The 288,358-nt window shown below is 34.8% G+C and overlaps 26 protein-coding genes and 1 long non-coding RNA gene across 42 annotated transcripts; 14 read left to right on the top strand and 13 right to left on the bottom strand.

The window, feature by feature from the left end:
- Positions 1-218: 218 nt before the first annotated feature.
- LOC123705898 (dynein axonemal heavy chain 7) lies at positions 219-51,707 on the bottom strand. The gene is made up of 76 exons (XM_045654986.1): positions 51,683-51,707; positions 50,858-51,098; positions 50,581-50,785; positions 50,174-50,309; positions 49,908-50,074; positions 49,437-49,590; positions 48,827-48,976; positions 48,446-48,637; positions 48,239-48,367; positions 47,866-48,113; positions 47,311-47,532; positions 47,040-47,121; positions 46,799-46,923; positions 46,395-46,572; positions 45,905-46,026; positions 45,368-45,652; positions 45,171-45,293; positions 44,945-45,098; positions 44,514-44,740; positions 43,648-43,792; positions 43,222-43,350; positions 42,787-42,949; positions 42,555-42,670; positions 42,246-42,405; positions 41,908-42,044; positions 41,428-41,658; positions 40,582-40,747; positions 40,293-40,438; positions 39,404-39,529; positions 39,062-39,184; positions 38,698-38,858; positions 37,363-37,534; positions 36,805-36,987; positions 35,919-36,050; positions 35,717-35,830; positions 35,506-35,613; positions 35,094-35,291; positions 34,656-34,779; positions 33,697-33,872; positions 33,007-33,158; positions 32,487-32,634; positions 31,262-31,474; positions 30,543-30,715; positions 29,525-29,666; positions 28,416-28,529; positions 28,060-28,170; positions 26,582-26,770; positions 25,968-26,197; positions 25,515-25,740; positions 24,833-25,015; positions 24,229-24,454; positions 23,619-23,764; positions 23,059-23,254; positions 22,916-22,986; positions 22,167-22,324; positions 20,714-20,867; positions 20,351-20,484; positions 19,714-19,987; positions 19,200-19,341; positions 18,784-18,962; positions 18,268-18,431; positions 17,268-17,409; positions 17,029-17,095; positions 16,760-16,905; positions 16,103-16,255; positions 14,864-14,993; positions 12,202-12,443; positions 11,411-11,567; positions 10,878-11,044; positions 9,641-9,649; positions 9,543-9,563; positions 3,888-4,125; positions 3,122-3,273; positions 2,325-2,462; positions 1,677-1,820; positions 219-1,099 (listed from the first exon to the last, which is right to left on the bottom strand). The coding sequence occupies exons 2-76, from the start codon at positions 51,075-51,077 to the stop codon at positions 893-895; spliced, it is 11,967 nt and encodes a 3,988-aa protein (XP_045510942.1). The 5' UTR covers positions 51,078-51,098; positions 51,683-51,707; the 3' UTR covers positions 219-892.
- LOC123705895 (protein ALP1-like) lies at positions 5,937-8,386 on the top strand. Its single transcript, XM_045654981.1, has 3 exons — positions 5,937-6,048; positions 6,143-6,373; positions 7,466-8,386. Exons 1-3 carry the CDS (start codon positions 5,987-5,989, stop codon positions 8,349-8,351), a joined length of 1,179 nt encoding a protein of 392 aa, XP_045510937.1. The 5' UTR covers positions 5,937-5,986; the 3' UTR covers positions 8,352-8,386.
- On the bottom strand, positions 6,704-8,745 carry LOC123705897. The gene is made up of 2 exons (XM_045654985.1): positions 8,382-8,745; positions 6,704-7,439 (listed from the first exon to the last, which is right to left on the bottom strand). Exons 1-2 carry the CDS (start codon positions 8,521-8,523, stop codon positions 6,751-6,753), a joined length of 831 nt encoding a protein of 276 aa, XP_045510941.1. The 5' UTR covers positions 8,524-8,745; the 3' UTR covers positions 6,704-6,750.
- On the top strand, positions 51,504-59,323 carry LOC123705896 (elongation factor Ts, mitochondrial). 3 transcript variants are annotated; one of them, XM_045654982.1, is made up of 5 exons: positions 51,883-51,927; positions 52,001-52,045; positions 53,143-53,292; positions 53,670-53,921; positions 58,704-59,323. In XM_045654982.1, the coding sequence occupies exons 1-5, from the start codon at positions 51,898-51,900 to the stop codon at positions 59,223-59,225; spliced, it is 999 nt and encodes a 332-aa protein (XP_045510938.1). In that variant the 5' UTR covers positions 51,883-51,897; the 3' UTR covers positions 59,226-59,323. The 3 variants fall into 3 exon arrangements, with proteins under 3 accessions (XP_045510939.1, XP_045510938.1, XP_045510940.1); XM_045654983.1 differs by lacking the exons at positions 51,883-51,927; positions 52,001-52,045 and adding an exon at positions 51,504-51,668; XM_045654984.1 differs by lacking the exons at positions 51,883-51,927; positions 52,001-52,045 and adding an exon at positions 52,388-52,603.
- Positions 59,324-59,341: 18 nt separating this feature from the next.
- Positions 59,342-59,891, bottom strand: LOC123705894. Its single transcript, XM_045654980.1, has one exon. The coding sequence runs from the start codon at positions 59,834-59,836 to the stop codon at positions 59,363-59,365; it is 474 nt and encodes a 157-aa protein (XP_045510936.1). The 5' UTR covers positions 59,837-59,891; the 3' UTR covers positions 59,342-59,362.
- A 1,418-nt stretch (positions 59,892-61,309) lies between these two features.
- On the top strand, positions 61,310-76,014 carry LOC123705777 (villin-like protein quail). 4 transcript variants are annotated; one of them, XM_045654784.1, is made up of 16 exons: positions 61,310-61,416; positions 63,936-64,028; positions 69,519-69,632; positions 70,210-70,415; positions 70,672-70,876; positions 70,993-71,298; positions 71,381-71,677; positions 71,985-72,182; positions 72,686-72,772; positions 72,858-72,951; positions 73,218-73,448; positions 73,988-74,125; positions 74,387-74,542; positions 74,804-74,910; positions 74,994-75,179; positions 75,542-76,014. In XM_045654784.1, the coding sequence occupies exons 1-16, from the start codon at positions 61,402-61,404 to the stop codon at positions 75,653-75,655; spliced, it is 2,547 nt and encodes an 848-aa protein (XP_045510740.1). In that variant the 5' UTR covers positions 61,310-61,401; the 3' UTR covers positions 75,656-76,014. The 4 variants fall into 4 exon arrangements, with proteins under 4 accessions (XP_045510740.1, XP_045510738.1, XP_045510739.1 ...); XM_045654782.1 differs by lacking the exon at positions 61,310-61,416 and adding an exon at positions 61,814-61,906; XM_045654783.1 differs by lacking the exon at positions 61,310-61,416 and adding an exon at positions 61,971-62,119.
- A 1,392-nt stretch (positions 76,015-77,406) lies between these two features.
- Positions 77,407-96,126, bottom strand: LOC123705776 (rho-associated protein kinase 2). 3 transcript variants are annotated; one of them, XR_006753338.1, is made up of 13 exons: positions 95,536-96,126; positions 93,304-95,232; positions 92,822-93,012; positions 92,016-92,225; positions 87,998-88,188; positions 87,249-87,423; positions 85,759-85,916; positions 84,721-84,922; positions 83,091-83,359; positions 82,689-82,846; positions 82,146-82,271; positions 80,639-81,975; positions 77,407-80,292 (listed from the first exon to the last, which is right to left on the bottom strand). XR_006753338.1 is itself a non-coding variant. In XM_045654781.1 (13 exons), exons 1-13 carry the CDS (start codon positions 95,714-95,716, stop codon positions 80,199-80,201), a joined length of 4,071 nt encoding a protein of 1,356 aa, XP_045510737.1. In that variant the 5' UTR covers positions 95,717-96,126; the 3' UTR covers positions 77,407-80,198. The 3 variants fall into 3 exon arrangements, 1 of the variants encoding a protein (XP_045510737.1); XR_006753339.1 differs by having other exon boundaries at positions 92,822-92,982; XM_045654781.1 differs by having other exon boundaries at positions 81,759-81,975; positions 92,822-92,982.
- A 3,558-nt stretch (positions 96,127-99,684) lies between these two features.
- On the top strand, positions 99,685-112,914 carry LOC123706280 (TATA box-binding protein-like 1). 2 transcript variants are annotated; one of them, XM_045655472.1, is made up of 4 exons: positions 99,685-99,966; positions 101,825-102,432; positions 108,564-108,658; positions 112,221-112,914. In XM_045655472.1, exons 2-4 carry the CDS (start codon positions 101,840-101,842, stop codon positions 112,457-112,459), a joined length of 927 nt encoding a protein of 308 aa, XP_045511428.1. In that variant the 5' UTR covers positions 99,685-99,966; positions 101,825-101,839; the 3' UTR covers positions 112,460-112,914. The 2 variants fall into 2 exon arrangements, with proteins under 2 accessions (XP_045511428.1, XP_045511429.1); XM_045655473.1 differs by lacking the exon at positions 99,685-99,966 and adding an exon at positions 100,643-100,778.
- Positions 112,915-116,526: 3,612 nt separating this feature from the next.
- On the bottom strand, positions 116,527-119,314 carry LOC123706012 (cytosolic carboxypeptidase 6-like). Its single transcript, XM_045655132.1, has 11 exons — positions 119,257-119,314; positions 118,874-119,121; positions 118,697-118,791; positions 118,385-118,601; positions 118,256-118,286; positions 118,115-118,213; positions 117,970-118,037; positions 117,714-117,872; positions 117,535-117,626; positions 116,991-117,179; positions 116,527-116,608 (listed from the first exon to the last, which is right to left on the bottom strand). The coding sequence occupies exons 1-11, from the start codon at positions 119,312-119,314 to the stop codon at positions 116,527-116,529; spliced, it is 1,338 nt and encodes a 445-aa protein (XP_045511088.1).
- Positions 119,315-125,410: 6,096 nt separating this feature from the next.
- LOC123706007 lies at positions 125,411-127,627 on the bottom strand. Its single transcript, XM_045655126.1, has one exon. It carries the CDS (start codon positions 127,625-127,627, stop codon positions 125,411-125,413), a length of 2,217 nt encoding a protein of 738 aa, XP_045511082.1.
- A 2,909-nt stretch (positions 127,628-130,536) lies between these two features.
- Positions 130,537-137,430, top strand: LOC123706006 (lactase-phlorizin hydrolase-like). The gene is made up of 11 exons (XM_045655125.1): positions 130,537-130,805; positions 130,886-131,013; positions 131,152-131,816; positions 131,893-132,201; positions 132,443-132,681; positions 132,884-133,048; positions 135,377-135,594; positions 135,672-136,336; positions 136,409-136,720; positions 136,820-137,058; positions 137,268-137,430. Exons 1-11 carry the CDS (start codon positions 130,783-130,785, stop codon positions 137,428-137,430), a joined length of 3,126 nt encoding a protein of 1,041 aa, XP_045511081.1. The 5' UTR covers positions 130,537-130,782.
- Positions 137,431-138,365: 935 nt separating this feature from the next.
- LOC123706005 (myrosinase 1-like) lies at positions 138,366-140,878 on the bottom strand. Its single transcript, XM_045655124.1, has 6 exons — positions 140,856-140,878; positions 140,592-140,722; positions 139,835-140,496; positions 139,436-139,750; positions 138,928-139,166; positions 138,366-138,528 (listed from the first exon to the last, which is right to left on the bottom strand). Exons 1-6 carry the CDS (start codon positions 140,876-140,878, stop codon positions 138,366-138,368), a joined length of 1,533 nt encoding a protein of 510 aa, XP_045511080.1.
- Positions 140,879-141,326: 448 nt separating this feature from the next.
- On the bottom strand, positions 141,327-164,012 carry LOC123706377 (probable G-protein coupled receptor 158). Of its 3 annotated transcripts, none has more exons than XM_045655629.1 (11): positions 163,911-163,997; positions 163,533-163,649; positions 151,132-151,284; positions 150,305-150,823; positions 149,991-150,221; positions 149,537-149,605; positions 148,790-148,957; positions 147,780-147,983; positions 144,926-145,129; positions 144,485-144,682; positions 141,327-143,417 (listed from the first exon to the last, which is right to left on the bottom strand). In XM_045655629.1, the coding sequence occupies exons 3-11, from the start codon at positions 151,264-151,266 to the stop codon at positions 143,274-143,276; spliced, it is 1,872 nt and encodes a 623-aa protein (XP_045511585.1). In that variant the 5' UTR covers positions 151,267-151,284; positions 163,533-163,649; positions 163,911-163,997; the 3' UTR covers positions 141,327-143,273. The 3 variants fall into 3 exon arrangements, with proteins under 3 accessions (XP_045511585.1, XP_045511584.1, XP_045511583.1); XM_045655628.1 differs by having other exon boundaries at positions 163,533-163,790; positions 163,911-163,985; XM_045655627.1 differs by having other exon boundaries at positions 163,533-164,012.
- Positions 164,013-167,041: 3,029 nt separating this feature from the next.
- Positions 167,042-186,319, bottom strand: LOC123706070 (rab3 GTPase-activating protein catalytic subunit). Its single transcript, XM_045655206.1, has 4 exons — positions 185,010-186,319; positions 184,377-184,561; positions 168,332-168,587; positions 167,042-168,105 (listed from the first exon to the last, which is right to left on the bottom strand). Exons 1-4 carry the CDS (start codon positions 186,261-186,263, stop codon positions 167,344-167,346), a joined length of 2,457 nt encoding a protein of 818 aa, XP_045511162.1. The 5' UTR covers positions 186,264-186,319; the 3' UTR covers positions 167,042-167,343.
- Positions 169,097-184,082, top strand: LOC123706069 (vasorin). Its single transcript, XM_045655205.1, has 5 exons — positions 169,097-169,354; positions 180,524-180,691; positions 180,931-182,493; positions 182,573-183,113; positions 183,220-184,082. Exons 1-5 carry the CDS (start codon positions 169,352-169,354, stop codon positions 183,480-183,482), a joined length of 2,538 nt encoding a protein of 845 aa, XP_045511161.1. The 5' UTR covers positions 169,097-169,351; the 3' UTR covers positions 183,483-184,082.
- Positions 186,320-186,780: 461 nt separating the features above from the next.
- LOC123706489 (protein FAM92A) lies at positions 186,781-190,732 on the top strand. Its single transcript, XM_045655796.1, has 7 exons — positions 186,781-186,993; positions 187,295-187,454; positions 187,879-188,028; positions 188,124-188,348; positions 189,535-189,660; positions 190,146-190,250; positions 190,608-190,732. Exons 1-7 carry the CDS (start codon positions 186,857-186,859, stop codon positions 190,659-190,661), a joined length of 957 nt encoding a protein of 318 aa, XP_045511752.1. The 5' UTR covers positions 186,781-186,856; the 3' UTR covers positions 190,662-190,732.
- Positions 190,733-193,158: 2,426 nt separating this feature from the next.
- Positions 193,159-194,280, bottom strand: LOC123706490 (heat shock factor-binding protein 1). Its single transcript, XM_045655797.1, has 2 exons — positions 193,904-194,280; positions 193,159-193,618 (listed from the first exon to the last, which is right to left on the bottom strand). Exons 1-2 carry the CDS (start codon positions 193,997-193,999, stop codon positions 193,466-193,468), a joined length of 249 nt encoding a protein of 82 aa, XP_045511753.1. The 5' UTR covers positions 194,000-194,280; the 3' UTR covers positions 193,159-193,465.
- Positions 194,281-195,301: 1,021 nt separating this feature from the next.
- LOC123706486 (cell division cycle protein 23 homolog) lies at positions 195,302-200,127 on the top strand. Its single transcript, XM_045655791.1, has 7 exons — positions 195,302-195,904; positions 195,981-196,329; positions 196,405-196,584; positions 196,740-196,904; positions 198,895-199,141; positions 199,428-199,614; positions 199,836-200,127. The coding sequence occupies exons 1-7, from the start codon at positions 195,479-195,481 to the stop codon at positions 200,055-200,057; spliced, it is 1,776 nt and encodes a 591-aa protein (XP_045511747.1). The 5' UTR covers positions 195,302-195,478; the 3' UTR covers positions 200,058-200,127.
- A 349-nt stretch (positions 200,128-200,476) lies between these two features.
- On the bottom strand, positions 200,477-204,108 carry LOC123706488 (arf-GAP domain and FG repeat-containing protein 1). The gene is made up of 6 exons (XM_045655795.1): positions 203,689-204,108; positions 203,121-203,621; positions 202,817-202,968; positions 202,669-202,734; positions 202,396-202,520; positions 200,477-201,691 (listed from the first exon to the last, which is right to left on the bottom strand). Exons 1-6 carry the CDS (start codon positions 203,850-203,852, stop codon positions 201,644-201,646), a joined length of 1,056 nt encoding a protein of 351 aa, XP_045511751.1. The 5' UTR covers positions 203,853-204,108; the 3' UTR covers positions 200,477-201,643.
- A 3,195-nt stretch (positions 204,109-207,303) lies between these two features.
- LOC123706487 (asparagine synthetase domain-containing protein CG17486) lies at positions 207,304-211,389 on the bottom strand. Of its 2 annotated transcripts, XM_045655792.1 has the most exons (8): positions 211,116-211,389; positions 210,785-211,027; positions 210,441-210,615; positions 210,158-210,366; positions 209,673-210,076; positions 209,391-209,562; positions 208,992-209,233; positions 207,304-208,608 (listed from the first exon to the last, which is right to left on the bottom strand). In XM_045655792.1, exons 1-8 carry the CDS (start codon positions 211,167-211,169, stop codon positions 208,431-208,433), a joined length of 1,677 nt encoding a protein of 558 aa, XP_045511748.1. In that variant the 5' UTR covers positions 211,170-211,389; the 3' UTR covers positions 207,304-208,430. The 2 variants fall into 2 exon arrangements, with proteins under 2 accessions (XP_045511748.1, XP_045511750.1); XM_045655794.1 differs by lacking the exon at positions 211,116-211,389 and having other exon boundaries at positions 210,874-210,999.
- Positions 211,390-214,390: 3,001 nt separating this feature from the next.
- LOC123706195 (regulator of nonsense transcripts 2) lies at positions 214,391-219,437 on the top strand. Its single transcript, XM_045655362.1, has 10 exons — positions 214,391-215,213; positions 215,301-215,513; positions 216,050-216,301; positions 216,491-216,633; positions 216,798-217,092; positions 217,190-217,405; positions 217,476-218,525; positions 218,599-218,748; positions 218,887-219,032; positions 219,146-219,437. The coding sequence occupies exons 1-10, from the start codon at positions 214,512-214,514 to the stop codon at positions 219,318-219,320; spliced, it is 3,342 nt and encodes a 1,113-aa protein (XP_045511318.1). The 5' UTR covers positions 214,391-214,511; the 3' UTR covers positions 219,321-219,437.
- A 504-nt stretch (positions 219,438-219,941) lies between these two features.
- LOC123706318 (nuclear pore complex protein Nup93-like) lies at positions 219,942-226,400 on the top strand. Its single transcript, XM_045655523.1, has 15 exons — positions 219,942-220,336; positions 220,432-220,612; positions 221,704-222,006; positions 222,237-222,379; positions 222,638-222,871; positions 223,148-223,289; positions 223,540-223,708; positions 223,809-223,914; positions 224,034-224,119; positions 224,214-224,340; positions 224,542-224,707; positions 224,788-224,868; positions 225,066-225,302; positions 225,771-225,962; positions 226,237-226,400. The coding sequence occupies exons 1-15, from the start codon at positions 220,167-220,169 to the stop codon at positions 226,354-226,356; spliced, it is 2,457 nt and encodes an 818-aa protein (XP_045511479.1). The 5' UTR covers positions 219,942-220,166; the 3' UTR covers positions 226,357-226,400.
- Positions 226,401-227,086: 686 nt separating this feature from the next.
- Positions 227,087-236,783, top strand: LOC123706372 (general transcription factor 3C polypeptide 5). 2 transcript variants are annotated; one of them, XM_045655619.1, is made up of 8 exons: positions 227,087-227,320; positions 227,838-228,048; positions 228,134-228,242; positions 228,485-228,773; positions 229,058-229,268; positions 229,522-229,667; positions 230,727-230,909; positions 236,665-236,783. In XM_045655619.1, exons 1-8 carry the CDS (start codon positions 227,207-227,209, stop codon positions 236,746-236,748), a joined length of 1,347 nt encoding a protein of 448 aa, XP_045511575.1. In that variant the 5' UTR covers positions 227,087-227,206; the 3' UTR covers positions 236,749-236,783. The 2 variants fall into 2 exon arrangements, with proteins under 2 accessions (XP_045511575.1, XP_045511576.1); XM_045655620.1 differs by having other exon boundaries at positions 227,140-227,320; positions 227,887-228,048.
- Positions 236,784-238,253: 1,470 nt separating this feature from the next.
- Positions 238,254-255,872, top strand: LOC123705875 (retinaldehyde-binding protein 1). 2 transcript variants are annotated; one of them, XM_045654954.1, is made up of 6 exons: positions 238,254-238,385; positions 240,058-240,299; positions 248,497-248,653; positions 249,688-249,830; positions 254,312-254,473; positions 254,849-255,872. In XM_045654954.1, the coding sequence occupies exons 2-6, from the start codon at positions 240,072-240,074 to the stop codon at positions 255,032-255,034; spliced, it is 876 nt and encodes a 291-aa protein (XP_045510910.1). In that variant the 5' UTR covers positions 238,254-238,385; positions 240,058-240,071; the 3' UTR covers positions 255,035-255,872. The 2 variants fall into 2 exon arrangements, with proteins under 2 accessions (XP_045510910.1, XP_045510911.1); XM_045654955.1 differs by lacking the exon at positions 238,254-238,385 and adding an exon at positions 238,471-238,601.
- Positions 240,306-243,322, top strand: LOC123705876. Its single transcript, XR_006753347.1, has 2 exons — positions 240,306-242,361; positions 242,448-243,322. It is a non-coding gene; the product is annotated as an uncharacterized LOC123705876 (long non-coding RNA).
- Positions 255,873-259,510: 3,638 nt separating the features above from the next.
- On the top strand, positions 259,511-265,939 carry LOC123705956 (alpha-tocopherol transfer protein-like). Its single transcript, XM_045655078.1, has 6 exons — positions 259,511-259,743; positions 263,692-263,786; positions 264,055-264,208; positions 264,516-264,709; positions 264,884-265,145; positions 265,561-265,939. Exons 1-6 carry the CDS (start codon positions 259,566-259,568, stop codon positions 265,599-265,601), a joined length of 924 nt encoding a protein of 307 aa, XP_045511034.1. The 5' UTR covers positions 259,511-259,565; the 3' UTR covers positions 265,602-265,939.
- Positions 265,940-267,414: 1,475 nt separating this feature from the next.
- LOC123705955 (alpha-tocopherol transfer protein) lies at positions 267,415-287,895 on the bottom strand. Of its 3 annotated transcripts, none has more exons than XM_045655075.1 (8): positions 287,655-287,895; positions 270,163-270,342; positions 269,602-269,696; positions 269,245-269,398; positions 268,697-268,798; positions 268,274-268,467; positions 267,747-268,008; positions 267,415-267,456 (listed from the first exon to the last, which is right to left on the bottom strand). In XM_045655075.1, the coding sequence occupies exons 1-8, from the start codon at positions 287,710-287,712 to the stop codon at positions 267,425-267,427; spliced, it is 1,077 nt and encodes a 358-aa protein (XP_045511031.1). In that variant the 5' UTR covers positions 287,713-287,895; the 3' UTR covers positions 267,415-267,424. The 3 variants fall into 3 exon arrangements, with proteins under 3 accessions (XP_045511031.1, XP_045511032.1, XP_045511033.1); XM_045655076.1 differs by lacking the exon at positions 287,655-287,895 and adding an exon at positions 272,351-272,476; XM_045655077.1 differs by lacking the exon at positions 268,697-268,798 and having other exon boundaries at positions 287,655-287,892.
- Positions 287,896-288,358: the final 463 nt, after the last annotated feature.

Below are 288,358 nucleotides of genomic sequence, written 5' to 3'. Positions count from 1 at the left end.
AATTCTTACTGTTGAAAGTTCAGGGGAAGATATGGGAAAAAAATAAAAAAATCATTATTTTGTTAACAGTCATTTATTTCATTAAAACATAATTATTTAACAATACAAGAACAAAATTAGATGTACCATAAGTAGTATTTATACATAACAGATATGATTATTTTAAATAACTAATAAATTATTCAAATGAAAAAAAAAATAAACAAGAATCTTTTAATCGAATATGCCACCATTCTTTTGTGTAGGTGGGTCCACGTGACTCGGCCGAGAAGCAAAGAGTGCGTGTGCCATCACTCATGAGTCGCTTGGCCGAATCACGAATGTCGGTTTAAGGGTTCCGTTCTTAAAGAGTAAAACGGGGGTCCGTTTTATAACTGATAATTCGATGTCCGTCTGTCTGTCACGAGGGTATATCTTATGAATGTGATAGTAAGGCAGTTGGAGTTTTCAGAATTCATGAATTTATATTGTCGCTATAATAACAAGTTACAGAACGGAACCGAAGTAAAGCGACGATTGGCGCGGTCATATATTGTATTGGATGACCATTTTTTGCAGTTGCTTCTTCTTTGGCTTATTTCTAGGGACCTCTTAGTGTCGCGAGTCTAACTCACACTTGACCGATTTTATTTATTGTGCTCAATCATTTGCTGCGCTAACCCTGGCCTCCTACCTATTCGAAAGATCAAATAACTCGGACTGTTTGCGCAGAAGCGATACAAAAGAGGCTGCCGCGCTAGCTATGTGACTATTATCATGCGCAGCAACTTCGTCGCGAGGCCGCTCGCTCTGTGTGGACCCTGTTTGATTGATTTAATATTCTAAATTTTTTCTGTTTTCTTTTTTTTCGACAAATGTATCATAAGAACATGTATAATTTATATCTATAAATTTAGAATGGCAGCTGTGTGAGCAAGGCCACGCCGCGCATGATCCAATGATCGGGCGGGTGCACAGTGGGCAGGCGCATGAACAGTATGTAGTTGGTGGAGTGGCCCGTGGTGGACAGCACGCCGCGCCGGTCGCCCGTCTTGTACAGCGGGCAGTTGTAGAACACCGCTTGTGGGATGTCCTCCCGCTTTAATGGGATCAACCACACCTGGCATAGGCCAATATATACGTTAGGAATGCTATTCATATAATATACAAGTACTGGACATGACTGGTAAATTACTCTCCAAAATGTAAAAGATTACTTAGCAAATGATTCCCGTTATATATATGTCAAAAATGTAGACATTTGCTTTTATTACATTTTCAACAAATAAAAATTATGTGTGGACACGCACTTCTGCCACTGATCCCAATGGTTCGATTATGCGGCAGCGGCGGTGCACCATCACACTGGGTATCCTTACTGTGGCCATACGATCCGTAAACTATCCGTTAAACTTGATCCGTATTTTTTTATAAAACGGATGGAAAAGTAATTCACCAGTCACTCTGTACATATGATGGAAAATTTTAAACGATATTAAATACATGATATGACTGATCCACTGGTTTTCCATTGTCAGCAAAAGATCTGGCCTAAAATGACACCTAAAATCACTTTTTAAAACAGCAGATTTATGCTTGAAATTCTAGAAATCTGAGCAAAAAATAAAAATTTCTCAAATGCTATTAACTTAAAGTTATATTTCCCTTATTTCCTAAAACAAAACAAAGTCCCATACCGGCGGGAACTCATCGTAAAGCACGGTGGGGTGCGACTCGTCCACGCAGTAGTCGTCCATGTTCCATCGCGCGCCCTCCATGAACAGCCCGCGGATGTACACGCCCTCCTCCGGCGGCTCCTCCAGCGTGAATGTGCGTTGGACCTACAGATTGGGTATTCGGAAGATGCGGGTAGTTGCAAAATTTTTGTTAAAATGTTTTGTGCTTGCTAAAAAGTTCTCCTTAGCACTAGCAAAACGCGTGCATCTTGTAACAAGTTCCGCAAGTTACTTAATTTTGTAGAAGTTCACTTGCGCAAGCTTGTACTTTTCATCTGTCAGTTGGGAATGTAAACTTCAGCAAAGTTTTTGCTAGTGCTATGCGCATTATAGTGCTACGATATCCAATTTTTACTTAGGATGAGAAATACAGAATGTGCTCATTTAGTAGCAAAATAGCTTGTGTAGAACAAAATATAATTTGTGCTCATTATTTTTTGGGCACCTTACATTCAATTTGTGAATTTTAAATTTATATGCTTAATTTGTAAACGAAAACTCTCATCTAACAAAAAAGTTCTTCAACACAAAAAACACATCAAACTATAGAATTTTCCCTAAAAGTTAAGTTTCCCTAAAATAGTAGCATCTCTAGTCCAAATAATGTACCTCATAGTGGAAGGCCAGCTGGTCGATGGGAATGCGGTACTTGCGCGCGTAGCTCTGCTGCGCGGCGGTGAGGAACGCCTGCGGGAAGTAGAAGCCCGACAGCCAGAACACCACCGGCGGCCCGTGCTGGTGCCAGTGCTAAGAGATACAAGTATACACTATTGTACCGATCACATGGGTTAAGGACGTGTTTACAAATTGACGTGCATCAATTTTAAGTATTGAGTCTTACTACTACACGTGCACGGCTCACACACACAACGAAATGCACGAAGCTGCGAAATTATGAGTAAACTGACACGACTTGATAATTGAGCTTATTTTTATTGCCATGATTTTTTTTAACTTTACTTTGATTTTTTAAAGCTTGTAACGTTAAATGGTCACAAAAGTATACCATTACCTAATTTTACCTAATTTCCATACCATTTACCTAATTTCATTGGACAGTGATTGTTTACCACCATGGGTACAGTATGATAGTTTTATTCGAAGAAATATTCGTATAATACACAATGGTATGTGTACCGTAGTAGTTGCGTACAGGTTTTTTTCTGAAGAAATAAAGGAAGTTCTTTCGTTACAGTTTCATTGAGTTAAATTATACTTTCGCATTTCTAACATTAATTTGTGTTCAGTTAAACCAAACTTAAAAAATCACAACGATCTCAAAGTTTTCACACAATATGATTTTATAAGTTTCCAAAATGATTTTTCTTTATAATTTTGTAAGAGAAATAAAAACAAAAACAATTTAACCCTACTTCCCACTACCATTAAATACACAAAACACAAACTTGCAAGAACTGCAGCCTAGCCAGCAGATCGTCAAAGTACGCGGCCAGCGGTTTCAGCGAGGGGTAGCTCTTGCCGGCCCACAGCGCCGGGATGCGACCGCGCACCATGCTCGTTAACACTTCCTCCGTTATATCGTTTAGGACGCTCACACCTAGGAATATACTTATTTATGGTTTCACAACTCCTGGTTAGCTGTATTACTTACCTAAGTACTTATTTGTCAGTTAAAATGCTGAATATTTTATGAACACAAAAAAAAGTTTCGCATAGAATATCGAAGACCGGGATGGGGGAATCGACCTTTAATATTTGTGAGCTTGTATTATATACAATAGCAAAAGATTCAATATAATATGTGTTACTGAATTGATCCCCATATAATTGACAGAGTCGAATCTTTGAAGCCAAAAATAGCGGCTAATACACGCCTACGTAAGCTGGGGTTATATCGTCTTGAATATTGCTCAAATTACCATAATTGGAGAGAACCATATAAAATATTTTTAGATAAAATTTTCCTACATCGAGTGAAACTGATGGCAATATATTCTATAAAGAGGTAGAGAAACGAGCATCAAAAAATACGTTAAATTGTAAAGAAAGGAAAAACTTCGATCACGAGGTGGGATTCGAACCCACGTTTTTTGCCATTCCGGAGCGATTATTCTATTCTTTAAAAATGTAGATTTATAAAGCATTTGAAAGCTTCAAAAACTAAATATCAAAGTCAACGTTAAATCCTATGAACAGGACAAAATAACAGACCTTGCACAGCTCCAATCACAGCCCTGGAGCTGCTCCTCACCACGTTCACTAGTCTCTCATACCTTGCCGCCTCTTGTATCACCACTATCGACATTGGCGTCATATCCGCGGGTTTGATATCACCCTCATGGGATGGACCAGTTAGTATCTGTGCCGGTAAGCGGGCTAGCACATCTTCTGCTATGGCCATCGCTTGTTGTTCGGGAGTAGCTCCCGCTCCGCCCGCTGCCATAGTGTCCTATTGTATGGAGGAGTTAGGTTGTTCGAAGTAGGTAGGAAAAGAAGCAAGCAAGCGTGGTACATCACTACATAGTATAAAACAAAGTCGCTTTCCGCCGTCGTCTATGTGTCTGTGTGCTTCAATCTTTAGTACCGACTATTCAACGGATTTTGATGTGTTTTTATAAGATAGTTATTCTCCAGGAAGGTATATAATTTATTAGGTTTTAGACAAAGTGAGCGAATCTGCCGGCGGAAAGCTAGTTTTGATTTTACTATGTCAAATGTTTACATGCAAAGCTATGAAGGGCAATGGACACAAATTTTGATAATCATGCAATTTATGAACAAATGTGTATAATCGGAACAGAATGCGGATTTATAAAACAAAATATTGTCTAATTAATAAAAGTAATGGTAGCCGCCGGCCGTCTGTCCGTCGGTGCTCATTTGTACCGCCGCAAGGCGGGTCGCTTAGGCTACGCTAAATAAATGATTTATTTCTTCTCAATTCACAAAAACATGATTTACATTAGAATAATAAATATAAAAGAATAATCTATTGATAACTGAAAGTTTCTCATATTTCAATACACAGAACAGTAAGAACATAATAGAAGTGCTATAATGTCATCATTAGTATGAAAACCAGTGTCGCCAAACCCACACATTTAAACCGGTAGTTATACAGTACACTATAAGTAAACTATGCCTTTGATTGGACAGCTTAATTTGATTAAAAACTGACTTAGGTTATAAATTCAGCATTTCAATATGTACCCTAACGAACCAAGTTACGGTTTATTTTAGTATAACATCCCTAGGTATATTAGCTGTTTTGTTTCTCTTTGCTCAGAAATTCCAAATTCGAAAACATTCAGCTATTCCACAACAGATGGCGTTGGTTTTCAATACATATAACTTTGAACCTCTACACATAAAGATAAGGTTGAAATTTGTGTCACTCTAAATTAATGACATTAACTTGACAATAACCTGATGCTATGCTCTAAGGGATGTCAGCCTTGTTATCGATAATTCACAAATAAATATATTTTTGTGCATTTTTTTTCTTTCTATTATATGAGTATAGGATAATGTGTCACATTTTGGAGTATGTTTATTACTACTAAGTACGTCTTTTCATATTATTATATTTAAATAAAAAACGGAATAGAATAGTATAAATCTATATTTACAAAACAAACAGAAAATATGCAATATTTTAAATCTTGGAACTGCCGTAGGTTTGATGTATCGGTGGCCTTTGTTAGACTGCTTATTGCTGTTCGGCATCCAGTTAACTCGTCACGTTGCATTTATTATCCATTTCTCTTTTAAATTAGGCTCTTTCGAAAATCTATAAATAAATAGGACAAATGAAAGCTAAGGAAAAATAAAATAAAATTTAATATTTGAAATGTTTGTCTTTTCTAAAGTATCGATACTGTCGATATGCGCCACATGCATCACTAATCCGAAATTCGTTTGTTTATTTCAATAATATTCCAGAAAGTCTTGTTTGCTGTTCAATCTATATTAGTACTTATTTCTTATGGATTAAGGTTCATTTTGACTTAATATTTTTATAAATTTTTGACAAATTACGACAAGCGAAGTTGTAACATAAAATATATTTAAAATAAATTAAAATAAGACTTACCGATGGTATGAAATGCCTCGATTGCTGATATTATTTCGTCTGCTATCATTTTTCCACTCTAAAGCGTGTCCCAGACAGCCGCGGCCTGCGGTGGCGATCTGCTGTTGCCTTCTTGCTTGACCGCGATAACAATACACTGCCGCGGCCGCGGTGGCGGTCATTCTAACCTACGGCGGCACATTAGCTCTCGAGTCTCACCTGCAAGTGGACGTTAGTAATGGCCAATCGTAACGAAGTTTTATTGCTTTTATTGGCGCTTGAAGAAGATGAAAGAAAAAGGTAAATAAGTTCAAAGTAGTTAATAAAAGCACAGTTTAGAAAAAAAATATCTTCTAACGTCATCGTATTTTAATATGTTGGCTATTCTTTTCAGAAAAAGAGAATTGTGGGTCCATGAAATTAATAAAGAACGGAAGCAATATGGGGAATTCTGGACATTATATCCTGTACTAAGAAAGGACGAAAAAAGATTTTATATATATTTCAGAATGTGTACAAAATGTTTTGATTACATTTTAGAACTTATAAAAGAAGATATACAGAAACAACATACGAACTGGAGAGAACCAATAGGACCAGAAGAACGATTAGTTGTTACTCTAAGGTAAGTAGGTACAAAATAAAAAAGATTTGATATGAGTTTTACTTATTTATTAAATCGTATATATTTACACATCTTATAACTTAAAATTTAAACTTGTAACTCTCACTTTAACAACTTTTACTTGTAGATATTAGAAGTTATTTCCAAATTGTTCATAATATCTCTTAGTTTTTTTTAATTTGTGTTCGAGTGCGTGAGGGCTGAGTATAAGATGATGACTGAGTGAATAATGGCTGGGTTAGCGGTGGCTGATTGTGTGATGGCTGATTGTGTGATGGCTGATTATGTGATGGCTGATTGCGTGGTGGCTGATTATATGATGGCGGCAACGGTGCATCGACGCTTTCAGAAGCTGAAGATGGTAACGATATAATATATTATGTTGAAGATGGCTGATTGTGTGATGCATGATTGGGTGGTGGCTGCTTGTGCGGAGGCTGATTGTATGATGGCTGGGTGTACGATGACTCAATATGTGATGGTAGAAGCAACAAAGGATCGAGGCTTTCAGAAGCTGGAGATGGTGAAGATATAATATATGTTGAGTCGTTCACACATGAGCCAGCACTACTTAGAGGCTGCTCTACTATCATCACCATATTTTCCGAATTTCTTCCATCAGATTTTAACTGCATCTCATGAGATTCTTCGAGTTCTGCTTTCAACATTATTTTGGCTATCTCAAACTTTACGAGGGCTTGACGGCGATCAGACATTTTTTTTAACTTTTTTGCATAAGATTTAAAAAGTAACTCTGTATCATCTTCGTCTTCTCTATTGTTTTTCATAAATTCTATAACTTTATCAACTTGTGTCTGAGACCCGTCAGACGACCGTTTGCGCCGACTATGCACATGCGTGTTAGCTTCTTCAGTGTTATCAATAATATTTGACGAAGTCTCGGCAAATTCTAAGTGTTGTCGTAAAAAAGACATTATATTAGCCCATGGCCAAGTTTTATATCGATCGATAAGCTTTGCTGCTTGTCCAGTGGTTGTTTTGCATGATCGAAGATGCTTACTATAGGCATCTCTCAAGTTTTTCCAATGTTTTTTTAAACTGTCTCCTGAAAATAAATAATACTTGTTTTAGATATCTGGCAACCGGAGACACTTTTGGCACCATTGGTCATAGCTTTCGCATCGGATTTTCTACCGTTAGTGTAATTATTGAAGAAGTTTGCCAAAGTATATGGAAACATTTGCAACCCATTTATATGCGTGAACCAACTCAAGAAGATTGGGAAGTTTCTGTGTCTGGATTTAATGAAAAATGGCGATTTCCAAATTGCTGTGGAAGTATTGATGGAAAACATGTTACTGTAAAATGTCCAGATAAAACTGGGTCCAATTACTTTTCCTACCTAAAAAAATTTTCGTTTGTTTTATTGGCAATTGTTGGCCCGTATTACAAATTTCTTTGTATTGATGTAGGTGGTTATGGAAAAAATAGTGATGGAGGTATTTTTGAAGAGTCAATGATGGGAAGAAAACTAGCTAATGGTACATTTAATATACCCAATAGTAGACCACTACCAGGCCAAAATGAAAGCACGACGTGTGTTCTTATTGGAGATCAGGCATTTGCATTGAGTTCTTATATGATGAGACCATACCCTGAAGCACAGGCACGGTATGACCAAAGAAAAGAAAAATTTAACACCAATCTAGGACGTGCTAGGAGAGTGGTTGAAAATGCCTTTGGTATTTTAAGCGCCAAATGGTATATTTTCCACAGACCGATGGAAACGAAAGTATCTACGTCAATACTAGTAGTAAAGGCAGCATGTGTATTACACAACTTTTTAATAGAAAGAAACCCCGAACATATTAATTACCCCGTTGAAGAACAGCGTGAACATGGATTCGAAGATTTTTTGCCAAACGGTAGAAGATCCTCAAACTATGCATTTTTAATTCGCGAACGCTTTGCTGATTATTTTTTTATAACACTCCTTAAGCAGCGTAAGAACTACTAATTCATAGATCTAATAAAAATTTTTGCTTACCATCACTTTGTCCAATTATTTCAGCAATACTGTCCCATATTTTGTTTTTAATTCTGTTGTTTTTATAGTCTTTATGTGATGTATCATACAAAACTGGGTAATTTTGCACTGTTTGAATAAATAACTCAGTGTTTATAGGCATAATTTTACGCGGTACACGCGGCCTGTTGCAAATATTTACAACTGATCGCGTAATGACCGCCTCATGTCCGCGCGCTCATTCACACAGAAGCGGTGGCGAAGGGGGCGGGGCTTGCGGCCGCGGTAAGCCGCGCTGTGACCGCGTCCAGGCCGCGTGTGTCTATGTCGTTCCTAGAACTTTCAAGTCATCCAACTGACCGCCACCGCCACCGCCACCGCAGGCCGCGGCTGTCTGGGACACGCTTAATACCGAACAACACGCTCTAAATAATGAATAAATATGGAAATAAGGTTTGACAGTTGACAACCGACTCGAATATTTTTCTGCGCACAACTGAGAGCGAGTTAGGTGATCTTACCTTACTAGTGACACGTGGGCCACGCCCACATCGCACTTCTATTATGTTCTTACTGTTCTGTGTTTCAATATGTATTTTTAAAAAGAATGTACTTAATTTAGAAAATTAACTTTGCTTTTTTTGACGTGACAACGTCTTATAATTCGACAGAGCCGTCTGCACGCACGAAAAAACATGACTCATGCGGCGTTACCTCGCTCTGAGGCGTTCCATGTAAGGCTTGAAGTGCAAGAGAGGGCGCAGAACGAGCGACAAAGAAGCACAATCGTTGTCACGTTCAGTTATCGTCAGTAAACCGACTTTACAGACAACCAATTTTTACATTTATTTTGTGGTAGGTAAATAGGCTAAATACTTAAATAGGCAGGCTAGATCTAGGCTCGATAGAACTCGCCTAAAACTGAAATATTATTAGAAGTATCCTGTGGGATTGGTTAGATTTTTTGTGTAAAATGAGAAACAGGAACAAAACAAATGAATACGATCGAGAATAATTAGCTATTAATAGTTATAATTTTTTTTTAATATTATTACTAAGCTTGTCCAAAAACATTAAAGAAGCAATAAAATTAAAAATAGTTGCAAAACAAAAAGCTGCAAAATAACGGAGCCGTATTTACAGAGCGTGTAATCGTTCCGCAGAAATAACATTTAAACTCACCAAGTATTCTTTGAGGAGATCCTTTGAGCATAAAAAATATGTTATGAGTTGTTCAAAGTAAAGGAATTGTAATGAAATTAGTCTCAAGCTCAACTTACCGTACGATCCTTGTTCGCCGACGGCATTGGCAAATGGAACAGAATACACAGTCAAACAATTACAATACCCAGTATAGAGAACTAAATTAAATTACAATCTACATTCTTAACATTATTTCATCCTCTACAGGCTACAGGCTACAGCTACTGTAATTTACGTTCTATTTGAATTATTTAAAGTGGAAAATATATTTGAAGCGTGATACATCAGACACTCAATGAGGAATATTAAGCAAGTATTTATTTATTTTACCAACAATTCCAACAAATATTACCTTTTTTACAACAATTATGAAAAATTTATATGAGAATGTATTATTGAAAAGGACATTTCCACGCGCAAATTACAATGGAAAATGAAATAAAAAAACTATTATTTGGAAACTACATCTGTTTGTATAAAAATCTCTAAGTTAAAATATAAATACGGAGAAGGTATGGTTTTGTGTTTTAGAGCAGTGGTGGCTCAGTGGTGAGACCTCGGACTTCGAATCGATAAGTCCGTGGTTCGAGACCAGGCGAGCGCGCAGGAAATAAATTGATTTTTCAATTTATCTGCGCATGTTGTAACATCACCACTGCTCGAACGGTGAAGGAAAACATCGTGAGGAAACCGACATGTCGAAGAATTAAAAAGTTCGACGACATGTGTCATCCGCCAACCCGCACTTGGCCAGCGCGGTGGATTATGGCCTGTACCCTCATAGGAGGCCCGTGTCCCAGCAGTGGGAACGTATATGGGCTGATGATGATGATGGTTTTGTGTTTGTCTCTTTCTCTCTTTCTCTCTCTGTTGTGTGTTAGTAAATGTCTCTCTATGCATAATTAGACACATAGTGTATAATATGTCTTTTTACAACTAAAAAGACATATTATACACTAAGCCTTTTATGTCTTTTTACAACGTGTCTATTTGAGAATGTGTGCTTTTCTGTGTGATTCTCCGCTGTGTTTGTGTAGTGTATGTGCGCGAGCTCAACATGTGCGCATGTGCGTGTGCGACTGCGAACGCACATGTGTGTGTGTGTGTGTGTGTGTGCACATGTAGCTGCACGTGTGTGAATGCGCGTGTGCATTCGTGTGAGTAGGTGTATCTCGTGTCTGTATACGTATGTGACTCGTGGCGCACTCATGTATCTATGTGTATTCTATGCGTGTAGCTATTTGTACGCTTTTATGCGTGTAGGCGTGTGTGTATGTAACGTGAATTTTCGTGTGTGTGTGTTCTTCCACCCACCTGCGTGAGCACAGCGGTGCCGAGCAGCTCCTCAGCCTCGCGGAAGTGCTTAGTAATGTCCGCGTTCGAGTGGAAGCCGAACACGGACGGCGGCGTGGCCACCGGCAGCGAACGCGCGAACGCGATGAAGTCCGCGTGCTCGCGTAGTGTTGGGATGTGGTATATACCTGGTAAAAATAACTTGTGTCTATAAATTAATTCGTATTTCACAAGATTATAGGTATATTATGAAACAAACAAACAAGAACTAAGAACAAGCTAAAAAATTGGTTTGCTTTTTGATTCTGACTCGCAGTCAGATAAAAGATCAAACTAAAAAAAGACGTGTGGCACTCGGGGACTGCCGCGGTAAAGCTATTGCTATTGTATGCTATGCCTTTAAGCCACACCTCCGCCCGTCAGAGTGGGGAGCGTGAGATTTTTTCGTTACGGAATTTCTCGATTCGTTCCCCGCGCTCAAGGCCCGCGATAGAAGCTATGCAATAGCTTAAAAATACAGACAGCGAAGTCTCAGAGGGACCTCTTTTACCAACCAGTAGGATCCAAAGGATACTTGTCTTCTTCAATAGCACGAGGGTTATAAAACTTGTACAGTATAGTATTGAGACAGCGCCGGTCCCAGTCGTCCGTCACGCGCCCGCCGTAGTTGCACTCGCCCGTCAGGTAGCGCAGCGCAACGAATTGCACATCCTTACCGATATAGTTTATATTATAATAATTGTTTTATAAAACAGAAACACTGTAAAATAAGTCATAATTCGAGATTTATCAGTAAAAATATGTAACTTTTTCTTTCTGTGATCAATCACTGCCAGACAGACAAAGACTTTTTCATAAAATTAAGCCAAACACATCAATCAAGCAACAAGTTGATCTGGATACCACTAAACCTGAACTTTATTCTGAACTTGAAGCTGCTAAGGGCTCTTGTATAGCTTGAAATTTTAAAACACTTTATTGTGCTGTCAACATAACAAATGTGTAATAAACTTAAACCTGGACACACAACACAGAAGGCGGCCTTATTACTAGCAAGCAAACTCTTCCAGGCAATCCTATCCTACTTATCCTACTAATATTATAAATGCAAAAGTTTGTAATGGATGTGTATACTGTATATGTATGTTTGTTACTCTGTCACGCAAATGCTACTGAACCGATCACAATGAAATTTAGCACACATATAGAAGGTAACTTGGATTAACACATGGGATAGGTTTTATCTCGGAAATCGCACGGGAACGGGAACTATGCGGGTTTTCTTTGAAATCGCGGGCGGAAGGCTAGTGGCATGTGAAACAAGAGCAGCACACTCGTCACTCACGTCGTACTCGTTGAGGAACATGTAGAGCTGCGTGACGCTGATGCGCAGGTCGGTCTCGTTGAACTCGTAGCGGATGTTCCAGCCGAGCGGGCCGAACTGGCGGCGCTCCTGCACCACCGCGTGGAAGAAGCACAGCGCGAACAGCAGCTTCTTGAACGTCTCCGTCTGCTTGTTGCCCTCGAACCACTCGGGGTCGTTGATCGGGTCGCTCTGGTACGAGCGCGCTATGTTCGCGCGGAGGCCTAGCGACGTCGATATATTATGTAACTAGTCAACCCGGAAATACTTCTGCCAGAATACCCTTAACAGCAACATAGCTTTTGCGATCAAAGACCGAAAACGCTCATTGAGATGATATAGTTTAGAACGCGTTATAATTACAGTAATAAGGTAACACGATGGACAGGCTCTCATGATCTACTTGGAACAATTAAGTATTTTAAAGTATCCAAAACAAAACTTTCACTTTACTGTTCTGAACGCGTCATGGCATCTTTCAAAGCCACATCGCTTTTTGAGCCACAACATGAATTTTACGTGCTTTTACTGTGTCCACAACGCGTCATGAGCAAATTTTTCGCTCTATGAGCGTTTTCTGTCTTTGAGTGAAATAGCTACAAAATATAATAGCGACCATTTCGCAGACAATCGAAGATGGACAAAAATTAAAAGAGATATCAGTCTAGATGTTTTTGAAGAGTTTCGGTACAAATATTGTAATATTATGATTTAACCGAATGTACCACACACAGTGGTGGACCTTTAATTAGAAACACGTAACACAATGAAGTAGTCATCAAATTCATTTGACATTTGTGTACAATAATGTATTAGAGATTAAGCATTATTTCATATGTAATAGAACACCCGTTTATCTAGCTTTATAAGAAATTGCTTAATTTTAATCAAACGTTAGCTTAAATTAATAAAATTAAACAACTTTATGTGAAGTCTAATTTCCGAGTATATTCAGTCTGGACAACAAATTAGAAACAGCATGGTTCGAGTGTTCCAAAGTCAAAACCTGTTGCAATGCGGCCAATATTTTTTTCTTCTACAAATATTTGCACCGTTTTTAAACATTCTATTTAAAAGTTTCTGAAAATTAATTAACTTTCTAATAAAAATGGGTAAAAGTAAGATTTGTGACCCATCAACAAGAAAAATACTCTTAAGTTTACATTTTGACAAAAGCTGGAGTTACAGGAAAATTGCAAATCATTTAGTTAGAGTGTTCGATAAAAAGATATTCAATGTTATAGTCTATTTCAAAAAGCATGGTACTTCTGATCAAGGTCTAGAAAAGCTCGACCATGAAAAATCACTGCTCACGAAGATAGGCAAATGATTCTTTTGGCAAAGATGGATCCATTTAAAAGCTCAAATTCTATTATAAAATTATTTTTTTCCGAAGATGAACCACGCCATGTGTCGATGAGATCAATTTGCAGGTGGTAAGTCGAGGTAAAATTGTTTGTGAGAGACGCCAGGAAAGTACAGCTTCTTATTAGGCAGTACAGGGAATGACGATTTTGCTAAATTTTTTCTAAGAAAGCTTGTGGACAGTCCGCCAGTGAAGAAGTTTTATTTTGAGACGAAACAAATTAATTTAATCAATTCTGATGGCAAAGGATTCGTTCATTGCGTCGTCCAGTTAACCATACCTTAGATAATAAATCAACAGTTAAGCATGGCGGAGGAAACATTAGAGGTATGGGGTTGTTTTTAGATTGTTATAATATTTATAGACAACAACGGCTTTACAACGTCGAAGCTTAGATTGTATGAGATTGTCACACGTTTGCAAAAACATATTTCCTAATAGAATTGGAACCCTTAAATGGATCCATCTTTGCAAGAAGAATAATTTGCGTATCCTCGCGAGCAGTAGTTTTTCATGGTCGAGCTTTTCTAGGCACTTAATCAGAAGTACCATGCTCTTTGAAATAAACTATAGCATTGAATATATTTTTATCAAACACTCTAAATGATTTGCAATTGTCGTGTAACTCCAGTTTTTGTCAAAATGTAAACTTAAAATTATTTTTATTGTTGATGGGTCACATTCTACTTTTATCCATTTTTGCTGCAAAGATAATTAATTTTCAGAAACTTTTAGACAGAATGGTTAGAAAATGGTGCAAATATTTGTAGAAGAAAAAAATATTAACGACATTTTAATAGGTTTTGACTTTAGAACACTCGAAACATGCTGTTTCTAATTTGTTGTCCAGACTGAAAATACTTGGAAATCAGACTGCACTCAAAGTTCTTTAATTTTATTAATTTAAGCTAACGTCTGATTAAAATTAAGCAATTTCTTATAAAACTAGATAAACGGGTGTTCCATTAAATATGAAATAGTGCTTAATCTCTAATACGTTAATACACAAATGTTAAATAAACTTGATGACTACTTCATTGTGTTACTGTTTCTAATTAAACGTCCACCACTGTACTTTTGATATTTGCTGAAAAAATATGGATTCTACATAATATTATAGCTTATATAACTAGATGATGAATGGTTATAATTTTTTGAAAATAATGGTTTTTTAAAAATATTTTCTAATAAACACATATCAAGAACTATTTTATGATATTATACTTCTGTGTTATATTTCTTAAATAGTTTATACATACAATTTATAGTCTTTCTTACCTTGCGGAGGTTCATTCGTCATTTTGACTCCATTTTGTAAAACATATACGGGGAAGTGGTCCGCTGGGTATGAGGTAAGCCACAATCTAAAGTCGGGATGCGTCGAGTCTGGTGTCAATCCTTCACAAATCTGTACGAAAACATATTTTATCAAGCAATGTGTGGAATTATGAAATTAATAAAAATTATAATTCCATTGAGAAAACTCAGTTCTTTTCTACTTTTACAATAAATCTATAAATTGGATTTATAGATTTATTAACTGCATCTAGATAAAAGTTACCTGTACATAATTGTAAGAGCAAATCTAGCTGGAAACCATATTTCAGTCAAATCCGTTCAATAGTTTTTGCGAGAAAGAGCAACAAATATACTCTCATCAATCCGTTTGTTCTTTCAGATAGAAATATTTTAATGGTACTTAAGTTTTTATAAATAAATTGGACAAAAAATAATCGGAGCTAGCAAAAATTTTACAGATTTTATTCTATCATAAAACAAATTGCGTATTAGTTACGATATACATCATGCATATCCATCTGCCCGGTTTTATAGATCTGCGAATTTTATAAAATTTTAAAAGCAACATAAAATAAAAAATACTAGTTTAAAATTGATGCAAATTTTTCGGCGAAACTTTTTCGTAATATTTCACGTACATTGTACGCCGACGGGATCGAGTTAGAAAAATGATTGGTGTCTGCTGCACGTAAATTACTCAGTGTTTTTAGTTTGAACCATCAAATTGGAATAAATTGAAAACGAAACAGTAATTAATAAATATAGCACATATATTAATAAGTTAATCAATGTAAATTTCCTTGATGTTTTTCACCTACTCGAGTAAAGCAGCGTAATGCCTTAATTATTACTAGAATTTTTACACTTTAATCCTTTTTAAGTACATTTAAACTTTAATTTCTGCAAGAAAATATGAGAATTTATTGAATAAATAGATAGAGAAAATGTACAACGCCTCAGATCTAAACTTTTTATTTAACACTACCAACACAAAGACACAAAAATAATTTAAAGACGATGTAGTAGATGGATATAATAAGATATTTTTATTTAATTTTTTCTGTCAGTACTGGCCAAGTTATAACCCTAGAAAATTGTAAAAAAAATAACATATCATAACATTCATTCTTCAAGTAGATTTGAAAATTGGTTTCCATTTACAATAACAACTAATTCATCGCGAGCAAAACCGCAATATATAAATAGGCCAATACCCACCTTCTCCAACATCGGCATCCAGCTCTTGGCGAGGTGGCAGTTCTGCAGCACGACCCACGTGCCGCTGCGCACGCCCTCGTCGATCAGCTTCACCGCGATCGGGCCCTGCCCCTGGCCCAGGGACAGGGAGAACAGGCGGGACGAACCGAAACCCTACCAACGTGTATATTTTATTAAAGAAGGCTTGGGCAGGATTTCGGAAGTTATATTGTATGCTCCGTGTTGATCAGCTTCACCGCTGTCGGGCTCTGCCCCTGCCCGAGAGAGAGACAGACGGGACCAGAAAGTCTAGCACCATGTATATAGTATTAGAGAAGACTTGAGCAGGATTTTGGTCTTACCACCACATTTTAAGCATTTGGGGTACCTATTGTAATTTTGATATTTTCACCTTGAAATTTGATTGCCATTACACTGTGAGACCACCTGTACCAAAAACTATATTTCTATCTAAAATTGAGTTCTACAACATATAAAATTTTTAATTATACAGCTCAAATCGAAGCTTTAAGATCTATTTTACATTACTATTTCCGTTGAACTGGACAGCAATGACATAGGTCATTTCATAATCTTTAAATCGCAATCGCAAATCAGGTAGCAAAATACGAAGTATGTTATTCTGGTATGTGTGTATGTGTATGGTGGTGTATGCACCTGGTCGTCAGCGAACTTGAGCAGCGTGCCCATGGGGTCGGAGCCGGGCGTGAGCACGAACAGCAGCGGGATGCAGCAGTGCGAGTCCGCGTACGACGACGCCAGGTCGAACAGCGGCGGCTCCACGAACTGCCGCCCCATTTGTGCTATATGCCATTTATTTTACGTAATCGAAGATAAAATAGGTAGTTTTAATAAAACAACAATCAAAACAACAACTAAGATTTAAGATGCCAAGTTTAAAAGAAAGAACAAGCGAGGTAAGTTACCTTCAGCAAAGTTTTGCACAGCCGGCACCATCATGTCGAAACGCATGCATCGCAGGACCATCATTTTCTATAATTATTAGGCATTTAATATCCAAAGTATACTCATTCAATTAAGTTAAATTACAATTATTCGTTATACACAGATAACGTTTGAAGTAACAGAAAAATAGGTAAGCAATATTCAGACCTGAAATACCAGTTTAATTTAGTCAGTCAGTAAGTCAGTCCCTCCTGCTGACCTGAAACATGCCCAACTTCGTGTTCCAGGGCTCTGGTAGCGGCTGGTTGTGCGGATCAGGCGTGTCACAGTACGCCTCCCACTTGGGAATGTTAGCTAGGAAGTGGTCCAGGATGCCGTGGAAGTCGTCCATTTCGTTCAAACTGTATGGTGAATAAAATGGCATGTTTTGTACTGGAGTTTGGAGATATTGTTTTTAAACTGACGCTTAAGAAAATTTAATAAAATTGTTCTACCATTGGGAGATAGATAGACAACATTCTCATAATTTACTAAGTTTGCAACAGGTTTGATAAAACTATGCCTTTAACAGAAAAGTATCGTAAGAATAAAAGCTATGTTCATATCCTTAAAAAGAGAAAAGGATAAAGCTTGCTACCTAACATTGTTCAGCTAATAAGATTAAGTTTCACAGTAATCTTTATAGATTGCAAAAACACTGCCCAAAAGTTTTCATCGGGGCTTAGAAAGTTAAAGATTTGTGCTTTTCTATAAGAATAAAATAGTTGAACTATTTGAAAACGCCAAAATTACAGGAAATGCTTATACCTATATATCTGAATAATATTTAAGAAAAATAACGATATTAACCTTTATTGCCTATATCAAACTTTATTAATTTAAATTACCACTAAAAAGAAGAGATTACGTAAACTTAATTATTTCAACCGAATTCCTAACTGAATAAGACTTCACTTAGATCTTTGAAAACATGAATTTGAATTTACGCATTTTCACGAAAGGCTTTAACAGATTGTTACAGTGTCTTTTAAACGATTCTACGGTTGCCAGATAGCCACACATCTACACATTTATTCATCGCTTCATCATCATCATCATCCTCTTATTGTTTCTCTCTCTATTTTTCATCCTTCCCATGTACCTCTCACCCTATTTCCTTCTTAACTCTTTGTCTTCCTATCTCTTTATTCCTGTTTCCTTATGTCTATCCAAAATTCACCATTTTCTCTACCCTTATACTTGCCCTCTCCCATACTTACGAGTTAAAATCCCCCCAGGCCTGTGGACTGAGAAACGAAACAGGGTTGGGTCGCACGTGCCGCGGTTGTGCTCCACTCAATAGGAACATCACGTTGCTGCGCTCTAAACGCCCTTCGGCCACCATTATCGTGATCGTTAACAAGAGCGAGAATACTATCTTGTCCTGTTATTTCAAATACATTGTGATTAATGTGGCTGTTCTTTATTTTATTTTTTGTGTTTGTCGTTCTATGTTGAGTTAGTTGAAGTCTTTTGCGAAGGAACAAGTTTTTAGGAATATAATTAATGGCTGCAAATGAATACTAGCTGTTTATTTTATATGAGGAGCTACTCGAGTAGTGAAGAGAACCTAATCAATGAAAGTCACCACGCAATTATTATAATAATTCATCATTGTTATACAATAGTCAATAATAGCAAAATTCATTAAACAAAGTGAAATACTAGGTACCAAAATATTCCAAATACAAATATTTTTCTTAAGTACATTTCTGAATCTACAACTACCCTCACACCTTTTCGAACAAACTCCTGCAGATATTAGCATATAGCGAGTACGTAAAATGCGCCCGTAGTATAGCCAACCGCTCAGGAATCTCTTCCACCTTCTCTGTATTGTCAATGGAGCTGGTGAACAGCCCCTCGAACCAGCCCAGCGAGTATTGGTACATGGGGTCGATGTTCGATAGGGATGCTGTGGTGGTAGAGGATATTTTAGTTCTCAGATAGCATTGAAATATAATCTGAGCTATTATTAAACAAGTAATAAGTAGTGGTGGAAATTAAAGAAAACTTGTGCATAAACAACGAATTTGAATGAGGAAAATAGAATTTGTCATTAATGCGGTTTGAGAAATGAGAACAAAACAAACAAAACCTAATATACAGAGTATCTATTAAATACAACATAAAAACTAATAAAAATTAGCACCTATAAGGAAGAACAGATTGGTGGAATGCACAGCGATCGGTACGTAATCGTCTCGCGCCGTATCGATCGCCTTCTCCGTAATCATCGCAACCTCTTGCTTCTCTTTGATTTCGTTCGACGTGTCCTTCGCCGAGTTTAGAATCTGTTGAATGGAATTTTGTTGAATTACTACCGTTAATATGTATTTGTTATGACATATTTAAATGCATTCAATAAAATATTTCATTACAAAATACAAGGTAAAGAACCTGTCTGAGCTTTTTGTTTGTGAGTAGGCAAAATATAAAAAGTTTTAAATGTATCGAATTTTTAAAGAACAATGCATTATTATTTCGCTCAATAAAACTATAATTAGTTAATTAAATGATAACCTCCTCCTTTTTTGAAGTCGGTTAAAAACATCAGAGATGATAGCTACCGACACTATAGTCATTTAATAGAGACGCATAAACAATTAATAAATACATTTTTAAAACATTTCTTCAAAAAATTCCATTGCAAGAGTTTCACTAACCTGTACAGCCTCTTCATCTTCCAGCAAGTGCTCCGACGTGGACAGTACATTCAGGATCTTCTTCTCAATCTCCTGTAGCAATCTTCTATGTTCTGCACCTTGTGTAGTTAAGTCCGCCTTTGCCTGTTGGAGATCTGGTCTCTCACGTGCTACCACTCGCGCCAGTAACTGTGCTTGTAAACCGTCCTTAGCTAGCATGAAGTTCACTAGAGTCACTCGCACGCCAACTTCGGGCAAGTAGTGCGGGTTTGCTAGCTTCGTGCTGATGTAGAGCCTGGGTATTTGAAATAAATTTTATCGACTTGATTAATTACTGAATTGAAAGCTTTTTTTTATTACTTATCAATTGAAATATTTATTACAATTTATAATTACTCAAGCACAATAATTTTGATGTAGGTATTCAAAACGATTGTGCTATTTCAAAACTAATGAAATATTAATAACAATTTAATATACAATTTATATTTACTCAAGCTCCAATCTGATGTATTCAAAACGTTTGCTCTGTTTTAAATCAATATAGTGCCTTTACTTGTTCTCTAAAGCTAGATCGCCCGAAATAAGTCTCCTCTAACCCAGACAAGGTCAGGAGTTCAGATGGGATAATAATAAAATTGTTATTTTCGATACATACTTAAATTCTTTGCTATATTCAACAATCGTGTCCCCAATTTTAATACATAGTGCGCCTCCCTGTCGGAATGTTTGCTGCTGTAGCAAGGGTTCCAACATCGGATCCAGTTCTTCTAGAACATTCTCCAATAACACCTTGAAAACAAAAACGAATTGTAATGTCAAGCCAAACTGCACCTTATTAACAAAAAAAAAAAGTGTGCACGTTTCAGAAGTTAAACTTCTTTGGCAAGATGCAAGGTACCAAATCGTCGCTTTACTTCATGGCGTGACAGTTTTGCCATGACGCGACTTTGAAATTTTACTCTCAAGTTCTCAACGCGCTCAAGAAGTTTCACTTTAATAAAAAATATTTATAAAATACCGGTTGTCCAAACTGGACAGCATTTTCCAGCACTCGTCCCAAGTCTGCTTGAGTCATTCTTACAACACACAAGTTGTTAGGCTTCTCCATATTTTTAATCCATCTGTTTGCCTGTCCTTGTGGATCAATCATGAGAGGCCAGCGACGAGCATTCCTTAAAGTTTTAAATTTTTTCAATCACCAAATAATTTTGATAATTTGCCAAAACCTACATAAATGCAATTAATTCGCAATTTTTTTACAAATTTCAAGTACCTAAGTTTGCAATTGCAGACGGGATATAATAATGAAGTGATATACACATTAGACTAATGCAATTGCATACCTAGTCGAACAATTATTAGTAAACATGATATATTTTTGTCTTATATTCGATTTTGCCTATGCTTTTATTAGAAGAGTTAAAAAATCCACATTCATAAACAATATTTTGTTCACCGACCTAGCTTTTAGCTCATGAATGCGCATTAATTCGGGACTGGAATAGATTACCATCACATTATTCTTATGTTATATTATGTTAGGACTTATTTTAAACCTAGATATTCTGAAATATATTTCTATTTGGAACAATAAACAATCTTCCGCTAATGGAATATATCTAACCGTGGCTTTCTGCTATTGAAAGCCTCGATTAAAGTTTCAATAGGGTTCTATAGGTCAAGAGTTCGAGACCCAGTCGACGGTATTTACATTAAATTGTATGAGTATTGAAAGAAAATAATATGATTAAACTTGGGACGTTATACGAGATATAATAAAAGAAAAACGAATAACGACAAAATTGAAATTTTTCTTCCATCAGTAGATTAACATCCCACCAAATACATAAATGTAAAATTTGGAGCCGAGTTCAATCGTTGACAATTTGCCAAAAAAAGAAATGAGATGACTAACCCCATAATTTGATGAGGCTAATTATACATACTGTTTATATTTTGTGAGGTTCTAAAAACTAGCCTCATCAAATTATGGGGTTCAATAGGTCATTAGTTGTTTGCTTTGTGAAAATAATTATATTATTCAAATTAAAAAAGTTATATTTTGGAATAAACATTGTTATCTAAGGGAAATAAACATTGTTATCGAAATGGTTCGTGTAAATATACACACGGCTGCTGCTCGCCAGTTCTCTTCGCTTGAACTCGGCTTGACACGCTGCCGCGTGTCTAGATCGGTATAGTTCATATTGATCTTCAAAAATTGTTCATATTATGCTTACAAGTTTATTCAAAATATATCAGGAATTATCTAGTGTCATGCATGCTATAATTAAAATTTTGAAATTTCTGTCTACTGTCTGTCTGCCTGTGAAAATCCAGGATCAAACATAGGCAGGTCGGACTTTTATCAAACCCCTAAAGTTATGAAATACGAAAAGAAAATTTTTGCTAGAGATTTTGTCGGCGCGGTACAGCTAATACAACTACTACCACAGTCAATAACCACTAACATGATGATAATAGCGCTCTCCACACTAAAGTCATCAGAGGGCAGGCCATCTATATTCCACTGCTGGATAGTGACGGGCTCGCCCAGCACCTTAATGAGGCTGAAGTTGAGCGTGCACACGATGCCACACTCGTGACACGCGCGGGCCCACTTTGTTACCTTTTGGGCAAATAATTATGGGATAAATAGCAATAATAGAGAACAGGAAGACATCTTTATGATCTAAACATTTAGTTATTTTTTTTTAATTTAAATAATGAAGACAAATCAGTCGCGATGCTATTTTAGCACTAAATACACAATTGAAGTTATGAGTGATAAATTGTATTTCCAAGCAGAGTACTCTATTGGTATGATTCACATCAGTTAAATTCAGCAACTCAGCTGTAACAAATTATATCCGAGACGCTGAACGCTTTCAGACGTTGAATAGATATGAATCAAATTATACGTTAGTATTCCCGGACATGCAGACCAACTCGAGATTCAATCTGAGCAGATTTCTTGCTTTACAAACTAGAATTCTATGGATATCTTCGATTAATATGAGGAATATCATAATGCATGTTCAATTTTGATTATATGTGCATGTGGTTTAATCAAGAATTGAATTGAGCATTGAAATCATATTATTACTGGAAAAGATACTATTTTCTGGAATGAAGTCGTAGCTAATTTCTAATATAGTCCACTAAAATGAATCAAATGTGTAGTTTTATCATATTGCAATTTATTTAGAAAATACATTACCTGTTCGTGCCTAAAAGCGGCAGTAAACGGTCCCAAATACGCGATAACACCAGCGGCAATTAATATATCACCTACAACAAAAAGTCTATCATTCATCTTTATTCGCTCAAAAGAAAGTTTTAAACTTAGCTATTCTATATCACCTGTAAGTGAATTATATGTATCACGTAGATTTTTGGCGATTTGTGTCCATCTAGTTTTCTCCCCACCAAGACCAGATATGAGCATTTCAGCTCGTTTCAATTTGTTGCTACAGTCCATTACTTCGTCGTCCAACATCTTTTGTTGACGGCTTTGCTCGGATAGCGCTTCTTCTAGCTTCGCTAATTTATCTTGCACCTTTTTAAGAGGAGTTCAATTAACGACATTATTGCATTTTACTCATTCATGGACATTTAAATCATTTAATTGCACATTTATGATTATTCAATTGTATTTGGTATACCAACAGAAGTTCAATGCACGAAAATCAGTCTCCAATATTGATTCTATGACAACTATGTCCCCGAGTGCCACACGTCGTTTTTTTTAACAAAATAATTTTACCCAGTTCTTCCTAAATAATATATTTTGTAAAGGTCTCAAGTGAGGCATTTTAATAAATTTTAAAAATCTACTACTTATAGGTTTAGAATGAAGCAGATGCATTATATAAGTAGCAACTACACCTACACCTGAAACACAATCACATCACTCATCATACCTCCCTCAACTGCGCCTGTTTGACCGCCAACGCGGCCATCGCCTTATCGTACACGGCCTGCGCGGCCGCGAGCCGCTGCTTCTTCGGCGCCACCACCTTCGCCACCTTGTCGTACTTCGTCATCGCTATCACCCACTTGCACATACCTGGTGATATGTCATTGTGATCAAACATCACATTATGCCATGTCACAACACGAAACGTTGCGTCACGACACGTCGCATCATGAAACTTCGCGTCACGACACAACACGTCACGACACAACACGTCACGACACAGCACGTCATGACATATCACGTCACGAAACAACACGTCACGCCACAACACGTTACTACACAGCACGACACGTCATGACACGTCACGGCACGTCACCTCACGACACGTTGCGTCACGCACGTCATGTCACGGCACGTCGCGTCACGACACTTTGCGTCACAACACGTCACGTCAGTCAAATTTAAATGCAAATCTGAGTAATCCAATAAATAGTGTCACATACAGGATAATTAAATAAAAACGCCCCATATTCCAAGTGCAAATCTTCGGAAACTTGAAAAAAAATCTTTATACATTTTTACGAAATATAGATTGTAATCATCAATAAACTTACCCTCAGCAGCTACAGACACGGCTCTGATTTTCTCTGGCACAAAACCATCGTCTTGCATCACAGTGGCCATTAGCTTCTTCATTACTGGTGGAGGAATATTGTCCTTATCATAGTTTTGTAGAGATTCCAGAAATCGTATGTCATTGAGCAGTTTCTTTGACGGCCCCCAGTAGTCTTCTATTGTACCCACGCCCGATGGATTTGGTATTTTGTCCGGTTTCACTTCCTATGAAATAGCTACATTATTGCATCCGAGTTTATTGGTTGTGAATGATTATATTATTAACAAACTTACCGGATCATCCTACATGAGTTAGCATTGAAAAAAGTTTTTAGGTTAGCTTAGTTATCATAAATTTATATTTTGTTCTTTTCTATCAGAATAGTATCACCTATTCATTGACTTTATTCGTTTTCAGAGGTATTCTATAATCTCTCAACTTATGATCGAAACTACCGTCTTGATGAAAATGATCTTGCAGCAGCGGTGTGTCGAGCGCTGCGAGTGCACTGTCAAGATCAGCATTGCCTCCAACAGGCCCCTTTACCTATCGACCTCATTTTTAATTGCCATTTTCCCTCTAAAAAGCTGTAGGTATCATACCTTGAGTATACAAATGGCTTCCATCACCAGTTTGATGCCTCTCGGCGGACTCTTCATAGTCTTAATGAATGTAATGTCTTGCGGAGTTAGCGTATCGAGTGCTGCGAGTGCACTATTTAGGATCGGCATTGCCTCCGCTAGGTCAGCATCACACTCGTCCTTTATGCCTTGCGCTTCACGAGCCTGGACACATGGTAAGGTTGGTGATGAGTCTGAAGTTAAATCTGAACAATTTTTTTGACGTGACAACGTCTTATAATTCGATAGAGCCGCCTGCACGCACGAAAAAACATGACTCATGCGGCGTTACCTCGCTCTGAGGCGTTCCATGTAAGGCTTGAAGTGCGAGCGAGAGCGAGGAACGAACGACAAAGAAGCACAATCGGACGTTGTCACGTTCAACTATCGTCAGTAAACCGACTTTACAGACAACCAATTTTTTTTCAGAAATAATATTACGCAATCAAATGTGGCAAGAAGCAGTAGTTAAAAATGGAAGCCAATTATTGTCTGACTGAATTATAATTAGAGAAATAATAAATAGATGCAATTAACACTTTAGGGTGAATTATTGTCCAAGAGACAACAGACTGTTCCCAAATTATTTAATTAAAACTATTTACTATCGACTTTAAAATCTTTCACCTTATAATATAACAACAGTCATATTACAATATTTTACCTGTTCCTCAGCAGCAGCTTGATCCATCAGCACTTCAGCTTCAACTAAAGCGACACCTTCCTTCTCCTTCTCCACTTTAGCTGTTGTTTCAGCGACCGCCGCTGCTCCAGCTGCTAATTTTGGCTGCAGCACTTCCAACGCTTGTTGTAAAGCTGCTACCGATTTTGCAGCTATTGCTAATTGATCTAAACCGGTAATGTAGCGCTTTTCGCCTGTTAATAACTCTCTGTGAACATGAAAATATACATATTTTTTCAGTTTTCAATTTATGAAATTGGTTACAAACAAAGTAGGATTTATCTATTGTGAAATGATAAAATATTTTGAAATTGTTCAAGTTTTTGACGAACTCTACAAATATGAGCCGAAGGTTCTGTGTGGAACTCAGATATCAGATACACAAAAATTTTGAAAAAGTAAATGCTACAAAACAAAAACAAACAAATAACTCACGTCCTCTTTTTCCCCAGCAGCGATTTGAACATATTAATGAGTTCCAAGTACGCCGTGGGTGTGACGTAGTTGTATCGTTTTAATCTCAACAGAAACTCCCTCGTAAGCTCCTGTGTGTCTGTATGGAATATCTGGCAAAGCTTGATGGCAGTTTCTCGCTCGAGGTCTGTCAGTTCTACGTCTTTCAAGAAACGGGTGGCCACTGCGAGCAACGCGTCTGGAGGCCATTCCTAGAGATGATATATTTTACATTATCGATAAAATTGAATTGGAAATTATTAGCAGCTGTTGCTGTGAGCTGTTGCAGCTGTTACTGTTAACCAAAATAGTAAGAAAATCCAATCTTTAAATAATTTAAAAATAGAAAACTATGAAGTACAATTACGTACTTATTAATTGCTGTATCAAACAATGTGTGTGTGAATATGATTCTTATTTTACTTTTGATTTTTATAGATTATATTTTATTACCAAAATTTCATAAAATAAAGCTAGGTCAGAGTAACAAAAAGAAAATTTTAATCGTCCCTTAGAACCAGCCAATCCTATATGATGGTATTTCAAAAGCACTAAATCTCTATCTGTTTTTGTCACTACCAAGTATCCCACATTACCTGGAACCAGTCGATAGTGCAGCAGTTGACCAGCGAGGGGAACTTGCGGATGCGCGTGCGCAGCGAGGTGCCGGCGGGCGACATGGCCAGCACGATGTGCAGCTGGTCGCGCACGATCGACACAAAGTAGGCGTACAGCGCCGTCGGGCTGCCGTCCGTCTGCAGCGACTTGTCGCGCTGTCGGTCTATCTGATGGGATACACTCAAACTCAAACGTTTTGTTAATAGATGTGTTCACGTCAGACGTGTATCGTTGTTCATGTCAGACGTGTATCCTTGTTCATGTCAGATGTGTAGTGTTGTTCATGTGAGGTGTGTAGTTTTGTTCATGTGAGATGTGTAGTGTTGTTCATGTGAGACATGTAGTGTTATTATGCATGTCAGATATATGTATGTCAGATGCGTAGTGTTATTCATGACAGATTTGTAGTGTTGTTCGCGTTAGAGGTGTACTGTTGTTTGCGTCTGACGTGTACTGTTATTCGCGTCAGAGATGTATTGTTGTTCGCGTCATACGTGTGTTACTTCTACTGTTTTTCATTTAAACAAACATATTATGCAGTATCGGCTTTATTGGCAGAATCGCGAGAACTCCACAAAACTAGATTTCAGGAAGGTTTAATAAAAATCTAACATCTTTCAAAATACAAACGATTCTTCTAAAGTGAATTTCCTTTAAAAAATATAATTAATAATAATGTTTTATAATCAAACTTAAAACATTATAAAATTACATTAGAAAATACAGTTACAGAAAGTAAGTTTTAGAAAATACATTCAGAAAAATACAAAAAGTCTTGAAAATCGACATCTCGCAATTTCTTCGTACGTGATGTATCCGGCGGCACTGTACGCGTACTTCGTGTCAATAGAAACTTACATCACACTATCCACACGAAGTGCGCGTAGTGCCAACGGATATTTCTTCTAGATTTTTCGACAGGAAGCTTCTCGTAGGACCAATTCTTCGTTTCGTTTTCCAGAAGTTTCATAAAATTACATGGATACTTTGTATATTCTATTACAAATGTTTTTTAAAAACATCACAATTAGCTGAATTCATAATGTAATAGTTAAGATTTACACAAAGTTATTATAGAAATGATTTTTTTTTTAAAAATTCCTTCAAACAAAACAGAATCGCAGAATTAAATAAACATAGGTATTATGATATCTACGGAATAATCAATTTAACATGAAACTTCTTAATAATTCTTTCTACAGAACTCACTCAAATAAATAAAGCTTAAATTTTAACAATCACAATACTCGCTAAAATATTTGCTCATTGAAAAATATTGCGATATTTCTTTCCGAGAACACATTTTACGGGCCAAATGAACTGTGTTATCAATGCTCCATATTTCCAGGCTCTTGACTGCTATTTCTAAGATATTTGCAGTCTTACTTCGACATATATTGGTTTCTATAACACAAGGGGTGTAATATTAAATAACATAAAAATAACAAACACGTACCACTCTCATTTTTTCGCACAATTCTGCCTTTTCGTCCGCTCCAAATATATTCGGTACTTCACCTGAATTCAACATATTGTTCACATCTTCCAAGAAACCTTCTTCTTTAATCTGAATAAAAAATAAAATAAATATTCATAATTTTAATTAGAAAAAGCTGCCATCGTTGATGTAGAAAAAAAAACAGTTTTCAATTAATGTTTTCCGTGTATCTAAAGTGGAAAAAACTTTATCGTCAATTTCAATATATAATTAATGTTTTCCGGTTGAATTAATATTTTCAACTAAGAGCTGTGAATGAAAAAATAATTTTCTATTGTATTTTCACATTCTTTAAAATAAACATGCGAGCGCACCTGTGATTCAATAAACAAGAACACCATGTGTAAGTCTGGAGTGCTAGATTTCCGCAGGAGCGTTTTCAAGTCCTCCCTCCATTCTGTTTTACCGTATGTTCGACTCATTTCCACCTGCATGATATTATATTTGTATTATGTTATATTTGTAAGATTTTAAAAATTATAAAAATCTAAATACAATCTAGATAAAATTAAATGAATAAAGCTTCCATTGGGTATTTATTTGTACCAACACAACAACAACAAATCAATGTCAGTCCTGCAATTTGACATAGTACTACATCAAATGTGAAAGGTGCAGAATACAAAATGCATGGTGAGTGATGAGCAAACTGTATTATGTAGCGTGTAAAAAACCAATGTCAAAACTATAGAGCGCAGAGTTACATGGTAAACAGTATGTGGTACATACAGTACAGAGTACAAGATGTGTAGGTACAGAGTATATTTTTGTGTAGTTCCTTTTTGCTGCGAATAAATAAATTCTATTCTACATGATGGTAAATGGTATAAAGCATGTTTGGAGAGTCTAGGGTATCTACACTAATATTATAAAGAGGAAAAGTTTGTTTGTTTGATTGTAATGAATAGGCTCATAAATAGAGCAGGCTCCAAGGAGATGTTCGTTTGCAAAAATAGCGGACCTAAATCTGACTTCTGATATATATTGTATAGATCCCAGACATCCTATAGACAGATGTTGCCAACCAGTTTTGTGGTCTCCCTCCCCCCACCCGGGTAATTAAATATGGCATACAAAGAAAAAAATAAAAATTTCCAAAACATGTCGTGTGTGGTATCAAATGAAAGAGCTTATTGAGTAGATCACGAATATATAGCATACTATAACATTTCTTACACTTTCTCTAAGATTTTTTAGAAAATTTACGAAAATGCTCCATTTTTGAGTTAACTTTAAACCACTATAGATTGAAAACTCATGAATATATTTTTTAAATTCTTATTTTAAATAATTAACAATAGTCCATTGTTTGGAAACCGCGCGGCACAGCTAGTATGGTATATTATGGTACATAATATGTGCAAAACAAAATATGATACCCGTACAAGTCAAGCTACACGTCACACAGTACAACCCCACCCACCTGAAACAGATCGTACTCGTTGATGTGCGCGGCGAGACGTGTGAGCGACTGTCTGCCCGAGCCGCCGAGCCCCACGAGCAGCGCGTGCGACCGCGGCTGTGTGAGCACGCGGCAGATACGCGACACGTGCTCGATCGCGAACCTGACGTGTAGTGTATTTACTATTTTTCCATACACAAATTTTTGCTATTTGAAGTAATGCGTCGCGTCGCGACATGGCAATACCGTCACGTCATAAAGTAAGGCATAATATTGGTAGCTTTGAATTTTGCCAAAGAAGTTTCACTTCTGAAACATGTGCTCGGCACACACTTTTACAGAATTTTCAATTCGTCTGGTTGGTTGTCGTTTTTTTTTTTGTTGAAATTTCATATTTATGATTTTTAGCAAGAAGTATTCGTCTGTCAATGTCTGAAAATTTATCTATTCGTTAGTTTGTGTAATAATTGTGTATTATTTTATTTCGTTTGTTATAAAATAAAAATGGGAATGAAAAAACAACTTTCGTTTTATTTTTATCCCTAAAATGTAACCTTAACCTAGGTTAACAAATATCTAAAATATAAATACCTATTACTATTCTGTACTCGATGAAATCACATTTACAGCAACTATAATAATTGCACTATCCACTTTATTCCGTCAACACAAACAGACGAGCGAGTGTAATGGAAAATCTATGTAAATATCGAGAGATTTATTTATTTTGATACCGATCGGCTAGCTTTATGCAGCTCACGTATTCGACGAGGTTTCGGTTGTAGCTTTTTGAAAAAAAGTTTCAGAACTTTTGTTTCGTTTTCACCAAAGGGGAATTTTAGATTATATTTATTTTAAATGTTACGTATCCCGCTATATCCTGCTATTTCTTGTTTTGATAGTCATGAAAAACGAAACATATTAATGTACCTACAGTGATAAATTTTTCTCCTTACCTCGCAAAAAGTTATATTGAGACATTACAGAGGAATAAGACAAGGAAACATAATAATATGTTCAGACTGAAATTTTATCATACCTGAAAAGCACAAGGTTCATAGGTTTTTTGGACATATTATTGAACTCGACGAGGAAAGCGTCGACGGTCGAATTCAAGTGTTCCATATTTGTTGTCTCCATATAAAATCTCGTGTCCACTTTTGGGTTGGCGAAATCGCAATATATCAGGTTGCGAAGATGCAGATCTGTTATCTGTTGAACATTAGGATTTATAAGATAAAGTATGACTACATCGTGCTGCACATAAAGTTTAAAGATTCATTAAACACCGATACATTGTTCTAAAAGTTTTAATCACAACTAACTAATCATTGTTCCATGGGCTACTCTTTCCTATCATTTTCAGTATAAATCTATCAGTTCAGTTTTATGAAACCAGTCATTTGAAATGTCATCCCGTAAATTGAAAAGTAAAAGTAAAGTAAAAGTAAAGTAGAATAAAATTTCATTTTACCACAGTCGCTTGTCGAATACAAGCCGGTAGTACACCATCCTACGCAATGACTGCCTCATCATTAACGAACAGCTCTACAGCTGTCAGTTCTTACCTTCTCATTAGGATTCGTGAGCAACCTCCAAGCATCTTATCGAAATCATCATTCAAGTTATTCTTCGTAGGTTCCCTTAAACATGTGACGAGCCACTTTCTATCGCGTTCCTGCACCAGCCACTTATTCTACCATCCTAAACAATTCGACTCACCTTGAACATCTTTTCCTACCTCCACCTCCCACCTACCTTTTCATTAGGATTCGTGAGCAATCTTGAGAGCATTTTATCGAAGTCATCATTCAAGTTATTCTTGGTAGCTTCCCGTAAGCACGTGACGAGCCATTGCCTATCGCGCTCTTCCACCAGGCGGTCGGAGAACACGCGTAAGCACTCGTGTACCCAAAGCCGTTTGATGGATTGCAGGTCGGGAGTTACTTCTGGCACGGATAGAAGAACACCCTGTTCGTTTGTATGGTAAGATAAATCTTAGGTAGTTTTCTTAAGAGTTATAGGTAACTAGTTTTCCACCCGCGGCATCGCCCGCGCAGTCAAAGAAAAACCCGCATAGTTCCCGTTCCCGTGGGATTTTCGGGATAAAACCTATCCTATGTCCTTTCTCGGGTATCAAAATATCTCTATACCAAATTTCATACAAATTGGTTCAGTAGTTAAGGCGTGATTGAGTAACAGACAGACAGAGTTACTTTCACATTTATAATATTAGTATGGAGTATGGATTCGTGACGAGTATACGTAACTTAGTAATAAGAGTGGGATGCCTTAATATTTGTGTGAATACTGTCAAGTTGGATATTAACACTGAGCTGTCCTGTAACATGTTGTTAGTTTCAGTAAATCTTACACGAGCGGATAGTCAGACATACTGTGATTATTCAGATTCGTTTGGTTGTTTATTAGCAAAAATACACATTGTCACAGTTACGCTGTTAGTACACCGACGCATTCGCTTGCGGCAGCGAATCTCTGCGAAACTACTGCGTAGCGAAATATCTTCGTAACGTTAGTAAACAGCAATGTTTTCATGGCCATTTCGCAGTTCCTTGCGAAACAATACTGACAAGGACGCAACTATTTCATCTATCTATGTGCTAGAGTGAGACATATCATATGCGAAAACCTGCCATACTACCGACAAATTTTTCGTTGTTTCGCTGCCGCTCGCGAATGCGTCGGTGTACTAACGGCGTTAATTATCAAAATTTTAATATTTTGCTCTATACTATAATTTACTGATCTCTTTTCTGTAATAGAAACAAATCCACAGATGTTCTCACAACATCAGTTTGAAAAACACAACTTAACATGCACATAAATTATAACAAGTTTAAATCTTGCAAGCTAAATTGTTACAAAGAAAACCGAGTACACCGCGAGAAAACGGCAAATTAGCATAAAATCTAAACAAATCGCGCGTAATTTGCGGCAAGAACAAAGTTATTACACCACGTACCAGGATGACTCTGGAGAAATCTCGCAGATTGAACGTGTAATGCGACTTGGAGGGCGTCGGCAGCAGGTTGAGCCGGCACTGCTTGTACACTTCCAGTGTGCCGGCCACTAGCTCGTCGATGCACGGGTCGAATTCTTTGGAGAAACCCCTATGAAAACGATGTTTAAAAAAAATCGGAAATAATTTATGTATTAAGACTTACTATTTTAAATAAAATAAGTTGTTTTGCCTGCTACAATTTTTTTTTATTGGTTTTTCGGACTTTTAAAAGATTTTTTTTCATGAAATTTCATTAGGCATGTTGAGAGTAAGAGTTTGTATCTTTGAATCTTGCTAAAGAAGCATCACTGACACGTGTGCTCGGTACACACGCTCCTTTTTATCATCCTAAACCCAGCAACGACAAATTCAACAAACAAAACATAATATGTAAAATCCGTTGAGGCTTTCATGAATTATTAAAAAAAATTCTACTACGTTTCGATATTTTATATGTACATAATAAAGTACACTATCGAACCTAGTGTCAAGATGCCACAACATAATCCTGCCGAATATAACTTGCAGAGTTTCGTCGTCAAACTCGTCGATGCAGAAGAACGAAAAGTGTCGCGAGAACCGCGGCGTCACCAACTTCGCGCCGGGCGTCGGCTTACCCATTGCACACATAAACTGGAATAAAAGTTGCATAATATGCTGTAGTTTTCGATAGATACTGATGTAAATTGTAAATACACATAAGTATTTATTATTTTCATTATTATCCCAAGTAATAAGTATAAAATAGTTAAATGACTACCACTAGAAAAGTTTATTTCTCATTCATTATTGTAATCATTTACAAACAGACAATAAAAAAACTATTAAAGATAATATTCCGGGTGAACAAAGCGAGACATAACTATCTATGTATATCTGCATAATATTTTGTCAATGAATTGTGTTTAGCGCTGCGGGCCAGTGAGCGCTAGTGTATGTGTTTGTGTATGGTACGTGTTTGTTTTGTGTGTACCATAACCAGTACGCGTACCTGCACATTTGCACGTCGATGAGTTACTTGGCAACGTCAATTAGTGAGCGCTATAAAGTGTGTGTGTTTGCGTAATTGAGAGTTTTGTGTTTCGCACATCGATGCAGTGTTGAGTGAGCGCTAGTGTGTGTATCTGTACGTGTGTGTGTGTGTGTGTACGTACCCGTGCGGTACACGTACCTGCACGTCAATAAGGTGCATCGCGACGTTGGTCTTGCGGTCGTACCACAGGCCGAGGTCGATGCCCTGCCGCAGCACCTCGATGGGCGGCTGCGCGCCGTACGTCTCCGCTTGCGGCATGCTCACGTCGTCCACGAACACCACGCAGTGGCAACCGATCGGGGGACCGAACACGCCTTAAGGCATCGCATAATATGATATTCGTTAGAGGCGAACGGATAAACTCACAGAAAAAACGAAAAACAGCACATATTATTTGTTAGAGGAGAGCAGACGGAAATATCCTAGTATTAACACCATGCGTAACACCCGATTGTGGGGCCGAACACGCCTTAAGGCATCGCATATGACATTTTTTTAGAGCAACTAAGAAAAATGATATACTCCGTTTGGAGCTGAGATGTAAAAATGTGTTTAAGTAATACCAAATGCTCTTAAAATTATGAAATATCAAAAGCTCCACATTTCTGATTTCAACCTTAAATTCATCAATTTGTATTGGTCTCTAAAATGGTATCTAAAATTTATAAAACCACTAGCGGTCCGCCCCGGCTTCGCCCGTGGTACATATTAACGTTTTCTCTACATAAGAACCATCCTCGTACTTCAAGGAATATAATAAAAAAAGAATTATCGAAATCGGTTCAGCCGTTCTCGAGTTATGGAATTACAAGGAAAAGTGGCATTGATTTTTATATATTAGATAAAAGCAACGTTGTTAAATAAAAAATAATGTGAAAATGACCATACAATTTTTGAGCAATAGCACCTTAAGCTCCTCGGAGCAATTTTTCAAACAACAGTGACACCTGTTATATTAGCATGAATAAAATTCATCCGCGCACAAGCGACACTAATATGACTTAACGTATCTATGTCAGTGCCATTTTTCAAAAAATATATAGGTAAATCTTACCGTATATTTTTACATTATATGTTAAAAATAAATAAACACAAACCTTTTCTTCTCTTGTCCAGTTTTCCCATGATTATATCTTGGGTTTGGTTGCAATTGGTTTGAGCGGAAAATGCCATTATTAGAGCTTTGTACACTCTGGTGTCCACTCTTTTCACAAGAAAATCCTGCAACATTATCATTTTTTTGTACTCTATAGCACTAGTACACAAAAAAAGACGTGTGGCACTCGGGGACTGCCGCGGTAAAGCTATAGAAAGCCCGCGATAGAAGCTATGCAATAGCTTAATACTTCCATAAGTATTATATATTTCGTCACAATTTGAAAAATAAGTAAAATAAAGAATGGGCCCCATACCTAACAACAAATTCACTACTAGACAAGCATCAGCTCGAAGCAGAGGCTCGGAATATTATGAAATATGCCTGAATCCTGATCACTAATAAGCACCTAATTTCTACACCCTCACGCTTCACTCACAATAATATACGAAGACTTCCCCGTCCCAGTGGGTCCAACCATCATCACTGCTTTATGATGAGTGACCAGCAACTTGAACAGCGCCAAGTATCTCACACTGTCCAGGGTTGTCACCAGGATCTGGTTAGGTGGGGTGTCCCTGCTAATGGGAGGTGCGGAAACCACGTCATCTTGCCAGGGCTTCCATTTTCCTTTACCCTGGAAATTTCTTTTGTTGATGATAACTTTCCAATTCGTTATTAGTATGGTAACATCAATACAATACAACATCAATATGTTGTTGATGTTTATAAGTAAACACCATTTTTATTTTAAAGAAAAAATTACAAAATTTGAATTTTTCAATATCACTTTTACATATGACAAATCATATTCATTCATATTTTGAACTAGCAGCTTTTAGCTAAAATACCTCTTTTATGAAACGATAATCATATACAAGTCCTTCTTTTGGCAAAGAGAATATGTACTGCTTCTCCGGTTTCGGGATCTCTCGGGGATAATTCAACGCTTCTATGACCTAAAATGTAAAGTTTTTATTATAAATTATTGCTTTTTCTAGCCTTAAAAACGAACTTTAAAAATATTTTATATTCAAGCAGATGTAAAATTAACAACAATACCTTTTCAGGAAATTCCTTTTCGAGCAATCCGCGGAACATCATATCAAACTTTGGACGACTGTTTGCTTCCAAAGTGGCTCCAATTGACCAAATACACGAGAAGAAAAAGACACCCTAAGAATAATATTTTATTTAAAAAGTATGATACTCACACATAAAGGTTTATTTATTGGTTTAAAATGGCTAGGATTTAAATAAATACCTCGAGTTGAGCTCGCACGTCGAGATCTGAGATCTGCTCCATATATTTGTCATCGTTGAAGTCGTCCATAAATGTGTCGAATAAATTCATACACGCCACCACTAAATTCGACCGAGATGTCACGTACATTTGCTATGGAATGAAAATGAATAACATATCACGAATACAATACCTATACTTATCATAGATCAATAAATAATATACTGAACCTAATATATTGGATTTGGTATTGCAATCAATACCAAAATAAAATTGAAGTTTTGTGAATAGGGCACTTTTACATTTCAATTTTATAAAATCATATGTATCATGAGTCGGTCCGTTCTTTTCAACTACTACGTGTTCATGTGTATTGTGATTTTGTTCCTATCAATTATTACACGCTCATGTGTATCCTGAGTTTGTTTTTGCTTGCTAAATACTAATCTTTATTTGAATTCATACATTAATTTTCCACATTGAATTGGGGTTCAGGCCCCCTGTACCTGTACAATGTTCTCATGTGTATTATGAGTGTGTTCGTTCTCTTCAACTACGAACACGTGTGTATCATGAATGCGTATGTTGTTGTGTTCAGCCACGACTCTAGCAGGCACTTCCAGTCGGAGCCTTTTGGGTCTATGTGTTCACGTGTATCGTGTGTCACGTGTATCACGTGTCATGTGTATCGTGTGTCACGTGTATCGTGTGTAACGTGTATCGTGTGTCACGTGTATCACGTGTCATGTGTATCGTGTGTCACGTGTATCACGTGTCATGTGTATCGTGTGTCACGTGTATCGTGTGTAACGTGTATCGTGTGTAACGTGTATCGTGTGTCACGTGTATCGTGTGTAACGTGTATCGTGTGTCGTGTGTATCCCCCCTACCCCCCACCCTCACTCACCTTCACCAGCCCCGAGTACTCGACGAGCCAGAGCAGCGGCGAGAGGAAGCGCGTGAAGAGCGCGCGCACCACGTTGCGGCTGAAGCCGTGCAGAGCGCGCGGGAGCGTGTTCAGCCACGACTCCAGCAGGCACTTCCAGCCCAGACCTTTGGGCTCCATGTATATCATGCCGCAGCGGGACACCTGGTGGTCAGAAGAGTCTCGTATTTGTAGTAAACATTCGTTAAATGACAAAGTTTAGTTGCTAAAAACATATTTTAAAAACAAGTTTAAAATGTACCAGAGTTTTAAAGAGAATTGTCAATTGTCAATGTAATAAAAATAAAAAACAATAAACATTCGCAACTTAATCAAATTCGATATATCCTAAAACAAGCGTTCTTTTTAGGACATTATGCCCTAAATTTTTATAACTTTGTGTCTAATGTCAAGATATATCTGTAAAAATACACAAGGGATGGATTACAATATTTTTGCGTAAAGTGAGCATTCATTTTTTTGTATATTCTCTAATCTATGTTGCTTGAAATTTTTAAAATTCCGTTATTAAGATCTTACCGTAGCCGGCGAGGCCGCTTCCAAGTCCATCGGCTCGAACATCAGGTTGGTGGTAGGCGCCAGCTGGATGATCTCGCCGCTCATGAGGCACAACTTCTTGTTGTCATCCAGCACTGTGTTCAAGTTCTCGATCCAAATCGCGTCCACTGGACCGTCGAAGACTAACCATTTTCTAGAGAGTTACAATTTTGGGCATAATATTGGCACAAATCTTTTCAAGTATTATTATCTGTATATTCTATAAATCAGCATTCAGGGGCGTTAATATAAAGGAAATCTGCACTTCAATATTGTATTTTATCATTAATTATGTAAGTGCAAATTAATTTTCGTATATTTGGAGGAAAAAATGGTACACATGTGACAATGTTGAAAAATAGTTTTCAGCTAACAAAAATTTTCAACCAATTTAAACTAGCAGATGGATAGCCGTTTAGGCCTTAATGGTTGTTGTTCGAAAGTTCTATTGTCGGGTACGACGAAGAAAATCCAATTAAACGCTATTTAGGTTTAGTCGCCACATGGTTAATACACATCTTTAGGTCAGTGAAACGTAAAGTGGTCTAAATTAATGGATTTTATAGTCGAGCCAATTTAATAGGCAACATTTGACGTCTATCAATTTTATCTTCGAAGAGAGGTAACCTGCTTAAAAACATCGATTAAAGTGTATTAATCGATACGGATTTGAAACATTTGTCAATCGAATTTTTTAATTTATGATGATTTTTATTCTCAAGTAATCAATGCATTCGATTCTAGATGTCAGATTTCGATTTTTAGAGTAACGTCTCTAGTATTTAAAAAGAAAAAAGGTTTATTGACACAAAATTGTAGCGACGTCAGTTCTTCAATTCAGAAATTTTTTATTATGTTTAGGATGGTTTATCAGTAAAATGAAATCTTAAAATAACTTCTATCGGTCATTATTATTATAAATATGTAATCGTAATTGAAAAAATTTAAGCAAATGTGCAGTTCTAACAAAACGAAATATCATGTTATTCTATGTCGTCGTTACTAGGTTACGTTGTTGAATTTTGTTGAACTGTCAAATGTTGCCTATTAAAATGGCTCTACTATAGTTTTTATAGATAATAATTTTATTGAGTTTGATTGCTTATAAGTACCATTTTTTCACTAGCTCTAACGGAATTGTAATATTACAAAGCAGAATATTCTGATTATTCTTATGAATTTTCCATTTTGCCAAGCAACATAGATCAAACCAATAACGCCATTCTTTAAAGATATTCAATAAAGTATGTATTATCAAACAGCTTGACGTGATCGAATTGGGGGTTTATCTTAGACTGACATAGACCACAACATTACCTATTATTATTAGTAGAGACAGCAAAAGCGCGATAGCTAACGGCCAGAATCCCGTCCGACCACTCGTGCGATACCGGGTCGAACTGCCCGTACAACTGGCCCATGGTTATCGACTTGGGGTTTATTACTGTCCATTCCACTGCGTTCTCGTCCATTAGACCCTGTAATAAGGTCATTATTTTCTGGGAGAGGACTAACACCGAGATAATAATAGGCATTTCTTAAGGCTAAATAATCCTGAACAGAAATCAACATCGAAATGTTGGGAGTAAATTGTAATTTAGTCAAAGATCGAGAGCAAAAATTATGGAAAATCAATTTAATTGTCAAATCAGGCCACAATAACATATAAAAATATTATTACCTTTTCAGACACTAAAGCCAATGCATGTCCGAGCGCGTGGTAGCATTTTGTTTTTCCCGAGAACGGAAGTCCCACCAACATCAGCCCGTGGCGAACAAGTATCATCTCGTATAGTTGCAGTACCTACATATTTTACAGAAACCAGAAAATGTGCGAATAAAATTTAAATTAAATAAAATTTCCAAAAAATATTGTAAGGATCCTAGGAATATTATATGAACAAATTTCGTTCATTTGAGTAAGGAATTTAAAATCAATGGTCCAAAAAAAACTTCAGCTATAACAAAACCTAGCTGTACCATTTAATTTCTACCAACTCCTCCAACCATCCATCATACATACCTTCTCCACAAAGAAGTCATTAGCCTGCAAGTTGAGCGGTCCGCAAACTTCGCGTAAACACGCTACGAGGTGCGGCAGACCAGCTTGTGGTAGTGGCAAGCCGGGGAACAGGTCACCGATAATACCCTGAGTATATATTTGTGGTCAAAGCCATTGGAATGGTAACTCGTTTATAGGCATTAGATAGCGAATGAAAACTGAACATGTAAATGCTAAAAACAGGAAAGGATAACGCCTATATTGACTGACTGCTGAAAAGTGGATACAAATTGTGTTCTGTTCAAATATACAAGAAGAAAAATAAATTATGATATTTTTACAATAAATTTAAAATAAATAAACCTGTGTGGGCAACCTTTTCATGATGAATCACGAATTACTGAATCACTGATTATTCCACGTCGTGATGATCCCTAACTTATCAAAAAGAACCGCTGTATCATTCGATTCTTCACATTAATAGAATAGAATGTTAAAGATAATAATAATGTTCTTTAACATTCTATTTAATTACAATAGTATTTTAAAGGCCACAACATATTTCTACACCCACATTTCATCAGTATATTTAAGTCCATGCCCCGACTGAGAGCAAATTTATTGCGCTCTGGGCATAATTCCAAACTCTTGTCTGACTGATGAATTCCTCATTAGAGCACCCAATAACAACAGAATTCGACATGGGGCTTGGACCCTTGCCTTTGAATGTTTTACTTATATGTGAAACGCCAACCATGTGTTAATAGTTTCATTTAATACGTTTTATATACTTTAGAAATAATCATAATTACTTGATTAAAATATATTGTGACGTGATTTTTGTAGAAATATGTGCAAAAAGGATAATGACAGTAAAAATTATTTTGCCGAACATTAAAATGAAACTTACCATAAACAGGGGTACATCATGTTCCAAGAACTTGGGCAAATTGACGTCCTTAATTGACCGTAACAGGATAACATCTTCATCTTCATCTGGGTATCTCAGCTTCAAAGCACCGGCAGCTCTAAGCACTGATTTTACCGCACGCATTCCTATTTTTACGTTTTCGCGTATTAGTATTAATTGCGAAAATTTAAGTAAAAATTTACGTAAGATCCCAATAAACATAGAACGATAATAATTATAACATAAAATATAACAGTTATAATTATTTAAACATTGGGTATATACTTACCATAATCGTAATGACTCTGCGAGGATAATTGTTCAGAGCACAGCCGGTACGTAGCGACGATTTTCACAGCGAGGGGCTTAGCGTTCAAATAGCCAAAGGCGTAAAGTTCGATTTCAGATATTAACACATAATCCGGCACCATCATGGCCACTGAGCGGAATAGCGCCTGTGAAATAAAAGGTTCGGTTAATTTTTATATCCTGTTTCAAGTATGATTGTTATAAATGTTTATCAAGCCTTTATCACCATTCTAGTTGTAGGTTACTAAAAATGTATACGAATCACTTCCTGATTCTGCATAGTAGGTGATATCGACAAGGGCGAGGACTTTTAAGTTATTTCGATTTTTATTATCATGAAATTGTAATTTTTTTTAATCGTACATTTCTTGGTAGAGATACTAAAATATGTCAAATAGCCGATTATAGTACAACGCCAACTTCATTTTTAGCAAAATCGGCATTCTTCTTTCTTTTATCAAAGAGGGCTGTCTTTGACAAAAGAAAGAAGAATGCCGAGCTCTAATCGTAGAACTACTCACACATGATGCTAATAATGATCTATATTACCGAAAACCACCACCAACCTTCAAATTATCCGGCAGTTCCGACCGTCCAGCATAACCAGGGTTCATCGTGATAAACACCGCACAGCTCTTGTCCAGGTGCAGCAGAGTGCCCTCAAACAGCAGTTCAGTGGCTCCAGAGTTAATACCGCGTTGGATGGACAGGATCTGCTGAGCCACTACAGATAGCACTTCCAGGTCGATGCGGTTGAACTCATCGAGGAAAGTGGTCTTGACTACACGCTGCATAAGGATGACCTTGATCGCGACAGAATACCAACCTTTAAGTTATCCGGCAGCTCCGATCTTCCTGCATACCCAGGGTTCATCGTAATAAACACTGCACAGCTCTTGTCCAGGTGCAGCAAGGTCCCTTCAAACAACAGTTCAGTGGCTCCCGAGTTAATTCCGCGTTGTATGGACAGGATCTGCTGAGCCACTACTGATAGCACTTCGAGATCGATGCGGTTGAACTCGTCGAAGCAAGACCAAGCGCCGCATGAAGCTAGACCCTGAGAGAAAATAGATTTGATAGAAAAATTCTATAATCATGAATGATGAAATTACTAAATAGAATAAACCTTCATACAATTAAAATTTAAATATAAAATTGTAAAAAAAAAGATAGTATAAAAAGTAGATAGATAGACAAAGACAAATTTTCAAAGCAAAATAAATTTTCTTGGTCTATTTGTACAGAAGGTGCAAAGCTGATTATCATACAACAATGAATAATCTCTTTGTTCGTGAATAAATCGTACCTTGAAGAATTTCCCAAGCGCAATATAATCCAAACCATCTGAACAGTTGAATACAACACATTGTTTAGCGACTGCTTTAGCCAAATCTTTTGTGGTTTCTGTTTTTCCAGTCCCAGCTGGTCCTTCTGGTGCTCCACCTTCAAAAACAAACAATTTCAGCATATTTTCAAGAAATTGATAATACTTTATAATTATTTATGTGAATTAAATTCTAAAATGGTCAGCTCTACGCATTGGTTACCCACCTCAACAAAGACCTCTTTCATTCTTTTTAGTATATCTTTTGCAACCAAAACATACATCGCATATAAAATTTCACCCATCTCTTTTAAACTTACCAAGATTAAGATGCAAGGCTCCAAACAAAGTCCTAAAGCACCGATCGGTGAGCGGAGTCACCACTAATCGTCCTGTATTACCGAGATATTCATAACCATACATTAGTTGAGAGTTTATCATTCTTGTTGCTATCTGCCAACTTAGGTCTTCTTCTTGTTCCTGCCAAATTTAATTGATGATAACTACAATATTATGTTCTATAAAATAAATTTACTTTGTTCTAATTGCACACAAAGAAAATTGTATGAATTATAATCAAATTTGAAAAAATCACACAGAAAATTAAAATTAAGCAATAAGTGACTTACCTCCCAGTAATACCTAATTTGAGAGAGCCAATTAAAGTCATTATCAGTTTGCACGTTGAATTCAATGAGCTCCATTAACACATCTCTAGCATGCACATCCAATACTACTAAAGCACCTGAAATAGGAAATTTTATTATGGACCTATTGATACTTCGCTACTTTTACTTCGTACACCCAAAAAATAAGTCCCTGAAAAATATCCCAGTTAAAAGGTTTGAGACAATAACTTACCCAATGTTATCCTGTTCTGCAAACTCAGTTCGCCTCGGACCAAGTCGACAATCTTGGAAATCTGGTAGTTACACTTATCCCAATAAGCCCTCATGGCCGGTATACTGATGTGGATAGCTTCCGTTACTTCGGACGTCCAGAACGTCATCGCTATGCATTGTACCTGATTTGATATGATTCGTTTTAAGTTTTATTGGACTGACTGCGCGGATGGAACATTTCTTACAATCAAATTATATTGTGATTAGTGGGTTTAAGATTATTTTAAAGGTTTTTTTTTATATTATAGAATTATCTTCATTTTTCTTTACTTAAATGTAAAAATGGTCTCCTCAATTGTTTCAACGTCGTTCAATTTATTTCACCAAATTTTCAAATTTGAGCAAAATCTGATATATTTAATTAAAAATGTAATTATTTATAGAATCAACTTACAGCCTGTCCGGGCCAGATCAACACCCAATTCTCCCTTGGCCGTTTCAAGTAATCATCGTACGATAACGCCACTACGTGATGTACAGACGATTTCATTGCTATCTCCAGCTCTAACAACCATTTCTCCACCTAAATCATGTTTAAAAAAAATATTTTACATCATTTCATTATTTAGGGTGCTTAATATTTTGAAAAAAATATTGCATTTTTATGTGGTTAATAGGCGATCTTCATGATTGGCAAGAGAAAGAAGGACGTTTTCAATTTTTTAAGATTTCGGTTTCGTAGATGATTAATTATAATAAATGAGGATTAAAGAAATATGAGAAAATAAATTGAAAATTGAAAAGGTAACCATACAATTTTCCTATCCTACCACACATTTCATTTTCATTACAAAAAACAAAAAAATAATTCAAAACCCACTTGTCCCCTAGCCGCAGCGGTATTGATAGTAATAGTGAGCTCCACAATCTCTCCCTCGGAAGAACGCATGTGAGTCACCACCATGTCTTCGGTGAACGATAGTTTCGCTATGCCCTCGAAACACTTCTTGAGGTGCGGTTGGACGCTATAATATCATCGATGTTTATGTTTTCACATATTAAAGTAGAACAAAAATTAAATTATATTTCAATAAGAAAACTTTTACGAGCATATTTCTAATATTTATTTTTTAACATTTCATTAAAATTTTCTGCGTACAAACAATATTAGCGATAAGGTCGTCCTTTGCTGTTTCTGTTAAGTCTTGTCTTTACTTTATGTATTTATTTTCAAAGTAATAAAACATTTTCATTCATTCATTCATAATGTATGGTATGAACAATTATAATGAAAATGAATTACGGTATTCTTGTAAAAATCTACTAACATTTTCTTACAAAAATGCTATTCAGAGGTGAACGCTAAATACAATTTCAATGAAAAATAAACTTTTAACTTCAGTTCTAAGTGCTTCTTTCAATAGTGCAAGAAAAGAAAAAGTAATCTTTTGTGTAAATTTTAGAGTTGAAAGGCTTCTCTGACATTTAAAGCGTACCTACTCTATGTTTGAAAAGCTTAGCTCGAATTTATACCAATAAGTTGAAACGTACCTTTCTCTACACTTGTCAACTTTTAAAGGCTTTAACGTTCTCGCAAAGAGAAATGAAATGGTTTCATAAATGTATGAAGCTATTGAACGACTAACGATTTTAAATAATTATTTTAAAAATCAACTGACTTTTATTATAACTATTCCTACATACAAAATAGACCTAAGAACACAAAAATATTCCATCTGTACCTACCGCATAGGATCTTTTGTTTCTGACAGAATTTCCAGCAGCTCATCGTTAGATAAGAAGAAGAATCTCGGGAAGTACAAGCGCTTCTTCTCGAGATACGCGTTGAGACCACGTTGGACCATCTCCAAGAGATTATTGGATTTCTTGAGTCTGTCCAACATTTTCTCGATGGTTATAACGTCAAGTACACGCGGTTCCGTGAAAGCTGCTTTCATAATTTCACGCCACATCTATTTTGGTACAGTAAAATAGTAATTAATATATATAACATCATCAATGTGGATACTAGTGATGATTTTACATACAAAAACAACTATAACAGTCCATTTTTCATAGTTTTACTATATTAGGTTAGTAAGTATTAGATGATCGGTAACTATAAGATAGATATTCACTTCCCAGTCTTATTTATTTTTCAATCAAGATATTATCACCTTATCAACAGCACTGAATCTTCTTCCCTCCTCAGGAATTTGCTGCTGAATATCAGGGGAGGAGAATATAGGCTCCAAGTACATCCACGTAGCTTGAACTTTGAGCCATTCGTCCAATATCTCCTGAAGTAACACTAACTTGCCTTCCCAGTCACTAATAAAAAAGAAATATTTTAGGGGATTTTCAAATATTAATAAAGTAGGATATATCTATAAGTTGGCTTACATAATAGTCTCTTCAAATGGTTTTATATACGGCGAGTTTTTCATCGTCTGCGTTTTGACAATATGGTCATCTAACAAAAGCTGTATTTCGTCAACACTCGACAGAATATAAGTTCCAGTATCCCTAAAACATAAAAACTCATTACCAAATAGTTCTTCATAAGAATAAACAGAAGATGAAATTCAGAAGTCACTGACTTATAAGGCAGGATGTCGAATTTAAGGTCCGCCCATTCCTTCATCATCTTATCCAAAGCTTTCTCCAGGTTATTTTCTTTAGTAGCTGCTTCAGAAATGCTCTCAAACTTCTCAATATAATCCACTAGATTGAAATCAATCACTTTCTCTAGTGACAACTCTTCATCAACAACGATAGGAAAGCCAACAATTTCTGATACTTTCTCCCAATGGCGAGGTTTCATACCCGGATTACCGAGGGTATTTATTATGGGCATGTGAGTCTTGAAATCTTCCATTTTCTGCCTAAAGTTTAAAATTTTATTTTACATTTTCACGTATCAAAACCAATATGAGCTTACAGGCTTTACGTAGGTAAAGTTTTCTTGTTTTGCTATTTCATAATTTTCAGCATGATGAACTATCGATAAAACGTTCCGAAAAATTACTACGCATGCTGCCTAATAATTATTTATAAAAAATAGTATTCCTTATTAGAGATTTAAAAAAAAGTATTTTTTTTATACGAAAAAAGGAAATAAAGTTTTTATTTCTCACCGAACTGATTGAGCAAGTTGAAACGTAGCAGGACTTTCTTGGAAAGACTTTTCCAATTTGTACACAATTTTATAGTAATAACCAACATCGCCTTCAATATCTTCTGGGTCGTAGCTACCCACCTAAATAAAATATTATTTTGAGTCAATACTTTCTTCTTTACAAGTGATAACTGCGTTAAAAACAACCGACTTCAAACTTGCACTTGCAATATTTACAAATACAGACAAAAATGCTCGTAAAATAAAAACTACTGGGCCTATCCGAATAAAATTTTTATGGGACCAATTCGACACCATCCCGCATCGAACAAAAAAAAAGAATCACGTAAATCGGTTCAGAAACCTCGGAGTAATCGGTGTACATACATAAAAAAACATACCGGCCGAATTGATAACCTCCTCCTTTTTTTGAAGTCGGTTAAAAATGTAATAATATAATATACTCTACCAACTCTAATAAGAAATTATATTTGAAATATTAAAATTACCCTGGACTTCATCCAATTATTATACTTTTCAAGGAAATCATAGCCAGCGTCGAACAATTTCTTGAAGGGCACAAGTCTATCGTATACAGCTTTTCTCTTGGGGTACTGCGACACTTCCCAGCCAAATGATGTCTCTTCCTCGTTGAACTGATCGATCTTTACCAATGCATTAGCTAACCTATCAAAATTGTTGTGATAAAACTGTAATTAATAATTGCATTCACTTTGATATTCTTCATTCAATTCAAAATTGTTGAATTTGATGACTCGTATAAGAAATTTTCGCTAACAAAATAAAATGTAAATAAAATATTGCCAAAAATTCCAACGTATATTTTCGCACGAATCTCCGATAGAATGCAATTTAACCTGAAAATGTGGTAGGTAATAAATAAAAATCTAACTTTTCATCAAGACGCCGCGCACGGGTAACGTATTTTGGCAATTCGTTGATATCGCCCCAATATTGCAGCTCGTTGCATTGCTCCTCGAATATATCGAGATCTTCGATAAACTTGGCGATGCGGACCTGTTCATTCAAATGTAAACAGTTATATCGGAAATATCAATTTATATACGATTTTATTCGTAAAAGTTAAAATGTATTTCAGTTCAAAATATTACCCAAATCACTAACAAACTTACTTTTAATAGCTCTTGATATTCTATCTTCTTTTGGTCGCATATCACTTTACATTCCTCCGTTACTCCTGGCATTCTTCCATACCTGACGATCATAAATTATACCCATTCAAAACAGTAAACCCAAACAATACAATAAACAATTTATTATTATTTCATACACTAATAGTAACGCTGGAAACATTAAACTCTAAAAGAATTACAAAGGAAAATGATGTAATTTCTAAAAGTGCCAAGAAAAAGATGGCTAAACTTCCAACCCATCTATACCTACCAATGGAAAGTCTGATTATTCGCCTTCATCTCCAACGGTGTGAACGTAGTATAGTCCCCGAGGAAGATAATATACCGCAGCACATTCCTCAATTTGTCTTCCATTTCGTCTAACAGAATGTCCTCTACTTTCTTACAATAGGCTATAAGGTCCATAAGAGCGGCTGTATCTGGTGGTGGAGTTAGCAAGGTTGTGGCTATGGTGGAGTACTCGTCGTATATGCTGTCAATTTGGGATTAAGTGGGGCTATAGTAGGTATTGTAGTAGTTATTTTCTTATTTATGCTTGAACAAATTAAGGGTAGATGTGAAAAATATTTTTTATGGTATAGAAGAGTGGATAATTCATGATGTTTTTCTCTTATTTTTGATTTTTATCTAAATAAAAATTTCAGAGAAAGTAGTTGTAATAATGTACTTTGCTAGTTTTCTTAACTAATACAATTTTAAGGCGCACAAATAATTTGAAATAACGTAAAATCATAAGTATTTAATCGAGATTGAAAGCAGGTGCGAAAAAAATTATACGCATATTTTCAAAAATAAGGATGCTAACGATCTTATCATATTCTGGTAATCCTCCGTCATTCTCCTCAGCAGAGTATTAGCTAATCTTGTAGCAGCTCCCTTCAGCGAAGTGATCAAATCCCCTCTCTGCATACGAAACATGCCGATTGTGATCGTGCCTTCCAACTTGGATGGTATTTCCCGCGCCAAGTTAACAAATTTCACCGCTTCTTCGCAGTATTCTTCAAAAGTTTTCTCGGGTATCGATTTTATGAAGCTCTCTACTTTTGCTGCTGACTGTAACACACATGTTACGTATGTTAGCAAACAGTATTTTTGTCAGTATTAATTGATATTTAAGAACAAAAAGAGCAAATAAGTTTCGCAATTATAGTACCCGCATACAGAAAGCTGGAGCTTACCTCCCCATTAAGTAAGCAAACGTAATCATCAAAATCCTGAACACGCAATTCAGGGCCTATTCTCTGCTCATTAATTAAATCCGCTATCTTCCTTTTGTAATCTTCAACTAAATCATTATCTATGACTGGCTGAAAATTCAAACCAAAGAGAAATTACCCAGTGATATAAAATGCAAACACAAAGTTTATTTTGAAATGTGTACTAACCCGTAATGTAACCCTACTTGTAATCACGTAATCCTGATACAACAGAGTTTCCAAGCGAGGGGACTGCCGACAAGCGTCTATTATGAAATCGTACAAAAGACAAAGCTGATCTCTAAATTGCTTAAAGGAAGGCTCAAATTGTATGGCATCATCTTGAAATGCTAAATTAACAACGAATCCCTGATTCATGCCCTGAAAATAAATCAAATTGAGTGACAAAGAATTCCTTTCCGAATATCTGGAAAATTCTGAAACCTTGTAGAAAAATTTCGAGCAGCTCTCTCGGATCTTTAAAAATTAAACGAAATTTCAAAACAATTCCAATTTGTATTAAAATTGTATTACGATTATTACAATAAAGTATTTATAAGGAAGTATTACCCCAACATCCATGACGTAATCGGTAAACTCTTTCATAGACTTGAGACAGAGTGTTTGCAAATTGTAAGTCATAATGCAAGCAAGGCAGTTGTAGAAATGCTTCATCTTAGACACCTGTTTAGGTTCAGGGATTTGTCTCTTTTTGCTACCCTAAAAAATAAATATAATATTTTTAGTGATTTTTTTTAACTAAGTACGTATATTATCTAATTAAACAGAATATCTATTACTTGTTCATATTTTGCGAATAAGATGATGATTTTAACTTCAACCAAGTTGACCGAAAATAACCCTTGTTTTGAACAATTTACACTTGCGAAAGTATAGGTTGGTACATTTTTTAATAATCATGGGATAGAGACCAATGGATTTACATGTACTTATTAAATTTGTAATTAGCCGCTCAGCTATACAATAATAGTAAATTTTAACAGTGTACTTTTGAAGTGAAACTTCTTTAGACGCATTGATAAGGTGAGGAATTTGTTATCTTTGAATCTTGCCAAAGAAGTTTCACTTCTGACACGTGTGCTCGGCACACACGCACTTTTTTTTAGTTTTGGACAACGCAGGCAGAAGTTAGTTTAATAAATAACAATTCACAGGTCACCTGCAAAAACACAGCTTGTATAGTGGGTATCCACTGCAGTGTTAGCACATTTCCGGCGGCGTCTATATGCCGCTTGCACACAAAGCAGAAGTCCTGCAGCTCGTACGCCTCGTGCGTCGTCATTATGTCCTTCATGCTTATGAGACGGAGGTCGCTACACAATTGAGGATCACTTCAGTTTTTTGATGCGAACGATAAAATATAACATACATTTTCGAGATCTTTTTCCAATTCAGTAATTGCTACATACCTATGTAGCAATGTCTGCTTAAAAGTACTTTCATAAATATTTCAAAATACTCCATACCAAAATTTTAGAAGTAATAAGTGCAATATATGTATAGGTAAAACACGCAATAACTGTCTTCATCAACTTTTTCGTAATATATTTACTTAACTTCAAATTCAAGACCAACCGAACCAATCAAATAAAAATGTGCTTTCTAACTTCTGCCACAAATGTATTCTTACTTGAACTGCTTCCACCATATTTGCAAGACCTGTGCAATACAAGGGTTCACACTGTGCAGGTTTTTGTTCACATACTTCTTGGCGACCACATAGCGGTTCCTCCACGCATCATCTTTTTTTGCTAGCTCTTGTTTTAGGGGTGTATCTTCTTCTTCCAAAGACTCTTCCTAGAAATTAACCGAAACTATTTGTAAATTAAAATTCGAGAATAATCTACTTCAGGTCTTTACTTTATACAATGTTGAGCAAACAAAAAGTGTTCAAACCGTATTAGGATCCTTCAGAACGAAGTCCACGATGGCTTTTTTCATGCTCATCATGAAGTCCTCTCTCATTTCATCTGTGCATGTAAAAAGAGTTTCCTTCCATCTTTTAAGTTTTGCTGGTATTAAATTATGAACCCTAAAACAGTGATTTTTGTTTTGAACTATTCAGAAATGATTTCTGTATATGTGAAAATTTAATAAAAGAAAACAAACATAATATTATCAGCATTTTTTTAATAATATTCACAGTAAACGTTTCAAAAATATTTCAAGATTTTAATAAATAATTTTATTAAAATTCAAATAAATTTCACTTAAATCTTAAAGAATCAAAATCATAATATTAAGGTGAGCCTAGCAACGATATCAAGAGAACGGCTTTGTTATAAAAATGAAATTGATCTCACCGTAAAATAATTTTATTATCAAGCGGTGCAACGTGTATGGTGTCAATTCCATATCTCACATAATAATAGTATCGTAACATGTTCTTCTCCTCAGCAGAGGGGATAGAATCACCATCTTCCCCGGGCGACGATTGGCAGATTAAGTTCATCAATTTCGCTCTAAACTCTTCTCGAGCTTTTCTCATGGCTGTGAAGCTTTGCATTACTGAAAATAAACATCCAAACAGCTCCAACTATACCATTTTGAAACACTCACAAGACCTACAAGTATACCTACCGCTAGATCTTTTTCTAGGTCCTGCTTTTGATGCTTGAATTTTTGCAGCTTTCGACCGTGCCGGGGGCAATTTTAACACTTCTTCCGGAAGCGAAAACAGCGGTTGCGTTCGTATTTTAAAGTCTTCGGGCATTCTAATTCTAGGTATTTTAGGTAATTTTACATCTGATGAGGATGGACCAGGTTGACTTTTCTTCCGAGTCGGCTTATTATTTTGCATGATTTCACCTTAGGATTTCACCTTATTGATAAAAGCAATATTTTACATTTTACAGCAATCGAAAACTGCATGTTGTTTTGCATTATTCAAAAATTATAATTATTAGATACACTTTCATGTTTAAGACTTCGGAGGAAACTTTGTTACAAAGTTTAAAAATGATAGTTAATTTTTTTTTTAATTTGAAATTCCCGCCAATTGACGTACAATGGCGGGAATTTCGAAAATTTGTCGAACAATATAGCAAAATTAAGAAAAAATTATATGTAAAGTAGCATCAAATTTTATTGGCTTCAAATTGGCTTTATTTTTTATTTATCTTTTATATATTAATTCCATAATAACTTCAATTATTTCGTACCATAACCGGACTAGTTTTTCGACGAAATTTAAGCTGTCACTCAATGACAGTTTGGGTTTGACAGAACTTGAAGTTGTAGAATGATGGATTTTTCAATTTTCTAACCAAAATCTTGTACAATTTTATTGATTTACGTGATTCCAATTCAATAATATTGTATAAGAAAAATATTAAAACAATATTGTTGCGCCTCACGAAACTCGACTTACTTTGTTAATCGCTTTAAAAAGGTAAAAATACAAACTTCTCTCGTATTCTGGACTTCAAATTTCTTAAATAACACTTATTTTACATCATTTGATTATGAGTAAATATAAATATATTATTTAAATCAACTCTCCTATGATCTACTGATCATTAAATAACAATGCAAAGTTATTGATTTCTCCATGACAACGTATGCTATCTTTTTAATACGATTGTAGAATACAAATTGCACACGGCCAGTTTTAGTACCTTATGACAGTTATAAAGATTTCACACAAGTATGTAGGTAATCAAAGTACTAATCTATATATAACTGGATGATACAATTCTTAAATATTTTTGTTTTCATTTATAGGTTTTGATTTTTGTCATGAAACAAACAGTTAAATTATATTCTAAGGTAACAGATAGAATACTTTTGCTGAGCCTACTAGCCATGTATAGCTTATAGACTGTACATATTTTTTTTTTTTTTTTTTTTTGTATGGTGTTTCTCAATGTTAGCCAGAAGGGCTTCTACATTTTAACGCGGACGCGGGGGTGAACTGAAGGTTCGCCCTGGTAGCGACATGCACAAGGGCGTCCCCCCTTGACGGGGACCACGAACCTCGGCTTGAGCTGTCGCTTGAGTGGAGGAGGCCAGAAGGGCCCTAATCGGACGGGAGACTGTACATAGCTACTAATTATATGTATGCAGAATTTCTGTGTTATGGTTTGATAGCCTTGAACTGAGTGGAGTGATGATGTCATAAACCAGGCCATGTAAACATAGTTACTTTAGCAAGGCTTGAATGAGTGGATCATCTAGCTGTATTATCCTCAAAAAAATAATTAGTGAATGCTGTTTTGATGTTTTGGTTGTGTTGTTATTTCAATAATTGTGTAAACAGATGTGTATAGAAAAGTTACTACTTGTATGATAGTAGGATTAATGTGATATTGAACAGTGTTCTTATGTGTAAGCTTACTTTTTTATTAATATTTTATACTTATACTTATTTATACCATAGAATAAAGTTTACTTTGTAATTCAAAGTATAAGAACAGAAATATATCTCTAAATACTTTTTTTAAGTAATTGCAAAATCATGTGTTCATTCTACTCTTATAACAGCACTGAGTGTGAATGTGTAAATAACATCATTAAGAAAAGCTTCTTAAGATGATTTATTTAAATGTAATTAAGGGCCGATTTTTCAATGCTTGGTTAAAACTTATTCGTCGAATAGCGTATTAAACTACCATTTCAAAATTGTATTCTACTTGCCCGTATTTGACAGTTTACAGGTGATATTTTAATATGTTTGTGTAATATTTTATTGGATGGATAAATTTTAACCAAGGAATGAAAAATCGGCCCTTAATAAAATAAAATATATGACTCATTTACAACTTAAAACTTGATGTAACAATGATTTTATCAATCACATACATAACAATGGATGGCCAAATAAATAATTTCTTAGAAAAGTAATGGAATTTCTTTTATAATTACAGATGATCTTTCAATTAGTAAGGAGTTTCCACACAAGCTTTGGTTGCCATGCCGCAGAATCATCTTTGTTGGCTAAACTAAGGAAGAAAACAGGATACACTATTGCCAACTGCAAGAAGGCCTTGGAAATGCATAATAATGATAGTGATAAGGTAATGAAAGCAGTAATATCAAGTTATGAATAAAAGATTAACAATATTAACGATTGTATAAGTTAAGCAATATTCTAATGTGTGGGCTAAGAACTAGAATAGTGTCCAGGCATAATTACAACACAGGAGAGTAGGAAAACAACTCATTTATTTATGTTGCATGCTTTTAGAATAATAGAAAAGTTTTAATTTGAACAACATTTATTTTTCAAAACAGTTATGATTAAAGAGCAAACTTTATTGTGTAAAGCTAATATAAATTATCATTAATTAAAAATTAGCTAATATAATATAAAAGTATAATATTATATCAACAAACTACAAAAATATTTTATAGTTTGACAATTTTACTTAAAAAAACTATTGTGAATTTTCAGGCTGAAGCGTGGCTGAACGAGCAAGCACAGGCCATGGGTTGGGCAAAAGCAACAAAGCTAGCTGGAAGGAAAGCACTACAGGGGCTTGTTGCTGTTAAATTTGACAAGAACCACGGAGCTCTCGTAGAGCTAAACTGTGAAACTGACTTTGTGGCTAAGAACGAAAAGTTCCACAAAATGATGGAAGATGCTACGCTCGCTTGCTATAAATTCGCCCACACACACATGCAAGCTAAAGGACCTATTACAAAAGTAAGTAAAATATGGTATTTGCTGTATAATATCTTTAAGGTCGTTCCCTGAGCGAGTGACCTTGAGCATTCACACTTCTTTCCCGAACCACTGCTATCCGCCGCTTCTACAATACTTCGCAAATAATTCTTGCGCCATCTAACGCGCATCCGCGTGAACTGTTTCAAATACAAGTAAAATTCACAGAGCTCAGAAGTAACAGACATGGCATTTAAAATATTTTTTTATAGAAAAACATTATAATGGTGCTAACACATAATTTTGGTCTTTACCAATTCAGAGTTAAATTATAGTCATATGGATGAATTTTATATTAAATTTTTAAAATGAATCAAAATTGATGGTACTCTGTAATGATCATCATTCGGTGATATTTTGATATTTCTTTTAAACTAGATAATCCCATTCAAATGTTATCCAAAAACTGTCGCCAAATGGTTTCTAGTTGAAATAACTTTTTGTCATTGGTGTCATTTTCATGGTTTTTGGGGTACCTATTAACCAATATGAAGTCAAAATTAAAATTCAAGATTGCGCCGACGATAATTTGCATCTTTTTGTCATGGGTGTCATTTTCATGGTTTTTGGGATAGGTTTTAACCAATATGAGGTCAAAACTAAAATTCAAGATGGCGTCGACGAAAATTTTACATCTTTTTGTCATGGGTCTCATTTTCTTGGTTTTTGGGGTAGGTATAAACCAATATGAGGTCAAAATTAAAATTCAAGATGGCGCCGACGAAAATTTTACATCTTTTTGTCATGGGTGTCATTTTCATGGTTTTTGGGGTAGCTATTAACCAATATGAGGTCAAAATTAAAATGTAAGATAGCGCCGATGAAAATTTTACATCTTTTCGTCATGGGTGTCATTTTCATGGTTTTTGGGGTACCTATTAACCAATATGAGGTCAAAATTAAAATTCAAGATGGCGCCGACGAAAATTTTACATCCTTTTGTCATGGGTGTCATTTTCATGGTTTTGGGGGTAGGTATAAACCAATATGAGGTCAAAATTAAAATTCAAGATGGCGCCGACGAAAATTTTACATCTTTTTGTCATGGGTGTCATTTTCATGGTTTTTGGGGTAGCTATCAACCAATATGAGGTCAAAATTAAAATGTAAGATAGCGCCGATGAAAATTTTACATCTTTTCGTCATGGTTGTCATTTTCATGGTTTTTGGGGTACCTATTAACCAATATGAGGTCAAAATTAAAATTCAAGATGGCGCCGACGAAAATTTTACATCCTTTTGTCATGGGTGTCATTTTCATGGTTTTGGGGGTAGGTATAAACCAATATGAGGTCAAAATTAAAATTCAAGATGGCGCCGACGAAAATTTTACATCTTTTTGTCATGGGTGTCATTTTCATGGTTTTTGGGGTAGCTATTAACCAATATGAGGTCAAAATTAAAATGTAAGATAGCGCCGATGAAAATTTTACATCTTTTCGTCATGGGTGTCATTTTCAAGAATTCGACTATATAGCTTGTATTTGTTATTTTGTTTTAGTTTACTTTAAAGGAGAAAATTTCGCTTCAAAGGCCTTGTTTTATGTATCAAAAACAAGATCTATCACGAAAGCGAATTTTGTGATATTATTTGAGCCACGGCGTAAATACTCAAATTTGCTATCTAGTCGAATCCTATATATTACGGGAGAAATCAATTTAAAATAGCATTGATTATTGAAATACATATTTAGAAATGTAATGTAAAACGAAACTCTGTGTCAATATTCCGACAGATATTCGCTTTTTCACTGTATTCGCTCAACTTTGTTAATTGTTTAAAATAGAGTTCATCTAATATACGAAGAGAATAAAATAAAAAAGAGCGCGTGAGCCGAGAACACATGTCAGAAGTGAAACTTCTTTGGTAAGATTTATAGATACGAAAATCGCCGCCTTACTCCATGACGTGACGGTATTACCATGACGCGACCTTGAAATTTTACTCTCAATGCGCCTATAGAACTTTCACTTCAAAAAGCTACACCTAAACTACAGAATTTGAATTCTGTTCGATTAATATGTAAACGATTGTAAGAAAAACCACATAAATGACATCCATTTCGAAAAAATATCAAAATTTTGTCAGCGCCTTGTAGTATTTTAGATTTGACCTCATATAAGCTACCACAAAAACAATGAAAATGACACCCATAGCAAAAAGATGTAAAATTTTCGTCGTTGGATTTTAGTTTTGACCTCATATTGGTTTATAACTTAATAGCTAACCCAAAAACCATGAAAATGACACCCATGACAAAAATATGTAAAATTTTCATCGGCGCCATCTTGAATTTTAGTTTTGACCTCATATTGGTTTATACCTACCCCAAAAACCATGAAAATGACACCTATGACAAAAATATGTAAAATTTTCGTCGGCGCCATCTTGAATTTTAGTTTTGACCTCATATTGGTTTATACCTACCCCAAAAACCATGAAAATGACACCCATGACAAAGAGATGTAAAATTATCGTCGGCGCCATCTTGAATTTTAATGTTGACCTCATATTGGTTAATAGGTACCCCAAAAACCATGGAAATAACACCCATGACAAAAAGATGTAAAATTTTTCTCGGCGCCATCTTGGATTTTAGTTTTGACCTCATATTGGGTAATTTAGCTACCGCAAAAACCATGAAAATGACACCCATGACAAAAAGTAGTATACATACTTAAAACTTCAAATGTTGTTTGTCTAATCCTAATACTTATTCACTAAAAACTTAAAAAGTAAAATGTGATTTATTGCATAAATTAATAAATTTACTTATAATAATTTTTATAAAATATTTTCGATTATTAAAAAAATTATATTTATAAAGCATTTGAATGTTTTAAAAACTAAATATCATAATTATATAAAAAAAAATGTTGTGTGGTTTTATGAAACCACGGTAAAAGTGAAACTTTTTTCACACTATAGACATTTAACTAAAAATTATCGTATTTGTACGATAATTATCGTACATATCGTGCGTCACGCGACATGCGCTACACAGACCAAAAAGTTTGAGACGATGTAATAAAAGTTTCACTTTAATATATTATAATAACTAAAGCTCATTGACCAGTTATTATATTAATGATGATTTCTAAAATCTCACTATAAATTAATAGTAGTAGCGTCTATTCCTCGCTCATTGTTTGATATTCGTACTATTCGAATAAACATGGGTCACGTGATTGTCATGTGACGCTCACGGCTACAAACGACACAAGCTTCACCCTCGAGACCTAGCGGCCGACTGAACCTCCCATACAAGCGCAAGAGATATAGTTGCGAATACGCCCAAAATTTTTAATAAAATGTTTATAAAATCTAGTATAGGTCTTATCAAAAAAAAATTTTTACCATAATTTTCGTAATGAAATTGCCTATCCAATAGTGTAAATACCAAATCAAAAGAATCATTAGTTTAAGAGGAGATACACGGTAAACATAATTATTTCTAATTTCTGGGATTTCTTTGGGAGGAGATTAATTAAACTTTAAGTCAATAAAATAACAAAATACTTTTACCATTTTTGAGCCAAGAATATGTAGAAATTTAATGTATTTTTATTTAGTTGATATATCTTTTGGATAAGAAGGAGATAGCTCCAGAAAACAGTACAAAAAACGGCTAGAGCTGGGTTTTACTCTATTCCGCGCCTTAACTTATACATATATTAGAAACAGTGATCTCCTATGAGAAAATGCCACATCTTGAACTATCCTTTGATATGCACATTTCTTAACAATTTGATATCTTCACTTTATTGTGTTGTGGTTAATCTGTACAATAATCTATCTATACATACATAATTATAATAAATCTGTAGAAGGGTCAATTCTGTACAATGAAAATATTCAAAAAATAAATAGCAGGGGGTGTTATTGGATCGATACCAAACCCAAATATGTGATTAAAAATTTTTTTGTCTGTCTGTATATTCAGGCGTCACGTAAAAACTAGCTCTTCTATTTCAATGAAACTTGGTTTATTTAAACCTTATTATCCTGGGCATAAAATAGGATACTTTTTATCCTGGAAAAATATATAGAAAAAAATAAATCTTAATTTTTCAGTTTTTTGTTCTGTAGAACCGCAAACACACGTTGCGTTAGCAACGTCTTACAAGTTCAAAATGGAGAAAAAAACCATGCGATGACCGACATCCGCGCGGAAAGAGTTGCGGGCGGAAGCTAGTCTATCTATACATATAATAAATCTGTAGAAGGGTCAATTCTGTACATTGAAAATATTGAAAAAATAAATAGCAGGGGGTGTTACTGGATCGATACTAAACCCAAATATGTGATTAAAAAATTTTTTGTCTGTCTGTCTGTCTGTATGTTCAGCCCCCCTAGCCAAGTGGCATTCTGTTAGCGTAGCGTTCAATAGAATAGACTACGAATGTATGAGATTGACGTAAGCTGTAGACAAATACGTTTGTCTACAGCTTACGTCAATCTCATACATTCGTAGTCTATTCTATTGAACGCTACGCTAACAGAAAGCCACTTGGCTAGGGGGGCAGGCATCACGTGAAAACTAACGGTTCGATTTCGATGAAACTTGGTATAATTATACCTTATTATCCTGGGCATAAAATAGGATACTTTTTATCCCGGAATAATACGTAGAAAAAAATAAATCTTAATTTTTCCGCGCGGACGGAGTCGCGGGCGGAAGCTAGTGTAAAATATTTGCTTATGGAAGCTTTCTCAAACAAACTGTATACATCCAGATAAATAATAATGTACTTTATTTTTAGATGGAGCTGGACAGTGAGCAATTGGGGAACCTTAGTATTGATGGTAAGAAGCTATCCGAAGTTATAGCTCTCTTCATCGGTTCTGTGGGAGAAAATGCCGTGCTCAGGCGTGCAGAGTGTTGGAAAGCAAACAGCAATGATGTAAAAATATCTGCGTACACTCATCCAGCTCCAGCTGTTCCAGGAGACTATTCAGCGGGAAAATATGGCGCGCTCTTAGCTTACAAGCAACCAAATGACGTAGAAGATATTGGGAGACAATTATGCCAACATATTGTAGGTTGTGCTCCATTGAAGATTGGTAACAAAGAAAAAGATGAACAAGCTAAAAATTCAGATGACGAAACATGTTTGATCTATCAAGAATATTTATTAGATCCTTCATACACTGTCCTAGAAATTTTGGAGCAAAACAAAGTTGAAATTATTGACTACGTTCGATTTTCTTGTGGTGAATCAGAAGAGGCAGCAATGCCTGGCGTAGAGAAACAACCTTTGGATACTGTTCAAACATTACAGTAATTTAAGGTTTTCGAATTTTGTAGGAAATAAATGAAACACATTGTTGATTAAATACATAGATATTTATTTGCATTTAACTAATAAATTACTTCAAAATATTGATGGGGTTTTAATGATATTAATCCTTATTAACATTATTATTTATCAGAGTTAATTGTTTTGATTTTCGATTTTCCTTTCCATAAAAACATTCTGCAATCTTTTTTCCAAAACATAGCTATTTCATTGGGTTCAAAGTTATATCCGTGATGGTTTAAAACTTCGGGCGAAACGACATGGAGGGCGAGGGTAGATTTTTCTCTAGTTCTGAATGGCCCAGTCACTGCGGGTTTGAGAAGGCAACCACATGGGCAAACTGGTGCCGTTTTGGGTGAGCATGATAAATTTTTATTACCAATACCCATTCTTTGGAAATTGCCACAAAATCTCAACTCTTCAACCGCTCCTGTAAACGATTGAGTAGCCCGTAATGCCATCGGTCGCGCACATTGATTTTCTGCATTATTTCTAAAGCCAACAGCGGATAACGATTTCTTTGTAACATTGGGACTGTTTTCCGGACTTAATTCATCAAATTCGTATTCCTTGTCTGAATTATCGTCTGTGTACATTATTAAATTTGACCGAAATTACTAAACGTAAATAATGACTTTGTCACAATTTTTTTTTTTTCTTTTAGCTGCTGACTTTGAAGTAAATACTTTTTCGACCATTTCTTTCGACCATAAACGACAATACGGAGGAAATTGGTAGCTGGTGGGTATTTTTATTTATTAGAGTTCCAAACATGTTTCGTATCTCACAAGGAAAAACGGAACCCTTATAGGTATCACTTTGCTGTCCATAATATGTCTGTCTGTCTACGTATCTAGCTGAAATTTATATTGAATACTCAAGTCGTCCCTTGTAGCTGTGACACGTGAACGCAAGCAAAAGATACACCTGTTTGTGCTGCAAATTTCGACATGCGCAAGGGAATCAAAACCAACATGATACTTTCCGTGAACACGGTCTTGAAATATGGTGCGAACTACGAAGCTAGGTTTTATAGCACAGATAAAGCGAAAATTGCTAAAAGTATAAATGTTACAACATCGTAAAAAATAGGTTTGTCCGGAGCCCCGAGTCAGACTCGCTCTTGGCCGGTTTTTACATACGTCTGAAATAACGAAATAGGTAGGGTACACAGTTCTGTGACGAAATATCTTTAGCGTACCTAGATATACAGGTGTGGCGTAATAAATGGATTATCTTTGGATTATATTCTGATTATTTTTTGTTTAGTAGTTTTTACAAAAAATTTTACGTAGGCAATTCCGTTTTTTGCCGCGCGACGTTCAAAGAAAATTCAAAGCAAATAATAATATTTTGGGTTTGCATAAGATAATTAACTTTTTAAATATTTTTCGGGTAAAAACTTTTGCCACTTTTAATGATATTTTCACAGATTTTATACACACCTTGAGTCATTGTGTGTGTTTAATCTATACTAATATTATAAAGCTGCAGAGTTTGTTTGTTTGAACGCGCTTATCTCAGGTACTACTGGTCCGATTTTAAAAATTATTTCGGTGTTAGATACCTGTGTTAGATACCTCATTCATCGAGTAAGGCTATAAGGCTATATTATAACATATCACGCTAAGACCAACAGGAGCGGAGCACTGCGGGATAGATCATAGAACGATTACATATTTTATTTTTTCTCACAACGATACCGCAGTAGCTATACGCCCCTGTGAGTATGGATGTAAGTATGTTTCATGTGTAAAAAAAATGAAACATAGTAGCATTGAGAAAACTTTTTATTTTTAATGATTACCAAGAACCTCGGAGACAGAATCCAATTAAATCGAATTATTGCGTGATACAAATTCTGTCTCGAATATAAAATTGGCGTGCACCGTTTGAAATTTGAGTTATGAAATCCGATATCACTTTTCGGTGTTAGATCATGATGGTTTTATCGCCCGTATCCAACAAACGAAAGTGAACGTGTATGGAATGGTACAAAGTGCGCGTCCGAGCGTACATCCTGTGGCACTTGGCAGACCAATTGGTCACGAAATATTTCGCAGCAGTCCCAGTGGCACAGCGAAGCAGCATCATGTGCACAAGAGCCTCGAGCCTGATAACCGATCGGCGCTAGGGAAAGTGTAACTTGCAACCAACACCGATGGATGCGTATCAGGTTCGATAGATTCTTCATTTACTTTCAATGATGTTTAATAACTTTTACTTTAGATCTTTTATAATATCGATATTATATTTTTTAACCAACTTCAAAATAAATCTTAAAGTACCTAGTAATTAGCACACTTGTTTCGTTCGCAACGAAATTGGTCAAATCGTGTCTAGTGGTAGAGATAAAGATAATCATCGTGACTTAAAAAATCTAGAACATTGTTTAGCAAATTAATAACGAGACACCCCAGTAATATTATAACTAGTCGCTCACAAATAAGTAATTTAATGAGACAATCCATCAAGCTCGAGATAAAAACAGCCTACTGTGCAATCAAAGTTATGCATCAGCTGCTCTAGATATTAATAATTATTTACTGTTAATTACAATTAAACTAAAAAACTGAAGCCACCGTGAGATGAAAATCGCCGCAGCCATCAATCGTACACGGCAGACTTTCGCGGGCCTTAATTTATTCCTCTATTTAATAAAATATGTAAGTGCAGTCAGCGTGAAACAATTTTCTTTTTCTCGTGCGATCGCCGGTGGTTAGTCTGTGAAGTGTGCATGGACGGTTCGGTCGCATTGAGTTACTTTCAGTGCTTCGCTAGTGACTGCGTTGTGTTTGACGATTGTGCGTTTAGGTGATGGAAGCGCGTCTTCCCTGACCGCGGCCAAAATGCATATCCTGGAAATAGGCGCTGAGCAAGTAATTAGTATGAAGTCTATTAATAACACTTATGCCATAGCTATACTTAGATTAACATAAATTATTAACAAAAATATTTGTGAAATCACAAACCAAAACATCGTACCTATGTTTACATCAAATGTGTATGGATAAATCTTAGGTATGGATGTTTAAATTTTAAAATAATATTTGTGTGGGTTGACGGCAAAAGTGAGACGAAACAAGTGAACTTTAAGCTCCCAGAAAGTCACGCACGGTGCTTTTAAAACACAATTAGTTAAGTAGGTACCTATTATGTCTTTTTGAAATCGTTGATAAAGGATTAATTTAAGTGATCACAATATTATATTGTTTTATGTTAAAAATAACGAGAAGTGTCCAAGTTAACCCTTACCATAACCTACCTTTCAATAGTTAAGAGACTCTTCCGAATTGGTCGAGCCCTTTCGTACACTCGTTTGGGTAAACAAACGGACATATTACGTGATACGATTTTATATCATTTATATTACGCGAAGTCTCATAAGCTCTGCATAAATATGAAATAGGTAACTAGTACTTAGGTACCTATCTAACTTTTACCTCATACATAATCTTATTTCTAATATTTTTTATTTTTGTATGGATTATTATCCACACCGTGATAGTTCACATTAAGAAACCTACAGATACCTACATAATATACAAACCCTTATTTTTGCCATCCCGTAAAATATAAGGAAAAAATATATGCTTTGCCACCATTAATAGGTATGTACCTACTTACATGTTTTTCATGAGCTAAAAAAAATTTGACCAACCTTGTAGGCACAGGAACATACAATACGGAAAAGTACCTTGATATTTTTACATAATGGCACATCAGATAAATCAGAGCGTCACGCCTATCTTTTGAATAGAATTTGACATAATTATTCACCATTGTTCGCGATTATCTACAGAATTCGTATACATTTTGTATCTTGATGAATCGAATGGCGTCATTCCGCGTTCCACATTAGAGTAGTCTGCAATATAGCCACTCCCTGGACCTATTAGATACGATGGACGGAGGTCATGGTATACCCTTTCAATTCTTTGTGAGCTAACGGCTATTGTAAGCTATAGTTCCAATTAATCTTTATTTGAGACCATTAGTATCAGTCAACAAAATGTATTAGTAAGGAAATAGTATAGGTTTTCTTTTAGGAAATCGGAGCAAATGACCCGTTGTGATTTAGTTAAAAATCTCAAGACACAGAACAATAGTTCTCTATCTTGTGGGAAAAAAATGCTAAATGATGTGAACTACATTTTAGTGATTTAAGTAATAATACTACTTAGTAATAACCTACTCACTTAAGTGCATTAGGGATGCCTATTCTAGAATGTCACCAAATTAACATAAACCATTTAATATTTTATTGATACTTTTAAAGAGTTAGAAATCATTTAAAATTATTAGTCCTCCCACTATCCTGGTATTGAATTACTCTGATGGTATCTCATCAGCACAATGATTATTATCAATAGCTAAGTAGATCAAATTACGAAACTCGATAAATTATTGATTTTCTAGTTGAACTTTAGACAACAATCTGGTAAAATAACAAAATAATATAGCTATTAATGTCAATATGTGGTCAATAGGTATGTTATGCTCGTAAGTTATTATCAATTATTATCTCACGACACCTACCGTCAAATGACACGATCTTGAGCATAATCTTGAGTAATTTCGCCGGTAGTAAAGCATGTGTGTTGTACGAATAAATTTAGATGTGTAATTAATCTATTTTGTGTACTGCATATTACTTAGTGTTACAAAATGGTGATAACAAATATTGTGGCGCAGGATGAAGAAAATGGTCTGGCCAGAGTTCCTGTGGATGCAGCATTCAGGACTGTTCCTCGCGATCACACCACCTTCCTAGTATGGCGAGTCACGGTATGTACCACATTTTTATTCATAACTTTAGTTTTATAACTAAATAATTAGTATTATACTTTTCTATAAATAAACCGCTTCTTTAAGTCTCTAACTCAAGTATCTACATAATTATGTACCTACTAGATGTATGTAAGTATTTGTACAACATATTTTTTGTGTGTCTCTCGTGGCTTCAATATTAGGTAGGTAGGTATGTTGATATGAATCCATTGTGATGTATTGTGTTAATTGTACTTTGTTTAAGCATAATACAGCAAACCATATTTGAAACAAAACACGAAATGTGCAGATTTACATTATAATTACCATAGATACACGACGCTCGTCATCACGGTTCCCACTGACACGATCATGATCACGCATTGCGCAGCCGAAGGCGGGTTAGGAACCATTCAAAATCTTATTATGTGCAAAGCTTCAAAACTTTCACTAGCGAAACGGGGCACTTAAATGTATTGTATTAAAAAAACATGCAATTATTGTTAAAAAAGAAAATCCTGAACTTTTGCAAATATTGACCTGACCTGGCTGCACATAATTTCATTAGGTAACAGACAATACAATTCGCATTTTTTTTATTGAAACATGAGATAAGCGATTTTTGTGGATATAAATTAAGTTAGTTTTTGTTGTGTAAACTCGTTATGTATCATTATGTTGGTAGCATAATACAAAGACTGACATAAACGATATTGATAGTGCTTTCGTGATCAGTCTGTCTAGCTTCGCTTGAATGGAACTTAGGAGCCGTGACGAAGGATCATTAGCCTTCTTAGGTCAATGTCCAGGTTACCTTTATTTTGCAAAATAAGAATAGGTACCTACTACCTATACCTACTTTAACCTGAAAAATGATGAGTGCTTTTAAATTTAAGAATGGATAAATTTGTTTGAGTCGGTACATTTAAGTTTAATGCTTGCATTTTATTTAAATACCTATAGGTTAAAAACCGTTGCGCCCATTGGCATCATTACCATGTTTTTATAGCCATGGTCGGTGCCGCACTGTGGGAAACTTCTTAAAAATAAACAAGAACGTTATATTAGCTCTTTGTGCTGGATCACTCGGTGAAAGTCGCCACAAAAATTAATTCTCTTTGTTAGAACACCAGTATGACTCACCTACATTAAAATTTAATGAGTAAATTGTGATACAGCTGTGATATATACCTACGCTGTGTATTTTTATAAACAGACTAGCGATCCACATCGGATTCGCGTATTGGTTCCCTTCATAATTTTTTTAACATTTTGCCATCTTGGTATATTGTACCAATGTATAAGTTATATCTTTTTTTTACTAACTTCTCTAGCCTCATTAAAATTTGCAACCCTTCAACAAAGTTCAATCACGTTCAATCCTAGAAGTTCGACGGTTCAGAAACGAGAATCTAACAGCCTAACAAAGCTAAATTAGCGCTTAGAATATTATTGTGGACACAAACTTTAATTGTTAAATTTATACGTGCTTATTACTGTGAAAACTAATAATTCTATGTGGCACAGAAAAAGCTTAGAGAAAGAAAATTACGAGTTGAAAGTACTCATCGGGAAATAGCACTCCAACAGCCAACTAATTTAGCCTTTCTAATAGCCATGATTGCGATCGTAATCGCGACTGTGGGACCAACAGTGCCGTCTTTACCATAGGGGCACAGGGGGCCAGTGCCCAGGGCCCCCCATCGTCAGGGGGCCCCCCTGGAGGAGATGTAGGACTGACAATTTTTCTCACATAAATCTCAAAATATTTTATTAAAAAGCAATACAGCTTTTTAATGCCAGAACGTCAGATCATTTTCAGATTTATTCGAATCAAAACATCTATGTTATTACAAGGTTATTACATGGAATAATTCGAGTGATTCGAACACCATTATAATTAACTTTATATTTACTCAGACATTTACTCGAATTATTTATTTACTTATTAACGTAATATAATATATTTTTACTTGAATCATTTTGAGATTTATGAAAATTACTAACAAGTCTAAGTTTACAGAATAGCATTCAAGGGCGTTGTGACAAAACTTTAATCTCTGGGCCTCTAGACAAGTGGCAGAAACGCTAGAGAATAGAATCCACTATTGATACTAATTGATATAAGCTTATGACGTTTTGCTAATGTTTCGGTCACTCTACCAAGGACGACGACGACCACGACCAAAATTCCCATCCAGCCGAAATTTGGTGAAATTATTAAAAACACAATCTATACTTAATATAATAAAGCTGAAGAGTTTGTTTTTTTGTTTGAACGCGCTAATCTCGGGAACTACTGGTCCGATTTGAAAAATTATTTCGGTGCTAAATAGCCCACTTCTTTGGCAAGATTATAAGATACCAAAATCGTTGAATTACTCCATGACGTTACGGTATTGTTATGATGCAACCTTGAAATTTTACTCTCAACGCGCCTAAAGAAGTTTCACTTCAAAAATATATTAAAATTTCCCGACCTTCTGTTACTACGAAAAAATTTTTTCCTAAAAGTCAACAGATATAGGTTTTTCGTGATTTTTACCGAAACGGTAAGTTTTATCATATAACCACTTTTACCCAAATTGTAGATCATAAAATTATCTACTTATACAAAAGAATCAATACATTATTTTCCTAAGATGTAGCTTCCTACCATTTTCTAAGATATAACGATTTATAAACTCATTCTATCCTTATAATATGCACACGTTTCTTAAATCACTTCACACCTAAATGATTTTATGATAAAACTTATCGTTTCAGTATAAATCGCGAAATCACCTATTTTTTTATTTATTTATAACCTGGAATATGTTTTTTAATTCACGTACCGGAATGACAGTTAATTTTGAATTTTATTTTTAGTAATCCTTATTCCTTTGAACAATTTTACTAATTTTCTGCTGGATATGAAATTTTGTAGTTTTAAAGGTCCTAGAATTTAGTGAACTCTGTTCACACCGGACCATTTCTATACGAATAGATGACAAGCGTTTTGACTTTTGCCATTTGCCTAGGCTTTGAATAAATTATGTTAATAACGCACGCAATAATTTTGATCAATATGAAACGGCTACGAAAGAAAAAATCCAGATGCAAATTAAAAAGATAAATTTGAAAAAGAGAAAGGTATAAATTTATAAAGAACCGAACCGACTCGAACCCGCATCCTTCGCGCCATTCCGGGGCGGATGCTTGACCAACTCAGCCACTCGTGACCCGCCGGAGCAATCGAATTTATTCTATTCCTTCAGTTTTATGTGTCTTAAGGGACACACCGCACGCCATCTATTGAGATGATTTAACAACCATCTCAACCAATATGAAGCACTTTTCAGTGAATACAATATTGTAACGATGGAACACGACCTTTTTTGTTGAATTTATATTTTATTTATAAAGCATTTGAGTGCCATAAAACCTAAAATATAAATTCAAAGAGAAAGGTAATTTGAAAAAGTAATTCTTAAAATATTTCTTAATTAAATTTAATTAAAGTCAACTTTGGAGCGCCATTACAGCAGCAGCGTTTCAAATGAATTATATAAAAAAAAATAAGGAAAAAAGTTTCCTCAAAAGACCATATTATAATACAACATTGGTCAGAAGTAACTTTTTTGTAAAATGTATAAAAAAATGGAGCAAAAATTTTACATAGAAATTTTCTTTAAGTTTTCTTATTACTTCTTTAAGTTTCAATTTAGGGCAAAAACATAATATATAATTGTGGGAAAAAATTTGCGTACCTAGTTTGATTTCTTTATATTTCAAAGGGCCCCCAATTCTTGTGTGCCCAAGGGCCCCGGCATAGTCTAAGACGGCCCTGGGGACCAAGTTGCATTACATAAATGATCTCAACGAAGTACGATGCAAATAGCATGCATGCGACGCATCCTACTAAACTTTACATAAACAAAGCCAAGGGAAAGTTGTATTACAGTTAATTAAGCATATAGCAATAAATTGCGAGATGCATGCGAGAGTACGGCACGCGCGGTGGCCACAAGCAATGCGACCATTATCTCGACGTGATTTCAAACAGTATGATTAACCGTCTCAACGAGTCTCCGGCCTTATCTCTGCAATACACTCGGCAACTTTCGTTTTTCCACACAAAATATTGCAGCTTGTTGACATTCAATCTGATAAAAGTTTGCATTTGCTATTGTGGTGTCCTACCATCATGTGTTTGTTTATATCGCAGGTTTTATCTTGTTTCAAATAGCCGTAACTCGATGAGGAGAGCGGTGCATAAAATGAGGATATTGCGGTTAGTTTGTGGTCCACTGTGTGTCACTCTTTGTTAGAAAAAAATAGATAATTCAAAGCTAGGGTGGAAACAAGTTACCTACTATATAATTAGCTATAATTACACAGCAGATACTATGCACTATGCAGCATTCTGCTTACAAGTCTCATTGTTCTCCATCTTTAATCTTACTCTTTTTAATATAGTTACCTATTACATATATAAAAATGTATAATATATTCAACCTACTTTGTTTACGTCCCAGTGCAATATAATTTTCTCGTTAAACTGAGAACAAAGCTGCTATTGTAAAGTCGTACGCAGGAAATGAAGCGAATGCTAAGTCTTGTGAGGCTATGAAAGCTAACGGAAACTGTGATTCATTCTCACATCTACCGCTATGCAGGGGCTCAGCTGACCGAGACCGGCTGTTTAATCAGCTTATACCTAGTGCACGCTAAAAAATTAGACCAACAGATTTATTCGTCACGCTTATGATAAATAAATCGTAATTAGATGTTATCCGTTTCACCTAAATGTTACAAGAAATCTTAAAACATCATACCTGTACGATTTTTAACTTAATTAGTGCAATTAGTAGCATGTTCGTACCATTTAGCCCGCAGAATGATTAATGCGTTTCCGTTTGAATCTGGATGCAGGTTTGAGCCTGGGTAGCCCAGAAGGCTGATCATCAATATGCCCGAAACATACCATAGAAACAGCTACTAAATACAAACATACAAACAACACATTCACACAACACTTATTTGGGAACATCCGAACAATAACTAAATAAACAATGCTTTATGTAATGTTTACCAATTAATATTCATGCCACTATTATTTAGGTGTGTAAAGTGTATGTATGAACGCAATTTTACACACAGTTTTAATATATTCATAGATGTTAATCAACGAAACGACCACCGGACCGTGGTCGTTAACAAACGCCCCGACAATGTAAACATAATTTATATAAATACAGATTGTATTTCATATGAAATTAAATTAACGTGGACTGAATAAATTCAGAAATTTTACAGTCGTAACCATCCATATTTAAATGAACGTGTGTAAGCGTGGAGCTTTTTATAATTATTTATAACGTGACGTAAATATACGATACATCATCTACACCATATCGAATCTTATAAAATACGTAGCTTGTAAGTAAATACTTACAGTAACGTTACAGAAATTAAGTACATTGTAAGTATTTCGTAATCTTCAGATATAGATCATTGCGTTTTCAGGAATCAGCGACGGAATTACTCCCACGCTCGCACTACGGCACATTTTACGATACTGAGGCATACTTGGTGTACTCCGCGTCTCTGCCTGGCCAACCTGCAGGCCCTGATGTCATTGTAAGTATTGAAAGCACTTGACGAATTCTATTGTGAGAATGTTCTGACAAAAATAATTTAACACAAAATAGGAGGAAGTATTTTGATAAAATCGACATGATTATTTTGTTTTCTTATAATAAAATGATTAGAAAGCTCGATAAAAGTGTAAATTGAACCTTGCCTCTCTTAGATATTTCGAAAAGAAGAATACCTACGCTCAATGCATTTCACAAGAACCACATTATTATTTTGTACGTGAAAGTGAGCATCTATTCAGATATTCGTTGCATTGCAAAAAACATTGAACAGGTAGATAGGTAGTAGGTAATAAAAAACATAATATTTCCAAGAAACTATTGATGATAGTGGTGCTGCAATTTGACGAACCGACATCGAATCCACAATTAAAATAATTATGTGTTTAGAATTTTGTATATAAGAAGAAATAATAGTTAGAAAGTAAAATAATTAGCAATCGCTATGCCTGAAACTACATTTTGGAAACATTCAATTGGGACACATGAACCATAATTTCATCCTCGAAATTTTACTGTGAACATGAGCATATTGTTGATTATTCCGTTTAACACGTTAGCGGCGGGAAATAAAGGAGAATGGCAATAGCGAATGCGCTGAGCGTCACGTCCACACGTGGGCGGGCGAGCGCTGCGGGCTGGGTCCGCTGGCGCTGCGCCGCGCGAGCCAGCTCGCCACGCACGTCGCAGCTCCACTGGTCACCCACCGGGAGACCGCTACCAAGGAGTCGCCGAGACTACTGTCTTATTTCCGCGACGGTATAAGGTTAGCGATTTATGTAGCTTAAGATCCATTAATGCAAAACTCGTACAAATAGCACCAAGCCTAATACCTAATTTGACTTCTGTCTCTTAATAAATAAAAATTAATGAATATTAAATTGTATATAATTTTTTTTATAATTTATCTTCAATGTCATAATAAATTATCTTCAAAATCAATAAATTTATTCAGTTGCATAGAGGTATAAAGTGAAATAGATATAATGTGTGTAATTGTTAAATGCGCATTTTATTTTCAGAATCCTCTGTAATAGCTCTGGTAACGTAAATGGAGGAGGTCGGCTATACCGAGTCCGCGGACGCAGACCAGTACTGTTGCAGCTGGAACCGGTGTCTTGGGCTCACCTCTCCTCCGATGGGGTCTTCGTACTGGACACGTCATCTCTCATTGTATTGTGGTTAGGACGAGCTGCTAATCTTATTGAGAAGATGTTTGGTGCTAAGGTATTTGATGCTCATCCAACCCTTAATTGAACTTATCGCAGTCTTATATTTTTTATAATTTGAATTATTAATTATGTTTCGTTTATATATTTCTAAGTTCTGTAATATTTCAATAGATCGCGTATAGAATGGCACGCGGCGCGGACAAAGGCATGATGACCCGTCGAATCACAATAGCTCACGACGGATACGAGCAGACGCTACCAGCCGCAGACAAAAATCTTTTAGACGCTATGCTGGATCTCCGTGCCCGATCTGTAAAACCAGTTGCTCTAGGACAAGACCCTCCTCGTCCAGCTCGACTTTATAAAGTTACACAACCTCCAAGAGCGGTTACCGTTACTGTACCTTCACAGAAACCAGCTGCCCGTTTGGAAGAAATTAAACGTGCTCCACTTCACAAGGCTGATTTAAATGAAGATGTGAGTTCTGTTAATGCTAATTAAATATTATTTGTGAAACGTTAGCTGGATTATCTAATAACATTTTTACGATAATTTGCAGAACATATACATAGTAGACGCAGGATCTCGTGGGGTATGGGGATGGGTTGGCTTAAACGCACCGAAACCGCACAGCCGCGGCGCATTAGCCGCAGCCCGTGGGTTGGCTCGTGCGCGACGCTACTCTGGTCCCGTCTCAGTGACTGTGTCTGGTCGGGAACCATTAGAATTCGCGGCGTTATTTCATGAGTGGAACTGGTGTGATTCAAGACGGGATGTGAGACTGCGGGCCGCTCGCGCTGCTACTACGAAACTTGATGCCGTTAGCCTATCCACCAATGCGTGGTTAGCAGCTGAGGTAAGTAAATTAATTTAGCTGTAATTTTTAAAATATTTTCTATCAACTATTTTAATACGATGATTGTCTTTAAGGAATATAATAAAAATCTATCACGAACCGGGCTTCGAACCCGCATCTTATTGCAAACCGGGGCAACGCTAGCCTCTCGGACACCCGTGATCCCACCTAAGCAATAGAATTTCTTCTGCTCTATAAAATGTTCTTATCTATAAAGCATTTGAATGCAATAATGCAGAATATTCAAAAATGAATGCCGTTAGATACAATCTTTTTTTACCGAAATAATAACAATATTATTGTATAGGCCCAGGTACCAGACGACGGCTCAGGAGCCTTACGAATGTGGCGTGTGCGACGCGAAGAGGAGTGCGAACGCGAGCGAAGCGCGCTGCAAGAGCTGGAGCGGCCGCAGCAGGCGGTGTTCTACGACCGAGACTGCTACATCGCGCTGTACACCTACCACGCTCCTACCGGCGATCAAACTATTTTGTATTACTGGATGGTAATAACATTATTTTTATAGTAATACTAGCTTACCGCCCGCGGCTTCGCCCGCTTTCCTTAAAACGATTTGAGATTTAAACTATCCTATCTCTCAAGTTGGATCGAACTGCACATGGTGTGCGAATTTTATTATAATCGGTTGAGTGGTTTAGGAGTCCATTGAGGACAAACATTGTGACACGAGATTTATATATATTAAGATTAAAAAGAAAAGATAGCATTTATCGCAATCAGATAATTTTATTGACTAACTAACTTATTTAAATAAAACACGTCCTCTTTTAAAATCCAAACATAAAACATTAATCATACTACCATGAATCAATAATTTTGACTCCTATGGAAGCATCATAAACGAATTCTAGCTGAACTTTGATAAAATGTTCTTTTACGTCCAAACTGTTATGACTCTATGTATAGAATGAACCATAAATATTATGCATATAGCATACTATTTCTCACAATGGGGTTACGTCTGACCTCGATACCGTTTTATTTCAGGGTGGCTCTTCGCCAAATGATCTGAGGAATTTGGGTGCAAAGGAAGCCAGAGACCTCTATATAAAACTAGGGCGTCTTCCCATTCAGGTAATGTTATATTATTCAGATAAATAATAATTTAAATGATGTAAATAATATCGATCTAGAATAAATAATGCCCATCTCTTTACAGGCTTGGGTTTATCAAGGCAAAGAACCAGCACATTTTCTTCAAATATTCAAAGGACGAATGGTGACTTATTGTGGCAGCGCTACTAATTATGATCGTAAGGAATATTTCTCTTAATAAAATAACTTTTATTTTGCACTGCTACCTTCACAGAATCCTATTATAACCATAACATAATCATAATGGTACCGTACCCGGTACCGTAATTATAAGGTACAAAGTTACTATTGTCTAAGTAGGTACCATACATGCAAGGAAGCGTATTGCAAACCAAAGCCTTCATCACCTTCTCATAAGACTCATTCATCAAATCATCATACAAATACAATTTTCTTCATCTAATACATTATTCTGACTCTCCAGCCAGCGGCCGTCGCGTGATCCCACCACCACGCGCTCTCATCCAAGTATCCGGGCAGTACGCGCGCGAGGCCCGTGGTGTGGAGGTGTGTGGGGCTGGGATCGCGCGTGGTGCGTGCTACGTGGTGCGGGAGGGCGCGCGCGTGTGGGTGTGGTGCGCGGCCACCGCCACTGGGGATGAACGGGAGGTCGCTAAGAACATGGCCGCCGCGGAGCATGTGCTTGTGATGCAGGGTATAAATATAAATATAAATAAATATATTATAGGACATTATTACACAAATCGACCTAGTCCCACAGTAAGCTCAATTAAGGCTTGTGTTGTGGGTACTAGGCGACGATAAATATAATATTTAATACATATATAGATAATAACACCCAGACCCAAGAACAAATAATTGAGTTCATCACACAAATATTTGCCCTGACCGGGGATCGAACCCGGAACCGTCGGCTCAGTAGGCAGTTACTTTACCACTGCGCCAACCGCGTCGTCAAGGGTATAGTGTTGTTAATAATATTATAAGTTTGCTCTGACTGATTTAACGTAGTTATATTCAGTATTTATCTGATTGTATGGTTGATCTTGTACGATGTAAAGAAAGACAATCCATAATTATTTAACTTATTTCTTGAGATTTCCAGAAATAAAGCATGTAAAACAGTTAACTTAAATTTCGTAATAATTGTAGTTCATTAAATCGAATAACAGAAACTATAAAATATAAATAGCATAAAGCACGTAAATATCTACAATAACTTATTTTTTGTAGGAAAAGAAAAACCAGATTTCTGGGCTGCTTTGGGAGAGAGGCGTCATTTATTGGTAGCGTCACCACTGAAAGAAATGCAGCGACCTTTACCACCACGCCTCTTTTACGTCTCGATTTGCCCACCGGCACATTATTCTTGTAAGAAATCCTCTTTCATCTGAATTAAATTTTGTGTTATTTATGTTCGGTTAAACCATAAATTGAAAATTTGTTCAGTTGCATTTTGTAAAATGATAGATGATGATGTTAAATAACATGCAAAAAATATGATGTAACTACATTTGAACCGATCCACTTTAATATTTGGCGCACATAATAGGTCTGGTAAGTAGTTAAGTACATTAAAGATAAGAAATGAAACTAAATCTGTTTGCGTATTTATATATTTGGATATTCCAGTCGAAGAGATAGTGTCGTTCAGCCAATACGACCTGGCGCCCGAGATGGCGACGGTGCTGGACGTGCACGCGGCCGTGTTCGTGTGGCTCGGGGCGCACTCCTGCGTGCGCGCTAAGGACGACGCTAGGAACATCGGTCTGGCGTACTTGAATAATGGTAATTATTGTTGTGATCATGAAAAAAAGCTTAGCATTACTTTTATCCATTATGAATCAAACATAACAAAAATGTAGTTATGTTTTAAATGCACATTGCAAAAAATAACGACACTACAAGGCAATTTTTGAGAAATACAATATCTGACAGTTTTCGAATTTACCTAAAAAAATTATTGTAAAATGTATGTGAAAAATACAGCTTTAATGTTATATGAAAAATTCATCTTTAATTTATTCGTAAATAATTTTGTTTCAATAGATCCAGCAGCCCGCGATCTGGAAACACCAATATTCGTCCTCAGCCAAGGTCGAGAGCCACCCAATTTTACCGGATTCTTTCCACATTGGAAGAATTCTATGTGGAAGGTAATAAAAGATTTTATAACAAACAATCAACTCACACAAGATTAATTTTTTAGAAAATATCCAAATTCTAAATTGTTTTCCAGGGTCATAAAACATTTAGTGCAATAGTCAGCGCTTTAGAAGGAAAAGCGATAGTGCAAAATGGAAATAGCGCCCTACAAAACGGTAACACTGAGAATCAATTCGACCAGCACGAAAAGTACCCGCTTTCAGTTCTTCGCGGGCCGAAAGAACACATGCCGCTGGATGTTGACCCACTCACTAAAGAGGTAAAATTATAAGCATTACCTATTACTGCCTATTACTATACATTTTGCGCTTTAAAACAACGCTTAAAAGTTACCTAACATATGATTTGATGATACAGGTACAGTTATTTAATCACAAATGTCCTATTGAATCAGCATCTAGCTCGGTTCCACTTATAAAACAAATTTAAAAAGTGAAATGTACATACATCTTTTTTTCGTTGTATTAGAATGTGTTATTAACGGAAATTAATATCGGAAACTAGACAGTTACAAAGTGGTTACAAAAAATTTTACCTACCAATAAATTATAAAGCCATTTAGGTGCTGACTGTGGTACTAATGTCTTAAAATATACTGCATATATTTTTTACCGTTTCTAGCTTTACCTCACGCACGATGACTTCGTTTCAACATTCCACATGCCGTACAGCGAATTTCGAACTTTGCCGACTTGGAAACAAAAGGATATCAAGAAATCTGTGGGACTGTTTTAATCACAACTAATCGTCGCACATCACACACGCACCAAATATTCTAGTATTTCAAATAATTGTCACAAAAATATATGGATATTGTTATTATTTATCTATGTATAATTTTAATGTAATGAGATCTAATTATTAAAATATCAAATGTAGTTGTTGGGTGATAAAATTGTTATTTATTATATTAAGCATAAATGGAAATAAATTATTGTTCTATTGATAAAGTCAAAACAGCTTTTATTATTTAATAGATATATTGAATGTATTGCATTATATAGAAAAAAGATGATTCAATATTGTTAATTAATATTTTTAATTGTGATTGCTTTTTAATTAATGCTTTAGAAATAAAAAACTTATTTTTAAAATGTTATTTATTTTTCACAAATGTAGCACTTATTAGCTAGGCATTAATAATTATATGATAAAATTAATAATTATCTTTACAATATACAAATTCCTTAAAAAATCCATAAAATATTGGTTTATTTCAAAACATATGTACAATATAACTATCGATACATAACATAATAATATGCCTACATGATATGGGTATGGGCCGTGTAGCTAAGGCACGTGGTATTAGTATTGCATGACACATGTAGGTGTGTATCGGACGTACGTAGCTTACGTGCGTATACGCACATATAACAATTACGTCATTCAAAAATCTCTACTTTTAATCCTAACAATTTCTCAAAAATATCAATATATATGTCCAAATACATAAGCAACTGTTATTCCAAAAAGTGTTAGTTTTCATTGAGAAGCTAGCTAGTTAGGAACTTACAATTTTAAAATGATAAATAAGATTAAGACGATAGATGTAATACAATATTAATATTAATAATAAATAATTTTCAGAATGACGATAATAATTATTAATTAATTGTTCGGTATTAACATGTTACAGATTGCCGACGAATTGGGAGTATTTCTGAAACCGCCACCTTATCCATTGCTAATAAAAATACTCCCGAAAAATGTCAGGCAACAACGTCTACATAAATATATGATAATTATGCATTTAAAATAATTATTCTGAATGATATTCTGATAGCAAAGAGTAAGATATATTTCCAAATAAAATGCAAACATCACCTCAATTTGTTAATTTCCAAAATTTCTTTGGCAACAAAAAATATCGAAAACTGCATAACAAAAATATAATATTATAACGATACATGATGGAATGACATAAGCAATGCAATCAATAGCTGCCCTTATATAAATTTAAAAAAAATGCATCTCAAAAAATAAGCGTAAAATACTACGGTGAAACTTCAATTTATTTAGGTGTTAAGTACGTAAATTTGCAACAAACGAGCGCTTTGATAATGGTCTAAGATCTGAACATAAGGCGAAATTCAACGGCGTGATAATAGAATGAGACCAATTTTACAATAAATTTAGTCTATTAAAAAATGTATAAAAATGGGTTGACTGGGAAAATCCTGGACAGGACATTTTTAATGAATTAAAAAAAAAACATTTTTTTAAATTAATTGCAGTAACAAGATAATAAAAAATATATAATAGACTTAAAGTATGAAACCTACAGAATGTGCAGTCATAGTCGTTTTCTAATATTTACCGGGACAAACGGCTAGGTTGGCAGGTATAAACAGGTATGTCGGTACCAGTTATTTTCACTTGATAGGATGATGAAAAAAAAATTATGTCAGCACTGTTTTATTACAAAATTGTTTTATTATCTCGAAACTGCAATTAATAAAAAATTAAAATAAATGTTTTTTTTTTTTAATTCATTAAAAATGTCCTGTCCAGGATTTTCCAAGTCAACCCATTTTTAATACATTTTTAATAGACTAAATTAATTATAAAATTGGTCTCATTCTATTGTCACGCCGTTGAATTTCGCCTTATGTTCGGATCTTAGACAATAAACTACGACAGAGGCTTCTGAGCTTAACCTATAAAAATATAGAAGCGGATAACTGATCGAGCGACAGAAGATAACTCGAGTCGACGTAAAACTAAAGTAAACAAAACAATGTAGCTTTATGTAGGAATGTTAACAGTTTGTAGAGCAATAAAAAGGCAAATTTAACATTTAACGAGAAGCACAGTAACAACAATGCGTTGGAGGCCAGCATTCATTAGCACCACGGGTGTTGGCGACGTTACATATCACAGCTCCGAGCCCGCTTCCTGCCCCGCCTTAAGCGTTCCCTGCATTCGATGCCAGTTCTATTTCACTCCTCGGTTATTCTTATTTAAAAAACATTAACTAATTAGCTTTGATTGTAATAAATAGCGAGTTTAATAAACTTCACTTAAATGGCTTAAATCACCTTCATTATCAGAAAAACAAGTTTACCAACGTCACTATTTGTTCAACCAAAGCTTAAAACAAAGTTGAACACAAAAGGAAGAGATGATCAAATCCGCAAAGTGTACTTCAACAATTGATTTGTACTTTAAAAATCACGACTAAAGATTATAACAAGAGTACACATTGGTAATTCACTATTTGACACATAAACTTAATTATCACTTAATTGGTGTTAATTTACACAACCATGCGTAAGCCCAATAGTTATTATAATAAATACACATTACATTTGTACATTAATTTCTTTGTAAAAAATGGTTTAAGGGCACGGAGACACGCTGAAAACAATTTGGCACCCACTTATCCAAAATGTAATATACTTCGCAAAAATTCAAAGCTTAAAGACATTATTGCTTTCACTGTAAGGCAGAAAATTATTACATAACGCTTAGGCAGTGTTATTTCCTTATTAACGGACTAATTTTCGAATGATATCAAAAATATTGATTTTAAAATTGTAAACAATCGATAACATTATTTTGGTAGGACCAAAACAAAATATTACCGGTTTGAATTAATTACTCATTCGAATGAGAAGATTTAAGTTTGAGCAAAATGTGAATTTTCAGTAACACTTATGGCACTCGTATTCGTTAGTATGCATGTAGCAAGGAGTGACTTCAATGTTCTTAATCTATATATTGTGCCCAAATATTCACTTGTATAATAATCAATACACGGACATGGGTGTAACAGCAGCCGCTGTCGCATAACCAGTGCACTTCTGTAAATAAATTCTACTCAATTCCCATCGGCTTATGTGTTTATATTAAAAGTGATTACGTATATAATAAAAATGTGTACTTTACGCGATGCGGTTTTCAATTGAATCATCAAAGCATTTTATAACTATAGCTATGGTAATTGACCGTCAGTCTCGCGTAAAACTGTTTTATGAATCTCCAATTATTCATATTTACAAAACGTCTAAAACTACGAGATAAATAGGTAAAGTGACCGAGCTACTGTATAAAAATATATGTTATAGTGGGGTTATAATTCAATTATATTGTCATATGTTACATTCACGAATAGTTCTGAGATTTGAGTGTATTTATCGAACCACTTTCTAAGCTAAGCTTTCCCGATAGTATCTCGCATGCAAAACGTTTTAAAGCACAAGTCCGCACCAACAATTTCAAAAACCTATCTTTTCCAAACGCATACCTATATATTACATAATATTATAAAATAAGAAAAAATACAAAATTGTCATAATATCAACACAAATGTAACTTCATAATTATATTTACAAAAGCAAACAAGAAATTGAAACGTTAAAATATACTTTCCAAAAAATTCCATTACGATATTATCTGATCTCCAATGTTGAGGAGTTTGTCATTTAATTTCAGTTCATATAATCATATATTTTAAGTCATATTTCCCATAAACGGGGTTGCTTGAATTTGTTGTTATATTTATGTATATATTATAGAAAACATATTATGAGCAAGTGTCATGAACAATAAACGAGAATTAAGTCTTTTCTTTTAAAATTGACGCTTATATAATTTATAATGTACCGTCTTTCACTAATAGTACAAGAAATCATCATAAAGCTTTCTTAGCTATATTCATGTCCAGTATTTTTTCAGAATTCAAATTATCAAAACTGTTCCATTATTATTGTATAAAAAAAAATATCTAAACAAATTTTAATTCAAATTAAAAAATAACCAATAAGTCAAATTCTCATCTTCAGATCTATACTTAGTAACTAAATTTAGTAAAAAAAATCAAACAAAATAAGTACACGAAATAAACTATCACAGCGATAATGCTGACAATAAATTTGGACAAAAAATTTGGACGACGGATGAAATCTATGGACTAGGTAAACTGGTATATACATATCTTAATACATAAAACTTTCATTCGTATCGGTGACGTAACAATAATAATCAAAAGGTAATAACGATTGAATGAAATTAAAAAAATGCGACTTAAATATGCCTTTAAAGTCTAACGTGAGGCCTTAGTATGCACCAGAGAGTTACGTAATAGTAATAGTCGTAGGCCACGTCGGAATCGTCTTAAATTGAACTAAGGTCGTTTCGTAATGGAGTCGATACTCCTCGTGAGCGGATTGTTTCATACATATGAAACTTTGATATATCCTGACCGTTTTAAGTAGTTTAATTGATATTGATTTAATTGGTATTGGTTGGTAAGGGTTGTATCGGTCGAGTTCAGTCACTGTCTTGGGAGCGACGCGTTGGCGGGCAGCGTGGAGCTGCGCTGCGACGCGTTCATGTACGCAACCTTCAAGTTCGACCGCATTGAATCCCTGTAAAAATAAGTATGTTGAGATTGGTAATATAAATAAAATTTTATTAGAAAGAGTATGTAAAAGTAAGTTTACAATAAGATACGGGAAAATTATGAATTGTTTTTTAAATATTTTTTTTATTTCACATTTTATTGGATGAATTGATATTTTTATTGGATATAAACTCAGAACGATTGAATTTATCTTTGTTATCAGTATTGGTATTCGAGATTGAAGAATAACTGCCTGTGAGGTGCTACTCATGCTAGTCGTTCGAATCACTTGTCCGAGTAAACTTTTTTAGTCTTCATTTTCACTTTTAACACGATCGAAAGTGGTCCAGCAGCAGCTCGCGCGCAGTTACCTGGGCGACAGCTTGGTGAGGTCGTGGTTGGTGTGCGCGGCGCGGTAGCCGTAGCGCTGCACGCGGCGGGCGAGGCGCGCCACCCAGCGGCGCTGCTCGGTGGCGGCGGGCGCCAGCAGCAGCAGCTCGCGCGCAGTTACCTGGGCGACAGCTTGGTGAGGTCGTGGTTGGTGTGCGCGGCGCGGTAGCCGTAGCGCTGCACGCGGCGGGCGAGGCGCGCCACCCAGCGGCGCTGCTCGGTGGCGGCGGGCGCCAGCAGCAGCAGCTCGCGCGCAGTTACCTGGGCGACAGCTTGGTGAGGTCGTGGTTGGTGTGCGCGGCGCGGTAGCCGTAGCGCTGCACGCGGCGGGCGAGGCGCGCCACCCAGCGGCGCTGCTCGGTGGCGGCGGGCGCCAGCAGCAGCAGCTCGCGCGCAGTTACCTGGGCGACAGCTTGGTGAGGTCGTGGTTGGTGTGCGCGGCGCGGTAGCCGTAGCGCTGCACGCGGCGGGCGAGGCGCGCCACCCAGCGGCGCTGCTCGGTGGCGGCGGGCGCCAGCAGCAGCAGCTCGCGCGCAGTTACCTGGGCGACAGCTTGGTGAGGTCGTGGTTGGTGTGCGCGGCGCGGTAGCCGTAGCGCTGCACGCGGCGGGCGAGGCGCGCCACCCAGCGGCGCTGCTCGGTGGCGGCGGGCGCCAGCAGCAGCAGCTCGCGCGCAGTTACCTGGGCGACAGCTTGGTGAGGTCGTGGTTGGTGTGCGCGGCGCGGTAGCCGTAGCGCTGCACGCGGCGGGCGAGGCGCGCCACCCAGCGGCGCTGCTCGGTGGCGGCGGGCGCCAGCAGCAGCAGCTCGCGCGCAGTTACCTGGGCGACAGCTTGGTGAGGTCGTGGTTGGTGTGCGCGGCGCGGTAGCCGTAGCGCTGCACGCGGCGGGCGAGGCGCGCCACCCAGCGGCGCTGCTCGGTGGCGGCGGGCGCCAGCAGCAGCAGCTCGCGCGCAGTTACCTGGGCGACAGCTTGGTGAGGTCGTGGTTGGTGTGCGCGGCGCGGTAGCCGTAGCGCTGCACGCGGCGGGCGAGGCGCGCCACCCAGCGGCGCTGCTCGGTGGCGGCGGGCGCCAGCAGCAGCAGCTCGCGCGCAGTTACCTGGGCGACAGCTTGGTGAGGTCGTGGTTGGTGTGCGCGGCGCGGTAGCCGTAGCGCTGCACGCGGCGGGCGAGGCGCGCCACCCAGCGGCGCTGCTCGGTGGCGGCGGGCGCCAGCAGCAGCAGCTCGCGCGCGCGGTCCGCGTGCAGCTTGCACGCCGCCACGCCCTCGCCGCCCGCCTCCGTCACGTGCTCCGCGTGCACCTTCATGCGGCAACCTGAACCGGAACATCATAGAAACATTCAAATTTACATCAGAAAAAATATTCAAGTCCAAAATATTGCAAACGTATTGAAATAGTAGTCAAGTGTAAAAAAAAAGAAATGACGGACTAATTTGCAAAATAATGAAATAAAGTAAACTTAGATATTACAAATGTGAACTCACGTCGACACTCGTAGGCCTGCGGCGGACGGAACATGTGCCAGAGCGGGCGCGTGCACACCTCGCACGCGGTCGGGATGTGGTACGTGATGCTGACCAGGTCGTGGCCCTTGTGCTGCACTGTGTTTGCTGTAAATAAATGAAACACAATAACATTAACTTGTTTTTATATTACAACAAGTCTTGAGTTTATTTTCGACAAATAGTAACAGTTCGTTTACGTCGTAAAGTAGAACTTATATAATGTGCAGCAACTTAAAAGTGCAACAATCATTCAGTGCAGCAATTATACAAAGCAGCTTTTGTTACCGGCAGTAACTTAATTGCAGCCACCAAAAAGTGCAGTATATACAAAGTACAGCAACCATAAAGTGCAGCAACAACAAAGTGCAGCAACTCCAAAGTACAACACATCTAAAGTACAACATTTCCAAAGTACAGCACATCCAAAGTACAACGCTTCCAAAGTACAACACATCCAAAGTACAACACTTCCAAAGTACAACACTTCCAAAGTACAACACATCCAAAGTACAACACACGTACCGGCGTGCTCAGCGCCGTCGGCGGGCTGCTCCTGCGCGTCGCCGGGCCGGCGGGCCTCGCCCTCGCCCGCGTACAGCAGCTGGAAGATGCGCGGGATGTCCTTCGCGTCCGCGCGGATCACGTCGCCCTGCGTCACTGAGCGCACGTGGAACACTTTGCTGCAAAAACGGAGATTTTGGTGTTAGTTATTTTTAAGTAGGAAAAATATTGTTGTCAATTTTTTTTTTTTGCATTACTTATTTAACCCATTGACCACCGAGCGGCCCAATGAGACCACGACACAGATTTTCTATTGTGTGTGTAATTCTGGGGGCTGAGGGATTAAAACGCTACAAATGCCCGGTAACAGAGTTAATACAATCAAATCCGTCAATGTAAAACTATTCAAAGAAGCAAACGAACCTCAAATCCAATATCATCACGGGATCCGTGGTATTCTGCTTATCGTTCTCGCTATTGTAGAATATGATCTTCTTCGAGGACACGACGACATACTGCTTCTTCCACCCGTGGCGGCGTATGTTCTGCTTGAAGGGCACAGAGAGCCAGCCCTCGAGGGTCTGTTCCGTTTCCCCGTCCTCCGCGTCGGCAGACGACTGTGACGCTGTTTCGCTTGTTAGCGCGGCGAGTTTCTCCTTGAGCTGCTCGATTTCCGCGTCTTTGCTGTCCACCTGGAAATTTGAATGAGTTTTTAAGTACAAAAAGTAATGAACACATAAATTGTTTTATTTTTTATAAAAACTAACTGAGAAACAATGAAAATTGTTATATAATTGTTAAGAATTAACATTGAAGATAATTTCAATGAACCACTTGTTCCAAGCTGTTTGTATTACTTTTTTAAAGTCAATACAGACAATTTATAAAAACATTTCATGCATAATGTAATTTATGTCAATTTAATATAAAATTAATTGAGTCCACAATTATAAATGAGATAACACTAAAATAACTTCTCATGTTAATTTAAATTAAAACAAAAATAAACAATTTATTTAAATAAATAAATAAATATCTATAAATTAATTAATAAGTGACTAATAGAGTAAACCAGGTTTCCTGTATTGTTTGAACACGGCTGATTGATAATGGAAGTAATAAATTTTCATATGACTAATGAATGAAACTAAACGCCGTAAATCACTATGGAATATATTAATATGCACTCGATTACCATAACAGTAATGACTCATGGTAATGATTAAAGAGACCGATCTACTACATATTTGCGTAATGATAATTACGTAGTACGGAAACTATAATTAAATTGAATGCAATACAATTCAATTTTATTTTTGTTTTATTTGTAATTAAAGTGATACCTAATTAACATATTACATACTAGCTTTCCATCCGCGGCATCGCCCGCGCAGCCAAAAAAAACATTGTTCCCGTTCCCGTGGGATTTCCGGGATAAAACATATGTCCTAATCCTATGTCCTTTCTCGGGTATCAAAATATCTCTATACCAAATTTCTTGCAAATTGGTTCAGTAGTTAGTTAAGGCGTGATTGAGTAACAGACAGACAGACTTAGAGTTACTTTCGCATTTATAATATTAGTATGGATTTGTCAAGTGCATTCATATTTCCGTAAGTTATTATATGATATATCCAACAACATTTTGTTAAATAAGAGACATAAATATTTGGAAAAATAAATAAGAATACTGGTCACGTGGCGAAATATTTAAAAGTTAACATGTAAAAAAAGCAGAAAGAAATGGCTTATAGCCCTAAGGCCGATTGTACCCATACAATATCTTTGTACCGACTTTTTTACTGTCTATTTCTTCACTCTGTTTAGAATCACTACATAGTATAAAACAAAGTCGCTTTCTCTGTCCCTATGTCCCTTTGTATGCTTAAATCTTTAAAACTACGCAACGGATTTTGATGCGTTTTTTTTTTTAATAGATAGAGTGATTCAAGAGGAAGGTTTTAGTATATAATTTATTAGGTTTTAGACAAAGCGGGCGAAGCCGCGGGCAGTAAGCTAGTTGAGAATAAATAAATAAATACAAGTCCCTCACCTCCATAGCCAGCCGGAGCCTGGTCTGCTGCTCTTCAAGCAGCTGCTGCTGGGACTCCTGCAGGTCCCGCTGGAGCTTCGCAATGTGCTGGTCCGACTTCTCCTTCTCGCGCGTCAGCTCCTGCTGCAGCTTGCGGTAGTCCTTGTCCTTGCGGACCGACATCTTGCTCTTGTTCTTCGTGGACGCCGGGTTCATGTCCTTTCTGTGGACCGAATACAAGATGGCGGTTTGGTGCAAAGCTTACAATAATAAAAATCACGCATATAAAACAAAGTCGCTTTCTCTGTCCCTATGTCCCTATTGCATGTTTAAATCTCAAAACTACGAAATGGATTTTGATGCGGTTTTATAGATAATGATTGTCGAGGAAGGTTTTAGTATATCATTTATTAAGTTTTAAACAAGCAGGCGAAGCAGCTGATGCATAATAGCAAACATTTTCAAATTCCTCCTTCCTTCAATTATAAATTCCTCCGTGGCTTTAAAGCAGTTTTTATGATGACTTATGAAACAACATATTGGAGAAATAAATTTAATCCCTTTCACTTCAAATAGATCGACATAAGTCTTTTTATTTTTATGAAAAAAATTGCCATAAGCCAGAACCGGACGGACATTACTTATACCGAATTGATTATTCAAAATTAAATCTAGTAATCAAGAATATTGATTATTCAAATTCTAGTTATTCTGGTTGACAATAATTGGAAGAGGTGAATAGACTTTTTAACCCTTCTAATAATTGTGTCTCTTTATTTATTTAAATGGAAGTCTGGAAGAGATCGCTACCTAGCGATAAGACCCCTTTTTGTACATATTTTTGTCTCTATGTATTATTATCTCTGTCTTCTATGTGTTATATTATGTAAATTTTGTCTATCTATCTGATTATCTTTTCTTTATTGTCTAATCTTTGAAATAGACTTTACCCGTGCATCAAAAATCTTTTCTTACTACACTAGATTCCGGCAACAAAATTTCCATATACAGTTAATTCCCAACAAAACGTTCCTTATAGTCTATGAACCTATTGCGTACCTGTTCATAATCTCAGCGAGCTTGTTGACGGCCTGCTGCTTGAGCATGATCTCTGAGTTGAGCTTCTTGTTGAGACGGTCGACGTCGTCCTGCAGCCGCTGCAGCGTCGCCACGCGCTCCGCCAGCGCCGTGCCGCTGCGACGGAGCTCGTCCACCTCCTGGAGACAATATACTCCATTTTAATACAGTTTGAGTTTGGGTCAAAGTGCAAATTAAGAAACAAAAGCAATTAATGAATTTTTTTTTTTTCACTTCAAATTGACGGGATTTGGATTACTAAAGACATTATGCATCATTTTAATACAACGTCAAAGTGAAAAAAATGAAACAAAAGCAATGAATGAAAATTGGTTAGGTATGTTCCTATTTTTTCACTTCACAGGATTTATCTTAATAAAGACCATGTACAGACTAGCCTTATCGCTCAGAAGCAGTTACTTAAAGACAATCTTGAAATTTTAAAAATATAAATTATAGCCATTTGCACTTTACACTTTCTCACAATAAAAAACATTTTTTTAATGATTTCTTATTATTGTTGCGTTCATAATTAGCAGTAGTTCATAATTAGTGTACTCTGAGCAAAATCAAGACTTATAAATACACATAACGAATATACAAAGTTGCCTTATTGCTCAGAAACAATTTCTTATGTCAATCTAGGATAGAGTAAAATATATAATAGAGTATAATTAGCTATTAATTGTATTATTGTGTTAATTAATTTCATAGATAGTAAGTTTATTAGTTTAAGTTGTTTAATCATTAGTTTTAGTTTCTGTGTAAGTCAATACCGCATTAGGTTAAGCCTGTAAAGGTAATTGATGTAATAATAAATAGTTCAGGATACATCGCCCATTTTTGCAAGTGACTACTATCAAGCTAATTTTCCGTTTGTAGCTTTATTTTGATGAGACGCCCAATAATTTCGTGTACGAAAGTCTCGATTGTGGTAGCTAACAGAGATAACAAGGATAAAAATTTTTGATTTGATGGTTCTCAAATATTTATTACTAACTGAATTTTTTTTTTTGTTCAATCTCAAGATAATTACCTAAATTATTCGAAAAAATATTTGTCCTACAAAATCTATGGTTGGTTCAAAGAGTCCCCCTTTCCAAAGTGTATCGATAACGAGGTCATCATAAATGATTACTAACAAGCTGATTTTTTTGTTTTCACTTAGTTAATGTTTATATAATTCAACAGACATATTGTCCTACAAATTGCGTAATAAATATTTGAGAACCATCAAATCAAAAATTTTTATCCTTGTTATCTCTGTTAGCTACCACAATCGAGAGTTTCGTACACGAAATTATTCGGTGTATCATCAAAATAAAGCTACAAACGGAAAATCAGCTTGATAGTAGTCACTTGCAAAAATGGGCGATGTATCCTGAACTAAAATGAATTAATTAATAAACAAATATCCATAGCCAGCCAGCTGCACTCATCACTCTTTCGCACTAAGCGCACACAACACTTACCTTCCGCTGCAGGTCGATGGTGGCGCGGTTCTCGTGGTCGCGGTCCCGCAGCCCCTGCACGAGCGCGTCGCGCGCCGCCAGCTCGCTGCGGTGCTGCGCCAGCGCCTCGCGCATCTCCAGCTCCTTCATCGTCTTCTCCTTCTCCAACTCGCCGACCGTCTCCTCCGCTATTGACCTGTATTTGCGAATACTCTTGTTAGATCACTTTATACACATTGTTAATGCTTATTACCAATGGTGCTTGTCCCTAAAAATATAGAATTAAGCCGAAAGTAGAGATTAGAAAGGAAAGAGAAGATAGATGTAGAGAGACATAATCCAAAATAAAAGTGTCCAGATGGTGGCACAGGACTGAAACAATTTCTTAAATATATGATAAGACCTTGAAATTTGAAAGTGTAATGGGCATATTTAAATTATGAATTCGTAAACGCACTCATGCATAAGATGCTCCTCTTTGTTTTGACTCGTATTAGGAGGAAGAGTTTCAAAACAAACATATTTAAAGGATCTTCCTATTGGCAAAATACATATATACATATATTTTTGTTCATACCTACTTTGAATGACAAATATAACTGGAGAATTGGGCGAATCTCAACTTATCTTAAGCCCATTTATTATTTGAATGGCACCATAACAAAGAGTCCAAATTACCGAATAACACTTGACCTAAAGGAGACTTTACACACACCTACACATTATCCCTTCCAAAACTAACACATTCAAATTTCGTGTCAAAAACTTACCTCGCAATCGCCTCCGAGTCCGCCCTGGCGATGGCCAGTTGCAGCTGGTGCATGAGACTGGCCCGCTCCTGTTCAAGGTCGCGGTTCGCACGCGCACTCTCGTCGAGCTGCGAGCGAGCGTCGTTCGCCTGCGTACGGTACATCACGCAGTAGTGCTGCTCGCTCTCGAGCTGGGAGCGTAACTCCTCGCTCTGCAAGATAAACCCTTTGCTATAGCGAAATACATATAGGGAATATCCGAAAAACATATTCGGTAAAATACAGAGGTAATATACACGAACTAACCCTGATGAGGGATCTTAGATAAATAAGAAAACCATATTGCGAATGCCCATTTAAACATATTCGGAAAAATACAAAGTCGATAGATATGAAGCAACCCTGAATAGGTATCTTAATAGACTTAATAATTATTCCTGGTGACATTCCTAGGTTATTAACCAAAGTGTTTATGCATTTACTGTACATACATAATAATTGTGATAAACGAATCCGGGTATGTGCATGATCTAATAGTCAAATCAAAACTTAAACATCGCAAATACAATTGTATTTGCGATGTTTAAGTAGTTGTTGATGATTTTAAAGAATGAAGACTCTTTAAATAAAATAAGTGAGATATAAAAGTAAATGAAATAAATGTAGGTTCGTAGTTACAATTATAACCAGCATTTGGGATTATTTTAAAGGTCAACGAAAACACATAACGAGACGGGTCAAAAGGCAGCTCTTTAATTATCCTTCCTTTAAAATTTATTTTTACTAGATATACTTATACATCAAGTAATATCTTGCGTAACGACGGTTCATTGACTTCTTTTTTTTTCTTACAAATTAAATTTTGATGTGAACAAACGCTAAGCCGAGCGTGAAGCATAACAACTAAAAATTATCATTTAAATTTTGTTTAAAAATCATTCTCATCTAACACGCGAATCTGAAGGAATGCAATATCAATCAACTATCTCAAAAGTCAACACCCAATTAAAATTTTAGACTTATCCTATGTGCAATAAACTTAACATTATATTGAAATATATCAGATATAAACAATTATGTTCATTTAAAAACGTGTAAAACATGTACCATCCTAAATATAGAGAAAATTTTTAAATAAAATGTGCCTTTTCTTACTGTAACCATACCTTATCGATAAAATATGGAAAATCGAAACTACAATAGTTGGAGGCATAGGTATTTTGACGTATTCTTTTATCGCTTGAATAAATGAGATAATAATGGTAATTTATTGTGAAATTACACAAGAAATCATACATTCATTTTATCATATTATACAAAACAAACAATCCTACTTCATTGCTTAATTCAAAACTATTCAATAAAAATTCATCTCCAATGAAACGCAAGAGTTAATAAAAATAGACGCGGCATTGTTGGAGTGTTTTTATCAATTAAGATGACGATTGTTTAGTCAGTTGAATGTCATGCTTGTGTAATTCAATATCAACTTTATAAACGCCATAGAACAAATTGAACACAATAAGAATACGTATTATGTAAATATAAACTTGATTCTATGATAATATCGCGACAAGATGAGCAGGAAATGAAATTACAGACATTCCTTTTCAACTATACGATATTGTTAGATTTTTATTGGCCTGCCTCGTTAGTTCAATGATGTATAATATTATGTTAAATGAGAACGAGAAATTAATAGAAATAACGATGTACGCGAATGTTGTATTTTATTCAATTAGTTTGATCTTTGTATTTCTGTATAAACACAAATTTAAATTAAATGTCGTAATTTAAGATCTACAAATTGTGTACTTGAACAAATTTGTTTTTATTCAATGTACATGAACAATTATTGTGTTTATCAACACTACAGCCAGAGAATGTTTTGATAGGATTGAAAATGTTTATGAGGCTCACGAGAAAAGCAGCTTATTAAATAGTACATTGAAGTACGACGGACACATTGGGAATTCGATTACTAAGAAAATTAACTGCAAACAATACAAAAAATCTGCTAGATCAAGATCTCATGTTAAAAATAACCCCAATTCCAAGAAGAATTTGTCGATAAGAACTATAAGAGTACTTATTCTAAGAAAAAAGTCAAGAAAGAACGCCTTGATAATTTGATTTAAAATTCTATTAGTAGCTAATAATGAGACGCAACTATCGCAATTACTTAACACAAATATAATTGTAGAGCGAATTGAATAGTATTTCATTAATAGGTCACAGACACAGTGGGCATATCATGTGACCCCTGCACACTACATCATTTTTGTCAGTCGGCAGGAATACTTCGGATGTACTTTCTCCGTAAGATAAGGGTATCGCTTGACTAATTGCAAACACAAATTAAACAACGCATACTACGACATAATTATCGCTAGTTAACTGTAGCAATGTGTTATCTCAATATCTGTTGGACATATTTTCAAGTGACATGCATTTCAATTGACTTGAGAAATTATTGCTAGACATAATTCAATTGCCTATCGTAAACAATTATTATATTTGGTAGTTTGTGTGATTGCTTTTTAATGCCTCCAAAGTTTCTTTAATTTAAATAACCATTACTTAATAATAAAAAAATAAAACAGATGAGTTAATGGTCGATTGCTTTGATGAAATATTGTGACAAATATTATGAAAGATCAACGCAAATAAGAATAGAAGTGTATAATATAAAGACGACTGGAAAATTTTGCAGTTATTAATATTATCCGCAGTAAGACATAATCGAACAAAGGTTAACAAAAATAGAATTTAGAATCAGCAAGTTATTGACTTGATTTTTATGGTTTCTACAATGCAATGCGATTTGTTGAGATTTATTTCCATTGAATCGACCGTATAACAATTAAACATGCCGCAAATTTTTCGTCATTTTCAGGATTCGCGTTAATTTTAAGTGTAACGTCAACGACATTCCCTGTAATGGGATAATATTTCACTATAACAATGACTTGAACTTACACGTAACCGTTGTTTGACGTACCACGCATGGTATTTTGCATATAAGGTAAATGTTTGTTTGTGTGTGTCGAATATGCCGGTTGGACAGTGAGTCAGTGTGTCGTAACGGCGAAGGACAGTCTATTTCGGCGTGATGAGACTATTATTAATTCATAGAATACTAAAAGCGCAACCGATTATGAAATAATCGTATTAATTGCTGACATCTTTATTTTTTTACAAATGCATCGTTTACGTGCCAACAAAGAAATAAATTTGAGTCGCTAAGAATTGAATTCCTAGAATAAAATGATAATAATATGACGTAATCAGAAGCTGTTCGATACAAAAGTTTCGTTTAAAAATAATTCTCGGTTTTATCGAAATCTATACATTAATGCGAAGAAGGAACAAGGATCGTTTTTCTATCATTGATGATGTTATCTTTATTGCAGAATGTAATAAGCTTATTTACATAATAACATGTGATAGAACTTGTTGTTTTTATAACTTAACAACAAACGTAATGTATGAAGTCATTCGTTAGTAAATCAACATAATTAAAAACCTAGAAAATCTCTAATGTAATAACTATAAATAATGTTAATTGATGATTGAATTGTCTAAACTCTTAGTATATTTATTTGTTTATGTCACCGTAAAGCTGCGGGGCAAACGCGTCACCTGGTGATCGGAGACAACAATATTGTTCTAGCAAGAATGCAACTATGTATAGCAAAAAACGAAATATTGAAAGAAGAAAATACAAAGAAATTTCTGTACTAAGGAAGCAATTTAAAGTATTTCCTCAGAAACATAGAAATAACTGTAACGATAAGGAAACTTGTCATATAGGGGCCATTTAGTTTGAAATTCTTTCATAACGCTAAGTTCACTTGTACTTCATTCCATTTTTTCTCAAACGCGTATTTCATTCCATTTTTTCTAGGCAGAAGAAAGCTTTTAATTTACTACAAATGACATTTCAAAAACTCTTGCTATCTAAATGGCACTCGCAGAATTCAAATCTCGAACACCTGTAAAACATATTATAAAGCCCGTTGCACACTCTCGCACTCACCCTCGCGTAGTGCATGTCGCGCTCCGCGCTGGCGGCCGCCAGCTTCTCGGTGGCGTCGTGCAGCGCGGACCGCACCGCGTGCAGGTCGCGCGCGCGCGCGTCCCGCTCCGCCGCGGCCGCGCGGGCTGCGCTCTCCGCTGCGGCGGTCTCCGAGCTGGCGGACAGGCGGGCCGCGCGCTCTTGCTCTAGTGCAGCTTGTAAACCAGCCACCTGCAGGACGCGCTCTTTTGTTACCGATATATTTCCAAAATTACCAATACGTGTAATAAAAGATTTTAACGTTTAACTTTAAGAAAGTGTAATATGCACTATGTAAAATGTATGTATATAATATGTATGATAGTAAAACATATTTTTTTAAAGATAGTGCTATAAAATATAAATACAATTTACAGAAGCTCCGAATACAAAGATTGCATGAATTTATACATATTTATTTGCATTTGCAACTGTTTTATATTTTATTTGTTTAGCATTTATGTGCAAGATATTGCTTGGTCAATAATTATACATCTGTTACATATACTTTCATAAATTTCTAATTGCTATTTTTTTATTCCTTGACTGAGAGGATCATTCCTCATCAACCAAGCCACATTCAACCAAGTGGTACAAACCACATTTCGGTAAAATTGATGCTGTACATTTTGGGAAAAAGAGCAATATGTAATGCAGGGCTGATACTCAATGCACATTTTATATAAATAAATAATAAATAAATAAAAAATGGTGTTAAATTTGTATTAAATTAGTAATGTATCAATTGATAATACTTCCCCATATTACTCAAAAATAACAACAATTACCTTTTCACTTTCTTGTCTGTGTTCTCCCTCAAGTTTCTGCAACCTCTGTTGCATCTGCCTGTAGTCTACATTCAGCATGGACATCTGTCGATCCTTCTCCTGAGAGCCAGCTTCCGCTCGCTGCCTTGCTGTCTTCTCTTCATTCAACTTGCCTTGTAATGCTGTTGGATGAACAATCGCATGATCCACGTCTAAGTACCGTGAGAAATGTAAAATTTCAGTTATAAAACTTATACAAGGGAATAAACTAATGCAAACATAATGTAATGGTGTGCAATAATTGTGAATATTTTTTCTTACATAGCAAATGGACAATACCTGTATATATTTTCTCCAAGGTTCCTGAGGCATGCAAAATAGGAAATGATTAAGGTACAATGTTAATGGAGTTTAGTGGAACTTGCCATGTTCTATTTAGCATAGTTCTAATGAATGGGATTTTAGCATATAAATACAGTTTACATTAATGATACAAGTCTTACCTTTGACTAGCTCCAAGTTTGCTTCCTGCTTGGAAAGCAATTGAGATCTTTGGGTCTCCTGATGAGCCCGCACTTCTTGTTGGTAAAGATGTTGTGACGTTCTCAAGTCATGTGCTAAAGAAGTGCATTCCTTCTCTAATGAAGAAACACGCTCAGAGAGCTGCCTATTGTCTGTTAATATTTGGTTAATCCTCATTGATGATCTTTCTAGCTCTGAATGTGCAGCATTTAATCTATTAGTAGCTTCAGAAACGGAAGCGTCCGAACGTTGCTTAGCAGCCTTGACAGAACCGAGCTCCTCAGATAAAGCACCACATTCTCTCTCTAAAGCGTCTCGCTGCGCCCTAAGGCTCGCCACCGTACCGTCACTCGCAGCAGCTGCCGCAGCTTGAGCTGCACTTAACTCTGCAGCCTGCTTTCGTGATTTTGCTGCTGCCTCAGATTCTTGTTTCAATTTTTCACGCATCTCTGTTAATTGTTTCTCCAATGCATTAATTTTTTCATTATAAATTTGCAAACTACTCATTTCCTTGACTCTCTTACTTTGCTCCTCTTCAAGACGCCGTTTAATATCACTATAATTTATTTCGGCCTTTCTTCTGGAATCCGCTTCTATTTCTGCTTTGCGTTGTATTTCTTTAAGATCATGTTTTAATAAAGCCAGTTCTTTATCTGTGTCAGCGATAATTTTCTTGTTTCTCATTTCTCTTTGTGACATGTCTTCTAATTGATTACAAAGCATTACTTGTCTATCTTCTAATTTCCTTCTTGAATCTCGTTCTCTCTCCAATAACTTTTCTAATTGAAGTATAGCTTCAGAACCCACATTATTAATATGATTATTTGAAATTGTATCCACCACATCGGCTGGTTTTATTCGACCACCACATATCTGATAATCACCATTATAAGTGAAACCAACAAAGGGCAAATGGTTTCCTACAAAGGCCTTTGGCACAGGAAAAGATTCATCTAAGGCATCCGACTTTTCAATGTCATCAAAGTTTCTAGTATCATCATCACTAGACAATTCTGGAACAACAGGTGGCACTGAATCTCGAAGATTTTCAAAACTCCATTGGTCATTTATGAAGAAGGGATGTTGCTTGATTTCATCTACACTGTTTTTACCCAGTCTTTTTACCCTGTCAGTCAACAAACCTCTTATAAGAGATTTGGCTTCTTTTGAAATGTCTATATCATCTGGGAACTGCAAAGAATTTCTGTGGTCCATAATTTTGCCATAAGTACCCACTAAGCTGTCAGCATAAAAAGGTGGATCACCTATTAACATTTCATAAAGAAATATCCCAACTGCCCACCAGTCACATTCACGACCATATACCCCTTCACCATTTTGGGATTGTAACACTTCAGGTGATATGTAATCAGGTGTACCGACAGCATTGCTAGCACGCACAAGTCCATCTGGGCCCATTCTCATACATGTACCAAAGTCTGCCAATTTTAAATGGCCATATTTGTCAATCAGCATGTTATCAGGTTTAACATCTCTATGAACAAAACCCATTCCATGAATTACATTTAATGCAAGTACTATCTCCATAGTGTAAAATTTAGCCCATTTTTCAGGTATATCATAATTAGACATAAGGCTAACTAAATCACCACCTGGCATGTAATCCATGACCATATACAAGTATTTATGGTCTTGAAATGCAAAATGCAGTTTTAGAATCCATTCAGAATTTGCATGTGCCATGATGTGTCTTTCCTCCCAGAAAAAAGTAGAATCTGATCTTTTTATCATTTCTACTTTGCTTAATAGTTTCATAGCATATACCAATCGAGTTGATTTATGTCTGACTAGTTGAACTTCACCAAATGCTCCACGACCAATTACTTTTATAAGATCAAAATCAGCTGCTTTCATACGCAGATCTACTATTTCTGATGCAAATTCCTCATCTGCAACAAATTATTAATTATCAAAGCTACAATCAGTAGTTTATAACCTTCAAATATTGTAGAAAGATTGTCAGATGACAATTTATTATAGAATAATATATCATGATAACATCAAAATCTCATACAAACTCAGTAATTTTATGATTGTTTACATAATCTATACTAAGTATCAATAAAAACTGCATGTAAATAATATTTACTTGCTATTTACATGCAGTTTTTCTTTCCACAATATCTCAAGTAATAAAAACACTGAATGAAAAATGTGTTATATATAACTGTATAAGATATAAAAGCACTTACATCTACTCGTGTATGCTTCGACATTTTTCATACGTCGAATGGCCGGATGATCACAGTCCGATATCAGTGCTGTGACGGTGTCTAGCAGACAGTCCACGTTGCCGGTTGAGCGAGGGTCGCACAGCCTCTCTTCCAGCAAACGTAGACGTCGCATACGCTCTTCATCCTTTACTGTCCCCATGCTGAACTCTGTCTCTGACCCCTTGAGACACTAAACGCCACCGCACATTCTCCAGATCACTACTCCGAAGAAAAACACTATTCGCATAACGACACATCAACAGCTGGATAGTCTTTTAGTCTTGTTGTGATAACTATATTAACAAGTTACTGTTTTGTGAACAACCTATGTTTCATTATCGAAAAATTTTCTTGCAAACTTAGAATGACAGCAGATAAAGGTGGTTCTCACAACAAAGCATATGTACGTTCACAAACATAATAAACCGAAATTTAATTCATCAGCACGTTCCATTTGATTGGAAGAGTATAATAACACAAATATACTTTATTTATTGGCACAACATTGAACAAAATGAAAAATTTGATGAAAAGTTATCACCGCTTCGTTGACGAACGATGATCGGACAATAACTTGAAGTTAGCAATGCATTGCGATTTGCTAATTTGCAATGGCGACTGATTTTTTCAGAACTTGTAATTTTAACATTCATGTAAAAATATTTAGTTAAAAATATGGTTCTTAGTTCTACGTAAATTTAAATATTTTATAGCTGAATGAAATAAAAATATTTTTTTAATAAAGCATGAACTTAAATAAGGGTGCATGTTCATTGCAAATAATTTTTCTTCTATAGCCTCATATAAATTTTATGATAGTAAATTTATTGGTCCGAAAACATATACAGGGTTACAGGAAAAGTCGATGTAGATCCGTTAAGGGCATGTAGTACACATCATTTCTGAATGATTTCACTATGTAACCTCCCATCCTAAACTTAACCGTTTTCGAGATATTCGAGTTTTAATTTTTTTTATGAAAATGCCCAATTTTTCGGCTATTCAATTGAATATTTTGAATTTTTTTGACTCTTATGATTATTTTTTTGGTTTTTTACATGAAGAATGAGATGCTTAATTACCTCAATGACTAAAATTGCACGTAAGTTAACTAAATAGGTCATTGTAGACGATCGAAACTTATGAAAATAAGTACAAATTATAAAAAAAATATTTTTCTTTTCTGGATATCTCAAAAAATTATTATGGCACTTGCTCTGCAGATGTGCTTAAAAACATCTACATTTTATCAGCTATCCAACGAGGTATAACACTCTAGGGTATTTATTAACCTCAAAGGTGAAACTTAGTTTCTAAGGCTACATGGCAGTCAGAATAAATAGCCCTTATTTAATCTAATTAATTTGACTTAAGTTCAACATCATCATTTCAGCCTACTGGCTTCCACTATTGAACATAGGCTAGGCTAGGTACAACCTTCATGCATCCATCGATATCCCGCTATCCTGACCTAAGAGGTCATTCAGTTTTATAGCATTTTTTTTGTTCACATCGTCGATCGTACAAATAATGACCGTACGCCAACTATTACTTGAGCGTAAGTGACTAGTTACTGGCTATTGTTTGGAAAATAACGTAATCGGTGCTTTGTTAACGCTAGTTGGCATACAAAGTCACTCACGCTCAACTCATAGTTGGCGTACAGATCGTCGGTGATTGTAGAAAGCTAAATGAAACAATAAATCTGTTCAAAATAACATTTATTCACCTAATTTTTTTGAATAAAATTTTATAGCTCATGTCCACCACGTGTCCACCTCTTTCGCACACATTTTCTCATTCTTTCACGTAGTCCACTTTTCACTACACCATGTGGTTAATGTTCTTCTTATGTCGTTAGCAGCATTTCAACAGCACACAAGCAGCATCCTTTCTTTGAGAACTTCCTTTAACGATATGGGGTTGGGCTCACTGTAAACGAGGCTCTTCATGTGCCCCCATACATAAAAATCAATGGGGGTCAGGTCGGGACATCTGGGTGGCCAGGGTAAAGGCCCACCTCGTCCAATCCATTTGTTAGGATAGTTAGTGTTCAACCATTCCCTAACGCTTCTTCTGAAATGAGCAGGGCAGCCATCATGTTGAAACCATATGTCTCGCAGTAATTGTAATGGGAGATCATTAGTAGGTCACCTAAGTCACACACATAAGTCGTGTGGGAATCCGAAAGCACAATAATTCGCATCTACCATGGACGAATCGCAAGAGCAGACTAAAATGGATGGCAAGCAAACAAACGACCAAATACAAAACAATGGGCATGTTGTATCCCCAAACTTGTTTTTGCACATTATTTTTCTCACTCTCATCTGCATAAATCGTAAGTTGTCTCGCTCACACGCACCGGATTAACTTGAAGGACAATAGCCGAGGGACCCGTTAGACCTACTACTTGAACCTTTTCAACTATGTTTTTTTCTATGAGTTTAAATACAACCCTAGGTTGTTATACCTCGTTGGATAGCTGATAAAATGTAGATATTTTTAAGCACATCTGCAGATCAAGTGCCATAATAATTTTTTGAGATATCCAGAAAAGAAAAATATTTTTTTTATAATTTGTACTTATTTTCTTAAGTTTCGATCGTCTACAATGACCTATTTAGTTAACTTACGTGCAATTTTAGTCATTGAGGTAATTAAGCATCTCATTCTTCATGTAAAAAACCAAAAAAATAATCATAAGAGTCAAAAAAATTCAAAATATTCAATTGAATAGCCGAAAAATTGGGCATTTTCATAAAAAAAATTAAAACTCGAATATCTCGAAAACGGTTAAGTTTAGGATGGGAGGTAACATAGTGAAATCATTCAGAAATGATGTGTACTACATGCCCTTAACGGATCTACATCGACTTTTCCTGTAACCCTGTATATTACATGATATTAGACAAGAAGCTTATATATATTAGAATATAAATATATTGTAATATGTTTATTTTCTGTTATCTATATGAGAAAAACATTAATGATTCTACCAAGATTCTACCTATCTTCTCTGATATTCAGATATTAATAACAATAATATTCTAATAATTATATCAGCTAAATAAAAATAAATTAGATTTTTTTTTCCGCTTTTGCCTAGGTACATATTACAAAGCATAATAAACACACATCGAAACAAATAAGCAAAAAAGGTGTAAAACAGGCGGGACACATGTAGATTTTTCGAACTTTACATTTTCAACCTTATTTTCAACATTCTTTACCTATCAACCTTATTAGCAACGGTCTAAATAACCCTTGGAGATAAGAAAAAATAGGCGTTTGGGTAGAAGTTTACCCAAACGCAATCAAAATTGCGGATTTTCTACACTATCAAGGAAATTAAAACTCAGCCGGTTACGTAAGCGTATTACGTCTTTCCCGTGAATTCCTAATTTTGCTTTCGGTACGGGTACATTACATTTTTTTTTAGAATTATAAACCAACATAATTCTCTTTTCCCATGAACACCGCGAAGTTGAATATGAGGCAGAAGGAGGTTAATGCATTGATTTGCTTTTAGGTTAAAAAAATAGTATATTTTATGTCTAATCTAAGGAGGGCAAAGCCGTACAACAACTGTCGCTGCTAAATAGCCTAAATTACTATACAATTTGTACGGAACCCTTGTTGTGCAAGTCGGACTTGGCTGGTTTTTTGCATAATTTATTGTCTGCATATTATATTTTACTGTAATGAAATTCATTTATTTATAACTAGTGGTCCGCCCCGGCTTCGCCCGTGGTACTTATTTCGCAATAAAAGGTAGCCTATGTCCTTTCTCGGGTATCAAAATATCTCCATACCAAATTTCATGCAAATTGGTTCAGTAGTTTAGGCGTGATTGAGTAACAAACAGACAGACAGACAGAGTTACTTTCGCATTTATAATATTAGTATGGATATTCATTATTTATCTCAACACTAGGTGATTTTAAAATATAGTAGGTATTGAAAGTAAAATTAGAAAAAACTGTGCTTCATTAATCTATGTCATTCTAAATTACTCTATGATATCTTAAATTCGGATAAGTGATGGCAACATTTGTAATTTTTTTTTTAATCGTTCACTCTCAGCTCTCTCACTCATTCCTATTATCATTTCGTATTCCCCGAATGAAGGATAGGGATTGATGATTAAAACACTTTTGTTCTCGTTCGAATAGAACATGGCGGTGCTAAGCAGGACGTGCTGAAGCTTAAAATTTTTGCAGTAACGAATTGCAATATTTAATAGCAATATTTACAGGATCAAATAGTCGCAGTGTGAGATATCACAAAGAAATATAAGTGTTTTGTTGAATCCTAGGTATTAAGAACTTTTTAACGAAATTGCAATGAAAATTATTACTTCACTGGTGGTGTAAAAATAATTGTGACAAATATAGCACATTATTTCAGGTAATTTATTGTTTTATTAATAATACTTTATGAATTAAATCTAAACTGAGCAATATGTCAATGAGCTGTCTTCATAATCGCTAAGTGCTAAACATCTTTTGTGATAATTTTTTATGGGTTTTATGGAGTCAGCAGTTGCATGCATTTGAATTCATTGATGAATGGGATAATAATATTACACTAACAATCCTTAGATTTAAAAGAATCATGTCATATAGGGGGTGGTTATCATTGTTCCTTTGTACTGTTTAATCACGTGTGGTTTAGGTCGTTGTTATGGGGTCAATAACTGCTGACTATTTCGGTATTAATCTTGAAGCAGAGGTCAGAGGAGGTGCAAATTTCTTATTTTTCATGTAATTTTGAAATGATGCGTAGTCATGAGGTGGGTGTAAAGACAGCTATGCTGCATCCATTTCATTGAGAGCATTTCAATTCAGCAGTTTATTACCTGGCGATGTATGGTCGGGTGCGCAGGGTGAGGGGAGGGTTCAAGATCGCGAGGGGCGGGGGCTTGTCCGGCCGCGGCAGTCAGCTGTGCTAGTGTCATGTTGTCGCGTCGTAATGCGCCGTGGGAAGTGGCCTAAATTATTTCCTCTCTATTGAATTTTCGCGAAATTTAATTCTATGCAGATCAATTAATTTAATTCTATGCGACCCATTTTTTATAGCATAAAGTAATTCAAGTCTTATCATTCATTCTTTTTAAATTGATTGTTGCTGTGTCTGATGGAATTGACATTGTTTCTTCTCTAAGATTTATCTTATCACTTAAAATCAAGTATTTCATTGATTGATGCTTAGGTTTTCATGTAAGTTCCATTGGAATATATTTTACATCTGCTTTATGTTTTTTTTAATAATGTATTTTGATACCTAGTACCAAAATTATTTTAAAATACTCCACCCTCCTAAGTTACTGAAAAAATATTAACTCAATTCATGAATAGTCACTTCACTATCCTAAATTATAAGTGTATTTTAAAATATTTGAAAAAATCAGTTTGATCTGCTATTTTGTTGTGCATGGTATTTTTTAAATAAGGTGAAAAAGTTACTTCTTCCCATGCATGTATCCTCACTCTGCTTACACATACAATCTTTCCATAAATAAATGTTTGATTTGAATATGGAAACTGACTATAGTTCGAAAGTAAAAAATCCATAATTATTGCATAACATCAGCAAATGTAATTTTCATTGTTAGAAATGCTTATATTTAGCGTACTTGATTGTTGTGCAATCAAAAAATTCAATAAGTGCTCTATGGTTTATAGCTGGAGGCTGCTGATAACCAACCTACTCAAACGCAATACATAATCAACATTTGATTAGACCAAGTTAGTCATTTCCTGTATCAAATTAAAACATTTATTAATATTTTTGTTGTTCATAAAAAAATTTAAACCAAAGCCAACAAAGAATATTTGTTGGCTTTGATATTATTCTGTAAAAAGTTTTGTGCATTATGCAATGTCCTTTTGAATTCTTTTTTATCTTCACACTATAAAATATTAATTAATCAAGTAGGTATGTAGCATAATGCACCATACATGCATGAAACATATCTCTGATAAATTGCAGCATAATGTTAACATTCAGTTTGGTGCAGAGCCACACCTATTTCCCATATCATAACCATATTTACAGATCATAGGAAATAGATACTTCCCTAGGACTTTAATAGGTCACATCCTTTTTATATCATGTTAAAGTTGGTTATGAAGTACTATCAATTATATCTAATAATTACAAATCTTTGATATAATAATATTTTTTCATTTTCCGTATTTATGCATTTATTTTATTCTTAAATAAATTTCTTCACATATACTCAATACAATTATGTTTTTTTCAGAAAGCCGTGGCGGCGATGGCTACACTCATCCAAGAGAATGGTATTAAAGAGTTGAGACAAGCTACCCATGGTGTAGTAACAAGTCATGGCATGTCCACCCACACACACACTGTACCTAGTCACATGGTGCCCGACCATGAATACTGTGAAGCGGGCAAGCCAGAGCAGGTCCCCCAGCAGTGCCTTGAGGCCGGGGACGCGAGCGCACAGCAACCTGCCCCACAAGAGGAAGAAGAAGAGACCCCCGAAATAGACATAATGATAAACAATGTTGTGTGTAGTTTTAGTGTTAAGTGCCACCTGAACTTGAGACAGATCGCTTTGAACGGTGTGAATGTGGAATTCCGACGCGAGAACGGTATGGTAACGATGAAATTGCGTCGTCCTTACACGACCGCCTCGATCTGGTCGTCGGGTCGCGTGACCTGCACAGGCGCCACGAGCGAGGACCAGGCCAAGATTGCAGCGAGACGATACGCGCGTGCGTTGCAAAAGCTTGGCTTTCAAGTGCGCTTTAGGAACTTCCGTGTAGTCAATGTATTGGGCACGTGTAGGATGCCCTTCGGAATAAGGATTATATCATTTTCCAAGAAATATAAAGAGGCAGAGTGAGTATTTTATTTTATTTTTTATATGATACATGAGCCAAAAATTATTTTACTCATTAATGAAATTTAGAATTTTAATTCATCAATGTATGTATATTTTGGTTGAATTTACTGGTTTTGTTTAATTTATATCATAGTAATGATAGCACACTTAGTTCTATACATCTTAAGTTGATAACTATGTACAGCATTCTAGAATGCTGCAATCCTACTGTAGGACTCATAATGAAGAGGTTACAATTTAAATGATTCTATGGAGCTTTTCATCTTTTTCTAAAGCTTATTATATAAAAGGTTTTTAACCGACTTCAAAAAAAAGGAGGAGGTTATCAATTCGGCCGGTATATATATTTTTTTTTTTTTTTTTATGTATGTACACCGATTACTCCGAGGTTTCTGAACCGATTTACGTGATTCTTTTTTTGTTCGATGCGGGATGGTGTCGAATTGGTCCCATAAAAATTTTTTTCGGATAGGCCCAGTAGTTTTTATTTTATGAGCATTTTTGTCTGTAGGTATTTGTAAATTTTGCAAGTTTGAAGTCGGTTGTTTTTAACGCAGTTATCACTTGTTGTCATTTCAATACCCATTTATTTTCAATACTAGCTTCCGCCCGCGACTCCGTCCACGCGGAAAAATTAAGATTTATTTTTTTCTACGTATTTTTCTGGGATAAAAAGTATCCTATTTTATGCCCAGCATAATAAGGTATAATTATACCAAGTTTCATCGAAATCGAACCGTTACTTTTCACGTGATGCCTGAACATACAGACAGACAGACAAAAATTTTTTAAATCACATATTTGAGTTTGGTATCGATCCAGTAACACCCCCTGCTATTTATTTTTTCAATATTTTCAATGTACAGAATTGACCCTTCTACAGATTTATTATATGTATAGATAATATGATATGGTAGACTGAAATATCATAAATGATCATAGGCTGTCATTCTGATTTGTAATTTGGTTTTAAGTTTTTACCTTTTAGGTAACAATTTCCTTCAAATATTAAACTGAATACAGGGCCAGTCCTAATGACCACATCACACAAAAGGTGTGAACTATTAGCATGCCTATAATATCTAAATAACACAGAATTTTACTGATACATGTTTTACTTATTTTTAGTAGTTTTTCCTCTGATGTCTGTCTTGATAAAGCTACTAACTGTGCCGCGGTTTTACCCGCATTGCTCCTCTCCCGTTAGTCTTAGTGTGATGATATATAGCCTATAAGCCTTCCTCAATAAATGGGCATGAAAAAAAATTTCAAATCGGACCAGTAGTTCCTGAGATTAGTGCATTCAAACAAACAAACAAACTCTTCTTCAGCTATATAATATAATAGATTTTGAAAAACTCTTTTCCTAATTGCTGACATTAAATTTCTCAAGCATAGGGATGTAATTTTAAAATAAATTCAGTAATTTTTAAAAATACAGGTGGCCTGATGCATTTTGGTGAAACTTGTATATTTTTCTATTTCCTCATCTTTCTTCATCATCTTTGTACCTATATATAAAATACATTACAAATGTAAAACAATTAATAAAGTTAATACAAGTAATATACCATTGTACATTTATTGTAGTGCTTGTTATTTTTGAGGAAAAAATATGACGAACGGATATTTTATTAAGTACATAATTACTATGTGTAAATGTAGAAGCAATGTTTTTCTAAATACATTGGGTTCCATGTTAATTTCTATTGTAAAAATTAAGCAATTTTTTTAAATAAAATTCTTGAAGTTTTTACATTCTTAACACTTACATTTTAATACAATAAATTAGTCTTGTTTTATATTTTTATTTTCATGTTATTTATATATATACGTACATGTAACTCGAAGTTAGAACAAGAAATTTACTCGAAAAATTATTATCTAAATGTTTTTTCACATATAAGAATGTGAAAAAGGCAATAACAAACGAATTATATTTTATTTCAGTTAGTCTTGAATTGTTACTTTTGCATTAATTAATGTAAAATTGCCCACTGCCCATTGCTTGAGATGACAAATTTTATGAACTTGTTCACACATCACATTATGCATACAGATGTTTTGCAGATCAAATAATATTGTAATAATTATTTAAACATAAGTTTTGTCTCAATGACCTTTAATGAACCTGTAAAAATTAACACATTTAAATTATAATTTTTTGCTGAAACAAAATTGGGGCATTGTTATAAAAGAATTTTTGAAATTAATTTCTAAAACAAAATATGTATTGGCATTTATATTCTAAAACTAGCGGTCCGCCCCGGCTTCGCCCGTGGTACTTTTTTACGTTTTCTCTCCATAAGAACCATCCTCGTACTTCAAGAAATGTAATAAAAAAAGAATTAACGAAATCAGTTCAGTTGTTCTCGAGTTATGCGCTTACCAACACATTTTGCGATTCATTTTTATATTATAGACTACCGGTCCGCCCCGGCTTCGCCCGTGGTACATGTTTACGTTTTCTCTACATAAGAACCATCCTCGTACTTCAAGGAATATAATAAAAAAGAATTATCGAAATCGGTTCAGCCGTTCTCGAGTTATGTGCTTACCAACACATTTTGCGATTCATTTTTATATATATAAGAAGAAGATAAACAAATGTTTGTTAAGACTAGGGTTAAGAATACCATTATTAGTTATTACTATAACTGAAAATGTGCACTACTTGCAATAACATACTTTATATGTAAAATTATTGAGCATCAATCGATATTTTGATAAATTACAATCCGCGATACAAGAAAACCACGTTTACCAATAGTGAATGTTTTATTTTGAATGCGAGAGGACGTCAATGCCCCTATACGGGAAGCAAAAAGGGTCAATCAAAGGGAGACAGGAAAAGGGAGCAGGGTGTGCTACAGACTAACAAGCTTGACTTGAAAATTATAAATAGAATCACATTTATATTTACTCTGCTATTTCAATTAGGTCAATGCTTCAGCCTTGAAGACGTAACTGACATGGCGATTGGTTAAATTTTGCGTAATTTTAGATCATACAAATGTCATTATTTTATATTATACGGTATACCACTGTAAAACATTAAAATGAAAGGCCAGGTTAATGAGCCCTACGAGCTTTACTTCCTGTAAACTCGTATAAAAAATATACCACCTGCGAAGTTCTGTAGGTACGCACCGGCGATTACACACCAACGCGACGGCTGTCACGTTTTTTCTTCATTCAACGTGATCTTAGCAAAGAATTTTGATTGTGTACTTTTCTCGTACAAAATGAACTATATTTACCGAATTAAAATATCAGCTACTAGAAAAAAATACAACCATTTATTTTTATTGTTGGTGTACGATATTAATTAATGGTTTTGTTGATAAGAAGCTGCACAAAATTAATTGTTTCGCCTGAGATATACCTAAAAACGGTTCAAATATTGTACTGTACCTCTACCATGAGTTGCCTGTTGCTGTTTGCATTGAGTTACTAATATCTCAACTGTGTTACATTTTTATTTTTTATCACTAATTTTCATACCCTTCGTGTAGGTGTAGTTAACAGCATCTGCAACCTTTTTTGTTTAAAATGGAACAAACAGGTGTTCCATTTTTTCCTGCATTGGGTCATTTTGAGCACCTTCTGTCAATATAACTGTGTACATGTACATATTTTTTAAATTACATATATGAAGGAGTATACATTATACGTTTTCATATTAAGGCAACGTCGCATAACGCAACGTCGTTTAACATTGAGTAGGTATCCGAACGAAGTGTATGTACCTACAGCATATAGTTTTTATATTATATTTTATTTAATAACTAGGAGTGACCCGTGGTTTTACTCCGCTCCAGTGGTCTTAGCGTGATATATTATATCATCTATCACATGATATATATATCAAGCATAAAGCCTTCCTCGAAAAATGGGCTATCTAACACCGAAATAATTTTTCATATCGGACCTGTAGTTCCTGACATTAGCGAGCTCAAACAAACAAACTCTTCAGCTCTTTAATATTACTGTGAAAATGTAAGAGGAATAAATGTTGTAAAAATTATCGAGAGTAGATACCTATAAGCAAAAACAAAAATGTAATAGATAAAAAGTCTATTAGTTTTTCTCTTATTAAGCTTTATTAGAATCCATGCAATTTGTCTGTTATCCAGCCGTAAAAACATAAATCTCAATAGCCGGGTCCACACCAAACGATCCATCGATTATCCTGGATAGCGGATCGCGGAGCGTGGATCGTGGATCATGGTGGATACAGAATTTTTGTATTTCGGAGTCAGATTGAAATAAAAAAAAAGTGCAGTTTGTAATAAAAAAATGGTATAAAACTCTTTCTCATCTTTTTCTCTTTTCACAAGTTTAAAAAAATATTCGTTTGGCAAAACGGGACACAAAGCGGTCAAGAAAACACGTTTGATATTTTGTGAAGTAGGTAATTAATTGATTGCTTTTAATTTGGAAGTGTTATAAATTATAGGCTACTGAATCAAATGTATATTATAATCTGGCGGGTACGTACATACCTACATTATTTATTTATATAATTATAACATTTTGTATACCCGATACGAATATTAGACGCTAGCATAATTAACAATATCACATACGACATATGAACCCGTGTTTATCAACTCGCATTGTGTATTATTTTGAAATTTAGATTGCCTTTAAAAATTCAGTGTTTAAAGGAAGTAAGATAAATGTGTTCTACATAACAATGCGGTCGAAAATACAGGAAGAGGCTTCTTCGTTGCAATTTGCAGCTAACAATAATATATTCAAATGGAAAATAAACCATTGTATTGTATCATGTCAGATATGTAGGCATATCAAGATAATCAAGAACAGGCTATACAAAAAATAAATACATATATTAACACGTGTAAGATGATATTGTCCTTGCGGGAAGTCAATATATAGACGGAGTTTAGATTCTTATATAATATTTGAAATTTTTATATAATATGTAATATGAAAGATGGCTAAATTTGTCTTCCTAACTCTGTAACCTCATAGGGAAATAAATATTTATGAGTAATTATTCAAAAAGTGGTATTCATAGATTTGACAGTTAAAAATACAAAATTTTGCTTTCTAATTTTCGAAGTTAATTTGTCATTAACATCTAGGTATATGGATATGGGAATATAATATTAAGCTCATCGCTGTAGAGCGGATGCAGTGAACAACTCTAAGGGTGAAAGTGCGTTCGCTAATAATGTCTTCACCGTGCCTTTGGAGATCATTTCGTAGGTCATATACGTAGACGGTTCTATATTTAAATCGCTATTAATAGAAAAATATTTAAGATAATAAGTAAAAACTTTTGGTCCTCGTGTACCTACGTTTAATCATGACACGCGTTGCCGTTAAGTTTACATTGAAAATTTTATATCAAATCATAATATGACTGTGTTTACATTACAAATGAGGAGTTATTTGAAAATGGATTTCATTAAATCCGAAGCGCTTCGCCTTCGATTAATTTCCTTGAAAACAGTGATATTTCTGAAGTTCACTATCAATGTCCGGCAAAAATAAAACAACAGAGTATGACCGATTATCTAAATTAACATCATTTTTAAATATAATCAATTAAACTCAACATCTCATAGAATTATTGCAGACTCGAAATCCGTTCTCCGTTTTGTTATTTGGTCCTAGGTCAATCTCATAAATCGTAAGCATATGTTTTGTTGCTTACTCGAAACTTTGCGCTTCGTCATTCAGAAACAACTTTCGCGGCAAACACCTTTCGCCCGTGGTATACACCATACGCGACACATGATACGCTTTTATTGAATAAAATCAAGAGGACTTTGATTCTAGGTCAAATTTAATTTTTGCAAAAAACATTGACACACAATATTGTTGTCTGTATGTAAAGTACAATATTTTTTCAATGTCTCTCTGCTCATACCTCATATCTGATTGTCAGAGGTGAAAGAGTGATACATGAGATTAGCCCGGGCTCAAATAATCACTGTAAAAATGTATATTTAGAAACACATCTGGCCCGCGTAACATCGATTTTGAATTTTAAATAAGATAAGCAATGACAAAGAGCTAAACCACGTTTTTAAACACACTCAAAAGCATTGTTATTCAGATGGCTTTGAATAATGTGATGTTTGTCTCGTTTCAGCTACGAACCAGAGCTTCACCCCGGCGTTACGTATAAGCTGTATAATCCTAAGGCCACACTCAAGATATTTTCTACGGGTGGTGTCACAATTACAGGTAATTAGTGATTCTAGAATATTTTAGTCATTTAGATCTCCAACCTAGCAGCTCGCTCCGATTTTGCTCGAGCGACCATTTTACACGCTAATACATAAATGCAGTAATTTAATAATTATATCTAGCTACAAATTTAAGGAGACTGATCCCAGGCGAAACCTATATTATATAGTCTGATGATACATTTTAAGCTATTGCATAGCTTCTATCGCGGGCCTTGAGCGCAGGGACCGAATCGAGAAATTCCGTAACGAAAATACCTCACGCTCCCCACTCCGACGGGCTCGGAGGTGTGGCTTGAAGGCATGCTATGCAATAGCTTTACCGCGGCAGTCCCCGAGTGCCACACGTCTTTTTATTTCTACCGCATGGGGGTTAAACAAAATAATGTTAATGTCAGCAAACGATTTCAATATGTTGCTAGTTGCTACACTCGGATAATCGGTAGGCTGCATTACGGGAACATTCCATCAATACAATATAGGTACGCATTGCTCACAATTCGGTGACAATAGCTTCTTCATCAGCAACGCAAACTTATTTGATGGGACATGCCCGGTACTATAACGACTTTTTTTTCACATATTAATAGAATTAAACACCATGACGAATAATTATATCTTTGTACAATACATATTTAAAAATTCTGTTTCATCCAAAACCGTTAGATCGATTTGCGTCATTGCACAAAAAATCGTAACGTTTATTTCACATTTGTTATATTAGTAGGATACATAGTACTTCTTTGTCAATTTTAATTTTATAACAATGTAATGTGCAATCGTATTATTATTAAACTCGTATAGAACCTATGGATCCTGTAGAATAATTAAAAATTATAAAAAAATATTTATGATTAACCAAATTGCATATTATGTATAATTTTAAAGTGATGCAAATTGAATTAAATATCTTTCAAATATCTAAGCTATTTGTATTGGAATTTGTTCTTGAACTATATAACTTATAATATACTTGAATATTGTTAGTAAATCATTGTAAGAATTTATGTATTACTAGCTTTTACCCGCGGCTTCGCTCGCGTTAAGAAGTATTAATATGAATTAGGTATATTTTTTGCGGCTTTGGTACATTTTTTTAGCGTATGTAAAAACTTAGGGCCTACAAAACTACAAAACTTTAATCACATATAGATAGGGAGGCGAAGAGGGGAATTTTCTGCAATACTCGAGCGTGGCAGTTTAAGATATGAGAGATACCTTAGACCTAATAGAACAAACTTTTTCACTATTTAGCTCTATATGTAGTGACGCGCGCCTAGGATAGACGATCAGATTAGTAAAAAAAAATCGATAGTCTGAAATACTCGAGCGCGTCAGATTAAGATATTGGGGGTTTATTTTAGTGTTTTAAGACTAAATTTAATTAATCTGACCATAAGTCCTTGACGCCGCCGAGTTATAGGGTCGCGAACTTGTAAAAAAAAAAACGTTAACCCGGCATTCTCGAGCGCGATTTTTTTTTTTTATTTTGAAGAATATAATCTTAAACTTACTAAAAACACAAAATCTGCCGGTTTCCGCATGACCGGAAATCTGGAGGAGCCATTTCGTCTTCCGAAAAACGCGTTGCAGCATATAAGTCGCGAACTTTACTTTTTCAAAAAAAAAAGGTAATTTTATTTTACAAAAAAAGGTCTCTTCATTTTTGTCCAAAGTTTAATTTTTTTTTACTTGAAGCATCATAAAAACTCAAACTCCCGGTTTTTTGAGTATATCTCGAAAACTGAGGGTGGTAAGAAAAATTGATATGAAATAACGATGATTAAAAAAAAGAAACCCACAAACCTTTTTCGGTCAGATTAAGAGAACCCACCAACATTTTTATCAGATTAAGAAAATATGCTTTCAGGATACCTAGATAAACCTCCCCTATGAAAATCTGACGCGCTCGAGTATTTCAAAAGGACTTTTTTTTCTGCATTTTCAAAAATTCATCGTAACTTATCGTCATGCCGTAATCGTCAGTTTTTTTAAGGGGAGCTTTCTTGGGGCCTAATTAACACCCCTTCCGAAAATCTGACGCGCTCGAGTAAATTTTTTTTTGTGCATTTTTGACGAATTTATATGCCTAGCCCCACCACGCAAACCGGCAGATTAGTATACCGTTGTTATCAGAGGCACTTGGGGCATACGTAGTATGAATATCTGACGCGCTCGAGAATGCCCAAGTAACTGTTTTTTTTTACATTTTTGAAAACCCGTACACGCCAAACCCACCGCTAAAATGGTTTTTACCATAGAAGCTTTTCTTTTCGAAATTATTTTCTCTTTCGATTTTGATAAGTCTCGACGACGCCGTTGAATTACGACATTTAGCTACCTCGCCTCCCTATCTAATATTTTATCCCCTTAGAGGTGGAATTTTACAAAATCCTTACTTAGGGAATGCCTACGTCATAGTAGCTTTATGCATGCAAAGTCTAAGCCCGATCGGTATAAAATTGACATAGTTTCATACAAACTTTCATCCCTTATTTAATCCCCTTGGGGGTAGAATTGATCCAAATCCTTTCTTAGGGGATACCTAAACCTACCTGCATGCCAAATTTCAGCCCGATACGTCCAGTGGTTTGGGCTGTGCGTTGATAGATCACTATATCAGTCACCTTTGAGTTTTATATATACCTATAGATTACTGACTGAAACCGCAGGGCAAAGCTAGGGTATGAATTTTCGAAAATCTTTTCTTACCGGACGCCTACGTGTCATAAGATCTATCTACATGCCCAATTTCATGCAAATACATCAAAGGAATAAAAAGTTTCCTACAAATTTCTATTGCCTATTTTACACCTTTAGTCGACGAATTTTCTAAAATCCTTTCTTCGGGGACGCCTACGTTATGACATCTATCTGCATGCCAAATTTCAGCCCGATACGTCCAGTGGTTTGGGCTGTGCGTTGATAGATCACTATATCAGTCACCTTTGAGTTTTATTTATATAGATTATAAAGATAATTTCAGTAAAATGATTATAAAATTAAAACAATAACGACTTAGATCACGTCAAAACAAAACGTTCATAAGTACAAAAGGGAAGGCATAAGCAGGTAAAGAAATTATCAGTTATTTTTAGAAAGCCCACATTGTTATTCATACTTAAGTCTTAACAAAACATTCTATTGGATGCAGGGCTTGAAAACATTATTATGGATGATAATAAATAATAATATTTGGAATTGTTATTTTATATATTTCAAAGAATTTTTGGAATGGAAACTAATTATTTAAGCTACACTTACTTATTTACATTGAATTTACTTTACTTTTACTTCCGGATGCCCGAATTAAATATCACAATTTATCAAAATGCCGGTACTTTAATGTATCTCTTTGAGAGTCCTAAAATTTATATCATTCATACAAAGTGGCTACAGCGTAGTGGTCGTATACTGTTATTTTCAAGAAGAAGTTCAGGCCATTTTCGACATGCCCTGCCCCATTAAACTACGTAGGTCGTAGTGGATAATAAACTGGAAGTTTTAATTTTTCGCAATGTGTAGAAGGTATGATAACGTGAAGTGGCTATTGTTCGCAGCCCGGAGCGTGAGCGACGTGCAGTCGGCGGTGGAGCGCATCTTCCCGCTGGTGTACGAGTTCCGCAAGCCGCGCACGGCGGCGGACGAGGAGCTGCTGCGGCAGAAGCGCGCGGCGCGCAACCGGCCCGCGCTGGCCGCGCTCGCGCCGCCCGCCGTGCAGCCGCAGCGCCAGAAGGCCAAGGACGAGTTCCTGCTCGTCACGCTGTCGGACGACGAGGACAACGACGCCTGGCAGTGACGCGCCCCCCCACCCCCACCCCCGCCCCTCGCGCCGACCCTCCCCCCGGACACTAGTTTGGCATCGAGCGATACCTGTCGGTTGTCAGTGCGATCGCGTGTGAATTGTCGGCGAGCTCCTATCGGTTCATGCCAAAGATATTTATTAGAGGAGGTGCTTGCGCTTGTCGATTGAGCGCCTCGCGGCGACTCGCGCTTCTCTTCGGTTCCCCGCGATGACCGTCGCGTTCTCCTATCGCGTGATCCGTTTGCGAAACCAAATTATCGTTAATAATAAGCGTTGAGAATAAATCTCGATATCGATACTCAGTCTTGTTTTCATTTGCAGTTATGATTGATGATTTGTAGTGATAATAGTGTTCACAATAATTGTTCTTAAGAAAGTGATGACTGAATGATTACTTAGATATTAGTGATTGTAAATACGAAGCTTAGACATTATACGTTTCAATAAAACTACCTTGTTTTATTTTGGTATCTGTTTTTATTTATTGAGTATAGATTGAGACAAAAATTCAATAATAACAAAATCACTAACCATACATACGAGTATACAATTCGACAATCACATATCCATCTTACATTACTTCATACATTTAGAGGGTATATTGAGATACAATTCTTAAAGTTGAAGAGATTAAAAGCAGGATTCTATTTAATGGTAAGAAAGATTACTCTTTGTTTTAAATTTGTTGGCTATAGTATAATTGTAGATTTTTGACGAATAAAATGAGTAGTTACTGTAATCGTATACGAGGTAGCAACGTTGACAAGTGAGCATTTTAGTATAGTTGGTTCTTTGATATGCTGTTCCTCTTGCTAATTCGGTTACAGTCTGGGCTGTCTGGCTGGTCGCAGTGGTTGCGTTTAATAGTGCGCATCTTATCTGCACAGGAAAATATCCTTAATTTAAAGTCATTTTTTAACGCGTAATTTTTAATCTTTTGCCTTTAGATAGATCCATCAGACATACATTTTTTATTGCAAGACATTTTTTTCGTTGTTAACCCTAGCTCACTAAACATATTTCGGTGTTACTTTGTCACTAAACATTCGACTTACAGACGAACAAATTAAAATGCATGTATTTTATTTATTTGTTATATTTTAGTGAAATAATTAACAACATAGCCAAGTTAGTTATCTAAATATTATTATAAGAAATAAGAAGGTCTTTTTTTTCCAATCTTTGCAGTCATTACATGTAGGAATTGTGTGCTCGCCGCAAATTGCCTTTCTGCACGAGTGGCATGAGTTTTTAGTCATTCTGCGTTTTTTATATGGACAAAATCGGCATATTTTGCGTTTATTTGTCCGTCCTTGAGACGTACTAGGAAAAACATCATCGATTTTTAGAATATCTTTTATGTATGTTTTGATATTTTTCCTCAAAGTTGGTGTATTGTACCGCTCCTGCAACCATGGTTCAGTTAGGCCATCTTCCATTTTTTGAATGAAAGTTCTTAGTTTTAATGGTTTTTGACGCAGCCTCACCATGTTAGATACATAAATGACATATTAACCATGCATAAATTTAGAATATTATAAAATATAGCCTAAGGCCACCTATTGGTCTTCCGATTGTTGAGCACACTTGGTCAACTGCGTCGACTGCGTTTTTGGTGCTATTATAGCTGTTGGCGGCCTTCTGGCTGCGTGCTGGTATCCTCGTCAGAGTCTATTATCCTCCTTATACAAAAGTTCTCCCTCTAACATTGAATTCTTGGTCAGAAGACGTATCAGATTATTGTTCACTTTGATCAGTAGCGATTGCTAAATCTCTCTCTAAATTGTCTTCGCCTTCGAAATCTGAGCTACGTAAACCATCCAACTGATGTTCAAGTGTCTCGCCCTCTTTATTGTGGCTGTCGCATTCTTCAAGAATACTCAATATCTTCTCCTGATCTCTCTCTTAATTCATGTATACAATAAAAGGAAGGTTAATTTTTTTAATTCGTATTATTCCAAAAACTATTAAAGGAAACAGTATACATTACTAGCAAAAAGGCAGATAAACTTTCTACAATAAGTATTGTACAACGTTTATTATAAATCGGTATCAATAAACAATAAAAAAATCGATTATTCAAAAATACACCTTTGTTCACATTGCACGCGTAGTCACTATACATTCGTCTGTGAGTCGAATATTTTGCTATAACTCCTGAACTAGAAAGCGTGCGTCCGCGTCGTCTCCACACGGGTCAATAAATTGCCAATCAGGAAGGTACTGAGAGGGGCGGGACGAGAAAGTGTTGGGAACATACCTAAACATCGAACGCGACAGGTGCCGGTCGACTGTGAGACGAATGATTAGTGATCTAGGGTTAAATGGGTGCCAGACGCAATTTTTATTTCAAAATAATTAAAATATCATCGAAATAAGTGAAATTCCATCAACATGAGTCCCAGTGAAGGATAAGTAATCACTGTGTTACTTATACTATATATAATATTCATTTTACTATTTACAGTTTTTTTGCAACAATCTACCATATCGCCTCCTTTTCCCAACGAACCTCAAATAGGACGTTAATGTAAACTTGATAAAAACCAAATATCATCAAGAAATTAAAGACTTTTTAACGGATTTTAAACGCGATTTATTCTTTGTATTACTTTCCCAAGTCTTTAATTTCAAAATGTATAATACTCGCGTAAAATCAAACACTAGAAAATACAAATATCATCAAATTCATATTTATACCCAAAAGTGTAATAAATATGAAACCATCTATTAAAAATATTAGTTTACTAATTATTCAATATAAGTATTAAAAAAGGATAATATAATATAAATAATAAAGTTATTACTTACCTTTTAAGCGGACTCATGTTGATGTAATTTCACTTATTTCGATGACATTTTAGTTATTTTGAAATAAAAATTGCGTATGGCACCTATTTTACAACGAAAAAAACGTCTTGCAATAAAAAAATTATGTCTGATGGATCTATCTAAAGACAAAAGATTAAAAATTACGCGTTAAAAAATGACTTTAAATTAAGGATAATTTCCTGTGCAGATAAGATGCGCACTAATAAACGCAACCACTGCGGCCAGCCAGACAGCCCGGACTCTAACCGAAGAGAGAAACAGTAAGAGAAGAGAAACAGTATATCAAAAACCCAACTATACTAAAATGACTTTTTTTTAAACGTTGCTAGCTCCCGTACGATAATTGGCCATAACTCATAATATTTTACGAGTCAGATTCATGAGTATCATATTCGTCGCTGGTGAAGCGAGGGTGTGTGGGTCGCGGTATCCGAGCTAGTTTGGGGCGGTTCTTGTATGGGGCATTGAGAGTAGGTGTTCGGATGTATGCGCTGAAATCCACCACTGCTAGCCTTGGTGTCCGCACAGCTGTTCCTGAAAGTCGAAAGAAATGGCTACATTTAAAATATCTGCAGATATAAATTATATTATATTTATGCAGTATAAAGGTACATATTTTAAATTTTAATATACTTATATATATTTATAATAATAAATTGAAGCAAAAACAAATTAAATACGGATGCATTAATTTCTCTGTACGGTTCATTAAAACAACATAGAAATGGCTTTAGCTACCTTTAATAATAGGCAAAGCATCATTTTCAACGGGCACAGTCTTTGGTCTCGTACGTAGAGCAGCGTAACGGGCCGTTCTCGGTGGCAAAGCGCGTAACAGGGGAGGTGATGCGACCGGCAGTGAAGGTGATAGCACCCGCGCAGCAAGTACCCTTCGTTCTGGGGATGAACTGGGAGACCTGTATAATAATTTTAGTAAACTAATTAGTCGTTTATTAATATATAAACATTAAAGATTTGTCCCAATATATTATATGTCCCTATATTCAACATTGTTTAAAACTTCTGAATAAAAATAAGTGGTATCTATGTTCGTCTAGCCGGGAATGGATGAGATTATTCATTTTATAACTTTTCAGTCAATTGTTTATTTAGTCAACAGTCATATTAGGTACATAAAATTTCCTTTATTAGTTTTGTAGATGGTTTTAAAACAATAGCAATAGTAAATTTATCAGATCAAGCTGCGGCCGCCAAAATACCTTTGTCGATCATATACTGGTCGCCTCCGCCTGCGCCTGCCACGAACCTCCTTCTTTTTGGAAGGGGCGCCAACACGCGGTGGAATTACTCCTATGTGACGATAATAGTCACAGAAGGCTTTCGCTAATGATCTGCCTATTTTTGCATCTGTTCTTTTGATAAGGATTTTTACATGTAAATTAGAAAAATATATTATGTACATATAAATATCTAAAGCTTCATTTGTATTGCAACATTATATTATATTAAGCGGTTCGCCCTAGCTGCGCCCATGGTGCATATTATATAGCACAATGGAATCAGTATAGCATATTATATCCAACGGTAAAGCAATCGGTTCAGTAGTTTGTTTAGACGATTAACGTATCTGAATAAACTATTCAACTTTGTATTGAAGTATAGATACCAAGTTCGCATATAAGGAATATATTGTCTATAAAGGATACAAGCATCTTCTGTGTAATGTATGTACGGTCCTCTAGAGTTAAGTCTCCGGCCGCCCAAGGAAGCTAGTACCGAGTACGCGTCGACCGCACCCACAGGTAGCGCGCGACGGGCGCTGCCCGCTAGCAACGCGTCCGCGTTGTAAATACAGGAGCCCGTCTGCCACGCCTCTACCCGCATCGCTAAGAATTTTGGCAGTACTGCGTGACGCTCAAATCTAAAAATAATATCATAGTGAGTTTTGTTTATATAAAATTTTTGAAGTGAAACTTCTTTATCGGGGTTGGAAAAAAATTTAGTGTAACATTTTTTCGTTACGCGTGACATTTTTCCGTTACGCGCCAACTTTTTCTTATCCCTACCAAGCGTGATTCGACGTATTTCTATAAAGTTGCATATAGTAAATTATTTTTTGAAAAATAAGGTCATAAAGAAGTTTCACTTCTTACGTGTGTACACTAGTACACGCGCAAGTGGTAAACCGTTCCTTTTGTTATTAATATGATACAAACATTGCATTACAATAATTTAGGTATACCAACCATTTCGCAATATACTGAAAATAATCATACCTATATACATCATCATACGAGTTCCCTCGTACAAAAACTCCCTCATGAATGATGTCAGAATGTAGATCTATGATGAAATCTAATTGTAGAGTCTGGAAAAATAATGATTCATCATTCAATTATGTAAATATTGCCATTAAGTTATGAACATTTATTTCATTTACAGTAATTGCTCATACTTTTTCTGCAGTGATTTTCTTGACGAGCTCGTTAATGGCTATTAGTGCGGGGTGGGCATAGCTTGTAGCTCTGTTCCAGCAACGATTGAGGTCTGAACCCAAAAGATCAGATCGATGGTTCCCCAGGAATACACCGTCTGGATTTACCATTGGAACAACCTGGAAGTGGAAGATTATTAGAATATATTTCATTGGAATTATATATTTGAGTGCACAGACTTAAGGTGTAGACCACAATTATCTTTCTTGTACTTACCTGAATGACGATATTATTTCGTAAAGCTTGAGCCTTTTCCGACGAACTTACAAGGAAATCCAGGAAACCTGCAACGTAAACATAATATCAAATTGAAAATGAATTGAAAAAAAAAACAAATTTTAGAATGGTAAAAAAAACAAACCTTGACATATGTAAGAAGCCGGAGAATCTCCACCATGTGTTCGGGCCAATATGAGCACCACACGTTTCTTTGAGTCGACTTTACCTTTTATGAAATCTTCTTTATGCTCTTGACCTAAAGATTCTTTGGGACAAAAGTCACCTATAGTTATAAGGTCGATTCGCCGCTTTTGCTACAAGAAATTTAAAATTATGGAGGATTATTTATGTGCTTACAGAAAAGTAATAAAACTGGAAACTTATTCATGAAGTATTTTATGCATTATTCTACCGTAGTTTGTGCAATTGATTCTCTTTTTGCAAATCCTTCCGCTTTCTTTTCCCAGATACTCAAATGTTTCTGTAACTTTGAATAAGAATAAGGATAACCAGCTGAAAATTGATATATATCTTCCTCTCGATCAAATCCGAACGCTAATGTTAATATTTTTCGACCTCGATGAACAATTGAACGATGGTAGAAAATTAAACGTCTCGGAATACGCTGCCTAAAAAAACAATAAAATCAACATAATAACACCTAACTAATACAATATTGAAATTTGCCATTTGTTAGGTATGTATATTAAAATTTATGTTTTACCATTTTGACCGTGACGTAGATCGCACTAACGGAGTCATATCGCCATTATATAGTGTAAACTCTTGGCCCAAATTTACCAAGTTAAAAATGACTCGCTGCAATCAAATCGATTTAATACATTTATTACAATAGAATATAAAATATTTATAAATGAGCAAATATGCATTTAATCGCTACCTGATCCTGCTTCACATTTTCCACTGTGAAATTGAACCAAAATCGAGATCGAGGCCGACATGTATCTGGTCGTATGAATAAGTCGTACTCCAGCTCCGTGATATGATCAGCTCTGCCTAAGTTGCCGCACTCAAACGCCGCATCGAAGCACAAATGCCCACGTTTTGCCTTACCACTGTGTCCAGGTGGACGGACAATCAATCTATTGAGATTACCGAGCCCTCCTTCTCCATCACTTTCTTCGCTGTCTGTAATAGTTGGAATAAGTTCGATTTTTTTATGACCGTTTTACATGATCTGTCTAAAATTGGAACCTGTTGTTTTTGCTACTTGCTTTCTGTTAGGCTTGCTTACTTTTGTAAGGACCATAAGAAAAGACATACCGTCCGGACCTTTTCGATAAATAGTCGCGTGTTCCAGATCATCAACTAAAGCATGCATATTAAATGTTTAAAAATATCAAACTAGTGTAATCGAACACGACTTAAATAAAGTTGCGCGCAACACTCAGGATACGAGTAAAGTGGATAGTGCGAAGCTTTGATGGTTTCACGATAAATGCAACTATATTTATATATAGGTAGTTCCATACAAGCTTACCCACACACTTATATAGGAAAATCGTTTACCTAACACGCTAGTGCAATCGTTTTATTTGATCGTCAATTGAAACTTTACACGAAACCAAGTTTAGTAGTATCCGTTTAGAAAGTAAATTGACCCATAAATGGATTTCTGAAATAAGCTTTAAAGGATTCTAAATTCTAATTTCAAAACAAATTGTAGAATGTCATAATGTAGAATTATATCTACCTACTTCTGCGGTCTACAGAATAATGACACAAAACAGCACTGTTCATTGTCAAATCAACTATTGGTATTTGGTAGTTACGATTTGACTTCATGATCAGCATCACCATCATCATATAATATTATGTTCCCGCTGCTACAATTGTAGAAGCTGCTACATTTGTGGAGGCTTTCTATGAAGATTCAGGCTACGCTGGCAGAGTACCAGTCAGTGAGTTACACAAAACCAATTGTATTACATTTCTATAATAAAAATGCATATTTTAATCAGTAGGTGTAGAAAATATTTATGATATAAGCTTCATAAATCCTTAAACGTTAAAAGAACTTTTAACAAAATCGAAAGAGAATTCTATTAAATTATTTTTCTAAAGATAAAACCTAAAACTGCCTGCTCAGCGTGTCTCAGGGGCAATACTTGTATGAACGTATTTCGACAGCTGAGTAAAATTTGATAAAGATAAGGTATCTGGAGGTTTACATCTGGAATAATTGAATATGTTTATTTTGTTAAAACACAATTGATATTGGTAAGACAACATTTCTATAGGTACCTATAAAAATGTATAGGTTAATAAATAAGATTAATTTATGATAAAAAGTAAATAACAATTATGCAGTTTAACAAAAAACTAAACTTTCTTAATGTCGAAAATATAATTTAAATTGGACCAAACGGAGGTTCCAAAGAAAAAAATAATAATTAATATTGATCCAATCAGTTCGAAAGTTCTGGGGCATAAACCCAAAAACCCTCCTTTATTTTGAGTTTCGATTTAACTTGTATCAATTCCAATTGTACATCATATATTTTCGACAATATGAAAGTCTCAACCTATTTTTTCATAATAAAGACTTACGTGTAGGTAGGTATCTATTGACATGTCGATGGTTGATATTCTTATTGAAAAGATTATAATATGGACAGACAGATAGTAAATATACAATACAATCCAAAGAATTTGAAGTAAACAAAAATAGTAGACATTGATGATGGATTGCTGATTTATAAAGAAAGCAGATTATTTATCTACTTGTGTTGATACGTTACAATAAATATTTATCTGATTGAATTATTTATCAGTGATTCTTTCGTTTATCAATGGAATATGAATATCTATGCTTTACGGTTTAGCTAAAATACATAATGTGCAAAATGTGAAAAGAGCTTCTGCAATTTTATAGTCTTGAAGTCACAAAAGAACCGACAAGCTATAAGCAAGTTGAAGTCGCAGACCGCAGTAGGCTGATCACATAACCCATGGAACCCAAATGGGAAACCGTTGAGGCAGAAAGTGCACATGGAGACTACGTTCAGGATTCTGCAGCGTAGGGCGACACAGGTTCAAGTTGGCAGAAAAGAAAACCTATGACCGTAGAGGTCTTGCGGGTTTACCGGGTTTTTTTAATTAATTATTCATTTGGTAATTAAATTAAATGTAAGGTCACAATTTGTACTAGATATTTTATAATGCACATGATAAGTACCAAAAACACCTGCAGCTGTTGCCTACTTACCTAATTGTAATAACTATGACATACGCGGTTTTTTACTTTAGTTATCGCGATGTCTATCATAAATAATGTTCGCATTAGAATGCTAAAGTAAAAATTAAAAATTCGTATTGTATGATAAAAAAATAAAAATCAAGCTAGTCAATATAGGTAGTCTCTCCGTTTATCGACCATATCTTTAAAACACTTGCATAAAATGTTCTGTTTACTTACCAGACATTTTACATCAATTCCATCATAGATACATTATTCATTATTATCACATGCTTTCCACGATCTTACTCCCTTACTCCAACGTACGTATCTTCTGCGTATAATAACTTTACATTGTGAAGATGAACAAATATGATATATATTTTCCATAAATGTCCAATTTGTCTCCCCTACTCGTTGCCATGATACGCAACACTGCGACATTTCTTTCATAATAAAAACAAAATCAAACTTTTAATAAATGCAAGAAAACGTTGCTAAGTTACTTCCGGTAGCGTTAGTAAAAAAGGTAAAATTATTAACTTCCAAGCTGATATTACAGAGTTTGTTTAATCAATATGACGCAGCCTAGTTACTGAAATTAATAGATAACAATTATTATTTAACGAATTCAGTAGGTACTAGAATTAGTAAACAACACAACATAATTTAAATAGATTAATAGGGCTACATCATAAGTATTAATTATTTTAACTAACTGATAGGAACAATTAGTTTGATTGTTCATTTGCCTGAGCTAATATGCAGTACCTTTTTTTTTTTTTTTTTTTTAGTGGGGAAATCTTGCATAGATACCCACGGCCTCCGGGGAAGAGGCCGTGGGTTATGTCGGATTCCTACCGACCAAAACCCCACTGTGTTCCGTCAAGCCACATCAGCGACAGGGCCACGGGTATGTGTAGAATTCATCCGTGACCCCATCAGCGGCAGCCCGTCGCCGGGCCCAAACAAGCTAAGAGCCTGCCAGCTCTACCCTCATGGAGTGGCGTGAGCGGAACACGTCTCACGCCGCCTCATCCCACCGGACAATGGACTAAATCCCCGCTCCATCGCCCGGCTCCCATCGTCAAGGAGGCTGGTTGCGGCTGCGTAAATCAGCCGCAGCGCGACGACGACGCCCAATAGGACGTCGGCGCCGGATCGGGTCCGCGTGAGGATCCCTCTCGCGAACCCGCTCCGCCTCCTCTTTCCGCGAGATCACGTCCTCAGAGAACGTGATCACCGCGCGCCAGGATCTGTCGCTACCCACCATTGCGCGAACAATGGAGGGCAGAGAGAGATCCGACCCAACGACCGCGACCAAGCGAGCACGAGGCTCGGCCCACGCGGGGCACTCGGCAAGAGTATGATCTGCCGTGTCCTCCGGGCAGGCGCACCAGTGGCAAGCCATGCTGGGCTCCCTCCTCGCGACTTTACACAGATACCGCCCGAAGCAACCGTGCCCGGACAGCACCTGCGTAACGCGGAAGGTTATTGCCCCATGCCGCCTGTCGCACCACTCCTGCAGCACCGGTCGAATCGCTGCGACCGTCCGCTCTCCAGCGCTGGGCTCTTCGAGCCTGCGTTCCCACTCTCGGGACCGCCGTTCGGCAGCCTCAGCCCTCCACTGCTCAACCTCCTCATAGGGTGGGTTGATCCCAAGCGACTTGGACGCCGAGACGCGGCGATACACGTCCGCAAGCATCTCGGCATCCAGTTCCCACGGGGGCGTCCCGGCCATCACGCACGCTGCCTCAAATGACACCGTGCGGTACGCCCTCACTACCCTAAGTGCCATGACCCGTTGCGGTCTCCGCAGGAATGGTCTACTACGGGCGCTTAGGGCATCTGCCCAGATGGGGGCCCCATAGAGGGCCATGGAGCGGATTACGCCCGTATACAACCGGCGACACCCGCCCCTAGCACCCCTGAGGTTCGGGAGCAAACTTCCCAGTGCCCCAGCCACCCCTACAAGTCGGGGGGCGAGGCGACGGAAGTGCTCCACGAACTTCCATCTGCTGTCTAGCACAATGCCAAGGTACCGCATTGTGGATCCGACCTTGATGGGAACCCCGCTCACCCGGATCTCCGATCCAGCGCTGTGCAGCCTTCGACGGCCGGGAAAGAAGATAGCCTCCGACTTCTCCAGCGCCACCTCGAGACCTAGCTGTCGAATGCGACACACCACATCCGCCACCCCCGCAGCAGCCAGGAGAGCCGCTTCGCTGTACGAGGCACCGCGCGCGGTCACCAGGGTATCGTCCGCGTAACAGGTTACGCCGATACCTGGGAGATTTGCGGCGCGCAGGACCCAGTCGTATCCAATGTTCCACAGGAGCGGTCCGAGGACTGAACCCTGTGGAACACCGCACGACACCTCCCTCTCGCTCCATCCATCTCTAGTAGGGTACGCCACAGCCCTGTCCGAAAGATATGATCGCAATAGGCGCATCATATATTCCGGAACGCGGTGAAAGTGGAGAGCGTCTACAATCTTGTCCCACGGCAGGGTGTTGAAGGCATTGGCGATGTCCAAAGACACCGCCAGAACAACCTCACCGTCCTCAGTTGCACTCTCCACTGTCGCCCTCACACGCGATATGGCATCGAGCGTGGACCTACCTCGGCGAAAGCCAAATTGATTGTTGCTGAGGTCCGGGCCTATTCCCTCTAAATGGTTGACGAGGCGAGCTGCGAAAACGCGCTCAAAAAGCTTGCTCACCTCGTCAAGCAGTACAATTGGCCTGTAGGCAGTGGGCGAGTTCTGCGGGCGCCCATCCTTCCTCAGCAGGACCAAGTTCCCCGTCTTCCACCTGCGGGGAAATTGGCCCCGCCGAAGGCAGGCTGAAAATAGCTGCACTACTCGGGGTCCCAGAGCCTCCATCGCCAGCACCCAGGCTCGACCAGGGATTCCGTCTGGGCCTGGGGCGGTGTTCTTCTGCTTGAGCCGCCCCACCGCTGTCTCCACTTCGTCGCGGGTGACATCCGGAACAGATGTACCTGCGGAGTCTTCCTGTCCATCAGACGTCGCCGCCGATGTAAAGGCATCTCTTCCCCTTTCTGGGAACAGGGTTACTACAATCTGTTCCAGTAAGCGAGGCTCGAGGGACTGAGACAGGGGAGGGGCCCACGGGTGAAGCTTCTGCCTTACCCGCTTGTACGGCCGACCCCACGGTTCTCGGTTCAGGCCCTCAAGCATCTCGTCCCAGGCCCGGTCCTTGGCGCTACTGATTGCCTCCTGCAGAGCGGTCACGCACTCCCTATAAGCAGCGTACAGTCGCGTTTCCTCTTCCTCATCGCGCCATCTCCGGCGCCGGTGTCTAGTGTACGCCCGCCTCGCAGCCACACAGGAGGTGCGCAGCTGGGCGATTTCGGCAGACCACCAGTACATCCTGCGTCTGCGCGGAGTTGAGCGGGCTCTGGGCATAGATGCATCGCAAACCTGCACCATGGCGTTTGCCAGCCATGCTGCTTCTTCCTCAACCGAACCGTCCTGGGGCGTAGGTATCCACGACTGCACTATGGCAGCCTCGATCAGAAGATCCCTGTCGAGGCTCCGAAGTGCCCAGCGCGGACGCCTTTCAGTCGGGGGAGACCAACTGGAGGCCATCGAGGGCGCAGAGATACTGAAGCGAATATACCGATGGTCCGACAGCGTCTCCACATCGGTAACGACCCTCCAATCCTCGATTCGCCGTGCAAGGGGGGGGCTGGCAAACGTGACGTCAACGATGGATCCACCCCTTTGCCTAACACAAGTTAGTTCAGACCCACGATTAAGAACTGAGAGATCGGCTGCAACTGCCCAGTCCTGTAATACCGCTCCCCGCGCATTCCTCACCGAAGACCCCCATGCCATTGACTTGGCATTGAAATCTCCGGCCAGGAGTATAGGCTGGGGACGGGCGAGTTCAATCAGTTCCCCCAGCTCTGCCAGAAACTGCTCAAACTCGTCCAGTCCGCGGTTGGGAGAGAAGTATACTCCAACCACTGTGTACCCTCTGATCGATGCCGAGACGCAACCTCGCCGCCGGGCAACTCGATCCATGACAGCACCCCCCTGCGCCACCAACGTCACCAAGCCATCCACGTCCCCCGCCCAGTTATCCCGGGGAGGTACCGAGTATGGCTCAGCTACGACCGCCACATCTATCATCCACTCCGCCAGACCCTGGAGTAACAGGTCCTGAGCTCTGGCGCAGTGGTTGATGTTGGCTTGAAGAAAGTGGAGAGCCATCGCTACGTCTCCATTCCTTCTACCACCACGTGCGCCTCAGATGGCGCAGGGCCTGAACGCGATGCGACTATCGGGCCATCGCGCCTCTGGCCTCCTCTCTTCCGCTTCGGGGCTTTGCAGGCCGGGCCCCCGAGCCGGTGTCCCGCGGGCAGTTTTGCATCGGCGCAAAGAACACAATGAGCAGCTGCCGTGCACCCTGCAGCCTTGTGCCCATTTTCGCCACATCGGTAACAGACATTGCTTCGGTCTGTGGGCGACGAGCACATGGCCCTAACGTGTCCCACCTCCAGGCACCGGAAGCAGCGTTGCGGCTTCACTGCACCGAGCGAGACCCCCGCGGAGATCCATCCAACAAGGATGCGCCCAACCTGCGCCACCTTTTTTGCAGCAGCAACTGGGCAGCTCACCCACGCCGTGGTGGAACCTCTCGATCCCACGCGCAGACCACTACACTTAACCTGGTCCGCGGGGCACTCACCCACCCGGGAGACCGCAGCTGCAACTTCCTCGGCAGCCACCGAATCATCCAGACCAGTGACCCGCACCTCCGCGCACTTTACCGGTCTGGATACCTTTATGGTATCCTCGTCCCACACCTCACGTAGCCTACTAGCAAGGGCGTCCGCCTCCTTCGCACTTGTAGTGCCCGGAATTTCCAAAATTCGGGCCCCAGTCGCGGCACGCTTAAAGCGTAGGGCGCTGACACCGATCTCCGTGAGGTCGATCTTTTGCCGGGACCCAGCCATTACAGAGGCGTACGTGACCCCGCGCGCCTCCGCACCCGGCTGCAGGGTTATGACTACAGCCGAGGACGAGGGAGAGCGGAGTTTAGGAGCCCTTTTTCCTACTTTAGCCTCCGCCTTGCTTTTCTTCCTCTTCTTCTTCCTCTCCACTAGAGTCCACCCTTGCTTAGGCGGTTGCTGCTGGGGAGCGGATGACGTAGACGGGGCAACCCTTTCGGGACGCCGCTCCGCCTTCTTTCCTTCTTTTCCTGGATTGGCCTTTGGGGCCAGACCGGTACCCACAGGCTGTGCAACAGCCCGCGTTTCGCCCTGGTTTTTATTCACAGCCTTGGCCCTCTTAGAAGCCTTTGAAGGCGGGAGTTGAGGGAAGTCCTCGGTTAGCACTTGGCTAACCGCCATCCCCCCAGTCCTATCATCCGCCGCCAGTGGCGGCCTCACGCGCCTTTCTGGAGGTAGGCGTTCCTCCAGCACATCCAGTCGGGCGTTAACCATTTCTCCAACCTGCCGCATGATGTTCGCGGTCAGTTCAGAGTCCGCCTGCTGCTGCTGCGCGCGCTGCGCATGTTGTGCGCCCCCAAGCGCGGCTTTCATCTCCGCCATCTCCTTGCGGAGGGCTGCAATCTCCCCACGCAGCCGAGTGTTGTCGGCCTGGAGCCGCCGTGTGTCTTCGGAGGCGGTGCGCTGCACAAGTAGTGCTACCGCCTCTTGGATCGCCTCCGACGCATCCTTTAGGGTCCGTTTCGACGTCCCCTTCAGGTTTGAGGATTTAGCCTCTATGACCGCAAGATTCTCCTCAATGCGGCGCCGTAGGTCTGCGGTTGATTCGTTGACGTCGGTTCGCCCGCCGCCGGCTTCTGCGTCCGCGACCTGAGAGCTTCTCGAGACCTGGGTCTCTCGCTCAGTCTCAGACTCGGGCTTGCCGCCTACAAGCTCAAGGGCTTTCCTTGCGGCAACCATTTCCGCCAGAGTCTTCCTTGCAGAGGCCGTAGGTGTGCGCGATGTCGACGAGCGTCCCTTGCCCCTCTTGGCACTCTTCTTGGCCGTGCGCGTTCGTCCCTCTGTGGAGGAGCCCGAGCAGCTCGCTCCAGAAGACCGCTTGCGTTTCGCCCACAATCGGTCCTCCTCGTTAGACTGGACCGTCATGAGGCTGTCTACAGACGTTGCCGCAGACAGTCCACTAGGTCCAGCTTTCCTCCCCCTTGTTCTCATACGCTCCATTTGAGCGCGCGTCCCTATCCCAATATCCGTATCACTTTGCAAATCGTTGTTTTCCTTTGTCCGTTTGCCGGAGTCGTCGGTCGGTCCAGTGACTTTTGGCGCCGAGGAGGCCTGGGAACCCACCTCCTCAGTGTCTTTGCGTAAGTTTTTGCCCCCCCCAGAATACGTGGGGCAGCCTGAGTTGGACTCAGGGAGGGATTCTCCACTTTTGGTGGTACCCTCCTGGGGTAGTTTATTTTTAAAACTTACCTCCATCATCTCTTCCTCTTTCCTCTAGTTTGCAGTACGCCTGCCGGGTTAAACCCGCCAGCCGCTACCTAGGGCTGGGCCCTTTCGGCTCCACAACGGCCTCATCGGCCCCAACCCCAGTACTAGGTGATGCTGCGCACATACCATCACCTAGGAGTATTATTTAGCAGCCCTCCGGCCTCCTCGCTGGTTTTGGTCCGCGCCGGCTGAGCAGCCGGTACCCCCCATATCTGGGGGGCCTGCCCCTATCCGCCACCTGGGGACGCGCCCGATGGGAGACCAGAAACTCCACACGGGAATATGCAGTACCTAGGTAATTCAAATTGAAAAAAAAAAAAAAAATGTTGAAAAGTCCACATATCAAGTGGGGCATCTGACATTATATGCTCCCGTCCGATTAGGGCCCTTCAGGCCTCCTCCACTCAAGCGACAGCCCAAGCCGAGGTTCGAGATCCCCGTCAAGGGGGGACGCCCTTGTGCATGTCGCTACCAGGGTGAACCTTCAGTTCACCCCCGCGTCCGCATTAAAATGTAGAAGCCCTTCTGGCTAACATTGAGAGACACCACAAAAAAAAAAATTATATGCTACTATACATTATGTTACGCACACAAAAATACTAAAGAAAAGTAATTTATCGAAGTGTGGATACTGAATACAAATACTAATTTGTAAGATAATTTTTTGGCATGAAGGCTATAGACAGATCATTAGTAAAACTGTTATCTAATTAAATTAGTTCAAATTAAAGAGTATTATTATTTAAGAAAGTCGATTAATATTTAGGCGAGTCGATTAAACGAAGGCCAAACTATTATTTTATCCACATCTATCGACCTCATAAGGCATATTATAGGTACCATAAATATTATTTCAGGTCCATTTTTTTACTCCCGTGCTCAAAAATTTAACTAGTTAAAATTATAACATACTCCATATCGCGTGAGATTAAATAAGTCGTGCACATGTAACAATGAGAAGGTATTATTATAAAGCATAAAATTACATTACGAAAATAACAAAACAAATATTTACATAGAAACAAATGGTTCAACGTCACTGTTGTAAGAGTGTGTGCTCAATGTCCTATAAAAAAACAGATAATCATATTATTTAACAATTATTATGGTTACGAAATACAGTTTACACTTTTACAAATAAGGAATGTCGGTTACTAATGTTATTTTTATTAAAAAAAAAATATTGTGTATCTCTATTAAGTCAAAATAGACAAAATAAAGCCGAAAATGTACCATCAGGGGAAATAATTCGTGTAGTTTGGAAAAATCATTACAGTTTTTCTATGGTTATTCCTTGACATGTCCAGATCTTGACCAGATGATCATATTGAAAGTCCTCAGGGCAGGGTGACCTTGACCTAGTATGTTGATAGGGGGAAATTTTTTAAATATTTTTTTCGAAAATATGTTACATGTAAATGGAGATTTATAATTTGTACATTAACCTACGCTTGTGGCATGATATTTGAATACATAAGGAAATTTACAATTTAATTCTATATTGTAAGATTTGATACACCATCATAGCAAATAGCGATGCATATACATTATACCCGATTCGGTTTAAAAAATATGTATATTGTAATATTATATTTTGTGTTTAAATAATCAGACAAAGATATGACACCAAAGTAACTTAAAGACTATCAAAATATGTGTTTTGTTAGTTTATAAATATAGATTTAATAGAATTGAGAATGAACATTTGATAGACGATTAAATTATCTTCTATATTCATGTAACTGGATTCAAATTTTCATTGGATGGTCAAAACTCAAAACATGTCAGTAGTTGATTAAGCAATTTGGTGTACGTACCCACTACCCACAGACCACAGTGTTCCTTTTTTGGCACTTATGGATTTTTTTTCAAAATTTAACCAAGTATTTTTATCCTTTATTTGCAATTGATTAATTATCGTCGAATTATTATTATCTGCGTCAGTTTAATTACTGTAAGCAATACAACGAGTTTCTTAAGAATTAAAACCAAATAAAAACATTTAATTCTTCTGTGTTAAACTTGATAGTCTTGGTAATCACATGTTCAATCACTGAAATGTGTGGGAGGTGTGCCTTGTGGAGTATGGGGCAGATTCATTCTCTATTTGTTCCAGGATCCAGATTCCAGCGTCCTGTGTCCCAACCTAGACTTCTTTTTTGTTATTTTACACCAGGATCGAACCACGGAACCTTTTAAAGTGAAACTTTTATTAGATCGTCTCAAACTTTTTGGTCGGTGTAGAGCATGTCGCGTGACGCACGATACGTACGATAATTATCGTACAAATACGATAATTTTTAGTTAAATGTCTATATTGTGAAAAAAAGTGGTTTCATAAAACCACACAACATTTTTTTTCTTCTACATTCACGCTTGTACCATGACTTGTCATGATCAATACCTGAATTTGAGAGCAGAGGGAGATTTATGGACCAATATTAGAAGTTAGTCAAGGAATTCGGAACACGTGGTATTCAATAAAGCTATTCTATATGTGTTTTGTCTTCAGCAATGGGAATCGTGCTGTATATCGAGGTGAACGTGTTGCTTTACACTAGACAGTATACTAAATTTCATTTATTACCATCCAGTAGTTTCAGTATACATCATCAAGATACAGACAGACAACTTTATTTTAAATGCTGTGTTGAGTTCGTTTTAATATAACATATGAAATGGCCCTATTAAAATCACTTTATATTTATTTTTTCAGCGCTAGTACATATTTGTCCTAAATAATTATTACCCTCATGAAATATGTATTTATTTCGACATAGTCGATAACTGCCCGTATTATTTAAATTTACTAACATTCACATTTTATGTTTTAATTTTTAGGCCTACAAAAATTTTGATCTTCATAGTTACAAACCCATAAAAGGCGTCGATTTAAAATATCGGTTTTAGACTTTTACATTTCAGTGAGTAGAGAACACGCACAATTTTGGCCGTTTCTTTAATTTTAATTTTTATTTTTCTTGTAATATCGGTATGAAATAGGCTCTTAATACGGACGTGAAGTGAATAATTATTGAATAAATTCAATAGAATTATATCTTGCTATTCACTCTCATACACACAATTAAAGATAAAGTGATTTCTATAAATACTGGTGCATTTATTCATAAAGAAAAAGCAGAAACATGAACCTACGTTTAGGATTTCTGTAAGTGATATTTGACTTTGAAAATAATTATTTGAATTTACAATGAACTGTTTTACATGAGTCCGTTTGGAATTTTCCAGAGTGATTTTATTATGGCAATGTAGAGCAATTGCGTGTAATAGTAATAAAGTGCGAAACTTACCGGGAGGGTTAATCCTCGGCTCAGCAACATCATCGTACCAAGTGGAAGGCGCATGGAATGCCGATGGTAAATCATATCATTAGATAAATTGTATTCAATTGACGCCTTTTACAAAAATTTAACTAAAGTCTTGGCAATAAGAAAGATATTCATCATGATTAGTAAGACTAAGACTATTAAAATAAATGGTTTTTAAAATTGCAGGGAAATCAGTAAATATTTACGATCATATTACTCACACCAATTCATGTTATTCACAAGATTGTTCCAATGGAGATGTGGCATGCAACTCATACTACAAGTACAAACGAGACGTAGAAATGTTGCGAGAACTTGGATTTGAGTTTTATAGATTTTCACTTTCCTGGACTAGAATACTTCCAACAAGCTTTCCGGATAAAATTAATAAAGCAGGCGTCCAATATTACAATAACTTAATTGATGAATTGCTCAAACATGGTATCGAACCAGTGGTCACAATCTTTCATTGGGATTTACCGCAAAAACTGCAAGATATGGGAGGATGGACAAATCCTTACATTGTAGATTGGTTTGGAGATTACGCACGTGTTGTTTTCGATCTGTTTGGTGACAGAGTAAAATACTGGGTGACTATTAATGAGCCACATCAAATTTGTTATTGGGGATATGGAAATACTCTACTTGCGCCAGCCTTAAATATAAAAGGTGTTGCAGAATACTTGTGCAGCAAGAATTTACTTCTAGCTCATGCTAGAGCATATCATATTTATGACAAAGTCTACCGACGGCTCTACAATGGTTCCATTTTTATAACCATTAACGCTGAATGGTACGAACCAGTGAACAAACACAACAAACAATCAGCATATGATTCTAATCAGTTTGTGGTATGTACTTATTATATATCTTTTGTAAAAAATAATTTTTTAATCGTAGAAATCAGTTTATTCTGTTTTTTTACAGTGGGGACAATATGCACACCCTATATTTTCCGCCCTCGGTGACTACCCAGCGGTTATGAAAGAAAGAATAGCAAAAAAAAGTAGGGAACAGGGATTTTTTAGATCTAGATTGCCAAGTTTTACCCCAGAAGAAATTTTATACATCCGTGGGACCTCAGATATGTTTGGACTCAATCATTATTCATCACATTACACTTACAGAAATGGTTCTGAAGTGAATTATTTTGAGAGCCCATCCTTTGAAGACGATCTCGGTGTTAGAAGTTTTCAACCATCTGAATGGCAAATTGGAAAAGCAAACATAACAATGGTAATAATGTTCAATAGTGATAAATGGTAACATTTTAAAGCAAACATAACAATGGTAATAATGTACAATAGTGATAAATGGTAACATTTTTTTATTATCTTAATAGTTTCTACTTTTACAGTTATAATCTTTCGTTTAGGTAGAAGTTTAGTGTAGGTCAAAAAAAAAACCTAGAATTTTTTTCCCAGTTGTCCACCTCTAATGAATACTGATCGAATTTTCAACATTTAATTTGTTTCAGTTCGCACCGTGGGGTTTCTACAATCTTTTGACCGAAATCAGAAAGGCCTACCATAACATTCCTGTATTTATAACTGAGAACGGTATTGGCAATTATCGTGACATGAACGACGACGATCGAGTCACCTACTATCGTAACTATCTATATGCTGTGTTAGACGCTATCGAAGATGGGTCAAACATTGTAGGTTATACAGTTTGGAGTCTTATGGACAACTTCGAGTGGTTCCGAGGCTATACGTAAGTGGATTATTTAATTGTCATAGAAAGATCTTTTTAATTCCCGTAAACTGTGTGCTCCTTTTTAATCAGGAATGCATTATGCATTGACATATTTTAGGCCCAGATTCGTATAATTTATTGCCTCATCATTTATAATCTCTATTTTATAATTTTATTTAGTTTTAGGCTTGATATTTGAATTTTTCTTCCCTTTTTACAGTGTACGTTTCGGATTATATCAAGTGGATTTCAAAGATCCAGATCGCACGCGCACTCCACGTAAATCTGCATACGTCTTCAAGGAAATTATGCGCACACGCAGCATTAACATGAGCTATGAACCTGATGTATCCATACCTTTGACCATTGACGAAGGATACTACTAGTCATCATATAGAATAATTAAATTGAATTATAGCTGATAATATTTCTTTGATAAGGGTTAAATATTGAAAATTTGAGTATTGTGTTTTATTTTAGTCACACCTACAGACATAAACACAGTATGTGTACAAGATTTACCCACTTAAAAAAAATAGAGGGCCTTCTTTTATAAAATGTAGAGAGCTTTGTAAGTACAGTAAAGTTGAGTTGCATGACATATTAAAACTTGACTATTATAATTATTTGTAAGTATATATGCCTAACAAAAAATAAAATGATTTAAATGAAAAAGTAATTAAAATTAACAAAATTAATTTATACATACCTCTACATTGCTTGACGAAAACTGGTACCTATGTAATCATTGTAATAATAACATTACAATTAATACATATATTATATTACAAATTAAATTAAATAAGTCATATGAAGTAAGTAAGTAGAAAAAAAAATAAACTCAAAAAGTAATCTGTGAACGAATTAATGATCAATGATAATATCGCTCACAAAAAATATACAAAAAAAATTGATAATATTTTTAATTTAGTATTACAAAATAAAACAACCGTTTTTAAATACTTAACTGATAGATAATTTGAAGACAATTTTGGACGGCACTCTAGATAATAATCGATATGAAATCCAAAACTGTAGCTAAAATACTGTCTCTCCTTCCGTTAGTTACAATATTATGTCGAAAACTTTTCCAAAGTTTTCTAAGCAGAGAAGGTAAAATCCGGTCAATGCGTTATTGAGTTATTTATTTACAAAGATGGACTTAAAAGATTTCAAAGAAGATATTTCAAGGTAGGGTTGTTGAGGATTCCTCTTCCGCTTCCTCATAATGCGGAAGTTCCGAAATATTTTGGGTTCCTCAACCGTTACCGCATCCTCAAAAATTAAATAAAAAAATTCCTCTTCCGCTATCGCTTCCTCAAAAATTTTGAGGAAATTTATGAGGATGCCGTATCAACGGCAACGCACTCGCTGCAGCGCGATGCCATGCCGGGCCGATCCAATCGGGCGGAGACTCTATTCGACTAGGTTTTATTCGTATGTAATGTATGAAAATATCTCGACAAAATCAAATCGATTAGGTTTTGTCGAGTAATGTGCATAAACAAAATCATATGATTCCGACTCGTGACTCAAATAGTATAGTATAGTATAGTAGGCTCGCGATCGGGCGAGCGAGACCATGCCACCCGCGCTGTTATCTACTTGCAGCCTGTTTTTGCATTTAATATTTTTTTGCAATTAATAAGCTCGAAAACTGTTGGACCAATTAATATTTTTATTGAATACTAGCTTCCGCCCGCGACTCCGTCCGCGCGGAAAAATTAAGATTAATTTTTTTTTCTAAGTATTTTTCCGGGATAAAAAGTATCCTATTTTATGCCCAGGATAATAAGGTATAATTATACCAAGTTTCATCGAAATCTAACCGTTAGTTTTCACGTGATGCCTTCACATACAGACAGACAGACAGACAGACAGACGGACAGACAGACAGACAGACAAAAAATTTTTTAATCAAATATTTGGGTTTGGTATCGATCCAGGAACACCCCCTGCTATTTATTTTTTCAATATTTTCAATGTACAGAATTGACCCTTCTACAGATTTATTATATGTATAGATGAACACTGAGTAAGATGTTTTTTTATGACAAAGGAGTAATTTTCCTAGAAGTTAAAATATGTACCTATATAAATATGTACCTACAGACAGGAGGGTGGTTTTTGTTTTAATTTTTTAATGTTTAATTTTGATTATAATTTCCTATCATCCTCGTCCTCATCCGCTTCCTCTTCCGCTTCCTCATCCGCATCCTCTTCCTCAAAAAAATATCCTCATCCTCATCCGCATCCCCTAAATTTGCGTGTGAAAATTCCTCTTCCTCCTCCTCTTCCTCATAATCACTTCCTCAACAACCCAATTTCAAGGGTAAGGAGGCTCTAAAGGTAGAACAGAATTTATTACACTCGAAAGTTATTTTAACACTCTTGTAAATTGAAAACGAGCAACTTGAAATGCCGTTGCTATTGCTTAGGATTTTGATGATTTTGATTTATGTGATTTTTTTATATGCACAGTTGGATAATCATCTCAACTAAACAGAACCAATCGTAAGCGTATCTAACTCGAGTTTCGCCGCTTTTCTATTTAATATCTGATGTTTACAGATCGGTGCATGGGTTTTACTGATATGTCCATCATTTTTAATAAATACCTGATAAATGTACGTATATATATGTGGATTCATTCTAGGAAACACCATTTATAACTTTACCCAACTGAGTCATCTGACAAACATGCATAGCTTAGCAGGAGTTATGTAAGTTATCTAGAAAGCAATAATTTCATTTACCTATATAAAATAAGATGTAAATGCTATATCTACAAATTTGCCCTTAGATTGCTCCTGATTTTCGTAGCAGCTAATGCGAATAAAGGTCGTCATGAAGTAAGGAAATTCCCTGAAGAATTTTTATTCGGTACAGCGACTGCTTCTTATCAAGTTGAAGGGGCGTGGAACGAAGATGGTAATATTCTAGTTTAATATACAGTGTATTCGAAATGTGTGTTGGTTATTTAAATAATACCTATGTTTGAATAACAGGTAAAGCTGAAAATATTTGGGATCGCCTGACACATACAAAACCATGTACAGTAAGAGATTGTGACACCGGTGATATCGCAGACAATTCATATCATATGTATGAGAGAGATGTTGAGATGATGAGAGAACTCGGTCTAGACTTTTACAGATTCTCAATTTCTTGGTCTAGATTGCTTCCTACAAGTTTCCCGGATCAAATTAATGAGGCTGGAGTAAATTATTACAATAATTTAATTAATGGGATGCTTAAGTACAATATTCAACCGATGATTTCTATATACCATTGGGATCTCCCTCAGAAATTGCAAGATTTGGGTGGATGGACGAATCCACACATGGTTGATTGGTTTGCAGATTACTCGAGAGTGGCATTTGAATTATTTGGAGATCGTGTCAAAACATGGTTCACTATTAATGAACCGAGAGAAGTTTGTTACCAAGGATATGCAGGTCAATCGTTAGCTCCGTTATATAATATATCTGGTTATGCCGAATATTTATGTGCCAAAAATTTGTTGGTTGCTCACGCTAAAGTTTATCATATGTATCATAATGAATTTAAACCAAAACAAGGTGGATCTATTGGAATAGTTCTAAGTACATCTTGGTATGAGCCGGAAACAGAAAATGATGTTGAAGCCGCAGAAGAAATGATACAATTTGAGGTATAGTAACTATCTATTTATTTGCATAATATAAAAAGGTATCACATATTATTCAGTCTGTTCCTGTTTCAGTGGGGTCAATATGCACATCCCATTTTTTCGGAATCCGGTGACTTTCCACCCGTAATGAAGGAGAAGATAGCTGCAAAAAGTGCAGCTCAAGGCTTTTTGAGGTCTAGGTTACCAGAATTTACTGCTGAAGAAATAGATATGATTAAGGGCAGTTCTGACTTTTTGGGTATCAATCATTATACAACAAAATTAGTTTATAGAAATGAAACTGTTGAAGGATACTTCGAATCGCCTTCATATTATGATGACATCGGAGCTATTTCGTATCAACCAAATTATTTTGAAGACGAAATAGGATCCTCATGGTTAAAGGTAATGTTAACATTAATTGTTATAAATCTAAATTGAATATTTAAGGTTAATTAACCTCAATAAACTTTACAGATAAAATTAACTTTTTTGTTTCTATAGGTAGTGCCATGGGGCTTCCATAAGCTGCTTACAAAAATTAGAAAAGACTATGGAAATCCTATCGTATACATTACTGAAAATGGTTGTTTAGGTAGAGAAGGCCTGGAAGATAACCATAGGGTCAGATATTATAAATTGTATTTGAACGCGATGTTGGATGCAATGGCCGAAGGGTCAAATGTCCAAGTTTACACTGCATGGAGTCTTATGGATAATTTTGAATGGATGCAAGGATACTAGTAAGTTGTTGTATAATTACTATTATACACTGAAAATTCTATTGCACTTATGTAATGTTATGTTATGTAGGTATACGAGGGTATGCAATCTCTTCTGTAATATTAAAAATAGATGAAATCTAATCAGATTAAGTCAATGGGAGATCTTTTCTTTCTACCGAAATAAGATAAGATAATAGTCTTTGTATAACTTGTAATCATACTTGCAGCGATCGATTTGGTCTGTATGAAGTTGACTACACGAGCCCGGAGCGCACGCGCACAGCCCGCAAGTCAGCCTACTTGTATAAGGAGATATTGAGAACAAGAGCTTTAGACATGCACTACGAACCTGACATTTCAGCTCCTATCACTATTGACGAGGGTCACTAAATGAATAAATAAATTTATCAAAAATAATTTTTAGTTTTACTGTAAGTTATAGCCTAAAAATAAAAACTTTATTCGAATTCTTTGATACCAATATTTTTATTACAACGTCAACAATAATTCTAACGACAATAATGAAGCTCCTTTTAATACCGATTTGATATAACGGATGCTTACTTCTACATTTAAATAAATATTACTAATTTCATGAAAACAAAATAAACGTTTGTGTCGTAAATGAGAATTTGATAATTTTTCATTGTTAAATTGCAAAAATTGATGCACTGCTCACATACCTACAGGTTGATGTGTCTTGTTTGTTCAATTTGTTTGTATAACAATATGCTCTTTCAATTAAAATAAAAACTATTATGTAGAATTGACAGATATTTTTGAACCTGAACAAGACAACCTCTATAATTCACTTGTACTTCTTTAAAGTCACTTGGGACTTAAAAGTTAGGTAAGTACCTATTATTATAAATGATGTAGAGTTTTTGGAAGGATGAAAAATTCTTCGTATTTTTGCAATACCCATTTCTACAACCTATTATTTTTATTAGCCAGACAGAATAGGTTTCAGTATTCATTTTTCCGTCTGAAGCATTAGATATAGTTAGAATTTATAGTTGATTGCGTTATGTATAGGTAATGTTGCACAGTATTACAGTAGGAAATAATATTGTAATACTGTGTTCTGTTGTTAAAACATAAGCGTTACTACAGAGTTACTCCGTTATTACCTACTATTTGTTCTGTTATAATAAAAAACATTTTTTCACTTTTGGAACTTGAAGATTCCGGAATTACTTACATATCAAAAAGAAGAGACAATAAAGGTGTTTTAAATGATTTCCATAAACATATACATAATCCGAAAATAAAACAATCAACTCTTTACGAATATAATTTAATATAATATCACTCATTAATCATAGTTAATGTCCCTCGTCGATCGTCATAGGAACAGACATATCCGGTTCATAGTGTACGTCAAGGGCGCGGGTACGTAGGAGCTCTTTGTAGAAATAGGCGGATTTGCGCGGCGTGCGCGTGCGCTCTTCGTCGTCGTAGTCCACTTCATATAGACCGAAGCGGTCACTGTAATTGGTATCAAAATTAGGTATTCATAAAAAAAATTGAAATTTCACGTTTTCAAGATTTGAAGAATTTGGCATGGCACTATGGGGGCTTACATATCCACTAATAATATGCGAGGATGTGTAGCGAGGAATTTCTTTGAAATTAACCAATACTATCGCTTCAAACGCTAAATAAATGCTTCAAACTTCAAATTAATAAAGTGATATGATTGGTTTTTTAAAACACATTTCTCGTTAGACATCCTCGACATTATTGGTGGAAAAGCACCCTAAGATCTTGTAGTCAGATACTAATGTTAATTAACTTAATAATAAATCGAATTTTCTCTTATTTATATTTCTAAACTCACAATTTTCTAAGAGGTTATACTAATAAACATAAAAACATAATACTCACTCATACCCATAGTACCATTCGAAGTTATCCATTAAACTCCACGCAGTGTATATTTTCACATTAGATCCTTCTTCCATTGCGTCCAACATAACGCTTAGATATTGCTTGTAGTAAGAAACTCTATTATCATCCTCAAGACCAACAGTGGTAGAGCATCCGTTTTCAGTTATGTACACGGGCGGGTTGCCGAAGTCCTCTCTTATTTTAGTCAAAAGTTTGTAGAAGCCCCATGGCACCACCTAGATAAAAAGTTAAAATAAGTTTTGAGTAAAAATTTTTCTTCTTAGTTTCGTTGTATATAGTTAGGTAGACTATTGTATTTTGAAGTATATTTTTTCAGAGATTTGTTTAATTTCCAAACAGGAAGAACGCAATGAAATATTCATTGATGATTTCATACTTAATACACCTACTAACAATATTGCGAACGCTTCGTAAATCATAACACGTAGTAAAGAAATTGAAGAGTTGATCAAATCTTAGAAAAAAAATAATAATAACAAAGTACCTTTAACCATGTGGAGCCGGGATATGAAAATTCCCATTCTGTAGGTTGGTAATAAACTGCGTCCATGTCGTTCATATACGAAGGAGCAGTGTATAATCCGTCCACAGACTCATTTCTGTAAACTAATAGAGTCGTGTAATGGTTGACCCCAAAGAAGTCCGAGCTGCCCTTAATCATAGACACTTCCTCTGGCGTAAATTCTGGTAATCGCGATCTGTAAAATCCTTGTGCAGCACTCTTGGCACCAATGTTTTCTTTCATTGCGGGAGGCCAGTCTCCAGATTCCGAGAATATAGGATAGACATATTGACCCCACTAAAAATACCAGCGAATTAATTATATGCTTAGTAAATATTTACTAAGATAACAAGTAAGATGGTTATTTAAATAACAAATTACCTCAAATTGTGACACTACGTCGGCTGCTTGTGTATGTTCCTCAGATTCTGGTTCAAACCAACGTATACTAAATACAATACCGATTTGTTTGTCGTCACTTGTTTTAAATTCATTGTGGAACATGTGGTAGACCTTTGCATGAGCAACCAATAAATTTTTGGCACACAGGTATTCACCATACCCCGTAATATTTAGATTTGGTGCTTTAGAATTTGCAGAATATCCTTGGTAACAAATTTCTCTTGGTTCGTTTATTGTAAACCAAGTGTCAACTCTATCCCCAAATAATTCGAAAGCAACTCTAGCGTAATCCACAAACCAATCGACGATGTGAGGGTTTGTCCATCCGCCCATGTCCTGTAGTTTTTGTGGCAAATCCCAGTGATACAGGGTAATCATTGGCTTTATATTATACTTGAGCATTTCATTAATTAAATTATTGTAATAGTTAACTCCTGCTTCGTTAATATGGTCTGGAAAACTCGTCGGCATCAATCTGGTCCACGATAGTGAGAATCTATAGAAGTCGAGGCCAAGCTCTCTCATCATTTCAACATCTCTTTCGTATTTGTAGTATGAGTTGTCGGCGATATCACCTGTGTCACAATTATTAATAACACAAGTTGTGTGGCTCAGACGATCCCATATGTTTTCAGATTTACCTGTAAATAACCGTTAAAGTTATTTTCTGGTAATTATTCTGAATTATATATACCTGTTCATGTTTAATTTAAGTTTAAATATTCAGTTTTTTTACCATCAACATTCCATGCTCCTTCTACTTGGTATGACGCTGTTGCTGTTCCAAACTGAAAATCATCTGGAAATTTGCGTACTTCATGACGAGCACTTTTTGCACTCGCCGATGAAAAAGCCAGCAGCAGCACCCTATAAATATTTTTTTTTATTATACACAGAAATAAAAACATATAAAATTAAAGACAAATAAATAGGAAAATAGTAAAAATTTAAAAAATATGATTATTATTTATTATTTATTGCATAATACATAATAACTTACGCAACTCCACAAAGTCGTAACATTGTTGTAACCGACTTCTATAGAAGTGATGAATCGACATAATGTTTCTCTTTTATATGGCACAAAAAAAGATTTACGTGTTTATCGATAATAAATGTCTAAATGATCGACATATCGGAAGTTTATTTTGTAAATAAAATACTTATCTACGGATTATTGTTCTGCGTCTGCTGGTCATGGTCCATGTTGTATATAGAACACTTAGAACATTGCGCAGATCAGTTAAAACTTAAATTTTTATTTTTTATCTCGCAGTTAATGTATTTTAGAAGCGTACGCAACAATTGTTGGATGTCAACCAACTAATTTTATCGAATTTTTGCCATAAAACGACAGTCAGTGAGATGGTTGTACGCTTGTTGCACGAATGATAAAAAGTTTTGTAAATTGATATTTCTTTCTTTTTTTTTTCGCAAAACGTGTATGATAGGAGTAAAAAAAACAAACAACTACATTTAAATATTTTTATTTATACAATAAATATATTTTAAATAATATCGGCATCACATCGTCAATCCGTCGCGATCACGCAACTTCAATAAGCACAACAACTCTAATTTTTATTATTTAAAATCAACAATTAAATGATTGGCCACAGAACATTTACAATGCGATCTTATTACAGGTTCAACATTAAATGGTAATTACAATGAGGGAGTTATAATCTATTATTTACCTACATGGGAACACCACGACGGTACAACCTAATTGTACGTAATATTCTAACACTTATTTATAATGATTTTTATTTTATAACAACAACGATCAAATAAAATATAATAATATGTACCTAAATAACCATATCATTCAAGACGCTTTCACTCCTTATGACTACAATATGATAATTAATATCACTGTGGTTTGTTGTGCATGAATTACGAAAAACGAAAATTTCGTTTTTTTTTATTTCATCCAATTATATTTCAAAATTATTGTTTTATTTTTAGGGTTATTCATGTCATATAATATCTTATACGCTGAGTATTTATTAATCGTTTTTCGAATACGCCCTCTCCTTAAATGCACGATCGAGTTTAAGTACACATAGTTAGTTATAAATCGACAGCTAAATAATGACTAGAAAATGGAAATGTACATACATTTAGAACGGCAGATCATATTAAAATTTTATTTATTACTTCGCGTACGTCGCAGCCAACATTTATAATACCTATTCTTAATAAAATATATCATCTTCAAACATAGTATTGAACAATTATTTAGCAAAGAAAGTTGAACATGTTGCGGAGTTGCTGCCAAAATGTTCATCTTCAAACATAGTATTGAACAATTATCTAGCAAAGAAAGTTGAACATGTTGCGGAGTTGCTGCCAAAATGTTCATCTTCAAACATAGTATTGAACAATTATCTAGCAAAGAAAGTTGAACATGTTGCGGAGTTGCTGCCAAAATGTTCATCTTCAAACATAGTATTGAACAATTATCTAGCAAAGAAAGTTGAACATGTTGCGGAGTTGCTGCCAAAATGTTCATCTTCAAACATAGTATTGAACAATTATCTAGCAAAGAAAGTTGAACATGTTGCGGAGTTGCTGCCAAAATGTTGCTGATAAAACACTTCGTGATGCATAGAACGCATGATGAAAAGTTTTTGCGAAGCGTGCCAGGTGGAGAACAACATCTAAAGAAAGATTCCAGCAACATAGACTGTTGCTCAACCAATATTTACCCTGAATACGACGTGAATTCATCAAACTATAACACAATTCTCCTGAACATGGCAGATAATAAATGTTATAATTATTCATGATGAATTCATTATAAATTAAGGTTGCGTTAAAATAATCAATAGTAATTAGCGATTAAATAAGACATGGTTTTGTGTCAACAGTGTAATGAATGTCATAGAAAAATTGGCTGCGATATACTCAATAAGCAAGTTTAGTATCTAGCTAAGATAATTTAATTTAAATAAATAATTTGGAGATAACCTCAATTCCATCATACTAGTACAGACAATAATGTTCTGATAGTAATTCACGTTATTAAAGAAGAGTTACATCATCGAGACAAAATTTAACGTTTAAATTACACATTTATCAGGTCAGTATACAATTTCATATACCTAATTTTGACGAAAAGTAACACGATTAGGTATGAATTTAACGGATATAGATAGATAAAGATTTAAAAATAATACAATTTATTAAACCTCTTTTATTAATTTATCTGGAGGCAGGACGTGGATAGTTCATAGACGATTGTGCGTCATCGCGACTAACTTTTCTAGGAGAATATAATCGGATTAACACAGGTACCTACTATATGCATATAGAGTACCTGTGAAATCTGGTTTGATCAAATTTACCAATTTGGTACTCTCCCAAACTTTACAATTACGTGATATCCATCAAATCAAATTATTTGTATTTAATATCACGCCTGTGTATCAGCATCGGTGTAATGTGAGGGTCCTTCAGCGGAACACACGGAGTCTTCCGGAGTTCGCGACGCGTCGCCCGCTTCGCTCGCTTCTACCGCGCTGCTCTTGTTCTTACCACCGCGACGAGCTTGTAATGCCTAAATAAGTAAAACTTTGTTCAAAATCTGGGTATAGACTATATGTTTCTATAGAAAGGTACGGCCTTACTACAAAATTAAAATCAGTCACGATATTTTAAACATTTTTTTTCGCTCTTAATAAATAAATTCTGATCACAATAAGGATTGTGAGTAAAGCCGTTTAGTAAAGAAGCAAAATTATTTTAAGAAATATATTAAGCGAAAAACTTCAATGACATTTAACAGTTAACACACTACAAAAATCGCGTGTTCCAATAAGTAACAAAAGCTCAATCAAACACATTTAGTTTAATAATCACATAAGTAGTTAAAAATCACACATTGTGTTCAAAACGCTTTATTTATTAAAGTGTAAATCCATTTATATAGCGGTGACAACGTTGCTTTAGAAGATCGCCGAGTGCGGGGCAGTGACATGACCTTACTTTATTTAAACTATCCTTTAGAAGGAAGGAGATATGATTTAATGTTCCCAATACTTAGACTTAGTAATTTCCCCCTTCAATAAGAAGTTCTCAACTGCACCCGGCGAAAAGCGTAATAATATAGCTTGCACGGTAGCAAAGGTCAGTGCACAGGTACAGGGTGTGCCTCGTATGCACTAGGGGAGATTTGGGGCGAAGGCGACAACCACAAGGGGCATGCGGGTGCTCCGTGGTGCATGCTGTATATATCATAACACCTTACCTTTTCGCGACTGCCCTTTTTCTAGGTGGGGCAGAATGGAATGTGAAATATGGATTAATGGCAATGAAGATGAGATTTCGTAACTAAAATTGTTAAGGTTAGTAATCCAGGGCACACGGCATAAGATCACAACATCAAAATTAGGATACAGATAATATTAATGGAATGTATTTTTTGGATGTTTAATAAATGAGTCTCTACATCTAAGAGTAATACTTGAGCTTATCATTGGTGTTTACAATTTGTTCCTGTTGATTCAAGTTAAAATTACATCATTTATACTACGAATACAAGTAATACAGTTGTTTGTACTTAATAATATTAATTTTGAAAACATGATTCAAAAATAAATGATTATAAACTTAAATTATACGCACTTGTAAAGAGAAGCGTCTATGCGGAGGTTTCCGACCTCCCCTACGCTTGCTGATGTGAGGGTTGTCCCTCCGTAGCGTCTTGTTGCGTAGAATCTCTAGTTGCACGTACAGCCTTTTCAGTTCAGCCCGCACCTCTTCAGAGGTTGGTTCCTCTTCACCCTCCACACCAAATCCTTCTGCAGGTCCACGGCGAGATACCTATGGAGATTTGAAGATTATGGTAAGATCAGTAATATACCTTTGGTGTTCTGTGTGATAGCTAAGGTGATGGACAATATTCATTTTTTTTAATCGGTGCTACATAATATGCGAGGTTTTTAATTTCGTTTATAATATAATAAACTCAAGTTTACTAAATTAATTTCACTGTTAACTTTATAAGAAGATGAAGCTATGTAAATTAAAAAAATAAAATTTATAAATTAAATTCAACATACTAACTTCTTGAGCCAAAGACCGTGCTCTGTAGCCATGCCAGAGCCTCGGTGCAAGAACACACGCGAGTGCCGCCCCTGAGGACAGGTGCGCCCGAGCTGCTGACGCGAGGGGCGAGCGCTCTGGCGCCGCGCCGCTTACCGCTGCCACCCGCCAGGCGATCCCGCAAGCCCCTTCTATCCAAAGAGCTGCGGCTAGCCAACCGCGCTCCTGAAAACGTTATTTACCTTGTTTATAGTTCTAACTCTATCCAAAGAGCTGCGGCTAGCCAACCGCGCTCCTGAAAACGTTATTTACCTTGTTTATAGTTCTAACTCTATCCAAAGAGCTGCGGCTAGCCAACCGCGCTCCTGAAAACGTTATTTACCTTGTTTATAGTTCTAACTCTATCCAAAGAGCTGCGGCTAGCCAACCGCGCTCCTGAAAACGTTATTTACCTTGTTTATAGTTCTAACTCTATCCTATGGATCGGCGGCGAGATGGTTTCCTATCATTTGATTTATTAATTTTGTTGGAGAGATTTCATCCTTATAATTGACCATAAAGGTCGATGCACTAAAAGGACAGGGTGTCATTTTAAAATATTTTAGTCGGTTCGATTACCGGGTGTTGCGAGCAAATTTTCGGAAATATTTGAAGTATGTAGTTTATTTCTCTTAAAAATAAAGGAATATTTCCTTTAATTCAAAAATATTTTATCGACTGAATAACTACTCTTCCTCCAGGGAATTATAAAATTCCACTCTGTTTATAGAATATTGCACATAGAATATCCTCTATTCACAGAGCAGCAGCTAACCGTAATCCTGGAGCAATAATATCCAAATATATGAAACGTCGCAAGAAATTGGTTTCATCAGTCTTTAAGACTTAATTAAACGGTTCTGTTGACCAAAGAGATACTTACGACATAGATAGGTACATATGTCAATAGTTCAAAATGATAGTTCGAAGAAATGTATCATGATTGATAGCACTTAGCAGGTGCTATCTATGCTATCTATGCCCTCTATCTAGACAGATAGATATAAATTGACGGTTTTTTGACGAACAGTTTATCATCATTTACTCATCGTTCACGATTTTAAGAATCCTCTCATCCATACTAATATTATAAATGCGAAAGTAACTCTGTCTGTCTGTCTGTCTGTTACTCAATCACGCCTTAACTACTGAACCAATTTTCATGAAATTTGGTATGGAGATATTTTGATACCCGAGAAAGGACATAGGCTACTTTTTATCCCGGGAAAATGACGCAATCCCGGAAATCCCACGGGAACGGGAACTATGCGGGTTTTTCTTTAACTGCGCGGGCGAAGCTGCGGGCGGAAATCTAGTATATAATATGTTTAAAATATTGTATTACGTCAATTGTTAATTGCTATTTTTATTTATACCAATATACTCGAATTATCATAATTATAATTTGAATAGATAATGGGAGTTCTTTATAAACTGAAGCTTCAAACTTAAAAATTTATATACTTCAAAATGGAGCTCCGTCAGGCGTCATAAAAAAAGTCTATCTAGAATTCTGCGCGTTTTTGCAAGCATTGTTTCCATCTAGAAAAAACACGTGTTGCCTGTATGAGATATGAACACTTATGAAGGTCAAATCCGTACCAAGCAACTAGGTCAGACATGTCATCAAAATTTATCGGCTATCGTTTTCAATTGTACCGGTATTTGCCATATAGATCAACGATTTCATGACTATGAAGTATCAATTGACCATTGTAGTGAAATGATTGAAGGATTTTCGCTTTATATTGTGTGAAATTAATGCATTTGATATGGTTTCACGAGCATGTTTAGTTTAATATATATACTGGTTTAATAGGTATCCTGAGTAGAAAGAATGTTTAAAACAATTTTTATATATGTAGTTGGTAATATAGACATAGAAGCATATTATATTAATTTTCTATGCTGCAGTAACTAAAGCATCAAATTATTCGTATTGTTACTGCTTGATGCAATCGTATCTTAATAACTTGTATTAATTAAAAAAGCCACTCCATGATGAAGTGAGATTTAAGTAGTGTTTTAATTAATAATTTATATTTAATTGGTACGCATGACGTATCTCATTAATTAAATATTATTTCGACGTTTTTGGGAACGACAGCTAAAATTATTCGATATTTGAGTTTTTGAGTGGGTTATTAATTTTTATTGTAAAATACTCGATGGAAAATCTTTTTTTACTTCATATAAATGAATAAGAAACACATTTTACCGTGGAAAATAAACTCTGTCTTCCTCTTTGAGGATCACCTTTGGATTGTATCACCCTAATTAGGTTCAAAAGATGAAGTAAATAGATTAATAGAAACTTAGACAATGAACATAGGCTGTTCTGGACGCGTCATTAAAACATGAAGATGCGGCCGCGCAGGTGATGTGATAATATGTAATAACTATACATATAATAAATATTGTCATCTTTTCACATAGTCTACATACCGCAATATCTATATTATGATAAAAATGAGTCGCCGTCGTCGATTCGCCATTTTTTTTTATGTTTTTGTTCAGGCAGAAGGAAGGCTCATATGGGGAAAACACGAAAAGGTGCTATACATAATTAGAAAATAAAGTCGTCTAAGTTTCACTATTTATAACTCAAGAACAGTTGTATAGATTTTATTAGTTTTTGTTCGTTAGATTCGTCTCCGGTAGGGCCGATACGAGCGCCATCCACTGGTAGATCCGTTAATAATAACTGATAAAATTTTGAAAAACCAAAAAAAAAACTACTTGCAGGCGGAGCCAGGAGAACCAGACCATTTACTAGATAAATATTTGCCTTTTCACCTTTAAGGTCACATCAAACTCATAAGATAAATGCTTTTACCTGAAACGGCACATTAGCGTTCCTAGCCGCGTGCGCTATCCTCAGCCCCGCTAGCAGCAAGAGCACCTCTGCGCCAGCGGTGACGTGGTGCCAGGCGGCCCGGGCGCACCCGCCGCCGATGTCGTCCTCGCACGCGGAGGTGGCCGTGAACGCGGCCAGGTAACACGCCGCGCCTATCAACATGGCCGCTACTATTCGGAGGACCTAGAAGAAGGCTATATTGTAATACAAGAATTATTGTTGTTACGATAACAAAAAACTATGCCTTGTAACATAGGCTAATTTATGTAGCCTTAATTAACAACCTTTCGCAGTCGGGTAAAAAATGGGCAATTTATGATTATTTTTTTATTGGTATTGTGGAAGACTTTTTCGTATATTGTGCCCGATTTTTGTGTGGCATTATTTTATTTCACTTGTATATAAGGACTGTAAATCACCCAAAAGTTTGTTGATTTTGCGTAGCGCGTAGAATTTCAATTTAAATTTTTAACTTATCACAAAGGAATTTTCTATTAGGTTAGTGTAGTTGTGTTCTATGGGCTGAAATGTTTGTCCGAATTCAATTCTGTATACAAGGTTTAATCAAACAAACGTCTGACACGATAAGCACATAAACGTTACTGAAACAAGCGAATATTCCGATGCATAATGCAAACAGTTGCCTTCACATCAAATCTACCGAATACTGTCGGCTTTATTGCATAGAATATGCTACATGGTCCGAAATCTGCCCTGACAGCCAACCAAGTATTAAATTATTCCACACTAGATTCATCCGTCTGCATTGATATATTAGACGTGTATTCTGTTTTAGGTACAAATAGGGTATTATGTGTATTTAAGTAGTTATATACATTTCAAAATCTTATTATTTACTATTTATTCATTGTAAACGTAAAAAACGTGTTTTAAAAATGAAGACAACATTTTTTTTTTATTTGTATCTTTCCTAAGTATTTATTTCTGTGATAATCAAATTTATTACACATGTAGTAGTTAGTAGTTACCTCAGCATCTCTAGGCGTCCACCTATGCGCCTTCCTCGTGCGGAACTCAGCCAATAGGACCCATAGTCGTAACACCACAGACCCGTAGCAAGCTACGAAGCCGAGCTCGCGTAGCCACGCGCCGAGAACGCAGCGCCACCGGGCTGCTGATATGTACTGGGATGCTGCCTTGAATTATTATGTTATTTAAATACATATATGTGTATGGTAACTTTATGTTTACATATTAATTGTATTAGTAATTGCGAGCATTCATTCCTTGTCTCATTACTACGACTTATTCTGAAAATCATGAATAATACACGTATGAAGTGTAATCAATAATGATATGAAAGAATACACGTAATAGATAAAATCTAACTATCAAGACTCGAATTTACAACTCGTTTTTTATAAGTCATTACCCGTAAGTAATATCTTCAACTCTTTCTCTTATCGGATTTCTTGTATACCTAGTAAATGATGAATCATAACAAATATACTCTACAAATGTATTATAGTATCATGATGAAAAAACAATATCAGTGTAATATTCCGTATCACTATCTGATATTATAAAAAAGTCTGTCTGTATGTCTATTCGAGATAATCTCAAAAACACCGATTTTCTTTCTGTTTTCACCAAATTATATCGTGATTATCGAAGAAGTTTATGAATTATAATATTGGTAGCATAATTTGAGAAAATGCGGGAGAGGGCGGTTGGAAAGGTGGTACTAGGTATATATATAATTTATCTATACTTACTGAACCATACATAAACATTGCACCAATGAGAACAACTTCCAATACAGTCCACATTCCCATAGCAACTGCCTGAAAAAAGAAAACACCTCAATGAAAAGCCTAATTCTGAAAAATAAATTCGAGCACAGAAAATGTGACAATCGCTACATGATCGCTACCCATTTACCCAATATCAAAATGAATATGCTACAGAAAAGTATACCTATAGTTTTCATAGAAAAGTCAGCGGTAAAATGATTCGATATAATAATACAAAATAATACGGTAATAGAAGTATTCATACATAATCTTTGACTATACTATCAGACTTGGCTATTGGCAGAACTTTTGTTATCACAAAATTTTATTATTATGTTCAAACAATTTGCAATACAAATTTTATCTATATTTCAAAGTTTCTTATCATTGTAGAATCTCGTAAGAGTTACTGTCATTTTTCATCAAAAGCGCTTACTTTGCATTTTCTTTTCTTCAAGATAATAAGTCCAATGATGATGCAAAGCAGCATTCCTGCTAGGTTTGCGGCAAGAAGCGCTGCTCTGTACGTTTCTGGAAGGCAGGCTGTCGCATTGCTGCCAACGCCACATGGCGTGCATTTAAGACGACCTATTTCCTCGAGTTTGCTACCAGATATCCAATTCCCACCACTTTCGTGCCAGTGGTCTGATCGACACTTGCAATGATACTGGAAAACACCGAAATAATTTTGTAAATATAACTATGTATTTCACGCAATAAGTGTGAATAAAATGATGATAAAAACATTACTTCTAACTTCCTATCTTCATTCGCTGATGGAAAAGCTTCGCAATCAGTAGTCATGGCATCACATAACGGGGTTCCTCCGAGCCATTCGTACATAGATTCTTCACAGGGCAAAGTAGGCAGTCGTCGAAATATAGCCGCAGCAGCCCGCGCTGCTCCTGAACCTCTCGCAGCGGCAGTTCCACCCCACCACCCAATGTCACCTTCACACGAATACCATGCGTTGGACCACATTACAAGACTAGCATTCCAAGCGGACGCGAGAGTGCGCCAGAACTGCTGTAGCGTAGCTGAGTTGTTTTGTTGAAACACTACGAGGCGACCGGGTTCTGGGATGTAGAGCACTCCCAAGCTAAGTTGAGGCGCGCCGAGAGCAACTGCTGCAGGAGGCGGGTGGAGGGGCGTGCGAGCTGCAGCGCGGGCAAGGGCAGACGCTCTCGCTTCATCAGCCACGCCTTGGTCCACCAGCTCTGATAACGCACGGGCAACTTGCACAACTGCAGCTTCATATTCCCTCACATTCTGTTAAAGAGAAAACTTATAAGTAAGGTATAATGAGCCATCTGAGTGTTAGGAAAAAATATAAAACTAGGTACAATAAAATTAGCAAATTGATCATCCAGGGTTTAATTATGCACATTTCAACATCATTATTTTCAAAGTAAATATACAGATTGTTTTTTTTTCATATACCTTTAAAACGTAGAACAATATAGAGATATAGCGTATTCTAAGCTCTACGTTGAATGGTACAATATCAAAATCAAGCTCAATGGCCTAGTCGGCGGTAGGCCGTAGCACGCTCGACGGCATCATGACTGAAAGCTTACCGATGGCAGCGGCGGCGGCCTCCTCAGCAGCAGCGACTCGCAGGCGGCAGGCGGCGGGGCCGGGCCGGCGGGCGCGGCGGCGACGGCGCACCACGCCAGCGCCAGCGCCGCGCCCCGCGCCCACCGCGCCCACATCGCTCACCTCGCAACCTGCTAACATGCCAAAACTATGTATGGAATATAGAAATGAAGATAAAAATATATCTTTAATAAAAATATTTTATGCTAGTTCTACCGCAAGTATTTCTATAGGCCATATGTTGTTCTTATGTTATAACCTACTAGCTGTTCCCCGCGGTTTCACCGCATTGCTCCGCTCCTGTTGGTCTTAGCGTGATGATCCTATAACCTTCCTCGATAAATGGGCTATCCAACACCGAAAGAATTTTTCAAATCGGACCAGTAGTTTCTGAGATTAGCGCGTTCAAACAAACAAACAAACATACAAACAAACAAACAAACTCTTCAGCTTTATAATATTAAGTAGTATAGGTTTCATCCAAATCCCTCCAGTAGTTTTTTCGTGAAAAAGTAACAAACATAAATTCATCCTCACAGACTTTCGCATTTGTAATTATAATATGTATTGGTAGGATTTTTGTATGATTTAATATATTCCTATTAAAATGTGTATGTATTAATTTTGAGGTACCCACGCTGTATTTTTGTATAGAATATGTTTATCCTGATGTTTCTGTATTTTTTTATAGTGATTTCACTCACGATGTGTGAAAACACATTTCTAGTACTTTTATGTATCAATACTTTGCTGAGTATTCAAAATTGGTTGGTTAATGAAGTACAAATTTAGTACAAATTTTATATTTTATGAAACGTAAAGTAGAAACCAAAAGGTTATCAAAACATTGCCAATATTTCTGCGATGAATTGAACAGCGATATCTACTAATAAATAATGCATTGGTAAACACCAACCGCCAGCTCCTCTGTGCCAGCGCTTGAGTCACTCGGTACTACACATACCTAGCTATATTTTAGCATGGCTTGCATGTATATTATAGTCTCTTTATTTGAGTAGATCTTCGAATATAATCATAATACTTACGATTTAATAAAATAAAATAAAAAAAGTACTATTACATATCACGGTTAAGAAAAATAAAAAGTTTACAAAGATATGTACTTCTGATGTTTATGAATGCTATCATGCTATCAATAAGAATAAGCATCGTATTATATAAACGTCATAAGTAAACTTGGATTAAATTATCATTAACAAAAAAGATACTCTTTGTCAATATTATCAGATAAGAAATACATTTGACAGGACCACTTGTAGAGTTTTGTCGTAAACACTGGCATAGATAAGATTGAAATATTACATAATTATTATCACAACGTAAATGGATTCGGCATTCAATAGTTAATCCTATATTTATAAATAATTCGTACTCTATTCTACCTACTTTTTCTTCTTCGAATAGAAAAAAATCGATCACGAGACGGGACTCTATTCTTTATAAATCTTAATATATATAAATCTCGTGTCACAATGTTTGTCCTCAATGGACTCCTCAACCACTTAACCGATTATAATAAAATTCGCACACCATGTGCAGTTCGATCCAACTTGAGAGATAGGATAGTTTAAATCTCAAATCGTTTTAGAGAAAGCGGGCGAAGCCGCGGGCGGTAAGCTAGTGTTTATATAAAAAGCATTAGAAAGAATACCATAAAAACAAAAATATAAAATTTAACGGGATTTGCAAAATACTAAATCGGGACCGATATTGATAATCATAATATTTCGTTTGTCCCTAATCAATCGAAAGAAAATAACACTAATCCAAACCTTTTATTTTGCTATCAACGAGAAAATTATTGCAAATATAAATCCCACCAAAAACATTTTCATGTAAAATGTTGCCAAGACGAGCCCATATGACTCGCACTGTCAAAAAGTTATCAGATCTCATGTAGAGCCAAGCTTCTAACACTACACGCCCTAACTCTACAAGGCCTAACTTCACAAACTCTACACCTTAGTCAAAATATGTGGCTTGGCCATTTCGCTACATTCATATCGGCGTAAGGTGAAAAATTAATTCACTGTTCATTACTTTTGTGTTATACAATTATAGTTCTTGTAGTAACGAACGGCCAAGCCACATATTTTGACTAAGGTGTAGAGTTTGTGAAGTTAGGCCTTGTAGAGTTAGGGCGTGTAGTGTTAGAAGCTTGGCTCTACGTGAGATCTGATAACTTTTTGACAGTGCGAGTCATATGGGCTCGTCTTGGCAACATTTTACATGAAAATGTTTTTGGTGGGATTTCATTTCTTTTTGTAAGTTGTTTGTAACAAAATTTTATAAGTCGATTAATTTTTTTTTTTTTTTTTAACAAGGAGTAGATACATATATATATCTAGGGGAACCAAGTTTTAGATTATTAGATTAGACCTCTAGCTTCATCAAAATTTAATTTAAAATTACAGGTCTCATACAAACTCCCATCCCCTAGTTTAAGGGGTTGGGGGATGAAAGTTACAAGTTTTATAATTTTTTTGTTATTTGTGTGCTAATACTAGCTTACATACAAAATTTCAGCTTTCTAGGACATTAGGAAATACCTTAAGAATTTTGATGATCATCAGTGAGTCAGTGACGAAATTAGCGTTTTTTAGATATAAATAAAATCTGAAGTATAAAAGCTAATGTAATTAAAACTTAATATGTTCAATAAGTCCGCTATGGACAATATATCCCGAAAATTTTGTTGATCTAGCATAATCAAAATCCAAGTTATGAGGGTTCAAAAAAACGTCGAAGCGCTTCGAGAAAAGGTAGGTAGTGCGCGTGCGCTTCGCTTGTTCGCTTGGCTCGTCTTGGCGGGGGCACTACCGTGCCCCCAGATTCAACGCTACGTCAACAATAATATTATTATTGCAAAATATAAACTCAACTGTAAACTGTAGAAGTCCCTAAATAGACGTTAAATCAAAAAGCTGAGAATGGTAAGTCGAAATAGCCGATCGCTGATTCCATTAGTAATCCCATTCGATGTCCTCTTACCAGGGCGACTTTCAACCGATATGAAAGCGATTTAGAACGTGTAGCACAGTAAGGATTTCCCAATACAATTGTCAATGCTCGGCTAGCAGGAAATAGATCTGAGGACGCTTCTACGGATTAATTTTTCACTTCGCTACGGGTTCATAAGACGAGTAATGCTCGTGGATTGGGAATTGTGAATCCGTACGAATATTGGAGACCAAGACTCTAACTACGACTCTAATCTACTACAATATAAATCTGCGGTTTATGAGAGAATAGCATAGATACGTATTAAGAGCTTTCAGTATACCTAATATATTCATTCATTGTGATAGGCTTTGTTTGTTGTGTTGATGACGGTAATGTTACATATAAATAATCCGCTGGAGAGCATGATGTAAGAGAAAACACCTAAGTAACAAACGTTTTAGTTTACAATTATTAACAACATCGAGTGTTAAATGAATTGCTTTATCCAACCCGATATACTTTCTCTATAATTGAAAAACATTGGTGCTATAGCAAAATCATCTAAATTTTGGCGTAAACCTCTTCTTAATCCTGCTTTTAAAAACTATTACTTATTAGCCAACCTATTAGGTATCTACTTAATAGGTACAATAGGGTACAATAATGTCCAAATCAGTCGTAAATGTTATACTTTATCTATCTATCGATTATAAGGCACTTGTACAGAATTTTGATAAAGTCAAAAACAATATACTTATACACATTGTTGTTTTTTATGGTATTATCCATAAGGAACATTTCTATTAACATTTGCATCATCATAAATAAGAAATACAGGTGACGTATCCGCTACGGAGACGGATGCAATTTTTGCTTTGAAGTGACAAAGATAACGGTTTGATAAACTTTTGATGTTGAATGAGTATAATTATTTTTAAATTATTCAAAAATGATGTTATCCGTTTTAAACATTTACTGGTCTTGTATCAAATTTATCTAATATTAAAGAAAATATATGGTTTTGCTTATTGTAATCCAAGATTGGTTCAGCAGTGAAAACAGATAAATCACTGATATATCAAATACCAAAAATTATGTAAAAATTAGTGAGGGTTTTTCTAAAAGTTTTTGCGGGGCTTTTCATAGTAGGTAATAAACAATTTCAAAGTTATTATAGTAAACTTTTCCAAATGTATTTCAATGTTGGATTTTCTTGATGATTTCAAATTATGATTTAGGAATTTACAGAAAATATGGGCGACGGGCCTCAGTAATTTTTACCAACAAAACAATACTGAATATTTAAAATATCTATTTGTAGTGTCACTAATAATGCTTGTAACGCATTTAATACTTTAGGTGTTAGAATCACATTTGAATATATCTTATCACTACATAGTATAAAACGAAGTCGCTTTCTCTGTCCCTATGTGCCTTTGTATGCTCAAATCTTTAAAACTACGCAACGGATTTTGATGCGGTTTTTTTTAATAGATAGTGATTCAAGAGGAAGGTTTTAGTATATAATTTATTAGATTTTAGACAAAGCGGGCGAAGCCGCTGATGGTAAGCTAGTAAATAATATTTTGTTCTAAAGAAGATTTATTTGCTAGCAATGTTACCTTATGATAAACGTACCTTAGGTTTTCGAAAAGCCTAGGTATTCACAGAACGTTATAAATTTCTCGCCAATAAACGTTACAAATACCGAAATAAATCTCAACATTGCTACAAATAATATGACTCAATGCCAACCACATTGGCTGCTATCATGGAATTCATGGAGCTTTTATTTAGCCAGTGGTTCTTTAAACATTGGTTCATTTTCCAAAGAAAATAAGTCTTCTTGACTCTCGACATTTTATAGTGCATACTACATATACAATAGTATACACTTATACAGAACAAAATATCTCCCATAAAAGCAACTCGGTACACATTTTTATAAAAGCTCTACTACTGCGACTTTTCTTCATTTCCTAAGTGCATTTTGTACGTGAAGTAGGAAAATCTTTTATATTTTCTTTCATAACATCTGTGATATTCAAAAATGTATTAAAGAAATATCAGATAAGAAAAAACTGAATTGACGATATGAAAAGGCTTAATTAAAACTTGATTTGTTATCGTCAGTAGAAGCTTTTTTGCAGTTTTAATTAAAGTGAAAGCAATAATTCTGCATAAAATTATAAATAGTCTCCCTTTTCTCTAACCTCAGATTTTGTAGCAAATTTAGAAAAAAGGTCAAGAATCTCTGTGTGATTTATGGTTGACTTTTACGGTCCGAAAATATATTATTTTTAGCCGATGGCGTCACGGCTCAATGTCTCTTATATGCTTGTGTTTTTTCTGTAATTGTATATTTAATCACATAATATTTTACAAGTGATAACTGCGTTAAAAACAACCGACTTCAAACTTGCACTTGCAAAATTTACAAATACCTACAGACAAAAATGCTCATAAAATAAAAACTACTGGGCCTATCCGAATAAAATTTTTATGGGACCAATTCGACACCATCCCGCATCGAACAAAAAAAGAATCACGTAAATCGGTTCAGAAACCTCGGAGTAATCGGTGTACATACATAAAAAAAAAAAATACCGGCCGAATTGATAACCTCCTCCTTTTTTTTGAAGTCGGTTAAAAATAAATACCTCCCTATAAAATACAAAGTTAATGTAGGTTGAGTAAAATATGCAATACTGATATATACTTTAATTGGAATAATTACATAAAAGATGAAGCTCTTGACAAATTGCAATTGAAAAAAGCGATATTTTAAAGCAAGTTCTGCAAAATTTTGCTATCGAAACCGTTTCGTTTGGCTAAAAGCCAATATCAACGATTGTCAACGGCCCGTGAACTATTCTAATGTATGCATTTTATGAGATGAACTCGTTTTGGTTGATAAAGTACCAAACAATATTTAAGAGTTATTAGGCTCTATATTTCAGGGAGATTTAATACACTACTATTACATTAATAGTGTACCTACCTATAAAAGTCACTGAAACTAGTTCTGTAAAACTTTTAAATATCCTAATTTTATGACAAAGCACTTTTTATACAACTAACTAAAGTTGCATCACAATAGGTAGGTAAATGCATTATATATGTATAAGCTAAGTGTATAAGTATATAAAAAAAGGAATTAATCCGTTATAATATAAAATAATGTCTAAGAAGGTATTTTAAACGTTATATTGAAAAATTGCAGAGAGAATTCTGACGTCGCGGATAACAGAGCCTAGTTTTAAGACCTTGTACACCGTAGACTTCGTCAATACCAATTAAAAGTTTCGTTTGAACAAGAGCAAAGTGCTTCATAATAATAATCTAACAAACAAATCATATCAAAAGAAGATTCATTCCAAATATTCTTTTCAGATATTTTAACAGACCGGTGTATAAAACGTGCAAACCATTTTATGAAAACGTGCACTTAAAAGACTAAACATAGTAGGTTCTAATAGAGATGCAAATATTATGACGATCGTAAAACTGAAGCGACCCAGAGATGAGTTTACGAATTTTGTTTATAATTCAGCTCCTAAGTATAATAATATTCTTGTGAATAATCGTCAACGCATTATCTGTTTATGTGATATGAAGCATAGGATGTACCTATTTCTGCGCGGCTGGTAGCGCCTAATGTAAACAATTTGTAATTTTTCTACGAGATGTATTTTAGCTTTTGTTTGAGTGTGAGGCAACGATTTTATTACAGCGGTTAATGAATGTGTTTGTGTACTGCTCTATGAGTGTTTTGTGGGAAATATTTCACACTATCCGCAACTCACTAACGAAGATATAAATATCATAATCAGGTTGCAGCCGTTTTTAATGATTAGGAACAAATAGGTACACTTAATCTATGCATAGTATAATGAAGAAGAAAGATGTATTTCTTTGTTTTAAAGAGCTCAGACACTGGCCAGCAGTAAATTGTCAATACTTGCAAGAATTTGATGTGAAGAGATTGTTAATTGTCACTTATAAGTTATAATACCACAAGAGCTTCAAAATTATCGGGTATTTTCCGATAGGTTCGTTGCAAACAAATGAAGGAGTCAAGTTTTTAGTCAAGGCTAAAAAATCACGAGCGCGAAGCGCGAGTGATTTTTCCTGAAAAACTTGACGACTTTATTTGTTTGCAGGGAACCTTGAGGGAAATGCCAGATAATTTTGAAGCTCGTGTGGTATAGGTAAACCAGAATCTGATGGCAATTAGGGAAATCAAAATTTTGAGTGAGCAACCCTAGGGAAAATGGACTGAACGATCTTGATACTGCTTATTTTTTATTTTGTCCTCAACATCATTAGTCACATTACATAAGTGCACAATACTGTACTTAATAATGAGATATCCACTTAATATTATGTAGGTACATACTTACATGTTTAATATACATATTACTTTTATCTATGTAATACATATTACATATTATTTACACATACCTATATTTGTATATTCATTATCATTATGTCATGTAAAAATATGGATGTAATGATAATGCAGATCAAAACTAGATAATGCTAATAATTTTTTTATAAAATAAATAAAAACTATGTTTATTTTCGTAAGTATTATCAGATACACACAATATCAAATTGAATTGGACAGCTTGGACTTGACGAATATCCGTATTGGAAACTCTTGTAATAAGTTTTCATAAAATTATGTTGTAATCAACAAACAATATTATAGTTACCTACTTATAATATTTTTAATTTTAAGTATCAAAACGGGTAAGTCCAATTTACCAATAAAATATTCAAAATTGAAAATTGTGATGTGTTTGACCCTTCTTCATCGAATGTTTTTCCATACACATTATAAATAACATCTCTTGCTTGTGATCGCAGCGGCTTTTTCGACATTTTCGAAGATTTTTTAGACAAAATCCTAAAAATTATTCATTAATTCCAAAGAAGACAAATAATTTGACAACCAATTTGATAGTTGTCAAATAACATTGCCATATGAAAATCTTTTATTTCTTAATTATAAATATGCCATCAGATTCTGGTAGACCTATATTCGGGAGATTATTTTTCCGTCCCAAATGTCGGCCAATAATTTCACAATTGAATTAAACCTGTCAGTTTGACGTCAACGACCAGAGAAAATTTTCAAAAAATTATCAGTATAATACCATGTAGGTTGTACCACGTGACGTCGAATGGTGCAATTCTATTGGTCGATATTTGGGTCGGAAAAATAATCATTAAACTTTAATTAATTTTGAAGTTTAAATTAAAAAAAATTAAGTACGTTATGACAGTATGATTAAATTTATTAAGAGGAATTTTTATATAGTTTTACCTAATAAACTTTCTAATTAACTATAGCCTACACCCTCAGTCACTCAGGGCAAGTGTTTATCGATGTTTCGAGTGACACTCAGAACTCGTATTTAGCTACACTCCTTGTTGTGTCTCAATAGGTTACTTTCGACACAATTTTATACGACAATAAAATGCGGTACATGTATCATTAAAGTTATTTTTGGCGAGATTTTTAATACAATTGGGATACGCAGGACTATGTCAATTGTTCGGAGGGAATGAACCTATAATTTAGGTAGGTAGAGTCACAGATAAATATTTAATAGATTGATACATATTAAAATTGATACAACACATAAAAAATTCATACAGTACCTGTTCAAATAATAATAGGAGCTTATAAAAATATTAGTATAGGAAAGTAATTAATATTCCGTTATCTATTTTGCATCATACAAGATTTGGTGAGTTTTCGATAAGCTGATACTTAAATATTCGGAAAGATTCATATTAAATTAAATAGCTGAATTTAATAGAGATATTACCTATAACCGTGATATAACTACTCTACCTATCTCTATTAAATTCAGCGGTCACAAAAACGCTTTCGTGTTTATCACGCTTGTCTTATGTATAATGCTGAGAAATTATCTATTCAAGTCAGCTTCATGTCGGCATTCATGGATGGAAATTGGAATATGGATATGAAATAATAAATTATTGTTTACATACGTACAAACATTTAATTACTGGGATTCCAACAAAACATACATAGTTTTTAAGACAAAAAGTGTAGTTTAATAATGAATTAAACTTAACATTTCTCTGTTAATGTAGAGCAAATTAAGAGGTCTTAATATTATGTAGGTATTTAATTTCATTTCAAAAATTTAATTTCACACAGGCTTCTAGAGAAATTTGTTAACACGTTAAAAATGTACTGGATAAATGAATATGTTTGCACTGGATATATTGTATCTCCTTTAGAAAATCCCTAGTTTTGTGTAAGCTATAACAATTTCATGATTTCATAACAAGTGTTTTTCCATCTTTCCAAACAATCGATTAATACCACCTACGTAGGTACCACGTATATATTTGTTCATTCGCCAGAGACAAATATCAATCCCCCACATACGATATAGTTATCCTTACCTATCCTATAATATGTAATTTATAAGGTAGATGGGAATACTTAGAATGCACATACCTAGTCCTTATATAACAATCTACGTGATTATAGTATATCCTGCAATAACTACATCTCCAAGTCCAACTCTATTATTCTCTACTGTGTGAATCATTTACTATGAACGGACGACCGTTCCCTCGTTTAGGTACCAAATAACCGTGACATAATAAACTTAGAACTTAGCACACTATATCGTAAGTATATGGTATAAATTGTGAATGTCAGAAAGATTTTATGGCGACGATTATTAGACTATCAACATATTGCTACCGTACTCTTGTATTAGTACCTCGCTTGAATGAGCACGTACAAAAAGACGATTGAATAAGTAGGTAGGTATCTTTGACATGATTTATAGAAAAAAAAAATGAATGGAAACATGATATATAACACTTATCGAACTACTAAGAAACTAATATTGAAAGTTTTGGATCTTCAATGGTTTCATACTCGAAACTCTTTCCATTTAAGTATAGTTAAATTCATATCTATTACATCTGTAGGCTTTCACCTACATATATAAACTCTCTTTGATCATTCCTATTCCTTTTTAGATGTATGCTTAGATACACAAATTGCTTCGAATAGGTACAGCTATCATAGACCTTTAACACGTCTGTATGCAACAGTAGGGAAATATACTCCGAATTTAATATCAAAACAAACAAAAAATGTGGGATATTCGATGATTAACAGCACACATCGATATTAGAACATGTTAATTTATAGCGTAGTTTCAAATAAAACTATACCACACTATACTCAGACGGCAGACCAGAGTCAAAGGAAATGCCCTAGTTGCTAAGTATTGTTCGCACCAGTTTATTATCTATGTAATATAATTCACCCAACTTAATTAACATCCTTTATTTACACGGTAAACGGTTTAATACATAATAGTTATGTTCAGTTAATAACTATATCAGGGACGGTATAATAAACAGCTTTTATTAATTAGTTACAATTACTACTGGTTTCCTAATAAACACCTGATAGGAACCGACTGTTAACTTTCTTCAAAGATCGGAACGCATATTTGCATGAAGTCCACATTAAACGGGCTGTAAATGCTTTTTAAATGTAAAGGTAAAATTGTATTATGCACAAAGACTTCACGTCCCACATGCCGCGCCGTGGCCATTGTCCACCCGAGTGCACACAGATATAGTGTCTTTCGCTATTCATACGTCTGTGAACCATCCATTGGACATGGAGGCCGGTACGACGCTCCATTGAACATGCTTGCATGCTTCACGAGCCTCCGCAAGAATTTATACGAATCTGAGAGAATGTCCAGTCATGTATGCCTCATATGAGATTGTTTGTGCTCCGTTTGAAATATGCAACAGCTATTTCAGTAGAATGTCGTTAGGTCGGCCGTTGTTGCCACTGACTCATCATTTTGATGTGGGTGATAAAGCCTTATGAATGATGATACAATATATAATACCTAAATGTAGTTTTTTTTTAATTCTTTATTAGGTAATACTAATTTACTAATTTGAATCTGCCCTTCTAGCGTCCTAAATAATTATACTTATGCCTGTAGGTATGGAAAAAAAATCTAGAACTTACTAATTTCGTAGGTAACCAAATTAAATATTTATAAAAGTACCTATTTATTACCAATTCTATACCCAGCTCATCGTCTCTAAACATTTATTAGATATTATATTTTAGAAATTTCGCTCTCTACCTTCAAAATACGTAACTACCGATTAATCGCATATATTCGTGAATAAAAAGTAATTAGTACCGAACATCGTTATCGTTTGATAACAATGAACCTTGTCAACTGATTCAATTTCAGCATTTATATCCGCTTTTATAAAACTCTAAGTTAACAACCCACTTTCATAGTTCTCATAGTTAAATTAAAAATGCTTGACTTTCTCCTAATTCTATCTATACCGCATACGTGTAGAACAAATAAGATCATTTCTATGTGATTCCGTTTTGATGACTCATAAAATGACCTAACCTGTTATTTGCTTACACTTATCGAAATTCTCACCAAAAGCTTTTAATCGCATCTACAAATATAATATGAAAGTTTGTGAGGATTGAAAGTGAATTATTATTCTAATTCACTATCGTACAATTTCTCCTGAACAATTTTTTTTACTTTAATAAAGTAGAGTCTTTAAATATGAAGTCCAAATTATGATATTTACTATCTATTGAATCTATGTTAGAAACTCACGAAATAATTGAATAACGAAATAGCTTTTTATAAATACAATATAAATATCATACTAATATTATAAATGCGAAAGTAACTCTGTCTGTCTGTCTGTCTGTTACTCAATCACGCCTTAACTACTGAACCAATTTGCATGAAATTTGGTACAGACATATTTTGATACCCGAGAAAGACATAGGCTACTTTTTACCCCGGGACATAGGATAGGTTTTATCACGGAAGTCCCACGGGAACGGGAACTATGCGGGATTTTCTTTGACTGCGCGGGCGAAGCCGCGGGCGGAAAGCTAGTATAAATATAATTTTCAAAGCACAATTGCTACCTAGGTACTAGGTACATAGAGATTTTTTTTCTGTCGATCAAGACCCCTGGATTAATCTAATTGAAACCTATTTCGAGAAAAATAGCTTTCCATTTCCATTGTCGTCTTAAATCTACGTTGTTGATATTTCCAATAAAAAAACACACAACTAACTGGTAATTGAAAGAAGGTAGTCTAGCTCTGAAGGTTTCGGTTTTTAACCCGTCATTAAAATCAACAATCAACAACGAATGTTTAATTGAGATTTCATTTATTATCAAATTTACCCAACACACCATTTACGTTACCCCACACAACATAATTTTAGTTGTGTTAAAAAAAATCTTATAATTTTTTTTTAATGAACGAAAATATGAGCACGCTACGTAAGTATAAATAAAAAGTTTAATATGTATAAAAAATTACCTGGTGAAACGTCAAGTTTATATCCATTCTGGTTTCCATCAATAAATCCACCACATTTGTACCACACTACGTAAACAATAAAACTACAAGCTATAAATCTATCAACCTTAAACGCCACTGAATGCAAACACTGTTAGTTTTATTTAACACCCTTATACCGCAAACATGAAATTTTGAAACCTACCCACGTATATGCTGTCACAACAAGGATCTGAGAGAGTACATCCTAGTGGGTTGTCATTTGAGTGGAATTAAATCCTGTGAGCAATTATGAAAGCAAATTACACGGTCGGGAAGACGCGAAATCTATATTTTTACTGCGGTTCTCGTTTTGTTAAACGTAAAAACGATGTAAGAATGATTTTTTACTATAATTACCGATGGTTTTATATAGAAAATGCGATTTTTCGGTTGTATGCAAGGATTAAGCGCGTGGTATAGAGAAACATTCGAGCAGGCGTATCGGCGCGCCACTGGACGCTCTCCCGAAACCCGAAGATGTCGACACGAGCGGGCAGCGCGCATGCGCGTTCTCCTTGCCAGTTGCCACGCATTGTTCACACTTATCTCGTCCTGGAGCTCCTTACCATTACACATATTATTATGGGCTGTTAGCACATTCTGAATCTGTCAATTTGGTGATTGTAGATGAACCAATGCAATGAACATAATCTGTTTCGGTTGGAAGGTTTTTAACGGGGTAATAAACGAAAAAGAAGTATGGTTTATTGTAATTCATGTCTAGTATGTCTAGTCTAGAATTTAAAGGTCAAATGATCAAATTTATTTCGTAGTGAAGTCCAATAAAACGATATCATGTATTTTGTTCAAACTCTTTAAAAATAAATGCGCGGTAATTAAAATGAATTTCACGCATAGTATTTAAAAACCTTAACCTACTAATTAATTTTAAGATTATAAATATTAAAATTAACAAAAATAACGACTTAATCGTCAACTGGCGAGCGCGAATCTCGCGAGCGCGCGCGAGTTGGCACTTTTCGATTTTGCCTACTTTTTTTGTCGTCAACTCGCGCGTCTATATAATTTGATGTTTTAATGTATAGTCAGCTACAAAAACGTTATAACAAATTTAATTTAGTTAGGTACTTACCTACTATAAATGTATAAGAAACTTTATGAAATTTGATTTTTAAAATAAAACAAAATATACATCGTTTTGAAATCAGTTTATTATAAATCAACAGGACAAAATATAAATTATTAGTAGTATTTCCCTTACTAATTATCAACAATATCACATTGATTTGAGAATTTGGCTTATTATCTTATTATCTAGTATGTAAATTGTAAAAAACTAAGTAAATAAAATAGAAACAACGAAAACACTCCCCTCACATACTCGTATACTGAATATTGGTAAGTATAAAATAGTAAAACTAAACATAGTAATTGACAACAAACTGACTTATTATTGCTCCCTAATAAAATCAATCTAAGATTGATTTTATTAATATCAATCAATCTAAGATTGATTTTATTAGGGAGCAATAATAAGTCAGTTTGTTGTCAATTACTATGTTTAGTTTTACTATTTTATACTTACCAATATTCAGTATACGAGTATGTGAGGGGAGTGTTTTCGTTGTTTCTATTTTATTTACTTAGTTTTTTACAATTTACATACTAGATAATAAGATAATAAGCCAAATTCTCAAATCAATGTGATATTGTTGATAATTAGTAAGGGAAATACTACTAATAATTTATATTTTGTCCTGTTGATTTATAATAAACTGATTTCAAAACGATGTATATTTTGTTATATTTTAAAAATCAAATTTCATAAAGTTTCTTATACATTTATAGTAGGTAAGTACCTAACTAAATTAAATTTGTTATAACGTTTTTGTAGCTGACTATACATTAAAACATCAAATTATATAGACGCGCGAGTTGACGACAAAAAAAGTAGGCAAAATCGAAAAGTGCCAACTCGCGCGCGCTCGCGAGATTCGCGCTCGCCAGTTGACGATTAAGTCAAAATAACTATAGCGGTTTTACTTTCACAGCTAAATTAGCGAAAACAAATCGTACGAAATATAGGCATCTAGGTATATGAATATTTATAAATGTTTCTCAGAGTAGGTACCAAAATAGGCAGGAATGTTGTAAAATGAAAGAAAGCTTAAAAAGTTTAATATAGGCACTTAGGAAACAATATATTAATAAAAATAATATTTTACTCTATCAATAAGTCAAAGGTGTAACACACACACTCAACTCGTTCGCCAAGAGGTCTTGAATATTGTTACTATTCAAATAACATATTGGGACTTTACCCTTGCATACATTTGTGTATCAAACCGATATTCTATATCGTATCTCTATTTCTAGTATTCCACTGTTTCTCTATAAATATTTGGTGTTTGCGTTAGGGAACACAATACTCGGATACAGAATAAATAAATTTGACGTTCGTTGACGTTACGATCACAGATTTCTGATATTTCGGCCTGATAGCTAACGCGCACGAACAATTTTTGTCTCTGCAACTATTTAGTCTCTCTCATCAATTGTATGAGGAGTTGCGTTCATACTAGCCCATGGGTGGGAGAGACAAAAATATAGTTGCGGAGACAAAGTTGCTCGTGCGCGCTACCTCATAGCTAAGAGGTATGTAGTATGAAAGTGCGCGCACGTAGCGACGCAACTCCCCATACAATTGATGGGAGAGACAAAATAGTTGCAGAGACAAAAGTTGCTCGTGCGCGCTAGCTCTAACCCTTTTAAATAGTAAGTGCGAACGGAGGCCCACTCTGCCACTGGGAAATGGAAATTTGATATCCAAAACATAAGGACATTAATGTCACAGTTAATATAGACCAACATGTTATATTACAGAGAATGTTTTAGTCAACATATTATTAGAGACGTATGTAGATTGTGATAACTAAATAAAAATACTTACTTCATTAATCAAAATGCTTGAAGTTACGAATTTGTACAGTAAACATTTTCAAATACAATAATCAAAAGAATTAGAATAATAAATAAAACAGTTTATTCAATTTGCCATATATCATTTATTTATTTAATTAATTATTTTGGAACCCTCTGTTATATGTATAAAATTTCAGAAACAAGACAATTTTTATCGATAGCTCAAGTAATTATTAATTTATTATATCAATATTTTATGTAATTTTAAGATATCGTATTTGCTTGTGTTTATTGCACTGAGTTTTATATCTTAACACTAATTATTCATATTATTATGCAGTAGTTATTTTCAAATGAACATAAAAATTGTACAATACATAGGTTTTTTATCTAGATATATAATACGTATAATCATAAGATTTCAATTCCTTATACATAATAAATTTTGCAGTTAACAAGATAAAATTTTTGTCGGAAGTCTTATTACCTTAAAAGTACTATAACAAGTAAAACTTCATAACATGTTCAATAAAAAATCTAAGCTATAAAGATTTAAACTACCCTAGCGACCTAAAACCTTGTTTAACAATAATGAAAACATAATATTCAAAATAATACGCATATTTTATTAGGCAGTCAATGTGTTTAATAGCGTGGCAGAACAGTCATTGTGGAAAAATATGGCATCATTTCAGTATTCAATACAATTGAATCAGAATATGCATTGAAATATGTGCTTTGTGAATATAAATCTGCTAAAGCACCAATTACGGAACTAGAGTTTCATAGCGATTCTGTGAAAGCACTCAAGGGAAACTTATTTTTATTTTTCATATACAGCACACGATATCACTCAATTGACTTTAGAATCTAGGTAACTACGTTTTGATTTCAAAAATATATTTCGTTACAAACACACGGTGCGTTCTGTAAAGGCTCCTATAATTGTCATATCGTTAGAGAGAGCGGCACGCATGATCTGGGGACCCACTGAATCCTTAACGCGCAAAGTAAATTCCCGTCTCGCGGGTGTAGGCAAACCTCCTCCCATCGCATTCAGGATTCTCGATCGACCCGCAACATCTAACGGTTGCCCCTCAACACTATTTCCCAATACTTTTCGAACGCACTTAGATCTGCACACTTCACGCTCCGCATCGAAAAGATCCCTTGCGGCAATCTCAAACGTTCTCCTCTTATCAATGCCACCCACGCTAGAATTAGACCCGACGGCACCTTCACTTATTGCTTTTACAGCACCTGCTTTCAATATAGCAGGTAACAAAAGTTCAACGACTGCCGCTATCGTTCTAGATCGGAGGAAATGTAAAACTTGTTCGGCTTCACGAGTTTCGTCAAATAATCTCCTTTGTCTCGCAGCCGGTACAGGCCTAGCGACGTTCCATGCTTCAAGCCAGGGATTACCAGGTAAAAGCATACGATCGCCTAAACTACCACCATCATCGGGCTTCCAATCCCTTGGAGAATACCAACGCACAAAATCACAAAGCTCCGCCCCAGGATTGGCAGCTTTGAAAGCTTCCATATCAGACAGTAGAGATGCACTCATCATTCTAGCTCGCAATTCTGAAGCCTTCGCATCGTCTCCTAATCGTACCATTAATTCAGCATCTTCTTCTAACTGATCCTCGGTTTTTGGCGCTGGGTCCTATTAAAATATAAATTATAAAATTAAAAGCTGGACGTTGTAGAAAGTGTATTTTATTATCAAATTACTTTCTCTTCCGCCAACAAAAGATATGTGTTAGTGTCAATATCTAAAATTAAATTGGACAGTAATAACCGTATCATGCCTGACACACATTCATGTGCAAAATTTTTGTGAATAAATATATTAGGAGGTTGAAAAAATATGCATAAAGAATAATTCTTACTTGTGTACGAGGAACATAAAGGGGAGCTCCATTTTTCAAAGTCGCATTTTCCAAGCGGTTGAGTCTCCCGACGGGGCGATTCCAGGGTAACTGTTCTTCATTTTCGTCGTCATCAGAACAATCGAAAAACTCTTCCTCAGAAGAGGTTCCTGGTAAAGCAGTAGAATTATCGACAGCTTTTTTGATGCAACAGTTCAACAACTGCAATTTTTGATGAAGTAAACACGTTCGCGCGTTTGGTACTCCGTCGATAACTCTGAAAATAAAAGCTGTTTAAGCATGGATAAAGAAAACATAGTTATTTGTATACTTGAATTCACGTAAACCTACATCATTATAACTTTCACTACAGAAGCAATTTAAAAGCAAAAAAATATGTGACCTCAAAATTAAGTAAAGAATACGCAACGCCGAGTCGGTGAAATTTCTCTCTCAAGTATGCAAATTCAATTGATACCTAATAATTTCAGTGCAACTTCAATCGATGAAGATAAATCATATACGTAAAAGTACATAAAAATGTACCTGCACAATTTATAGCCATCAGCATTCTAAAAAAAATCTTGTTTGTATGCCATGACCTACAAACAACGTAAACTAAACTAAACGCGCGAACGCTCTTAGAACCGTTATCATATTGAATTACAAATTTGTAGCGAGACCAGAAGGCAGGCAAGTCCGCGAAGCAACTTTTTCAAGAATCTTAACATCTAATCGGTCGGTGAACCGTTTGTTTACCGGAGTTGGGAGCCCACTAGGCACGGGTCAGATCGCGTCGGGGGGAACAGCGGCGCGTACGCACAGTGAGCCGTCGGCGCCGACCGCGAGAACGTCCAGACATGGAGCTAAAGCGAACGATCGCATAGTACCGCTATCGTAAACCTATCGACAGTGACCTCTTTTTCTAATGTACTAATGATGACTGAAAATCGGTGACCAAAGAAAACCTGTGTGAGTGTTAAACACAAGTGATACAAGGAGTGCGTGTAAAAGGATTTAAAAGAACAGGACTGTGCAAAAATGGTAATTGTCTCAGTAATTTTTGTAAGCATATAATCTAAGCGTAGAAAGCTATTTCCTAGCTTCCGTGCTCTGAACCTGACCTACAAAGAATATGCATCAATATTTACCGGCGCAAACTATAAATCCCCGGCGATTATGGATAGGAAGAGATTAAATTGCTTTATGCTGTCTACGTACACATAATAACTTTTATGACATAATAAATTTAGGATCCATAAAATAACATAGTTTAGTAAATGAATTAAGATTATTAGAAGAAACTTAATATTTCAATGCATTGCATATGAAATAAAATGTGTACCTACATTAACATTGAAATCATAGATACTTAAACGTTTGTCTTTTTATATATATGCTTTAGTAACCAACAACCCCAAAATCCGGTTTTATAGCTGACGATCTGTTTTATAGCTGTTTTAATATTGAATTTTCAAACTCTAATACTTAGTATCTAAAAAGAGATGCAAGTTCAATAAAAGTTTAACTACGCAACTCGCAAGAAAAAAGTTTCCAAAACGAAAGTTGCTTCAGACGTTAAAAGTTTTAAAAGTGTGCATTTCTGTTTATTGTTCAGTATCAGCGAAAAAATCTGCACAGAAAACAGCAAAAAAATACTTTGATTGAGTTTTGGTTATTTTTTGCAATGTTCAAACCTCTCTACTAAAAACCAAATTAGCAGAAGACAAATGCTAATAGATACATACAATCAAGCCACCTCAAGACCAACCAACTCCCTTACTAATAATAATTAATTATTATAACAATTATGCAATTGCATTAGCATGGCTTATAGCTTTAATGAAAATCGATTAAAATATACATATAAAAGAAGGTAAGTCTCGACTGCTCGTTACATATAGTAAGCATTTAGTACCTAACATAGAATGACAATATACCTATAGCGTGTGTAATAAAGAAACTCCCTAGGTAATTAGACTGATGAGAGATGGATTACCACGGAAGTTTATATATTTCTTTAATTTATGGGAGTTCAGAAAGAGAGAAAGTTTTACCTTTGCTTAAACTATTTAAGAAGACTTTTTTCTTTTACTTAATGACATTAATTATTTCCCCCATCCTATACGATTCTATAAATCATAATTATATAATCATAACTTGATAATAATCATTAATAAAACATGACTGTCGAAACAGTTTGAAAAATATGACACAGTCATCGAAATTTTCTATACTTTCATAAAAAAAACAGTATATAAAACACGTCTTGCATAATTATCTCATAGCTCGTCGATGGAACTACTCATTCTCATTGTCAAGAACGGTTTTTGTCAATTTCACTTCCATGTCTTGTAAAAGCTTAGACAATAGAGCGAGTAACTGTTTACATTGGATACATGTTTTATCTGCTGTCTAACTTTTGCCGGCGCCTTTACACGTTGACACCTTTTCAACAGATGAGAACATTTCAGTATATAACTTTTAATCAATAAACTGTGAAATCCTTATTATAAAGATGCCATAGTATAGCTATGAATATATAAGTATAATTTTAGCGTCTGACTTTCTATTCATAACCTATAGAATATAGCTATATTCCAAAAATAGACCACCTTTTTTTCCTTGCAGTTTACCTTTCGTTTTACCTTGCAGTTTATAATTATCAACTATTTTTCCATGACCAGCCTCACGAAACTTTCTTTCGTTTGTCACATTTACCTACTGTTGAACAAATACAGTTGTATAAAGGTAGTCGGGTACAAAAACAATTACGTTTCCTATTTCATTACTTACTATAATATCAACACGCAACCTCTATTAGGAATTCCAATCCAATCGCGATTCGCGACGTAAACAGAATTTTTTGGGCAAACTCATACTGAAATCAATGTAACACAAAACTTTATATTGTGGTTAAAGATTCGAATTATTTATTTATAAGGTGAGTCGGGGTAAAACCGGACGGATTTTAGACGAATTGAAATAATCTAGCAAAAGCCCGATTTTCTCAGCACTAGTTCAAGATTTACTACTTAAAACTGATATAAATGACAATTCATTTAGCATCGCTTTGCTCTACAATAAGTTTATTCTTATAAACTCAACAGTTTCTGATTTTAAGGCGTTTAAAAACAACACTTACTTTTTTTATGACTATGGTAAAAAAGTACTCTTCAGGGTAAGTTCGGACATGCTTTTAAATGCACTTCTATTGAATATAGCATAAGGTCGATAAAAAAAATATATCCGATCTTTTACGCTCTAAAATGATTTTTTGACGATTTTTTTTGAAATCCACTTTAGAGGCGCGCGGCTCGTCGGAGCCACGCCCAGAACCTGAAGGTCTATGCAAAACAAAATGAAGTCGTACAGAATTTTGCCCCCGTAAATAAATATGCTCATATTCGCCGAATTTTTGATGTTTACGTTCTTACCCCATGTCCGGACTTACCCGTACTCACTACCTATATGTCAAAATCGAAGAATAATTTTATACGTATACTTAACTTATAAACAATTGATTTATAGGAGTTTAGAACATATTTCATTCATAAAGCAATTTTAGGTTTGTGTTAAGGATATTTGAAGTTGTAAATAGATACATATAAACATAATAAATAATAATCGTCATTAATTCATTAACAACATAGAAAACGATTTTATACGAAATGAAATTTAGAAATTTGCATATTAATACTAATCGTAAATTTATTTAGATGGTAGCTAATCGAATTTTTTATTTAAAAACCTTGTCGTAATTTTCCATCAAGTGGTACTTTAACACACATACAAAATATAATTCAACCTTTTAAACGAATTTTACTTGAAAGTTTAAACGATTGTATGAGGAATGAGACTACAGAACGATTCAGTTCCGAATATTAAATTTTCATTCAAAACCGTTCGCTTTTATGTTATTATCAAATATCAATTTACGTTCTTTTTGCATAGGTACGTTCATTTACAAAAAAATCTTATACATCTTTTATACAGTTATTGCTCGTTCTGGTTTGTAGTTTCAGTAGTATTTTGCACATGTTACAATGCATCTCTATGCCATGGACTTTATGGTTCATTGATCTTGTCCAGGTTTACCATTCGTCTTCCTCACATCGACACGGTGCACACACTCTTACGAAGATTGATGACTACCTACTGACTATGGAACTAATAGACATGAACTATTGTGCGATTTTACATGCCTTTTCCTGTAAAATACGACTCACACGTTACACGTGCTGTCTTACATTTGGGTTTTTAAGATGTAGGTAGGTAATAGTTTCACTATCCAGTACTTTCATCATAGCAATTTTTTATTTATTGATGTACCTATTGCTTTAGTACTTATTTATAAAACACAAGCTGTATATAAAATTATATGTAAGTATAGCTAGAAACAAATAACTGTAGTCCCAGCTTCAAACATTGATTGAGAAACTTGAGGAAATTGAAACCATGTTTGGATATTCACAAACGTCAATATGTCGTAGACGTATTATAATATGATTTTGATATAAATGTTTTACGTTTGGAGTAAACAAACAAAGTTTCTGTCCTGCAGACCTAAACTTTGAACCGGAAATTGAGCATATGATTAGTTGGTTGCTTTAACCGCTAAACACAAACATTGGTCAAAATGGAATAACATATTAAATAAGCTATAAATTATGTCATTTCATTCAATTTTGTCAAAGTATAGAATTTTTTATTGAAAGTCGCCGATATTATGAAAATGAAGGTAGGTATATATGCTACAGTCAAAACCCTGAACCAGTCAATATCCTTATTGACGGTTAATAAGGTTATTGACTAAGGGCGTCGGTTAATATCCTTATTGACTGGTTTTATCTGCTAAAATCAGTTAATAAGGATATTGACCGGCACCCTTAGTCAATATCCTTATTAACTGATTTAAAGAGCAGACATTGTTTTACTTGCTCATTACAGAAAGATTTAAGCGTTAAAATCTATTCCATCCTATATTGACTGAATGTCTGCTCTTTAAATCAGTTAATAAGGATATTGACTAAGGGTGCCGGTCAATATCCTTATTAACTGATTTTAGCAGGTAAAACCAGTCAATAAGGATATTAACTGACCCCCTTGGTCAATAACCTTAATAACCGGTCAATAAGGATATTGACTGGTTCAGGGTTTTGACTGCAACATATACATATTATATTTTGTGAAAAGTCCAAAGTGCTGAGATACATCAGTAACATGTGCATGAAAGAAAGTGATTTCTATCGATGTGATTCTCGCGTCTCTAGGTGAGAGAAATGTGACATCATTTTAGTAATTTACATTAGCAATTAGAAAATAGTGCTGACTTCCACCGTGCACCGTGTTGCGGGGAAACTTCGAGAGGAGTCGTTTTCAATTCTCATTTTTACGTGAACGCTTTTTCTGTAGCGGAGTATCAATATGTATTACATTTGATAGTTAGAATTCAGATGAGTTAATACTATAATTTTAATAAATCCAGCTATTTCTGTAAAAGTAGCAATATTTGTTATGTCGAAGAAAACGACTCCCAAATCTATTTCTCATAAAACCATGATTACAGAACATAATTTAGACATTATTTTGCCAAGACTATTCATTATAATTGTAGGTTAAAGTCACGATTCCGCATTCACGACATTCTCATAAGGCCATACCAAAATCATCTTTACTTAAAGCTGTTCAACATTGTTTTGTTCCGAGAGCTCAACATAATAGTATGTTTTCCCAAGAGATCTCTAAAATAGATTAAGCGCAACTTCATAGACATCCGCATTTGGCAAACATCGCTATTCCAAGCTTCACTCCAGGCTGTTAGCATAACACTTATATCAAATGTCAAATAAGTTGCGACCGTTCTCACCGGTCGTAACTGCTTTCAGACGTGTTCGTGTACGATAGAGATATCAGATACATTATATTCTCATCAAAGATCAATCGAGACCAATAAAAAAGGGATTTAGAAGAAAGAATAATTGAGAAAATATTGCAATTTGAATTATGAACTAAATAAGGCCATATCAGTGAGTGTGGCATAGAAAATGCACATAAATGTTTGCATAGTATTGTCACAGATAAAACAATGCTATGTTATAATAATATTATATACTTTCGTGGGCTAGGATTTCATGTAGATTGTAGAGCATAGAACATTTGGTAATATTGAACTTAAAGCTTGTTCAGCAAAATTTCCAGCTATATTTACGCGTATTTGATTCAAAGAAAACTTGTGACAAACTAATGGAGCTCTTTTCGAATGATATTAACGATAACTATTGGAAAGACTGGCTATTGGTCTCGCGTCGGTCGCCATCGCGGCCAGCACGCAGTCAGTCAGCATAACGCGAACAATCCAAGATATTATTTCGATTATTTTCATGTCTTCTTTCAATGCAGTACCTAACAAAAATATTCGTTCTGGTCATTTTAGTAAATATTATGATCTACGACCATTTGAAGACCACTTCATCATAATGAATTGAATCAATAAATACATAATTATAAAGTGTTACATAATTTCAATTTATATACTTACAAAATATTTTATGACATTAAAAGTGGCTAGATCACCTTCTACAGAAATGATTGATTAATAACTAAAGTATGATAAAGAAGAAAGTGCAAAATTAAGTGATTATGAGTTGATCACGACAACATCTGCATCGTCGTATTTGGAACGAATTTTACATGTCGCTGTGAATTTAGACATGGTAGTTTGTTGTCGTTGTTTCAACCTTGTTAGTCGTTGATACTTTAAAAATGATTATTCTATTTGATTATATCAGTAGATACTTTGTTTTACAAACGAATAGAATATAAAATGTGCGGCAGGTGAGACTCCATCTCATCATTAACGCACCACCGCATACCGGTGTTTTTATACACTCTTCGCTTTTTCAACCAGAATGCACACTGCTCTTTTTTACAGACTATAAACATACAATTTATTCTTTACGCTCACGATACGAATCCCAATCGGTAATATCAGACAAAAATTTTAAAAGTATCCAATAATTTTTTTTCTAATTAATCAAAAAGTATATATATAGATGACCGCCTAAAAATATAATGCTTAAAATATTTATGTACAGATATGTAATAGCTTGTTTGCAATTCAAATCAAAGCATTTAACGCAAATTATACGCAGAACAATGTAATATACTGTTACTAACATTATCATAAATAAGTAATACTTATTGTAAAACAAAGCATTGACTTCAGCAATCGCTCATTTGTTTACAAAAATATACTCAAATTGTTAGCTGATCCATACAATAATTGTTGAAATAGAAAACTGAAAGGCGTGTTAAAAGCGAGTAGTTTCTCATCTACAAAGGAATGCACAAACTGACGTTTAGTCATATAATATATAAATCACTTGACATTCTTTCGCTTTCGTTTCTTGCTGATAAATAGTCGACATTATTAACGAAAATGACTCTGATGTTGAAACGAGAAGCGACGAACAGACCCGTCGGAAATATCGATACGAAAATACTGTTGAATGCATTGAAATATTCGACTCATAGAGGAAACACGAAGAGTTCCTAATTAAAAATTTCTGAATGTTACAATAACGTCAGGAAAAATATCAATTATTGTTCTACGTCGTCATTATTGCAAAACTTGGCGTTACTGATATATAGCCTGTTAATTCAACACAATTAGAATATAATATAGGAAATGAGTTAATTATCGTAACAGGTGATATCCTCACTGAACTTTTTGCAACGTAATGAAATAATGAATTACAGTTATTATGATTTATAGATATCTATAAGTTTAATTGATCATAATTGATAAGTTACCGTGTTCATAGGAATTTATCGATTATTGAAAGATGATCGTGATTGATAGGTTACTAGGCCCATAGGAATTTATCGATTATTGAAAAATAAACATTGCAAAGGTTCAGCAATCGCAGGCTAAGTGCAGTTACCTACATCATAATATATAAAAAATACTTTATACTTAAATAACATGACAATAACCAAAACCAACCAAAATAATTATAAACCGTACAAAATAGACGGATTTGGCTATACTTGGCAATGGTGTAGCTTATGTAGGTACCTACATGAGGTTTAAGAAAAATTTGCTTTTGGTCGCGGGTTCGTCAGCGGATGAAACCGATCGGTCGCGGCGCCGTTTAAAATAGTATAAGTAAAACATCATGCCTTTCATGATTAAGGCACATGTATATAAAACCTGAAGGACGAACATACTTAGCACCTATTCAAACATTCAAATTTTATAGGGATATAGGTATATATATCAATAATTTTTACGACCGAATTATACAACAAATTTTAACAATTTTATAGACAGTCAAGTGTACCACATAGTACAAAAATGGAGAGCGTATTATACCTCATTAATTTAACGACTCTACAAATAAATTTTTCAGTGTTTATTTTCGGCTTTCTACAATTAAAAATGGCCTTACTTAAAAATCTTAAAATATAACACATTAATATGAACCTACATACATATGAACGTACGGACATTATAATTGTTTTCATACGCTACAGCGAAAGCATATAATAAATGTCATAAATGCCTCATTCTTTACTTTCACGAAATAACCTAGTAATCACGGCATAAAACTGATAATGTATTTACTATTTTATGCGACCACATGTTACATTTAACCAAAGCTCTACAAATACGTCGAAATGGTGCGCTTGAGTCGGCATGACCGCGCATGCGCACGACAGCGCCACCTAACGGCATTTCTTCACGGCTAATCGACGCACCCGCTACTGCGATCATCAATCATCCAGAACTGGATTACATCACGGAAATTTCTTAAATTCCACACGTCATATTCTTCGATCACAGTTACAACCATTGTTCAATAAATAACCGTAATTCTTACGTTAGTAACTTGGAAATTATTTTTCTTAAAGCTATTATATTCAAAATATAAGTATAGATTGTATGAAATTAATTATATATTATAACTGTAAATCCGCAAAGTAATAATTTTTTATTAGTTTTATAAGTAACAAAACGCTTTTAAAATTTTCATTCACAGAAATTGCTTTACTTATTTCTGAACTGAAGATTCGTCGTGAAATAAAATGCAAAAAGCCAAACAGAATGGAAGTCGTGATTGGTGAGGCAATAGTGCACATTGTTTTATCGATGGCACTCGATAAATCTAGTCACGTTGTTCCCCGGTTCAAGTACACCATCTCAGCTAACAACAGTTTGTTCTCATTCAATGATTAAACTTGGTCTAGTTGCAAAATCATATTTCTATAATGTGGATTCTGAAGGCTTGAAAATGTCGGAATATAGGTAAATAGTAAATACACGAATCAAATCCAATTCATATTTGTGCGATAAATAAATCCTTATCTTTTCCTATATAATTTCTTATATAAATTATAATTAATACTAATTATTGTGAATGTGATTAGTATTTAGTGGTATTGTTTTGTACTTTGTAGTCAATTTTTATATTAAAATAGGTTAAGAAAATTGGGGTCAGAATGGTTTTGGCCCGCCTAATGCGTAACATTCGGCGGCGGACTTCACGTAGACACGTGATTAAACCGATCATCATCCCCCGTTTGGTCCTGGGAAGGATGGTCAAAATTTCATACATCGCCAAATTTACCACATTGAAAAAACATATCGATAGCGCGATTCAACGTATTACTGGCGCCATCTATTATTCTTATCTCGAACTAAACAATATGTTATGAATTAACACGCCTTTTGTTACATATCGATACTTTTTATATTTATCACTTTGTAAATACACATTCGATAAAGTGTGTGAAAATCGGTTGGGATGTTTGTAATAGATTATTACAGTCATTGGTTATTAGTTATTACCATATTATACGTAAATTGTACAAAAACATATATTATGGTTGCATAATATATGTTTTGCAGTAAGTTAAAGGTAGGTAATAAACAAATACCTAATTAAAAATTATATAAAATTCTGAGAAATAATTTGACGTACCGATCGTTAAATGGTGCTTATCGATTTCTCTTCACAAACATACTTTTGTTTAACCGCCGTTATTTCAAAACAACGATTAATTTACAAAATAATTACGGATTATAAAGCATTAAGCAACAATGAATTCACAAAAAATCAATCATTCTAACATCGATTAAAAGAATTGGTAATACAGGAATAATCCTTATTATGTGGTGATTGTGCCATTCATTACTTATGATTTAATATAATTAGATTAGATAACTGTGAGTTGTGACTAGTCACAAATCTTATTTAAATACTAGCTTCCGCCCGCGACTCCGTCCGCGCGGATGTCGGTCTTTGCGTGGATGGTTTATTTCTCCGTTTTGAGTAACTCGGACAATGACATCTTATAAATATCTATTGGACCCAAATACGGCTAGGTCTATAATAATACGCAACGTGTGTTCGCGGTACCTACTACAGAACAACGTCTTGGCAAAAAATGCAAGTCAAGCAAAAATTGAGATTAATTTTTTTTCTACGTATTTTTCCAGGATAAAAAGTATCCTATTTTACGCCCAGGATAATAAGGTATAATTATACCAAGTTTCATCGAAATCGAACCGGTAGTTTTCACGTGATGTCTTCACATACAGACAGACAGACAGACAGACAAAAATTTTTTTAATCACATATTTGGGTTTGGTATCGATCCAGTAACACCCCCTGCTAGTTATTTTTTCAATATTTTCAATGTACAGAATCGACCCTTCTACAGATTTATTATATGTATAGATTAATAAATCCAACTTCGATCTCTAGCTGTTGGTATTATGAATATATTTCGTTTGTCAAATGCAAATTCGCATTCATTCGAATATTATTTCTTAAAAATGTGGCTTTATAATCTTACAACTACAAATTCGTTACGTTTCATCTTCGTACGTCTAAAACAGGTATAGCATCCAAAGGCCACGCGAAAGTGAATCGGTCACCTAAACTCATCTTACCTACTTGTACGTCGACTTGCCTTCCAGTGTACCGTTAGCAGCGAAATCTAATGTTGACTCATCTAAATAGGCCAGTGTTACGGTCTCATACCAACGTACAGCATCACACGAATAATTACAGAAATGTATTCTTTAATTTTATGTTGTAATTATAAAATTAAACTTTCACGCTCATTCTTACGATTTTACTCACCATGAACTATTATGTGGGCTGCTTAATTTAAATTACCGTTATTTAAAGAAAACAATGAGTTAGTATCCTCTCTCATACGATAGTTGAGGCATAGCTATACATATTATATTATACGTCGTTGAAGTTTGGTGTTATAACTACATGCAAACTAAGAAGTAATAAAAATTTAGAGCACACTCTGTGGCGTGCTGCGATTACGTTTTGATCTCCGGTAATGGGCGAAGCCTTGTTTTTTCCTTTCGATAATAATGTGAAATTTTTTTAAAGATGTATCTCATTAATTTGAGAATGCCCAATGCCCAACATGTGGAGAAAATAAGAAGTAAGAAACTCTACATTAACATAACTTTATTTGCAAATGTATGAAAATATAAATAAAATATCACTGACAATAACTATTTAAAATGAACAACACATAGGCCACTACATACGCATATCTAATTGTTTCTTATGGTTCGATGAACAACAGACACGTATTTAGCATTACACGCGCAGGGAAAGCTGCAGTTTTCCGGGCTGCTTGCTCGAAGCGCCCACGATGCACTTCTCTACAACGGTCCATGCACCGCTTGATTACAGCTCATTATACGCAGCCATATTTATTAAACTAAAACCCGCTGCGGCTTCATATGATTTGAGAAAGTTACTGGTTATGATTAAGAGGAAAGTGATCATCGAAAAGTGTTCCGTGAAATCATTGATAAATCACCAAAAACATAAGTATAATTTGATGAGTTAATCGTCGTTTCGTCGTTCGTTTTGGTGATATACGAAAACTTGTTTATTTGCCTCAGTATATAAATATTAAATAGTATTTTATTTATATAAATATTCGATGAAATTAGACTTCTCAAAATATCTACTCTACATCTACATACATCTTATACATAGAGCTGTTTTAAGTAAATATAAGAATAATTTAATAATTTTCAAGAATACATGTTACAAGAATTTTATTATTGAATAAGCAGTGCCATAAGGTCAGACTTATGTCTAACAAACATATAACGTAACGCCTAATCTTTCTATTCAAATAATGAGTATCTTCCTTCAATTCCAGGAGAACCGAAGAAGGCTACATATCAAGCCGTGGAAAGTAACGGTGCTATTCGTCACACTTGTCGCGCACGTCCAAGGGCAGTGTCCGTGGAAGGAATCACCAGCCTTACAGGAAGCATGCGTGTGCGCTTACAATTTAGCTCGTCAATTGTCTGTACAGTGTGATCAGGTATATACTTAATTATGTCGTATCTATTTTAAATAGTAGGCCACGACTAGTTTGAGAGTACTCCCATGAATACTTTTCATGGTTGTTGCAATAGAAAATTTTTAGTAGTTACTGATTATTATTATTAAATTTTATAGGTAATAAATATTTCATTAAAAAGACACTTCTATTGTAGACATCGAGATATAATTGTAGATGAGTAATTACAATTTAATAACATTTTTAATGTATTTTTACAGGTGAACTTTTCAACATTGTTGTTCGCTCTGAATTCAAATGCTCGCAAAATAACCATAGATCTCTTATACATAAATAACTCTACAGTAGTGGAACTCACAGATGATCTTTTTATTAATCTTGCTATACATAACCTACAAATTTCAAGTTGTAAAATAAAGAAAGTTGAAGATCAAGCATTTCGAGGACAAGGACCATTTTTAAAGAATCTCAATTTACAAGATAACGATCTTACCGAAGTTCCTACGAAAGCACTGAGCATTTTAACTAGCCTTTCTCTACTGGATATATCAAAAAATCGAATATCGTATATTGAAAACAATGCATTTGTTTCTCTACAAGAACTCACTACTCTTAAAGTTTCAGATAATAATGTAACACTGGCGCCATATGCTCTCGCAGGTTTAGAAAACTCTTTGAAAAATCTTAATTTGAAAGGCACTAAACAAAAATCTGTACCAGAATGTATTCGTGGACTGAGAAGTCTAGCTTTCTTAGATCTTTCACAAAACAGTATAAGAGAATTGCCAGGCCCTGACGGCTCTCAAACTTTTGAAGGATTAGAATCACTGACGGCGCTGAATCTTGAGAGGAACTTGCTCGTGAACTTAAGAAAAGATGCCTTTTTAGGTATTAAAACTACATTGAGTTCACTTAGTCTCCTTAATAACTTGTTACCTGAATTTCCAACGGAAGCGATAGCCTCTTTAACCGAGTTGAGGGTTTTAGACATCGGTTTTAATTTGTTAAATAAAGTGCCCACTGATGCATTTTTAAAGAATCCATCTATAACTTTATTAGCTCTTGATGGAAATCCTTTACCAACAGTTCCTGAGAAAGCATTAGCGCATTTGAATCTCACTCTCCGCGGGCTTAGTTTAGGAGGACGCTTCTTGAACTGTGATTGCCGACTTCGCTGGATAATTGAATGGATTCGCAATGGTGAACTTCAAGTCACATCTCGCGAGAGAAATCCCCAATTTTGCGGTAATCCACCACACTTTCGTGAACGCGGTTTTTATAGTTTCGAGCCTAATGAGCTCGTTTGCGAGCATGATTTACACGAAGTAACAGATTCCTTACCAACCACAAGTAAAAAAGTTAATGAATGGAATACAAACCACTCAACTACTTCCACGTCTACAACAACATCAACTACTCCGTCGACAACGACAACATCGTCCACTACTGAAATCATAAATACCTATAATGAAACTTCCACTAAGCCTCCTGTAACAACCCCAACAACAATATCTACTAAATCAACTACTCGAATACCACCAGTGCGACCAGCAGCGCCTACTTGGCGACATGCTCCAAATCAACGACCACCTGTTGTGATGAACTTCCCACAGCAAAAACCTAAGATTGATGATTCAAATGAAGTGATTGTGAAAAACGCATACAGACAAGATAATTCAGTTATTATTCAGTGGGACTCTGATGTTGCAAATATTTTAGGCTTTCGTGTGGTGTATAGGTTATTTGGTGACAAGAGTTTTAAACAAGGGCCGCCTCTCGAAGCAAGTGAAAGAGAATTCAAAATAAAAAATGTTCCATCCCAGGTAATTTTAAGAATTCATTTCATGAACATCAGTTTTATCTTTTTAAATTCAAATTAAAATATTTTCAATAAATTTTCAGGAGTGTATCGTCGTTTGCGTGATTTCCCTAGAGGAAGTGCACGTCAGTCCGGAGACGGTACCGTATTCGCAATGCAGAGAAGTTCGAACAGTTTCAGCTTCGGCTACTAATATGGACAAGATTACGATAGCAGCTAGTGCCGCAATTTGCGGGACCATTGTCGTAGCTGTCCTTATTTTTGCAGCTGCATCACGCAGGCGATCGAGAACTATTCACCGTCTGCACACACAACCGCCTGAGAAATTACCAAATCCATGCTGTGGTGGACTTACTGGAACACCAAGTCCCAATGGTCCGCTGTCGTCGTTAACTACGCTTGGTGCGTTTGGAAAGCAGCGTGAGTGGGACCAGGTGTCGGCTTATAGTGCACGATCTATTCCGCGTGCACGTTCTTTCACTGAACCGGCTGCTCCGGATCCTTTACAAGGCCGACCGGGACGCGCGCGTTCTCTGGCTGATGGCCAATCACAGCACAGTTATTCACATTCTGGCCGCTATGGCGCGCCTGGATATCCTGGAAGCTTGTTAGGATCGAGAACCGGTGAGACAGTCTATATCTCTTAATGTTTTCTGGCTTTCACTTCCTTACTTCCACAAAATAATTTACAAACAAAACAACGTTTAAAATTGATTTTCTTATGTTATAGATCTTCGACAATCGCGTCAATCATTGGGAGCTGCATCAGAACGAGCATCTCGTTTGTCACTAAGCGGAGCTGCGGGCGGAGTGACGAGTGGCACGGCTGGGTCTCGAAGAAGACCTAGATCGCGATCACGACCCGCGAGTCGCTACAGCGTCGGCTCAATCGGCTTAGGCTACTGCGATACATCTGATAACTGGACAGATCATGATATGGACATTTATATGGCACGGAACCCAACAACCAGAGGCGGCCTCGTACCTTTATAGCGAACGAAAAACACGGTATTGGGCGAAATGAGGCGTCACGAACGTTATTTGCCAACACGGACAGTGCATAAGTACTGCATATCGTCATGCAATCCTCGGAAGCGCGCCCACCCATGCCGACATTCTCACCGTCATAGCTGCGAGGCTCACGATTCAAATAGTGACTTAACTTTGAAAGCATTTAGGTGTCGCAATAGGTGAAGGAAGGACTGGAAATGATTATCTTTATTTTTTCTTTTTCATATTTTTATTTAAAAAATATTTATTTATTTGTGATTGCGATTAGAAATATGTCGTTTGTATATATGTATTTCTTTTAAACCATAATATTTAAATATAATGTTAGTAAACAGATTTGAACCTAGGTTGATGAAGGACATTTAGTCAGTATGGTTCAACTTCAAATCATTGATTGATTCATCATGAAACCAATGGCATGTAAAATTTAATGATTACTATAGAATGTAGAGAATGTATAGTAAAATTATATTATAAATTGTACATATTAGTGTTATAAAAACACATTGGAAGCAGATCCAAATGGTGCTATAGATAAGTGACTGGTTAATAAAATGTGTGTAAATAAATATTTAATATGTTGATATGTGTTTTATTGTAACATACAATATTTTTCACTATGATTTATGATAATGATTAAGATATAAATTCAAATATATTGCCAAACTTTATATTCACACAACTTTCCCTTTCAGTCCAGTTTCAAAGTACATAATAAAATAAACATAAAACAATACAATTCTTTCTGTAACCACTCTATCATCATTTATTTTGTGTTATTCTATATTTTGAATCTGCATACCTGTTTAGAAATAATTGATAGCAAAAAGCTTACAAAATTCAATGCAATAATTTGGTAATTTCATTATAACTTACCCTGGTACAAGAATCCTGTGTTCCCACCTATACTGTAGCTCCTGTACAAATTCATACCAAAAGTGCGCAAGGTACGGCAAACCACCTGCATCCATAAGTCTAGCACATGTCACCGAGAGTCTCCAGACTAAACCATCTTCAGGACTTGCCTTGACATAACTACATATTTTAACATCGGCATTCTCCTGAAACACATAAAGCTATAGTCATTATACTTTATATAAAAATCTTTAAGTAAATCCACAATAGATTAAGAAATCTTATTTCAAGCTACTTGATTTCTAACAAATCTTATTTTAATATAATATATATTATAAAGGCGAAAGTTTGTAAGTATGGATGTATGGGTGTTTGTTACTCTTTCACGTAAAAACTACTGAACCGATTACAATGAAATTTAGCACACATATAGAGGGTAACTTGGATTAACACATAGGATAGTTTTTATCCCGGAAATCCCACGGGAACGGGAACTAGGCGGGTTTTCCTTTGCAAACGCGGGTGAAGCCGCGGGCGGAAATATAGTAAAATAATATTTACAATTTGGCTTTACACACAAAACTCATTTTTATAATACAATTTTGTCTACATATTTAATTTTCCATACATATTAGCATTGTGTAATATATTTACCTGTTTATTTTCAACATCCAATTCCTTTGGATATGTGAATGTACTATTTTCAACTGCATCGGGAAAAACATAATATAACAATGGCATCAACAAATCATCAGTTATTGGCCCCTTAAATTCTGATACCGATGTATTTTGTCGCATAGCAGCTTTCACAAGTTTTGATATTGTTATTGGTGCTTCAGTTATTTTGTGCAAAGGATTGACTATGCCCAAACTTTTACTTAGTCCTAACACATCCATAAGCAGGTTGTTGTTATCTAGTACACTCATCACTTTCTCAATCATATCAGAGAGCAGGCAGGTAATATTGGTGCGCATTTTTATTGTTATTGTCCAAGTTGGAGCCATTAAAGGATCAATATCAGAAAATGTTGAAGAGTCCACTATTGCACTCTCCCTAAATTGAGGCCATATGGCATTTAGAAGAGCACTTTGTATGGGATTATTCTCTGAGCCAAATGGAACTTCAATTAGTTTTTTCACATCAAAACCATCTATTGATAAAAATTCATTAGATTGCAATCTCTGCCTCCAGGCAAAAGTATCAGAATTTTTGAGTTCATATGAAAATTTTACAGAAATAACAACAGCATCTAAGGGAATTGGTGAGGATATTTTGGATTTAAACAATCCCACAAGACCACTTAGATGTGAACACTGATTAGAAATACGCTCCAAATGTATTGTATCGAAACTGATTTTAAAATCACTGTCTTCGTAAATACCTAAGTATGTGTGTTGCCAATGTTCTCTTATTTTAACAAAGAAGGGTACGCCACAATCAGCATTAGCAAATGCAATATTGACTGAACTCATTACTAATTTTATAATGCTACCTTCGACAAGGGGAGATCGAGGACAAAGCATTAAATACCGTTTTAGGCCAAACCAATTCGATACAGGAAACGCGCTGCCATCATTATCATCCATAAATCTCGACGTCGATTCCCAAATACCATCCTGCAATTCTTTCAATAACGTATGCTCGTCAGATACCTCTATATTGTCCGAGCCCTTAACAGATTCTAACGCATGATAGGTAAGTTTAAAATCAAGACCATGTAGTTTTAAATCTTCTGTTTTCGTAATCCATTTCTTTGTATTCTTCTCCGAGAACTGTTTTGGTAATTTAGATTTAGATAATTGCCATTCTAACATTAATTCTTCTAATCGGGCTATGAACACTTCCCATTCCGACGCGGTTGTAAAATCTTGATGATAAATATCATATTCATCTATTTCCTCATTCATTTTAAATTAAAATAAAATATTTTTATTTGTAAACTATGAGACAGCTGTTCATGACATACGGCCACTTTGACACATTGATTTTTGACAGATGTAACAGCTTATAAAATATTGTTCGTAGAGCTTTCATTACCTTTTCACGTAGCCTTTTCATAATCTTAATAATTTTTTATCTATTTGATCTTTGTAACAATAATTATGATAAAAAAATTGGAATCCAAAATACATATGATGATTAAACCAATTAGCTCCATTTTTAATATTCATTGAATTATGCTAGTAATGTGAATGTGTGATGTAAATAATGGTAAATCTAATATATAAAAATCAATGCCACTTTTCGTTGTAATTCCATAACTCGAGAACGGCTGAACCGATTTCGATAATTCTTTTTTTATTATATTCCTTGAAGTACGAGGATGGTTCTTATGTAGAGAAAACGTTAATATGTACCACGGGCGAAGCCGGGGCGGACCGCTAGTAATATAGAAAGCTTACGCTTACGCATAGACGGTCGTCATGACTACCAAACAAATACACAACAAAATATTTGAAAGCTCCTCTTGGTTATTTTATTCATATTGAAATAATACGCGATGTTTAGAGGAGATAATTCGCATTCTTTAAGCTATGAACAACAAGCCAAATTTATACTTGACCGTATTACAAATGTGGAAAAGAATTTCGGCGAACTATGCGTAGGCTTCGGTGACTATACAAGAAAAACTGCCAGGTAAAAATTTCTGTGTATCCGTATTCCGTATTGCAAATGTATATTTTTTTTATTTCGAGGTGAAGGCGGTTACGCCGCATCCCAAGACTTCCAGAGAAAGTTGGACTCATACTTCCCTTCCCTGTATCGTCGGCAGTGGAAGATCGACACAACCCAATTCAAACAGACTATTATCTTAACCTGTTTTTTCGTTTCGTCCGTATACTTACTTTGAGAATTTCCATTTTTCAATATCATTGTTACGACGTATAGTTACATATCACTCATAATCAAGCTATTGCCACATCCTTCTACGTTTCAGGCTACGAGATATGGGAGATGAACTTGCTAAAATAATTAAGGAATACGCAAATAACGAACTTGTAAATAAGTCTCTTAGTGCCGGATTAGATAACTTATCTTTAACGTTAACAGCTATTGAAGAATACAGAAATTGTGCAGTTCAACGATTAGAAGCAAAGGTATGTTCATACAAAACGCTTTTAAAACTAACGGTTATTTGTGGTATATGTAAACGTTTATAATCTATGATATATAAAAGAGCTAGATACGTTACCCGCTCTCTATTTTGGCAAGAAAAAACTCAGGTAAGTGCCCGAGTTTCACTTAGTCACGCACCATTCAGCGTCGTGGCTGGACGTTCTTTTTGTATTTTAATCGGCAGTTGTTATTACGAAGTACATGAGTGAGACATTTATTATGTCTCGTGCGTGAGAGTGAAAGAGAGAACAACTGTATTGGTGATAATGCGTTAGTAAGTAGGTATGTATTAATTACGCTGTTTTTTAGTGCAATGATGTTGGCGTATGCCGCGTCTACTAGTATAATAGGTCATTGTTTATAATTAGGTATTTAGTCACGTAAACAATATAAAACTCTTTTTAGGTGATTGGAGAACTAAGTCAATATGAAAATATTTGTAAGCATGCGAGAGAAGAATTAAAACACACAATGAGTGTTAGGGAAAAGGAAATGGCAAGAAAAAAGGTTCTAGACAAAGCTCGAGAGAGACAACCATTCAACCGACAACAGGTGGTAGGTTTATTCAAGAATACCCTGCTTCGTACCCTGAAATAAATCTTCATTGCATTAGTAATCGCATTCTTACAATGAGTCTCTATTTCCTCTAGACATACGCAGAATCGGAACTTTTAAAAGCGTCCGCGGAAATGTCCCGTACCGCGAAGGGTTTGAGTGAACTCACAGAGTTCTTTGAACGTCGTAAGTTGCAGCAACTAAAGGGGCTGCTCACGGATTTCGTGATGGTCGAGATGACGTTCCACTCGCGCGCCGTGGAACTGCTCACGGTGGCCTACCGACAAATTGGTGATATAAATGATAAGGCTGACTTGGAGGTAAGCATTACTTTGGGCGTATGACCAAATATTTATACTCGTCTATCAGCTTCTTTACCACGTGAAGACTGAAGTAGATATTTATTAACTTAATTTATTATTAATAATTTATTTTATTCTTTCTTGAGCTCTTAATCACAGGACTTTCTGAACAAGAGGATCAGGCGGTAAATATTTTCTTATAAAATTTTATATGTATAACTACACACACTACCTATCTACCTACCTACTTCTTTACTAATAATTAAAAATAACTACATTCACATATAACAATCCGAATGCTAAAACGTATATATGTCGTGGCCATATCGTAGATTTGATCATTTCATGATATGATCGATCATTTCGTGAAACGGTCGCGTTTCATGAAATGCTCGAATGTCTATTGGCCACATCATGATGTGGTTTGGGCAGATCAATGATAAGAAATCGTTTCTCGATATGGCCAACGTACCTAAACGCGAGGTTTTTTCAAGAAATTATCAAAATTATTTGATCATATCGTAAAATAGTTACATTAATTATTGGTAGAGGCGCTGCAAGCGCTGTGTTTATGTGATAAGATGGCGGCCGCTGGCGAAAATTTAATTATTCGCAGTTTAAAACTTCATAGTTCGTTTTATTACAATATGAAGAAAGTCAGCAAATAACTTACGACGAAGAGGTTCGAGTACTATGGAAAATGCGGATATCTTATATTGAGGAAAAAGTGCGTCTAAAATCCTTTACATAAATATATTTATATATCCTATGTTATTACTTATTATAATTATTGTTCCTTTTTTAAAAAGCGATTCGCTTCTGGTTCTTTATTAAAGTCTAACCTAACCTAACCTAAATGTTTTCTATTGCAAAAACCATTCGCCGGCCACTGCCGTGGCACTAACTTAAATGACAATAAACAAGTTCTGAAAATATTCAGAATTTTTTAATGTTTTATGGACTTTATATATTTTATACGATCTGGCCAAATGTGGATGACCATATCGTGAAACGTTGACGATTTAACGATCTGATCAAACCATGTTGGCCATTTCATGAAATGCGACCATATCGTGAAATGATCGATCATATCATGAAATGAGCAAATCTACGATATGGCCACGACATATACCTACCTACATACAGTCTTCAGTTTTATCTCGAGGTACTTCTAATATACCTTAATATTTTTTAATATTTACAGAATTTCAAAAGAAAATTGCGCTCTCCTGAAAAACCTGTTAGCACTGGAATATCAGCAAGATCGTCATCACTAGCCTCCTTGATGAATCCGCAACTGTCCCCGCAAAAAGATGAAGAAGATTCAGTGGTAGATATTTACAAATTATGAAATATTTTTTTTTGGTTTGCCTATTAACATTTTAACGACGATTCGAATCGCACGGGATGAAAAAGGAAAAGGGTCACGCTCGTAACTTGGGCATTAGATATATATCATAGACTAGCTGCGCTCCACGGTTTCACCCGCGTGGTTCCGCTCATGTTGGTCTTAGCGTTATGATGTCCGGTTGGTCTTAGCCTATGGCCTTCCTCGATGATATCTTACACCGAAAGAATTTTTCAAATCGGACCAGTAGTTCCTGAGATTAGCGCGATCAAACAAACAAACAAACAAACTCTTCAGATTTATAACATTAGTATAGATTTGATATTTAAGTACATACCAACTAAATAGACGAGTTCTATCAACTCTACAGATTTTTCACTTTTTATATGTGTTTTCGTGAAAAATAACGTAAAAAACGTAACAATTTTATTTGATATCAATAATTATTAGTTTCTCGTTTTCTTTAGAATCTTGGAAGGCTCCGGTCTCCCGAAAATAATTTGAAAGCAAGATCAAGCTCCATAGCAGCTCTTATGAATCACTCATCGTCTAAAGATGAGGACGACACTTCGGTAAGACAAAGTACCTAGGAAGTGCATATGCATTTATTAGCAACTAGCTCCTCCGCGCGGTTTCATCCCCGTGGCTCCACTTATATTGGTCGTAGCGTGATGATATATAGCTATAGCCTTCCTCGATAAATGAGCTATCTAACACCGAAAGAATTTTTCAAATTGGACCAGTAGTCCCCGAGATTAGCGCGTTCAAACAATCAAACAAACAAACTCTTCAGCTTTATAATATTAGTATAGATTAGCATACTAATTATTGATCATACGTTTTTAGTGAACTTTATTGGACATAGCTCGTTTAAAATTTTGATCTACGTTTTCTACGAATCAGGTTTATAAATTTGATTTTTTTTATAGGAGACGGAGGAATCAGAAGAACAAAGTTCTACGGAAGAAACAGAATCAAAATGAATGTAACATTTTGTATTTTAATACCTACTTACGTACGGTACGACATAGGAATAAATTAAAAATTTAAGAGAAAAAAATTAGTTTCATTGATCTTCTTCCCTTTTTGATTCTACATAACTATATGTATATAATATATAATTGTCTTTTAATAATAATAAATTATTTATTATCCGCGCAACCGCACATGCGCTTATCACACAAAGTATTCCGGTTCCCTATTTCGTTTCCTCTGCATGAATAAAAAGATAATAAAATCTTTAAAATTGGATAAGGTAATCCTAAAATAGTCACATCTTCTTGCCATGAAGAGGAAAAAAAAAGGTAACCCTAGAGAAAATCGAATAGTGAAATAGATGCGTAATTCATCTGCCTCATATTCGACAAGATAACGCGATAGTTCACATCTATGGTTCACACCACGAAATCTTTGGTCTTGGTTCTCATACATGCGTAAGCTCATAGTCTTACATTGTCATCACAAAAATATGCACAACATGAATTTAATTAATACAGTATGAAAATCACCGACAGTCGTAAACATGGCAGAGACTGGTACGACATATTGATTATAGCTTTAAAATTCGTGTCGCTTTGTGCATGGCACGCTCAAGTACACTAAACAATATTCATGTGCAATTCAGAAAAAAACTGTTTTTTAGATAATTACTATTTTATTATTACAAGATGGGTGAATACATAATTTGTGTCATATTACAAAACACTATAATCAGCATTTTACAATTAATTGATTTCGTGCATTTAATTTTACTAAAGACTAAAGATGAATAAAAACTTGATGATTGCTACAATCTAAGGGTACAATTTTAATAAGGCTTACCTGATATTACAGTTATTACTGTTTATTTACGCAACCATAATTTAAAAGAAACAGTATGAAAATATCTTGGATTTATTGATGTGGTTTAAAACATTAGTGTCAACATCACATTCCTATAAAGTTCCAGTTATTTAAAAGAGAAAAAGTTTTAATGAACTTAACATTACTATTGGCAATATTCTTACATTAACAAAAATAAAACTATATTGATAAGAAAAAAATTATGAATTACTGAGTTATCTAGAGAAGTGAATTATTAAATCTATGAACCATCAGATTCTATAAGTTAAATATTCTTATTGCTGTGAGATGAATGTTAACAGGTAATGTGCTCATTAAATACTAATACAGTTTTAAAAATATGTAACTTACAATCATGAACAATAAATGAGTATGGCCGCCAAATATTGTACAATAACAGTCGTGAAATCGTAACACACCGTAACATACGTGACTGATAGTAACATACGTGATTTTGTTAAGCCTAGTGTACATTACAACTAATAATGCAGGAGATTTTTTTTACATTTCTGTTTTATATTGTTAATTAAATTATTTGATTAAATTACTTTAAAACTCAATAAAACAAATTTAAATATTAAAGAAAAAGTTTTATTTCTCAAATTTTGTATTTCTATAATACTTACAAATGCAAAAATCATTCACAACTTATGATATTAATTACGAATACGAATTATTATAGTAAAAAAGTTACTAACTTCCGAAACATGATAGTTTTTGAAGTGGGTTCTCTTTATGTAAAAAAGTAAATTTTTAACTTTAGATTCTCTAGTGAGTACTACCCCTAAGAGCCGCTCACGGATGTTACGTAACACAATAGTAACACATGGTATCATTCGTGAATAAAAATATGGTTGGACATAACCTAAAAAGCCTTTATTCGCCAAAGTATTGTAGTAATAAGACGCCGCATAGTTTGATTTGTTACTAGAACACTAAAGCTACACACATAATTTAAATAATATAGTAAATTTGTATTCTTACCTTGCATAATTCTCACTCAAAATTATTAAAATGTTGCGAAGCAAAAATGCCGACTACCTTTCGATTAACTTTGACAGTAACAGAATGGCGATTTTTTTACTAAAGGTTGGCCAACATGTAAATCGGTGTTGTCACTACTTAAAAATATTTTTGTGGCTTGGATATCTAGTTATTTAGGGTGTTATTTTATGGTAACCGTGCGTGAAGTATCATTCGTGAAAAAAAGTGAGACATAGTTTTAAGTGAGTTTTATATTAATTTCTTTTATGTTATTTTTATTAGAACTTGTTAAAACTATCCACAAGTTTACAGAATAATTTAAAAATACCAAAATTTTACAGGTATCAATAGATTTTTGCATAATTTTGTGACTTCAAAGTGTGAGATGACTAAGTGGGACACATGATTTTAGTATGGAAAGGAAAATAAGCATTTCAAAAAAAAAATATTGAGCTTGTTAAAGGCACTCAAAATTAATTTAAATTATTAATATAATGATAAATATAACATAGTGAAGCTGAAACTATTTAAAAACTACCATAATTACTATATAAAAAAATCTGGTGCTATATAAAATGACAAGGACATTTTTTTTTTCTTGAATGTACAATTTTTGGCGGCCATACTCAAATATTTATTTTTACCTAGACTTCGAGAAAAAAATCGGTTCTTGAAATTAAAATAATAATGTAATACATTATAATCCTTGTATGATCGGAGTGACATACTCTATCAGGTATTTCCTGTGCAAAGACGAGAAACAAAATCTTAATAATTTTATTAAATTACTGTTAGTAAGAAGTGACAAGTATATTGACCATTTTATCTAAAATTCTCACCAAATTTATAAACGTGTTGGAATGCAGTACACTTTAGAACATCCTACCCAACTATAAAGCCTAACCTTATTTCTTACATAATTATTGCAGGCAACCTATCTTTGGGTGTAACACTACTACTGCTACTTCTCATTCTCAACACCCGCTTGTGTCATCAGGTCTGTGATGTTCTTCTCCAGCTCATCCACACGAGTTCCCATTTCGTCTATTCTGTTGATGATCTGGTCTGACATACTCTGGAACTTATCTTGCATGTTTTGCAGGAGAGATTGTACCTAGAAAGTACAATTATTAAACTTATGAGGTTTTTAACTGTAGTGAAGTTATAACTGACTTGTAACCTTTATGGACAATATATAATTTATTTGAGAAAATGAATATAAATGACAAGCAAGATTTAAAATATCCACATACTATTTATTATAAGAACACCCTCTAAAGTCTAAGGCATTGTTTTTTTTTCCATAACTAAGATAGATATCCAAGTCTAAAGTTTTATATGGTATACAATCCAATAGGTACTTTATTTATTCAAGTGTTAGTGTGTTGTTGACACTTACGTATTGCGTTACTTCTTGCATATTCTTAGGATCGTTACTTGGAGTATAATTAGTTTCTACATCTGATGTAGGCTGTTCAACTTTGGGATCTGCCATTGCTCTTGTAAACCAATTGCTCTTCTAAAACCAGGAAACTGACTATTCGTTACTAAGATACAAATAAATAATTCTGAAACTCAATGCCGCTATCTCATGCTAGGATACGACATAAACAAAGTTTGTTCTGAAGTCCGATTACGAAAGGTATTTTGACAAAACTGCCCACACAACATCTACCTAGCTTTTTATTTATTTTAATTGGTTATTTTTGGGTATTTTAAATAATAATTATAATAAAATCGTAAATCCTGGCAGCAACGTAGACGAAATCTCCAAGTTTGGGCCTTGGGGCACAGTTTGACACTTGACAGATATCACAAAAATGCAATGATCGCAATTCGCAATGATTGACATTTGACATTTATAACAGAATGCGTAGGTACCTATTTTGTACCTACTCTGTGTTTGTACCATCGGAGACCGCCGGACATAAGAGGACTACCACGTGACCTAGTCTCCTAGGACACGACCGCTTCCTCGCCGCTGGCTGATGGGCGCCCCCCGGCACCTTGCCGGTGGGCTCGACCTCGCTAAGTGGCGGGTGGCTTCCTCCCTGCAGCAGCTAGCAGATCGCCCGCGATACCACGCGGGCTCGATCGCACTGCAGCAGGACACCTCCCGGACACGACACCTCGGACCATTAGGTCCCACCCAGTGCCCCGCCTGTAGTTGCAGGCGGCGTTGCCACCACTGAAAGGGGCCGTCGCCCCGAACAGTTACCCCGAGGCCTGTGAAGGCTTGCGTGGATGACCCCGCGATTGATTGTGTTTGTACTCGTTGCCTATTAGGTGGTTTACAAACCCCCTAGTCGCGTGCGTACCTACCTAATTTAACTAAGTAATTTAACGTTGCTTGAAAGTATATTTGCCTCTATTTTTTTTAAAACACGCAAGTGTCAACACTGAAAGTCCTTTCACGCGCGTGAAAACTATATACATCACGCATTCGTGTGCTACGCCGAGTTGTGTGGGGGCCAATCGCCCTTGGGTGTACCAAACCTCCACATGATGATGGAGGATGGAGACCACGTGGAGACCACCATGAACTCATGAAGATCTTCTCTTTTACAAATGGCAACTCCCGATCCCAGTGAGGACCACAGATATATAATTATATTTGTTATATTTGGATGTCTGTGGTGAGGACGGATTCTTGATTCTGCCCCACGCCCCACAGATCTGTGTTCTGCCCACTGTGCTGCCCACCATGGAACTATGTTAATATGTCAGTTTGTGGTTGTCACTTGTCAATGTCATTTGTCAATTTGTGAATACTTTAACGGCGCCGCGGAGCTTTAATAATAATTAATAATTTATTATTGATTTATTGTTTCTTTCTACCTGTTGGCTGTTACATACCTATTTAAATATAAATATTAGGCTGTGTTTTAATTTATAATCATAAATGAGTTCAATATTGTGCTTTATGTAATCAGTACTCAAAATTTTTAAACTTTTAAACCTATAATAGGAAACAATGCAACCCTTATTAAATGCAAAAAGTGATATTCAAATTGATTTATCTCAAGTTAGAATAGATATATTAAATGAAATACGTGAATGTAATGATCGTGGATTAACGCAAACTGCGAAATGGCTGGCAGAATTAAACTATGCACTCAAGGATCATAAAATACAATACACTGATCCACCCAATCCCTATGAGAATATTTCTAAAGAAGATAGGGAAGCATATACATTAGCTAAGACTTACTTTGATTGTCAGGAATATGACAGAGCAGCACACTTCTTAGAAAATTGCACCAGTCCCAAATGTGTGTTTCTTTTAAGATATTCTCAGTATTTGTCCAGTGAGAAAAAGAGATTGGACAATGCCACTGATATAGGAACAGAAAATCCGGAATCTACACAAGTCTTACTAGACTTGTTATCATTTTTTAAGGTATTTGTCTGAAGTACATGATAAGTAGTAACTTAAAAAAATAAACATTTGCTGTTATTATGAACCTATTTTTCAGGCTAATCGTAATAAAAATGATGGGTACCTATTGTACTTAGAGGGTGTTGTTTTAAAGAAGCTAGAATTAAGAAGTCAAGCGGTCACTATATTGCAAACAGCCATAGCTGTGACACCCACTCTCTGGTGTGCATGGGTTGAGTTAGCCGGATTAGCAAATGAATATGAAGCATTGGATTCCCTGCAATTACCAAAACATTGGATGATGTATTTCTTTGCCGCCCATGCGTTTGTAGAGCTAAAGCTGTCAGAGCAAGCGCTGGAAGCTTACATGGCTCTGACGGCTGCAGGATTTGACAAAAGCACATATATATCTGCACAAATGGCAATAGCGCACCATGATAGAAGAGGTAAGTGTACTTATTGCAACATTTATTGTAAACTAAACATTTATAATTAAAACGAATGTATTCAAAAACTTTCAGATGTAGATTCAGCATTGGCTTTATTTAGAGATCTATATCAGAATGACCCCTATAGATTAGACAATTGGGATGTGTACTCACATTTATTGTACTTAAAGGAAAAGAGAATGGAGTTGGCAAACTTAGCACAAAAGGCTGTGTCTATTGACAAATACAGGGTTGAAACATGTTGTGTGATTGGTAAGTTATTAAAAATTTAATTAATTCTTAATACATAAAATATTTTATATGATTCTCACAAAAGAAGGTTCGCATACATTTTTGAGTAAGTAAATCTGTTACTTCTGCATATTATTATTTATTTATATAAATTTGTTAATATGGATTTTTTACAGGGAATTATTATAGTTTAAGGAGTGAACATCAGAAAGCTGTTATATATTTTCAAAGGGCATTATCTCTGGACCCTCAGTACTTATCAGCGTGGATTCTCATGGGACATGAATTCATTGAGCTACAGAACTCTAATGCAGCTATACAGTGCTATAGACAGGCAATAGGTGAGGTCTATAAACATTGAATTTTTATCAGGGCACTTTAATAAAGCTTAATTGGTAATAATCTGAGAAAAACAATAAGTTGGTCATACTGTTATTATTCAGCGAAGAGAATTGAATGCTTTAAATTGTGCAAAATAAGTCAACCAATATACTGAAACCTAGAAAGAAATTAACTGCTGACTAATCACAATTTTTCCTATTATTAAAAGAGTTAAAGCAAATCTTACTTTTTGTAATAGACCTAATAGAAATAAAGAATAGATAAAAATTATCCTAGGCACTTCACCAATTTTTAATAATTTCTCATATAATTGTCATATTTGACTGACCGGTTGGCTTGGTTGGTAGTAACCCTGCCTTCCAAGCCAGAGGTTGTGGGTTCGATTCCCACCCGGGGCAAATATTTGTGGGATGAACATAGATGTTTGCTCTGTGTATGGGTGTTGAATATCTATATAAGTATTTATTTAAAAATTATATATATATATATATGTTTATCAGCCATCTGGTTTCCATAACACAAGCGAAAGCTTAGTATGGGATCAGATCGTGCCGTGTGTGAAAAATTGTCCTGAAATATTTAAATATTTTAATTAGTGATGCAACGAATACTACTTTTACGAATACGAATACGAATATCAAACCTACTATTCGGCGAATACGAATACGAATACGAATATCTCGCCTTGGTAATAAAAGACTTATTTATTTATAGGTCTACCAGAATCTGATGGCATATTTATAATTAAGAAATAAAAGATTTTCATATGGCAATGTTATTTGACAACTATCAAATTGGTTGTCAAATTATTTGTCTTCTTTGGAATTAATGAATAATTTTTAGGATTTTGTCTAAAAAATCTTCGAAAATGTCGAAAAAGCCGCTGCGATCACAAGCAAGAGATGTTATTTATAATGTGTATGGAAAAACATTCGATGAAGAAGGGTCAAACACATCACAATTTTCAATTTTGAATATTTTATTAGTAAATTGGACTTACCCGTTTTGATACTTAAAATTAAAAATATTATAAGTAGGTAACTATAATATTGTTTGTTGATTACAACATAATTTTATGAAAACTTATTACAAGAGTTTCCAATACGGCTATTCGTCAAGTCCAAGCTGTCTATCAAATAGTCAATTTGATATTGTGTTTATCTGTTAATACTTACGAAAATAAACATAGTTTTTATTTATTTTATAAAAAAATTATTAGCATTATCTAGTTTTGATCTGCATTATCATTACATCCATATTTTTACATGACATAATGATAATGAATATACAAATATAGGTATGTGTAAATAATATGTAATATGTATTACATAGATAAAAGTAATATGTATATTATACATGTAAGTATGTACCTACATAATATTAAGTGGATATCTCATTATTAAGTACAGTATTGTGCACATATGTAATGTGACTAATGATGTTGAGGACAAAATAAAAAATAAGCAGTATCAAGATCGTTCAGTCCATTTTCCCTAGGGTTGCACACTCAAAATTTTGATTTCCCTAATTGCCATCAGATTCTGGTTTACCTATAATGATTGTTTACTCTTCTAATAATTAAAATTTACAATAGGCAATTTTTTATTTAAAAAACATAAAATTCGTAGATTTTCTGGTTTTAGACGATCTTTTTTTTAAGTCTGGATGTTTCCAGTCGTTAAAAAAGTCTTTCCGAAGCGACTGTACATGGCTTCAGTGAAAAATATTTTTGGGCGAGTTTTTTCTGACTTGGAAAATGGACATCTTCTCGCCAAAAGGCCAGTGGATCAGCAATCTCTGCACACGTCATATTTTTATGCGCGATTTTTAAATTTGTAGTAAATAGAGTTGCATACAAAAATATTCGTTTTTAAAAATTCGTATATTCGCCGAATACGAATATTCGGTAAATGTCTACTATTCGGCGAATACGAATATTCGTATTCGTATTCGTTGCATCACTAATTTTAATATATTCTATTGATATAGATGTAAACAGAAATGACTATAGAGCATGGAATGGACTCGGCCAAGCATATGAAATATTGGGTTTGAATGGTTACTGCATATATTACTATTCAAGAGCAGCACAACTCAAGCCAGATGATTCCAGGATGTTGGTATCACTGGGAGAGGCTTATGAGAAGATGGACAAAATACCAAATGCTTTGAAATGTTACTATAAAGCTCACAGCACTGGTGACATTGAAGGGATGGCGCTGTTCAAATTAGCCAAGTAAGATTTACTTTTAGCATTTTTATTATTTTTTTTATAGACTCGATTTTATACTAAGGAATAAAAATAACAATATTAATGGCAAATAATAGATTTTCTATAATAAAAAAAATATACTGCTATTATATTATGATAATCTATTGAAAGTTGTATAAGTGGCGTGTTTAGAAACTAAAACGAGCTTTATTAATAACTTAAATCTATATTGAACATGCTCTACTGAAGCAGTTAAAAAATGTAAACTCGTTGGTGTTGCTAAAGTTAGACAATAAAAAATACTTTCCAGGTTATACGAAAAGTCGAACATGCCGAACAGCGCAGCAGCCGCGTACACGGCGGCATGCCAGGATCCAGCTAACGCGGGTAGTAAGGAGCTGCCGGCCGCGCAGAGGTACTTGGCGCAATACTACTTGCGATTCTCGTTGCTGGACCACGCCTCGCACTATGCGTACAAATGCTTGGAACATGAGAGTGTAAGGATTTTTTTTTTTTTATTGATAGAAATGGTTTGCCTTCTTTTGTATTATTTTTATACCAATACATATGGTATTGTTACTAATTAATGTTTTCCAACTTATTGAATTTAAGTTCAAATTACTTTGAAACTTAAATTTCTAAACCTTTTTAATCAGATTTAATACTCTCTTCATTATGAATGTTAGCTCATCACGGAAAATAAAATTTTTACTTTCAGACCAAAGAAGCTGGTAAAAACATATTGAAAACAATATCAGAAAAGCGATTAGGCGCATCATCATCAGAACCTGCCAATTTACCAGAAGATCTGCCAGAAGCTATAAAACTAGCTTCCACTTCAATTACTCAAGATTCAAAGATTATACCTAGCCCGAATATCACACCTGAAAACTTTTCAACGCCCACATTTAATAGGAAAAGTAATAAATTTAAAATGTGACCAATCAATTGGAAGTTAAATTGACTCATGTTACATTTAAGGTTTAATAAACACTGTTATATGTGTCTTCAGAAATACATTTTATTATACGCTTCCCGCCCACTTCTAAAACTTGAACAAATTATACAATCTTCCTCGAGAACCATTCTATCAAGGGTTGCGCGGTGAAAATCAGAATGAAAATAGGCGCATTGTTTTTTAACCGACTTCAAAAAAAAACGAGGAGGTTTATCATTTATCGTGGCGGAAAGACGCGACAGTGGATTCTTTTAATTATATGTCACTACCAAGTCACTACATAATATTATAATTAAAAGAATCCACTGTCAAATGTTAAATATTATTATATCTTATGAATCCAATACCTGATAGCCCCTGATCATTCTGGTATAGAGGAATTAAAAGAAAGATATTTATAATATTCTTATTGATTTATTTTTACATCTTCTATACAAATTAACAGATCTCAGTGCTCAAAGAGTAAAAAATAATTACAACTAAATAAATAGTCAAGTGCATGAATAAAACTTCAAAAATTGATTAATGTTGCAGAAAAATTAATTACTGGTTACAATCACAGATAGACATAGAATTTGAGAGGTGAGTTCATTGCATTATAAGAAAATTATACAATACTAATAATAATCTTCAATATCGGTCGGAAGCTATATTATAATACATAGCTGAATTAAATAACAATTCAAAAACAGGAAAACATATTTAAAAAAATATCGTTAGCCTCTCAACTTCCTCATTTTATTTTTATATAACTTTCTTAAATAATTATATAATAAGCTAATCTAAATTGTGCTAATTTCGAAATCTCTGTCATGTTCATTGTTCATATTAAAATTTGTACATTAAATCACTTGCAAAACCTTTCGCACATTGCCTTTTTCATTGCTGAAATTTTGTGAGTTGAGTATTTTGTATTTTTAAATTATTGAGTTGTATTAATTTCAATTTTCAGTTTAATCTATGTACTATAAAATTTCAACTGTTTAATTATAGAACTTATCGCGATACACAAATAGAAGGCTTTACGCAAACATGGGCAGCAAATGGTTTGATGACATCACATTACAATTAAGGCCACTGACTCACTTCATTGTTTAGTTATATACATATACCACGTTCAAACCTTCCTTATGTTTTTGATAGCAGATTATGATACAACTGTTTATTAATTGTCATGCCAATAAAATAATGACTAAGCCCGACTCAAATTTCTAAATACTAAATAAAATTACAATTAATAAAGCTCAGACCAACATCTCAATTGATATCTTAACAGTCCATACTATTTAATATTTTAATCTATACATGTTCCAAATACTATAGCTTTTTCTATTAAATATTATAACAGCCCATACAAGAATATAAATGTATATGATTTGAAGTTTTAAGGCAGATTGAGGCACTTTAAGTTACAACCATTAAAATAAGCACTATGGCAAAATGTAAATACTTAAAAATAAATAATGGTTATATTATAACAGAATAAGACAACATTACATTTGTAGCTTTTTTGTGCTTTAGTTACGTAAATTTGTTTGTTCTTGATCCCAGATCTTGCTCTCAGACCATCAAAGGAACGGATTCTTTGGGTTCACAAAACTTCCATTATTGGACGGCTGAAATACAAATGACATCAATAAATTCTAGTAAAATATCATAAATTTTTGAAACTCATCTCTCTTTTATAATATAAAAAATGGTTTTCAATTCTTTATTTTTTTTTACTTTTAAGTCAGCATGTTGTTTCCATCTAGTACACAGTACAGACACCTAAATTTTTTATGGTTTTATAATAAGGCAGTAGATCCAATATAAATTATTATAATATTCAAATGATTAAGGGCTGATTTTTCAATACTGGGTTAAAACTTATTCATCAAATAACGTATTATACTACCATTTCAAAAACGTATTCTAATTGTATGCATATGACAGTTACCAGGTGACATTTGAAAATGTTCGTGTAATACTTTATTGGACAGATAAATTTTAACAGAGGATTGAAAAATCGACCATAAGGGGTTATTACACTGTTGATGATTAATATAAACAAAAACCACAAGTATGAAATCATTATCAGGGAGCGAAATTGTCACGAAAAATTTGTTGATAAGAAGTTCTACGAACTGTGATAGGAAATAAATATTGCAATAACATTAGTGTATAGCTCAAGCACTTCCTCTGTATTATCATGCTGACACATTTTATGCATGCAACAAAATGACTTACACATTTTATATATAATTAGAACTTAATTTAGACCCTATACTATAGTGTTATATATTATTACATAAAGTAATTAATTAATATTAATACATACCATAAATGGATTAACAGGAACTGCTGCAGGTGGAGCACTCCAACCTCCGTTGAAAAAAGGATTCTTATTCGCAAAAACATCATTATTTGTGCTTTGGAAGGGATTCCTGCTTATAACATTATCCTCTGTGAAAATAATTTGTAATTAATATAAATGTAATATAATATAAACATTTGTGACAACAATTCAATGGATTAAATCAATGTAAAAAATATATTGAAAAGTAAATACAAAAATAATATGAATCAGAACTGTAGAAAAAAAAATACCAACCCTTATTCTTCATGTTTTGCTGTCTAAAAACTAGATCAAGGTCTGCTAGGGCAGCATAGCGATCATCTATTAATCAATTAAAACATTAATAAAACTTATTATTTAAAGAAATATAACAACAAATAATAATATATACATTGAAACTTACTTGCAGAATTATTACTTGTAGAATTAAAAGCATTAAACGAAGGTGTAGTAGTTGATGTAGGTTGACTAGCAAAATTGTTGTTTATATTGCTGCTGAAGTTATTATTTTGTGCACTGTTGTATATATTCGCAGTGGAGAAATCAACAGGAAAACTGAAAATAATGATAAGAATTGTGTTTAAAAGTTACAGAAATGTTTATAGTTTATTATAATAACGAATATAATTTATTTATTTTAAAGGTCCATTTGTTTATGATACATAATATGCATTTAATATCTATTATAAACATGTTGTAAAACTTACTCAGGTACAGGTGGTTGAACAGGTGCAGCTGGCGGTGCCGCAATATTATTATTAAATAAAGGTGGTGCGTGATTATTTACGGGTCTAGCTATTTTATGGTTTATATCTTGCCCCGACGACATAGGCAAAACTTTCGCCGCGCTAGGCACGTTGCTAAAACCCGAACTTTTAGAAATTTGCGGCGATATAGCGATTAGAGGCGCTGTAACGGTTGCACTGGCCGATTTCTGTTTATTTTTAGTTTTCTGTGACGAAGATCCGTTTGTAATCGGTGCATTGTTTGGCGGCGATTCTAGATAATATTGCTTCTTTTCGTATTTATCTGACATGAAATCTCTAACGCGTTGTTCGTCAGTGTAGTTTACACTTTCACCCTCGTACAGGCCTAGCCATACTCGCCTACAGTAATCATTTCCTCTTACTCTTATAAATTCTATCTCCTCCGGTGTAAATGTGGCCATGGATATTGACTTCACCCGATGTGGTGGAGTAAGACCACGCCTGAAAAATAACATGTATACAGCTTTTGTTTGTTGATCTAATTTACTTACGTAGAAGCGATACTTACAACATTCCCGAACATTTTGAACAAACAAATGAACCAATTGTCGTGTTTACATAGGTAGGACCTCTCTGATTACAATCTAAGCAATATTTGTTTCCACTCTGTGATATAAGTTCACGTAGAATTTCTAAATTTTTGTCGTCTTGTTTCCGACGGCTCGCAGCCATTTTCAATTATTTTTGTTCGTAAATCTTGAGTGAATAATTGTGAACGGTGAGCGGTCAAGTGTCAAATGCGAATTGCGACTGTCGTGAAGTTTTTGAGGATGGCAGTGTTGCACTTGGAAAAATACTAAATAGCAAAATCTCGTTAGATTGTAATAATTGCTCCGAGCTCGTATCATTATTCCAATACAGTAATTTGGTTGCGTATTATCTATTTATTCGCACTTTGCTTTATGACATTACGATTATCAATTTATTGTTTAGAGTATTCTGAATATTTAATTTATTTTTAAGATATTATAGTGCCAACAACTTAACAAGTGCAAGAGTCCAATTCCAATAAAATGTCTCGAATTCATATCTTATCACTGCTTGTCTACATGCGAGTGGTCCTGGATAGATTTGTCAATTTGTCATGAATCAAGATTGATGATCCCTGAGTATAAAATATTTGTTCTGTGTTGTGTTGATGATGTGAATTGTGATCCACATACAGTGCGACACAGATTAACGACCGCGACGCGACGACGCGGACGCGGACGCAGCCGTCCGCGGTGCTAAAACATATCGCGAGATACCTAATTTATTTTTGACGTGACAACGTCTTATAATTCGATAGAGCCGGCTGCACGCCCGAAAAAACATGACTCATGCGGCGTTACCTCGCTCTGAGCCGTTCCAGTGCAAGCGAGAGCGCGGAATGAGCGACAAAGAAGGACAATCGTTGTCACGTTCAACTATCGTCAGTAAACCGACTTTACAGTTTACAAACAACCAATTTTTTTTTTTTAATCTATTATGGTGAAATTAAAATTAGGTTGGTTATGGGAAGAGTGCAAATGTTTAGTTTCTTATCTTTTTGCACATAGCACTATTTTATTGACCTATAAAAGAAAAGCGAACCTTGAGACCTCAACAGTTGTTCGTCAGAAATTAAGTTGCCTGAAAAAATCAGTAAATACCTATTTTCAAATATTCACAGAAGTTATCTGATTTGAAAAAATTGGTGAATTTGTTTGTTGTAAACGAAAGTTGTGCGTTGATAAATGGGCATAATATTATATACCTACAAGACTACTTGCAAGAAAATTTCGATTTGTCACCAGAGGATTATGGCTAGTTATACTGTGATCTTACATTCAAATTTCAAAGAAACTTGGTAGTTACCTAAATGTGACGAACGCTGGAGAAATTCATCCCGGACAAAAAAAAAAAGTTTTGAAAATAAATACCTAGCACATTTTAATTGAAACTCGTTCGAGCGCTTATTGTACTATTTGTGGTGCTACTCCTCGGCAAATGAATAACTTAAAGGCAGTTAGGACACCCAGATGTGAATGAAAGTTAATTTCAATATGGACTGTTAACAATACACGCTTGGATTAGAAGTATGGAGATGATTTTACACATTTCCTATTGTCACATTTTCTAATTTGTCTTTCCAAAAGTGATCAGCCACTACACCAGAAAATAAAAAAAAAAACAAAGACGAAAACAAAATCGGTTTAGAGAGGAAATGGGACTAGTTACATGTCGATAAATCTCGACAAGGCACTGGAAACAATAAAGACCTTAGGTAAAGACGGAAACGCAGCTCGGAGATTTTTTCAGAATTACTCTTGCTCTGCATACATTACAAGTGTAAACGTAGAACGTATAAAACGAATGTACATATAACTACAAACTATGTCATCTGAAAGAAAAATTGATTAAAAAAAGTTAGGTGAATACGCATATAGTTACTACCGGTTACTACAGCCCAACTCAAACTGAACGTAAATATTTATGATTGGTATTACATAATATATGCCTTTCTCGGTCCTCCGTACTTAAAATACCTATTCACGGATAAAAAATCATTTAGTTCTATGTTATTTTACCTATCGAATCGAGGAAGACCCAATAAATCTTATGATGAGTGTTCAGAAAACAACAAAAACATGGAGTTGGTATAGGAATACGGAATGGGGCATGTTCATAAAGCCTACGTACAAGAATTAAAATCTATTGGTGAAAATGTCGAAGCATCTTGATAAGATGCATGAAAACTACTTGATTCACATATTGATAAACAACATCAGGGTTTCGGACACAGTAACGATGGGAATATGGCTAGGATATTTTTCCAAAATTATCAGTGTTCTTCAGAAATCACTGGTGTAGAGTCTACACCAGTGATTTCTACACTGTAGACAAAGAATTGATTAAGGGCCGATTTTTCAATGCTTGAATAAAACTTATCCGTCCAATAAAGTATTACACGATAATATTAAAATGTCACGTAAACTGTCAAATGCGGGCAATTAGAATACGTTTTTAAAATGGTAGTTTTATACATTATTCGACGAATAAGTTTTATCCAAGCATTGAAAAATCGGCCCTAAGAGGTATATAATCCTTCAAACAATGCCGTCTAGGGTTTCCTATAGATACAGTAAAATTCGGTAAATATAAATTGGGAACAACTGAACGTGAGCTGTGAGCTAAGGCTGTGAGCAAATATAATTGACAACTAAAGACAGTCCATAAAATATTGATACACGGTACGAACACAATAGAGCATTTTTAAGTTTTGCGGTTTGCCAATAGATCAATAATCTGAAGATACGCAAGAAGCTCGCAAAAAGATTACAAGAGATATTGGCTTTTTCATGGAAGTGTTTGCGTTCAGCTGCAATGGAAAACGTCCACATCTTCCTTCCTTCTACCTTCCAGTATTAAAAGAGCAAATTATATCGTTCCAAAATAATTTCTTGAAGAAGCTAAGGTTATATTTTTTTAAGTTTAATTGCACGCCTCTTAAGCGAAGCGTTGAGGTGGGTACTACTGTCACTTCGCGCAAAACATCTGATTTTTCAAACTTAAAATGTCTTTATATATCATACATTGCACTTGTAAGATAATACATACACACATATATTAAGAAAAAACACTATTTTTAACATTCATGATATTTTTGATGTCATTTTTGTTATTTAAACTAGTTAAAAAACAGTTTAAAAAAGTTCTGTCTTGGACGTCCGTGTGTCTGTATGTGCGGAGGATTTTCTTGTTAACACGATAGCGACCGAAATACTTTACTAATCGAGTCTTTTTTTTTCTCTTACGCTTGAGTATGCTCAGGAATAGAACCCTTTCATTTTTCAGGGTCTCACTCGATGTGGTTTAATTGTTATTAAATAAACAAAAAAAAAAAAAAATCGACTGTTCTCCATAATTTTATTTTTATTTTATTTTTTTATATTTATAGTGTACTCAAAATTCACCATTATAAACTCGATTCTTTATACTACAAGCCAAGGTTTAATTAAAAATAAGTTGGTAGTCAGTCCCTTAAACCTGCGCAGTTTCACATCTAGGTGGGGCCACAAGAAAAATAGCTCAATTATTACGGTACCGCTTTCTTTACTTTTCCAACTATTTTATTTTATTTCTTTTTTATATTTATAGTGTACTCTTTATAAATAATCAATTTTATTGTAAAGGATGAGATTATGAGGCGTGCACTTTTGGATTTTCCAAACTATTTTTTTTATTCTACAAGTAGTTTTAAGTACTTAGTGAAGTAGGTAACTAATTGTTATTTAAATATTTTATAACAAAAAATAATTTCCAAAACACTTGATCTTGGTTTATTTATACCGTTCTGTCCCACTGTGCGGCATTTTGATTTTCAACCGATTAAAGTTTTCATGGTTCTTTCGCCCATTATTGGTTACGGAGACACCATTTTTTGTTTACTTTGAATCACTGAATTCGTCTTTGGTATTCCTAGCACTTAGCAGCTGCTGACAGATGAAAATTTTCCAATAAATATTCTTCAAGATCTGCAGTATTTTTGCTACTTATTATTTATTAACAGCGAACGTATCGCGTCGAACACAAAGTCACTCATTTTTATATTTTTGGATTTTCAACAGTTAGGTGACTGTGAAGAAGTATTTCAATTCACAGATCTCAATACTTTGTTGGTAATGCTGAAATGGTGAGTTTATATAGGAACCGAGCTTTAGTAACTTGCGCAAAACCAAACAGAATGCTGATAAGAAAATATTCCCATACAAATTAGGTATCCTTTATACCATAATATAGATTACAATTACCGCAATAATGTTGTTATCATACTCGTCGATGTTTAGTCAACCGCAAAAAAACGAAACTATTTTATTTAATAGAGGAGGAGTACCTATTTATGGACCGAAAATTGCATTTAATAGGTAGAGGATGCAAATTTTTTTATTGGGACATTTTTTTTTGTAGGACGCATAGTTTTCGCGATGTCTCAGAAATAGTTTCTGCCACAAATATGTTTATGTATATTTTTTACCTTAAATTGAAAATTAAAGCAGTTATAAGCAGAACGTTAGAAAAATCTCAGCCGTTATCGAGTTTTGCGCTTAGCAACACATTTGGCAAGATTTTTATTATATTCCGTGTCAACGGTTTTCACTCCTGGCCATGTCCTTCTTGCTTGGTATGTCTGTATGATCTTTCTTGCTAAATCTTATTCTAATTCCTTTCAGCTTAGAAACCGTGTTTTGCCTTCAACAATGATACAAATAACAATTTTTGTTTATTTTTTTATTGCAAATTCTTGGAAATATCACTGCCTTTTTGTTTCTTATTTGCAATTCTTGATCCAAATTGCAAAGCACGCTTAGGTAGTGTCGCTACTTTTATTAGTCCGAGATGCGTTGCTAAAAGTCGTAGCAATAATTTATCTCCAATACCCATTCCTAAATGTTCACTGGGAAAGCATCTGAAATAAAATATTTTATTTTGTCTCATTTTACCATCTACCATAGTGTATATTATTAAAGCCAAGGAATGAGTTAAGGAACTTCAACAACAATATTTTCAGTTCAATCAATTTTGAACTTGAGAAATCTTATATACCATTTTCAATGGTCAGATATTTGTCTCATTAACCTTACTGTAATTGTCTATTTATATAATAGACAATTATTGTACCTACTAGCTGATGCCCGCAAATCTTTTAAGTGTTAAATTGGTTTTATTTCTGTTAAAAACACTCAGTTGAACTTAATAAAACTCCTACTAACTAAATAGGTACCCCTTTTACGTGTTACAGCTCTTAAAATTCCTTTAATACATACTATATATGACACATAACATACTGACCTCAGCCATGGCTTCAACTTTAAAACATATCCTGAAAAATCTTCATCTAAATATGGCAGCCTTGGTATTCTACCATGATCACAGATAACTCTATTATCTCTGGCTAGGTTACGGTAGGAAATTCTGCTCCACTCTAGGCACAGCTCTTTAACTAATCCTGTCCACCCCTGTCTTTTGAACACATTTCTGTGTCTGGTGTAGCCACCAAATAGCTCATCAGCTCCTGATCCTAGTAGCAGAACCTGTATATTATTAAAAAGGATCAATAAATACCGGACAATATTCACTTATTTCGGAAATAAAAATGTAAACAAGAATTTTTGCCACTTTAAAGAGATTATTTCGGATTTTTTTTTTTTTGTTATATGAACATAAATTCTATTGAATTTAATTAATTACCCGACATGGTGAGGTACCCTCATTATTGTGCCCCCAAGCAGAGTACCAGAGAGCCGAACCTAAGCTTTCATCCAAAATAGTCTTCCTTGGAAATACTAGATCTGCTATAGTAGTACTTTGACATGCTTCTAATTCTTCTTTTGGTATATTAACCTCCCGGAAAACCCAGTTCCTATGAATTAAAAATTACATGTTTCAATTGTTATATTCTGCCTACATAATAACGTAAAAGTAACATAAAGGTATATAGAAAAATTTACAAGTGTAGCAAAGTTTTCTTACCTTGAACTACAATTCGTTTTCAGCTCTTCATATGAATTCTTACCAGTGATACGGTCTGGTACATCATATGTTGTACAATTTTCCGTTTTAAAAGCAACATTGATTAAGTCAATTGGTTGATCTTTAGATACATATTTATCTGCTAGATATGCTAAAATTGTGCAATCTAAGCCTCCAGAAAATAAAATTCCCACTGTACAATGTGAACAGTCTATATCTTCGTTTAAACAATTTTTACACTTGTTTGGATGCTTCTCTAGACGCACTTTAACACTTTGCTCTAGTAATTGCAATAATTTTTGAACGGCTTTTAATATTGTTGTATGTGTTAAAAGTTGCTTCATTATTTCTTGCTTGGAATTATATTTCTTTGAAACTTCATCAATAAAATTCAAAGTGTCATCCTGTAAAGTGTACCAAAAATTTATTTTAATAATTGGATGACTACATCATGAGTTAGAAATCTGTTTAATAATCATACTTACTTCAATATTCAGATCTGTTTCAACATCCAAATTAATAATAAATTCATCATCCGGTAAATTCTGTAGCAACTCAATATTTTGAGTCCAATCATTGAAACTATATTCTTCTATGAGCTCAGAATCCCAATAAAATCTGGTTATTACTTTATTTAGTACTTCTAATTGGTATATATTAGAAGCTGGTATTTCTATGCATGTATATTTTCTTCCTAGGTTTATAAAATTAGATTTGAATAATGCAAGTCATTAAAAAAAGTTAAATCATTTATTATTTACAGCATACCTAAAACACTGCTTATTACAATTGAGTGGTCTGTTTTATGCATTAATAAACTCCCTCTTCCAATCTTATCTCTTGTGAAATAAAGGACTTTTGATAATTTATCATAATATATTATGCAAAATGGCCCTTTTAATGATTTGATTACCTGTATTATTCTTTCCTGTGAGGATTCACACTAAAAAAAACAAAAAAAATGTGTGTCTAAAATACAAACATCTATAAAAAATATACCAAGAACCATTACTAATTAATTATAATGAAATAAATCTGAGTTCAGTTCACAAATATATAAATTATAAACTATTAAATTGCATCTTTACATATCTCTATTTATTTCTCCTTACATTACTTAATTTTTCCATAATGATCTGAGTATCACTGTATTTGGTGATCCATGTTTCATCATAAATATCACCATTAAAAAGAAGCACACCTTGTTCATTTTCTATAGGTTGTGGAGTTAGTTTTTGGCCTTGGGTCCATAACACTGCACCACAAAAAGATATAACAATGTTATTTATTTTAACTGAACAAGAGTGGACACAATTTGGCCCTCTATTTTTAATTCGTTGTAATTGTACTTCATCCTGTAAGAAAATATGCTTGAATTAATATTGGCTCCATTTTTTCCGAGTTTCAATAATATCTAGAATGGAACAACTGAAATAAACAAACCTTAAAAATGCTAGTAACTGGTTTATACAAAATTTCACAAATTATGCCACACATGTTTTAAAATTATGTTGTGCAAAAAGTAAACTTATAATGAACAAATTCACACAAACATTTTATGCTTATTTTATAGGTTTGTTTAATTTTTATACGTATTACTTCATTAATGAATTTCAAGGAATTAAATAATTAGCTTTAATTGTTTTATATAACATAAAATTAATAATATTTTCATTTCCATGAACTTTCAAATGAATTGTGATTTGTGAAGTGTGAATTGTGATCTGTCATTTCACATTTGATGGCTGATCATAGACATTCCTATATTTTCATAAACATTAGCATAAACATATGTATCACAGGTAGGGTTGCCAGGCCATAAAATGCAAAGGCCGGACTGCGCACTACTAAGAGCAATTAACCTATAGAGTACTTGTATCGAGCGTATACAATTTACATATATTTGTTTCTCTCTATCTAAAGAAAACGTCGTATGAAAGAATGAGACAGCTATAGACAACAAGCTACGTTTCAACATAGTCATGGCACCATTTTTACTATAGGTACGTATTTAGATAGATAGAAGGTGATAGTGATGGGATGTGCTTCAATCGATAAAATCGTGAATGTATTTTGCATTTACGGTTTCGTGAAATAATAAATAATAAAAAAACAAAACTTATAATTAATTTCAGTTGAATACATTATTTGTTTAATCCTACGTATTAAATGCGAAATTATGTGAGAAGGGATGTTACTCTTTCACTGCGGAACCGATTACAATGAAATTTTGTACATACACACATAGGTTAGGTTTTATCCCGGAAATCCCACGTGAACGGGAACTGTGCAGGATTTTCTTTAAAAACGCGGGCGGAAAGTTAGTACATTATAAAAGAAATTTTAAAACTTGAAATGTAATTTAAAATAAAGAAGGAAATGATGATAAAGTTAAAGGAGTGAGGAGAAAGGCACAGTCAGCATGAAGGAATCATGCAGCATTTTAACAAGTTAATAAAAGGACAGTCTTAATGAAAACATTTTCCTAACATCCTACTAATAAATCGAAAGTTTGTGAGGATGGATGTTTGTTACTCTTTCACGCGAATACTACTAAACCGATTACAATGAAATTTGGAAAAATTACTTTTGATCCCGTAAATCCAACAGGAATGGGAACTATGCGGGTTTTTCTTTGAAAACGCATGTATATTAAGTATGTATTTCAATAGTAGTTTCTCATCTATGAGAACTGTCATTTAATCAACCGTTTAATTTTCACATAGTTACACATTTAAAGTAGGAAACTTATGTGTAAAAAATTTCAAAATAAAAATTCACTCTCTTTAATCAAATGTATTTATTATCTACAGGAACAAAAAAAAAACGTAAGCGTAAGATTGCACAATTCTTCTAGAGTATCCATCTTGATAACACGTAGGCTCGAAATGCAGTGAACACAATATTGCAAATTGTGGCGGCGTCCAATCAACTCATGTCTCACGTTTTATACCCATTTTTTATTTAGCTCTGGAAATCTAAAACAAAATGAATTTATTAATAATCTGAAAGAGAAATTAATAAACAACAAACGAAAACTAAAACACATAGGGCAAATAAAACAACCACGTGGTATGTTTTATTTTCCTGCGGTAAAAAATTTACATCTATTATTTGCAACAACAACTACATATAAATCTGATTTATGAAACAAAATAAATAAATCAACGTTAATATGAAATAGATTTTTTGGCATAAATCGATAATATACGCTAGATGTGTTACAACACTACGGTGGTAAACAAAATGCCAAACGTGATATTATTGTGACGTTTTTTAAAAATTATTTCATTATTTTATATTCCACAACCCCATAAAGTGGGTAAATGTTACAGTTACAACATAAAATTACAAAAAAGCGCTTGATAAAACCTTCAAATAGGTTTAAAACATAAATATTTATCAATTTGCTGAAAATCACTTACCGATGGAAAGATATTTTTACATTGTTTTTATCCAAAACTCCCATTCGACTAGTGATAGCCGGTTGCTAAACATACAATAGTTATTTTAGCACACTGACAAATAAAAAGAAACACTGTACACTTTATATTTTCTAAATATTTCGTTAAAAACACTTGACGCACTGAGCCCACCAGCTGGTTGGAAAACAAACTGACTGCCGGCGCGCTACGTTTGAAGACAGTGCAGATACTCTATCGCTATCTCAATCTGGCTTATGCTGTTATTGACTAAGAGTAAGTAGATTAGAAAATATGTATTTTGTTCTGTCTTAATATAAGAACTCTATAGGTTAATTGCTCTTAGGCGCACTATATAAGGCCGGACATTTTAGCCTAAAAGCCGGACATGTTTTTTTTATTGCCAAACATAATGTTTTTACAGCTGGGCTGTTGAAAAAAGTATTTATACGTGGTGAAAAGTGAGGATATTCGATATTTATTAAAAGATGGACATAATATTTATAATAAAAAAACTCGTTTACGAATTTGAAATGTTTATTAAGTTACACTATTACAGTTTTACTTACAAATGGATCATCAGTCTTTTGTAGATAATTAAATATTATTAAAACTAAAAAACAAATGAATATAGCTCTCTTTTGGCATTCTTAATACTATAAACTAAAAAATATAATAAAACAAATAAAAATAATCATTCTTCTGGAAAGTAACAAAAAGATAATATTAATTTTACGGCTAGGTAAGAATTTACTTTATAGTAGGTATTTAAAGAACAATTTAAAATCTTTAAAAAATAACAAAATCTAGTTATATTTGCCGGCCGGAAGATAGTTTGCTCTCCGCTCGCCCTTGTCCGTTCGGGTCGGGCGCTCGTCCGCCCATCGTCGTACGAATCGCCACTCTGACAAAAAGCCTGACAAAAGCCGGACAGGCCAAACACGTACATATTTGGCCGGACGCGACTGCAAAAAGCCTAACATGTCCGGCTAAAGCCGGACACCTGGCAAGCCTAATCACAGGACACAGAATATAATGACCGACCCTGACTCACTGACCTCAATTTAATTATTTTCGTTTCTAAAATGTTTAAATATGCGTCTTTAGAGTACATAATATGTAAGTATAATATAGTACTTTATACTATCTAAGTATATAATATATACTATAAGGCGTGTTATTTTATTTTATTCGGTAATGTTTGAGTATTATAGAGTAAAATAATAATAATCATAACTGGTAATCTGTGTCTACCTAAGAGCAATAATCTGTGCATCATATGATTGTCAAAATCAAGTCAATGGTATTATTTGACATTGCGGTCTTGTTTTTAAAAATAAAAATTAATATTTTAATTAAATTTTCTCTATCTATTCAATTTCTATATCTAGAGTTCTAGAATTCTGATATCGAGATAATGACTTCAAATGAAAAAGATGCTGAAAGCAAAAATGATGAGGTGGCTGGTGAGGTGTCAGAAAATTCGGAAGAAAATGATCGTCTAACATTAACTGATTATATTTCTAATTTAGAAATGAGAATTAAAACTAAATTAGATTTGAGAAATCAGAACCTTAATTGTGTTAGACCGCCTGATAATTACTTTTCAAAATTGGATTCGGGTCTCAAAAAGAACACTACCTTTGTGAAAAAGCTTAAATCATTCAGTGCTACTCAATTGGATGCTTTAATGAAGGATCTCAATGCCCTTAACCTCACTAAATATATATCTGAAGTGGCAGCTGCCCTTGCAGAGGCAAAATTAAAAATGTCAGACATAGCAGCTGCAATAAATTTGTGTTCAGCACTTCACCGCACATATGCAGAATTCTCAACATTCTTTTTTGAGAACTGGCAAAGAATTTTGACTTTCAAAGCAACTGATAAAATAGCAAACTCATCGAAATTACGTGTTGATTTAAGATTTTATGCTGAATTGGTTGCTGTTGGAATTTTTACTAATAAGATGGGTTTGCCATTATTGGGGAATGTGTTGACTGTTCTTATCAACATGGATAAAGAAGAGCACAATAATATACCAATTTTACTATCATTTTGTAAACATTGTGGTGAGGATTATGCAGGGTTAATTCCAAAGAAAATAAGGGATACAGCTGAGGTACAAATAATTGATACACAAATAATTAGTAATAAAACTGCTTTTTTAAATTAATATAATTAAATTCTGTTTCATTTATTCTTTCAGAAAAGTAATGTGACAATTCCTAGAAACACTTTTCTTCCTGCGGAAAAGCAAACAGCTGTACGCACACTTTTAAAGGACTACTTTGCGTCTCTGATAAAGCATCTTTTAGCAGAGAGAGCTCAGTTGCAGGCTCTTCATGCTGCCAATCAGCGGACCTTGCATACAAGAGGTGAACTATCACAGGAAAGAAAAGATCAGTTGGAACAACATCAGGTACACTTATTTATTATTATAAGTAGTGAAAATATAATTTTTGTTATATGTTTGTATTTTGTATTCAGTAACTCTATGTACTAAGTTATATTCACCCAATTTTTTTTAATTGTTTGATTTCGAGTGATATGTATTTATTATATTTATTTTGTAATTATTATGTATTTTATTCTGATTTGACCCAGAGGTGTGCAAAAGGTCATCTTAAAAATAATATACAGTTTATTAATATATAAATTACTAGCTTTCCGCCCGCGGCTTCGCCCGCGTTTTCAAAGAAAAACCCGCATAGTTCCCGTTCCCGTGGGATTTCAGGGATAAAACCTAGCCTATGTTACTCGTGGATAATGTAGCTTTCGAATGGTGAAAGAATTTTTCAAATCTGCCAAGTAGTTTCGGAGCCTATTCAATTCATACAAACAAACAAACAAACAAAAAATCAAACCTTTCCTCTTTATAATATTTGTATAGATTTATATATCTTTGAATGTAGAATTTTATTGATTTGGATTTGTAATATTTTCTTTTATTTGCAGGCTACATACGACAAACTCTTAACAGGAGCCCAGAACTTTGCTGAAGTACTTGGTGAGGAACTAGGTGAAGCCGGCGAGCCACCAACACTCACTCTAAATGTTATCGAGACTCAAGGCACTGTAACTATTGGTGGGAATGAAGAATATACTATGCAAGCTGCTACGGATCCTTGGCAAGACGAAGATACAAGAACATTTTACACTAGCTTGCCAGATTTGAAAGTTTTCATGCCTAATTATCAGTTGAAAGAAGTAAGTAATATTAAAATAACGGCTTTTTAATTCTGTAATTTAATAAGAATTAGAAAAATTCATTTACACAAGTAAAACCGCAGGATGCATATATTTTTAAATAAATTCTTCAATACCACATAAAATTGTATATTTCTTAAGTTTTCTTTTCTTAATACTATTTTATTAAAAAATGTACTTAATGTTTAGGCTATCAAAAATAAAACAGAAACTGTGACAGAAGAAATGCTGGATGAAGATCTAAAGGAAGATGAGCTTAGTGATAATGAAGAACTGCCTACTGTGCCTGATGTGGAACAAGAGGAAGCACAACCAGCAAACGTTTCTAATAAGTATGTATTTAACCATTTATTATGTTGTATATTTGGTGCCTAGGCTATATATTTATAACTACATATCACAAAGCTAAGATATGTATTTTAATGTCTTACTTATAAACTTATTGTTGTATACAATTTTTGTTTGTTATAAAAAAATAATTTGTCTCTCTTTACAGGTATGCACTTGATGCATTTCTGAATGAACTGCCTAATTGCATCAATCGAGAATTGATTGACAATGCTGCAGTGGATTTTGTCCTTAATCTCAATACGAAAAATAATAGAAAAAAACTTACTAGGGTTTTGTTCAGTGTTGCAAGAACAAGATTGGATTTACTTCCATTCTATTCAAGATTTGCTGCTATTTTATATCCTGTATTGCCAGATGTTTGTGTAGATCTTTGTCAAATGTTAAAGCAAGATTTCAAATATCATGTTAGGAAAAAGGATCAAATTAATATTGAGTCTAAGGTAAAAAAAATAATTTAATACTTACTTTAAACCTTTTTTTTCAAAATTAAATTATCATGACAATTTCATTATAATGCAAAATATTATTTTCTTGTAGATAAAAGTTGTCCGTTTTATTGGGGAGCTAGTCAAGTTCAGTCTTTATTCCAAAATGGAAGCTCTTTATTGCCTAAAAGTACTGCTTCATGATTTCAAACATCATCACATAGAAATGGCCTGTAACCTACTTGAAACTTGCGGCAGATACTTATATTGTAACCCAGATACTCATCAAAGGACTATGATATATTTACAACAAATGATGAGGAAAAAGGTATTTATAATTTGTGAATTCCCATATAATAAAAAGTACAAATCTCTACTATAAAATTTGTTTCTTTTAGACTGTTTCAGCCTTAGATTCGCGATACGTTACACAAATTGAAAATGCATTTTATTACGTATGCCCGCCGGAAGCGCCTGCGCAACCAAAAGAAGAAGAGCCGCCAATGCATCAGTTCATTAGAAAGATCCTTCATGAAGATCTACAAAAAAGCAATGAGGAAAAAATTCTCAGGTTAATGAGAAAACTGAATTGGGACGATCCTGAAATATCGGCAGTTGCTATACAGCATTTAGCTGGTGGATGGAGAGTCAGAGCTAGTGCAAGAAGAGCTTTGGCACGTTTAACAGCTGAATTATCAGCTTGGCAGGAAGCAGTTGCTCCAGCAGTAGTGGATACGATAATGGAAGAAATTCGGGTGACAATGGAAGATCCACACCCTAGATACAATCAAAGAAGAATTGCAACTGTGAGATATCTTGGTGAATTATACAACTATAAACTTCTCGATTCTCGAGATGTGTTCACTGTTCTTTATTCTTTCATTACTTTTGGTGTAACCAATGATCATAGCAACATATCACCACTGGATCCCCCAGAAAATGTGTTCAGAATTAGATTAGTGTGTGCATTGCTTGAAACATGTGGAGCATATTTCAACAGTGGTTCCAGTAAAAAGAGACTTGATTATTTCATTGTGTTCTTCCAAAACTATTATTGGTTTAAATGTTCGGATCCATATTGGACGGATGATAATAAATTTCCGATTTATGTCAAATATATTTATCAAGAATGTTTAACGAGCTTAAGACCAAAGTTGACTATGTATACAAGTTGGCAACAATGCAAAGATGCAATTGAGGAGTTACGGCAAACTTTATACCCCGAGTTAGGGGATGAAGAGCAGTTAGATAATGAAGATCAAGCTGAGGATAGCACTGCGGATGGGTTGGACACTATTGTCGAAACTGACGACGAGACAGATAATAATCCACCAATACCGGAAGAGAGCTCTGATGAAGATCCCTTGACAGAAAATGCGGGCAATGAAGACGGTGATGTGCCAAATGTTGATATTAATATTGAATCTCGAAGACCAGCTCCAAAACCAGTAAGCTAGCTTAAAATTGAACAAAATACACATTTTATTTTTTTGGAGTTTTACTAATAATTTTTTATTTTAGGTGGAAGATGTCGAATTTGAGTCTGCATTTGAAAAGATGGTTATGGAGAATATAGCTGAAAGGCAACGTGAAAATAGGCCACAGCAAAGAGATATCGCTGTGCCAATGACATGTCGTCAAACAACCAAGAAAACATATGAACAGTTATTGGTTTGTAAAATTTCACACATTTATAAATAGATCTAAAAATTTAAATGTGAAAATATATTTGTATGAAACATATTTAAAATGGCTAATGTTTTTTGTGAAATAATTTAAATGTTCTACTTTATTATATGTCTCTTTTAGCAAGGAAAAGAAGGTGTTGAGTTTGTACTTATGGTCAGAAAAGGTACAAAACCTCAATATAAATCGTTCAATGCTCCACCGGAACTTGCTAGCAATTTACAACAGCAGGCCTTAGCTGATAAGCAAGAAATGGAAAGAGTAAAACGGTAAATATTCTTTTGCTTCAGAATTGTGTTAATGTCTTGTGATAGTATATCTTTTGGCTTAATTTTAATCATACATACTTTTATTTTTAATATATTAACTTATTAATTTTCAGTCTAACATTAAATATATCTGAGAGGCAAGAAGAAGAAGAATATAGTGCGGAAAGTGGCGGTGGATCTGAAAGAAGTGGCAACCCTAATAGAGGACAGCATATGCGTCAAAAATATCAGCATCCTAAGGGAGCCCCTGACGCCGATCTTATATTCGGGCCCAAAAAATTTAAATAGCATATGTTAAGTGATCCTATCAATACTATATACTGCCCAATTAAAAATGTAATGAAATATTATAACATGTATAATGTATATTGCTTAAAATAAATAAAATCGGATATTATTTGTATACCAGTGAAGTTTGTCTTCTGAATCTCCTTTACAGTAAATACGTAAGATACGACGTATGAAAATGAACCAAAATTTTGATTTACATTTTTTATAAAATATGTCTTATTCTCTGAGGTGAAGTTCAATGTGAAATTATTAATTATTCTTTTTTTTATTATGATCGTGCGTCGGTTCGGCTGGATCATGGTTTTCACTGACAAAGATTTTGAATACCTACCTACGTAATCTTCTTAAAGATTATAAAAATGAATCCCAAAATGTGTTGGTAAGCGCATAACTTTAGAACAGCTGAACCGATTTCTTTAATTCTTTTTTTATTATATTCCTTGAAGTACGAGGATGGTTCTTATGTAGAGAAAACGTGAATATGTACCACGGGCGAAGCCGAGGCGGACCGCTAGTAATATATGAATAAGGCTCTGTATGATAAAGTCTATGACCTATGACAGTCTGTGAAGGGTCTATTCTGTGGTCTATTCTCTGTTGATTTTTCATTTGTATTTTGTCAATTGTTGTGACAAGTGACAATTAAAAATGCCGATTTGATTATTTCCGACTTAACCGCGCGTTTGAATATTTTTTAAGTTTTTGCCGTGCTTTAACGAATAGTTGAAGTTTGAAAACATAATAATTAAAAAATCAATGTAATCTACACTCGTAAGAGAGTTTGTCATAACTCATAAGTGTATAGAATTTAAGTGGTGCATTTTCACTAATAACCTAAGCAGGATGGCCGATGAGGATTTTAGTAAACTTTTGCAACAAGCAGAGCAGCTAACTACCGAAATCGAGGGTAATGAAGACTTACCAAGAGTGGAGAGATCCTTAGGACAAGTACTTGAAGCTTCTCATGAGCTTTATTCAAGAGTAATACAATCGGGGACTAATGATATCCAAGCGTAAGTTGTTATGATTCTAAATCGTAAATGTCAGCAGTCAGTATCGAAACGAAACGTTGTTTCACAAATTTACATATTCACTTTATTTCCATTAGGCACCTCTTATTTGGGTCGAAAGGGATAGATTTGCAACAAATATCACAGAAGTTGGAAACATTATCATCAAAGCGTACATTTGAACCCCTACAACCAATAGCTGATTCTGATATAGAAAGTTTTTTGAAAAATGAAAGGGAAAATGCCATTTTATCACTCATTGATGAAGTTAATAAAAATGTAAGTATTAAGTTTATTTCATCAATCTTATACTGAGTTTTCCACAATGTATGTTTTAAAAGTGGTTGTAACATGAAGGCATGGGCGTAGCCACGGTGGGGCAGGGTGGGGCACTTGCCCCACTCTAGCTCTAACCTGGAAGGTAGGTAGATACCTAACCAAATCTAAAAATTGAAGTAAGTACCTACTAACTCTTTTGACTGACTAACACCACACGAAAAAAGAAAATAGCTGAGGTTTCTATGTTAAATGAACTGTAAGAAAAATGAGTATAGTACCCCAATTAGTTACCCCACTAACTTATCCAATTTCACTTTTGTTGTTTTCGCGAGTGCCTTCGCGAATGCCTTCGCAAATGCCTTCGCCAATGCCTTCGCCAATGCTTTCGCGAATGCCTTCGCAAATGCCTTCGCGAATGCCATCGCAAATGCCTTCGCGAATGCCTTCACGAATGCCTTCGCGAGTGCCTTCGCGAATGCCTTCACGAATGCCTTCGCGAGTGCCTTCGCAAATGCCTTCGCAAATGCCTTCGCGAATGCCTTCGCAAATGCCTTCGCGAGTGCCATCGCGAATGCCTTCGCGAGTGCCTTCGCGAATGCCTTCGCGAATGCCATCGCAAATGCCTTCGCAAATGCCTTCGCAAATGCCTTCGCAAATGCCTTCGCAAATGCCTTCGCAAATGCCTTCGCGAATGCCTTCGCCAATGCTTTCGCGAATGCCTTCGCAAATGCCTTCGCGAAAGCCATCGCAAATACCTTCGCGAATGCCTTCACGAATGCCTTCGCGAGTGCCTTCGCGAATGCCTTCACGAATGCCTTCGCGAGTGCCTTCGCGAATGCCTTCGCAAATGCCTTCGCGAATGCCTTCGCGAATGCCTTCCGAAATGCCGGCGGTACAGCCTGGAAAGTTATACTTTGAAAGTTTACGTTGAAAGTTATACTTTGGGTACATACTTGGTACATACAGTTGCTAGTTACATATTATTTTTTATTGTTGCCACCTTGAGCCCATGGCTAGCTACGCCCATGCATGAAGGTACCAGTTATTATATTGTTATAATTTATTTTCTCACATAATTATTTATGTTTCAGTCCTTACAAACCACTGAGGACCAGAAATGGGAGCACATGCTCTCAGAATGGAACAAGGAGAAGATAAAACTAATGAATGCTATGATTGGACCATCCCAGAACTGGTTAGATTTAAAACGAGCTCCAGAACCGCCCAGTATTGCAGATACACCTAAAAAGTTTGGTCACTCTATGTTAGATGATATAGAAGCAGCCTATGCTAGGCAGGTCCAACAATACAACAAATTAGTCTTCCAAGGTGCTAAATCGAGGACTGCTCTGCATCAGAAATTCGCACAAGTGGCTGAAGAGTTTAATGATCCTGTAAGTGATTAAAATTTACAAGGCTAATAATTATGCCATCTTACCAAACTTTATAACATAGCCTAATCCTTATTTTGTGAAGTTACAAAATTATGTTATTTTCAATTAAAGTGTTTGATTATCAAATGTTATAATGCAAATTGTGTTTTTTTGTGTTGTACAGTTTTTTGAACACCTTTATGTGGTTTAGCTTTAAGACATTTGAAACAACATTTAAATTTATTTTGCAGAAAGTAAAAGAAATGTGGGAAATTATTAAAACTATGTCAAATATACCAGCTCTAGTCAGAGATGAGGATCCATTAAAAGCAAGAGGAAATCCCACTATACAACAGTGCCTCATTGCTCAAGGGAAGAAATATTTGGAAAAGAGGTTTGATTCTTCATTCTTTTGATGAAATATAAATATCCTTTGGGATTTTATAATTTCAACATGTAACAACAATGTATTGTACATTTAAAGCAATTTACATCAGTACATAGTAAAAACATATAATATATTGTACAGTGTTGATATAGTTTTCTTTATTTTCTAAGATCAAATCTGTAATCTTATTTATTTAATCTACAATATCATCAAACTCAACTTAAAGTATTGCCAAATTAAGTTAATTCTATTGTATTTTTTAAGGTACAAACAGTATATGAGTGATGTGGTACGTGCGAACCCCGCTGCCGCTATGAGGGGAGGGGAGCCAGGTACATTCCCTCTGGTCCGAGGTTTTGTTGGTCTCCGCCTCCAGGGTCAAAGTGCCCAAGGTTTGACTGATGGTGTGATAGACGACAGACCATTGTGGCCGATGGTGTACTATTGCCTGAGGAGCGGAGATGCAAGTGCAGCTTTGCACTGTCTACGAAAGGCAGGGTAAGATTGAATATATTTAATGATTGGAATTTTGGAATATCTTTAATTGAACAAAGATTGGAATATCTTTAATGTACCTATTTTGTTTTTATTAATTGTATGTTTATTGATGAGAAAATGATCAAGCATAGAATAAAGTAGTTATAAATAAATAATATTCAAACCAGGAATTAACCATTTGAAATACTTTTTTTTTAAATATCAGTGATACAAAAAAATTTAAGTTTGAAATTAACTTTAGTTTTCTGGGCAAAAATTAAGTGTTTTTATTTCTAGGCGGGAGCATGAAGAGTTTATAGCGGCGCTGGAAGAGCACATGCGCAATCCGGAGAAGGCTCTCAGTGAGAAGCTGCAGAATGCAATCAATTTCCAGTACAGAATTCAAGTTCGCAATTCATCAGATCCATATAAAAGAGCAGTATGTACTTCATTCAAAAATCATTTACAAATAAATTAATTACAATTAATTTATTGTTATTTTGCTTTGCTTTTCTTTAAAAATTAAATAACTTATTTTCGAAGTAGCAAGATTAGAACTCTGTAGATAAATATTTGAATATTTAAATTGTTTATGTTGTTAAAAATATTCTAGTGTGTTGCTAAAATACCTGAAATGCAAAGTCGGCATTTGGTGTTGCCTTTTGTATTAATTACATTTTATTTTTCAGGTTTACTGTGTAATAGGATGCTGTGATGTGAGCGATGAACATTCCGAAGTAGCGAAAACAGCAGATGATTATCTATGGCTTAAACTATCCATTATTAAAACTAAAACAAACAATGAAACAGAATCATTCTCATACTCAGACTTACAAAAGATGATCTTGGAAGAATATGGTGAGAAGAATTAGGAATACTTTATATTTTTTTTAACTCATTTATTGCTTGTATCTGACTGATAATATTTAATTCTAATTCATTTTTGTTTGTTTTATAGGTGAAACACACTACCATGCATATGAGAAGCCATTGGTATACTTCCAAGTATTGACACTCACAGGTCAATTTGAGCCAGCTATTGAATTTCTTTCTAGAATCCCAAGGTGAGCTTTAAATGTTTTTAGTAAAATTTTAATTATTGTTGTTCAATGAAGCAAATTTGATATTCATTCAAAAGTTCAACCAAACATTAATATTATCCTTTTCATTATGTAATATAAAGATACCAAGTACATGGTGTGCATATGGCGCTTGCTCTACACGACGTCTACATGTTGGGTACGCCGCGCAATGTACAAGCACCTTTATGTAAGTATAAAATTTTCTACAATTTGTGAATCGGCATATAATGCCATCTCACTAATAATATAATTTAAATATTGATTTAATTTAATGATTTTAGTATCTGTGGACACGGATGACCCGAATCCTCTGCGAAGATTGAACTTGGCGAGACTTGTGCTGTTGTATGTTAGAAAGTTCGAGCTCTCGGATCCATCTGACGCTCTGCACTATTACTATTTCTTACGGTATGTAATCACGAATTTATAATAATAAGGTTGTTGTCTATAACATGCTAATTACCCTCTCATAATCTCAAGAATAACATGAGTAGTGACTTGTACCTGAACAAATTTTATTCATAAAATACATAATTAAGACTCTTTATTTACGATGTAATCAATGAGTGCTTGTACATGCTTATCAAGATTTTAAATTTATTTTTTCAGTAACCTTAAGGATCCTAGTGGAAAGAATCTTTTCATGTGCTGCTGCACAGACCTAGCACTAGAGAGTCGCGACTACGACCTCCTATTCGGTCGAATGGATCCTGCAACTGGTCTCAGAAGTACAGGGCTTTTGGACCAATTTAACAACCCTCATATTGATAGCAAGGTATGTATCACCAGATATGATTAAGACTATGAAGTGCAGCTCCATAATTCACTTTCTTTCTAATTGTTTTTGATTTTCAGGTTATTGCATTGAATGTTGCGGAGCAGCTGGTGAATAAAGGCCTGTTTGAAGATGCCATAACTATGTATGATATTGCTGGGGTAAGTTATAATGTTTTAATAATTCATGTAATTATAAAATCCATATATAGCATAAACTGAGGTCAATTATTTTTAAAATCAAGTTTGAAAAATACTCAATAATGTCTATTTACGTTAAAATTACATTAAAAAACTTCAATAAGCCATATTATATTTAAAAGATTAACTGTATATTGTAAAGTTCCATTTACTTTTAGAACTTAGAGCGCGTGCTGGAGCTGTTCTGCGTGCTGCTCGCACAAGTGGTGAACAGCGGCGGCGGTGCGGGCGGGCTGCGGGCTAGGCTCGGTGCGCTCGCGGAGCACGCTTCGCGCCGCCTTCGCTCCGCTGAGACGCCGCTTCCCGCCGCGCTGGTGGAAGCGTACACCAAGCTGTGCAAGCTGATGACGTTCTTCGATCAGTTCCACGAGGAGAACTATGAGGGCGCGTTAGAGGTGGGTGCAGTGTGTGGTAGTGGTAGTTATGTTGTTGTTACGGCTGGTTGGGAGACTAATAAAAGCATCTTCACTATATTTTTTTTCTATTCTTCAAAAAATTATATTTATAAAGCATTTGAATGTTATTATAAATAAAAATAAATATGTAACAAATTCACCATTATCCCTGTTTATTATATTACAGTTTAAAGTATTGATTTATATTAATGTCTATATGTACACATTATACCACCATTATACCCATTTATACACGTAATACAACATTACCAATAATTAAAAATGATTTACGTAAGGTTTACTGAATGAAATTATAATACAGAAAAGAACTCATAACAAGGTGAACAGGCCTTTTCCAAAATATCCTTTTTAATTAATGACTATGATGTACAAACTTATACTTAACTCTGCTAATAATTAAGTGTACGGAGGACAACCTCTTTCATTTTAATAACATTTATTATACAGACGCTCCGCGAATGCGAGGTGGTCCCGCTGAGCAAAGCTGAACTGGACGCACGCGTGTCCGCAGCGCGGTCTGCGCGCGGCGAGTTGTTACGTTGCTTGCCCGCCGTGCTGCGTGCAGTTTGTACCATACTGGTCGCGCAGAGACAGCGGCTTAGGACCGTCAGTCCTGTCACTACGCATAATACTACACAGGTACGGGTCGATGATTTGGTTCTTGTATGGTGGATTATAAGTGAAAAGTTAAATAAATTTTGGATACATTGTATTTTATGCCTTAATGAAATGTAGTAAAATTATAAGAATACATTTACAAAATAGTTTCAAATATTTTTGTTACAAAATATAAAATTTGCTTAAATCCATAGAGCGAAAAAATTCTGGGAATATTTAAATACGGACCTGTGGTTGCTTTCCAAATTTGTAATTATTGATACTTACATAATTAAAATGTTAATTATCTTTCCAGCAAGTGGATTGGCTGCGGGAACAAGCTGAAGTACTAAACACATTTGCAGGCAACATTGCGTATAGAATGCCTGGTGATACCTACAGTCAGTTGGCGCAAATGCAAATTCTTATGCATTAATTTCTCCTTTGTTTTAAGCCGTAATAAAATATATTTTTAAGAAATAGTTGTATTATTTTAGATAATTTATTCCTGTACCTTTTCCTTAAACAATACGGTTTTTTAAATTGTTTTTTTTTAATTTGTAGTGCGAAGGTACATTAGTAGAAGGAATGTCACGAAATGTTGTACTGAAATATGTAAAATGCAAGACAATTCTAGTACATTTACATGCCTTTACCTAAACGAATTACGAAACAGGAACAAAATAAATTCTGGAAGATACCTATTCCTACTTCTATTCTGTGTAGAAATAATTCTGCTGAGTTGAGGAATTTCATGTTTTATTGCAATAAAAATGAGTTGTATATAATTAAAATATTTTTTCTGGGATGCGCATATCCATTTATATTTTTCCAATTATTATGGAATTTTAAGTTGTCCTGTTAAATTATTTTTTACTAATAAAATGTTTTCTGGGAAAAGCGTAATAAACAATCCAGCAAAAATTCACAAAACTGACTTAATTTGGTACAACAAATTTGAAATATACTTACTCGTGCTTACTCAACTCATAAAATACCTAACCACAAAAATAACGAATATATAGCCCTGTGATATAGCCACAGTATAAATCAGTTTTTAGAAACTTTGAAATTTAAAGAAACTTTGAACGCAATCCTAAAGAACTGTCATTTTGCTATGTCCACAGAGCAAGTAATGTCAAAACCAGCCGGTTTTATGAGGTTTTATGTCAAATCCGCATGTTTATTGTTTATGTTTCAAGAAAACAGAAAATGGTTATTTTGTAATTTTGAATACGGTAAATGCTTACCTATTGTATTAGTTTAAAGTTTCGTGAATTTAAACTATGGATATCAAACAAGAACATAGTCGGGAACTAACATGCGTATTATTCCCTGGCATTGTTAAAAACGAAGAAAAAGCAGTTCAATGTTTGGGTGGAATAAAAACTATTTCTCAGGCACGTTTACAAATATGTAACATGAAACTGAAATTATTTCAATTTTTATTACCATTCTACGAGTAGAATTCGAAATGGTATTAGTGCTATTCGTACGCATAAATAGGGCGTATTCAGAAAGAAAGCTTGAAACTTATAAGCGCTTATAAGCGCTTATAACTTATAAGCGCTTATAAGCGCTTATCGGCGCTTGTCAGCGCTGGTAACCTGCGCAGGAAAATATATGAACATGCGCCTATAAGCGCTGATCGGCGCCGACAAGTTCCGACAAGCTTCAACAAGCGCTGGTCGCTGCCATATAAAATTTGTCTTGGTCTGCTTCAACCTGCTTCCTTTGTGTAGAACGAACCGGCATTGACAAGCGCCGATAAGCGCTTATAAGTTATAAGTTTCAAGCTTTCTTTCTGAATACACCATAGAAGTTACAATACAATAACAAATAAACATTTCTTAAATTTTTACAAGTCGACACTCGAACATCAGTATTCCCATATTCTAAATAAAATGTATTTTCTAGATATGTGCACAACCATCCAAAAAGCAACTTGCGTTGTCTTTTCACCCAGACAATCCTTTTATGAAGCCAGCAAATGCCGATGCTAAACCAACAGCAGGGGTACTACTTAAAGTTAAGGTCAAGAAGACTCGGGATAAGGGAAATACAATAAAAACTGAAGTTGTAGACACATCTGTACTGGGTCATGTGAAGAAAATATATAAATTCGACAGTAAGGGCAACATTTCAAATAAAAAATTTATTTATACTTATTGAATTATTTTCAATTTAATAAATCCAATGTGAATTTGTTTCAGCCATTTGTGATTTTCAATTTTTACCATTAAAAAATACAAACACTGGTAAACCTGAATGTGCATTGGAAGATATAATACCATCAGGGCTAGATGATTTGAAGTTTATGGAGTAAGCATTCTATATTTTATGTTGTTCCATATTTTTGTTTGAGTTGCATTGATTGATTGCATATATGTGCATAATTGGTTCCACAAAAAAAAATAATTCATGAATTCTATATAATATTATAGCTTTGCAAATACATTTGTACATTAAAAGGATGTATTTATAATGTATATTAATATGAACACTTAGTTTATAAATTACATTAACATTTAATTTTATTTAGTTAACATTTATTATGATTATAGACAACCTGCACCACTATACATTGTCCCGGGAAATTTCATAAGATTTGACAAGCCCATCAACTACTATTACACTGACAAAAGGAGCTATGTGGCTAAAAATGATGATCTTCCTGATGACAAGGATGAAGTACACAAAATGAGGACAGAGAGAGGAGTGCCAATACCAAAATATCAATTTAATTTAACAGATGAACTGCCAACGGAACCTCATGAGTATTTTATGGATATCAAAAATAGTAAGATCGTTGGAAATCAACAGCTAGAACAAGAATTTGAGATGGTGAAAAAGGTATATTGTGTAATCTATTTTATACTATTTTTTTTTTCTATTTGTGTAGACTGTAGAGTCTACCCTGTAAAAGAAGGGAGTGGGAACCAAATTCTTAATTTGTTAATTATTTATATTCTATTTCAGCTTTCTATATACCTACAGAACCTTCTTTTTATCTTGCAGCTTACTTATAACTTATAATTATGAATTGTACAATATCACAATTACTTGTAATAATTTTAAAATGATTGTTGGGAATTCCTTGTTAAGTAAATAATTTCTATTATTATGTATCTCTTTAGATGTTTGAAGAGCGCCCAATATGGTCTTACAATCATATAAAACATCACACCAAAATAAAATTGGCTTCATTGAAAATTATCTTGCCATGCTTGGGATTGCACAACAGAACTGGGCCATGGAAAATGTCGTGGGTGAGATTTGGTTACGACCCACGAAAGGAGCCACAAGCCAGATACTACCAGACTCTTGATTTTAGGCTGAGACATGCAGGTAAATGTAAATTATGCAATTTATTTACTTAAGAAGTGAATATAAGATAATTTTGTTGGTAAAAATACATTTATTTGATTTTATTTGCATGTTATGATACTTTTTAATAGATGTAAGACAGAAGACACATCAGCTTTGCTAGAAAATGCTTTTATTCATATAAAAAAAAATCATTACAAATTACATAGGATTTTATAGGTACTCAATATTTGACTTTACTAAGACAAGGTATTAATAGTTATATTTTTCGTAGTAACATACGATCAAGTGACATCAAGAAGGGAACGTAGTTTCAAGAAAGTGCCGTTAGACGAATCTTCTACAGAAGAGCACATACCGGAAGGTTCTGTGTACTTCAAGCCTTTTACGATACCTCCACAACGCCAGATTTATTATATGGTAAAGTATAATAATCTTTGGTACCTAGTTGTTTAATAGAATTTAGGTTTATAAGTTAGTGAAAGTAGAATTTTTTACTCGAAGTAACTAATTTAATTAAATATAAAAAAAAATTACTGAAGAATATTAATGTTAGTTTTTTTGGTGAGGGTGGTGATGCACTATTCTAGCATTCATTGAAATTTTCATTACCGAATTTGTAGATACATAGAAAATTTTCGTCTTTTCATTCGTAATCCTAGTAGCTATAACCAGCAAAAAAATCACAAGCCCTTAATTTATTATTATATTCCATTCCAAATAAAACTAACTTGAATGAGACTTGTATGGGTTGCAATGGTATATTCAGGAATTCGTATTGCAGTATTTACTAAATTACTAGCATGTAAGACTGTAAGAGTCTATTTCCACAAACTAAACATTCGTTCAATGTTCAATAATCTGTCGGTTACTTTAGAAAATTTAATTGGCTATAACAAAAAAACACGGTTCATATTATGGCTCATAGGTGGTATATCCTGGTGTCTGATGAACTCATCAAAAGATAATAAATATTAACTGCATTTTGCTATTTTTAGTATATTACATAACAATAAGGAGATAAATTTTAATTGCATATTATAACTACAAATTTTATTATCATTGAAGTGCACATGGAAAATATTTCTAATTATGATTTATGGACATGAGAATGATTACGACTTTCAAATGCCGGGAATATAAAATGCGATAAACTATTGCTGTGTATGTCTCAAATACCTCTGTTAAATTCTTTACAATGATACATATAAATGTATAAACGTTAAAAGTATATAAAAAAAGGAAAAAATAACCTTAACGCTTAATTCACATCTATGTTGAAAACTTCTAACATTCATTTGGAAATCAAGTTACAGTATTTGATAATTTTATGCATCAAATAATAAATTCTCCGCTAAATTTTTCATCCAATTTTAATTGTCAAATTGCATCTAGTCGTAGTCAATTGCATCGATAAATTTTAACTTTCAACGCCTTTAAAATGTATTTCCTACATCACCAGCTTCAATTAATTTTCAGTACTGCGACATACAAGTACCCGAGGTTCAAGAGATACTATCCGTAGAGCCTCCAACAGGCTACCTCTGCCACGCCAAGCGCGGTTGGCTCGCGCCCGACGCCGCCCAAAAGTGTCGCGACATCATATTCAATTATATTAAACAGGCTGTACTGGAAAATAAGTCTGCGGAACTTAAACTTGAGGTAGGAAATACAAAAATTAAAAGGTTTAATTATTTTTTGAAGTGAAACTTCTTTAGGCGCGTTGAGGGTAAAATTTCAAGGTCGCGTCATGGCAATACCGTCACCTCATGAAGTGAGGCGACGATTTGGGTATCTTTGAATTTTGCTAAAGGAGTTTCACTTCTGACACGTGTGCTCGGCACACATGCTCGTTTTTCGGTGAATGTTTAGAGTTTTTAAAGCTGTTCTGTTTGAGTATCAGATACACGTCGGACAAATCGAAAATCACTAATTAATCGGTTTACCCTTTCTTGATAAACAAATAGTGCCACTTTAAATGATATTTCATATAAAATTTTACATTAAATATTGTTAACTGTTGTACTTATATGTGGAATTACGAAAGAAACTTCCGTAGGCTTGATCAACGTTCGTTAGCAGAAAGAGAACGAATAAGTACAAGAAATACAATAATAATAATTATTCTTAAGCACCGTATAAATACTAAAACATATTAAATTACAAATACCTTATACCTACCAAAAACTTATACGTTCTCGTCCATTAAAAAAAATCTAATAAATCAAATTGACCTAGCAAAACAAGCATTATACAAGTGAGAATTTTTTAAATTATTATTCAGCGAAATAGCATGAAAATTCAAAAAATATGAATTGTGAAATACATATTTCACTACATAATTTTGAATTTTCTGTTTTACAGTGGAGTATTTTAAAATATTTATGACTCAAGGACGCCGAGTTCGATTTGTTGGGTATGTTTCTGCCCTGATTAACTTAATAACAATTAATAAAGGTAAATACTTATTTCCACAGAACAGTAAAAACTAATAGAAGTGCTATAATGTCATAATTAGTATGAAAACCAGTGTCGCCAAACCCACACATTTAAATCGATAGTTATACAGTACACTACAAGTAAACTATGCCTTTGATTGGACAGCTTAATTTGAGTAAAAACTGACTTAGGTTATAAATTCAGCATTTCAATATGTACCCTAACGTACCCTGTTACGGTTTATTTTAATATAACATCTCTAGGCATATTAGCTGTTTTGTTTCTCTTTGCTCAGAAATTCCAAATTCGAAAACATTCAGCTACTCCACAACAGAGGGCGTTAGTTTTCGATACATATAACTTTGAACCTCAACACATAAAGATAAGGTTGAAATTTGTATCACTCTACATTAATGACATTAACTTGATGCTATGCTCTAAGGGATGTCAGCCTTGTTATCGATAATTCACAAATAAATATTTTTTTGTGCATTTTTTTTGCTTTCTATTATATGAGTATAGTATAATGTATCATATTTTGGAGTATGTTTATTACTACTAAGTACATCTTTTCATATTATTATATATTTTAATAAAAAACGGAATAGAATAGTATAAATCTATATTTACAAAATACAAACAGAAATTATGCATTATTTTAAATCTTGGAACTGCCGTAGGTTTGATGTATCGGTGGCCTTTGTTAGACTGCTTAGTGCTGTACGGCATCCAGTTAACTCGTCACGTTGCATTTATCCATTTCTCTTTTAAATTAGCCTCTTTGGAAAATCTATAAATAAATAGGACTAATGAAAGCTAAGGAAAAATAAAATTAAATTTAATATTTTATAGTGATTGTCTTTTCTAAAGTATCGATACTGTCGATATGCGCCACATGCATCACTAATCCGACATTCGTTTGTTTATTGCAATAATATTCCAGAAAGTCTTGTTTGCTGTTCAATCTATATTAGTACTAATTTCTTATGGATTAAGGTTCATTTTGACTTAATATTTTTATAGATTTTTGACAAATTACGACAAGCGAAGTTATAACATAAAATATAATTAAAATAAATTAAAATAAGACTTACCGATGGTATGAAATGCCTCCATTGCTGATATTATTGTGTCTGCTATCATTTTTGGTCTCTAATACAAAACAACACGTCCTTATTAATGAATAAATATGGAAAAAAGGTTTGACAGCTGACAACCGACTCGAATATTTTTCTGCGCACAACTGAGAGCAAGTTAGGTGATCTTACCTTACTAGTGACACGTGGGCCACGCCCACATCACACTTCTATTAGTTTTTACTGTTCTGTGCTTATTTCTAATAAAAAAACTGCGTTCAAATTGTAACAACTAAATCAAAATTAAAATCTAAATCGTTCTAAATTTAAATCGGACTTCACGGGAGGCTCCAGCTTTAAAAAAAGACTAGCTGGTGCGTTGTGCGCGGGCTGCAAGCAGCCCGCGAGCCCCTTTTGCCCCTGGGTTGAAGCAATAGGGTAGTCATTTGAAAATATATTCGAATTTTCTGTCCATTTGTTACATCTGCTAACAGCGATTCTACAGTCAGTCGTTAATGCTTATAAATTCCCCATTCAAGTATTTTCCACTCCGGGAGGCTGTCCACCTTCGAGGGAGCGTAGTGCGCGGGCTGCAAGCAGCCCGCGAAGCATCCCAGGGCAGAAATCTTCAGTCATTTGAAAATGCAATAAAATTCCCAGTCAATTTGTTATTATCTGCTAACAGCGATTCCACAGTCAATCGAAGTGCTTATAAATTCCCCATTCAAATATTTTCTATTCCGGGGGGCTGTCCACCTTTGAGGACGCGCGGTGCGCGAGCTGCAAGCAGCTCGCGGCTCATCCCAGAGCAGAAATCTTCAGTCATTTGAAAATGCATTCGAATTTCCTGTCCATTTGTTACATCTGCTAACAGCGATTCTACAGTCAGTCGAAACTGCTTATAAATTACTTATTCAAATATTGGTTAAATTTTTGAAACGTGATCCCGAATTTTATTTTTTTGATGTGTCTAATCAATAGCGGTGACTTTTCATAATAAACTGTTCAAGACAATAAATGTGTGAAGATGTATAAAACATATTGAAAACTTCAAGTCATCATTAGTAGCGTCGTTTAAAATCAAATTCATTATGCTTTCGGCACTAAAAATATCTAAGTGAAAGCCATAGGACTAAAGTCAAAGGGTGTATCGAATAAGATATCGTTACACTATAAAAATAACTACTTTAAAAAAACCGACTTCAAAAACGGAAAAGTAAAAAATAATTAATTAGTTACTACATATTATTTAGTTGTGTTATTCACTATATAGGTTTGAAGTCGGTGCCAAGCATAAGCACTTATTAAACTACGCTATTTTTTGATACAAGAACTACGATTATTTCGATACAAGAACTACCTACTTGCAATTCAATTACATTATTCGCAATACAAAAAATTGGCTATTTTCGATACAAAAACTACACTACTCTTGGTGTAAGTCCTACGCTTATAAAGCGTGAACGATTGGCTCATTCACTCAATAAATGTGTGAAGATGAATATATTATTACGTATTGAAAACTTCAGTCTTTTTAGTAGCTTCGTTTAAAATCAAAATCATTCTGTTTTCGGCACTAAAAATAAGAACCTACTTTTCCGTTTTTGAAGTCGGTTTTTTTAACGTAGTTTTAATAGTTTTTAACCTACGTAGTTTTTTTGTTTGAGTGGGAATCGCCCTAAAGTCGCTTCTGTTCAAGAGTTTACTTAACACGCTCGTCGCTTAATCGCTCCTCGCTACCTATTTGAATATTTACGCCGGCCGCTGACGTGACTTGCTCGCTTCGCTCGCTTAGCTAGTGCGGTAGTTCAAAAGTTAACCTAACTCGCTCGTCGCTTCGCTCCTCGCTACTTCTTTGAATATTTACGCCGGCCGCTGACGTGACTTGCTCGCTTCGCTCGCTTGGCTAGTGCAGTAGTTCAAAAGTTAACCTAACTCGCTCGTCGCTTCGCTCCTCGCTCTTTCTTTCAATATTTACGCCGGCTGCTGACGTGACTTGCTCGCTTCGCTCGCTTGGCTAGTGCAGTAGTTCAAAAGTTAACCTAATTCGCTCGTCGCTTCGCTCCTCGCTACTTCTTTGAATTTTTACGCCGGCCGCTGACGTGACTTGCTCGCTTCGCTCGCTTGGCTAGTGCAGTAGTTCAAAAGTTAACCTAACACGCTCGTCGCTTCGCTCCTCGCTACCTATTTAAATATTTACGCCAGCCGCTGCCGTGATTCGCTCGCTTCGCTCGCTTGGCTCGTGCGGTAGTTCAAAAGTTAATAAATATTTATTACTCCGGGAGGCTGTCGACCTTCGAGAGCGAGAGAGCAAGCAGCCCGCGGCGCCGTCCTTTGCCGTTGCTATTCAATCACCCTTCCTACTATGGAAATTTCCATACAAAATTTTCGAAAAAAAAAATTTCGCTTTTTAGCAAAAATTTTTATGTGCCTGGAAGCGGACCAAGTTTTTAAACATTTTTTACCTTGGTGACCCCAACCTAAGTGCCACCAGATCAGAGAGCCGTTGAATTTCGTGATGTATGGAAAATGGAAACCGGGGGTCTGAGAGAAATTCTGAGTATGCAGTTTTGTATATCTGACCAATCAAAGCACAGAAGTCAATTTTCAGACCGATCGTGACGGAACCGGCGCCACCATCTTGCTTTGAAAAATTGGCCATTTTTTGAAAAAAAATTACGTCCAATTTGAAATTTCTCGATTGCCCTGGTAGCACCCCATCTTCCTGATCATTTTTTAGTTCTACACCCCCCACCTATCTTGCGCCGTTTCAGAGAGCCGTCGAATTTTGCGTTGTATGAAACTCGGAAACCAGCGATGGAAACTCGATTATGAGTATGCCAACTCAATGTGAGGCTCGATTAAAGCCCCTGCGCCAAGTTTCAGCGTGATCGGCCCAGCGATGGCCGTTTTAGAATTTGTATGGCGGAGGCCATTTTTTCCGCCATTTTGAATTTTTTTCACTATCTGTGGTAATTGCTCGAGGTCTACTACAAGTTTAGTTTGAGCACCCCAGATGTAGCTGCTACCGTTTGCGCGGGCCGTTGACCGTCTCCGCGGGCTGTGAGAAAGTTCAAGATTTCGGATTTTTCTGGATATCCTGGGAGCTGGGCGAGTACACACGTGGTGAGAGTGTATTTCCGCGTTGCGCCACCTCGGCTAAATTTACGTTTTTATGTTTGCGCCAAAAATGGAAAAATTCCAAAATCGAGCGTCCCACTACGGCTCCCTGGTAGCGTCCCAGGGTGGTGATCATTTTTAGTTCCGGGACCCCCCACCCAACGCGCTCCGTTTCCGCGGGCCGTTGGATTTTACGTTGTATGGCAGTTGGAAACGGAGGCCCGGAGCCACTCAAACGGGGCACCGATCGATTCGCCGTCTCGAACAGAGCACGTGTGCCAAATTTGAGACGTAAGGATTCATAAATGGCGATTTTGGCAAAGTACGGCGGCCATCTTGTTTTCGCGAAAATCCCCATTTTTCCACCACCCCTGGTAATCGCCACCAGTTCCGAGCATTTTTTGTTCAGACACCCCCCCTCCAGGTACCACCGTTTTTGCGCACCTCCAGGGGTCCACTTGGTTTTCGAAGATGATCGAGATCGCTATATTTTTCCGGTGGTCACTGGGAGCACCTCTACACGATCACGTCAAAATCCCCCCTACTTTCCCCGTAGTTTCCGAGAAACCCGATGTCAGTCAGTCAGTGAGTGAGTGGTAGTGTAGCTTTATATATATATGATATTATAATCGGTCGTCTACAGACGAATAATTGAGAGCTTAATCTTGTTTTGATATCGGTTGAAGAGACAAATATAGTATTGCAATATCAAAGAAATTATTAAAAAGAAAATTAGGTGTAAGTATTTTTTATTGAAATGAATATTTTTTAATTTTTTTTAGCAAGGGAGCAGTGGTGATGAAATGGACACAGATGATGAGGAAGCAAGTGGAACAGCTGATACTTCTGTTGCCGAAATAGACTGATTGTACAGAAATATACGAGGTTTTTGAGTAAATGCGTTTTGTCTTTTATTCATATTCCTTTCTAGAATGTAGCATTTGCCCCGGCAGTCCCGACTCGAACACTCGATTGGTTACCGATATTAGATTCGTTATAAAATATAAATAAAATGAAGTCGGTTAATGATATCCGTGTTCCATCTTTACAATATTGTAAATATGTGATGAAGCATTTAAAAATATTATCATAGCATACATGAATAAATGTAAAACAGATACTGAATGAATTTTTTTGTGTTATATTATTGTTCTAATTTCTAAACGTAATACCTATTGAAAATACACTAGCGGATAACCTTTGAGTTTTTAAATACATATTTCAAGACCATCTTTACGCTTCTGAACAGTAGCTGACTATTTAGTAATCTTTGTCTGTATATTCGTGGAAGGTTAAAGAAATATGTTCGTAGAAGGCCGAAATTATTAATTAAGATGATAGTTTGATACAAACATATAATTTTAACACTTACTTTATTTTGAAAGTACAGACGAAAAATTAATTCTTACACAGGTCAAGAAGTTAAGATTCGGTCAATGTCGGGTAAATTTCGAAATTATTAAATTGGCAAAACATAAAATGCAACCAAATTTAAAAATAAAATTAGGGCGACATATATCTGACCCAAAAGCATTCTTATACAAAGATTATTGTTAAGTTGGAATTGTTTTCGTTTTGCATGTTTGATGTTTCATGTTTTTGTAGTCGCTATGAGTAAGCCAATATAGTAATCTATAGATAGAGCTTTGTACTTTGCCCTTAGTACTACGTATTTATGATTTTTAATATATGTACATGTACATTGTTGTATGAGCCATGAGGGTGGATTAAAAAGTGATAAATTGTAATCTGTGACGATGGATTAATTTAACGTCATTGATTCTAAAATTGTATAGACTAAAAAGTTTTGAAAGTAATTAAGTGTACTTTTTTAAGGAAATATAAAAATACATTTGGAAAATAATATAAGACAACTTTTGCTAATTATGGATAACACTTAAATTTCATAAATTACATAATATTATGTCGTGTCCTATTATAACGTAGGTACTCTGTGAGTCTCTGTGTCCCGTGCGTAAAATTAATAATGAGGGTAGATTATGAGGGTAATAAATAATAATTAGAATTATGAGTGTCTTGTAGTTATATTGAAAATCACTGATGATAGTAAATGTTGTTTACATAATACTCGATTATTTAGTTTCAACAAATGGTGAGTAGACTGAATCAGTTATTTTATAATTTGGAGAAAGATGGTAAGATTTAAGTACTTTTTAATTCATTTCGTCTATTGTATTATGCAATACTTACTTATTGTACTGCTATATTACGTCCATATAATATTATGTATGTTTCGAATTGTTGAGACTTGAGTCAACGGCTTTTCTCGCAGTGTTATCAAGGCGCATATAGCCGACCTCTTGCACAAAGAGGCGCTAGCAGCGAGGCGCTGGGGCACAAAGCGACTGCGTTATCAGGTGTCTATAAAACCGCGACAGCGCAGCGCGCACGCGCATTCGCTCTACTCTTTCGCGCGTTGCACGATCGATTTCCCGCCCTTTGTTGTTTTCACCGGCGCGTGAGTTTCCACTACGCGTGTGAGGTTAGTGTTTTTCACAATATTCTGTTGATTTATACATGTGATTAAATCGGAATGTAAACATTTCGTCGCTTTGTGTTGTGCTCGGCTTGATTTTGTATAAAATGTAAATTAAACCTGTGTACCTACGGGCATTTATTGGATTCGCCTCTTTGTGTACAGTTTTGTAACGCTTCAATAAGAAAATAATTATTTCATTAATATTGTGTTGCGTGAATGGTAAGCGACGTTTTGTTTGATGTTTTTCCTATGAACGCCAATTTAAAGAAAAGTGAAAAAAAAAAATTCAATTGCAATATTTCCGTTTTGTAACATTGATACAACGCATTAAATGTTTGTAAGTTGGTTTAGGTACTTAATAATTACGGCAAAAATAAGTTCATGCATTTTTTCTTAAAATATAAAAATTAGATTGATATGAAATCCTTATCAGGTTGACGACAACTTATTTTTAGATCAATCGGTGCTTGCCAATACACCTTGTTATCTTAATTAATTGAAATAAAAATGTAATTGCGTAATATTAATTTATTATGTTGCCTACTTGACTTGATTTGGTAAATATAATGAAATGCATATTGTTTATTTGGCAAAAGTAATACAATTATTGCCTCGTGTAAAGTTGAATGAACATTAAAATATTATGTTATATAAATAACAAACCATACCATATAGGTAATGACCTATATTATTTCTAAAATTCAAAATATGTATAATGAATATTTTAAGTGTTGGACATAAGCATAACAATGACATAAAATATAATATCTATGTAATAGACAATTCACGAGATCTTTAAATTCAACCTTAACAATTTAAAATTCAAATTAACAACATAGTCAAACACAGTAATATCTTAATGAGTACATAACATAGGTATTATATTTGATTGTTATTGAAGGTAGTTAAATAATTGTTTTTTTTATTTTTTTATTATTAATCGATGGACAATTTATGGTTGGTGTTGGGTCAGTTTAGCAAATCGAACATAAACGTGCCTTGAATATAAATATTGTCCTTGCTATGTCACCATTGTTAACAAAATTAATTGACGCAATGGTTGGTTATTAGACAAAACTAATTTTGAAACTTGCTATATTAGGTAGGTTAATCTTTTAACATGATTTCCTTATGCTTCCTGATGTCAATAATGGATTAGATCATATTTCTACAAAAAGTTGATTTGAATGTAACGAAATTAAGATAACTTTCTAAATTAAGTCTTCATGTTCAAAATATTGTTGATGCACAAGATAATATATTGTAGTTATCAAAAAAAGGAACCCAATATAATCAACTACATACTAAAATATTTATAAATATAAAAAAACCTGTGTGAATAAACAAGAAATTATTGTAAATGCAACAATTTTGTTATACTCTCTGTAAGCAAGGCATTCTATAATCGTTTTCCATGGAATTATAGTAATTACCTAATAATTATTCCTGAAAACATCTGGCAAAAATGGCAACATAACCCTGACCAACATTCATCTATCGAGTTTAATACCTATTATGTATTTATGTGCTAATTTAGCCTTAGCTCGATAAGGAATTAAACTAATTAGTGTCATCTAACCATTATAGTTAAGAGAAGATTACTTAAATATAATTTTGAAGTTTTAAAAAAAAAACCTTAAAGAAATAGAAGAAGTAACATATTTCATTATTTTAGGTACCGCTACCAATATGACGTCAAACGAATTTAGGCTTGAACGAAATGTGGAGCTGTCACCGGAAACAAAAGCTATAGCCGAAAAGGAGTTGAGAGAAACACCAGAAAGAGTAAGAGAGGCTCTTGAAAGACTTAAGGAGTTACTTAAAGAGAACAAAGACATATATTTTGGTGAAGATGACGAGATTCTCACCATATTCCTGCGACCCTGCAAATGGTACCCGGAGAGCGCATTGGCACTTGTGAGTATAGTTTAAAAGTTTTATTTGATTTTATTTGCAGCTTGTTTTGGTTTGGCCTGAATGTTTTTGACAGTCAAGCATACGAATATGGTAGAAATACGTTTGTCTGCTAATCTTTGAACGAGCTATACGTGATAGAGTTTCATTTATTGTTTTAGAGTTGGATTCATTGGACGTAATTAGGTTTAATGTTCTGCTGAAATTTGTAATTAATCTCTGTGTTGTTCTATTTCTTATTTAAATTCTTAGATATATTTTAAAGTTACTAGTGTCTATTTTCATCATTATCAAATTGCCGTACCACAAACCGCATTTGTGTCAAAGTTATAATATTATTTAACGTTAATGCTCTTTTAACAAAGTGAACTATTGTGAATAAATATCGCATAACGATAATGCACGTATTGGATATCAAGTTCAAAAGGACAATTACTGAAGGTCGAAAGAAAGAAATTAATTGATAATATGGCTTGTTATCTATCTAGGTGGTCTGTAATTGAATGCACAAAAATTATTATGTATAACAAAAAGTACATGATATATTATGCAAAATAATAATTGCTAGAGGTCTCTATTTATTAGAAAGCTTGGCCACTTTCATGAATATTATAGGGTATGAGAGAAACTAAACCGGATATATTTTCTTATAAAGTCCAGTGACTTGCATGTAATTTGTAAAATCGCATTACTTACTTTCATAGGTTCAAATTAAAGCGCAAAATGTAATTACAGATCACTACCAAGCAAACAATTAGTACATAAATCCAAAGACAAATGATATTATCTCTTACAATTGCTTACGGTTCGGGATATGCTCCCAAATTTGGTTAAAAAGTAATGACATAAAGTAAGCATATGTTGTACGTAGAGTAAGTTTTATTGATAACAGAATGATTACATAAAAAGCGCGAAGAGAGGTGGGAAAGGAAAGATACAGAGACGGGCATTAGGACAATGTCAAAGGGCAACGCATATCGAAAACGATAGCGTTATCAGCGCCCTACGGTGACATCAGCGGATATTAATAAACTATGGACTCGGGAACATTATCGCTTCCTCTAGTCTCTATCGTGTTTACGATGTGTTATCTAGCTGTGATTATAGTGTTTACCATTTGTGTTAGTTAATTTTCCAGGAATACTGATGGGATAGATATTGCTAGGCGGAGTTATGAGATCTTTCTATTTAGTAGGTACACTGAGAAAAATTTTCTTTAGCAAAGTACCAATTTAGCTTGGTTAAAAATTATTCTGCTGCATTCAATTAAGACATATTTAAAATATGCATTAAAGCTTTGCTAGTATTATACAAGCAAGTATTGCTAAATATTCTTGGCTATTATTAAAAAAGTACTTATTTATTTCAAAATTACCGACTCGTTCAATATTACCTTTACCGAATTAGGTTCACAATAGACAAGCTTACGTTATTATTTAATGATAAGCAAGTTATTTAATTTTAGACTTAACCATAGTTGGCTACTATTTACACAGAGTTCGGTTAAAAATAAACAAGCTTACATAATGATTGAATGACAAGTAAATCATTTAAATTTAGACATAATATTATTTGGCTAAAACTAAATAACTTTCTATGATGCATATAACCGTGTTTCTTACTTAAAAACAAACAAGTAACTTATCTATTGGGAGATAAGCACAGCTCGGCAATTAACAATGGAGCGAATACTATTTTTGACCGAGTAACTTGATAAAAATTAAACAAGGAATTGGCTGCGTAGCCCGCAAATTCAGCCATTTCTATCAAATCATAGTCGAGTGACGAACGTGTCTGTTGAAGCGCCGCCTCAGCACCTACAAGGCAGATTCAAATTTACATTAAAAACTTTTCATCATCATTTTGAATTTTAATCAAAATATTATAGAAGAGCAAGATGCAGAAGACAAACTATTAGGGCTCAAAAACAGCCATGGACAGCCATAGAACTAAAGTGGCAAGACTCTACAGAGACGAAGCTAATTGCTGCAAAATAGTTAACTATACTCCAATACCTCAATACAATGAATATGCGGCTCTTAAAAAACCCAAAGGATATCTTCTGGTGAGTTCAATTTTTTTTAATTTTTTGTCTGCTTTAGTTTAATTACTTTTGTATAATATTTACTTAGGTTTTTTTATTTTTTACAGCTATAAAAAGATTGTGAAAACCAAAGGACAATATATCACTGAAAGCTTCCCCACAATCAAGCCAAAAATATTTGAATTAGTAAGTTACTTCTGATCAAGCAAGATATTGTCATAATATACTTATTACTTTATTAAATACCTATTACTTTAGTAAATTACATTAGGTAGGATATAGTTCCCATATAATATGTAAAGAGCTTATTGTACTTTAATTTTTTTTGGTGCAAAAAATGTTTAAGTTTTAGCATTTATGATCATTTTCCCGACGACGAATGTGAATTATGTTTCAATGAGAATAAATTCAAATGTTTAAAATAACGGTTTTACTTGTTGGGTTGTAATAAAATTATTAGATCAAAAAGATTACTTATTCTCCTAACTTATTCTATAGTTTTTGCCTAAACTTTTGACTTATCAAATACATATAAGTACAATATTTAGATGTAGTAACTTGCTTACATTACCATAATGGTTGTTTGTTTTTATGTAAACAAACCTAAACCACTTTCATTATAGAACAAACTCCAACATCGCGAAATAAAATCAGCTGTTCCGTAGATTTTGGCAGAGTAGATAATTCCACTTTTGTATATGAAACAGCTGATATTTCTTTTACGATGTTGGATTTGGCTTTGGATTAGGTATAGACCTAATTAAAGTTGTTCAGGTTCGTAGTGTGAGTCATTCCTTAAAAGTTTACTCATGAATCATGATTTATATTTAATCCTGTTATTGTGAAAATTAAAACACAAAATAGTTATTGTTTCTTGACATTGTGAATTGTGTACTATTTTTAAAAGTAGTAGTATCTAAGTGTAAGTAGTATGTTACTTGAAATGATTGTATCGTGTACTGAATAAAGCTAATTTCATTAATGTGCATAATTTTCTTTCAGTTTCTTATAAGTTTTTGGTGTGTCGGCAAAATGAGTGTTATTTTCCTACATGAACGTTTCATTGGCTTTTTTTCCGACATGCCAAAATTTTGCCCCCTGCACTAATGACAAATGACAACATATCGAACTAGGTAAATATTTTCAGTATGAGCTGACTTCACATTGCATACAGGGTGTAACAGAAAGGGGTTACACATCTAAGCAGGGCGTGATGTACCTACTGATGAAACTGAACAATTTTCCCAAAGAACATAATGTCAAAAGATGAAAATAATGGAGAGGTTTAATTTTTTTTTCATCTTTCGACCTTGGGAAACGTTGTTCAGTTTCATCAGTGCATCACGCCCTGTTCGGATGTGTATATCCCCTTTCTGTTACACCTTGTATAGGTTTTACAAACATTCACAGGTCAGCTTATACTGAAAATATATAGCTTAATATGTGTCGTTTGAATTAGTACTTGCAACAAAGTATTTTAGCTATGGTTACCTAATAAACCCGCCTAAGAATACAAAGTAACTTGGCTAAATATACCAATCTTAATTGACTAGAAAGAACAGAGTATATTTAGTTATAGTTAACCAATGAACACGATTGACAGTACCCAGTAACTTGGCTACGTATACAAATTTTCAATTGAGTAGAAGTAACAAAGTAAATTGGCTGTCCCTACCCATTAAATATGATTAACATTATCGTGTTACTTAGCTAGTTTTACGCAACAACTTTGCTAAAAACAACAGAGCACGTTGGGTATTGTTAACAGAGTAACACGATTCACTATAGTAAGTAGGTAAGTTATATTTACTGAGTGAATAGGTTAAAAGCAACAAACCTTTAATACGTATTTTTTGACCAGCTTAGTGGGTTTATATTACCAACATACGTTAACAAAGTTGACTTGTATAATTTTAGCAACAAACTTTGCAGGCTCCCTCCGAAGCAAGTTACTCGGTTGTAAATAGCAGCAACTTGTTTATTTATAGCCGTCACGTTTTTTCAGTGTACCATAGCACACATATACCATTAAAATGTTGTGTGATTGGTGGTTGGAATAGTCGGGATTCGGTTAGGTCTCCTAAGTCCACAAAACAAAATGTTTGCACACCAATTTTCAATTTACTTTTCAATGCTTGAAGTTTGAGAATTTACTCTTCTCCTGATTATTCCCATACCAAGAATTTGGTCGTCGTTCTTAACATAATATCCCAGTCGTAAAGGGCGATTGCAGTTTCTTCATCGCCAGTCCGGTTTAGAGGTTACCGACCCACTGTCAGTGCACGTCTTATTAAATAACCTGATATTAAGGTTTACCTTCGGCGTTAAGCACCAGTAACCCTTTGAAAGTGTGTTTATGAACATGAATATAATATGCTTAATCATAAAACTGTTTATGTAGATAATTTTACTTTTAAGGCTCTGTTAATAGGTACATTAAATACGCAAGCAAAATGTGTGCGTGTTACGCAGCGGAGTCATCAGTCAATGCTTATCTTTATTTTTTGGCTAAATGGTTTATCAAAAAGTGTGTCAAGAAAAAAAGGTCACATAGATTGCGAATCGCGAGCGTTGACATTGCCGAGTCAATGACGTATTATGTTAATAAGGTATGATTAATTAATGATCTTATAAACCTATGTAAACATCGAGTACATGCGGAAGATTTACAAATACAATACATTAACGTTCAGAATTCAGAATAATAAAGTCTTAGAGAAAACCACTTCTCAAGGCTCAGCGATTATGCTGTTAGTGTGTTTATGTATATTACAAATCATTTTAGTTATTTGCTTTAATACACATATAAGTACTACCTATATCATGTTTGATTGGCATCGTATAATGTGGGCTTGTACACACGTTATGTTTATAAAATTATAAGTAAATATTCGATCAATTTTTCGAATGTAGTCAAACATTAAGCTTCAAAAGAAAAGGAAACAATTCCACAGAAAAAACTTATACCATACGAATCTGCAAAACCTATATCTATTGTACCTACATATTTGGCGCCAAATCATGTAATTTTGAAGGCATTTGTTATTTTAATCTTTTTTCATTTCTTAAAATAATAAATAACATATTATAGGTAATAAGCATAAACACAAGAACTCGTTACTAGTATTATTATAATATTATGATCTTGAATCATGAAGTTCATTGAATATAACACATACATAATACTTTAATAATCGGGACTTAACAACTGTTTGGAATACTACTTATCCAAACAAAATAATAATATTATCTTAATGAATCTTAAAGGATGTTGTTGACAAGAAAACACGATTTAAGTTGAGCTAATATAGACAAACGTATCGACATTCCTTATCTGACGCTGATAACAGTTGACCGAGGCTTGTATGATAAATATCTAGATCCGGTTTTCTGCCAAATAAATACACAACAAAGGAAATTGTGACTTTTTTTATTTAACAATCAATGTCATAATATTATCAACGGACGACTGTTACGAATTGATAACTTTTACGATGCACATCCAATATTTAAATAAATATTTGCAATACCGGATGTTTTAAAACCACTGTATCTAAGATAGCATTGTAATGTTAGTTATTTATTTTAAAACCATTCAGAGGATCGTTTACCCTTCTTTTGTTTTTCGACGGTGGAACCTAGCATAGTATTATAATATTATTATCCGTGGTGGAACTTATAAAATATGTGATGAATGTCGGTACACAAATGTTCATGAACACCTTCAAAGTAACAATTTTTAAATATTGAACGGTATAATTTGCATTGTCAATATGCATGAGTATTTTCATAAAATGCGTAGTTTTATAAAGTGCGTAGTGCATCATTGTACGTGTTAGTTTGTTACACACCTTCGTCCTTTGTTTTGTTTGTTTAACCTTTCCAATTAACACCAAGTTTTTTATTTACGTAAATTAAACGCAGATACGCGTACAGTGTCGTCATATAAATGATAATGCTAGATTGATTGTTCCATTGCGATCACGTCGATAATCGTGAGGTCGCTTTTTGAATGCATAAAGATAGACAGTCATATATTTTGGCTTTGTATGAGGTTGCTTAATGCTTACCCCAAGCGAAGAGGTTTCCGTTCAACAACTTTTTGTTGTGGTCGCATCATTCTTGGCAAGTGACTAAGATGCCTGGTTGAAAAAGTAATAGTTTTTTTATAACGAATATTGAATAAAATAACTTTATTTAACGACGATTAAATCTTTCTGTACAAAATATTTGACAATTTCATAATTCAATTCGTTTTTATTTTCCGTAATTTGGTATTCAAAAAAATTGTTTGTATCATGAACGGATTGAGGCTGTATTTTATATCGTGTTCTAGTTATAAGAAGCGGTTAAGGGGCAATTATATGAAATAACTTGAAGATTGGGCAAGCCGCAAGCGTTGCGTCTCACGGTGAGACTAGTGAGTGTACGTGCTCGGTGTTGACTTCTTGCATATTCGCAATCAGACATTAACCTGACACTCCTTGTGCAACAGCCCAACTTGTACATGCCCTGCTCTTTGGGCACACTTTAATAACAGTAATATAAAAATTATGCGCGTAATGAGACTGATTATTTAATGTCACAGAGATTCCGACGACTGCGATAAACTTGAGTTGAAGGAGCTATTTCACATTTGTTTATGCGCAGAGTACATAAGTAGGAAAAAGATGGAGTCGGAGATTAAAAGCAACAACTGTCAGATGATATCATGTTCAAAATGGGCAGATGGGCTTATGCCGCTAAGCTTATTTCTGCCGCCTAGAAAATTGTATGCACTCAGCAGATTTAAATTAGTGCAGAAGCAGGTTATCCATTTCAGTAAATTCGCAATTTGTATAAAACGTGCTGATTGTGTGTTTATTTTATGTATAGGCTCTATGACGTAATTTGTGACAAGGTTTTCTCTGAATAAATTAACTCTAAATTGAAGTTATAACAATTACTTCGTTCATCACCGTTTGATAATGATAAAAATCATAAAGGACGTTGTGTTAATATTAATTACGTACTATATAGTATGTATGTGTGATATTTACTGGAATCATTAACTATGTAGTAGCTTATTGAAGCAATTGAGATAAAACATTTACCAACGACTAAGATACAATGTTGCTAAATTACGATTCAAACTGTATCTAATGAGAACGAGAAATAATGACCATAAAAATGCAGTAGAAGTGCATAAATCAGTAAGGCATTACAAATCTGGTAGTAAAATATGATTTATGTAAAACAACAAAGTTCACCTTCGCCCTTCGCCCCTCACTAACATAAATTACCCCGCGGTAGTTTTCTTTGTATTGTTACGATCGCATATTATCGAAACTAACGAGGAAATGAGCCACTTTATGTTTTGCCAACAAATGTAAACTGAACATTATTATGATAACAAGATTGAATTGCGATTGAAGAGTATCAACTATCAGTTTCAAAAGAATTCTCTAGAATATGATACACGAGTGTAATTTAAATTTATTGTTTCTATACAATCCTATGTGAAGAATAACTATTCATATCTACATGATATATAATTATTTATCTTATATACTTATAAATTTAAAATAGTTCATCTTTTATAGTGCGTAGGAATGTCGCAACTGGCCGACATTTCGTAAGAAGATAATTTGGATAATGATCGCGATTTTATCATTGAAACGCACAATCTTACGAGAAACATGAATATTTTCAAAATCTACCTACATCTAAAATATTCGTTTGCAACTTTGTCCTCGCAAATGGACCGACAATTTACATACTATTAGTTATTCGATAGAGATTGTGAATACAAATTAGCAGTTTCATAAGTCAAAGTATGGAACGTAATTCAGAAGTAGTTTTGAAAGATCTCTTTTGTTAGTGTCGTACGTGTAGGTTCCATAATTATAATTAATTAATTACCATATAAAGCTGAGGTCCAAAAAGAACAAAATTTCCATTGCAGCTTGAATTTTGAATACAAATCTGTATTAATTATTCAAGCGTAGAGTGAACGGATACCTACAGAACTAGGGAGGCGCGTATCATCTTCATCTTAGCTTTCCATCAGGCGAGATTGTGGCCAAGCGCTTCCCTATCTAGAGTAAAGTAATGAAAAAAAAAATCTATGAAAAGCTAACTATGTTGCATTTTTTTAATTTCATATTTTCTTTGTAGATGCGGCGAGTAGCTGACTTTAAGAAAGAAAATGCGTGCTTGTTGGACGGTTTACTGCCTGAACATGAAATGGATGCTTTTCTTGACCACAAAGTCGTTAACGTGCTAAAGGGACGTGACCACAAGGGCAGAAGAGTACTTATGGTTAATGTTGGAGGTAAGCGTTTTACGTGGTAAAATATAGCAAATACATATTGCACTGAAATTACAATTTTGTTGTAAAGTGGTTACTTAGACCTCAAGGCTCAAAATTTAAGGGGATAGGATAGGAGGTTGACAAGGAAAAATCCATTTAAAAACAAATTATGTTAATTAAATTTTAATATACAACGTTCAAAGTTACATATCGGTGTTATATTGCATTGAAAATTTATAAATTATGCTTATCTTTGTCATAGGACATAGATGATTCTTTGTTTACCCTTTGAGCTCATATTTCCAGCATTAAACTCATAAAAAACGCATTATATTTATATGAATAATCTTCATTGAGCAGATAGTATTACAACTGATAAAGAATTGCTGCGCAGACGTTGAGCAAACGGATTGTGTAAACCATCTTTATTGTTCCATCCATCGTTTATAATCCATTTGAAAGATGCATCTATTTATTTGTTACCTACTTAAAGAAAAACCATAGTCAATAAAGTCTCAATTACTAATTCTTTGCTCATATGAAATTCAGTTTTCTACATTAGAAAATATATTTTGTCCTACAAGTTAAGTCTTTTACATCATAACTTATTTTAATGGATAATATTATTATTATTATGTGTACTTATAATGTTTAAGTGGGGATTGTTTTACACTGATGATGCATACAAGACAATTGGTTTTATGGTGCGCTGTTGCGCATTCTGTATAGCTTAATTTTTCTCACAGCAGTCAAAGAGCAACTTCCGCTTCGCGCTAATTGAGATCGGAACTTTTGAGTCAATAATCCCAGACGTATCTCTATATCTATAACATAATTATGTTGTCACCGATAAGTGTAATTTAAGCATAGCTTTTTGGAGCTACATATTTGAAAAAGAAACACATTACTGTTACGAGTACAATTCTGGCGTAATAGGGTTTCATAGTAACGTCCTTGTGTTTGGTAAACTTTCAAATTATATAATAGTGATAAGTAACAATTCTTAATGTGGAGATTGAAGCATAAATATTTATGTACTCGGTGTTTTTCTTTAGGCTCATGGGATCCAAAGAAAGTGAATGCTGATCAGCTGTTCAGGCTATTCTACTTAATTCACGAGGCGGCCATGTTGGAGCCAGAGTCGCAAGTTCGAGGGACAGTCGTTATCATGGACTTTTACAATATGGGTTGGAGTCAGGTATGAACTTGCATCTTTATTGCATGTTTTTTTTTAGTACAATTTTCAAAATCACTTACCTATTTATTATTAAGCATTCATTTTTGGTACAATTTTGATAACCACTAAGCTCATATTGCGAAAAGTTCTGGAATGTTGCCAACGAAACCATAAAGGGAAAAATAACTTTGGTGAAGAAGTATTTATAACACAAACATATACATATTACCTAAGTTTTGCATTAGTATCTAGGCTTTGTAATACATATTAGCTTCATATTAGTACATATTAGCAATGTATATTGAAAACTGCGGTTAATAAAAAATAAACACGTGTAAAATTGATTTAATTAATACTAATTTGTGTAATTTGTCCAAATAGTTATCAGTTAGCACATAGTACGCGTAACTGGGACATATAGCATACTGTATGTTATATGTACTTATGTAACGGCTATAATTTACGGTTTCATGAAACATTATACACGTATTGACCAATACATCTTAATGACGGTTATATTTTATACAATTTCTAACAGGTTTTACTATGGACCCTATGGACTATCTTATAATAATTAATCATACTTTAAGAGGTATTTATTGTGATACCTCAGATTATATAGCAAAGTGACAGGAAATATATAATAGTCTGTATTATGATGTCAAGTTGTGCAAATTGCAATACTTGAGCTTACCAATTGAGGGTTTACAAATTTCAGTTCATTTCTCATTCGAGACCTACTTTTCGTCAATCCAATATATGGAGTAACATTCATTGAAAATGACAAGGTTGTATAATATTACATTCAAATTTACAAGATCTACTTTTTAATATTCTGTATTATTAGTATATTATGTAAACATCGATTATTTTTATACAGATAGACAGATCTTAATACATTAAGCTTAGATTATATCATTAAGAAAATCGACAGTATAGTGTCAATAAACTCTTAATTATAAGAAATCCATTGCGTTGCTCAAACTTTGCCAATTATTATATTATTTAACAAGATTGAGCGTTATTTCTTTGGTGTTAAAGTTTAATATTATTATTAGCTGTATTTTTTGGCATCAATGTTCAAGTGCCTAAAACACAGTTGTGTGTTCAATCGTTACGTATTTATGATTATCATTGCATTTGAATGATTTAAATGTACTCAAAGAAACACGTGGATTCGTACTAATACTAAATTGCCGTTACGGTCCAATAATTTCCGTCCTTGCTAAAGTTTGCTTTATAAGAACATCTTTAAATCTCATTTTCTCTTTTAAAAGAAGTACCTAACTAACCTAAGAATAAATTTATTAGTCTTCCAAATTAAATATGATTAAGTTCTTTGTACGATACGGTGTAGAAAAGTCATTGATAAAATCTGTGATATTTTTTACTGATTTCGAAACTGAATTATTTAACACTTGTTTAACATAATAAATTCAATGACAATCGCATGGGGTTACTACATTCAATGCAGCTGCGCTGGCACGATCTTTGATATACCTTCTATATTTTAGCCAATCATGATTGAGATAAATATAATATTTTAAAAAGTAAAGTGATGATACCGGGGCATTTTCTCACATCTGACGTATGAGAGCAATTTGGCATTGCCATAGCGAGCCATCACACGAGCCATGCATAATTTATTAGGTACATCAATGTTATAGATAAATATAACAGCTACACGTGTTGTCTACGCATTATATATTTTGTTGAACTGCAAGTCTCGTGTTAAATTTAGGTTATCAGCAGATTTATATCCACTTTATGCTAAAATATGCCTATTTTGTAATCACTTAAATTAAATGTATTAGGTAATCAATATATTAATTTTAATATATTAAGTTAATTAATGTATAAGATCGATGCTTGTATTTTTACTAAATTTACTCCGATTCAGCATCCAAATTATTGTGATAAATTGTTTTATGTTTTCCTTTATAATAATGCTCTTGTTATTAAAATATTGGCAAATCTTGTTCCATAGAGTATCGTATTACAAATTGGTATCGTCATTTTAACACTTTATCATGATATCTGATTGTTCACTCATAAATCATACAAATGAGATTATTCAATATGGACTTTAATTTTCTAGAAGTGGCATATATAGGGGTAGTGCCAACTTGCTTAACTCTGTCGATAACAAAAGTGTACATCACAATTAAAAAGAAAACAACAGAGACAACGCTTTGTTTTCGTGAGTCATACCCGGTCCTTGACAAAACATTTAGGTTTAAAGTACAATAATTACACAGTAGGCATGAGGGGAACAAAGATAGGTTCAAAGTCTTCCGAAATGCTCCTTTCATTGTTCTTTTATCTCTTTGTTGGACGGATCGCAAAATAAAACGGTAACTAAATACTTATATCTCATATTGGACATATTATGTCTAAATGGAATTTATGAACAGGATCTTCGATAACAAACTATTATCATAAATAACGTATTGACTGATTAGTATTTTTTAGATATGCTTTTATCAAATTATTAAGAAATCAAATCGCATGCATGCTATTACTCATTATTATCAACTATTACTATGTCAATAATTAATATGCCATTTTTTGTAGTTTCCTCGAACAGTGTGCTAAAAAGCACCCTGAACTAGGACCTAATTTTATTACAAATTTCTTTTTTTTATTAATACTTCCTATATATTTTAACTAGTAATTAATTCGTATTCTTAGCCTTCGAACCAAACAATACTTTTACATATGTAAATTTCAATATACCAAAACGAAAAAGCATAAGGTAAGTTTCTATTAAAAATACTCTTTTAAACAACGACGCGACGTCATAATCTGTTGTTTACTTGGAGGGCAATCGAAACAGCGTTGTTAAGTTCAGATCACATCTCCACTAAATATCTCCTTATTCAGTTAACCTCTAACCAAATCACGTAGATAATAAAACATCAGATCTAAGGTCCCGAAATAAGGCACAATAAGCGGACCATTTAATTTCAAACCACGTTCAAACTTCAAACAATTGCTATCGGTCATTTGGACAAAAATTATACGAATTTATATCCCCTTAACTTTCCAAGTATCGGGTGATTGGGAAGTGTTATTTGAATAAAGACCGGAAGGAAAATGTCATTTGTCTCAGGGCTTCACTCCAAGGGTCCTCACGTTCGAGGCTGTGTTTGATTATTCTGCAGATGTTTCTGATATTGAATATATTAAGGAATTACAAGAACAATACATAACGCTTTGTAGATCGAGGATTTTATTGATTTCGCTTCCGTGTTTAATTACTTTAATTGTTAAATTGCATTAACTATGTAGGTGTTTTTAAATGAAGCTATATTCACAATGTTAATACAAATCAGATGTTTTGATGAATACACTTAATTACGCATAATGTATTCAGGTAAATTAAGTTCACTGCTCCAATTATTCAGTCAATAGCTGTCAAAGAAATAAATAAATTACATATCATTTTAAAGTTAGTATGACTAAAAATAGTCATGGTTTAGGTATATAGTTTTTATGTTCCAGTAAATAGCAGATTTTTACGTTCATTGTTACGTGTTTATGTTTCAAAACCACATCGTCTTATATAAATATCTTAGCTAAAATAATTTTTATCTAAATAATAAACCAATATTGTATTTAAACATCCGTTCATTGTTGTGTGAGGAAGTGGATTTTCCTTGCAAAACTGAGGACGATGATAAACACGTTTTCTGAGCTAATCGCAAACTCGTTCATACTAAATGTGTTTTCACACTATATATAGCGAAAACCTAGGTAAAGAGACCTTTGTTACAATATTACAATATTATGGCAATGTAAGCATAATATAATAGATAGGTTTTTTAAATAAGGTTTATTATGGCTTACATTTTGCTTAAAATAAAGAAATATTGACGTGGTAATATTATGACTTACCTACCTATGTATTATACATATTGTAAATAGGAGTTAATAAGATAAAATTGTATTTCATAGGTTTATTTTGAATTAACATTGAAATAACAGAATACCCGATTGATAAAGTTGCATTTATCATTAATCACACAAAAATCAGTGGAAGGTTTCAGTGATTAGTATCTTTAACCTATAAATTAAAATCTTGAGTAATTTCATGTCCGGTTATTATCTAAAAAGCCATGCAATATAATGTCCGCGATAAACTTTATCGGTCAAGATATGTCTAACGGAAAATATGTAATTATTTATGAAGTTCGAGATATAATCACCTAGTTCATCAGCATCTGGTTAAATGAAATTTTTTCTAAAAGTTTTTAGCATTTGAAATAATCGGAGCAACCACCAACCAGTTCTTGAACTGATATGATTTTCCCAACTCATGAAGATGAGTTGGGAAAATCATATCATTTTTTTTATTTTACTTAAAGTTGACGGTATGAAAAATAACACAAATTTCCGGCAATTTAACCTAATTTTGTTAAACGTATTTCAAACAGTACAAACATATATATTTTAATCGTAATAAAAGCCAGTTTTATCAATGAACTTATTTTCTTTTCCAGACTATGGGTCTGACGCCATCTTTCTCAAAGCGTTTGCTGACATTCATCCAAGATGCGATGCCTTTACGGTTGAAGGAAGTCCACTTTGTCAAGGAGCCCATGATCTTCAACGTTGTATGGAAGATGTTCAAGCCCCTCATTAGGGAGAAACTAAAGACTAGGGTGAGTTTCCTTTTCATTTTGTAGAATAAAAAGTGTGTTTTATAGGCTTAAAGGTAGGTCTAACAATGGCATATATTATTCTTCTTTTGCATAAAAGTATAAATCAGCTAAAGTGACAGCTGCATAAGTAAATTACGATTAATATAGATAAAGTATCAAAGTAATTCTACTAAGTTAATCAGTAACAAGGCTTAAGATAATAATTATGCATTAAATTTCTTCATAACGTTGATTAGATTTAAACTTAAAACATGGGAGGCACAATCAGTACCTACGTCAAAAAAACTAGAACCATTTGTCTATACTTCTGGTACCTCATATTGTCTCAATTATAAAGATCCATACGCCAAATAAAAATTAGAATTTCAATCACAGATATTCTTCCACGGCTCCAAAATGTCGTCGCTCCACAAGCACATGGACGCATCTCACTTGCCTGCGGACTATGGCGGTGAATTACCCGCCATAGACTATTCAGGTGCCGACTGGTATCCCGTCATCAACGAAGTCCTACCACACATACATAACTGGAACTCGTATGGATACGTTGAGAACAAGTAATGCCCTAAAATAAAAAAAATATAAAATATACTGGCAACTAATTTGAACGCGGTATTGTTTAGCCAATGGCGTTTGTTCATTTTTTTCCCGCAACGCTATTGGCCAGAGATAATAATACTTCAATATCAATGTTCAAAATATTTGCTAATTATTGTACCAAGATCAGAAATTTGTAGATAGACTAAGTTGACTGAGCCACATTGTCAAGGAGCAAATCCACCAATCTAATAATATTACATATTTCATATATTATGGCAAATAATGTTATCTATATTGTTCGATTCATGTATTCATTCCAATTTTAATAAATTGAACGATGTAAGCAATTATGTATATCAGTAAATGCTGATCTAATTGATTATCAGGATAAGAATTATCGAGATAATACTGCTTCAACATTCTAAACAAATAAAATTAAATGATTTATTTTTAGTACATCTCAATTTTATACGTTTATTTATTTATTCAAGTTTTATATACTTATGTAAACGTAGTTTGTTGAATACTTTGTAATCTCAAACCTTTCATTCCATAATATAAATGTTTGTTCTTAGATTTCTGGTCCTGGTAGATAAATATTGCCATAATTAGGGGAAGTGTAGTTAGAATTTGAGTATTTTATGAAATTACAGTTGTATGTTGAGCATTATTACATTTTGTTCGAGTGAATAATGGCGATACTGGAATATTAGGAATTTCGTATCTTCAGTTTTATTCACAAGGATGTGTTGAATCAGATTTGATTGTTTAACTATGAGGCATTTGTAGAGCTTTAGTGACGTCGTTATAAAAACGCACTTAGTTTTAGTAAACGTAAGGACCAATAAGAATAAGTTTTGACTAATTTAGTTTTTTAAGTACCTATAAAGGCAGCATTATGCAACGGTTTTCAAAGATATATGTACAAATATTTTCGTTTGTTAGATATTCTTTCAAATCGATATTTAATATTTTATTTGCTATGTTGATGTTTAAATATCTTATTTGTGTTGTTTAATTTATGTAAATTTGGACCAATTATAATAAATGTTTGCAGCGTATTGTAATTGTATTCATAAATATTTAAGACTGGATTTTTTATATTGTACAACCGGATTGTAAGAGATGTTTATACATGATTTATATAAATTAATATTGTCGTTTTAAATGAACTTCTGAATATTGAGCGAAATTCATGACACATGCAAATCAAAATTTGATATAATAGGTAATATTAATTTTGTGGCTGTGAATGTGGTGGTGCTGTGAAATCATAATGTACTGGAGAATAAAACAAACACAGCAAGTTTTCAACTTCGATATTTATATGTGGTAATTCAGAATGCGGGCATCTATATCAACGGATATCTGAAAAGTTCAGACTTGTATAACGCAGCTATTGTGATAAAGAAGGTTCTAAATTTTGGAAATTATTTACATTGTTCGGAAACAGGGTTTTGGCGAGTTCATGATGTATGTTAATACTTACTAATACCTAAATTGCATTAAAATTTTAAGGGTGATTGTGACGTGACACATGTACGTTTATAATATGTTGTGACTATTTTCATGTAAGCAAAATTAAATGGGTTATTCCGTGTGTCCCCATTAACTGCTCCCTTAACAAAGGAGGAGCTTTGTGACACAACGTGGCATATGTCAACGGGGCTAAATGGAATAACCCATTCAGATGAAGAATCAAGGTTTTCATGACATTTAAGGATATTTAAGTGAATTGTAGAAATTGTGAGATAAACCAAAGTTATATCTGATTGTATTGCGATAAAAGACATTAAGGATTATAATAAGTGGGGTCGTAGAGTACTTGATTGTTTCAACGTTTTTGGAAAATAAAAGCGTGGTATAGAATTTTAAGTGGAATAATACCTGACTTGCTCAAGATAGAATAATATTTTGTATGCCCAATGATGGAAATACTTATTAAATGTTTAAAAATAAAAAATGTTGTTTTATTTCTTTATTATATGAGTAACTAGATTTCCGCCCGCGGCTTCGCGCGCGTTTGCAAAGGAAAACCCGCATAGTTCCCGTTCCCGTGGGATTTCCGGGATAAAAATTATCCTATGTGTTAATCCAAGTTACCCTCTATATGTGTGCTAAATTTCATTGTAATCGGTTCAGTAGTTTTTACGTGAAAGAGTAACAAACATCCATACAAACTTTCGCCTTTAATATAAAATATATATTCATTTATAAGATGGTTTGTATACACTGAATTAATGTTTGAACGTTAAATAACAACTTTTTCAAATAGGTATCTACAAATTGATTTTATATGAATAAATATTTTTAAGTCGCCTAAGTTTTAATGCTGAGCAAATATGAGGTTGGAAACTTAAATTACCACTAAAGCCGGACAGCAAAAAGCATGTCTCGAAAGCATTCGTTCTTAATCCTCTGCTTGAATTAACACTACTATAATAAAAGTTGTCGAACTTTTGATGTCGGTTTTTACACGATATTTTCCTGAACCGTTCAAGTAGTGGTGTTGCTAACAATGCTAACCACATGCGCAGATAAATTGTGAAATCAAATTATTTCCTGCACTCTCAAGTGATTTATCGATTTGAAGTCCGAGGTCCTCACCACTGAGCCACCACTGCCCAAAGGCATTTATTAAAAAGTAAATTAAGCATACATTTATTTAAAATTTACATTTATTTTGAGATAATTAACACTTTTCAGGCTGTATATACAGGGTTACTTGTAAAACACCAGCAACCTCGCAGGACAAGATAGGTAGCTAACATCATAAGTAACAACATTTGTTCTACGACTTTTGGCATAACGCAATAAATTATTTTAAATGATTTTTTAATATTTTATTGTACTCTCCAAACATTTGTAAGTCTATGTTCTAATCATTATCGAAACGACGACGCGACACCCCCTTCCTCTCGTTCGCTGCTTGTTTACGTAATTTTTGGGATGCGCGTAGAGTTTATAATATTCAAACGGAAAATTAAGTGAATATTTTTTTTTTGTATGAAAATAAAATCTAACAAATTATCAAAAGTCGTAGAACAAATGTTGTTTCTTATGATGTTAGCTATCTTGTCCTGCGAGGTTGCTGGTGTTTTACAAGTAACCCTGTATAATTAAATCTATACTAATAATGTAAAGGAACAGCTGGGTATGTAAGTGTGGCCCTGTGATATAACTTACAAGTGATTTTATTTAGTAGAATTTTGTTGTTTTTTGACATCGTAATAATGCAGTAAATATTATTATTTAATGTTATTACTTTAATTACAAATTATTTCGGCTCTACCTTTTATGGCTGGTTTTTAACTTTTAGAACGATATTAGATATTTGTGCTTATATTTAAAAAGAATACTAATTACATCTAAGTAACACCTTTATTACGAAATGCTTCATTAATAAAAGTTGACATTTACGTATCTATTACATACTTACAACTAAGTACATAGTATATTTTTAACACGCTTTTTTGTATAGAAGAAGGAATATTCATTGCATCTCTTTAGCATTACACGAGTTACACGTGAATGTCATTATGTATTTAGAAAGATTCTTTAAAAAAAGTCACTTGAAAATTACAGTGTATTTCATTCATTTTGATTCATTGTTTAGACGTTTTTATATCTAAGACTATTATAGATAATGAGCTGAAAAACAACATAGTAAGAATTGAACGTTTATTAAAATTTGATTACATCTATTTGTGTAATATGTACTTCTTAAGCATATAGAGCATGCAAGTTGCAACTTTATTAACTAAGATAAGAACTACATAATATATCGACATATTACCAATAAATATTTATTTGTACTAGTCACTCATGCCAGCTCCATCCGTTTGGACCCGGGATAAAAACAAATAAAAAAACACTAACAGAAAACATGGTAAAATAATTTTTTAAATTGCTTCAGTAGATCCGAGGATCAAAACTTTACCTCTATAATAATATTAGTATACAGTATTTATTTTCCTTCTTACCTGCATCCATTTGGTGTTATAATCCCTAATACATATAATAAATGCAAAAGTGTCTCTGTCTGTGCGTGTGCACATTTCACGCCTAAACTGCTCAAGCAACTTTAATGAAGATTATGAAAATTTATTTTTTATTTATCATCTTATCGTAATTGAGGTAGGACATGAACGCTGACTGCTATCGTAAGTTTAAAAGTTAGTACAGTACGTTTCAAAGTTGGTGCGGTGGAGGAATAGTCTCAGTTTGATGTCAAGCGCAACACATCGCTTGGCTCTGTCTGCGCGTTGATCTCGAAATATCGTGACTTGAAAATTCTTAATCGAAAATACCTATATATTACATATTTTTCCACAAATCTAAATTATTTAAGAGAGGCTTTGTGTGCATATTTCATATTTTATGTTTGCCATGCCTATGTGAAATCTGTGCCGAGTTACTTAATCGGTGGCATTTCGAGTGAAGGGATTGACCGGTATAACGCAATATCGGCAGTTGTTTAAAATCTTGCTGCAGTCTCACAAAAGTGTATGGTTATTTCTAATAATAAGTTTTTTTATTAAGCGTACATAATATGGGTCTACAATACAAAGAGGATGGCGCCCCTTACGTTTTGTGGGGTGGACATAAAATCGAATTAGAGACCGATCCCATTACAGAAGACTTTTATGTAGAAAAAGCTGAAAACGAACTTAGAGAAACGCCAGAAAATGTGGAAAAAGGCTTACGAGAACTGCGTGAGCTTTTAAAAGGTGAGTAAAGCGTAAATTGTACCCATTTAAATTAAATGTTACAAAATGTAGAGTTAGTAGGAAACTCGTCGTAGTATTAAATATATTATGTACTAGACATAATATATTTAAGTACATACATATAAAAATATATGTAAACTGCAATCGTTAAAAAACTGGTTCTTGTGTAACTTAAAAATGAAGTTACATTTTTTATAATAAAAATGGATTATACTAATTAGGTATATAAAAATACATTTGTATGTGGTTTTACAAATTTCATGGTTAAAAGTTTCAATATTCTGATCGAATCTACATAATATTATTATTTTAGGTATATATTATTATAATATTCTATATTTACCTTGTTTGAAAGCTTTTATCGTTTACCTGGAAGGTAAATATTTACAAGTCGCTTAAAAAGTGAAAGCGGTGTTCGAAACACGAAAGTAAGAGCAAATGTTGTGGAAAACTTTAAAGTGGAATTACATAAGCGTATCTGCATTTATTCTTATAAATTGTCGTAAAAAATAAAATGGAACGAATTGTTAATTTATTAGAAACTGTTGGATTTGACCATAGATTACTAGATAGCTTATTTCGTTCATAGACTATAGAGATTCAAGGCCAATTTCTAATTAATTGAATGAGTTTCAATGCCAATGATTATTGGATACAATTTATGTTTATTGTTTTACACATTTACTAGTTTCTGAAGCGAATATTTCAAACAAATATAATCCTCATACTGCCAACTAAAAGTATCTCTTCTGTATCTTCTCTAAGTTCTACTTTTGTCTCTATCTGAATTTCCATTTAATTTACTCTTGTATATTTATAATGTTTTATTTGAAAAAAAAAAAATGAATTAATCGCTATAGAGTTCCTAAATTTATAAAGATTAATTCAGCACATTATTTTAATTCAAAAAATAGCGCAAAAAATAATGAATGAATGAATGAAAAATTCTTTATTGTACACCATATAGGACAATTTATAACACATAATTACTTAATTAACAATGTACAGAGGGCGGCCTTATCGCTGACAGCGATCTCTGCCAGGCAACCCAATCGACTAGGACAAATGCAGAGTATGGTGGACAGTGGTGCATAATAAATTAAAAATGAAAGATTTTATTAAAATAATATGTACTACAAATATAAACATTCCTCATGGCTTATACATATATTAATAAACATTTAAATATACTTACTAATAAATACATATACGTAAGTAGCAAAACTAACAGCGAGCTTGAGACAGTTTTAAATAATGTGTTTTAACTTAAATTTTGAAAATGAAAATCGGTTCAGCACGTCTTATCTCTTCGGGTAACGAATTCCAGAGATTAATGGCAGTGATAGTAGGAGGAGTGGAAGAAGTTAGTCCGGTGAGGAGGAACGGAGAGTGACACTATGTTCGTTCAGATATTTAAATTTTTCTTTAAGATAGGAGGGAGTCTTAGGATCAAATAAAACACCGAATATAATAAATAATATTATTTATTTTAAATAACTTAAGTAACTGCTTGTTTACTTACTAGTTACTTTCTCTTTTGTACCAATGAAGCTAATTACCACGAGGATGGAGCCTAGAATTGCGTAGAAATGCTAATGAGTTAGAGCCTGGAGGCAATAACTGATCTATGCATGTATATTTACCAGCAGCATCACCTACCTACTCTTTATTTGTTTACTATGTATTTCCTTCATGTACTTGAGCCTATTTTTCATATTTCGATTATTAACGAGTAACGTAACTTTTCGTTGGATTTACGTGTTCTTGTCGAAACTTGAAATTACATAAGTATTACTTTTTTAATATTTATATAGATATTGTTTGAGCATCGTATTGTAACAATTTTATCGCTGTTAGATAGTTAAATCGATTTTTTATAATTATCTTTTTAATAACATAGGACGCATTGTATTATAAGCTGTATGCGTTTATACTTAAGGGCGCAAAAATGATACACCGATCGAAACAGAAGTTCTCTAATCGTTTAAAATTAAATCAAATCCAGACAGGTGTTAAATAACTTTTTATCGGAACGATAATTGATAAGTATTTAATAGTGTCTATGTATTATATATATTAATTATTAGGTATAACTTTCATGCCGACCCAACATAATGTGCTAAAAGATTCTATTTTCATGGACTTATTCAAAACCAAAGCAAGCATTTTAATCTAAATAGTCAATGAATCTCATTTTATTTCTAGCACGAAAGTATACGTAACATTTTGTTGTGTATCAATTTTACCAAAGTTTATTTTTTAGATAATTTTAGACATACATAGCTAAACTATACTGGATTTTTAAACAAAACAAAAATACATTCTTTTTTAATAATCTCATTTTGAGAATCAAAAATCGGAGAATACATAATAGTAGCTAAACGCTAGTACCAGATAAGCCGTTTTTGACGAAACTTCTGTAATAGGTACTCAAAAAAAAGATCTTCCAAAATAATATTTTTATCATTATCTACCTACCTATTTGAATAAAAAACATGTTTGACATTTGGCTCAATGCACAATATTAGTATTGTAAAACAGTGTAAAACCACAGTATAAATATTATTTTCATTAGACTGTGGTAAAACTATAGGTTTCTTTTCTCAGTTACCACGTCACAAATGAATAGAGACATGTATGTCGCTATTAAACTTTTTTGTTTTTACTTTACAACATTACCTAGGTATCTTTTAATTTACGGAAAGCAATTTATGAAAATATCTCAAATGCATATGAATCGATTGCAAGCAAGCCAACGTTATCTTCAATTGCTAACGACCAATTATAATTGACCTTTGTTCTGGCGCTCTGGAGTCCGGTTGTTTTAATAAGCTACATGATAGATCTAAACTCCTTGAAATAATTTACAACGATCCTCCAGTCCATTTATTTATCCATTTGTTGGAGTGACCGTAAACTAACATTAAAAAATACAATAACACAAAAAATTTAAAGACGCAAATTGCGATTAATGTAAAAACAATTAGGTACCTATTACAAAAAATATGAATATAAGTGGACAAAAATCTCAGAATATAGTGCTTGTGGACTTCAGATTTTGCACTTCTATATTATTTAAGTACAAAGTCGATATTCACACCTATGTGTAAGAATAACAGCCGAAGTATGTTGGATTAAAATTACATATTATCTAATATTCTTGTCGATGTTTTTGTACTAAATTAACGTCACATACGGAAAAATTTGAAATTAATAAAATGTATCAGGTACATTTTAAAGACATCATTAAAGTAACTCATTTAAATTAGATTCAGTTATTTTCAAGAATATCTCAAAAGACAAAAAATAAATATTGGAGTACTGTTCTCGTCTCTGGGCCGGAGCCCCACAGTATCAACTCCTTCCTCTTGACCGCATCTAACGTCGAGCAGCTCGAATTGTCGATGACCGTAGGCTTTCCGATAGGCTCGATCCTCTGTCAGTACGAAGAGACGTTGCGTCTCTCTGTATACTGTACAGAATCTACTATGGGGAATGCTCTGAGGAATTGTTCCACCTATAGCCTATAGCCGCACAGTTTCCACCACCGGACCACACGCCGTAAAACCAGTTCCATCCGCACCATCTTGGCGCTCCACCACTGTCCGCTCCACCCGCAACTTCCTTCCGCGTACGGTGAAGTGATGAAACTGCGGTTTTCACGAACAACTACGACATTGGGGCCTTCAAGAAAAGAGCTTATTTGTCCATAAAAGGCCGGCAAAGCACCTGCAACACATCTCGTGTTACAAGTGTTTATGGGCGGTGATGACAACTTAACATCAGGTGGCCTACCTGCCCCTTTGCTTGCTCTAACATAAAAAAATAAATAAAAAATAAACAGGGTAATAATATATAATTGTATAATAACTTTATATCGGATTGTATGATACGTATATAGATCAGCGATGTACCTATCTAATGCGAAGTTTATTATATATTTTACAGGTGAAACAAACCTCGTAATACCTTTGGAAAATGATGCTTTCCTCATGAAGTTTTTACGACCATGCAAGTTTTACGCAGAAAGCGCTTTTAAAAGGGTAATTTTTCTATTCATCAATTAATTTATTACATTTTTAGTAAGGCTACTTTATAATTGATTCATTCGTTGTTTAAAATTTTCCATTTATAAACAAAAAAATTAGCTAAAATAATTCCGTCTAGCCCCCTTTCGCAACGCGCGATTTGTAACTTAGTTCCAACATATACCTATCTGAATAAGATTACCTGGAAAGATCTTAAAGAAAGGTACACAGAAGCCTGATTAAGACCTAAATTGAATGTAAAATTTATAAATTTATTTTTCAGATACAAGCATACTACAAGTTCAGATTGGCTCATGAAGTACACTGCCGCGACTTGCGACCCAGCGTTGTGAGGGCAGCTTTCGACCACTCCGTCGTATCTATATTGTCACCGAGGGATAGTAATGGCCGACGTATTATGCTTGTTGAATGTGGAGGTAGGTTTTCTATTTAATTACCATAACATAATGGACTATATTATTCATTCTTCTTAGACGTAAAGAACCCTAGAATAATATTTTTTCATTAAAAACATGTTAGGGGTAATATACCCTACAGTTCCTTATATCACGTAATTCTTAATTAGAGGACGGCAAACTCAATAATTTCTAAGAAGTTTTCAAACAATTTACAATACCAAGACCCGAGTTGTAATTGGTAGTAAAATTTTCACATCACTGAGCGTCATGATAAATATCGTAATAGATTAATGATAATAATTTATATTGAACTATTCTATTTCAGAGGGATGGAAACCACGGGAGGTTCCCTTAACAGAAGTATTCCGTGGTGTCCAACTGGGTCTGGAGTCAGCGATGGTGGAGCCTCGCACACAGGTCTGTGGGGTCAACGTCATACTGGATATGAAAGGGCTTTCCTTCTCACATATAATGCAATTCACACCTTCCTTCGCAAAAATGGTCGTCGACTGGATTCAGGTATGCTGTTTAATTTATTTTTTATTAATTTTAGGGATGTATTGAATATTGCAGAAACTGAAACCGCCATACATGGATGTGGTGACTGTTTTGGCATTATTTTATGTCTTGTTCTTATCATTATTATTTTCATGTTCTAATTAAGTACGTTAATGATTTTTTTTCACTTTTCAGGATTGCATACCGATTCGGTTAAAAGGAGTACATATCGTCAATCAACCTTACATATTCAACATGCTATTTGCCATTTTCAAACCATTTCTAAGAGAAAAGCTGCGATCGAGAATCTATTTCCATGGAACCGACATGAATTCGTTACTTAAACATGTGGATGGTGTGGCGCTCATGGAAAGGTTTGGAGGCAGTTTGCCTAATAATGAGATCACTGGTGAAATGATGTGGAAGATGCTATGTTATTATGAGGAGAATTTTAAAGGTAAGTGTAGAGCACGCTCGTCTAATGTCGAATCCTCTATCCTATCATCCGGTCAGAAGTCTTTCTTTACAACCCATACACAACAGCTTAAAGTATACTGATTTAATTTTTTGTACATTGCAGTAGTGATATTTACGTAGTGCGTACATTCGTCATCCTATATTATCCTAAAATTGAGTAGGTATATTCTAATTGTTAAAGATATATTTTGTAAAAACTTCTAAATTATTCAAAACAAGTTCAAGTGTGGGAGCTATAGTTAATAATTATAATTAAATTTGTTTTGGTACCGTGTTTTTTCTGAAATAAATAATATTTCATTTTGCGTTTGCATGGTGTGGATAAAAATTTTACAAGCCGTGGTTTGAATATAATTTCACTGAAAATAAAATTACTGTGTTTTTATTTGTTTCAGTTGCCAATTCACACGGTTATCTCAGCAACAACAATAAATGAGCTCTGACATCTCTAATGTTCATGTACAACGTGGATTACCTTTATTAAAATTAGTATTACCTTTAGTTAGTTAATGCTACAATAATATTAATACTCACAAAATAATAATACGTTTTTTTTAAAAGGTAGGTATGAAGAGGTGTCGAAGTTTTTTTTAATTGGCATGAGTACAATACTGATATAATGATACATGAGTGATATTTTAATACGACTATGTACGTTATTAATTAAATATAAGATGTTAATGATATTTTTACATTGAATACTTCTCATATATATTATTTTTAAACTGTGATTTCGTTATACGGTACAGGGTTGTAAAATAAATAATTGATAAATTAAAAATTTGTTTTTTATTTCATACTTATAAATTGCATTGATTATACATGGATTACATATTATTTCCCTATATAATTACAAAAATAACACTAAAATAGTATCTATCTACGAATAATACTTAACATAATTCGATATTATAATATAAAATATTTTCAGATCCCTTCATCTCACCATAACCTTTAGAATCGCTGTTTCAAAATAAGCATAATATACCTATATCTTTCACAGTCTTTAGGTACGTTATTATGAAATATTTTTTATTTATAGAGAGATCAATCATAAAAAAAATATCCACAAGATTTTCCGAGCCCTCCTTAGCACTTCGCTTTTGCTTGTTTGTCTTAAAAGATCATGAGGGTGCAATAGATATACATTTTAATCATATAGATAGTTCAGGTGAGATGCTTTTTTCATGAAAATCTTGGTCCCGCCACAGTTTTGAAGCAATAGCATTTATTAACAGCCACTGTTTTTTAAGTTTTAAATAACTAATACATTACTATAGTCTAAGCAGATATAAGTATCATGTCTACACAAACAAGGCAAGTAAGGCATCATTAACAAAACATTTTAAATTTGTTATAATAATTAACTAAGTCTATAAATTTGATTTACTAAGTACCTACCAATAAGCTCAATGATATTTTGTGCACATTCCATCATTTCTCACGTTTCAAATATCGGATATCACAGCCTTTACCTAAATTATACCATTCTTTAGATGATATAGTTCAGGATACATCGCCCATTTTTGCAAGTGACTACTATCAAGCTAATTTTCCGTTTGTATCTTTATTTTGATGAGACGCCCAATAATTTCGTGTACGAAAGTCCTACAAAATCTATGGTTGATTCAAAGAGTCCCCCTTTCCAAAGTGTATCGATAACGAGGTCATCATAAATGATTACTAACAAGCTGATTTTTTTGTTTTCACTTAGTTAATGTTTATATAATTCAACAGAAATATTGTCCTACAAATTGCGTAATAAATATTTGAGAACCATCAAATCAAAAAATTTTATCCTTGTTATCTCTGTTAGCTACCACAATCGAGAGTTTCGTACACGAAATTATTCGGTGTCTCATCAAAATAAAGCTACAAACGGAAAATCACCTTGATAGTAGTCACTTGCAAAAATGGGCGATGTATCCTGAACTAATATATATTTGACTATAAGATAATTTGTATTAACAGGAATGTAAATTGTATGATGCAATAGTACACTTACACTTTAAAATTAAACAATTAAACATTAAATTAAGTAGGTATGTGTTGTCTTAAAAATATTTTATGGTACCCTTTTTGTCCGAGAAGCGATCGTGATATATTTTTATGTGTTTCACACTGCAAGTGCTTTTGTATTTATGAGCGAACACAGCAACACTTTTAGCACCGATATATAAAACCTTAAATAACATCAGATCATATTTGAACGCCGTCATCTCTTCTTTTGTACAGGCGTGCGATTTTTGCTACTTGCTGTTAATTCTTCTTGTAGCCGTACGAGTTGATAGCTGAAAAAAAAAATATTTTAGTACCCGTAGGTATAGGTACAACAATTATCACAACATTAAATCGTTTTAAACGTTGAAAATTTTCCATTTGTAGTGTTTGAATACATTTTTTACGCCCCATTAAGTAACTATGTTAATAGGTAAACAGTAAAATTACTAGTATGAAAGAAAAAAATATTATCACATCATAAATCATGCTGATATAATATACAATTGAATAATGACTTTCATATTTTGCATAAAAAACTGAATAATAATATAATTACTATATAACTTAAATGTATATTTACCATGGAATTCCTTATCACAGTGCATCAATAATTCAAGCCACTGTGAGCCGCTCACGTCTGGTATAGAAAGGCTTCCTCCATACTTGTCTGGCAGGTTCTTAGGACTAATGTATTTGTACAGAAGCTCTCTATCACTTCCCATGAATACTATCCTTGATCGTAGCTTCTCTTTGAGAAGTGGCTTGAACAGTTGGAACACCATGTTGAAGATATATGGCTGATTTATTATGTACAGACCCTTGATACGGAGAGGTATACATTCCTGAAAAACGAAAAGATCATTTATAATTATTATATATGCTATAATCGACTAGGTATGATATTTTATATGACAAGTATGCTCGCTTCTTCAGTATTACAAGAAGATAAAATAATCTTTTGTAGTTTGTATCAGGGCATTTACAATACATTAAGGCATTAACTAAAGAAAAGTACCCAATTTTGACAACTTAACCCATAAGACAACATCTGGCAACTATAACAAGAAAAACATTAAACCAATCCACTATTATTGAAAAGCATCGAACCTGCAGCCAATCAACGATCCTCTTAGCGAACTGCGGTGTGAACTGCCACGCTTGCTGAAGACAAAGGCCGTCCATATCGAATATGACGACAGCGCCGCATATCTGAGTTTCCGGCTCCAACATAGCAGCTTCCAAGAAAAGCACGCAGCCTTTGAATACCTCATCTAAGTTACATTGGTTGTGATTCCATTTTTCTGGGAACAAAATATGTTATTTATCATTTATCACTTCATAATAAAAACAAAGTCGTTTACCGCTGTCTTTTCCTGTATTACCTACACATATACTTGTATCTTTAAATTACTCATCGGATTTTAATCTTTCAGTATAATTATGATTTGTTAAGTTTGAGAACGCGGGTGGAATCACCGGAATGCTAGTTGAATATGAAACGCAAATCAGCAATAAAAACCAATTACCTACCTAATAATTTTATAATCTGCATGACAGCGATAGATATGATAAATTCCCACATTCCTTTCAAAATGAGACTTAATAATTTCCTGATTGCTGTATGATTAGAATCTGAAAATTCATCCTTGTACACAGATTGCACTCATAAGATAATATAAATAACTCTTCATTTGAGTAATGATAGTAAATAAGGGGAAGAAATTAAATTTACGTGTGACAGGAAAAAACACAGACGAATATGCTTTGATTGTAATTCAGCTGTTCGTCATAATATTATTTCGTGCGTCATCACAAATCATGCAATATTGTAAAATTTATACCCACGACTTTCAATTAGGTACTGTATTATTACTTAATACTATATGTTCTGTATAATATGCATAATAGATAATAACAGCCAAATTGCCTATAAGTAGGATTTTTCTCATATCGGTCGCATAATTGGATTCATGTTTCCGTTTCACATTTTGAACAAATTATACATTTTATACGCTTGTAACAATAGGAATATTTTTTGAAACAGGAAACGATTAATTTAAAATATAAAAAATACTGACTGCCTAATTCCAAGACGAGTACGCGTCGTCCGAGCTGGTCTCTCGTAGGGAGAACCTTGAGTACATTCTGGTTGAAGACGTTCTGTTCCTTACTTGGCGTCAGACCTTCGTAATGTTTGTGATGCTTCACTTTGAAGTTATAGTAGCGTTTGATCTGAAAATTTTGAGTTTCACATTTAATTAGCATTTAACACACAAAACCATGTATTCAATATTTTCATATGTAACAGTAAACCCACCGGCTGTATTTTTCTAATGATTTTAATTTTTAGAATATTAGAAACCTGTTTCTGATGTCATCGGAGCAGATGTATTAGCTACTAAAAACACCTAATGTTTGTACTTATTAAGACTTACCAAGTCGTAAGCGCTTTCAGGATAAAATTTGCAGGGTCTGAGAAATCTGATGAGCCATGCATCTCTGTCGCAGGGTACGTAAAGTTCCTTATCCTCTGGAATATAACGAATAGTCATATTATTAGAATTAGTCATAATTTTTAAGACATATTAACGTAAAAAGTTCAATTTGATCTTTTTTAGTTTACAGTTTATTTAGGAGCTACCCCATTATTTTAGTAGATATTGGGAATAACTGTCCCAGCCTTAAAGCTCAACGTTCCGTCATAATTAATATAATCTATATATTCAAAAAAATATTAATAGGAAATAACATTTTAAATAAAAAGTTAATCGCGAGAGAAGGCAAATTTCACTACCAAGTTGAGTATAATTTAAAATTCAGATATTTTATTCGAAAGTTATGAATCATAAGGTGACGTTTTGATAATTTTACAGATTTGATAACTGTATGTTTTATGAGACCACATTTATTTACATATCAAGGATAGATAGATCTTAGTAAAAATTTTTTTCATATAGGTACAGTTCAATGTGTAAAAATAAACCACTGATTTTTACCTTCCAACAGTCTCCGTAATTCTTCAACAGCGGGCTTGATAATTTCAGGGGTTTCACGTAATTCGTTCCTCGCAATTTCTCGAACCGATTCTTTAGGTTCGTCCAACTCGAACTGGAGGAGAAAATCACCCAATTGTACGCCTGGCAGTTGTGAAACATCCGACAACATGTGCTGCGATACTGGAACAATTAAAATCGTTCGTGGAAAATTTTTATTGTAGCATGTATGTACATAAACATACTTTTACGAGAAAGGACTATAGCTAAATGCTAATTTAACTACTTTTGTTTATTTAAATTTATCGGCAAGCAAATAATGTAGCATAGTAGCTATTTTAAATTGGTTTGCATACAGACTGGCTTATTTAGTTTTTTATTAGATCTCAATGTGTCCTTCCAAATTTTTCTATTACTAGTTCTTTGACGAAGCCGTGAAAGCGACGAGTAAAGACTGATTAGTTTGTTGAGCATATTAATGCGTATTCAATTATAAGTAATTGTTAACTCATTCAGAAAAAAGTCTGTAAAATAAATAAAAAGAAATTGGAGTTCTGGCACTTTTCATATAAATAAACATTAATGGATTTTATACAGTTACAAACCTACGCTTTTAAAACACCGTAAGTACTTCAATGAAATCGATATTATATTAAAAAAAAATTTATAGATACTCTCTTAGAAATGCTAATTTATACAATCGTTGTGTTAAACACTGAGAACATTTTAAACGGGCACCTTTAAAGGTAAAATAACTGCTTCACTAAGGAGTGGAAATTTTATTTTACGCATCATCATGACATGGCAACGAAATTACTGTCCCAAGAATGAAACCACAAGCGTGATTAATCTTGTTATCCTTTGACCATCCTTTGACGAGTTTCCTTTGTAAAAAGTTGGATGGCTATGACTATATGCAATTTAACTTACGGAAAACCAAAGTTATTGTGTTTGTGTTTTTCTTTTTTTATATTTCTGTATTATTCAGTCTAAGTTCTTAAAAAACGCTGATTGAGGTTTTGTTTCTGAGGCTTTTGGTATTTCATCATTGAGGATTGTTTTTCTTAATTTTTATAAGAAAATAATCGTCATATGTAATTCATAACGTATCCTAATAATCCTATGAATAACATACAAAATATATAGCTTTTGAGCTAGCATTATTTCTAATTGAAACACTTGAATCAAGTTTTTATGTTATTGTATGGGTTTATTTCTGATATGTTAAGTTTTCCATACCTAAGTGAATTAACACGTTTGTGATAATTGAAGTAATTTATTCATATTATCATGATAAAATAAATATTTGTTGGTTTTCAAAGAGCTCAAAAGTTAAACATTATCAAGTGTATTATATCTTCTGTAGCTAAATTGATGTTTTTATTAATAGCAGATGAAACAGGTACTATATTATACATTGCGAATTGCGATGTTAGCAATTTCTAACAATGCAATTCATCAGTTTCGTCCACATATACCTAAATAAAGACAAGATATAATATTTTAATCAATTTCATGTATGTACCGATTACATTCGATTATTTTTTAGTAGCTTTCCACCCGCAGCTTCGCTCGCGCAGTCAAAGAAAAACCCGCATACCTAGTTCCCGTTCCCGTGGGATTTCCGGGATAATACCTATCCTATTTCCCGGGGTAAAAAGTAGCCTATGTCCTTTCTCGGGTATCAAAATATCACTATACCAAATTTCATGCAAATAGGTTCTAGTTAAGGCGTGATTGAGTAAGAGACAGAGTTACTTTCGCATTTATAATATTAGTATGGATTATTGGCATTCATAAATAGAATCATTGTAATGGTAGATTCCTACTAGGGCATGTGTGTTTATTTTTAGTTTAATTAAAATCAAGGTCACCTTTAATTTTTGCTTATCCTTGATACTTTTAACTATGTACTTCGAGTAACAGTCCAATTCGTGATCATGGATAATAACTTTTATTGGGTTATTAAAATCGATACGTATATTATAAAAATTGCATTGACGTCAGTTCTTTTCTTTATAAATTGATGATATTACAATTAGGTTTAACATTTTTTTAAGAGCTTTATGTTTTTCAAAGGTGGGTAATCACAAATTAAATGGGATGATCGCGTAAATTATACTTTTATAATTGTTCCCATGCAATATATCGGAATATGTCTCTTGTAAATATTAATAAATGATTTCCTTACCTCTCCCCATATTCACCAATATAACAACAGTCAAACACTAATATTTAAGAGCACTAAACAAGTTTCAGGTGTGTAGGTTAGCAACGTGAGTAACGTACGAAGTCAGACTGCGCTTCAGTAGGCAATTGGGACGATTTATATTATTAGCGATCACATATACATGCTACACCTATTGCCGGCTACTTTCCTTATGTTGTTTACTGTTATTTATTTTTATTTTCTATTGTATTATCTTTTAAAAATATCCAGAGAAGTCTTTTACATTTTAATTTGTTAAACCTAATTGCATGTGTTTAAAATTTTGAATGGAAAATAATTATGAATATTTTTTAAATAATTTTATTTACTTATAATGACAAAATATCAACTAATAATACAGATCTTTATATTGTAAGTATTGTGGCTTAAAGTAGATGCGAAGTAGTAGTAGCTCAAAGTCCCGTAAAGTAAATGCGAAATCTCTATATAATGTCTGCTTTGCAGACATTTCAGTTCTTCTTATTAAAGGTTTTCATGTCCGGGTCCGTAGGCTCGTAAGTCTTTGTTCCTTAGCTTAATCACAAAGTTGTATGTTTTTTGGTTTGATATCTTGTATTCTGATGAGAATTTACCTTGAAATGTTTTAAGTAAGTTATTTCTCATTTACGGCTTTTTCATTAGAGCTTTTAAAGGGTTTTTTTTTTATTTTTTTTTTTTATGTTAGCTCCAACAAAAGAGCAGGCGACTCATTTTCTGGAAGTTCGTCGCCGCCCAAGAGCGTTCGCACTGTCGGAGACTTTACGAACGTTTTGCTGGCCTTTCAGGTATGTGTAGGCTTTCTTCTTGAAGGTGCCCATGTCAAAGTTTTTAGGAAACACAGAAGCAGGTAACTTGTTCCACAACAGCGTGGTTCTCGGCAAGAAGTGTCGCGAGAATCGCACTGTAGACGAACGCCACGCATCCAGGTGGTGTGGATAGTATTTAAGCTTGTGTCGTGCAGTGCGGTTGTGGAATTGCGCAGCTGGTACCAATCCAAAAAGTTCATCAGAACACTCTCCATTGTATATCCGGTAAAATATGCACAGTGATGCGACATCACGCCGCAGTGCAAGCGGATCCAGCCGATCGGTGAGCTCGGGTCGGTCGACGATTCGAGAGGCTCGACGTTGAAGGCGGTCAAATGGAAGCAGCTGATATTGGGGTGCTCCAGCCCAGAGGTGAGAGCAGTATTCCATATGTGGCCTAACTTGGGCCTTATAAAGTTGTAGGCGATGAGCTGGCTCGAAATACTGTCTCGCTCTTGCGAGCACCCCTAGTTTCTTTGAAGCTAGTTTAGCCTTGTCTTCCAGATGACCCCTGAACTGAACGTCGCTCGCAATGTCGACCCCGAGGATTCCGATGCAAGGCGTGGCCTTAAGGAGAGTGTTTTGAAATTGGGGCGCAACGTCAAAAGGCTTCTTTTTCGCGGTGAACGCGCAGACTTGTGTTTTGGAGGGGTTGAACACAACTAAGTTATTCTGCCCCCATATTGAGATTTCATCTAGCGATTTCTCAATTTTCGACACAAGTTCTTTCCTGTGCTGGTCCACTTGCTCCTGAGAGATATTTTGAAAGCCGGCATAAGCGGCATCACCCGTACTATCGTCCGCATAACAATGTATATCACGTATTCGCAACATATCATTGATGTGCAATAGGAATAGCGTAGGCGATAACACGCAACCCTGTGCAACACCAGCATTCACAGGCATGGATTTTGAGCACGATCCGTTGACAACGACCTTGATGCTTCTTGCCGTGAGAAAGCTGGCTATCCATTTGCAAAGTCTCTCAGGAAGGCCGTACGAAGGCAACTTGGAGAGGAGCCCCTTGTGCCACACCCGGTCAAATGCCTTAGCTACATCTAAACTGACTGCCATAGCTTCCCCCTTACTCTCAATTGTAGACGCCCATCGATGTGTTAGGTAAACCAAAAGATCACCAGCCGAGCGGCCTCGGCGGAATCCGTATTGATGGTCGCTTAACAGCTGATGATCTTCTAGGTACCGCAACATCTGGCAGTTAATGATAGATTCCATCACTTTTGAGAATAAGGAGGTAACAGCAATTGGCCTATAGTTTTTTGGGTCAGAACGTGAGCCTTTCTTGGGTATTGGGTGGATCAAGGCAGTCTTCCAAGCGCCCGGGACGTTGCCAGAAGTGTAAGAACACCGAAACAACTGCGTAAGAACTGGAGCCAACTCGGGAGCACAAATTTTAAGTATAATGGCAGGGATTCCGTCCGGCCCGTTCGACTTATTTACGTCAAGAGAAGAAAGGGCTTTACGCACGGCACGTTGTGTGAATTTCACGTCTGTCATCGTAAAATTGCAATGTGGGATGGTCGGGGGTGCCCTTCCTTCATCGTCCAAAGTTGAATTCGACGCAAAGAGCGTGACCAACGTATCAGCCTTCTCCCTAGCCGTATGAGCCAAAGTATCGTTATCCCTGCATAATGGTGGAAAAGACGATTTACAAAAGTTCCCCTGGATGGCTTTGGCGAGTGACCAAAAAGCACGTGTACCTGAAGGGTAGCGTGCTAGCCTCTTGCCGATCTTCGTAATGTACTCTGACTTTGCCTTAAGGATCTTTTTCTTGTACTGTCTAGAGGCAGCATTAAACTTTTTTTTTAAAGTAACGAGCTCTGGGATTCTTTTCTGCTGTCGCTTTTACCCAGGCCTGAAAACAGCCCTGTTTCAGACGAGATGCCGCTTTACAGGACTGTCCGAACCAGGGTTGAGACTTGCCACCTATAGGTGCCACTGAGTAGGGAATATAAAGTTCCATACCATTTATGCTTGTAAATTATTAAATACATAATAACAAACTGTTACCTAACATACATGCATGATGCACTATAAAAATACATATTATATTAATCCTTGTGCTAAATTTTAAAAGGATAAAAATTAACATTTCTATCTAACTTCCTCAAAAGGAGACAGATCCTTCGAGTTTACGTGGACGTGGGAGTGATCGATAATTTAGGAATTAGGTATGGCGTCATTCATTGACTTGATTATAGATTGTTTAAAAATAATAATTTTTCTAGTATTTTTGAAGTGAAATCTTTAGCGGCGTTGGGTATAAAATCTTAAACTCGCGTCAGGACACGTGGCCTGATCGAAAAAGCGTAAGACGGACTTTTTTTTTTAGCCCTTATATTCCATGCGTAAGACGTATACCATTCCAAAATATCAAACATGCTGAACTTTAATAATCAAGTTATATGCCGGCACTTCCGGAGTGCAACCCGTCTTTTTTTTATTAACCGATTACTGATTCCATATCGAATTGTCGTTTTACAACTAAGGCCTCGATATTCAATTGTTTTTTTATGTATGGGTTCGCGAAGGCCTAACTATCAAGGCTTTTTTATAAGAATTTATAACAGCGCCATCTAGTGTCAAGTAGATAAACGTCAGTTAAACATTTGCGCGTTACTTGAAACATTGTGGTAGTCGAGGGCGTAAACAAAGAAACAGTAGTTTGAATGTAGTTTTGATGTACAGAACAAAATAACGTAAATCTATTCAATACAAGATGGCGCTGTAACTATTAGAATTATATTACTGTTCTTATAAAAAGGTAAAGTAAAAACGGTAAAATGTAATTTAAATGAAAATTATGCGTGCTAAAGTACTTCTTATATTATTATTCTTAAATTAATTGAATTATTATTGATGAATTATAATGGATGGCGCTGTTACTAGTTTTTGTTAGAACATAGAGGAAGGCATTTTATTTAAATCTAAACGATATTTACTATTGCACATTGTGTTCTTCGGCTGTATTAATTACAGTGCATTTTAAATCTCCACAATTGATGACAATTACTAATACTTATTTTAGGTAACTTATTGTGTAGGTTAAAATATCGGTGCAAATCTAAAAGGTACGCACGGCGCGGGAGGCACGGCGCTGTTGCCCTCGCGTGCACCTGACCTAGCAGGCTTGAGGGCAATGCTCTGACTCACTGTCCTTATTTATGTTACGACTTACGAGCTGTGGTTTAACCAATTCCAAAACGTAAATGTTATGGTGTGAAATAGTATTCTATATTTATAATGAACCGTTGAAACCGAGTGCTCTTGTTTTTTATATTGATAACCTAGTATGGTATAAATTTATAATCGTGAATAAAGTTTTTAGCCGTCGACCGTCGTCTTTACAAGTATAATGTTTGTGTTGTGTTGTTTCGGGGTGTGTGAAGATGAAAGCTTAGTGAAAATTGAAGTATGGGTTACTAATTAATTTTTTAACCTCGTTATTGTGTATTTGTGTACCTATATTTGAAGAGATAGGTAGTTACTTAAATTTTTCTAGGATTTTCCTAATCCGATTCGTTAAAACAGATGTTTGGCAGAAATAGTGTACAGTGTGTGTTACTGATTAATTTATTAGATTGATTAAAAATAGCGTATTATATAGTATATTATTAATAAGAATAGTAATTAATAATAATTATAGACCTCCGTAATTGGTATCGAGCCAATCCAGAGGTTAGTGGTCTTATACACGTGCTCAGAATTATATTATTATCTAAAACTTTCCTCTAGGTACTATATAATACATGTCACGCCTAAAGCACGGTACCGATTTTGATAAAATTTGAACTGAGGTAGAGCCTCTACATTGGGAAGAAGCACTTCCCCACACAACGGCTACTTTTGTCGGGAACACAAGTACTCCAAACTTTATTAGAGTAAAATAGATTTGTGGTAGAAATAATATTATGAATATGTCATGAGATGACTTCAAGTGTATAAGGCTTAAAGCACGTAACAGTTTCCGACTTTGTCGATGAAAAATAAATAGGTATTACATTTAGTGGGATAACGTTGTTAACATTTGTCAGTAAAAAAAATATTGGGAACATTCTATATTTCGTAAAAGTTCCTTTAATATTCGCAATCAGAGAAAGTTATATGATTTTCGTTTATAATTTTTTATGATATTACTTGAACATGATTTATAAATGTTAAATGAAAAACCTCTTTTTATTATTTTTTTTATAAATCACCACACTAAAAATTTTCTCGTCTCTCTCATTTGTCTGCGATCGATAAAAAACTGGTCAATCGTCATGGCCGCTTTTGTAATATTTGTAGCAAAAAATTGTCATTGTTACGAAAACTGTGACTGCGAACATGCAGATCACACAATTTTGAAATGTTCTTTACTGCTTATTGCTTATGTATATTGTATAGGGTTTTTCATTAAGCACGGGTAGATATTTTCGGCCTGAAATCTGAATCTATCAAAAATATATTTTATTGTTAAGACAATTATGCCATTTTACTATGCCTCATTTAATGAAAGACCATCCATACTAATATTATAAATGCGAAAGTAACTCTGTCTGTCTGTCTGTTACTCAATCACGCCTTAACTACTGAACCAATTTGCATGGAATTTGGTATAGAGATATTTTGATACCCGAGAAAGGACATAGGCTACTTTTTAACCCGGGAAATAGGATAGGTTTTATCCCGGAAATCCCACGGGAACGGGAACTATGCGGGTTTTTCTTTGACTGCACGGGCGAAGCTGCGGGTGGAAAGCTGGTATAGTATATGTTTAGCTTAGTTAATGATGTTAAAATTTAATTGATGTAGGTCAAGATTATTATGTAAATCCCAAATAAGGATTTCCATCGCAAATTTTTGTAAACGTGCCATATTATATCATAATAATGTCATTATTAACGTCGGCATTTAGCTAAGTATCATTTAGTTATGAATATAAAACGTTGCCTTCTAAAAATGTAACAGATGCAGCAAATTATTAAGCGCCTTAATGTGACGTCATAGTTTTAAATTAAAATAACCTAAAATTTTATCTAGTTATTGGTATACATAAATTGTATCGTCCAATGACATGATACTAGGTATTCTTAGTTGGATCCTTGGTTGGAGCACATAGTAGGTAGTATTATTAATACTATTATATAAATATCTTTATTTAGATCTGGAATAAAATCTTAGTATGTTGTTATTTTTTAATAACTTGTGGCTAAATTACATGAAGTTATGTGCATGTTACCCAACAGTGATAAAAATCAACGACCTTTTGATCCTACTATTATTATAAATACAAGTGTTTGCGTAGTTTTTTATTACTAGATCATTCCAGAACAAATATGGATGAACATTTTCAAGTACACAAAGTCACGAGTAAGTTGGAAAGTTAGCAAATGAGAAAGGCCTCGTCACCTCAGCTGTTAGTTTCCAAGTCTGTAGTAGTATGTAAATCGCGATTCATGTCATGGTCATTATTCTAAATCAGGTTACATTTTAAAATTTATAACGTGAAGAGTCAGAAAGGAGTTCAGTAAGTATATTCAGTATGTATACCTAAAAAAATTCAAAATGATTTAATCTGCATAGGCAAAGTGGGAGCCATCGCCCTAGTAGAAAAGAGCAGACGATTTTCTAATGAAAATAAAGCAGATTAAACAGATTTTCTAAATTATGGATAAGAAATCACTATTATAACATTTATCGTTATGATTTTGTTTTCATCAGCGGCTTTATTCCCAAAGGTTAAATATAAATTTACTACAAATAGAGGCTAGAGCGACCTATTTTCATAATCAATCGATGTCGTGTCAAATGTTAAGATTATGACCCGTACCTTAAAATCTAATCGATATCGATAATAATTGCATAATATGGTCTTTATCTCTAATTTGAACGGAAACTTTATAATTATTATCTCTGAAGAAGGGTGAAATAATCGTGACAAAAAATCGGAACGTGACACGCGTGATTTTTCTTCAAAGTGTTATCTTTACTTATCACTTATAGCTTTATGTTTGTCTGTTATATGATAACAATGTTACTTTTTAGACTCCTGTTGTGCCATCGATCGTGATGCAAAAATTGTATCTATACGGTACATTGTATGCGAAAAATACGTAGAAAACGTACCTATAAGCACACAGTCAATTCAAGAGCTTATTTACCAGTTTCGTTTGTACACATTTTATAGATTTACAATTTTATTTCATGAACCTTCTTATCCTGATTCAGCCCATGTTGTTCTATCCATAGTCTATCAATTGCATATAATGATTGTAAAGTAGGTCCAGATCATGCGCATTTCCTCAGAAGGTAAGTTGGTGATCCAATACTCATATGATTTTTTATACAAATAAGGCGAACAGAAGAATCTTTTTCTGTCAGCCAAATTTACGGTTGTCTAACTGTATATCGGACACAACAAAAAGTTCTCGGCTCTCTGTTGTCACAAAAATACCAACAAATTTCCTTATGCGTTGGGGTGATTGAATGTTTTATCTTTTTTGCCTTCGTTTCTGAATAATTGTTTAAGCTTTACGAATTAGGTAATTACAGTGACGTCTTAGGATTTTTCCGAGTACATATATCTGTGTGTAGGTACATAATTAATCTTAAAGACTTATAAAATAAACAATCTGAACTGTAATTTAATTAGTCATAAGCTTGTGGATGTTTTTGAAATTAAAAAAATACGGTGGCTAATTGTTTCTGATCGTTATTTTAATGCAATTTTGTTACTCATTTAACATAATCTGACGTGAGTATTAATAATTACTCAAACTTAATTAAGGTTTAAGTACCTATCTACATTTATAAATTTTAATTTGAAGAAATTTTAATTGCTATTTCATAACAAAACATGTTATAAACCTTATATTATTACTTATCTCAGTAAAAATATTCAGTACCTATGAAAATTAGGAATTAATTTTAATTAGAAGTTACATGATTATCTACTTGAGAAAATTAAAATTAATTGATCCAGAATTAAGTAGGAAAATACCAATTCATGTGTTTTGTTATTAGATATTTTAATTCTAAATTTATAATTTTGTGGCATCGGTTTATTCTACTAGAAATAAATGATTATTATTAATATGTATGGAATATCACAACAGTTTGTTTTTATTATACAATTGTGTTTGGGCATGAGCATGACTAATTCTGATAACGCAGATTCGGACTTGCATAATTTTGTACAGCATAGTCAGTAAAAAATGTTTATAATTATCTTGAGGTTATCTATTTTAATACATTGTTTATTTTGAAGCATTAATAACAGATTTTATTTCTAAATAAACTTTCAGTACATTTTATAACCACTCAATTCTTCTCTGCGGTCTTAATTCTGTCCAAGTAGTGTTTATCTTCCCGCCCTCAAAAACGAATTGAAAAATTTCGTTGATTTACCATGAAAAAAATAGTTAATAGCGAACACCTATCTTGCTCTATTATTATGTAGAGTCAATACTCTTGAATAATAAACTAACCTGCGTGGTATTGGTTGAGTTTCAAGTGTATTTTCTTTCAGTAATTACAAACACTAGCGTATTTAAGTTATTAATAACATTTTTTTTGTTAGCGCGAGTTTTTTGTTATATCATAATTATTATAGTATGTTATTTGAACCACACAGAACGGTATTTCAATACGCCCACAACGACCTAGTTGTATGAACTTTGTATTCAGAACCGTTCACAGATTGTGCATGTTCCCATTTTCGATTTTATCAAATAATAATTTTTATATAACTACTATAATAGTGATAACATAATATTTTATTTTTTATAATCCACTAATAATAAATGCTATGAAGTGTGAAGGAGTTTAATGTAGGCTGAAAAACTTACGAATCGTAAAAAAACGAAACATAAAAATTTACGAATTTAATAAAAATTAAATATAATTATTTAAATATAAAAATATAAGTTTTTATTTCTTTGAGAAATTGCGTATAATTCATGAAAATTTACGAATGATCCAATAATGGTAATACTCTTTGGTATAATAGCTAAGTGCAACTTTAGGCGCGTTGAGAGTAAAATTTCAAGGTCACGTCATGGCAATACCGTCACGTCATGAGTACGTCACGAGTAAGGCGACGATTATGGTATCTTTGAATCTTGCCAAAAAAGTTTATGTAGACTGACTTATTACTTTTCTTTTTTCATTTTCAAACTCTATTTACTATTGAGGTATGAGGTATTTGTTGTTCAACAGTATTCTGCACTTGACATTGGATTTGTATGATATTCTATGGCCATATCGCTGTCACATTTGCACGGTAGAAATGTTTCAATACTCTTCCTCAATTTATATCGCATTTGTGTCAGTCACACTCACACAGTGAGATATTTCTTCATTTTTGTTACAATTTCACATCATTTCTCATTTCCGATGACAACCAACCGATGACACCACCACAAGTATAAAAAATACGTTAAATCCGTTACTTTAATTAATAAATAAATGTTCTAACTTTTTCAGAGCGTTAGTTACTGGAAACAACATTAAGAACGACAGTAATTAATGTATTATGTCTTAGTGTATATATAAAAATAGTTATATATACATACTTAATTGATAATAATTGTAATGCCTTCTAGGAACATAAATATGTTAGAATAATTACTTATATGTAATGGACACTACTGTATTATTTAATGAAATTAAAAGATAAACAGTACAAATCAAAAGTATAAATAATAAATTTCTTATTGATTTTAATTAAGTATTTTATTAAAAATAGTACGATCTATTGTGTGTAAATGTTCAAACGGAAACAGCGACAAATCACAATTCATGAAACAATAATTGTAACATCACTCCATGGTGGAAAATTTTACATTTACTCAATCAATTTATTGTTTGAAAAATGCTGAAATATGAATTTTTTAATCATAGATATCTAAATAACAATATTTAGATTTCTATGGTTTTAGCGCATTCATATACGAAGAATTTATAACTAAAGAACTTTGTATATTGAATCATTCATATTGAAGGTTGTCTTTGTGTGGTTCCGGTTGTGTTATTTTATCGTATCACGCAATATTGTAAGAAGGATCTTTCAACCCTAGAATCATTAAAGTGTTAAAAAAAAAACCTATTGGTGAATTCACTTCACAAATGAATTCTAATAAGAACTATTCATATTATATAATATTTTATACATAAACACTGTTTCATGAAATATAATTTTGAAATAGTGTTTAATTTATATTTGTCTCTGACCTATTTAAAAATAATATGACAAATAAACAAAGAGCAATTCAACTAATGATAATGAATCGTGTCCCAATTTCAGTGATCTTTTGATGCTGACATTTCACCTCATTATGTTTATATATTGTGATCCTAGATAATTAATTTACCTCTTACGGACATAATTTAAAGGAAAATATTTCCGAAAATAAGTAAGTAATAACATAATTATTTTGGAGGAATTCTATAAATAAAATAAGGAAAAACCAATACCGGTACCTTCTAACATAAAAAAAAAACTTCTTATAATATTATGTAGAGTAGTTTCATCTTTGTAAATCTATTTTTATAAATAACTACGTTATATGAATTCGTTTCATATAATTTTCACTAGATACTGCATGGTACTTTTATATTAATTTTCAAACCAACCTAGACAGTTTTTAAGTACCACGGCCAGTGTGTGATGTTCACACAAATATGATCTCAAATGTTTAGGCAATGCTACATGACTGTATCTGCACTACTATATTAAAAACGCTATTCAATACACAATTAATTATGAAACATACCGATTTGCGCAGTTGGAAAAATATAGACAATTCAAATGATTGGCCCTAGGTGGTAAAACCTGTTATAATTTCCTCGAATTGCAAGACGATACGGAGACTGCAAGATATCTTTGTGAATGTATCGTCTATATACATTCATAGAAATAGATTTGCAAGCAAAGTTTCCAATAATAAGTGAACTAGAAGGTACATAACTTCTTTTGAAGTTCTTTACATATTTTTAAATAAAAGTGATCGCTTATTATGTGTATGGAAGTTGACCTTGAGACGCTACAAATCAGATTAAAATTATACAAATATTTTTTGCAAGTTATACCAACCCATAATCAAATACTTAGTATAATGAATTTGTACCTCCATGTTTTCCGGTCTCAATAGTTTAACAAACCCCGTCTTTTTCTACTTCTACAAGATTTGGCTTTTGATAAATGTGTGATTAAACTTAGTCCTTGTTAAAGTTTAATATTTTCGTGTTTATATTTTAGCCAGCGATGTTGATATTTTAAACGATATAAATATGTATTATTATAGATGTATTATTTCGCTTTGATATACCTAATGGATTATGTTAATAACATATCGTTTTACCACACAATATCTGTCGGTTTAAACTTTAACCCTTGCATTTATAATGAATCTATATGAATAAGCAATTGTTAAGACTTAAGTATGACTTCATGCAACGGAATTATCGTCAATATTTTTTATTGGTAAAATCGTAAAGCTGTATTTCAAATATTAGAAAAACACAAAGTACCTATACAAACATTATTTACTTTTTATGTAAGAAATTATAAGAAACATATACGTATTATGATGTGTTACTGATCTCTTACAAATGTTTTAATGACTTCATTTTAAATTTTCAACACACAATGAGAATAATTGTTCGCTGTAAACAAAGAAGTTACATTTATGAGACCTTGCGATCATTAGAAGCAATTACATATAGGTATGCAAATGCATGCTCTTTTAAAAATATATATATTCTTGACCTGGGATAACATTTTTACGAAAGCCTTATCGTACATACAATGTCATATTAGGTATATGATCATAGATATGTACCTGTACCACCAAAAATAAAAATAAACTTTATGATATTATAATGACGAATTATTACGAATGCTTCCACTGTAATGTAGGTTTATGATCTGTTGCTTATTACTAGATTCTTCTCGTAGAACAAAACATTTATCTCTCTCTGTTCGGAAAATATTGACGTAGGTAACAAGCATAATAATATAATGAACACATGGAAAACATTACGATGCTAATTAGCGATCAGTTTTTATTGCTTTCCAATATAGATTTAATTATTCTTATAGAAAAAATGTGATTTTTTTCCTGTAATTCCTTTTTTGAATAGAAATACACGTATTTGCAAATTATTGTTTACTGCTAAGCCGCTCGATTACACATTTAAAAAATAAATTAAATATTTTTTGTGTTAATTGAATGCGTGAGTACTCAACGTCATTATCTTCTAACGTTTAAGTGTTGATTATGTTATTAAGAAGCATAATTGGTTCAATGGATAATGAAAAATATATAATATTAAATAATCTGATTGCAACGAAGTTTACTTACATGCTAATGGAAGAAACTTAGTCTAAATATATCTACCTATGTTGTTATATGGCAACATATAGCAACATAGGTAGCTATATGTTGCCATATTCGATGTTGCTTCGAAGTTTCGGTTTTATAACTGATAATTAAAGAAATACGAGTTTGTGCTGTGAGGATAAAGGCTTAGGTTGGTTATGAGAATAAAACTTGAAAGGACTGGAGACTGAAGCTTTTATAGTCAAACCATCGCGACTGTCGATTGACGCAGGCGGAAAATTAGCAACCTTTAAACCGTATCATCACATCAGCCTATACCCGTCCACTGCTGAACGTAGGCCTCTCCCAGATCTCGCCACTTTTCCCTTTCTTCTGCATATCGCATCCACCCAATGCCGGCCACCTTCTTTAAGTCGTCGGTCCAACGCGCCGCAGGGCGTCCTACACTACGCTTGCCTGTACGTGGCCTCCATTCGAGTACATGCCGACTCCATCGACCGTCTGTTCTTCTACACACATGGCCAGCCCACCGCCACTTCAACGTGCTTATTTTGCGAGCTATGTCGGTTACTTTGGTTCTTTGTCGAATAACCTCGTTGCGAATTTTATCAGACAAAGAAACTCCTAGCATAGCTCGCTCCATAGCCCGCTGCGCAACGTTGAACTTATGGATGAGTCCGCATGTAAGGGTCCACGTTTCGGCTCCGTACGTCATTACAGGTAGGATGCACTGATTAAATGCGCGCGTTTTTAAGCTCTGTGGGATTGCCGACTTAAATATGTAACTAAGCTTGCCAAATGCTGCCCAACCCAAACGAATTCTTCTGCTAGCTTCCACGTCGAAGTTGTGTTTGCCTAGTTGAATGTTTTGGCCAAGATAGATGTAGTTTTGCACAACTTCTAGCACGGATCCACTCACGCTCACGGGTCTCGGTACTACGTGTGCGTTGAACATGACCTTAGTCTTGTCCAAGTTCATCTTGAGACCAACCCGCTGAGAAGAACTGTTCAGATTGTTTAACATTTCATCGAGCTCTTGCACGGATTCTGCTATGATAACTATATCATCTGCAAAGCGCAGATGCGAGATGTATCGGCCGTTAATGTTGATTCCCCGTTCTTTCCAATCGAGTGTCTTGAAGATGTCCTCCAGCGCACTTGAAAAAAGCTTTGGCGATATGACATCGCCTTGTCTTACTCCACGTTGCAGTTGAATTGATCTTGTACTCTGTCCTTGTACTTGAACGGTCATCGAAGCGGTTTCATAAATACATCTCAGCACCTCGATATAGCGGTAATCAATTTGGGCTCGCTGCAAAGAGTCCAATACAGCCCAAGTTTCAATGGTATCAAAGGCTTTTTCGTAGTCAACATATGCCAGACAAAGAGGTCGGTTATATTCTTCTGTTTTTTGAATGATTTGTCTCAGTGTGTGTATGTGATCTACGGTACTGAAGCCTTGTCGGAATCCTGCTTGTTCAGGTGGCTGAAATTCGTCAAGCTTACGAGCGACACGATTTGTGATTGCCCTTGAAAACAGCTTGTATACATGGCTTAAGAGGGATATAGGACGGTAGTTTTTCAACGCTGTTCTATCACCTTTTTTGAAAAACAATACCGTTACACTCCTACTCCATGTTTCTGGGATTGAGCCGCTGTGGAGGACAGAGTTAAAGAGCTTAGCGAGTTCCTTTATTAGCGGAGATCCTCCAGCTTTAATGAGCTCAGCTGTAACTCCATCTTCCCCAGGAGCCTTATTATTCCTAAGCTGCTCCAGTGCTATCTTGATCTCGTCCACGTCAATATCCGGCAGTTCGTCTGTATAGTGGCGAGTTAGCTTGGCTCTTGGATCAACCGCAGTAGGCATTTCAGACCTTTGTGTTTTCTGTCCATATAAATCGCTATAGTATCTTTCGATTTCTATAAGTATTTCTGGTTTCGAAGAGACTATGTTACCTTCAGATGTTATGAGTTTTAAACCGTATCACGCACCATAAATTAAAAGTATTGTGTGTTCTCTACAATTATTAATACATTTAAGATGTCGACTGGTTTCTAAACATAACACCGATTGCTAAAGAAGAGTTTTGTAATCTTGAAGCGTATATATTCCTATGTTATATAATATTATAGTCCACCGTCTATATAATTTTAATATATTCATTTAAAATGCAATTGCTTAATATGGTCATCAAGAGTGGGTGATTATGAAATATGTAATATTTTTTAATGTTAATTAGGTACCAATATTGACGTTTTATGTTAGAGAGTATGGCTATATTGTTAATTGTATATTATATTGGATTAATTTATGCAGACATGTACAAAATATTGTTGACGTAACAAATAACAATACATAGTTCGGAAGTAACATTGTTGACTTTTATTTTTATTATTACGAAAACTTTTTGTATGCGTCTTTAAAGTCGGCTGGTATGTTCATCTCCGTACCAAATACCGCATGTATAATTGTATAATCTAAGATTTTTTTTTTAAATATTAAAATTAGTCTAGGTATTAAAATAGTGCTTTCTTTCTTGCTGAGAATAATCCTACCCCTTTGCTTGCTCTGACATAAAATAAAATCCAAATTTCTACCAAGATTTATTAGAAAGCAATAAACAAACACAAACACAAACACAAACACAACAAATTAATTTATGTATTGTACAAAATTAATTATAATGTCTAGGTAGGTAGTTAACCCTTGATTTTTTTTAATGTCATTGTTAGTCATCCAGTAAAATATATTATGTTGTTGTTGTTTGCTTCCTGCATATTCATTAGGTATGTTGTAGCTATTATTTTGTAAAATATATCATATTTTAAATGATGTTTATCATTAGATGCAACCACAGATCATTGAAACTAAAGGATGCAACATATTAAAATTTTAAAATGCATTCGGTTATTCCTCATATAGGTATGTATAAGCATTATTTTATAGATTCTGCGTCAATCGACATTCTGAAAACTGGTTTGTTTTGAAGTTTTATTGAACACAAAACTGCAAACTCATCTATCGATTTTTTTTACAAATTTATTTTACACAAAAATAAAATAAATTTGTAAAAAATCTATAGATGAGTTACAGCTTCTAAGTCAAAACACGATTCAAAATAAATAAGCAAAGCTTACCTTCAGGCGTGACATCGTGCAACACAACTTTAGTGAGACCTTCCGTTTCAGCGGGCATTTTGGACTTTACCAAGAGATAGAGATTATTTAAAATAACAAATAGCACAAGAAGGAATTTATTATTTTCCGACCAATTTAAGTTCACTCTATTTAATGTTTTGTTTACGTCCAACAACGATCGGTGCGTGTGTCCTCGTGGATATCTGCAATATGACTGGAGACCACGCGCACACTCCCCCGTTACTTCTAAACTGACGTCGGCTCTCATGCTATGGATTACAATATAAAGCTCTTGCAATGTTTATCTCGTGATGTAACTGAGATAATACATGCAATGATTAGTAGATGGTCATTTTCAAGTTTATTTAAATTAATTTTTCATTATTATTCCTATATGAAACATCGTTTTCTGTGAAAGGAAAGTTTTTTACTGAGAACAGGTGTCAAGAGGGTTCTTTTTATAATTTTTTTTTATTTGTTAACTTCACTCACGATAAGTTCCTAGGTACGTACTTACAAAACATTCTAACTTATTAGTCAATTTCATTAAAATTATCCCAATAAAAAACTATCAACAACGATTCAACTAAGTATCTTATGTTAAACTGAAAATAACAGACAAACATATTTTTCTTACATTTATTTCGATTACCTGTTTAATTTTTCCAAGTGAAGACAATGAGTGGCAGGCAGTACGTCGCTTC

Source organism: Colias croceus, chromosome 3 (genome assembly GCF_905220415.1).
Source record: "Colias croceus chromosome 3, ilColCroc2.1".
Taxonomy (NCBI): Eukaryota; Metazoa; Arthropoda; class Insecta; order Lepidoptera; family Pieridae; genus Colias; species Colias croceus.
This window is presented reverse-complemented; position numbering and strand designations above follow the sequence as displayed.

Coding starts and splice junctions, on each gene's coding strand:
- LOC123706005 (XM_045655124.1), bottom strand. CDS start 140,878: ATGTTACGACTTTGTGGAGTTGC. Junction 139,751..139,834: donor ACGTAGTGTCACAATTTGAG/GTAATTTGTTAT, acceptor TGGTATTTTTAG/TGGGGTCAATATGTCTATCC. Junction 139,167..139,435: donor CCGGCTCCACATGGTTAAAG/GTACTTTGTTAT, acceptor CTTTTTATCTAG/GTGGTGCCATGGGGCTTCTA.
- LOC123706195 (XM_045655362.1), top strand. CDS start 214,512: ATGACTTCAAATGAAAAAGATGCTGAAAGCAAAAATGATGAGGTGGCT. Junction 217,093..217,189: donor AAATTAATATTGAGTCTAAG/GTAAAAAAAATA, acceptor ATTTTCTTGTAG/ATAAAAGTTGTCCGTTTTAT. Junction 219,033..219,145: donor GAAATGGAAAGAGTAAAACG/GTAAATATTCTT, acceptor ATTAATTTTCAG/TCTAACATTAAATATATCTG.
- LOC123705896 (XM_045654982.1), top strand. CDS start 51,898: ATGACAGTTATAAAGATTTCACACAAGTAT. Junction 52,046..53,142: donor CAGTTAAATTATATTCTAAG/GTAACAGATAGA, acceptor TTATAATTACAG/ATGATCTTTCAATTAGTAAG. Junction 53,293..53,669: donor ATAATAATGATAGTGATAAG/GTAATGAAAGCA, acceptor GTGAATTTTCAG/GCTGAAGCGTGGCTGAACGA.
- LOC123706006 (XM_045655125.1), top strand. CDS start 130,783: ATGAACCTACGTTTAGGATTTCT. Junction 133,049..135,376: donor ATTGACGAAGGATACTACTA/GTCATCATATAG, acceptor TGCATAGCTTAG/CAGGAGTTATGTAAGTTATC. Junction 137,059..137,267: donor GAATGGATGCAAGGATACTA/GTAAGTTGTTGT, acceptor TCATACTTGCAG/CGATCGATTTGGTCTGTATG.
- LOC123705898 (XM_045654986.1), bottom strand. CDS start 51,077: ATGCAAAATAATAAGCCGACTCGGAAGAAAAGTCAACCTGGTCCATCC. Junction 42,045..42,245: donor AGCCTTGCATCTTAATCTTG/GTAAGTTTAAAA, acceptor TTGTTTTTGAAG/GTGGAGCACCAGAAGGACCA. Junction 16,256..16,759: donor TCAAGTTCGCTGACGACCAG/GTGCATACACCA, acceptor ACACGTTGGTAG/GGTTTCGGTTCGTCCCGCCT.
- LOC123706372 (XM_045655619.1), top strand. CDS start 227,207: ATGGATATCAAACAAGAACATAGTCGGGAACTAACATGCGTATTATTC. Junction 228,243..228,484: donor GATGATTTGAAGTTTATGGA/GTAAGCATTCTA, acceptor TTATGATTATAG/ACAACCTGCACCACTATACA. Junction 229,269..229,521: donor TTTTAGGCTGAGACATGCAG/GTAAATGTAAAT, acceptor TATTTTTCGTAG/TAACATACGATCAAGTGACA.
- LOC123705897 (XM_045654985.1), bottom strand. CDS start 8,523: ATGCCTATAAACACTGAGTTATTTATTCAAACAGTGCAAAATTACCCA. Junction 7,440..8,381: donor AATAATTGGACAAAGTGATG/GTAAGCAAAAAT, acceptor ATTTATTTTCAG/GAGACAGTTTAAAAAAACAT.
- LOC123706490 (XM_045655797.1), bottom strand. CDS start 193,999: ATGGCAGATCCCAAAGTTGAACAGCCTACATCAGATGTAGAAACTAAT. Junction 193,619..193,903: donor TGCAAGAAGTAACGCAATAC/GTAAGTGTCAAC, acceptor TGTACTTTCTAG/GTACAATCTCTCCTGCAAAA.
- LOC123706489 (XM_045655796.1), top strand. CDS start 186,857: ATGTTTAGAGGAGATAATTCGCATTCTTTAAGCTATGAACAACAAGCC. Junction 188,029..188,123: donor CATTCAACCGACAACAGGTG/GTAGGTTTATTC, acceptor TATTTCCTCTAG/ACATACGCAGAATCGGAACT. Junction 189,661..190,145: donor AAGATGAAGAAGATTCAGTG/GTAGATATTTAC, acceptor CGTTTTCTTTAG/AATCTTGGAAGGCTCCGGTC.
- LOC123705955 (XM_045655075.1), bottom strand. CDS start 287,712: ATGCCCGCTGAAACGGAAGGTCTCACTAAAGTTGTGTTGCACGATGTC. Junction 269,399..269,601: donor CTGAAAGCGCTTACGACTTG/GTAAGTCTTAAT, acceptor CAAAATTTTCAG/ATCAAACGCTACTATAACTT. Junction 268,799..269,244: donor ACTCGTCTTGGAATTAGGCA/GTCAGTATTTTT, acceptor ATGAATTTTCAG/ATTCTAATCATACAGCAATC.
- LOC123706488 (XM_045655795.1), bottom strand. CDS start 203,852: ATGGCTGCGAGCCGTCGGAAACAAGACGACAAAAATTTAGAAATTCTA. Junction 203,622..203,688: donor TCAAAATGTTCGGGAATGTT/GTAAGTATCGCT, acceptor GTTATTTTTCAG/GCGTGGTCTTACTCCACCAC. Junction 202,969..203,120: donor GTTCAACCACCTGTACCTGA/GTAAGTTTTACA, acceptor CATTATTTTCAG/TTTTCCTGTTGATTTCTCCA.
- LOC123706012 (XM_045655132.1), bottom strand. CDS start 119,314: ATGCATGCTTTAGTTGATGATCTGGAACACGCGACTATTTATCGAAAA. Junction 118,214..118,255: donor AATCGACCTTATAACTATAG/GTGACTTTTGTC, acceptor AAGAGCATAAAG/AAGATTTCATAAAAGGTAAA. Junction 117,180..117,534: donor TCGTATGATGATGTATATAG/GTATGATTATTT, acceptor TATTATTTTTAG/ATTTGAGCGTCACGCAGTAC.
- LOC123705776 (XM_045654781.1), bottom strand. CDS start 95,716: ATGGGGACAGTAAAGGATGAAGAGCGTATGCGACGTCTACGTTTGCTG. Junction 85,917..87,248: donor CCATCGACCTGCAGCGGAAG/GTAAGTGTTGTG, acceptor TATTGTCTCCAG/GAGGTGGACGAGCTCCGTCG. Junction 84,923..85,758: donor CTCGCTGAGATTATGAACAG/GTACGCAATAGG, acceptor TTCGGTCCACAG/AAAGGACATGAACCCGGCGT.
- LOC123706486 (XM_045655791.1), top strand. CDS start 195,479: ATGCAACCCTTATTAAATGCAAAAAGTGATATTCAAATTGATTTATCT. Junction 199,142..199,427: donor GCGCTGTTCAAATTAGCCAA/GTAAGATTTACT, acceptor AATACTTTCCAG/GTTATACGAAAAGTCGAACA. Junction 199,615..199,835: donor AATGCTTGGAACATGAGAGT/GTAAGGATTTTT, acceptor TTTTACTTTCAG/ACCAAAGAAGCTGGTAAAAA.
- LOC123705956 (XM_045655078.1), top strand. CDS start 259,566: ATGGGTCTACAATACAAAGAGGATGGCGCCCCTTACGTTTTGTGGGGT. Junction 259,744..263,691: donor ACTGCGTGAGCTTTTAAAAG/GTGAGTAAAGCG, acceptor TATATTTTACAG/GTGAAACAAACCTCGTAATA. Junction 264,710..264,883: donor TGGTCGTCGACTGGATTCAG/GTATGCTGTTTA, acceptor TTCACTTTTCAG/GATTGCATACCGATTCGGTT.
- LOC123706487 (XM_045655792.1), bottom strand. CDS start 211,169: ATGTGTGGCATAATTTGTGAAATTTTGTATAAACCAGTTACTAGCATT. Junction 210,616..210,784: donor TTATGGAAAAATTAAGTAAT/GTAAGGAGAAAT, acceptor TGTTTTTTTTAG/TGTGAATCCTCACAGGAAAG. Junction 210,077..210,157: donor AAACAGATCTGAATATTGAA/GTAAGTATGATT, acceptor TACACTTTACAG/GATGACACTTTGAATTTTAT.
- LOC123706318 (XM_045655523.1), top strand. CDS start 220,167: ATGGCCGATGAGGATTTTAGTAAACTTTTGCAACAAGCAGAGCAGCTA. Junction 220,337..220,431: donor GGGACTAATGATATCCAAGC/GTAAGTTGTTAT, acceptor TATTTCCATTAG/GCACCTCTTATTTGGGTCGA. Junction 223,709..223,808: donor GATGATCTTGGAAGAATATG/GTGAGAAGAATT, acceptor TTTGTTTTATAG/GTGAAACACACTACCATGCA.
- LOC123706377 (XM_045655627.1), bottom strand. CDS start 151,266: ATGTGGGCGCGGTGGGCGCGGGGCGCGGCGCTGGCGCTGGCGTGGTGC. Junction 147,984..148,789: donor GGACGCCTAGAGATGCTGAG/GTAACTACTAAC, acceptor GCCTTCTTCTAG/GTCCTCCGAATAGTAGCGGC. Junction 143,418..144,484: donor ATAGACGCTTCTCTTTACAA/GTGCGTATAATT, acceptor TTACTTATTTAG/GCATTACAAGCTCGTCGCGG.
- LOC123705777 (XM_045654782.1), top strand. CDS start 61,829: ATGAAAATCGCCGCAGCCATCAATCGTACACGGCAGACTTTCGCGGGC. Junction 71,299..71,380: donor AGGCTGATTTAAATGAAGAT/GTGAGTTCTGTT, acceptor GATAATTTGCAG/AACATATACATAGTAGACGC. Junction 75,180..75,541: donor TTGACCCACTCACTAAAGAG/GTAAAATTATAA, acceptor TACCGTTTCTAG/CTTTACCTCACGCACGATGA.
- LOC123705894 (XM_045654980.1), bottom strand. CDS start 59,836: ATGTACACAGACGATAATTCAGACAAGGAATACGAATTTGATGAATTA.
- LOC123705875 (XM_045654954.1), top strand. CDS start 240,072: ATGACGTCAAACGAATTTAGGCTTGAACGAAATGTGGAGCTGTCACCG. Junction 248,654..249,687: donor ACTTATGGTTAATGTTGGAG/GTAAGCGTTTTA, acceptor GTTTTTCTTTAG/GCTCATGGGATCCAAAGAAA. Junction 254,474..254,848: donor GGGAGAAACTAAAGACTAGG/GTGAGTTTCCTT, acceptor TTTCAATCACAG/ATATTCTTCCACGGCTCCAA.
- LOC123706007 (XM_045655126.1), bottom strand. CDS start 127,627: ATGATGGAGGTAAGTTTTAAAAATAAACTACCCCAGGAGGGTACCACC.
- LOC123706070 (XM_045655206.1), bottom strand. CDS start 186,263: ATGAATGAGGAAATAGATGAATATGATATTTATCATCAAGATTTTACA. Junction 168,588..184,376: donor CACAGGATTCTTGTACCAGG/GTAAGTTATAAT, acceptor TTTTATTTTCAG/AGTTATCGACGGAGTACCAA. Junction 168,106..168,331: donor TTTATGTTCCTCGTACACAA/GTAAGAATTATT, acceptor ATATTTTAATAG/GACCCAGCGCCAAAAACCGA.
- LOC123706069 (XM_045655205.1), top strand. Junction 182,494..182,572: donor TAAAAAATGTTCCATCCCAG/GTAATTTTAAGA, acceptor ATAAATTTTCAG/GAGTGTATCGTCGTTTGCGT. Junction 183,114..183,219: donor CTTGTTAGGATCGAGAACCG/GTGAGACAGTCT, acceptor CTTATGTTATAG/ATCTTCGACAATCGCGTCAA.
- LOC123706280 (XM_045655472.1), top strand. CDS start 101,840: ATGGCTACACTCATCCAAGAGAATGGTATTAAAGAGTTGAGACAAGCT. Junction 102,433..108,563: donor AAGAAATATAAAGAGGCAGA/GTGAGTATTTTA, acceptor GTCTCGTTTCAG/CTACGAACCAGAGCTTCACC. Junction 108,659..112,220: donor GGGTGGTGTCACAATTACAG/GTAATTAGTGAT, acceptor TATTGTTCGCAG/CCCGGAGCGTGAGCGACGTG.
- LOC123705895 (XM_045654981.1), top strand. CDS start 5,987: ATGGCCAATCGTAACGAAGTTTTATTGCTTTTATTGGCGCTTGAAGAA. Junction 6,049..6,142: donor GAAGAAGATGAAAGAAAAAG/GTAAATAAGTTC, acceptor TATTCTTTTCAG/AAAAAGAGAATTGTGGGTCC. Junction 6,374..7,465: donor CGATTAGTTGTTACTCTAAG/GTAAGTAGGTAC, acceptor TACTTGTTTTAG/ATATCTGGCAACCGGAGACA.